Source organism: Ahaetulla prasina, chromosome 11, assembly GCF_028640845.1.
Source record: "Ahaetulla prasina isolate Xishuangbanna chromosome 11, ASM2864084v1, whole genome shotgun sequence".
NCBI classification, from domain to species: domain Eukaryota; kingdom Metazoa; phylum Chordata; class Lepidosauria; order Squamata; family Colubridae; genus Ahaetulla; species Ahaetulla prasina.
The window spans coordinates 7126708-7364207 of record NC_080549.1 but is presented as its reverse complement, the minus strand read 5'-3'; the positions used below and the strand labels follow the sequence as shown (position 1 = coordinate 7364207).

At 42.4% G+C, this 237500-nt stretch overlaps 5 protein-coding genes across 12 annotated transcripts in view; 1 reads left to right on the top strand and 4 right to left on the bottom strand.

Annotated features, from left to right (window-relative positions):
- Positions 1–29085, bottom strand: part of KLHL4 (kelch like family member 4) — a 41984-nt gene extending 12899 nt beyond the window's left edge. Inside the window, exons 1-5 of one of the 3 annotated variants that reach the window (XM_058154576.1) lie at positions 28217–29085; positions 7576–7755; positions 4979–5115; positions 2973–3169; positions 911–1123 (exon numbers count right to left, since the gene is read on the bottom strand). In XM_058154576.1, the coding sequence (XP_058010559.1) occupies positions 911–1123; positions 2973–3169; positions 4979–5115; positions 7576–7755; positions 28217–28638 (1149 nt within the window). In that variant the 5' untranslated portion in view covers positions 28639–29085. The remainder of the gene's footprint in view (positions 1–910; positions 1124–2972; positions 3170–4978; positions 5116–7575; positions 7756–28216) is intronic. The other 2 variants (XM_058154575.1, XM_058154574.1) reach the window with 2 other exon arrangements.
- A 32839-nt stretch (positions 29086–61924) lies between these two features.
- On the bottom strand, positions 61925–114544 carry STAG2 (STAG2 cohesin complex component). The gene is made up of 34 exons (XM_058196848.1): positions 114272–114544; positions 96598–96753; positions 94966–95044; positions 93694–93855; positions 92459–92555; positions 91649–91725; positions 90336–90540; positions 87873–88024; positions 86670–86743; positions 86434–86557; positions 85827–85925; positions 85650–85729; positions 84440–84547; positions 84099–84210; positions 83286–83403; positions 82174–82277; positions 81259–81351; positions 80553–80642; positions 80089–80292; positions 79602–79672; positions 78697–78784; positions 78489–78569; positions 77223–77315; positions 75876–76050; positions 74627–74766; positions 74215–74316; positions 71830–71978; positions 69663–69791; positions 68990–69195; positions 67613–67802; positions 67391–67504; positions 66439–66565; positions 66050–66127; positions 61925–64133 (listed from the first exon to the last, which is right to left on the bottom strand). The coding sequence occupies exons 2-34, from the start codon at positions 96639–96641 to the stop codon at positions 64110–64112; spliced, it is 3789 nt and encodes a 1262-aa protein (XP_058052831.1). The 5' UTR covers positions 96642–96753; positions 114272–114544; the 3' UTR covers positions 61925–64109.
- A 5454-nt stretch (positions 114545–119998) lies between these two features.
- On the bottom strand, positions 119999–144404 carry XIAP (X-linked inhibitor of apoptosis). Of its 4 annotated transcripts, XM_058196531.1 has the most exons (8): positions 140997–141338; positions 136462–137368; positions 131844–131943; positions 130290–130368; positions 127394–127427; positions 126175–126375; positions 123984–124155; positions 123434–123572 (listed from the first exon to the last, which is right to left on the bottom strand). In XM_058196531.1, exons 1-7 carry the CDS (start codon positions 141183–141185, stop codon positions 124001–124003), a joined length of 1665 nt encoding a protein of 554 aa, XP_058052514.1. In that variant the 5' UTR covers positions 141186–141338; the 3' UTR covers positions 123434–123572; positions 123984–124000. The 4 variants fall into 4 exon arrangements, with proteins under 4 accessions (XP_058052515.1, XP_058052513.1, XP_058052516.1 ...); XM_058196532.1 differs by lacking the exons at positions 123984–124155; positions 140997–141338 and adding an exon at positions 143607–143877 and having other exon boundaries at positions 119999–123572; XM_058196530.1 differs by lacking the exon at positions 123984–124155 and having other exon boundaries at positions 120000–123572; positions 140997–141330.
- On the top strand, positions 144332–208125 carry THOC2 (THO complex subunit 2). Of its 3 annotated transcripts, XM_058196529.1 has the most exons (39): positions 144336–144621; positions 151972–152015; positions 152664–152755; positions 155742–155793; positions 156963–157033; positions 158365–158486; positions 158872–159005; positions 159573–159739; positions 161774–161866; positions 163461–163616; positions 164786–164958; positions 165888–166083; positions 170171–170212; positions 170553–170683; positions 170788–170889; positions 171738–171822; positions 172667–172760; positions 174741–174821; positions 175977–176073; positions 177272–177389; positions 178646–178825; positions 180351–180515; positions 180936–181211; positions 182655–182796; positions 183021–183178; positions 184372–184500; positions 185280–185411; positions 185516–185700; positions 188992–189167; positions 194354–194447; positions 195181–195644; positions 196982–197040; positions 199107–199142; positions 200535–200672; positions 201562–201631; positions 202354–202514; positions 204774–204850; positions 204954–205001; positions 207161–208125. In XM_058196529.1, the coding sequence occupies exons 1-38, from the start codon at positions 144413–144415 to the stop codon at positions 204979–204981; spliced, it is 4929 nt and encodes a 1642-aa protein (XP_058052512.1). In that variant the 5' UTR covers positions 144336–144412; the 3' UTR covers positions 204982–205001; positions 207161–208125. The 3 variants fall into 3 exon arrangements, 1 of the variants encoding a protein (XP_058052512.1); XR_009156672.1 differs by lacking the exons at positions 201562–201631; positions 202354–202514; positions 204774–204850; positions 204954–205001; positions 207161–208125 and having other exon boundaries at positions 144332–144621; positions 196982–198162; positions 200535–200637; XR_009156671.1 differs by lacking the exons at positions 201562–201631; positions 202354–202514; positions 204774–204850; positions 204954–205001; positions 207161–208125 and having other exon boundaries at positions 144332–144621; positions 196982–198162; positions 199107–200671.
- Positions 208126–230033: 21908 nt separating this feature from the next.
- Positions 230034–237500, bottom strand: part of GRIA3 (glutamate ionotropic receptor AMPA type subunit 3) — a 179486-nt gene continuing 172019 nt past the window's right edge. The window contains exons 15-16 of the mRNA XM_058154573.1: positions 234836–235083; positions 230034–230343 (exon numbers count right to left, since the gene is read on the bottom strand). Of these exons, the coding sequence (XP_058010556.1) occupies positions 234838–235083 (246 nt within the window). The 3' untranslated portion in view covers positions 230034–230343; positions 234836–234837. The remainder of the gene's footprint in view (positions 230344–234835; positions 235084–237500) is intronic.

Sequence of the window (237500 nt, the reverse complement as noted above, 5' to 3'; positions counted from 1 at the left end):
TAAGTGAATCCCACATCTGATTAACACTCTTGTTTATCTTCCAGAGCTAGGAACCAGGTTGTGCAGCTAATGTGCCCGTCCACCAGACAAGATAAATATGGAGCTCCATAGATGTCTGGTAAAACCTAGTGAACACTCTATATTGCGTTCTTTCAATGTTGCACTCATTTCCACTGTGATTGTCCACCCACCTTGCTGTTGGCTGCCTTCTTCTCTTTCCTTCCCCCCTTTATTTTATTTTATTTATTTATTATTTCAACTTTTATACCGCCCTTCTCCCGAAGGACTCAGGGCAGTTTACAACCAAGTAAAAGCAATAATACAAAAGTTAAGAGAAATTTTAAAAAATTAATTCTAAATTGGCCGAAATGTAAAAATTTGCTAAAACCCATTAAAAACTAATTAAAACTATTAAAATCTATTAGGCCAGTCCTGCTCGATGAAATAAAAGGGTCTTCAGCTCACGCCGGAAGGCTCGGAGGTCAGAGAGTTGGCGCAACGTTGGAGATAGCTCGTTCCAGAGGGCTGGGGCCCCCACAGAGTAGGCCCTCTCCCTGGGGGTCGCCAGCCGACATTGTCTGGCCGATGGCACCCTGAGGAGACCCTCTCTATGGGAGCGCACTGGTTGATGGGAGGCCACCAGGAGGCCACTTATTCTTTCCAGAATAAGAACCAGTAGTGGTTTTCACTTACCTTCGCTACTGGTCCGGAACTGTGAGTGTGCGCACGCACTTGCTTCTCTCATGCGCAGAACCTTCTGCGCATGCGCAGAGTGTCCGTGATGACGTTCGGCAGGGTGGGCGGAACCTCTCACTGCTGCTGCTACCAGTTCACCCGAACTGGGGTGAACCAGTAGAAACCCACTACCAAGAAGAACCTATTCAGAGAATATATACCACCTGGAACCTACCTCCGGAGGAAGAAGGGGCAACCTTATATAAGACAGAAGCATTCCAAGATCATGTTGCCGATTGTCTAAATCATGTTGAACCCATATCATTAATGCCTTGAAGATGGATTCTTCGCCTGGGACGTTAATGTCATCATTGGAAAGCAGCTTCGCAACTTCACCAGCAGGAAGTAAGAGAAATTCCTGGTTCTTTATGACTTCGGTGAAATGTTCCTTCAGAAGACAACAAAGAAAAGGTATTTAAATGCCATTTTTTTAAAAAAATACAACTAGAATCAGAATGACTTACAAGAGATATTCCCACTTTCTCCCGATGGTAGGGTTCTTCCAAATACTGCTGGATAAAATTTTTTAGAGAAAAACAGAGTTGGAAGGGGCTTTGGAGGTCTTCTAGCCCAACCTCTGCTTGAGCAGGAGAGCCTGTACCATGCCAGACAAATTTTGTCCAGTCTTTTCTTAAAAACCTCCCTCAATGGAACACCCACAACTTCTGAAGGCAAGCTGTTCCACTGATTAGTTGTTCACACTGTCAGAAATTTCTCCTCAGGAGTGGTGCAGTGGCCTAGAGATAGAGCTCTCACCTCACAATCAGGAGGCTGTGAGTTCAATCCTAGGTAGAGGCAGATATTTCTCTCTCTGGACACAATGAGAATATATCTGTTGAACAAAACTCCGCATTGGCAACAGGAAGGGCATCTGGCCATTAAACACACTGCTAGCTCCATTCAGTTGCCCAGATTCCACTCTGCAAGGGATTATGGGGTCGTTAAAAGAGGATGATAACTCTCTTCGGGTGGAAATGGGGATTTTGCAGTATCCTTCCCCTGGAGTGGGGTGGAAGTGGAGATTTTGCAATATCCTTCCCCTGGAGTGGGGTGGAAATGGAGATTTTGCAATATCCTTCCTCTGGAGTGGGATGGAAATGGGGATTTTGCAGTATCCTTCCCCTGCCACGCCCACCAAGCCACGCCCACAGAACCGATAGTAAAAAATAAATATGAATTTCTCCACTGCCTGAGGTGTCTTGGAAAAGTAGCCTCTTTTGGTTTCTCTTTAGAAATATTAATTTCCTAACATTCTGGAGCCATAGTTAACTTAAGAAAAGGATCGTCCATTAGCCTTTCTTTTGTAGAATTTCAACACTTAACAGTGTGAACTCATAAAAAGAAAAGATGCAGGGGTTATCTGCATAGTAAGGCAGTGGCTTGCTAGCAGCTGTTGATCCTGCACAACTCTTGTTTTCTTAAGTGCTTCAACTTGCTGAGTATGCATTTTCTTTAAAGAATGCAAGAAAAGAGCCTTTGGTGGGAGGAACAGAAGAGGTGATGGCCTCACAGCTTCCTGCCCTCTCGTGATGTTTGTGTTTTTTTTAAAAAAAAGGAGCCAGGGAAAAAAATTGTTGCAAACGTCAAAAATAGCCCTGGTTGTTTATGGGAAGTGATTTTATCTGGGGAAGCCAGCAGGAAACGGTTAAGAGTCCAGTTCAGTAGTAAAAGTTTTAAAGAGGAATGGAAACCTCTTGTCTCTTGAGCTTGGATAAGATTTGAACCTGTTTGCTCCTGTTCCAGCCCCGCTTTTCCAATATCTAAGGGGAAGCCACACAGAAGTTTAGTTTAATTTTTAGTTTAATGAAAAGAAGGACTAGGGATGACATGACAGCAGTCTTCCAATATTTGAGGGGCTGCCACAAAGAAGAGGGAGTCAAGCTATTCTCCAAAGCACCTGAGGGCAGGACAAGAAGCAATGGGTGGAAACTAACCAAGAAGAGAAGCAACTGAGGAGAAATTTCTTGACAGTGAGAACAATTAATCAACGGAACGACTTGCCTCCAGAAGTTGTGAGTGTCCAACACTGGAAGATTTGAAGAAGAAAGCAATTGTCTGAAATGGTACAGGGTTTCCTGCCTGAACAAGGGGTTGGATTAGAAGACCTCCAATGTCCCTTCCAACTCTGTTATTCTGTTATTCTTATCTTCTCTTATCTTCTTATTCCTCTTCCAATGCAGCTCTCGGCACAATGGCTTGTCAAGCAGTGAATGTAGGGACTGAGTTCCACTCCTTACCATAGTGTACACATGGGCCACTTGTAAGAGTTTTGAGCATCCTTGAGCATCTCCAAAGGACCGGATTCCCAAGCAGTTTGAAGGATGAAGTTGCTTCATGAGAAAATTGCAGCAGACCTCAATGACTGGTGAAAGTTGGAGAAGACAAGCTGCGGCCAACAAGCTCTCAATGGTATCTTCTTTGAGCTCCAGCATGCCTGGGTGGTTCAATTTAAAGAAAGAAAGAAAGAAAGAAAGAAAAGAAAGAAAGAAAGAAAGAAAGAAAGAAAAGAAAGAAAGAAAGAAAGAAAGAAAGAAGGAAGGAGGAAGGAAGGAGGAAGGAAGGAAGGAGGAAGGAAAAAAGGAAGGAGGAAGGAAGGAAGGAAGGAAGGAAGGAAGGAAGGAGAAGGAAGGAAGGAAGGAAAGAAAGAAGGAGGAAGGAAAGAGGGAGGGAGGGAGGAAGGAAGGAAGGAAGGAACGAAGGAAGGAGGAAGGAGGAAGGAAAGATGGAAGGAGGGAGGGAGGGAGGAAGGAAGGAAGGAAGGAAAGAAGGAGGAAGGAAAGAGGGAGGAAGGAAGGAAGGAAGGAAGGAAGGGAGGGAGGGAGGGAGGGAGGGAGGGAGGGAGGAAGGAAGGAAGGAAGGAAGGAAGGAAGGAAGGAAGGAAGGAAGGAAGGAAGGAAGAGTGAGCATGACAAAATGAAAAACATTTTTTAAAAAAGATCTTGAGAAGTATAGAAGGTCATGAGATATGAGGATAGTTTGGAAATCAATGTCTAACTTACATGGTGTTCTTAATCAGATCAACAATATTTGCCCAACCAGCTAAGCTTAAATTTGTGGAATCTTGACAAAATCATTCATGCATTTTTCAGCAATCTTTCTAAATCCATTTACCCTGTTGTGACCTCTGGTATTAAGCCAACAACTTTATTTGATGTGTCAAATATTTACTGAATTTGTATCTGGCCCATCCTGGCTGATTGGCCAAAACTAAGCTATGTCAGCTTTAGAATTTCTTGGGTTGTGTTTTTGAGCTTCGTGTGAAGATGGTTTGTGAACCCAACTAGCTGAAGAAGAGTGAAGATCTTCATTAAAACATGCCTCCTCGACAAGGTTGTTTTTGGGGAACGATTGCACAGTGAAGGTAGAACATACAAGCTCCCTTAATTTATAAGATCTCTGTTTCCCACCCAAAAGAATTCCATCAAATTATCATTTTTTTGAACTAGAAGAATATTGCTCCAGGATAATGTTGCAGGACCGGAGGTTTAATCTTCCAAGCTTTTGAATTTGTGTTGGAGCCCATCCTATGTCTGCTAGAGGTACACAGTCTACAAGAGAGAAATTCCCTGAGGATGGGCTCCAGAATGAGTCTGAAAGCTCGGAAGGCTAAGCTTCTGGTCCCGGTGACTGACCCAGATTGGGTCCAAGAAAAATAGTTCTTCTGCCAATAGATTAAGTGTTCCCACTTAATCTATTGTGCTTAATCCTAAGTGAGGAGGTGATCGGGGAAAATGCAAGGAAATATTTGGCTTCATACCCTTCTAAACAAGGACACGTGGATAGGGTTGGGCTTCAAAAATTTTAGCAAGGGGTTCTCAGCCTGGTTGCTGGGTGGGCGTGGCCATGGTGGCCATGGCCTAGTCAGCCACCTGCACCATGGCGGTGGGGTGTGTATGTTTTTGTCCTCCCTGGGCTCCGGAGGCTTTCCTAGAGCAAAATTGGCCTCCCCAGGCTCTGGAGGCCTTCGGGAGGCCCTCCAGAAACTTCCGGTAGGCCTGTTTTTCACCCTCCTTGAGCCTCCACATGCACCCTGCATTTACCTGCATCCAAAATGGGCCGCGTGGGGACTCCTGGGAGGGGAGGGGTGGGCGGGGCCAGCCAGGAGAGGGATTTGGGGGTTCTCCAAACTGCACTGAATCTTAGCTAGAGGTTCTCCCGGACCCCTGCGAATGCCCAGCATCCCAATCCTGCGCATGGGGACGACTGCATATGGAAGTCCTAGTTGAACTAGTTGAGAACTTACCTGTGTAGGCATAGAGCACAAGGTCCTTCAGGGCATCCGGATCTACACCTTCCATTTTGACTTCCTCTTGTTTTGCTTCGCGGACGTCATTGGTGAACATTGCCGCAAAATAATCGGATACGGCGCTCAAAACCAGCCTGATCCCAAAAGGAAAAAGAAAGAAAGAAATGATAATTCATGGTGGCACAGTGATTAGAATGCAGTATTGCAGGCCAACTCTGTCAACAGTTCGATCCTGACCAAATTGACTCAGCCTTTCATCCTTCCGAGGTGGGTAAAACGAGGACCCAGATTGTTGGGAGCAAGGTGCTGATTCTGTAAACTGCTTAGAGAGGGTTGTAAAGCACTATGAAGCGGTATATAAGCAGAGGTGGGCTTCAAAAATTTTAGCAAGGGGTTCCCTGCCCGGTTGCTGGGTGTGCGTGGTAATGGTGGGCGTGGCCTAGTCAGCCTCCTGCACCACGGCTGGGGGGGAGTTTGCCCTCCCCGGGTTTCGAAGGCTTTCCTCAAGCCTCTGGGAGGATGAAAATAGCCTCCCCAGGCTCCGGAGGCTTTCTGGAGGCTGGAAACAGATAGGCCCGTTTTTCACCCTTCCCAAGCCTCCGCGTGTGCCCTGCACTTTCCTGATTCCAAAACGGGCCACATGGGGACTCCTGGGAGGGGCAGGGCTGGGTGGGCAGGGCCAGCCAGGAGTGAGATTTGGGGGGTTCTCCGAACTGCACAAAATCTTAGCTAGAGGTTCTCCCGAACTCCTGTGAACCCCAGCAGCCCACCCCTGTAGATAAGTCTAAGTGCTCTTGCTATTTCTATCTGTTCGTGATACTGCCGGAAGCATACTTTTTCATTCTTTGAGAGTTGGGTTTTTGTTTTGTTTTTTGCATTTATATCCCGCCCTTCTCCGAAGACTCAGGGCGGCTTACACTATGTTAAGCAATAGTCTTCATCCATTTGTATATTATATACAAAGTCAACTTTTATTGCCCCCAACAATCTGGGTCCTCATTTTACCTACCTTAGAAAGGATGGAAGGCTGAGTCAACCTTGGGCCTGGTGGGACTTGAACTTGCATTAATTGCAAGCAGCTGTGTTAATAACAGACAGACTTAGTCTGCTGAGCCACCAGAGGCCCCTTTAACCTCCCTGAAGTCTATAGAAAAGAGTAAATCGGTATTCAATTTTTTATTATTATTATTTTTTCTGGAGAAATATTTTGCTTTCCATAGGAAGAGGAATCCCCTCACAAATGAGATACCTAGTTAGATATTCTAAATATACAAACTCTCCCTATTTGGAAGAGCAAACCATTATTGTCTTTGCACACTCACTTCATGGTTTGTGGGTCTAACTTTCATTTTGCAAATGGCATTTGGGTCATTTATTACCCTTTGGGAAGCTAGTTACACAAACAGGTTTTATAGCACGGGGATTTCAAAAGAGTCAGCTGGATTAGTTGCGATTTCTCTACAATAGCCAGAAGGGCAGGCAAGCCAATGATACGGTGACAAAATAGGTTTTCTTTGTGCTTCTAATGGCTTTTAAAGTATGTCTCCAGTCCTTACAGTTCTTATTTTAGAACACTATAATAAGATTAATTCCAATGTTCTTTGATCTCACTGCACAAAATATCATATATTCTTGTTCACCACCTAGGGATGCCTTTGATGAGACGGGTGGCTATATAAATTTCAAATGGATTAGATGATAGATAGATAGATAGATAGATAGATAGATAGATAGATAGATAGATAGATAGATAGATGGATGGATGACAGATAGATGACAGATAGATGATAATTAGTTAAATAGAGATAAAGATGGACAGAAAGATATAAATGGATAGATATAGATGTACTAGATAGATAGATAGATAGATAGATAGATAGATAGATAGATAGATAGATAGATAGATAGATAGATAGATAGATAGATAGATAGGCAGGCAGGCAGATGATAGATGATAGATAGTTAAAGAGGGAGATAAAGATGGATAGAAATATATAAATGGATAGATATAGATGGATACACAGATGATAGATGATAGATGATTGATAGATGATATATATATAGATAGATAGATGATAGATAGATAGATGATAGATATTGATAGGATAGAGAGAAAGAGAGAGAGAAAGATGGATAGAAAGATCTAAATGGATAGATATAGATGGATACATAGATGATAGAGATAGATAGATAGATAGATAGATGGATAGATAGATAGATAGATAGATAGATGATAAATAGAAGAGATAGATAGAAGATAGATAGATAGATAGATAAATAGAGAGAGAGAGAGAGAGAGAGAGAGGTGTGTGTGTGAGAGAGAGAGAGAGAGAGAGAAAGATGAGAGAGGGAATGTGAGCAGTCTGAGAAGATTCTCGTACAATAGGTAGAACGAAATAAAGTGATTGAAGAACTTGATCCTTTCACATATGGATGTAGTTGCTTGCGCCGGGCAGAACGTGACCATAAGCAGATCTTATGAGACCGCCGTGTCTCATCCATTTCCAAAACTTGTACGGCAATCTCAAGTCCCTATTATCCTGGCCGAACAACGTTTCCTCTGGCCAATAGAAAGAACGGGCCAAAATACATACCTGTGAGCTGGGATCTTGTGCTCTCCGGCAATGAGAAGGACATCGCAGAGCTGTTTCTGCTGGAGATAGTTTTCCATCTTGCGGAAGGTTTGCTCGGCATGGTTTGCGGAATGAAAACAGGTATCAGCTCCATTACTGTTCACCCCCATGGAGGAGGAGGAGGAGCTGCTCACCGATAGCCTGTTTGAGAGGAAATGAACTGCTTTAAACAAGGTAATTGCTGCTTATGGAAATTACCACATTCAGAGACCCAGGAGGTAAATTAATGACGTTCCCCTAGAATTAATTTTTTTAATTTGGAATCATACACTAAAATACGTACCAAGGGACAACTTCTTCTTTTTTTATTTAAGAGGTAATAGGGACCCCCTGCAAAATTGTTTACAGAAGATAAATAATAGACAGGAAAACAATTCAGCAAGCCAGGAAAACAAAGAGCCCAGATTAAGTTCCAGGTTTGCTATTTCTAAGGGTTTGTTGTTGTTTTTTTAACAAAGGGCCATTTTTTTTTCCCAAAGACTTGAAATGGCTTGGGCTAGAAATATTGAATCCACTTGGGTTTCATAACGTGCATTTTTCATTAAGCCTATTTGATTTGTGAGTTAGCCAGGATGGATCGGGGTTAACACGGGGAGAAAACGTCGTCCAGTTATAGCGCAAAAGACCATCATCTGCAGAAAAACGAAGGTGTTTTCTCAGGTCAACTTGGGAATGAGCTAAACTGCGCACCACGGCTGATCCCCACCCCCGGCTGTTCTACTTACCTTCCCATGCTTCGTTTTGGCATGTACTGCACAGTACGCACCAAAATGAATACACGCCCCGCGCACAGTACACACCAAAATGAGGCTTGGGATGGTAAGTAGAACAGCCAGGGGTGAATCAGCTGGGGTGCGCAGTTAAGTTTCGCTAGAAAGTTTTGCTTTCTAGCAAAACTAAACCGCGCAGCATAGGTGATGGTGGGATCGTAGCTTTTTTTAACTACCGGTTCAACTGAACCCGTAGCTAACTACCGGTTCAGGCAAACCAGTAACTTTTTAAACTACCGGTTCAAGCGAACCGGTAGCTAACTACCGATTGGGCCGAACCAGTAGCTTTTTAAACGCACAGCGCGTGTTTGGTGTGCATTGCGCATGTGCACACAATGCGCATTTGGTGCACATGCGTACACACACAGCACGCAGTGTGCATGCATGGCTAGCCAATCAGTAGCAAACCACTTCAGAGTTCACCCCTGCTTGGAGGTCTTCTAGTCCAACCCCCTGCTTAGGCAGGAAACCCTATCCCATTTCAGACAAATGGCTGTCCAATCTCTTCTTAACAACTCCCAGTGTTGGAGCATTTACAACTTCTGGAGGCAAGTTGTTCCACTGGTTAATTGTCCTAACTGTCAGGAAATTTGTCCTTAGTTCTAGGTTGCTTCTCTCCTTGATTAGTTTTCACTCATTGCTTCTTCTCCTGCCTTCAGGTGCTTTGGGGAAGAGCTTGACTCCCTCTTCTTTGGGGCAGCCCCTGAGATATTGGAACGCTGCTATCATGTCTCCCCTAGTCCTTCTTTTCATCAAACTAGACATACCCGGTTCCTGCAACTGTTCTTCATATGCTTTAGCCTCCAGGCCCCTAATCGTCTTTGTTGCTCTTCTCTTAATTGTTTTTAAAATGAAGACAGAATCAAGATACAGCTCCATCTTGAAGTTGCAGAATTTTAGAGTTCACCACACTCCAAGTTGAATATTTATTGTAGCATGCTCAGGAACTTTAGCTCATGTCTCGTGCATAGCATTTGCTTCGGTGCATTTTGCAGTTTCCTGCTCTGATTTCCATGCCTGGAATAGTCTTGTTTTTTTTTTTCTATTGATAGACTCAAAGTGCTCATTGTAGTAACATTCATTGTCCTCGGCTACATGCACACAGTTTCCTTTCCCTCAAATAAAGACGCTCAAAGTTCTTGGACTCTGGGGACATCAGTTCTATGGGTCTCAAAGAAAAGAAATGGAAACAACAGCAGCTGTCCTCCTCCCTGTTAGTTCATGCCGGTTCTTGATATCTCCCTTCCTGAATCATCTTCTCAGCACCTTCTCAAGTTTCATCTTTCTCACCCACCACCCAATTATTTCCCAACACAGCAACTTCTTGGGAGTTCTGTAAGGTGAAACAAGCTTTCTTTAACAAAAGCCTGTTCTGTTATTTATATTCCTGTCAAAGCCAAAGACATGGAGCTGGTGAAAGAATCAGTCAAGATTTGAAGGTTCACCTATAACTCTAAGCTCATATAAAAAAATAATTGCTACCAACCTGCCTTCCATTGAGGACCTGTATACTGCACGAATCAAAAGAGGGCTGTGAAAATATTTACAGATCCCTCACATCCTGGACATAAACTGTTTCAACTCCTACGCTCAAAATGACACTATAGAGTACTGCACACCAGAACAACTAGACACAAGAACATTTTTTTCCCGAAGGCCATCACTCTGCTAAACAAATAATCCCCTCAACACTGTCAAACTATTTACTAAATCTACTATTAATCTTCTCATCGTTTTCATCACCAATCTCTTTCCACTTATGACTGTATGACTGTAACTTTGTTGCTGGTAATCCTTATGATTTATATTGATATATTGACCATCATTTGTGTTGTAAATGTTGTACCTTGATGAAGGTATCTTTTCTTTTATGTACACTGAGAGCATATACACCAAGAAAAATTCCTTGTGTGTCCAATCACATTTGGCCAATAAAAAATTCTATTCTATTCTATTCTAACAGAATGCTTACAAGCCACAGACTACAGATAGCAAACAGAGCTACGGAGAACTAATGACTGATGTTCAGAATGCTAATAACCAGATGATTGCTAAGAAATATAAATCCTTCCATTCCCCATTGTTCAGCCAGAAGCCTTCTTGGATGTGAAGTGAAACATCTTCAAGGAAAACACCAAGAAAGGCAAAAGTTGCCTTTTTGAAAAGCATGGTTGCCTTTGGAACAACCATGATCTGGATGATTGAGAATCTCTGTAGACATACAGACAGCACACGGTGGCGTGTTGTGTGGTTTGTGAACCTGTTGTGGCCCACTGGCGGTCAGCGGAGCTAGCAGCAGAGTCAGACAACAAGGAAGTTGGGGAGGAACATGGGCCAGTCCTGGGGGCTGGGGAAAGCTCAGATGAGGGCTCTGTGTCAGAGGCAGAGAGGGAATTAGACAGCAGCGAGGCAGAGGAACAGCTGGAGCCTGTTCCCAGTGTGTGCATGCACAGAGCTGCCAGAAGACAAGAACAACTCAGAAAGCAGGGTCAATTTGGGAGTAAAGCCACACCTTGGAGATGATTGGCCCCTCCCATAGGAAACAAAAGAGGAGTGAACAGCGAGTGGGCTTTTGCAGGAAACAATTCGTTTGGTCGGTCATTTCAAGAGTGGAAAGTTCTGTTTGTGACTCTAAGAGACTCTGTGCCAAGTTTTGCCTTGTACTGTGATTGGAAACTAGTTATCTGGCAGCTTTCCAAGCAAGATAAGGTTTGTGTTGATAAATATTCCTCTGAAAGACTGTTTGCCAAGCCTTGCTGACTGTGAGCGAAAGGAATTCACAGTTGTGAAAATAAAAGGGGTTTTGCCGGGACCAAGACTTTGCTTCATGCTTTTTAAGGAAGCCTAGGTCAGAACAGAACCAGATTCCGTAAGCTATCATTTGTCAAATAGGAATGAGTGACTTTCATTGGTTCCAGGTGAAACTTGGCAGTCTGATCCACAAAGGTTTGGGTGATGGAATAAAAGAGCCTTCAAAATCTTTCAAGAGTTTATCCAAGTCTCCTGTAAATTGATAGGCTCTTGCAAGTTACATGAAGTCTCCTGAGATCTCAAATGAGGCCATCACATTTCCAAGAGGTTTTTGGTGAGATAAGATAGACAAGATTTGGGCACAGGTGCACCAAAGCTTGCAGAATTTTAACAAGGCCTCTTGGAGATCTCCAGGAGATCTCCTGGAGGAATCGACTGGTATATACTACAGATCCCCTATTATATTCCTTTTCTTAGAAAGGTAATTCTGATGAAGTATTTGAAAGGATTGGATAATTGTGACCTGATGAAGAACATCTCATTATGCATCCAAATAGCTCAGGAGACATGCCTCCACATACATGATAATAAATTAAATTGTCCTAGTGCTATGCAGCTCGAATAATCTGCTTGGCTTGTCAGGTAAATAGCCAATTATGGTTTTGATTAGTTGCCCAAGTCAGAAGGCTGCAAAATGCAGAAGAATGATTGCAACTTGGGACCCATTGCACCAATCCAGAAGAGAAGGGCTGGGACCTGAAAAAAAAATCTGATTTATTTGCAGTTGCTGTGAGCTACTGATCTAATTATGCAAGATTCAGTAATTGTTCACCCATCTGCTTTATTATAATTGCTTTTGCAGTTAATCTTCTTTATTTTTGTAATTGCTTATACATTTTAATATCTGATTTAGGTAAGAATGATTACAAGAAAATGACTTGCCAAATGAATGGCAAAGAGGAAGACCAGAAGACTGGTTTGCATAGGAAAATGCATTTCCGTATTTGCTTGGATTTTGTGTCTCCTTTTCAAGTGAGAAAGATCCTTTTTTATATATACAGTCAAATGGATTTTCTAACAAAAATCATGTTTGATTTCAGAATATTTCACCCATTTAGTTCCAAGCAAGCTGCAATGAACTCTATGGGATTGTAGAAAGTTAGCACCTACCCTTCCTTGAAGAATGAAATGTTTTAGGAAATATTAAAAGGGCAGAATATTATATTTCCCCTAAAAGAGAAATAGAAATCTTAAGGGAGACAGAAACTCAGAGCCCCAGCTCCCTGTCCTCAAGCAGATACTAAGTGGAGGCCAGCTTTTAGAAATGCAGATTTGGTAATCCATTCAAAACAGGATATTTTGAACAAAGGCAGAATTAGGTAGGATTAGCTCAATATCCAAATCAGGAAAGCCATTAAGATACAATAGGAATGGCCCAACACCTTTTCAGGACACAAGCCTCCTCATTACATAATCTCAAAAGGTCCAGGCTTCAACCAAATTTAACTCAGACAACCTACAAGGTTATCTATGACCCCTACAGCAACCAATAGAATACATGCCCTTGTCACAGGAACAGGAAGCTCAAGTTCAAAGCCCAGAGAGGGTATAAATAACCCTCACTCTCCACTCCACATGGTCACACATGCTTGGTGGTTCTGCTTCACACATGCTTGGTGGTTCTGCTTCAACATTAAACCATCTTTCCAATCAGCTTCCATCTTTCTGGCATCTTTCTCCCCACTTGGAACTGAACCAGATGGATATTTAAACAGGATTTAAAGCCAAGTTGACAGATTTACTGTATTTTGTGGTAGCATTTGGAATTTCCGAGCACATTTAGCGCAATATTCCCACTTGATCCCTTTGCCACGACTGGATGTAATTCATGGTGAGCTACTTGCATTCATGTACTTAGCATGTACAGCTAAGGTTCCACCATGCAACATTTGTATGAATATCATCATTCCAAGAATTGTTATGGGCACTGGTAATTGAGCACTAACCAGAGAAGATGCTGAGAACGTGTGCGGCATGATGCACACTTCCAAAGTGATGTGTCATTTTGCATGAGCTATCAGAAAGGCCCACCATAATTAGAAACGGTGGTTTCCGTAGAAACAGCCTCAATGGAGAAGGAACTTGCTGTCCTGATAATACCTTTCGGGCTGTTCTTTTGATTATGCCGAAGACTAGATTTGCTGTCAAAAGATGACATTATGTAAGTGAGAGAAGAGAAAGATGCCAAGTGTAGCACAGGGAACAAGAGAGAGAGAGAGAGAAACCCAACATAAAGTCAAGAAGAAAATACTTCCCTTGCAGTGTAAACCAAATCTTGGTAATATGTACACATGAAGTTATGAGAATCACTGTCTACATGTTCAGCAACATCCAATTTGTAACAAGGATGGGATCTGTCCCTGCCAAATCTTAAGATTGATTGATTGAGTCTTCATTGATTGATTGATTGATTGAATCTTCATTGATTGATTGAGTCTTCATTGGTTGGTTGGTTGAATGATTGAGTCTTCATTGGTTGGTTGGTTGGTTGAATGATTGAGTCTTCATTGGTTGATTGAGTCTTCATTGATTGATTGATTGATTGATTGAGTCTTCATTGATTGATTGGTTGAGTCTTCATTGATTGATTGAGTCTTCATTGGTTGGTTGGTTGAATGATTGAGTCTTCATTGGTTGATTGAGTCTTCATTGATTGATTGATTGAGTCTTCAGATTAAGATCTGAACATGCTACAGGAGCTAATCTAATAATAAACTAATAGTAGAACCTCACCAATCCAGCCCCTGTTTATAAGTTGTTAAGTTTTAGTCCTACAGTAGCTGGACTAAGGAATTTGGCTAGGCTCCTCTGAAAACTTAATGCAAAAGAATATCTCGCCATATGGGGAGGGAAATGTCTTAGAATAAACACTTTCTCTCACTTGTGTATTTTAGCAATTTGTCAGCTTGCATTCACTCTTTGGGTCCTGATTATAAAAGATACTGACAGAAATTAATAGGCATTGGCAGCTTTGAATACTGGTGAACAGAAGGAGAGATGCCCAAATCTACAGTGAAGTGTGATTTCATTTGGGATAAGAAAAACAGAAAAAGGCTGCAGGCTTGAGATGAGATGAAAAAGCTGGACATTCTGTGCTAATCTCATTTCTGTCAGGAAATTTTAGTTCGGATGCAATGTTTGTTGCTAAAAATGTGTAAATAAGTGAGACACAGATGTGTAAAGAGAATCAAAATACAATTATCCACCAGTATTAATTTTTATTTTTTCAACCTTCCATTTTATTGCATTATCAACACATCCTTCCCTTCCCTTTCTCTTTTCACTCTTCTCCCTCCCTTTCTCTTCTAGAATCCTTCCTTCCTTCCTTCCTTCCTTCCTTCCTTCCTTCCTTCCTTCCTTCCTTCCTTCCTTCCTTCCTTCCTTCCTTCCCCGATATCTATTGGGTGAATAGGTTGTAAAAAAATGCTTTTAAAAGTAAAAAAAAGGGGGGCTCTGACGATCACAGCTGAGCTGCGCAATCGTCAGAGCCATTTTTTTACTTTTCAAAGCATTTAAGTAGCAAGCAGGCAACCAGGCGATTGGATGGGCATGGGCGGGGGGGAGGAGGCAGGGATTTTTGCTCCTGGCTCTCCGAACCACCAGCCGCCATTGCTACCGGATTGGCTGATCTAGTCCAAACCGGGAGTATTTCACCCCTGCTGTAGCTACCTTCATTTATGGATCCTATGTTTACATGGAAAAATGCTTGTCATAGGTTGATTAATTCAGGACTTGATTACTGCCTTAAGTAGTCTGGCTCTGAAATTCAGTAGTTGATTAGCTTTAATTATACTCAAGCAGAGCCTAATTCTCTGTATAACCATAGAATAACATTCACATAGACGGAGTTCGGATCTTGCTTTAAACCACAGCATTCAGTTTGAAAACCTGGATATCTTGTTCAGACTGTATTGCAACTTCTCTTTTCTTTCAATCATGGTTGCAATTCCATCAAACCTGACATTATTTGAATCAGGCTTGGAAAACCGGAATTGAAAATGAAATTTCTTTGACAAATTTACGGCCCCTACAGATTTATAACCTTGAACTGCCTGACTTTCGGAGTTTACTTTAAGGTGCCAAGAAAGATAACAGTCTACCGTTTATTAAACCAAGTGACAGCTCCATTTCCTATGAAACTTCAGGGTAGTTCACATGAAGCCTGTTTTTTTTTTTTTCCTTCTTGTTGAAATCTCAAGGCTGTTTAAACAGTGAATGTATTCTTATTTGCATCAGAAATTATTGGGAAGGTGACAGAGCCTATAAAGAAAACAAACTAAATTATAGATTCTGCATTTAAAAATAGGAGCAAATCTAAAAGTCAATATTGCTCAGAACCAGGCATTACCAGGTGATGGCGTTGCAGACACATGTGCACGCTCATCAGCGCCGTGCTCCAGAAAAGCCGAATTTCCGGTTTCTAGCACGCACGCGTGCCCGGCGATCAGCTGTCCAACGCACATGCGCAAGCAAGTTTTTAGCACTGCCGCGCACGCAGAGGGATCGCGCTCTGGAAAAGCCAAACTTCACACTGGTTTTCGGCACTGCCGTGCGCACGAAGGACAGCTGATTGCCACACACGCATGCGCGCCAGAAACCCGGAAGACAAACAGGAAAGGCTGCGCGTGCCGGCCGATATGGCTTCGGGTGCCACTTTGGGCACGCGCGCCAAAGGTTCGCCATCACAGGAGTATAAACATGGAAATATGTTGAGACTCTAGAAAAAGTGCAGAGAAGAATAACAAAGATGTTTAGGGGACTGGAGGATAAAACACACGAAGAATGGTTACAGTAAGTGGGTGTGTCTAGTTTAATGAAAAGAAGGACTAGGGAAGACATGATAGCAGTGTTCCAATATCTCAGGCTGCCACAAAGAAGAGGGAGTCAAGCTATTCTCCAAAGCACCTGAGGGCAGGACAAGAAGCAATGGGTGGAAACTAATCAAGGAGAGAACAAACTTAGAACTAAGAAGAAATTTCCTGACAGAACAATTAACCAGTGGAACAATCTGCCTCCAGAAGTTGTGAATGCTCCAACACTGGAGGTTTTTAAGAAGAGACTGTATAGCCATTGGTCCAGAATGATTTAGGGTTTCCTGCTTGAGCAGGGGATTAGACTAGAAGACCTCCAAGGTCGCTTCCAACTCTGATATTCTGCTACTCAGCTGACAACAAGAAGCAAGGACAACCTTCTAAATCTCAGGACATGCTTACCAATAGCATGTTCCAGTCTCCCATAAGGGGTTTAGAAATGCATGGTTCAACCACCAAATAGCCTGTAATTGTCCATTATTGCTTGTGCTCTTGGACTGCATTTCCATAAACTGTTTTATGTCTTTCTAAAAATGAAGGTACAGTTGCCTGATGATTGAAATCCAGTCTGGTCCAAACACCACTTTGATACCCTTACTCTTCCTGCATGCACTGGGTTGTCTTTTCATTGATGGTCTGCAGAATCTTTCCAAAGAAAAGGTGTTTTCTCAAGCGTTACCCAAATGTTCACAAAGTTGAACGGGTTTGCTGACTATAAATGGCAAAGGGGGGAAAAGGCCCTTCTGTTCTGTTCTGTTTCTTTTTCCATCCTAAACACAGGAAAACGGTTAAAATAAACACGTATTGTTTCCACATTGGCCCTTCCTTGTTTAAGACAAGCAGAAGGAGATACATCAGACTAAGCAGAGGAGAAAGGAAGATATTGAGACTCTGGAAAGAGTGCAGGGAAGAGCAAAGAAGATGACGGAGGCTAAAACATATGAAGGAATTGGGTATGCCTAATCTAGAGATGCAGTGGCTCAGTGGCTAAAACACTGAGCTTGTCGATTGAAAGGTCGGCAGTTCAGCGGTTCGAATCCCTAGTGCTGTGTAACGGAGTGAGTTCCCATTACTTTTCCCAGCTTCTGCCAACCTAGCAGTTCGAAAGCACGTAAATAATGCAAGTAGAAAAATAGGGACCATGCCGGCCACATGACCATGGAGACGTCTCCGGATTGCGCTGGCTCTTCGGCTTAGAAACGGAGATGAGCACCGCCCCCTAGAGTTGGGAATGACTAGCACATATATGCAAGGGGAACCTTTACCTTAATCTAGAGAAAAGAAGGACTAGGGTAGACATGACAGCAGTGTTCCAATATTTGAGGGGCCACAACAAAGATTTTTCAAAGCACAAATAAGGCACGACAAGAAACAACAGATGGAAACTAATCAAGGAGAGAAGCAACCTAGAACTAAGGAAGAATTTCCTGATCCTGAGAACAATTCATCAATGGAACGGCTTATCTCTGGAAGTTGTGGGTGCCACATCACTGGAGGTTTTGAAGAAGAGACTGGACAACTCTTTGTCTAAAATGGTATAGGGTCTCCTGCTTGTCTTGGACTAGATAACCTCCAAGGTCCCTTCCAACTCTTGTCATTTTATGAGTTACTTCAGACAGTATCCCAAGGCATTTTGAGAGCAACTGCCCTTAAAACTCTCCAGAATCTAGTTTGAGATAAAATCGGTCTATGCCCTGTTTCTTTCTCTTCCATTTTTCAGCAAGAGAACATCCAGAACTGAATTTTATTTATTTATTTATTTATTTTATTTATTTATTTTTTGTATTTTTATACCGCCCTATCTCCCTAGGGACTCAGGGCGGTTTACAGGCAGATAAAAAATACATATAAATACACAATAAAACATCAATTAAAAAACTTATTCCAAATAGCCGAATAATTAAAATAACAATATACATAATAAAACCCATTCAAACCAGTTTAAATTTAAAATCTAAAATCTAGTCCAGTCCTGCGCAGATGAATAGATGAATTTTAAGCTCGCGGCGAAAGGTTCGGAGGTCCGGAAGTTAACGAAGTTGATGAATTTTAAATGAATATTGTGAGGAAATCTGTCAGGCTCCAAAAACCAAGAAAGACACGTTGAAGTTCTTCTAAGCAGAAACCATACAGGCTGGGAAAAGTGATAATCATGCTAGATGGAAGGTTTTCACTCATTCAGGTCATGGTTGTCCCAAAGTTGCTTTTTCAAGAGGCAACTGGACTTTCTGGTTTTTCTTTGAAGATGTTTAGCTTCTCCTCCAAGAAGCTTCTTCAGCTCTGAAGAAGGATGAGAAGGATGAGGTGACGCAGTGGTTAGAATGCAGTACTGCAGGCTACTTCTGCTGACTGCCGGCTGACTGCAATTTGGCAGAATGAATCTCACCAGGTTCAAGGTTGACTCAGCCTTCCATCCTTCTGAAGTGGGTAAAATGAGGACCTAGATTGTTGGGGGCAAGAGGCTGACTCTGTAAATTGCTTAGAGAGGGCTGTAAAGCACTGTAAAGCAGTGTATAAGTCCAAAGCTACTTTCCTTCCTTCCTTCCTTCCTTCCCTCCCTTCCCTTCCCTTCCCTTCCCCATCCATCCATCCATCCATCCATCCATCCATCCATCCCAGCTCAAGGTTGACTCAGTCTTCCATCCTTCCAAGGTGGGTAAAATGAGGACCCAGATTGTTGGGGGCAATTGGCTGACTCTGTAAACTGCTTAGAGAGGGCTGTAAAGCACTGTGAAGCAGTATATAAGTTTAAGGACTATTGCTATAACTGTAAAGCACTGTGAAGTGGTATATAAGTCTAAGTGCTATTGCTAAGTGCTATATATTGGCTTTTATCTGTTGTCTTCTGTCTCTGTTATTTGAACAAGCTTTTATGACTCTAGCAAGAAGAACTGCAACAGAAGAATATTGACAGATCCTGCCACTTTCTGAATAGAAACAGTGTCTGAGGTTGGCTAGGAAACCAACTTCACAGAATGTGAACGGCATGGATGGCCATGGAAACAGTGAATCTAAAATAACTAGGCAAGAAAGATGCTAGTTATTGAGACGGGGTGGACAGAAAGAAACAGAAACAGAAGCAAAAAACTGACGTGACGGAAAATCAGAAATTACACTGTCAGTGAGCGCACCTCCGGCTTTAGGAGGATGTGAGTGACCGCATTTAGAAAAGGAAAGAACAGAAAACACCTGAAAGAGTCCAAATCTAGTTTAAATTGTTTCTGAAATTATTCTTAGTGCGTGAGGGAAAGGAAAGAAGGCCATTTTTAACAATAGGATGTTTTAGGAAAATTTGTAACAATATTCTACTGTGCATAGTTTTTCATATTTTGATATCTTAACTATTTTTTACTTGTCTTATAAGTTGTAAACCACCCAGAGTAACATTTTGGGGGAGAAGGATGGCATAAAAGGTAGGTAGGTCGATAGGTAGGTAGACAGACAGACAGACAGACAGACAGACAGACAGACAGACAGATAAGGATGGACAGATAACAGACAGACATACAGACAGACAATGGATAGATAGATAGATAGATAGATAGATAGATAGATAGATAGATAGATAGATAGATAGATAGATAGATAGATAGATAGATCCCTATGCATTGATTGTAACATGGAAAGTCCAATGGAAATCTAGTATTAATTCTACAAATCAGATCCCGAGCAAGATCCTAATCACGGAAGGAAAGCAAAACAAGGTATGGGAGGAAGGATGCATGAATGTAGTAGAAACGTTCTTAAGAGAAATGTTTTTCTCTTGGAAAAAGTTGCCTAGCTTGAAATAGTTGGTAGACCAGAAACAAAGTACTCAAAGTATGTGCCCCGATCATGCCTAGGGCTTCCGAAATTTCCACTGCAAAGTCCTTCTGGGGAAACTGCCCATTGTAACATTTTTTTCCCTACACGTTCTTTCTAATCTGCAGATCAACTACAGGCCCACCTAGGTATGGAATGAGTTCCTGAAAGAAACTGTGGTAGACAACAAACTAAAACTTTCCATTGAGTCCAATTTATTTATTTATTTATTTATTTTATTTTATTTGCATTTATATCCCGCCCTTCTCCGAAGACTCAGGGCGGCTTACACTATGTTAGCAATAGTCTTCATCCTATTTGTATATTTATATACAAAGTCAACTTATTGCCCCCAGCAATCTGAGTCCTCATTTTACCTACCTTATAAAGGATGGAAGGCTGAGTCAACCTTGGGCCTGGTGGGACTAGAACCTGCAGTAATTGCAAGCAGCTGTGTTAATAACAGACTGTCTTACCAGTCTGAGCCACCAGAGGCCCCTTCAATGCTTATAAGTACAATGCTTATACGTTCATTGTTTAATCATTAAAAGTATTGGAAGGGGACTCTGTTTGCCCCTAAAATTTTCCCCATGGAGTAGGAGAGATCCTGGCTGGACCATGTTCTATTCTTGCTTGGAAGAGTTTGACGGATGATCATACATCAAAAGGAAAACCACCAGCAACCTGTGCACTCCAAATATGCATGTCCATGTAGCTAATAGAATAACAGAGTTGGAAGGGACCTTGGAGGCCTTCTAGTCCAACCCCCCCTGCTCAAACAGGAGACCCTATACCATTCCAGACAAATGGCTTTCCAATCTCTTAAGAACTTCCAGTGTTGGAGCATTCACAACTTCTGGAGGCAAGCGGTTCCACTGATTAGTTGTTCTCACTGTCAGGAAACGTCTCCTTAGTTCTAGGATGCTTCTCCTCCTTGATTAGTTTCCATCCCTTATTTCTTGTCCTGCCTTCAGGTGCTTTGGAGAAGAGGTTGACCTCCTCTTCTTTGTGGCAAGAGCTCTTTGTCAGCTCTTTCTCTCTATCAACGTATTAAAGACTTTAACTACTTAATTAATCAATTTAACCATCTGTTTGCAATGCGAACTTAGGCCCTTCCGATACATCTGCTGCTCCTTCTTAAGTCTTTTGTACTTTCTGTACTTTCTTCAGCTGAAAAAAATGCTTTTAAAAGTAAAAAAAAGAGCCTCTGATGATCACGCAGCTCAGCTGGGATCATCAGAGGCTTTTAAAGCATTTTTTCTACAACCTCTTCGGCGGAAGAGGTTGTAAAAAAATGCTTTTAAAAGGCTCCTCTGACGATCCCAGCTGAGTTGCCTGATTGTCAGAGGCTTTTTTTTTCTTTTAAAGGCAAAAAAATGCTTTTAAAAGAAAAAAAAAGCCTCTGATGATCAGGCAACTCAGCTGGGATCGTCAGAGCCTTTTAAAAGCATTTTTTACAACCTCTTCGGCTGAAGAGGTAGGAAAAAAAAGCTTTTAAAAGTAAAAAAAAAGTTGGCTATGCCCACCCAGTCACATTACCCCTCCCACCAAGCCACGCCCACAGAACTGGTAGTAACAAATTTTACATTTCACCTCTGACCCGCCTCCATCTATTCTCTGTCTCCCAAGTCCCAGTTTATCGGGAGAAAATGGGGATTTTACAGTAACCTTCCCCTGCCATGCCCACCAAGTCACACCCACCAAGCCATGCCATGCCCTCCAAGCCACACCCACAGAACCGGTAGTAAAAAAAATTGAAACCCACCACTGATCCAATTGTAAGTATTATTTTTTTTTTGACAATAAGCCAATTCCTTGTAAATTGCTATCCCAAATGGCGGGTGGGGGGGAATAGATCTTTTTTTATTTAGAAAGCATATCAGTGTTCTAACCTCAATAAACTTTCTCCACGGGTCTCTCTTTTTGTTATAGATGAAAGCACAATAAACTATTGATTTAATCATCCCGGGAGGAGAAAACAGAAGCTAAAACTGTCACGGTCTTTGGACATCATTTTCTGAAAGTAAGGTATGTGTGCCTCTAACCTTCTCGGTCTTCTACCGCCAGTCTGCAGACTCAGGATTTTAATGATTTTCTGCACAGTCAACCCTGACCTTATTTGGATGCTGATTAGAACTCATTACGGGAGCCTGAAATAAGCTTACGCTTCTATTAGTTTGTGGGTCCGATTCAATGTCACCTGTATATAGAAAGTACAGGTGTGACCTGAAATTGAAATGGGTTTCTCTGCAGGAAGCAACCATCCACGTATCTGATCAGAGCCTGAATATCTCTGGTCATGGACATCTTTGGATCCATTTGACATTAGAACTTCTCAAAGTTCATTCACATCATTATCAGCACAACTCTACACTTCTAACCTTCCGAAGGATGAGATGGGGTGAGAAAATCCTACTTCCTTTGGTAGATGAATCAATTAAAGGTAAAGGTTCCCCTTGCACATATGTGCTAGTCGTTCCCAACTCTAGGGGGCGGTGCTCATCTCCGTTTCAAAGCCGAAGAGCCAGCGCTGTCCAAAGACATCTCCGTGGTCATGTGGCCAGCATGACTCAACACCAAAGACGCACGGAACGCTGTTACCTTCCCACCAAAGGTGGTATCTATTTTTCTACTTGCATTTTTTTTACGTGCTTTCGAACTGCTAGGTTGGCAGAAACTGGGACAAGTAATGGGAGCTCACCCCGTTACGTGGCACTAGGGATTCGAACTGCTGAACTGCCGACCTTTCAGTCGACAAGCTCAGCCTTTTAGACACTGAGCCACCACATACCTGAGATGAATCGATTAGTGGAGTTCATGTCCTAATTATCCTTTTGAACCGAGAAGAAATTGAAGCTGAACAAACAGTGGAAAGTTGACCTACGAGACAACTCTTACTTCAATGGTCAATATCAGAGGTGATATTCAGCTGGTTCGTACTGATTTGGGCGAACTGGTAGCAGAGATTGTGGGTGAGTGGCTCTATGCTGTTCTACGTAGGGACATTTTTGAGCCTGGGCGCATGCACGGAAGTGTGTGAGAGAGCAAAGCTCATGCGTGGAAGGCCGGGCACATGCATGGAAGGTGTGCGTGTGAAGTGAGCTTCTGTGCCCACAGCGAACTGGTGGTAAGTATATTGGAAACCCACCACTGGTCAACATCCCACAAGTTTCTGATGGGCCATTGTGGGAAGATAACATTGAATTAGATGTCCCTTAGATCTCACTGAACAAATTCTTCTTCAAAAGCCAGATCAGTGCCCAGATTCTTCCATGTCTCCTGGAAACGCTCCAGTTTTTGCAAAACCAATAGTGAAAGGGAATTCCTGAAAAATGACTCAGACCAAAAGAAAACTTTTACGGGATGTTCTGGATAAATGGATGACATCAGGCTGAGCTGATCTTCTAAAGCCAGCAGAAATTTTGCTTGCATGAAGCTTCGGAAGGCTTTCGACCAAGGCTTATTACACTCTTCTTCAGCAAAGAGATGGAATTCCTTGCCACAAGACATCTACAATGGCATTAAAAGTAGCATCTAGAATGAACAGTTATGTACGGCACTACTGTTCTGACCCAGCTCCCCAAATATGACAAACCCTCTGAAGTTAACTCATAGATTCCTTTAGTAGGGGTAGCGGCAGCCCCAGCAAAAAATTTCTCTCTCACCGCAGGCTAACAAATCTGGCCGGCAGGGAGATGAGTAGTTGTCTGTCACATCTATTCATCTCTACCCCCTGCCTTTAATCCCCAGAGCTAGGGTGGGGCTTCACTAGCAGCAGTGGCTCTTCCTTCCCAAGGACCAGCCCATAGATTTCCACTCCTCTCCTCTCCTCTGCCTTCTGCGCATCTGCGCCTCAGGCACTGGACCCAGCTGTTCCTCCTCTTCTCATTTATTTATTTATTTATTTATCATATTTCTATACCGCCCTTCTCCGAAGACTCAGGGCGGTTTACAGCCAAGGTAAAATAAACACATCGCATACATTAAAAACAATTTTAAAAAACTAATTCAAATAGGCCAATAAATTTAAAACTCAAAAATGAGATTATTAAATAAACCCTTATAAAAACCACCCATATTAAAATTGCAATTAGGCCAACCCTGCCCGATGAAATAAGAAAGTCTTGAGCTCGCGCTTAAAGGTCCAGAGGTCAGAGAGTTGGCGTAGCGCCAAAGGTAGCTCATTCCACAGGGCAGGAGCCCCCACCAAGAAGGCCCTCGCCCTGGGGGCTGCTAGCCGACATTGTTTGGCTGACGGCACCCTGAGGAGGCCCTCCCTGTGAGAGCGCACCTCCAGACCTGGGGGCTGTTGACTCTCCACTTGAGTGCTGATGGATGGCCCAGGCTCCGCCTCTGCCTCCCTCTCTCTCTGACAGCTCCATTCCCTCTTCCCCCTCAGAGCTCTCAGGTTGCCTTGATGCTGACCCGACTCCCATGCCTCTTCCTCCTCCGATTCAGCTGTTGGAGGGGTCGGCGGCCGACAGGCCACAACAACTGCAAGGTGACACACCTCTAGAGGCCAGCCTCCTGCATACAAAGCAACCAGTTATGTACTCAAAACTCTATGGCCCTTTTTCATGATCATTCAAAACCAAATGGTGCCCACAGAGACTATCAAAACCTGCAGGATGGTAGGAACCATATCACGACTCAAGCTTTGGCTTTTTTTGTACGTGCATATGCAAAAGAGTTTCGGTTTGGATCATGTACCAACCCTGCCATCTTGCAGATTTCGACACACAGATATACCGCAGAACTCCCTGTCTAAGATCTCCCCAGCTTTGCCTATGAATTAAAGATTTTGCTGATGTTTAAGACACTGGCTGCCTTCACATCAGGCAATCACCTTACCGAACTAACTCATTTTTCTGGATTTAGACAACGCGTTGAACTATCAACAAACCAGCTGGTCATTAATTTGAGTGCTTTTAAAGCCATCTAAGTGAGTGACCACCTTATGGGCTTGTGGCAGGGAGTTCCATCAGCTTGCCCAAAGAACTGGAAGAAGTACTTTCTTTTATCTGTCCAGGCTGCAAGGTTTGGTTTTGTGAGGAAAAAAATTACCCTACTACAGTCCGTTAAAAAAGAAAGTGGGGTTGCGCATTTATCATACCTATAAAAGACAAGATTTTTCACCCTTCAAATTTAGTACAGGATTTGGTAGGTAGATAAGAAAGAAGTACAAACATAACTGTGTGCATACTAGAATCCCAAATGGGATTTATGGTTCATTAACAGCAAAGTTGTTAAATTTGCCCAGTCATACATTTCATATCCTACTGAATCCTTAAGACACTTAACTAAAGTGACCAGATTTCAGTGATGGCAAAGCAGGACACCATTGACTGGGGGGTGGAAGGGGGGGCTGCGCATGCGTGCTGAGTCTTGCCATCTGCCTGAAGGAGGAGGAGCGGCTGCTGCTTCTCCGCTCTTCCAGGCAGGCTCGGTTCTCCTCTCGGCTCTTCCAGGCAGGCTCAGTTCTCCTCTCGGCTCTTCCAGGCAGGCTCGGCTCTCCTCTCCGCTCTTCTCTTCCTCTCGGGTGAAGTCAAGTGGCGTCTCTCCTCCCTCTCGCGCCCCCTTCTCCGCCTCCTCCTCTTGCGTTGCCGCCTCCCATTTTCAGAATGGGAGTGAAACAAAAAAAAAATCGGGACTTTTTGGAATTGCCGTGGGACGCGGGACAAATTATTAAAAAGCGGGACTGTCCCGCCAAAAGCGGGACGTCTGGTCACTATACACTTAGCTTCACCTCACAATGCACTGCCCTGAAAACAGACACAGTTCGAACGTAAATCTTTGTAAAAGCTGTAATCCCAGCCCAGTTCAAGGTTAATTATATTTTATCAATGAGTCAATGAACAGCTGCAGCAAGATCAAAAGCAGGAAGCTGTACACACATCTGTACAAATACGGTGCATATGTGTGTGGTGTGTGTGTTTTGGTGTAGGTGTAAAAACAAGTTGGCGGTCTATAGAGCCAAGTATCCCAGTATGTTTCTTTCATTCAAAGCTCTGCAAAGGATCATTTGCAACCGATTCATTGACCAATGATCAAACGCTCTGCCAGAGTTATGGAAAAGGCTAAGAGTAAAGTAAAGCAAGAAAATACTGGGAGAAAATATATAACTGGTTGGAAATGATAACTGAGCAAAATATTGAATTTAAACCAGAAATATGTCTTTTAGGTATACTATCGGAAAGTTATGATAAAGCAAAACGATATATTTAGTGTTACATTTATTGATGGCAGCAAGAATTATATATGCTAAATATTGGAAAAACGTGAAGACCCCATCAGACGAGGATATAATCAGGAAAATTTGGGATTGTGCTGGAATGGATAGACTAACTTTAAAAACGAAAGATAAAGAAGACTCAGAATATATTTACAGACCCCTCACATCCTGGACATAAACTGTTTCAACTCCTACCCTCAAAACGACGCTACAGAGCACTGCACACCAGAACAATTAGACACAAGGACAGTTTTTTCCCGAAGGCCATCACTCTGCTAAACAAATAATTCCCTCAACACTGTCAGACTATTTACTAAATCTGCACTACTATTACTCTTCTCATCGTTCCCATCATCCATCTCCTTCCATTTATGACTGCAACTTTGTTGCTTGTATCCTTACGATTTATATTGAGATTGATTGTTTCCTGATTGCTTATTTGTACCCTATGACTATCATTAAGTGTTGTACACAGAGAGCGTATGCACCAAGACAAATTCCTTGTGTGTCCAATCATACCTGGCCAATAAAGAATTCTATTCTATTCTATTCTATTCTATTCTATTCTATTCTATTCTTTTCTATTCTATTCTATTCTATTCTATTCTATTCTATTCTATTCTATAACTATCATTAAGTGTTGTACCTTATGATTCTTGATAAATGTATTTTTTTCTTTTATGTACAGTGAGAGCGTATGCACCAAGACAAATTCCTTGTGTGTCCAATCACACTTGGCCAATAAAGAATTCTATTCTATTCTATTCTATTCTATTCTATTCTATTCTATTCTATTCTATTCTATTCTATAACTATCATTAAGTGTTGTACCTTATGATTCTTGATAAATGTATTTTTTTCTTTTATGTACAGTGAGAGCGTATGCACCAAGACAAATTCCTTGTGTGTCCAATCACACTTGGCCAATAAAGAATTCTATTTTATTCTATTCTATATTATCAGACATGGAATAAATTTTACGAATGGAAAGAGACAAGAGGTAGAAAGTAACAGTATGAATGTTAATAATCGTTAGTATGGAAAGTAAAGATGTATAAAACTATTAACTCTAGTAAGGGATAAAAATGTAAATAAGCTGATGTAAGAAGAAATTTATACTATTATAATTACTGGTATTATATTATTGTTATTCGTTTGTGTGTTAAGATTTACTATTAATTTTTCTTTGGTTTTGCACTATATATAAATGTTACCCTGACAAGGCACTGTTTTTCAAAAAATAAAAAAATAAAGAAAAAAGAAAAAGCTAAGAGAAGAAGCGAGAGATAGAAACAGATGAAGCAGGAATATTTCCCTCCCCCCCTTGGGGGAGTCATCTCTCTAAGGCACAAACCACAACCCAATTTTGCACAGCACACAAAAAAACTTTTTGTAACACCTTGTTTACGTTGCTTCAGTTTAGTTTAGTTTAGTTTAGTTTAGTTTAGTTTAGTTTAGTTTAGTTTAGTTTAGTTTAGTTTAGTTAAAGAGCAAGGAACTGGGTCAAAAACTCTATCGTTTCTAGAGCCATACTTTGGATTTAATTCCACCCCTTCAGGTTGGATATGTGACCCAGCCATGAATTCATCCTCTTTCCCCCTCCTGCCTCCAAGCCCTCGCTTCATTGCGGTTATGGAGTCCAATTGTGGAGTGTAATCTAACCTTGACAACTTTAAGACTTGAAATTCTGGGAGTTGAAGTCCATGGGTCTTAAAGTGGCCAAGGTTGGATAACCCTTGTGTAGACTTTGGGAGGTAGCGGGGCAGAGATCTTCCCGTTTGTACTTTGTCCTGGGTCAACATATTGCTCTTAATTTGGGGTACATGTCTTATCCCAAAATGTTGGGATTGAAGACATGGTGGCGCAGTGGTTAGAATGCAGTATTGCAGGCTAATTCTGCTGCCTGCTGGCTGCCTGCACTTTGGCAGTTCAAATCTCACCAGGCTCAAGGTTGACTCAGCCTTTCTTCCATCCTTCTAAGGTTGGTAAAATGAGGAGCCAGATTGTTGGGGACAATAAGCTGACTCTGTAAACCGCTTAGAGAGGGCTGTAAAGCTCTGTAAAGCGGTATATAAGTCTAAGTGCTATTGCTATTGCTATTCCCACCAAGCTGGTTATTCTTAGGTACACGAGTTGGAACCGCAGGCGTTTCGATTGTGCAATCAAAAAGTGCCTACCTTTTGACCAACTCGGTATTTTCTTCTGTAATCATCTGTAACTCCTGGCTGCTTTCGTGGCCCTCTCTTTTCTCAGCCAGATCTGGGCTATCTGTTGTTTTCGGTGTCTCCTCGGATACCTGCAGAGACGCGGGAAGGTTCTGCTGGGGACAGGTAGAAGCCGGCTGGTGGGGTAAAGGGGTCAGGCTGGGACCTGGCGCCAAGAGATTGGGATGAAGAGGGCTGCTGTTCTTTTTCAGCCGACTCCTGTCCCAGGAGTGATTCTTCAGCCTGTTTTGAACTGCGGTCCCTCGGTGCTCATATCCTTCCTGTTGCAACCAGACTCCGGGGCTGGTGGCATTCTGAGACGGATGACTGAACCATCTCCAGCGAAGTCTCAAGATCTGCTTCACATCAAATTCCTTTTTTCCAGAGACTGACATCTTGGCAAAGCTGAAGGTTAAACGGGCAGATGGGGGGGGGGAAGGAAAGGAAAGAGAAGCGAGAAGTAGAGAAATGGGAAGGGAAGGGAAGGGAAGGGAAGGGAAGAAGAGAGGGGAGGAAGGAGAGAAGGGAGAAGGAGAGGAGAGGAGAGGAGAGGAAAGGAAAGGAAAGGAAAGGAAAGGAAAGGAAAGGAAAGGAAAGGAAAGGAAAGGACAGGACAGGACAGGACAGGAAAGGAAAGGAAAGGAAAGGAAAGGAAAGGAAAGGAAAGGAAAGGAAAGGAAAGGAAAGGAAAGGAGGAGAAAGGAAAGGAAAGGAAAGGAAAGGAAAGGAAAGGAAAGGAAAGGAAAGGAAAGGAAAGGAAAGGAGGAGAAAGGAAAGGAAAGGAAAGGAAAGGAAAGGAAAGGAAAGGAAAGGAAAGGAGGAGAAAGGAAAGAGAAGGGAGAAGTAGAGGAAAGGAAAGGAAAGGAAAGGAAAGGAAAGGAAAGGAAAGGAAAGGAAAGGAAAGGAAAGGAAAGGAAAGGAAAGGGAGAAGAAAGGAAAGGAAAGGAAAGGAAAGGAAAGGAAAGGAAAGGGAAAGGAAAAGAAAAGAAAGGAGAGGAGAAAGGAAAGGAAAGGAAAGGAAAGGAAAGGAAAGGAAAGGAAAGGAAAGGAAAGGAAAGGGAAGGGAAGGGAAGGGAAGGAGAGAGGTGAGGAAGGAAAGAGAAGAGAGAAGGAAAGGAAAAGAAAAGAAAGCAAAAGGAGAAAAATAGGAGGAAAGGAAAGAAAAGGAAAGGAAAGGCAGTCCAGAAGTCAAGCAAGCAAGCAAAGAAAAAAGTGTGCAATTTTAAAAAGAGGATCTTGTTTGTCTCCTGAGTTCCTCAACCTCTGGTCTCCATCCCTTCAGAGAGAAGAGCATGCCTGGCTGAGGTTTTGACTTTGCTTCTCTCCTTTCCAGTGCTTTCTTTGCAGGTCTTCCGCCCCCTCTGAAGAATCTCACTCGCTGTAGAGGTGGTGGGATGAATCCATTCTGGGGAGGAAAAGATGAGGTCAGATCTTAAAACAAGTCCTTCAGCTCAGCTTCCCCAAAAGCAAAGCATCTGCCGCTAGATTCTCTCTCCCTGCCTCTCGCGCACACTCGCGTGAAGCCTTGTCACACGGTGCTCTCAAATATATAACCTCCCCTGCTATCATCCTAAGGGATCGTTCTCTGCAACTTCAGTGGCTTGTTTAAAAAAACAAACAAAAAACCAACCAAACAGAAAAAAACAAAGCAATTTGTATTTGTACCACCTGGACATCCAGCTACACACACACACACACACACACACACACACACACTTACTTCTTCCTCCACAAAAATTTGAAATTAGGAAGCAATCTCTCTCTCTCTCTTTCTCTCTCGTTCTGTTTCTCTTTCTTTCTTTCTTTCTTTCTTTCTTTCTTTCTTTCTTTCTTTCTTTCTTTCTCTCTCTCTCTCTCTCTCTTTCTCTGTGTGTGTGTGTGTGTGTCTCTCTCTCTCTCTCGCTCTGTCTTTTTCTTTCTCTCTCTCTCTCTCTTTTGCATCAGAGTGCAAACCTTGGGTAAGCTTTACCTGATGCTAAAACTCCATCTATTTATCCGGCTCTCTGCCTGGCTGCAACGTTGCGTGCATCTCTCTGATTCTAATTTTGGCTTGCTAGCAAAAAAAAGAAAAAGGAAAAAAAAAGGCCTCTTGAAATGGATGAGGTTTATTTTTTTTCCCAGTCAAGATGGGTTTTAATGGGAGAACGGTTTTATGGAGCTTAAATAAAGGGGAAAAAAATTAGATTTGCTAACAACGGACTCTCCAGAGGTTCAATTTCTCTTTTAAGCCTATTCTGCAGTCCAGGAACCTCTCGGTAAAGTGTAAAATAAGTGGGAATATATCATATAATGTTAAAAGAGACAGCATTTTAAATCCATGCCATGCTTTTGCATAAAATCAATTTCTCTCTCTCTCTCTCTCTCTCTCTCTCTCCCTCTCTCTCCCTCTGTTCTTCTCTTCCAATCTGTCTCCCTCTCCCTCCCTCTCTTCCTCTCTCCCCCTCTCTTTCTCTCTCTGTCTTTCTCTCTGTCCCTCTCTCTCCCCCTCTCTCCCTCTTCCTCTCTTCCCTTCTCTCCCTCTCTCCTTTCCCCTCTCTCTCCTCTCTCCTTCTCTCCCTCTCCTCTCTTCCCCTCTTCCTCTCTCTGACTTTCTCTGTCTCTCCTCTGTCTCTCTCCTCTCCTCTGTCTCTCCTCTCCCCTCGCTCCTTCTCCCCTCTCTCCCTCTCTCCTCTTCCTCTCTCTCCTTCCCTCCCTCTCCCTCTCTCCCCCCTTCTCTCTCCCCAACCCAACCACCATTGAGTTTCTAGGTATAGGTTTTTTTTACATTTATCATACAAAGTGAGGCAGGGGGAGACCTTGGAGACCCCTTCCTCTCCACCCCATCCGAAGGACCATATCACTGGAAAGTACAACATCGTTTCCTGGCTGCCTGCCTATGTAAACATCCTTCTCATCCCTTCTCTTAAATAAACACCCGTACTTCTCATCCATGGCAGGGATAAAAACATGTGGCCCTCCAAATGTTAAGAAACTACAACTCCCAGCCTTCCTCACTTGGGGCCACGCAGGGCCATATAGCTGGTCCAAAAAGGGCTTTCCCCAAAGGCCACTGGATTTTCTTGGTGGTTTCAAAGAAAACACCTAGAAAGTCCAGTTGATTTTTTTGGGGGGTGGGGTGGGAAGCACCTTTGGGACAACCATCACCTGGATGATTGAGAATTTCCATAGACATTCCACATCCTTGAGATTTGCAGGGTGAGTTGCTGCTTCCATGTATCTATTTATTTACCCTGTTTCCCCTCAAAATAAGACATTCCCCTGATAATAACCCCAATCGGGCTTTTGAGTGCATGGCAATAAGGCCAAGCGCTTATTTCAGGGTTCAAAAAATTATAAGACAGGGTCTTATTTTCAGGGAAACACGGTATTATATTCTATATTCTATATTCTATATTCTATATTCTACTCTATCCTGTTTTCCCCAAAATAAGACATCCCTTGATAATAACCTCAATCGGGCTTTTGAGCGCACAGCAATAAGTCCAAGCACTTATTTCAGAGTTCAAAAAAAAAGAAAAGAAAAAAAGACAGGGTCTTATTTTCGGGGAAACACAGTAGTTTTTTTTTTGAGGGCTTCCTCTTCAAGATAGGTATCACACATCGTTTGGGATAATTGCATTATTCAGTAAGATGTAGGTTGCCTTAGCAGTTGGATCAGAAACCCCAAAGAAATAACAGTAACAATAACAGAGTTGGAAGGGACCTTGGAGGTCATCTAGTCCAACCCTCTGCTCATGCAGGAGACCTATGCTAGGGATTCGAACTGCCGACCTTTCTGATCGACGAGCTCAGCGTCTTAGCCACTGAGCCACCTAGCCAGGCTACTATATTATTATTATTATTATTATTATTATTATTATTATTATTATTATCATCATCATCATCATCATCATCATCATCATCATCATCACCATCACAAAATGACAGTATACACAGCAAACGAGATAACTATGCTGGATTTCATATCACAGATCACTAGTCAAACATTTCCCAAGCGTTTAGGACTGTGTGATGTATCGGCGAATTATGCGAGCAGATCCCAGTAAGGTGGCTTTCTGCAGCTGACCAATGGTGATCTTATCAGCGCCAATTGCTTTTAAGTGCTTGCCTAGATCTTTAGGCACAGCTCCCAGTGTGCCGAGTACCACTGGAACCACCTGCACTGGTTTATGCCAGAGTCTCTGCAATTTGATTCTCAAATCTTGATATCTGGAGACTTTTTAAAGTTGTTTCTCATCGATTCTGCTGTTACCAGGTATAGCAATGTCGGCTATCCACACTTTTTTCTTTTCCACAATCGTGATATCCAGGATATTGTGTTCCAAAACTTTATCAGTCTGTATTCAGAAATCCCACAGTAGTTTTGCATGCTCATTTTCAAATGAAAATGAAAATTTTCAAAAATTTTCAAAAACAATTCGAAAAAAATTCAAAAAAAATATGAACATTTTCAAAAGCAAAGCTGGCTGAGGAACTCTGGGAGTTGAAGTCCACAAGTCTTAAAGGGACCAAGGTTGGAGACCCCTGCTGTAGAGCATGATGGCTCATGAGGTTAGAATGCTGGGCTGACAATCAGCAGACCTGTGTTCGAGCCCGTTGTTGCTGAGGGTGGGGTGAGCTCCCGTCACACGCTCCAGCTCCTGCTGACCCAGCAGTTCAAAAGAGGGTGACAGCGAGGAGATTAATGGATACAAGTTCAGTGGGCAACTTCATGGGACACAAAAGGAGCCCACAACTGGGCATCTACACTATAAAAAAGATGTTGAGATTCTAAAAGAAGTGCAGAGAAGAGCAACCAGGATGATGAGGGGATTGAAGATTAAAATAGACAATGAACTGTTGCAGGACCTGGGCATGGCTGGTCTAGTGAAGAGAAGGACCAGAGGAGACATGATAGCAGTCTTCCAGTATTTGAGGGGCTGCCACAGAGAGGAGGGGGACAAGCTATTTCCCAAAGGCCAGACAAGGAATAATGGATGGAAACTGATCAAGGAGAGATTCAGTCTGGAAGTAAGGAGAAATTTTCTGACAGTGAGAACAATCAATCCAGGGAACAGAAGTTGCCTTCAGAAGTTGTGGGAGCTTCAAGAAGAGCTTGGACTGCCATCTGTCAGAAATGGTGTAGGGTCTCCTGCTTGGGAGGGGGATTGGACTCGATCAGTGGTGGTATACAGCCGGTTCAGTCCAGTTTGGGCGAACTAGTAGCGGCGGTTGTGGGAGGCTCCGCCCACCTGCTCAGACATTATGACGTCCTGTTTTTTATGCATGCGCAAAAGATCCTGCGCATGTGCACGCATGCTCACATTTGTGATCCAGTAGCAAAAGTAAGTGAATATCACCCCTGGACTAGATGACCTACAAGGTCCCTTCCAACTCTGTTAATCTAATCTAATCTAATCTAATCTAATCTAATCTAATCTAATCTAATCTAATCTAATCCCTAGGACAGTGGGTGATGTCACTGGCAAATCTCTGTGATTTGAATAAGGTAGCATCCTGATGTGTAATAAACACTCTTCATACCACTTATGAGTAAAGGCCTCTTCCTGAGTAGGTCACACATTAAGGTCATCATTGATGACCTATATATTTATAACATGGATGGGCGACAACCAAGAACTAAAACTTTTTAAACCTTCACTGGAAGAACATTGTTTCATCCCTAGTTTTCACATAACAAGCTGACCAAGCTGGAGATCAGTCGTTGGAATAAAATCTGTTGGTTTGCATTTTTTTTTCCTCCTTATTTTTTTTTGGTAGCAAGCTATTTCTTCGTCATCCGGTACTTTGACCTTCACGGTTTATAGCTTAGACTTTCTGTAAGCCTGATTGATTATGGTTTATTCAATCAGCCACCGCTTGGAACAAAGTGAGAAATCTATCTTTGTGCTTCGGACGTTCTCTGGCCTTGCTTTCTGTTAACCACATGCAGCCTCAATTGAAGGGAATAATCCTGTCTCTTGGCTTTCTCTCCTTTGGGTATTCCTAAACTGGGTTACAAAAAATAAAATAAAAAAATAACCCTCCCTGCATGGACAATCCAATTTTTTTATTTTTTTGAGGAAAGAGAGAGTCCGTAGAAGATTTGGCACATGTTTTAAAAATCAGGGCATTGTCCACCAAAAAAAGGACAACTACAAAGTATTTGCGTGGAGAAGGGACGGTAATTGATGCAAAAAAAAATAATCATTATAATTATGTCTCCAAGCCACCTTCTACTGTATGTCTTCTCAGCTAGCTTTAAGCAACACACTAGATTCATGTATTGATGTGGGAATTGAAACCAGTCTATGATGCTAGTGTTTGGTTTAATGCAGGGGTAGGGTCTACTTACCCTTACTATCGGTTTACTACCGGTTTGCATCGTGCCCGCTCGTACGCGCCCTCTTCTGCACACGAGCAGAAGAGTTTTGATGACGTTTGGGTCACTGGGCAGAGCCTCCCGACAGTTTTACTACCGGTTCTATAGAACCGGTCCAAACCGGGGGAAACCCACCACTGGTTCAATGTAATATGCAATCTCAGATCATTGGATTCTTCATGTTAACCATGGTTAGATACATGCAGGAGAATATTTGTAGCTCAGGGTTGAGCTGCGAGGTCTTTATTTATTTATTTATTTATTTTATTTTGTCACAACAATATATGTAGGTATCATACAAAAAGATTATACAGTAAATAAACACATATATGGGTAAATACAAGGAGGTATAAGCATATATATAGGAAGAAGAAAAGAAAAACAATAGGACAGGAACGGTAGGCACGCCCCTTATGGTCCTCTTAGGAATGGGGTGAGGTCAATAGTAGAAAGTTTTTGGATAAAACTTTTAGGATTATGGGAAGAGACCACAGAGTCAGGTAAAGTATTCCAAGCACTGATGATTCTGTTACAGAAGTCATATTTTCTGCAATCTAGATTAAAGCAGTTGACATTAAGTTTAAATCTATTAGTTGCTCTAGTATTATTGCAATTAAAGCTGAAGTAGTCTTTGACAGGAAGGACATTACAATAGATGATTCTGTGAGTTAAACTTAGGTCTTGTCGAAGGCGACGGAGTTCCAAGTTTTCTAAGCCGAGGATTTCAAGTCTGGTGGGATAAGGTATTTTATTGTTTTCAGAGGAATGGAGAACTCTTCTTGTAAAATATTTCGGGACACGTTCAATTGTATTGATGTCAGAGATGTGGTGAGGGTTCCAAACAGGCGAGCTGTATTCTAGAATTGGTCCTTGGTGTTCTCTGAGCTTGGTTGTTTTCTTGCAGACATTTCATGACCCAACTAGGTAATGCCATCGTTCAGCGCTGGGTGTCACATTATGTTAATACCTGTTCGCCCCGTGTGTGCATGCTCACTTTGTGCTTGCACGAGCCCAGTTTGCACACATGCAAGCCTTCCGCACATGCGCCCAGCCTTCCGTGTATGTGCTTTGTTCACACACACACACACCTTCTGTGCATGCACCCGGCCTCAAAGATGTGCCTATATAGGATGGCATGGAGCCGGGGTGGAGTGGGGTGTGCATCTGCGATTTCCGCTACCGGTTCGGACGAACCGGTCCAAACCGGCTGAAAAACACCTCTGCCATCAGTGCTAGCATGAAAGGTCTTTAAGAAAACAACCAAGCTTAGAGATCAAGGAGGACCCCACACATTAGGTATATCATAGTGTGGCATTTTAGAATAGAATAGAATTTTTTATTGGCCAAGTGTGATAGGACACACAAGGAATTTGTCTTCGGTGCATAAGCTCTCAGTGTACATAAAAGAAAAGATACCTTCATCAACACTTACAACACTTAACGATAGTCACAGGGTACAAATTTAACACTTAATGATACAACACTTAATGATAGTCATAGGCTACAAATAAGCAATCAGGAAACAATATCAGTTTAAATTGTAAGGATACAAGCAACAAAGTTACAGTCATAAGTGGGAGGAGATGGGTGATGGGAACGATGAGAACACTAATAGTAACAGTAATGCAGACTTAGTGAATAGTTTGACAGTGTTGTAGGAATTAGTTGTTTAGCAGAGTGATAGTGTTAGGAAAAAACTGTCCTTGTGTCTAGTTGTTCCAGTGTGCAGTGCTCTACAGCATCATCGTTTTGAGGGTAGGAGCTGAAACAGTTTATGTCCAGGATGCAAGGGGTCTGTAAATATTTTCACAGCTCTCTTTTTGATTTGTGCAGTATACAGGTCTTCAATGGAAGGAAGGTTGGTAGCAATGGTTTTTTTCTGACAACAGAACCATTATGTGAAGTACACCATGCCAGCAACAGAGCAGCGTCTTGCTGAATGTAGATTTTTTTTCAGTCATGTGCAGTTTTGTGACTCTTGCAAATCTACACCTGGTCTGGAATAATGCACGTTGACCATTTTAAACCATCACAAGGAACGTCAAGCAGTCAGATCAAGCTCCCTCTTGCTTTCAGGAAGATTTTTCTTTTTTTCCACACAGCTCTGCGTTCTCTCTTGCCAGGAAAGTCTGCTTTCTTTGGAGTATTTCAAGCTGTGAGCTGAGCTAGTTATTTCATAGCCGAGTTGGGTCTGGAAACGCCGCGTCTTACCAAAGAGTGCAGAGAGAAATATTGGATTTGCAGCAAAGGAGGAAAACTGGGCTCCATCCCTCCCATCCTGCTCCCAAAGTTTGCTTCCCAAAGTTTGAAGTGAGGGGTTTGCAACGTAAAGGTAGCCTAGTGGTGGGATTGAAATAATTTAACAACCGGTTCTTTGCCCTAATGATTGGCTGGGTGGGCGTGGCCATGGTGGGCGTGGCCAGGGGTGGGTGACAGGCAGCACTCAGCCTCTTGCACCCCACAGGGAGCAAAAACGGGCCAGGGGGGCGTGCTCCCGTGGCCCATTTTGGATCTAGTAGGCCTCCCTGCACTTACCTGGGAGCCAAATGGCACACATGGGGAATCCTGGAAGGCGTAGAGAGAGGAGGAGCCAGCCAGCAATTTAACAACCGGTTTTTCCGAACCGGCTGAATCCCACCACTGCCTCTCCCCCATAATTTAGCCAGGTACCGGTGAAAGAACAGGCACAGTACATGCTGGGCCCTAACATTGTCGAAGGGTTTGTGTGTCGAAATATCTTTGACCAAGTTGGCTGTTGAGCCTTTGAAGACTTGCAGGGCCCAGAAAGCCACATCTGTAGACTATTTAGCAAAGTACACTTCAGCAAGTCACGGGGCCTGCACCAAGCATCGATCTGAAAGCCATTGAGGTAAAACACTAATAGAGCACTAAATTGATTCGATGCGCCGAACTAACTCAGCTGCCTCAAAGCTTTCAGTGGCCACTTGCCCAGGCACACAGCTTCTGTTTTTATTTTATTTTCATTTATTTCTCTCCCGCCTTTGTTATTTTTTTTTACAAATAATTCAAGGCGGCGAACGTATCTAAATGTCTTTCCTCCCCCTATTTACCCCACAACAACCTTGTGAGACGAGTTGGGCTGAGAGAGAGGACTGGCCCATTGTCACCCAGCTGGCTTTCATGCCTAAGGCGGGACTAGAACTCCCAGTCTCCTGGTGATTGGCCCAAGGTCACCCAGCTGGCTTTCATGTGTAAATTGGGACTAGAACTCCCAGTCTCCTGGTGATTGGCCCAAGGTCACCCAACTGGCTTTCATGTGTAAATTGGGACTAGAACTCCCAGTCTCCTGATGATTGGCCCAAGGTCACCCAGCTGGTTTTCATGGCTAAGGCAAAACTGAAACTCCCTGTCTCCTAGTGAATGGCCTAAAGTCCTTCAACTACTTCCATGCCTAAGGCGGGATGAGAACTACCTTACATGCCTAAGGCGGGAACGGAGAATTCTCTCCTGATGATTGGCTCAAGGTCACCCATCTGGCTTTCATGCCTAAGGCAGGACTAGAACTCCTAGTCTCCTAGCATTTGGGCCAAAGCCACACTGCTGGCTTTCATGGCTAAGGCAGGACTTGAACTCAGAGTCTCCCACTTTCTAGCCTGGAGCATTAACCACTACCTCTGTTTGAATAAATCCATTAAATAGGTTCAAAATGACCGGTAAATTTCAGATTCAGATTTCAAATATTAGGGTTTCCATGCCCCTAGATAAGCCAGTATTTCTGCAAACTCAGTCATATTGGCTGTGTCCTCACGTCAAGTTGATGTTGTGGTTTATCAAATAAAACCACAACCGGCTGGATTCACCTAATATGGTAACCCATGAAACCCCTTTAAGCCACAGCAGTTCTGTTAACAGGACATGCTAAGCCAACTCATACTGCAGAATGGGCCTGTGCAATGGGTAAAACATAAGAATATGAAATAAGACGACCAGCATCCACAAATAATTGTAAGATTTGAAAGCCAACAAGGAATATGTTCTTAGATACACATCTTTGGTGTGACTGTATGAATTGTTCCACAGCCGTAGCTGTCTCGAAGTACCTTTGAGGTCGGTTTTTATAAAGGTTTAATTTTCAGAATTCCTGCAAATTGGGATTAGAGGTCTATTAAATTTCACCTTCTCAGATTCCTTTGATGTTCTTTAACAATTGTTGAGAGGTTCAGCCACTTTCCCAGGTAGAAAAGAGACACTGTGTGCTCAAACAGTTTTTGCTACACCACCTCGGTGTTATTTTTCTCCATATCCGTAATAAATGATCGCTACGGCGTACGTTCTATTCTTTCTGAATTCGAAAAAAGAGGCAAGGAAGTTAGCACCCGAAAAGCATTTTGAAGGATGCATTTACCTCCCAGGCATTTTCGACTTTTGTTTTCGAGTTGACTGAAAATTGCACAGAATTCATCCCATGCTAGCTTCTCTTCCTGGCAAACAATTACATTTTTCATCAATGACTTACCTTCTGCACAGTCACACTGTATCTCCCTTGTTTGATTTATGACCAAATCCTTGAATAGATTGTTGTAAAAAGAGCACATTTCTACGCTGTCATCCGATTTTACCGTTTCCGCATTGTCTTCAAAGGTCTGTTTTAATCGTTGATGTTCTCTAGCATCAATTCTTTTTTTAACATTGGATAGAGTTGGTAATGCTGTCGGGCTTTGAATTAAGCCATCCAAAATGTGAGGAAGTTGTCAAACATAAACAACAACACCCCTTACCGCTATTCTTTTTATCGGAATCTCAAAACGTAGGAAAAAGCAATATTGCCAAGAAGATAATATAGAATAAGAATTGGTTAATGCATATTGGTGAAACCACAAGGTAAGTTCCAGGCTCTTAGAGCCGTGATAGCGAACTATGACACACGTGGCCAAAGTGGCATGCGGAGCTATGTTACCTGGTACACGCAGCGTCACCCGTTCCTCTTCCGGGTTTCTGGCGCGCATGTGCGCGCAATGATCAGCTGGCCTTTTTGCATGCGGCAGTGCCGGAAACTGCAAGAGCTGGTCTTCCGTTTTCCTGCATGACCATGCGCATCAGCCAGCTGATCGTTGTGCGCACATGAGTGCCAGAAACCCGGAAGAGTAGCTGGCTAAAACCGGAAGTTCAGTAGCTGAAACCGGAAGTTCGTTTTTGAGCATGCGCATGTACCCTGGGCAGCTCCTCTTCCGGGTTTTGGCCCAACTGCGCATACGCTCCCTTTTCAGCACTCTGTACCAAAAAGGTTTGCCATCGCTGTCTTAGAGCAGGGGTCTCCAACCTTGGCAACTTTAAGACTTGTGGACGTCAACTCCCAGAATACCTCAGCCAGCTTTGCTGGCTGAGGAATTCTGGGAGTTGACGTCCACAAGTCTTAAAGTTGCCAAGGTTGGAGACCCCTGTCTTAGAGGGTGGAACAGCTTTTATGTCTTTTGGGTCTTCTGCAGTAGTGAAATCCAATTTTTTTTACTACCGGTTCTGTGGGAGGAAAGCTATGGCAAACTTAGACAGCATACTAAAAAGCAAAGACAACATCCTGCCAACAAAAGTGCGTATGGTCAAGGCTCTGGTTTTCCCAGTTGCAATGGATGGCTGTGAAAGTTGGACCCTAAGGAAGGCTGAGGGCCAAAGAATGGAGGCCTTTGAAATCTGGTGCTGGAGAAGACTCCTGCGACTCCCTTGGACTGCAAGGCGATCCAACCGGTCAGTCCTAGAGGAGATCAACCCTGACTGCTCTTTAGAAGGCCAGATCCTGAAGAGGAAACTCAAATCCTTTGGCCGCCTAATGAGAAGGAAGGACTCCCTGGAGAAGAGCCTAATGCTGGGAACGATGGAAGGCAAAAGAAGAAGGGGACAGCAGAGAAGGAGGTGGCTGGATGGAGTCACTGAAGCAGTCGGCGTGAGCTTCAAAGGACTCCAGAGGATGGTGGAGGACAGGAAGGCCTGGAGGAACCTTGTCCACGGGGTCACTTCGCAACTAACAACAAGAATTCATTTGACTTAGGCTATGATTAACAGACTCGTCTTCACCCATGCCTTCTTTTTTATTTGTGAGAACAAGTCTACCACATTGGTCATAGAAGAAAGTTCTGAGTAGGCTTACAGTACTTAATGTATCTGAATATGGAGAAGCTTCTTAGCTTCCAATTCTGACCTCTGGCCCGAATTACTAATAGTTGGAGAATTGTCAATGATACAAAACAAAAAAACAAAAAAAAAACCAAAAAACACACCCCGCTTCTGACATCGCCCAGAACTGAGCTTCTAGGAGTGTTTGGCAGTTGTCATCAGGGATCTTCGTTCAACAGCTTGGTTAAGCCTTGACAGAATAAGTCCACATTGCTAAGTCAGTCTCTCTCTCTCTCTCTCCCTCCTTATTTTGACTTTGGGGCACTCGGTTCAGGAAAATGCCTTTGCTAAAAGAAGCTTCTGATGCAGATCATTTAGGCAGCTGTCAAAGTCTAAGGGGGGGGGGATTTTCACTGAACACGCATTAGGCGAGCAGAGCCCTTTGAATCCAGAGGCTTTAGTTTTGATACTTACTACGCAGGATGGGGAATATGATGGAGACGTTGACAGAGGTCTTGCTAGAGATGGAGACACTCGCTTCAGTTCAGAGAAAGTTCAGAGAAAAGACCATTATCTACGTTTATTGGTGCCTAGAAAACTCTTACGGACTTTCCTGTGTATGACTAGAGAATAGATTGTAGGAGGAAAAAGTATTACGGTGTAACTACAGAGAGAAGATTAAAAGATAGTTGTACTTACAACTGCCGTGAAGAATATGAGGAGCCACTGCTTTGCACTTTTTTCTTTCTTTTTTCTTTCTTCTATTTTTTTATTTAACTTTCTGTGTTTTCTTGTACTTTTCCTTCCTTCCTTCCTTCCTTCCTTCCTTCCTTCCTTCCTTCCTTCCTTCCTTCCTTCCTTCCTTCCTTCCTTCCTTCCTTCTTTCCGCTTCCAGGATACAGTATACAGGTCCTCAGTGGAAGGCAGGTTGGTAGCCACTGTTTTTTTCTGCAGTTCTAATGATCATCTGAAGTCTGTGTCTGTCTTGTTGGGTTGCAGAACCAAACCAGACAGTTATAGAGGTGCAGATGACAGACTGGATGGCATAGAGCCGGGGCACCCATGATAATAAATGATAGAATAAAATAAATTTTATTTATGTTTTATTTGGCTGTAAACCGCCCTGAGTCCCTAGGGAGATAGGGCGGTATAAAAGTACAAACAAATAAATAAATAATAAATAAATATTACAATGTCCTTCCTGTTGAAGACTACTTCAGCTTCAATTGCAACAATACATGAGCACACAACAGATTTAAGCTTAATGTTAATCGCTCCAATCTTGATGGCAGAAAATATGACTTCAGTAACAGAGTTGTTAATGCCTGGAATAAACTACCTGACTCTGTGGTCTCTTCCCAAGATCCCAAAAGCTTCAACCAAAAACTGTCTACTATTGACCTCACCCCATTTCTAAGAGGTCCGTAAGGGGTGTGCATAAGAGCACCAGCGTGCCTACCGTTCCTGTCCTGTTGTTTCCTTCCATTATATCCAATTAATATAGTTATTACATACTCATACTTATATATATGCTTATATATTGTATAATTATTTCATGCTTATGCTTATATATACTGTGTGACAAAAAATATATATATCTGCTATCGGTTCGGGCAAACTGGTCTGAACCAGCTGAATTCCACTGTTGCATATCACCGATTCTTCAAACATCCTTTCTTCACCACTTGGCCTCGTGGTGTCTGCTTTGGTCGATGCATATTAGCATGTAAATTTGTTTTTCTTTTCTTATTCCCCCCCCCAGTAGTTCTTACGCTGCAGAAGACACACACCGTCCTCCAAAGAGGCTCTTTGTCTGTCAGATTCAATCACGTCAAGTTTCAGATCTATCTGGCCCGTGCTCAAACGGAGACAAATGACCGTGGAAATATATTGGAGATTTCGCCAACCTGGTGCCCTCCAGAGGTCTGTGCCCCAGAGATGTCCCACCTAACGATTCTGGGTCTTGGAGGCCACCACCTGGAGGTAGCAGGATGGGGTTAAATCAGGGATGAAATCCAGCAGGTTCTGACAGGTTCTGGAGAATGAGTAGCGGAAATTTTGAGCAGTTCGGAGAACCACCAAATACTACCTCTGGCTGGCCCCAGAATGGGGTGGGAATGGAGATTTTGCAATATTCTTCCCCTGGAGTGGGGTGGGAATGGAGATTTTGCAGTATCCTTCCCCTGCCACACCCACAAGCCACGCCAACCAAGCCGCACCATGCCCACTAAGCTACGTCCACAGAACTGGTAGTAAAAAAAATTGGATTTCACCATTGGGTTCAACAGCTTTGAACATTAACCGATGTTCAAAGCTGGCTGAGGAATTCTGGGAGTTGAAGTCCACAAGTCTTAAAGTTGCCAAGGTTGGAGACCCCTGATCTAATCCATAACCCCCGCCCAAGCAGGAGACCCTACACCATTTCTGACAAATGGCAGTCCAGTCACTTCTTGAAAGCCTCTAGGGACGAAGCTCCCACGACTGTTGAACAGCCTGCCTGGATGACTCATGACTTTGCAATGCTCAAAATCTGTTTTGTGGGCTTGTAGTTGTTACCTTGATACTTACTTATAAGTGTTGGATTTTTTAATTAACTATTTTTTTATTAAAAAAAAATTAAATGATTCATCTTAAGTGACATACACAGCTCTGTATTTTCTGTCCGGCTGCTGCTTCTTCTCAAAATTGGAGGTAGCAGAAAGGAAAAGGAAATGGTTGAGTTCCAACTGCTTCTCCACTTTGTGAACCGTCAGCTGGTTCCTTAATAACTTCATGAGGAAAAGGCACCTTTTCTTCCCCAGAGTTTACGCAATAATTCAAAGTGACAAGGACTCAAAGTTGGCTTCCCTCCTTTCTTTCAACCCATCTCTCTTGCCAGGAACATCAAATCAAGGTAACAGTGAGCTGTTTGTTGCTTGCGGCCGTATTTTGGGAGATTTATGATGGGTGAGGTAAATAATATTGAAATAATGAAAAATGTTCCCTGTTTGTAGACTGTGGGATGTGTTAAAAGAAAAACTAGTCTAATTTTGAGGTACTATTTCCTTCCTTCCTTCCCACCCTTTTATTTTTCCTTCCTTCCTTCCTTCCTTCCTTCCTTCCTTCCTTCCTTCCTTCCTTCCTTCCTTCCTTCCTTCCTTCCTTCCTTTCTCCTTCCCTCCCTCCCTCCCCCTCCTTTCCTTCCTATCCCATCTTTCCTTCCTTCCTTTCTCTCTTCCTCCCACCCTCCCTCCCTCTCCTTTCCTTCCTATCCCATCTTTCCTTCCTTCATTTCCTTCCCAAACCATCCTTTTATTTTTCCTTCCTTCCATCCTTCCGTCCTTCCGTCCGTCCTTCCTTCCTTCCTTCCTTCCTTCCTTCCTTCCTTCCTTCCTTCCTTCCTTCCTTCCTTCCTTCCTTCCTTCCTCCCCTCCTTTCCTTCCTATCCCATCTTTCCTTCCTTTATTTCCTTCCTTCCCAACCCACCCTTTTATTTTTCCTTCCTTCCTCCCCCCTCCCTCTCCCATCTATTTTTCCTCCCTCCCTCGCTTCCTTCCCATTTATTATTAAATAATATGTATGCATTATTATTTGCTTATGTTATTACATTGGAGAAGTCAGTAGTTAAAATAAGATAGTGGTGGCTGAGCTAAGCTTAACCAGGGCTGAGAATGCCAAAATTCCCAACAGCCCAGTCCAGAAACCAGTAAAACCGTTTTTGAAAAGGGAAACAGGTTTTTTTTTTAAACAACCTTCCTCCTGATCTGGTTCTAGTAGTCACTAACCCAATATTTTTTTTTGCAAGATATATCAAGTAATGAAAAGCAACGAGCAGACATCTTAAGAATTGAGAGTTTTCTCAAGAAAGATTTTGTGGTCCTAAATACATTTCATGTTAGATGCATTCCTTGAAGGTTTTATTTATAAAGTATTCAGCCGCTTTTGAGGGATTATGTTTATTTAATCTTTATGAAGTACTAGGGAGTGATTTCCAGATCCTTCTCTATTCCTGCACATTACCTCAAGATCACCAAATCGCCATTTCTCCCCCATTTCTTGGAAGCTACATTTCCATCAAAGGTTCGTCAACAGTGGTGAAATCCAAATTTTTTTACTACTGGTTCTGTGGGCGTGGCTTGGTGAGCATGGCAGGGGAAGGATACTGCAAAATCTCCATTCCCACCCCACTCCAGGGGAAGGATACTGCAAAATCCCCATTCCCACCCAACTCCAGGGGAAGGATACTGCAAAATCTCCATTCCCACCCAACTCCAGGGGAAGGATACTGCAAAATCTCCATTCCCACCCAACTCCAGGGGAAGGATACTGCAAAATCTCCATTCCCACCCAACTCCAGGGGAAGGATACTGCAAAATCCCCATTCCCTCCGCACTCTAGGGGAAGGATACTGCAAAATCCCCATTCCCACCCCACTCTGGGGCCAGCCAGAGGTGGTTTTTGCCAGTTCTCCAAACTGCTCAAAATTTCCTCTACCGGTTCTCCAGAACTTGTCAGAACCTGCTGGATTTCATTCCCGTTTGCCAACCATTCAATTGCTTTTCACAAAATTGTAGAACAATTTTTTTTTTAAAGTCTCCAACAACTTCAGTCAAGTGTGGTTGTTAAAAGTAAACCCTGGGATGTTTTCCTGTCTGTATTTACCCAGATTTATGTCCTTTTTTTTTTTTTTCAATGAAGACAGACCAACACAACAGAAGAATGGAAGGAAATGCTTCAATGGGCGGAGAGCTTCAAGTCTCATTGACCCCACCCTCAAAACAAACTAACCTGGGACCTCTTTAAAGTCGTGTGTTGTTGTTTTTCCTGCACTGATCTTGCATCGTGATTTCACCCTGGCCTTTCTCTCTGCTCTCATGGCATCCTTCAGCGCTATCCAGGAACAGAATTAAGGCAAAGTTGGATGCCTAATTCATGTGGTCGTACATGCTGTCTAATTGCACATGGAGCCAAATTGGCACTCCCGTAGATGCACTCTGTATTCATATCTCAAAAACAGAACAGCCATTAAGCGTCTGTTGCAACGGTAAACCAGGCACAGGCTGGAGGGAGGATGGACTGAAGTTTTCCAAGGGGTGGGAGCAGGAGTGGGCCGTTGGGGGTTCGCAGGGGGTTCGGGAGAACCTCTAGCTAAGATTCTGTGCAGTTTGGAGAACCCCCAAATCCCACTCCTGGCTGGCCCCGCTCACCCTGCCCCTCCCCTCCCAGGAGTCCTCACGCAGCCCGTTTTGGATGCAGGTAAGTGCAGGGTGCACGCAGAGCCTCGGGGAGGGCAAAAAATGGGCCTACCGGAAATTCAGGAAGGCCGGAAACTTCCAGCCTCCGAAGGGCCTCCGGAGCCTGGGGAGGCTGTTTTCGCCCTCCCGGAGGCTCAATAAAAGCAAAAATGCCCCCCACCACCATGGTACAGGAGACTGGCTAGGCCACGCCCACCATGACCACGCCCATCCAGCAACCGGGCAGAGAACCTCTTGCTAAAATTTTTGAAGCCCACCCCTAAGTGGGAGATGCGGCGGGTGCCTTTTCGTACGTCCTTCATCAGAGACCTTTCAGATGCACCGAATGTACTGCAGAAGCCGGTATACGCCAACTGGACAGAAGGACTTGCAAAGAAAGGAAAGAAACCAAGCGATGCGCTCTGCTTTTTTTTAACCTTTTTCAATAGTGGCCTCCAAGCCCCCATTTTAAAAACGGCTGGTGGCATCCTGAAGTCTATCTCAAGGGGCTTGAGGTGGTGTAGAGGTTTCTTTCTCTAGTCTTTCAGCAGGGGAGCATCATGCAATTCCACTAAAACACAGATGTACAGGGACTGTAAATTAAAGAAGGGGGATTTTTTTTAATTTTATTTGAATTTATATCCCGCCCTTCTCCGAAGACTCAGGGCGGCTTACACTGTGTTAAGCAATAGTCTTCATCCATTTGTATATTATATACAAAGTCAACTTTTATTGCCCCCAACAATCTGGGTCCTCATTTTACCTACCTTATAAAGGATGGAAGGCTGAGTCAACCTTGGGCCTGGTGGGACTTGAACTTGCAGTAATTGCAAGCAGCTGTGTTAATAACAGACTGCTTAGTCTGTTGAGCCACCATTGGATGAAGTGGTGTAGGGTTTCCTGCCTAAGCAGGGAGTTGGACTAGAAGACCTCCAAGGTCCTTTTCTCCTCTCCTCTCCTCTCCCCTCCCCTCCCGTCCCGTCCCATCCCATCCCATCCCATCCCATCCCATCCTATCCTATCCTATCCTGGGTTTAACTTGTCCCAATCAGCATCCTCTTTTCTTTGACAGCAGGGGTGTCAAACTCAAAGCCCGTGGGCCAGATCCACCCCACGGGGTGCTTAGATCTTACCCACAGGGCCGCCCTGGAAACAAGGAAGGACTGGCCCATGGTGCCTCTGCCAGTGAAAATGGAGCTCCCAAGCTCCGTTTTTGCCTGCGACAGCCTCCTGCAACTCTCTGCCAGTGAAAACAGAGCTCGGGAGGGCTGCCCACAGCCCTCAAAAACTCCATTTTTGCTGGCAGAGGCACAGCGGGCCAGTCCTTGGTTGTTTCCAGGGTGGCCCAGCAAGCCGGATCTAAGTACCCCATGGACCGGATCCCGTCCCCGGGCCTTGAGTTTGACGCCCCTGTTCTAGTATAACCTATTTGCTTCTCTGTTCCGCATTTTCTCCTGGCATAAAATAGATTCATCCAAAAGAGAGAGAGGATGGTCATTCTCTTGGGATTGAGGCTTTCCTGGTTCTCATCCAGGCACAGCATTGCAGCCGGGAGCATTCTCTCGCATCCTTTTTCCTTTCATGACTCTTCGGGTACACCTTCTCCTCTCCTGCCTGCGCCCCACCCCCACCCCCACCCACGTTCCTCTTTGTGAGTCACGCTGTGTAAACAGAGGACGTTGGTATCCAAAGGGCAACAAATGACAATTTGCAGCATTGCCTTTTGAGCAACTGTGCAATGACTCCTAGGAGACGCCAACACAGTCGAAAATAGATTAGTCAATACTGTTTTGTATCAATGGCTGCAGGACACCGATATGTACGGCCCAAGAGAGAAAGAGAGAGAGAGAGAGAATCTATAGTTCTCCATCCCCTCATGTGGCTTTTCCGTTGAAGAACGCTTCCAGCATCGTCTTGAAATGAGAACCCTGGAGGTATAGAGAAGAGCAAATATGTATTTTAGGATATGGAAGGGTTTTTTCCTTAGTTCTTCTGTTGTGTAGGTGGGAGGGGAGATACCAGCGGCAAACTGCAACTTTGCACGTACCACATACAGTAGTGGCCAAAATTGTGGAAACCTTTTAGGGAAAGTGCATTTTTGAGGTTTGATGGCTAATAAAACCAATTTTTTCTTTTTTCCCCCCCTTTTTTTTCTTTTCTTGTTTTTATGGAATTTGAAGAGAATCCTTTTCTACTCCTGGAATGGTCTGGGAATAGCCCGGACCTTAACCCAATTGAAAATCTATGGAGCCGACTAAAGAAACTGGTTAGTCAGAAGCAACCCAGCAATAAAACCCAGTTGATAGAAGCCATCCTTCAATCTTGGTTTCACATTATCATAACAGCTGCAGAACTCAAAGACTTGGTTCACTCCATGGGAAGACGTTGTAAGGCCGTCATTCACGCTAAAGGTTACCCAACGAAGGATTAACTGATGTGGTGATAATTTTGGTATACCTCGTTTTTTCTATGGCGATAGTTTTTGTATATCTCATTTTTTTCTCCCTGTTTCACTTTTCTTCTTTATACTGTAACTGTTATTCTAATAGCAAATCCTTCATAAAAGTTATTGCATTACATTCTTGATTAAATCATCTTTCACCAAACCCTGAGGATAGAGACAAACCTCCAAGTAGCCTCAATGACCCTCTAAAAGGATGCAAATGACCGTCTGTCTGCAAGGAATATAAATCTTTCCCTTCCCCACCATCCGGTCAGAGCTGAAGAAGCTTCTTGGATGAGAAGAGAAACGTCTTCAAAGAAAAAAAAAACAAGAAAGTCCAGTTGCCTCTTGAAAAAAGAGCCTTTGGGACCAAACCCGATAGCTATACTTTTCTGAACCTTGAGGTTTATTTTTCTTGCAAAGCTTCTGAAACATTTGTCACCTGGGCTAGAGTTAATGAAGTCAACGGAGGCTGTTAGTGAGTCATTTAATCCATTCTTTTGATGCAGTGAGGTGCTCTGTGTGTGAAGAGGGCATTTTCTTCTGTTAGTTTTTCTTTTTTTTCCCGATCCCTCCTTCATCTTCCCTGCGGATCAAAGGGTTAGTGCTTATTGCTGAAATTCTAGCATTCTTGCCATCTTATAAACTATTAGTTCCTTTCCTAAGGCTGGTTTACAAGGTTCCTGTGAGACGCCGTTCAATTTGAACATCAAATCCCCACCTTTGTGAAGAACTGTGATTGGTTGTTTTTTTTTACAAAGCATGTTGTTTGAGTGTCTTTTTCTCTCTCTCTCCTAAACAAGAATGTTGGTTTCCTTGGTTGTGCTCTTAAGATGTTGGTAACTGTTTTCTTCACTTGCTAGGAGTGTGATATTGGGATTAGAAAAGCAAACTCTTAATTGTGGAGGCTGTTGAAGCATCGCAGCCAGTAGTGGGTTCTACTTACCTTCGCTATTGGTTTGGAACTGGGAGCGTGCATGCAGCGCTTCTGTGCATGCGCAGAGCGCAGGGGTGAAATCCAGCAGGTTCTGACAGGTTCTGGAGAACCGGTAGTGGAAATTTTGAGTAGTTCAGAGAACCGGCATATGCCACCTCTGGCTGGCCCCAGACTGGGGTGGGAATGGAGATTTTGCAATATCCTTCCCCCAGGAGTGGGGTGGGTATGGAGATTTTGCAGTATCCTTCCCCTGTCACGCCCACCAAGCCACGCCCACAGAAGCGGCAGTAAAAAAATTTGGATTTCACCACTGGCAGAACAACCAGTTCGCATGAACCGGGGCGAACCGGTAGAAACCTACCATTGATCTCGGCACAACTCCTTAATCTCCTCGAAGTGGACAACATTCCTCACTATTTTATTTTCCATTTCTTTTCTCTTTCATGCTCTTTGTCTCTCTCCTGTCCTCTCCAGTTGTGTCCTTGTCTCCTTTTAGCGTGGACTAGAAAACGCCTGAGGAAAAATAACCCCTCGAAATGTCGAATATCTGAAGTTCTGAGATTAGCCACTAAGTATTGAAGAAGAGAGGTTTTTGAAACTCTGAATAAAGTGCAAAGGAGTCAGAAAAACCACAGCGGCGGTTAAAAATATCTTCCTTTTAAAAACAGATTAGAAGGATTGAGTTAAATCAGGAGCCGCTCTACTTTTTACTTTCCACCATAAATCAGGACTAAAGAACAATTTCCCTGTGGCGCCTCAGACTGTTAGGTCACCCAGCTTTCCATGAGTTTTAGATGCAATGGGAGATATTCTGCAATAATCTTTCTTCCTCTTCTTCTTCTTCCTCCTCCTTTCTCTTTTCTTCTCCCTTTTCCTCTCCTTCCTCCACCTCCTTCTCCTCTTCCTTTTTTTCTCCCTCTCCCTCTCCTTCCTCCTCCTCCTCCCTCTCCCTCTCCTTCCTCCTCCTCCTCCTCTTCTTCTTCTCCTCCTCCTCCTCCTCCTTCCTCTCCTTCTTCTCCTCATTCTCCTTCTCCTCCTACTACTCCTCTTCTTCTCCTCCTCCTCTTTCTTTTCCTCCTCCTCCTCCTCCTCCTCCTCCTCTCTTCTTCTCCTCCTCTCCTCCTCGTCTTCTTCCTCCTCCTCTTCTTCTTCTCCTCCTCTCCTTCTCTTTTCCTTCTCCTCCTCCTCTTCTCCTCCTCCTCCTCCTCCTCCTCCTCTTTCTTCTCCTCCTCCTCATCTTCTTCTCCTCCTCCTCCTCTCCTTCCTCTCATCTCCTTCTTCCCTCATCTCCTTCTCCTCCTCCTCCTCTTCTTCTCCTCCTCTCCTCCTCCTCCTCCTCTCTTCTTCTCCTCCTCCTCCTCCTCCTCCTCCTCCTCCTCTCCTTCCTCTCATCTCCTTCTCCTCCTCCTCTCCTTCTCCTTATCCTCTTTCTCTTTTTCCTTCTCCTCCTCCTCTCTTCCTCCTCTCCATCTTCTCCTTCTGTCTTTCTTCTCCTCCTCTCCTCCTCCTTGTCTTCTTCTCATCCTCCTCCTTCTCCTCGACTTATGACCACAACTGAGCCTAAAATATCTGTTGCTATGTGAGACAGTTGATAAGTAAGTTTTGCCTCAACTTCCTGCCATAGTTGATTGAGTGACCCACTGCAGTGAAGTTAATAACATGGTTGCTAAGTGAATCCGGCTTCCCCATTGACTTTGCTTGTCAAAAGATCCTAAAAAGGACATCACATGACTCTGGGACACTGCAACCGTCATAAGTACATGCCAGTTGCCAAGCATCTAAATAATGATCACGTGATCATGGGGATGCTACCAAGGCCATGTGAAAAATACTCCTCAATCACATTTTTCCCCAGTGGCATCCTAACTTTGAACCGTCATTAAACAAAACTGTCGTCAGTTGAGGACTGCTTGCATTATGCTTTTATTTTCCGCCCAATTTTCTTTCGCTTTCTTGTCGTTATCTGGATGGCATCCGGGACAATTTCTTTGTGGAGGGATGGGTTAAACGATCCGCCCCAGAAGGTTCAGTGCTTACATAGAGCGACCGAATATTTTTCCCGCTGGCTGGCTGTTTAATCTCTCAATCTCATTATTGAAGATAAACAGCCAGTATTAATAGCCAGAGCGCTGCTTACAGAAATGGCATGTTATTTCAGCCGGCCAAATGTTTTTCATTTCCAGATTTTTAGGAGAAGTAATTAGATTTCATTACAGGTCAATAAAGCATTTTTAAAAAGGAAAAAAAAAACAGCCTGATAGGCTGCAGCATGGAAGCAATAACAACAACAACAATAATAACAATAACAACAGAGTTGGAAGGGACCTTGGAGGCCTTCTAGTCCAACCCCCTGCCCAGGCAGGAAACCCTACACCATCTCAGACAGATGGTTATTCAACATTTTCTTAAAAATTTCCAATGTTGGAGCATTTACAACTTCTGCAGGCAAGTTGTTCCACAGATTAATTGTTCTCACTGTCAGGAAATTTCTCCGTAGCTCTAAGTTGCTTCTCTCCTTGATTAGTTTCCACCCATTGCTTCTTGTCCTGCCCTCAGGTGCTTTGGAGAATAGCTTGACTCCCTCTTCTTTGTGGCAACCCCTGAGATATTGGAACACAGCTATCATGTCTCCCCTAGTCCTTCTTTTCATTAAACTAGACATACCCAGTTCCTGCAACTGTTCTTCATATGTTTTAGCCTCCAGTCCCCTAATCATCTTGGTTGCTTTTCTCTGTTCTCTTTCTAGACTTTCAACGTCTTTTTTACATCGTGGCGACCAAAACTGGATGCAATATTCCAAGTGTGGCCTTACCAAGGCAGCATAAAGTGGTATTAACACTTCACGTGATCTTGATTCTATCCCTCTGTTAATGCAGCCCAGAACTGTGTTGGCTTTTTTGGCAGCTGCTGCACACGGATGGCTCATATCTAAATGGTTGTCCACTAGGACTCCAAGATCCCTCTCACAGTTACTACTATTGAGCAGATTGGAGACACTGCACTGTTTATTGGCAAATCCGTGGCCCTCCCAGACGTGAGGCAATTTAAATTCCTTCATCTTTACCTTTCTCAAATTGGCAGAGGATACGGAAAGTTTTATCAGGAATTTGTGATGGGCCAGAATTTTGCCCATTGGATTACCATTCTGGGGAGTGAGTGAGTGGGGGGGAAGGAGGGTTTTTAAAATGTTTTTTCTTAACATTGCGTTAAAAATCTGGTACATGATACTCAGGGGTGGGCTTCAAACGTTTTAGCAAGGGGTTCTCTGCCCAGTTGTTGGGTGGGCGTGGCTATGGTGGGCGTGGCCTAGTTGGCCTCCTGCACCATGGCAGGTAGGGAGCATTTTTGCCTTCCTCAGGCTCCAGATGTCAGGGTTCCAAGGAACACCCCCAACGAAATAAAGCTCTGAGGCTTGAGGTTCCTCAAAGTTCCAATTTATTAGAGATGTCAGGTTGGCACAGCTGGGAAAACCCGAAACTGAAAGCTTCCGGGTTTTCCACATCCAGTTGGCAGTTCATAGCCCTGCCCCACATCCACAAGTTCATCACATTGTCCAATCAACTCTTCACACTCAATTGGGTACAATCTTCAGGCAGTCTACATCAGACGCAGGCAAAAGTCCTTGAATATGGAATGTTGTTATGACTAACTTTCTACTGCTCCAACAACAACCCCCTCCCATCTTCCCCAGCTAAAATATGTGGCAGTTAAGAAGCAAAAAGAAAATTGGCTTCCAAAACTGACAGCGGAGGCTTTTTTTGAGCCTCTGGGAATGCGAAAATGGCCTTCCCAGGCTCCGGAGGCCCTCTGGAGGCTAGAAATGGACCCAAACTTTTGGTAGGCCTATTTTTCGCCCTCCCTGAGCCTCCGTGCGTGCCCTGCACTTACCTGCATCCAAAACGGGCCGCATGGGGACTCCTGGGAGGGTTGGAGTGGGCGGGGCCAGCTAGGAGTGGGATTTGGGGGTTCTTCGAACTGCACAGAATCTTACCTAGGGGGTTCTCCCAAACCCCTGCGAACCCCCAGCAGCCCAGCCCTGGTGATACTAGGTGTAAACTTTACAACTATATCGCTAAGGTTTGGAAAACAGCTTTTATTACGAATAAACCTTACATTTAAAACAAAGGGGACAAAAGGGTGTTTGTGGGAGGAAGAAAAGTTTCTTGAGCTGTCCTCTTTCTCCATCACTTCCTCTGATGGAGAATTTTTCAATCTTGATCCTGTCGAGTTTCCACAACCCGTTTTCACAATTCGGGCAGAAGACAGCCACATAATTAGCAGCAACTGGTACCATTTTTCATGAATAATGAATTTGCTTGAAGAAGATGCTGCTTACGCTGCATAATAATAATGAACAATAGATTAGGCTGTTAATGTTCTCACTGTTCTGGATAAAATTTGCCAGACATTCTGTGTACCAATTATTTATTGTACGGGTGGGAAAAGGGTCTTTTCTGAATGCTAAATATTAGATGGGAAGGAAATAGCAATTATCTCCATTATCCCTTGGAACATTATATCCTCTTCTTTTGTCTCCATTGATGCTCTACATTGTTTGAAATATGCGCTTTGCTATTTCCTTCCTTTCTTTCCACCTGTCATCCCGTGACCATCCATGAGCTAGCAAAATAAAAAATAAAAAAACTGCAGCCTTGAGTGGAAAAAAAATTGGAAAATAAATTCAGAAATACTGATGATTTTTTTTTAAAGGGGGGTGTTGCTTCTCTAGGAAGTTAGTCTCTTTTTCCAAGTCCCACTCCAGAGTTGGGTTGGCCACCAGAGAAAACTTCAAAGGTACAAATGTAGAGTTGGAGTTCTAGAGTTAGAAAGGACCTTGGAGATCTTCTAATCCAACCTTGTCTCCAGAACAAGAATCCTCATATTAGATGAATGGTTGTCCAATTTGGAAGCTTTCATTGATGGCCTTCAAATTCCATCTCTCGGAAAAAAAACAGTGGTTGAGACCAGGGATTCGGGAGAACCTCTAGCTATGATTCTGTGCAGTTCGGAGACCCCCCCAAATACGACTCCTGGCTGGCCCCACCCACCATGCCCCTCCCCTCCCAGGAGTCCCCACACAGCCCATTTTGGATGCAGGTAAGCAGGTAAGTGCAGGGTGCACACGGAGGCTCGAGGAGGGCGAAAAACGGGCCTACTGGAATTTCTGGAAGGCCAGAAACATCCCTGTTTCCAGCCTCCAGAGGGCCTCCAGAGCCTGGGGAGGCTGTTGTCGCCCTCCCGGAAGCTCAAGGAAAGCCTCCGGAGCCTGGGGAGGGCAAAAATGCCCTCCCACCATGGTGCAGGAGGCCGACTAGGCCACGCCCACCCAGCAACCAGGCAGAGAACCCCTTGCCAACATTTTTGAAGCCCACCCCTGGTTGAGACCTTCCTTCCATTGGCCTGTTTTCATGTCCAGACAGTGTTTCTTTCTACCCCACCCGACTTGTCTTCACCGCTCTTGTGTTTGCGCATCTCTGCAACATCTCGGGCTATTGGAAAACAGATCTTCCTTGTTGTTCCAGCTTGCTGTCCCTAGAAAGCTTGACGGTAGATCGTTTCCTGCCAGCTTCCTTTGGGCTTTCTTCCCGCTTCCTCTCCTTACTTTCTCAGGACCTTGCCAGAACTATTTTGTTTTGGTGATCATGGAAACCCCCAATTTTTGCTCCGCCGAGCACATTTCGCTCCACCGTCTGTCGCAACGCCGGCTACACGAATAAGCAGGTTCATCATCATCATGAAGCAGGACTTGGCCGGCTTCTCTTGAAAGGTGGCCAGGTGGAGAACAAAAAAGACACCGAGCCAAAGAAAAGAAAAGAGGCATTTATTTTTCCTCCCCCAGGTTTCAGGGTGTGTGTGTGTGTGTGTGTGTGTGTGTGTGTATAGGTGTGTGTGTGTGTGTAGGGCGGGGGAGGAATTTAATGGAAATTTAATGGAAGTGGTGGAAAACATAATGCTGAAATGGGCTCCAATCCAGAAAAAATGCAGGTGTGGCGGAAAGCAAAATTTCTACGCAAGCAGTTTCAGGTATCTGGATTAGAGTAGAATAAAATAACAGAGTTGGAAGGGGCCTTGGAGGTCTTCTAGTCCAACCTCCTGCTTAGGCAGGAAACCCTTCAACAAATGGTTATCCAATCTCTTCTTAAAAACCGAGTTTGGCAGATCGAGGGCGATCAGAAACCAATCGCCAAAATATGAATTAAACCACGACTAATTGTCCAATAAGTGTTCCAATAAATGTTTGAGGGGCTGCCACAGAGACGAGGGGGGTCAAGCTATTTTCCAAAACACCCAAAGGCCAGACAAGGAATAATGGATGGAAACTGAACAAGGAAAGAGATTCAACCTGGAAATAAGGAGAAATTTTCTGACAGTGAGAACAATCAACCCGTGGAACAGAAGTTGCCTTCAGAAGTTGTAGGAGCTTCATCACTGGAAGCTTTCAAGAAGAGACTGGACTGCCATTTGACAGAAATGATGTAGGGTATCCTACTTGGGTGGTGGTGGGGGGGAGGGGGTTGGACTAGATGACCCACAAGGTCCTTCCAACTCTGTTAATCTGTCTACCCTTTCAAAATAAACCTAAGGAAAGGTATCTCAACTGGACTGAGCAATAAGGCTGATCCTTCTGATCTTGTGGGACACACCATCCTGCTGTGAAATAACTTCATTATTTTTCATCTGAGAGTTGGGACCGACCTAGGTGTGTAGCCGTCAACCTGTGTTTCGGGTCTAACGTGGCGGAGTTTTTGAGTATGTCAGAGGTGGGTTTCAGCAGGTTCTGACTAGTTCTGGAGAACCGGTAGCAGAAATTTTGAGTAGTTCGGAGAACCGGTAGTAAACATTCTGGCTGTGAATCCCACCTCTGCCCTCTACCATCTAGCAGCAGAGCTCACCACATGGCACCATCTCCTGGGAACATTGCATCACCCTCCAGGCTTCAACCAAACTTAGTTCAGAGCCAGCTATGACCCCTACAACAGCCAATAGAACACATGTTCTTGCACAGGAACAGGAAGCTCAAGTTCAAAGCCCAAGAGAAGGTACAAAACCCCCTCATTGTCAACTCCATGTGGTCAGCTGCACCAGAACCACCCATGTGGTTCTGCTTCATCATTAAACCATCTGTCCAATCAGCCTCCACGTTTCCCGTGTCTTTCTCTCCGCTTGGAACTGAACCAGATGGATATTTCTTCCAACAGAAGCAACGATTCTTAATCCCGGGTCTTTGATTCATTGCTGAGCGTGTAGAATTGATCTGAGTCTGCTTATTTCTGGATTGCACCTTTCATACATTTAAAAAAAAAACCAAGCACCATTTCTCTTACAGTTGAGACTGCTTCCTAAGCAATTTTAGCTTCAGCTTCTCTTAAACCCTTGGTTTCATCCTTCTACGCTGGTGACCTCGGATGAGACACAGATAGCAATTGGAGAGCATTCTTATGATCTGGGAAATGTCACCTTTCTGCGCGTTTCCCATTGTCAACAAAACTCTCCAACTTCCATTGTTTGCTGGTGTTATTTCAGAGTGAGGACAATCCTTGTCCAATTTCCAAACAAGCGTTTTAAGGTTCCTATTACGGCCAACTCAGCCTGGAAATTCATAGGATCGTGAAGGATTGGGTGGTTGGCACAGAAGCTCGTAGCATTTGACTTTCTCACACACAGAGCAGCGATTGGTGTTCGTAAGTCAGGTTTATCCCACAGAGTTAGCTATACTGACTCCTAGAAAGAAACATATACTGTACTTTTCAGAGTATAAAACACACTTTTTTCCACCCTAAAAGAGGGTGGAAATGTCGGTATGTTTTATAGACTGAATACGGCCATTTTTTGGATTCCCAAAACCCCGTCCTGCATTTGCCAAAAACGGGATGCGCAGAGGGTTTGGAAGGCCTGCAGAATGCTCCTGGGGGCTGGGGAGGGCAAAAATGGGAAGCCGGGGGGGGGGGGGCGGTGTTGGGAGGCCAAAACTGGGCCCATTATTTGTGAAAACAGGCCCATTTTTTGCAAAACCGAGGCCATTTTTCACAAAAACGGGATGCACAGAGGGTTTGGGAGGCCTGCAGAGTACTTCTGGGGGCCAGGGAGGGCAAAAACTGGACGCACAGAGGCCAAATACAATTTTTTTTCATGTTTTCCTCTTCGAAATCTTTGGTGTGTTTTATACTCTGGTGCGTCTTATAGTCCGAAAAATATGGTAATTTATATTGGTGGCTATACTAAACCTTTGGAGGTTTTCAGGAGCTGTGTCATCACACAAACAGATAAGAACACCTCACCAAGAACCACTGTTGACAGTTCTCCTTCCTGAGCAATTGCCAAGAATTGCCTGGAACCACATGCAATCCGATATGGGAACTGCGAGGTATTCATAAGATCCCTTATGTTGATGCGATTGTATTTTGGATTTTTTTATTTGACTTATTTATTCATATCCCACCTTTATTATATTTACAAATAACTCAAGGAGTGGGACATATCCAACACGTTTTGCTTTCCCCCACCCCCATAATAAGAGCCCTGTGAGGTGGGTTGGGTTGAGAAAAAGTGTCCAAAGTCGCCCAGCTGGCTTTCATGCCGAAGATGGGACTAGAATTCGCTGTCTCCTGTGATTGGCTCAAAGCCGCCCAGCTGGCCTTCATGCCTAAGGTGGAACTAGAATTCACCAGTTCCTGGTGATTGGCCCAAAGTCACCCAGTCAACTTTCATGCCTAAGACTAGAACTCATAGTCTCTTGTTTTTTTATGCTTTTTGAAAAAATATCCTTCATTAGATGTAATGACAATGGCAGTTCTTTGGAGAATTACAACTGGATCTAAACAAGAAAAATGACAATTTTTTTTAGAATCAGGGGTAAATTCATGGGAGTGAATCAAAGTGGGAAAATCGAAGTGCTGAGAAGCCTCTGAATCTCTAGTAATTTTATAGTCTTCTATTTTTATGCCTGTTGTATCCTAACCAGACAGAGGTTTCTCTCTTCCTTCACTCAATGGATTGAGGTTGCATCTAAAACATAGCATATGAATTCTCCTAAAGGCACACTCATATATAAAAATCCAAGTCAGCATTTAAAAAAAAGAAACAGCAGCAGCAGCCAAGGCTATATTTGTTTTAAGCAGTTAAATCCAAGCCAGAACGAAATGATTTTTGACAACTGTCAGGAAGCTGTCAAGTCAAGCTTGCAAGTTTGGCCAGAAGAGGCGCAGAGAGACGGCTCCCTTCATATGCTTTGCGAAAGCACATGGCTCCCTTGTGAGTTTTTATCATTTGCTTTATTGATGGGTTTGGTCTGGCATTGGGTGAACTTTTTGACTTCAGGAGGAGCTGCCAATACAAGCATCCCCAGTCTTAAAAGTAAAGCTATTTGGATATATTTACTGAAACTTAAGGGACGCCGTGGCTCAGTGACTAAGATGCTGAGCTTGTCGATCGAAAGGTCGGCAGTTCAGCGGTTCGAATCCCTAGTGCCGCGTAACGGGGTGAGTTCCCATTACTTGTCCCAGCTTCTGGCATGACTCTCCAACCGCCTTGCTTAATAATGGAAATTCTGGTTCCAATTGCGGTTATACGTCGAGGACCACTGTACATTTTAAAAGATGTTGATTTTCACGGGAAGCTTTAAAGAAGCGACTGGATGGCCATATGTCAGAAATGATCGAGGTAGGGTCTCCTGCTTGGGGTGGGGTGGGGGTTGGACTCGATGACCTGCAAAGTTCCTTCCAACTCTGTTGATCCGTTGTGAAAAATTCAATACGATTTTTTGCATCGAAGGGTAAAAGGGTTAAGAGAAGTGAAAGGAAGTTGTTTTCTATCAAGCCAGAGGCGGACCGTGGATCAAAGTGCTTTGCAAAATTCCTGCAGCGCATGGATTTGTGATTTATCCTGGCATTGGAAAGAAAAACATTACTAATAAGCAAAATGTGTGTCCTCTCCTGTTTGACTATATCAGATCTTTCCCTCATCAACTTCCTGCTTCCCGTGGCCCGTGTGCGCTGAATAATATTTGCATTTTCCCTCCGACAACATACCTTCCTCTTAGGGAGGAAATTCCTGTTCAACTTTTCTTCCAATCTACTTTAAACAATCATTTCCGGAGATCACCCCCTGCTTTTTTTTTTTTTTAAAGTAACGTAACAGTATCATTAAAAAACCAGAAGCCTGCTTGTTGCCAGCGATTCAGCATTCTCACAATTAAAGCAACTTGACAAAATATTCCTGCTTTATTGGAAGGAACTTTTTTTTTTTAAGCAATGTTTATTATTGACGTGCAATTATAGTTCGTCGTTTTGCAGGGTGCCAGAAAGGAAAGTAAACTTAAAACCTGCCCATAAATGTTTTCCACACGCTTGTTTTCCACGCTTTTCCTGGCCTGGTTGTTTATGGAGGCATTAATTTGTGCAAATGGAAACTGTCGTAAGGGGAGGAAAGCGTGCGTAGGATGTGAAGTCCAAGGATTAGAACTAGGAGGGGGGAAAGGAATCAAAACATTTAATGTATTTTTGCTTTTGTTCTTTGGGCCTCAGTCCAATCCTGGATAAAAATAGCCACTCAGCATGATTATTTTGCCAATGAGAATATTTGTAGCGCGAAGTTGGTGCTCACTGAGCTTGGTTGTTTTCTTGCAGACGTTTCCTTACCCAACTAGGTAACAGCATCAGCGCTAGAAGGAAGTGGGGTGTGTGGAATGGAAGAAGATTGTGGGGTTCTTGGTGCTCTCTGAGCTTGGTTGTTTTCTTGCAGACGTTTCATTACCCAAATAGGGAACAGCATCAGCGCTAGAAGGAAGTGAGGTGTGTGGAATGGAAAAGGAGGACTCTGGGGCCTTTGGTGGTCTCCAAGCTTGGTTTTCTTGGCAGACTTTTCATTACCCAATTAGATTACAACTTCAGTCGCTCAATGAATGGTTATACAGCAAGGACTGCCTGAAAATGGGTGTCCTGAACCATCAAGATTGTCTATTTCTGTCCTAAACATTATTTTAATGGCGTTAAGTGAAAATAGCTTGGTGGAAAAGAAAGCCTTGTTCCGATAGATTTTGCATTCAAAGGAATCTTGTTTGTCTGAAGCCCACCCCACTGCTAAGATGTATTTGACAAATACCCATGACAGCAATTTTTCTAGGGCAGCTATGGACTGGCAACGGAGTTGGACAGCAATGAGGCTGAGGTGAGGCCAGGGCCATCGGGGAGTGAGGTGCAGACTCCAGAGCCTCCAGAGGCGGACAGTAGTGAGGTAGAGGAACAGTAGGAGCCTGTTCCTAATGCACGCATGAGAAGAGCTGCCAGAAGGCAAGAGCAGTTCAAGCAAAGAGGACAACTCAGGAGTAGGGCCAAGAGATGATTGGCTCCTCCCATAAGGCTTAAAACAGACCAGCAACAGTGTTTCAGCTTTGCTGGAAAATGTTGTAGCTGTATCTTCTGCTTCATCTACATCTTTTGTTTTTGTGGCTTCTGGACGTTTGCCAGGAAGGGCCTTTGCCTAATTGGAGTAAGGTTTATGAGATAACTGAGGGAATTTGTTTTACTTTGAGTTGAAAGATGCTGGGAATGAAGTAATTCCCAGCTGTTTGAATAAAGTTTGCTTTTCCAGGGACTTGTTTATTACTACCTACTTGGGCCTGGGTCACACCACCACCTTCTACAGTTCTCAGCAGAAACACTCACAGTTATTGGAACTAGGGACGCGATAGCAGTGTTTCAGTATATGAGGGGCTGTTGCAGAGAAGATGGGGTCCCACTCATTCTCCAAAGCACCCGAAGGTAGGAAGTCATGGATGGAAGCTAATCAAAGAGAGATCCAACCTCGAATTAAGGAGAAATTTTCTGTCTGTGAAAGTAATTCATCAGTGGCATGGTTCGCCTTCCGAAGTTGTAGGTGGCTCCATCACTGGAGGTTCTTAACAAGAAGACTGGACAGCCAATTGTCTGGAGTGGTCCAGGCCTGGTCTCCTGCTTGAAGCAGGGGGTTGGACTAGAAGACCTTCAAAGTCCCTTCCGACTCTTATTCTGTAATTTGGTTGTTGGCAAAGGGTCTTGCCAAAAACAATCTCAACTCCAAGAAAAAAAGTGTGTGTTGTGTGGGGGGGAAACAGTGTTAATGATTAAATTTTATGGGAATGTGTCCACTGCATACATACACCTGTGTCAAAAAGTTTCAGATCGGGTCTTCAAATAAATCAGTTCTGTCTAAAAAGCCTAAATTGTCCACTTGTTACTTAGTATACAAGGGTGACTCAGTGGCTAAGACACAGAGCTTGTCAATTGAAAGGTCAGCGGTTCGATTGCCTAGTGCTGTGTAACAGAGTGAGCTCCTGTTCCTTGTCCCAGCTTCGGCCAACCTAGCAGTTTGAAAGCATGTAAAAAATGCAAGTAGAAAAATAGGGACCACCTTTGGTGGGAAGGTAACAGCGTTCCATGCACTTTTGGCTTTTAATCATGCCGGCCACATGACCACGGAGACGTCTTTGGACAATGCTGGCTCTTTGGCTTTGAAATGGAAATGAGCACCGCCCCCTAGAGTCGGAAACGACTAGCACATGTGCAAGGGGAACCTTTACCTTTACTGAGTGTATTAAATATATACATGGAGACAGAACGGGGAGGAGACAGACTTTTTCCAACAGAAGAAATAGTTAAGACCAATCATATCGCATAACATCTCTACTTTAAATTATTAACCCAATTAGTGCTTTATTCACATTTTAAAAACTTGTACAATTTATTACAAATATAAAACAGTGCAGTTTTCCATACATTATCCCAATTCTGAGACAAACACTTAAAAGACATGGAAAAAGCTTTAATTCTTATAAACATAACATTTTTTTATACCATTCACACTCTTTTCATTTTCTTCCTCTACCTTTTGATTCAAAAAGATCAAACTTACAACATACTGTAGGTTTATTTTTATTCAAAAAGTTACTTGTCTCAAGACATAAATACAAATCAGAAAACAGTACAATTAGGACGATAGAATGTGGAGGACAACAGGTTAAGGTAAATATATAAAACATTTTTAGTCTGAAAACGTAAAGCTGTAAGAACTGCTTTCACAAAGAAACACTCCTTCAAGAGTAAGAAAAAAAAAATCAACAAAATCATATATACAGTCCTCTCAGCAGTTCTATTTAAACACAGTGGTGTAAAGGAGAAAAAAAAAGAAAGAAATATAGGCAGTATTTTAGACATGTGAATATTTATGCAAAATGAGAGTTATGCGAAACTGGCTCTGTGTATTACATCATGATTTTCAAAATAATTACGTTATCAGGATCCTTTAGAGAATCTATGGTTTATGGCTACCACAGCCCAAGCTTTGATTATTTTTTTTTCTTTTTGTCTAAGAGGTTCTTCTAATTGCTTATTTGAGGAAATTATCATATTGCAAGCATATTAAGGCGCATGGAATGATTAGAAATAATATACCTCAAGAACTGAGAGACAACTGACAAAAATATACATTTGTGTTATAAGTTAATATTTCCTTTAAATGTCGTCTAGCTGCCTAAGCATGGCAAAAATGAATTACGTTGAAATGACATAAATCCATGGGTTTTAATTTTTTTTTTTTAATTTAACTGTGGGGGGAAAAAAGCAATGAAATTTATTTAAAGCTTAGCTTTCAAAGAATATGATGGGATACTGATGAAGTTCTATCACCCAATTCAATTTACATACAGAAGAAATGTCCTGTAACCTGTTAGAAGTATCATTAACCTGAAGACTGCTTGCAAAGACAGAGATAGATAAAACAATATAAAATACAAATTTAAAAATCATTTTAAAGCATGAATTCTCACGCTTAAATCTATTTTTTAAACATTGTTAAACTTTCAATATATTTCTGAAACCTCATAATTTTTAAGTTGGAATTTAAAAGTAAGAAAAAACTAAAACTGCGCAATTATAAAATCAGCACCAATTTTTTATATATATATATATATATTTATACTTTTTTATTTAAAATTTAGACCCCTATTCCCACACTCTAATAAGCTGTATATTTTTGTTTAGAATTTTTTTTTCTGCAAACATACTACAATAAGCTTCTTTATTTGGAGACAAAATACAGTGGCACTACTGGAAGGAATCTCACAATATTACATTTGCTTTTCTTAAAGGACAAGCAAACTCTTAGGGTTAGAGATGGGTAAGCTGAAATGATATCAGTGCTTTCTGGCAGTTTATGATTCTTGGATATTTCATGAATATGTAACAAGGAAGCCTTGGCGTGTGTTGTTTGTTTTTTTCTTTTTAATATTCTATAATAATTTCTGAATTAAAAAAAAAATCACTCGTAGTTTATTTCCATGATTATCACAACCAAAGTAAAGTTTCTGTTGACCAGAATTTAAACATCACATCAAAAAATGCTTTTCTTTCATCTAATTACACAGATTTCCAAACTTCAAAATCAAATCGTCCCGTTTTATTTTCACCTGATGCTTTCAATGATAATCTAGAAAAAAATATATATAATTGCTTGAGTATGTTCAACAGATGACAGAAGTGTGTACACTAAGCACCTCTTTGATGCTAGGATTATTTTTTTTTAAGTGATATTTATACTATGAGTTGGAAATAAACTAAACATTGTATAAATAAAATACTGGTTTCCCAACAGAAACAAATAGCTTATCCTCAAGTTGTTTACTTGTCCTTTATTGTTTCAGGCAAAGAAAACTGCCCCTTCAATGTACTGGATCTTGTAAGCAGATCAATTCTCCTTAGAGAAAAAAATCTTGCTCAGAATATCACTGTTATCTACACTTTTTAAATTTAAAAATCTCCTCTTCCACAGTAGAAAATGACTTTACCACGGAGTTATTTGCTGAACTAGTATTAAAACATTGATACCCCGAGAACCTAGAAGAAAAGAGGAAAAGATTAAACTGTTAAGTTTTTTGTCAAAGAGCAAACATACTTTTAGAACGTGCACAAAGTACCATATTTTTCGGACTATAGGATGTACTTTTTTTGTCTCCCAAAAGGGACCAAAAATGTCTGTGCATCTTATAGACTGAATATTGCCAAAGCCCCACCCGCCAGCCATTTTTTTTTTTTTTGCCTCCACATGCTCTGTTTTCGGGGCTTTTTTTCAGTCTTTTTCAGGCCTTTTTTTGGCCCATTTGGGGGGCTTTTTGGGGGGGGGCGTTTGGAGGCTTTTTTTGACCTGTTTTTTTGGAAAAAAAATGGGCCACAAAAAGCCTCAAAAATGGGCTGAAAAAAGCCCCGGAAACAGGCCAGAAAAAGACTGGAAAAGGCCCAGAAAAAGGTAGGCCAAAAACTTTTTGTTGTTGTTGTTTTCCTCTTCTAAATTTAGGTGCGTCTTATAGTCTGAAAAATACGGTATTTATCATTCAAATATTTATCATTTCAAAGAAAAATCAGTGATGGAAGCTAAAACCTTCCAAATTGTCCCTGTTTCTTCCCAGACCATGTTAATTCTACCATTCTAAAAGACAGTTTTAAATCCAGGTCGTCATTATTTTGAAAGACCTTCAGAACATGGCTATTATTTAAGCTTCGTTCTGATTTTTTAAAAAACAACAACAACAACAACCCCAACACTTGTAACAACAGAAGAAGATGATGTACAAGACTTTGTTGCTCAATCATGTTTAACATGTGCTGCCCTCATGTGGTGGCATCTAGGGACACTACACTATATATATATACATATATATACACATATACATATACATATACATACATACATACATACATATATATATTTCTAATTTATGCACAGAATTTCTTTCTTCCATATTGTATCATATGAGGAACCCGAGGAAGTTTTGAAAAGGCTTCAAGTAAAGTTACATGGAAATTGATCCCATTTGTGATTATGATTTTCCCCTCCGTTCTCGTTTGGCGGTAAGCAACCTGCAACTGCCAGAATTTCAAGGCAAAGAGGGATTTTCCCAACCTTTCCCATAGTACAGGTGGTCCTTGATTCATTTCCATTTGTTTAGTGACTGCTCGAAAGTTACAACAGCACTAAAAAGTGACTTACGGCCGGCCCTGGATTAAGTGATTTGCTTAACAACCATGGGAAGGAAGGAAGGAAGGAAGGAAGGAAGGAAGGAAGGAAGGAAGGAAGGAAGGAAGGAAGGAAGGAAGGAAGGAAGGAAGATGGGAATGAGAAGGAGGAAAGGAAGGGAGGAGGGAGGAGAATGAGAATGAGGAAGGAAATGAGAATGAGGAAGGAATGGAGGGAGGGGAGGAAGGAAGGGCTCACTTATAATAGCAATGGAAATTCTGGTCGCAACTGTGGTTTTAAGTCAAGGATTACCTATATCTGACATCCACTCAAATATGAACAGAACAAACCTTGTGGGTTTTTTTGATGGGGGGAAAAACACATTGACAGCGGAATCAAAGAAATAATAACATGGCCTTTTATTGAAATGCATGTTCCCTAGAGCACGTTTTCAGTGATGCTATAATCTCATGACTATTTTAATTACAGTCTTTGATATGGTAATGTTATGCTAAGGTAGTCATCAAAGTTTGTGGCCATGATGAGTCTCCCTGGACTCTGGGGAAAGACTGCAAAGGAATCCCTCTCCTGTCATCATCATCGATTCCCTCCCTAATCTCAGAAGAAAGATGAAGGATCTGCCCATTTTCAGCTGCAGAGATAATTCAGAATTATTCGTAAGGATTCTGAACCATGCCAGCCACCCTAGCAGGGCCTAACCTCCCACCCCACGTCCGATTCTCCATCGAGGAAAAAAAAAGAAACCACAATTCACCCAAGCTTGTCACATCCTACTTACAGATTCATCCATGATTGATGCAGGGTCAAAGAAATCTGGCTTTAACTCTGTTCTTTCTCTTCTGTTCTTTGATGGTGGCTAAAAGGCAAACCAGGTTATCAGTGTATCGGGTTGATTTAATTGTATTAATTCACCCAGAGTCATTGGAGCTAGGTGTTTCCCTCCAACTCTGACATAAAAGAGGCCAGATTTGCATACATCTATCTAGGAAGAGAAGAGGCTCAGCATTTAAACTAAGACAAATCAACATCTTAAGTGGGAAAAAGCTATTCTAGAATATAGCCAATCTTCTAAAGGAAGGAGAATGGTTTGTTTGTGTGGGCTTTGTGTGTGTGTGCGTGTGGTTTTGTTTTTTTTTTTGCAATAAGGTTTAAGTAACTAATTCTTACTAGGTCTATGTCCATGGTATCAAAGTCCATGCCTTCATTGAGATCCTCGATGCGCCCTTCTGATGACATCATCACATCTTCGACGATGGGCTCTTCGTCGTCCTCCATGAGACTAGTGCCACGTCGACTAAAGAACATTTAAACACAGACATGAGTGTCACTCAGTCACTCAACACATAAAAAACTGCCAACCCAGTATAGAAAAATCTTATCATGAAAATAGCGTTAACGTTTGTTAGGAGACTCAGCCCCACTTTTCAGACGAGGGTTTAAAAACACTCCTTCGCTTGATGACTTCGAGCAGGCTGTTTTGGCCTCATCCAAGGTTTCAAAACCCTTCCGATAAAAATCAGAATAAACAACCTTACGAGCCTCCTTGGACTCTCAAATGTTCTGGACACCTCTGCAGCAAACCCCTGAGGAGTTTATTTTCCATGTTAGTCAAATAATCTTCAGTATTGTTCAATATTTATTGGAGCGCAACTAAAAAAAAATTTCATTTCTCCTCTTCTTGGTAACTATACATAGCGATAGCACTTAGACTTAAATACCACTTCATAGTGCTTTTACAGCCCTCTCAAAGGGGTTAACAGAGTCAGCCTCTTGCCCCCAACAACCTGGGTCCTCATTTTACCGACCTTGGAAGGATGGAAGGCTGAGTCAACCTTGAGCCTGGTGAGATTTGAACTGCTGAACTTCAGTCAACTGAAGTAGTCTGCAGTAACTGCACTCTGACCAGTGCGCCACCTCGGCTCATAGATTGGTGATCTTTTTCTGAAGCATCAATAATGCAGTTCTACTTCCTATCCAGAAAACTTCTGAGGGAAAAGTTTAATGCTTCTAAGACTTTTACCCTCTGCATAAAATTGTTTGCAACCCAATTTCTAACTATCGGTGCGCAAGTGCGCAAACCAGCGCCCAGCTTGGGACAACGGCCGTTGTGTGTACTCACATGGCGTGCTGCAAGTTGGTTCTCAGCTTCACGTAGTTCATAGCTGCCCTCTCTTGCTGCTGCCTGGCTGCTTCCTCCTGCTGTCTTTGAGCTAGCATCCATGTTACCTGCGTGCTGGAAGGAATAACACCTTTCTTTAAAAAAACAAAAAACAAAACAAAAAAGGGGGACAGGTGTGGTATTTGAGCAGGGGCTAAGGCCCAATTAAAAGCAAGCATATACTTGTAGTCGATGGGCGGCTGATGGTGCTCGGCTTGCATGGGGTAGACGCCCATGTAGCTCTCTTCCGGTCGCAACCTTTTGGGCTCCCTCATGATGGTGGAAGTGAGCTGCGGCGTCTGTAACATGATGGGCGTGTGCAGGGTCTGCTCCCTGTTCAGCCACAGGCTGTCGCTGCTGCTGCTCTCCTCAGCTGCAAAGACAAAAGCAGCAGCTCTGCATCAGTTCAGAATCCGTGTGCTCCTCGGACAGTATCTGTCGTCCCTGGGAGCTCCTTGGTGCTCTCTGGAGCTTGGTGGCTTTCTTGCAGACATTTTATTGCCAAACTAGGTATCGTCAGCAGTGCTATAGCCTAGCTGTCAACTTTGAATCGAACCTACTTGGCAGAAGCCTTTTTTTCCCCCCTCTGTTGTCACACAGAGTGGGGGAGGAGGAAGGAGGATGAAATACGTTGCTAGACAAAACACAGAACTTTCTCGTGGGAACCAAGGTCATCTCTACTGGTGGTGGATAGGGACAGGGAAGTGTGTCTGGAGAGCCCACCAATTAACCTAATTGGCCAACGTGAACTGTGACTTTCCTATTTTAATTATATTGAAACCACAGGAAACATTAAGAGATGGTTGTCCATTTGATTGTGCCAATATGATGTACCCAAGAAAGAAGTTCTTAGAGGAAGAAATAGTCCTTAGCCTCAGAGCTCTGTTTGCTTGGTTAGTCGGGATCATGACACTAGTCTTCAAATAAGCTGTGGATGCCGTTGCTTACAAAGGATGGTCTACAACATCTGTCTGATTGTAACTGGGATGTAATCTTGATTAGCGTTAATCTTAAATTTTCCTAATGTGAATGCAAACCAGAAGGCACCACTCTGATGGGAAACAAACCAAGGCGGCTCTGGATCTATGGCACAATGTAGAGGCTATAAATACAGATAGGCCTCTACTTACAACCACGACTGAGCCCCAAATTCCCACTGCCAAGCAAGGTGGCTAACAAAGTGAGCCGTGTCTCATTTTACAAACTTTTTCCCGCCACAAGTGTTAAGCTAATCCCTGCAGTTGTAAAGTGAACCATGAGGTTATTAAGTGACTCTGGCTTCCCCAATTGACTTTGCTTGCCAGAAGCCGGCTGGGAGGTTATAAAAGGTGACCACTGGACAGTGAAACTGTCATAAAATACATGCCGGTTGCCAAGTGTCTGAATTTTGATCATTTGATCCTGAAGATGCTGCAACGTAAGTGTGAAGAACAGTCACAAGTCACTTTTTTTCAGTGCTGTTGTAACTTTGAATGGCCACTAAATAAATGGTTGTAAGTGGAGGACTACCACTGTATAGACTCTATACACCAAGGAAAGCCACAATAAATAACTGCAAACCTTCAGGGAGTTTCCGCTTCCCTGTTGCTGGTTTTGTCTTCTTGTTCCTTACTGTCGACCCTCGATTACTAATCCCACTGATGACTGACATTGTGTCGTCATCACCCCCAGCTAGCAAAGAATTCCTGTAAGACATGAGTGGAAGCCACACATCTTCTCTTCGAAGAGACATCTGAAAGGTCATGAACTTCTCCAGGTAAGCGTACCTTCAAAAGAAAGGAGGAGAAAGGGATTACTAGAAATACCTCCTGGATTGTCTTTTAAGTTCATGAATGCATTATTAAAGGTAGTCACTGCTGCTGTTCAAAATTCTAATGTAGAAGAGCTAATGGGTGATCTGTATGGTCGCCCATTTGCTGATAATAGATTTTTGTCACCATAAACAACATGTATCAACTAATCTTTTTTATTTCCTCTCTACTAAGAAAATTACAAAAACCTGGAAAACCTGGAACACAATTAGGTAAAAGAATAGATTTTTTACAACTGCAATGAACCAGAAGCAATATTTTCTTCTTCCTCCCAGTTCCTAACAGAAATTTGTGTTCTTCCATATCTTGAAAATCAGCAAGTAGCTTAGTTGCCCAGCCTGTTTTAAAACCAGTTTCATTGAAAATAAAAATCCCTTAACTAAGCTTCTAAAACACTGTGAAAATAGCCATAAAATACTTACACTGTTTTTTTGTCTTGCCTGAGAAGTTTGGAAGAGAATTCGCTCAATATATCAAGAAATGCCAAATTTAAAGGTGGATGGCTTTCTCCTTGTGGGTTAGGCTCTTTAAAAGCAAACTCTATCCCATCTCTGAAAAAAAATAATAATTCAAATGAGCATCGCTAAGAGTATTTTTATTGTGCTTTCCTGGCACAAAAGAGCTCAACATCAAACCCTGAATATTTCAAAAGAACAAACAGTATCACATTTCAATCAGTGCTGCTATATTTAAGACATACGGAGTAAATTATATGCCTCTTACAAGTGAGAAATTTATTTGGGGTCAAAGCCAGACTTAGTCATAGCCAGAGGAGATGCAGTTCTTGAACATATGACCAATTTAAATCTCAGAGATGTGCATGAAGTTAAAAAAAAGTGTTTTGCGCAAATCCCAAATGCATCACATTCTGGAAACCGTGCCAAACCACACCAGCTGAGTTGTGGTTCAGTGGAAACAAAACCCAGCGGGAACCAAAAGTGCTTGTTTGTCACCTCCTCAGCACCTCCCAGCGTGGCACATCCCATCAGCTCCCCTGGGGGCCTGTTTCCCTCTGCTCAGAAATCACTGCAGTTTCCTTGGCTTTTTCCATTCTTACCCACTTGCTGAAATCTTGTTCCAACCAGAATAACCGTTATTTCTATCCACAGCCCCCAAATTTTCATTTAGACACCAACTACCTGAAACCGGCAGTTTTCTACACAAAACCTTTTTTTTGCATCTAAACCCAATATATTCCGACAGATGCGCTGGTTCTAATTTGTTTTTCTCTAATTTATTATTCTAGCTGGTGCAGATTAACAGGAGCATGTTGGCGTAACCGAGAGAGCTGGTTGAGTTTGCACACAAAATGTGTCTGGATATCCTCATTATTAGCAGGAATAGCGTGTGTGGCCAGTAATCTAGAACAGCCTTTATCTTACTAAAAACACTATATAAAGGCTTAACTTAATAGAGCAGCAAAGAAACCTAGTAAAATCACATCCGGACAAAATCACAACAAGAACCAGAAACCAACACCAAGGGCTTCTGGTGGCTCAACAGACTAATGCAGTCTGTTATTAACAGCAGCTGCTTGCAATTACTTCAGCTTCAAGTCCCACCAGGCCCAAGGTTGACTCAGCCTTCCATCCTTTATAAGGTAGGTAAAATGAGGACCCAGATTGTTGGGGGCAATAAGTTGACTTTGTATATAATATACAAATGGATGAAGACTATTGCTTGACATAGTGTAAGCCGCCCTGAGTCTTCGGAGAAGGGCGGGATATAAATGCCAAAAAAAAAAAAAAACCCCACAAAAAAACACACAAAAAAACATCTATGGCCCTGTTGGCAACCACTTATTTCTTTAATATTTATTACCAATGTTTTCTCCTCTTCCCATTCTGACTACAGTATAGGAAATATCAGGTATGGTGAACAGTGTTAAGTGTAAGATATATTTAACTATCTTACTTATTTCATGTCTTATCAATTTTGCTTATGGGGGGGGCTCTTTTCATCTGATGGTGACAAGGCAAAGGATAGAGGGAAGTTCAATTCTTGTGTTGTGGCTCCCCAGCAGATCTGGCAGCAGATTCGGACAGTGAGGAGGTTGGGGAGGAACATGGGCCAGTCCTGGAGTCTGGGGAAGGCTTTGATGAGGGCTCTGTGTCAGAGGCAGAGAGGGGGCCAGGGCCATATGCCAGTTATCAGCTGCCTTTGGAGTCAGACATCAGTGAGGTAGACGAACTGCTGGAGCCTGTTCCCAGTGTGCACATGCTCAGAGTTGCCAGATAAAGGGAACAGCTAAAGAACAAGGGTTGACTTGGAGGTAAGGCCACAGGTGGATGATGAATGGCCCCTCCCAGAGGGAATAAAAGAGAAGCGAAAGGGGAGTGGAGTTTGCAGAAGACAATTAGTTCATTACTGCATTCTTGCCAATTATTGCTGCGTCCGAAAGATATCGGCCTGGCCACTCGGTAATTGTGAACTATCTTGAAAGACTGTGGGAAAGGAAAGACTTTGCTGGAGAGGAATTCACTGTAAATTAAACAAAAGGGGTTTATAGGGATGAGAACTCTGCTTCGTGCTGCTGGGAAAGCCTAGGTCAGAACATCTTCGCAAAGTAAAGAAAAAGTCAATCATTACTTGTGTAACATAGCAATGGCTTCTCTTGTTTTCAGCTGATCGAGTCCAAACGTTAAAGCGAAACGCCGAGCCAGTTCCTTAATCCCACTGAAAGACGGCGATGATCTATCAAAATTATACCCATTTTCTTGGATCATCTCATTGAAAAGCTGTGTAAACAAAATATTTTTTTCCAGGTCATAATACAACTCATGTGTTACTGAACAGCATTGTTTCAGGAGTATTTTAATGCACTCTCTCTTTTTCTCTCCTAACATTATTAAACGCCTACAAAAAAACTGGGCTTCAAACAATGTTTTATCTAAACCTTTCAGTATTATATTTGGCTTACATTTCAGCAAATATGCAGGAATGAAAATAGGTTTAAAGACTACTTTATAAAAACACAACTATAAAGTTTACTGAATCCTCTACAAGCTGACCTCCTGCACTTAATGGCAAGAAATAAATCAATGAAATGTTTCAATCTAGTTTTTCTGGTTCACCAGAATACAAAAGTTCTCCATGGGTGGTCTGTTTACTACTCCCTCACAATAAAAGAGGCAGGATTGGAATAGGAAACTCTATGGGTGATTCATCTTGTTCCCCCCCACACACACACACACATTCTTTTGGATAATTTGGGGGTGATATGTCACCCTGCTTTACAGTGGTACCCAAGATCCCAAAACAGCTCATGTCCAATTGAGCTGTTCAAACGAGTGAAGAATCTCTTAATTATTTCATTAGATGTAATCTCATTGCTTCAGAAATTCTACACTTTTTAAACAATTTGAAATTGTTTAAAAATAATTGAAGAGATTCTTCAAACATTTGAGCAGCTCAACTGGACATTGAACTGTTCAAATGTGGGAAGAATCTCTTACTTATTTCATTAAAAGTTAAGTTGATTGCTTCAGAAATTCTACTATTTGAAATTGAAACTTGCCTAACATGCAGAATACTATTTTAATTATATTAGAGGTTTTTCTATGCACTTTTGCTTATTTTTATCACTGTTAATAAAACTTGTCCAACAGGATTACATATAGTGTTAATATTGACTCTTTTTAGTTTTTTTAAAAAAAAAACAAGGCTTGCTTTAACCAATAACCAGTATAGGTATGTGGAAAGCAAAAACATACCTGCTGTAAACTGAGAATCAATGTCTTTGCACACTGAATTTTATCTATTTGCCTCGTTTTACTCATTGTTTCTTTGATGATATCTCCGTAGTCATTGTAATACTATAAGGATAAAAATACAGATAGTTTCAACTTCCATTACAATAAAAATATTCCTCTGTGAGTGCCATGAAAAAATGTTGGGAGGCGAAGAGCAGAACTAAAAGTAGTTTCATTTCAAACTGAAGGAACTACAAGTAACATGCTTTAAATATATGTTCATTTAATTTCTGCTTTTAGCCAAGGCAACGAGAGTTATCCAGAAGGACTCCCTTAATAATGAAGAAAGAAACCTCCAGAGATTTAATACAACCACATTCATTCCATATTTTTATATGAGAATCTCAGATTCCTTTCCCTGTAGGCTTCCATTACCTTCATATATTGCTTAAAAATATCTGCAGCAGTGTTCATTTCCACCACGGTATATACAATAAGTTTACAAAAAGCCGCAAGCAAATTTCTTCTCTTGTGCAAAGCTTCTATCTTACTGGCTTCGTCATCCTGCTGTCCATCTTTTAACAAAATGAAAAAGAAAAAGAAAAAAAATGTACATGAGCATTCATTCAGGAACAGGCATTTAGATAGGGCTGCGGTATCAGCTGCATCTTTATAACCTGGTTTTGCCCTGCAGAATTCTAACGAGGTGACAGTTCATAGCAAGAGAAAGAATATCATGCTTTGTTAGCTACCAAAACCAGACCGAAAGATTTATTTAAAGTGGTACAGTCCCCATTAGTATTACGTTGAAATGAACCACTTAAAAAAAGCCTTTATATATGTTTCTGAGTTCCAAAATTAACAGAGCCTTTAAAAAGATAACCTAAATTCTTAGAGGAGCTGCTAAGTTTTAAAGCTTGTTTTCAGACCTTCCAGTGATGGAATTTTAAGGCAGTTCAGACAACAGCTCACCAAGCACGCATTATAAAAATTCAGAGTGCACCAAGGACTCCACATCAGAAAAAAGTAGCTACAGCTTCAAGTGCAAAGTGCCCCAAGATAAGATGAAAACAGAGCTCCAGGGCTCTCAGCTTTGCATATGAGAAACACATAATTCCAGGGGTGTTTTTTTCAAGAGGCAACTGGACTTTCTGTTTTCTTTGAAGACGTTTCACTTCTCATCCAAGAAGCTTCTTCAGCTCTGACTGGATGGTGGAATCCTTCCAATCCCCACCATCCAGTCACAGCTGAAGAAACTTCTTGGATGAGAAGCAAAACATACCTGCTGTAAACTGAGAATCAATGTCTTTGCACACTGAATTTTATCTATTTGCCTCGTTTTACTCATTGTTTCTTTGATGATATCTCCGTAGTCATTGTAATACTATAAGGATAAAAATACAGATAGTTTCAACTTCCATTACAATAAAAATATTCCTCTGTGAGTGCCATGAAAAAATGTTGGGAGGCGAAGAGCAGAACTAAAAGTAGTTTCATTTCAAACTGAAGGAACTACAAGTAACATGCTTTAAATATATGTTCATTTAATTTCTGCTTTTAGCCAAGGCAACGAGTTATCCAGAAGGACTCCCTTAATAATGAAGAAAGAAACCTCCAGAGATTTAATACAACCACATTCATTCCGTATTTTTATATGAGAATCTCAGAATCCTTTCCCTGTAGGCTTCCATTACCTTCATATATTGCTTAAAAATATCTGCAGCAGTGTTCATTTCCACCACGGTATATACAATAAGTTTACAAAAAGCCGCAAGCAAATTTCTTCTCTTGTGCAAAGCTTCTATCTTACTGGCTTCGTCATCCTGCTGTCCATCTTTTAACAAAATGAAAAAGAAAAAGAAAAAAAATGTACATGAGCATTCATTCAGGAACAGGCATTTAGATAGGGCTGCGGTATCAGCTGCATCTTTATAACCTGGTTTTGCCCTGCAGAATTCTAACGAGGTGACAGTTCATAGCACGAGAAAGAATATCATGCTTTGTTAGCTACCAAAACCAGACCGAAAGATTTATTTAAAGTGGTACAGTCCCCATTAGTATTACGTTGAAATGAACCACTTAAAAAAAGCCTTTATATATGTTTCTGAGTTCCAAAATTAACAGAGCCTTTAAAAAGATAACCTAAATTCTTAGAGGAGCTGCTAAGTTTTAAAGCTTGTTTTCAGACCTTCCAGTGATGGAATTTTAAGGCAGTTCAGACAACAGCTCACCAAGCACGCATTATAAAAATTCAGAGTGCACCAAGGACTCCACATCAGAAAAAAGTAGCTACAGCTTCAAGTGCAAAGTGCCCCAAGATAAGATGAAAACAGAGCTCCAGGGCTCTCAGCTTTGCATATGAGAAACACATAATTCCAGGGGTGTTTTTTTCAAGAGGCAACTGGACTTTCTGTTTTTTCTTTGAAGACGTTTCACTTCTCATCCAAGAAGCTTCTTCAGCTCTGACTGGATGGTGGAATCCTTCCAATCCCCACCATCCAGTCACAGCTGAAGAAACTTCTTGGATGAGAAGCGAAACATTTTCAAAGAAAAACCAGAAAGTCCAGTTGCCTCTTGAAAAAAAAGCACCTTTGGGACAACCATGACCTGGATGACTGAGAATCTCCATAAACACATATTTCCAGACTTTCTAATAGGGAAGAAAAAAAAAAAACCTCAGCAGGACAAGTAAGGCTGAGCAAGTTGTATCTCTACATCTCAAAGCGGAGAGGATTAAAGTCCTACCGTTTTGTAACTGAGCACCTTCCCTTGGAGACCAACTAAGCACTCTATGGAGACCAAGATCTAACCCTACAATTCCTGTTGTAACCTCTGTATCTGGCTAAGTAAAAAAAAATAAGTACAATTGAGGGAGAAAAAGAGAAGTGAGAACCTGTTTCTACCAAAAAGAAATCATAAGAGACACATTTCCGCAGCCCATACCTGCACTGTTGCTATCATCGTCTTGGTCAATAAAGACATGATCAAGAATAAAACTCAGGAGTTCAGACTGTAAGGAAGAATCAGGAGTGTAAACTAATGGCTCTAACATGTCACGTCCCCCTGACATGATCTGATGGCTGAAGATCATTAACACGTCACACAAAATAGTGAAGGCCTGCAAGGGAAGGAATGATAGGCGTTGTTTAAAAAAAGGAAGAAAGAAAGAAAAACACAAAACTTTTATCACAAGTCAAGCCTCTAGAAAGCTAGGCCCTTAGAACAGTGGTTCTCAACCTCTGGTCCACGGATACCTGGGAGGGCGTGATGTCATCACCGAGGGTCTGTGGAGGCTTGAAGAAATGTTATGATTGAAATCTTGTGTTAAGTCTTGGGGGTCCGTGGTGAAGAAGAGGTTGAGAACCACTGCCTTAGAAAATTGCCCCAAGGTGTTTTTTTCGAGAGGCAACTGGACTTTCTGGTTTTTCTTAGGCTGGGAGACTAAGAGATAAGAAGAACAGTTGCAGGAATTGGGTATGTCTAGAAGGAATTGGGGTGACATGATAGCAGTATTCCAATATTTGAGGGGCTGCCACAAAGAACGGTGTGTGTGTGTGTGTGTGTGTGTGTGTGTCAAGCTATTCTCCAAAGTGCCTGAAGTCAAGTCAAGAACCAGTGGATGGAAACTAATCAAAGAAAGAACCAATTAAATTTCGTAATGGTGAGAACAATCAACCAGTGGAATGCCATTCCCCACCATCCAGTCAGAGCTGAAGAAGCTTCTTGGAGAAGTGAAATGTCTTCAAAGAAAAACCAGAAAGTCCAGTTGCGTCTTGGAAAAAAAAGCACCTTTGGAGCAACCATGACCTGGATGACTGAGAATCTCCATAGACACTTAGAAAATCGTGTTAACATACCCGACTACATTTTTTAAAGTATTGTCTCAATACAAAACTGTCTCATTGAATAGAAGTCCATTCAAAACCATTATTTGGAACTAACAGATATATTATTCATTCTTACAGCAATATATTTTCTTGTATTTATTGTGTACTTTTACCTTAGCTGTACTGACTGCGTTAGTAATGAAATTATACTATCTTTTATACAAATATATGACTTGGCACCTTCTTAGGTTTTGCCCTTTCAAAAAGTATACAGACCTCTCCTTCTGTTTCAATACAGTTGGCAGGGCAAAATTTAAAATCAAACAAAGAGCTTCAGGTCTGTTTCATTAACCAGGGCACACAAATAATGCTGCACTTTCCTACACACAACTGTTAAGGCCAATGAAAAATGATTTCTGCATTAAAAGCGTCTAATGGTCAGATATTAAAATCCGTGACTAACCTGTTCTTTAACAGCAGTATTTACATTGGTAAGGTAGTGCTGACAGATTTGACAAAAAACTCTCATCTGTTTCTTTAAGCGTAGAAGGTCGTCCTTAGAAATGAAAAGAATATTAAAACAGTGAGCATGTTTATTTTGAAGCATACTTGCACGATGAATAGAAGTGAGCTTTTTTTAAAAAAAAAAAAGAAAAAAGAAAAGAAAAGGGAGAACTTTTTCTACAGAGGGGAACAGTAATGTAAAACTTCCCGTAACAATTCAGGTCGTTCTATCGTTCACTGGCCCTACTTCTGCAAATCAGAAAACAGATCCTACCTTCTTTCTATCCCTCTTCTTACTGCAAAGAGGAAATAACTTTCATATTACTCCAAGGTCAGCTATTTTTACCAAGTGTACTTCAAATGGAGTTTTTACCCCAAAGTACCGTATATTTTGGAGTATAAGACGCACATCCCCCCCTCCCCAAAGTGGGTGAAATTTTAGGTGTGTCTTATAGACCGAATACGGGTGGTTTGGGGCTCCCAAGCCCTCCGCGCGTTATGTTTTCGCCCTCCCCGGCCCCCAGAAGCACTCTGCACAAAATGGGCACCTTTTTTTGTGAAAACGGGTGTGTTTTTTGTGAAAACAAGACATGCAGAGCACTGTAGAGTGCTTCTGGGGACCTGGGAGGGCGAAAACATGACGCGCAGAGGCCAAAAATTATTTTTTTTTCTTGTTTTCCTCCTGTAAATTTAGGTGCGTCTTAATAGTCCGAAAAATACGGCTAAGTATAGCTGAGTGTGCATGCGCACACTCTTGCACACACACACACATATATACAAAGACAGGATTTAAAGATATTGTCAGCTTCCCAAGAAGGAACCTTAAAAGTTTGTATAATGGCCCATCATACTTGGTTTTGTACAGAAAGTCCTCAACTTACAACCATTTGTTGAGTGACAGTTTGAAGTTGTATAGGAAAAAAAAGAGACTTATGAACATTTTTCACACTTACAAACCACTGCAGCATCTGCGCAATCATGTGATAAACATCTGGATAGTTGGCAACTGGCCAGATTCAATGAACAACTGTGTTACTGACTTAACAACTGCAGTCATTCACTTAACAGCTCTGGCAAAAAGCCGTTGCAAAATGGGGCAAAACACACTTAACAACCATCTTGCTTGGCAACAGAAATGTTGGCCTCAACTGTGGTCGTAAGTTGAGGATTACCTGTACTCCCATTCCCACGGACTGAATTTTTTTCCGGTGCTGCCAGCACTCACCTTGGTAGAACTGCTCTCAGCTACTTTTGCTAGCTGCCAGAGGATTACATAGTGAGTACACTGCAGTGCGTGAATAACTATCTGTTTTTCAAAAAAGAAAAGAAAGGAAAAGTTTGAGAGTAAGGTACGATCATTCTCAGCTTACTATTATTTTTTATTATTATTTTATATTGTCCTTTCAAAGGAACAACATCAACAAAATACTAACCTGTTCAGGCATATCTCCATTCTCAATGCCTGTTTTTAGTAACTTGTAGTTACAACTAAACAAGTCCCACCTTGACAGATCATGTGCACTGAAAATAAATAAATAAATAAAAGCATGAAGGCCTCTGATTCACTGTTTCTTCTCACACTATACTGAACTGATAGCACAAGCAGTGACTGTTGTCATCGAACAACTGAATGACTACCCTTTGTAACCGGGTTCTGTTACATGCTATTGTCAAAAGAATTCCAATGTAAGCACAAAGCCCCAATCCGTGGAGTTGCAAAGCTCTGGCCATTTATTTATTTATTTGATTTTCACCCTGGCTTTAAGGTTGTTTATAATTCAACACACCTAATACTCCTTCCTCTTGTTTTCCCCAAAACAAATAACACTGTAAGGTGAGTTGGTCTGAAAGAGTGGGATTGGCCGAAAGTCACCCAGCCGGCTTTCATGCCTAAGGCAGGACTAGAACTCATGGTCTCCTGGTGAGAGGCCCAAAGTCACCCAGCTGGCTTTCTTGGCTAAGGCGGGACTAGAACTCACTGTCTCCTGGTTCCTAGACCAGGACTTTAACCATTAGCCCCCAGCCTATTTTCTTTTAATACACAGATGTATGTATAAACAATGTTTGTTATTCTGACTAAATAATCTAACTGTATAGAATGCATAGTTGTGTCCTGGTATCATTTTTTCACTTATCTAATATTACTATCAGTACCCATTAAAGGCAGAATAAGGAGAGCGATCTTAGCAAGACATAGCAGAAGACGTTGAAACAAAACTGAAAGTGAGTGGACTCTTTTTCTTAAAAATGTACGTACAATAAAAGAATTCATAAAGCCTCTCATACAGACACGAAATTAAGACCAGCGAAAGGTGGACAAAGCTGTTGCTTTACTTACTTGTGGAAAGCAGTAATTCGCTTTAATGTTGATAAGACCTGATAGGCGTCATCTTCATCAGGTTCTTCTCCCTAGGTTTAAAAAAGTTGGTAGAGTTGCAATTTAGCCAATGATTCCAAGAAGTCAAAGGATGGACCTTCTGCTCTATTTTAATATTAAACCAATATGTGAAGTATATTTATTTGAGAAACATACACAGGCAATCCCTGCTGTTTGTTTGGGCTTTTCAATTTTGTAAAGCGCAATGAAAAGCACGAGGAGATTAAAGGGTAGCTTGAAGAGGGAGACAGTGATACAGAGAGAGAGGGACAGAGAGAGAGAGAGAGACAGACAGACAGACAGAGAGGGAGGGAGGGAGAGAGAGAGAGAGAGAGAGAAAGAGAGAGCGGGAGAGACACAGGACAGGGAGGGAGAGAGAGGGGGAGAGAGACACAGAGAGGGAGAGAGGGAGGGGGGAGAGGGACACACAGAGAGAAAAGATAAATACCTCCTGCAGAAAATCTTCAAGAAGCCGGTTGAATTTATCTGCTAGTTCATCTATGAGCTGGCTTCTTGCAATATCTACTCGGTTAAAGATGGTGAACTCCTCGTTACAGAGGGCGTGGTAAGTTTTAGAACAAGCTTCTAAAACATCAGTATCTGTGTGCTTTTCTACAATATCCCGGATTTGTCGTAATAAGGCATCCAAATGCTAGTAAACAGACAGCAAAAGAAAAAAGAAAAAAAAAAGAATCAACTGACAATTGATTTTTTGATATGTTTGTTCAAATTCCTGTTCGCTCATCGCCATCACAGCCCCTTGTTCCAAAGGAACTGGGTGTAATTGTTACGATAGTATGAACTGTGATTGTTGTGATAGTACAAACTTTAGCTGCAGACCCCGCAGGGACAGGCCAGCCTTGGATCGAAAGATCTGTTCAGTTTTCATCTGGTTCTTTTTACTTGGCTTACCTTTTCTAATCTCCCTGTTGTGTAGATTTCCAAATCAAAATATTGTGGCAACTGTAACAAGTTGGTGACTTTCTCTGCGTCTACAGAATACTGTGGAGATGGATGACAATTAATTAAATCCCAAACATTTCCCCATAAAATCAGCGCCTCACTTTTCACAATTCCAAAGCTTCATTGAGAAATCTAAAATGTTCAGGATTAGACAATGGGGACGCAGAATTAGCCAAACGTTCTTCAGTAAATGTCATTAGAACAAATAACCTGAATGCCTCACCAAGGTTAAGGAAACTTAGCAAAGAGACGGAATCTCAGGAGGAGCTAAAAAAAACCCCCACACTTTTTGAAAACATGGAGAGCTGTCACCAATAATAATTTTATCAAAATAGGCCAATCAACTATTTACTTTGTTATAAGACACCTTCTTATGCAACTGTGACTTAAGCATTGTAGGAGATGAGCAGGTGAAGCCTGAGGGTGGGGTCAAATGCATCATCAGTTTGGAGTCACTGCGCTCCACAAGAGACAGCCGCCATGAATTCCCTTGATTCTTACCTAGGGCCAATTTGTTTTGATCGTTAGTAGATCAAATTCATAAGGTAGCATGAAATAAAACCCATCGTACCTATGAACTCTATTCCAGCCCCTGGTTTCTTGGGTCTGGCAAGCATGCCATCAACATAGAAACAAAAATAAAAATCACACTCACTTTTGCTAAAAGCTGAGGAAGTGCGATAGCAAAAAGCTCTGTGATCTTAGTTCTGTCATCCAACTGGGTTTTTTTCTCCTTTGCCGTAAGTACCTAAGTTTAAAAAAAAAAAAAAAGAGGGTAAGAAAGGTTTGAAGGACTGGTATTATCAGCATCTGTGGGATGCAATCCCAAGATGTGATTCATTAATAGGCACTATCCGGTACATAAGCCAACTTCAACTACATTGCAAGACGGATCCATATTCTCAGCATTAAGAAATTATTTCCAGCGTCCTTCCAAACATGATATTCTGTCATTCTAAAGGAGCTGTTTCAGTCACCATTCAGAGGAATCAAGTTTTGTTTTGTTTTTGTCACTAACATATGCTCAAGAAAGGGAATGCAATAGATGGACGAGCAGCTTTAGAATGATAGTGTTGCAAATAAATTGTTGTAAGGCTTTTTTTAACAGTCACCGGAATTCTGCTTTGTAACACTTTTACCTAAAAATTAGAATTAAGTGCTATGACTGTTATCAAGCAAACAAGCTTGGGATTTTTCAAGACCTTCAAATGGTTCACTCTGACCCCAGAAATAGAAGATTACTGAGGCTAAAAATAACATGTTTTCACTGTCTACCATAGGCATGCTTTCTGATTCCAAAGAGATGACATTATATACTTATTTTGAATTGCACTCAGTAATATTACAATGAATATGAAATGTTCATTGCTAGTGCATAATTTTCTTTGAAATGATAGGTTATCTTGGTGTTTCTTTCGACAACTGTGATTCTACTGCTGATGTAATATACACTGGCTCAAAATCCAAATGCAGTGGATAACTATTAATAGACTTCCATTTTTCTTTGGAAAAAAAAATCATTAAAATTAGCTGGACAATATATTATGTTTATAGTATTTTTAAAACATACCCTTTTCCCTGTGCCTCTTCCTACAGGGGGATGACATTCAGCTGCTTGTCTAATTGTACACAGCATAATTTCAATTAGTGCACTTTCCTGTTTGTCTGTTAAAGCTGAAATTATTAAAAAGAAAAAGAAAAAAAATGTCATTTCTTTTAATCATGTATGTTAAGAACCATTTGAACATACCATAAGCAGAGGTGGGTTTCAGCAGGTTCTGACCAGTTCTGGAGAACTGGTAGAAACAGAAATTTTGAGTAGTTCAGAGAACTGGCAGTAAAAATTCTGTCTGGCCCCGCCCCCATCTATTCTCTGCCTCCCAAGTTCCAGCTGATTGGGAGGAAATGGGGATTTTGCAGTAACTTCCCTGGATTGGGGAGGGAATGGAGTTTTTACAGTATCCTTCCCCTGGAGTGAGGAGGGAATGGAGATTTTGCAGTATCCTTTCCCTGGAGTGGGGTGGGAATGGAGTATCCTGCCCCTGCCACGCCTACCAAGCCATGCCACACCCACCAAACCACACCCACAGAACCGGTAGTAAAAAGTTTTGAAACCCACCACTGGACCATAAGATTTAATTACAAGAATTGTTGATACAGTCTTTTGTTTTTTTGTACCTCAAATCAAAACCTGGATTACTATAGTAAATTAGCTACTATCGTGACACCAGAACTAAACAGAAAACAAACTGATCTAAAAGGAATACTTAAAATACTTAAAATTCCTATGCCTGAAATCTGATTTGGAACTTTTTCCAGGCCTCTTAATCAAAGTTTTCTTTGAATATAAATGTTTAATAAAACAACAACTCTATTTTTATATGTAATGAAATATGCTAGCAATAATTAGAAGTTACAACTACTGTTTAATCATTTTAACTGCTCATTTTTTGCAAATAAGTTCATTTTAGAGACGTGTCACAGGGCATTTCTGTAAAAATTTGAAAACTCAAATCAACATGATCATAATTTCAAAACTTAGCTACTCAATGTTTTTAAAGTTATTTCATTTTTAGTTTGTACGATTTGGCTGGAATTTCTTTTACTTTCTTAAAAGTTAGGGACGACTCTCCTGGCATATGTGTTTTAAAACATGCTTTCAAAAACAGAGTGAAATCTTACGTTCTTCTCCATTTAGGGGTTCTTCCAACAGAAGGCTATTCATACATTCCCAGTCCTTCAAAAGGTCAGTTGCACAATCCCACATGCTGTCTACCAAATAAGCAGCATGTTCATGTAACTGAAAAAGAGCCAAAGGTGTTGACCATGCATTTTATGAAAAGCTTCCCCAAAGTGCTATTAAAAAGACAAACACTATTGGTAATTTAAGGGAGAAAATGTATACTTGTAGAAGAAAAGCATGAACTCTGTGCTAAAAAAATTTTGTGTCATTTGCCTCGGGTCCATAATGTCTTCTCACTTTTTGATATTACTTTTAATCAACTAAATGCTTGTTCGCTAAATTTACTGGATTTCAATTGGCTTTGCAATCCAAATGATCTTTCACTGGGTAGCAACCCTTTTGGAAAAACAGACAATTACCATTTTTCATCTCTCCCACATTATTACATCATTAATATTAAGCTGTCCAATACTGAGCAGAGTTAGGGGATGAATTTGGAGGTCATTGTAAATAAGCATACACAAGATAATTAGAATCAGAACTAGGAAGGTGCCATGTCTTGCAACAGTATTTAAAAAGCTTTGGAGCTAATAAATTTACACACAGTTCCCGTTAACTACATTCAGCTACAAAATAATTAAAGGAAGGATCTAGTACAATAGTCATATGGATTAAGTTTACAAAACATTGCAAAGACATAGGCGATTCTTCCTAACAAATGGAATTTAATTTGGTTCAACAGAAAACACATACAAAACACTTCTGAAGAATACACAGTTTTGTCAAAATGAGTAAGGTATGTGTGTACATACCTCACTTTCCAAAAAGAAAAATACTAATGTTTTGACAAGATTAGCATTTGGACCTTGCCTTCCTCTTCTTTTAAGAATTCCGTCTTCCTCAGGGTCTCTGCGACTGAAAAGCCTTCCCAGAAAAAAAAAAAAAAAAAAAGGGGGGGGGGAAGCATAATTGTACAGAGTTAGCTAAAAATAAGTGTTCTTGATATATAAACAGATTTAGTTCTTAGTTGCTCCAGAGGAAATCCCAATTCCCCATGTGGGGGAACCACAAACTTTATCTAAATGGCTCAGCGATTCAGCCCTGTCCAATTCGCAACTTAATAGTTTGGTTTGAAATGCCACTTTCTCCTTACTTTTTATAAAGAAATTCTCCTGCTGCTACAGCCACTGGCCGATGAGCTGAGTAAACCAGATGATAGACATTTTCACAGTCTTCTGCAGTCAGAACTTCTTCACTACTCCTAAAAATGCAGTAATTAATTGTTAAAAATGCAAACAAAAAAGGTGGTCCTTGGCTCACGACAGTTCGTCGTGAATAGCACTGAAAAAAGCACTGACTTATGACCGTTTTCACACCTATGACCACTGTAGCATCCCCACGATCATGTGATTTACATTTGGAGGCTTGGCAACTGACTCCCATTTATGACGGTCGCAGTGTCTCGGGGTCATGTGATCCCCTTTTACAACCTCCTGAGAAGCAAAGTCATTGGGGAAGCCAGATTCACTTAACAACCGGGTTACTAATTTAACAACTGCAGTGATTGACTGAACAAATGGGGCAAGAAAAGTCGTACAAAGGGGCAAAACTTACTTAACCTATTTCTCACTTAGCTACATACATTTTGGGATCAAGTTGGTCATGAGTTGATGACTATCTGTACTTAAAACACTTAAAATACTACTGGAATAAAATAGAGGAGTACTATACACACACACACATTTCTTGCCAAGTTGCCAAGTGTGAGAAATGGTGCTTCAGGTAATGAAAGAATTTTACCCTCAGGAGAAACTTCTACAAGCTCAGTCTAGCCTGATTGCTTATTTGTATCCTATGACTATCATCAAGTGTTGTACCTTATGATTCTTGACTAATGTATCTTTTCTTTTATGTACACTGAGAGCCTATGCACCAAGACAAATTCCTTGTGTGTCCAATTACACTCGGCCAATAAAGAATTCTATTCTATTCTATTCTATTCTATTCTATTCTATTCTATTCTATTCTATTCTATTCTATTCTATTCTATTCTATTCCTTTTAAATGTAGACTACCCAAATTCTAAATATTGAATTTAAAGCAAGGCTTCCTGTCTTGGGGCTATACGTAAGTAACTGAAGTATAACTCAAAGATGAACTTCTGGGAATCTCACTATAGAGTCTCCATGAACTTTTAGCAGCATAGACAACACAAAATCAAGCATACATTCTTATCCAACTGTAACATGACACCCTAAAAAGAATTTGCTGTCTTCAAAGGTTTGAGAAATTGCATTTATACAAAAAGGACAAAATTAATACCATGAGTATCTATTATTTGAAATAGGATTTGAAACACTTACTGTAAAACAAGAGTAAGTAGTTTTATTGCTTGCACTGCAACATCGTATTCTTTGTCAAGAGTCATAGACACAATTCTGTCCTAGTAGGAAGAATGTTTAGTTTGTAAAATTAAAAATTGTTATAATGGAAAGCCTGGAATATTTATTTTAAAAGGAAAAAAGAGAATGAACACTAACCTTAAACCGACTGGTGAAGAGTTCTAATTTTGAATTCAGTTCTTTATTATAGTAAAGCCCTTGCAAAGCTGTAAGACATTTGAGTCTCACTTCCCCTTGCTAAAAAAAGAAACACACCAGGAAATAAAATAACAGTTCTTAAGTTTTCATTTTTCAACACTGGGCAATATGTTAATTAGTTTTGAGAACTCTACATTTAGTATTGTGGTTTCTTTTACTGGGTCCATTTGTTAGATACCGAATTACAATGGGAAATTAATTTCTATATAAATGAAACAAGCTACATCAAGCTGAGAAAGTTGAGTTTTTACTACAACACTTTCAACTCAGCCTTGAAGCAGATTGAAAACCAAGACACACTGAAGAGCTGCAGTTTGAAAAAAAGTTTTATTCGGTCCTAGCTAAGTAGAGAAATTCAACTTGTGATTTTATCAGGTACGCCCTGCTGTCAGATCATTTGGACACTGAAACTCTTGAAATGTAAACCTGAATTATTTCTCACTTAAAAGTAATCAATGTGGGTTAAAAAAAGGGGAGGTGTCAATTTTTGTGTCTTATTTTCTCTGCTTAATAAATCTGCAGTGGAAACTAGGATTCAATGCTTTACCTTGTCATGCATTGTCCACCCCACATATTTTAAATAGCTGTCATTGAGAAAGGCGTCACTATACATCTTCATCCAAATTCCAATTTCTTCAATACATATTGCTCTAATCTCAGCAATCGCATCCCTGAAAAAGGATAATACGTAAAGAAAATGAAGACTGTGGTGTTAAAAAGAAAAAAAAATAGAATGCATCTTAAAACGAAGTTTTAGACTTAAAACACAGCAATTGGACTTACCTGTACCTATGAACAAATACACCCTTAAAGATTGCATTCATCATGTTTTCTATTTCATCCTGATTTTCTTGAAGCTGAAAAACACAGAAAGTGCCAAATGAATGTGCTGCAGTTTTACAGTTACATGCTTAGGCAATAAAACAACGCAAAATTAATAATTACAGAATTGGCTAAAATTGTGGAAACCTTTTGGAAAAAGTGTATTTTTGAGGTTTGATGGCTAATAACACCACTTTTGGGGGGGAGTTTCAAGATAATCCTATTCCACTGCTGAAATAGCCTGGGAATAGCCCAGACCTTAACCCAATTGAAAATCTATGCAACCGACTAAAGAAACTGGTTAGTCAGAAGTGACCCAGCAATAAAACCCAGTTAATAGAAGCCATCATTCAATCTTGGTTTCACATTAGAAAAGCTGCAGAACTAAAAGACTTGGTTCACTCCATGGGAAGACATTGTAAGGCCGTAATTCATGCTAGAGGTTACCCAACTAAGTATTAACTGCCATGGTGATCATTTTTGTATATCTCGTTTTTTCTATGCGTTTCACTTTTCTTCTTTATCCTGTAACTGCTATTCTAATAACAAATCCTTCATAAAAGTTATTGCATTATGTTCTTGATTAAATCTTTCCACTGATATATAATTTTATAGTACTACACCCCCCCCAAAAAAAGTGGTGTTATTAGCTAGTTTTAGAAAATATACTTTTCCCAAAAGGTTTCCACAATTTTGGCCACTACTGTATTTGAAGGTTATTTCACAGGTACATGGCCAGCTCAGGGATTCTGGGAATTGAAGTCTACATGTCCTAAAGAGGCCAGAATTGCCCACCACTGGGCTAGAAGACCCCTTTTTCCTGGCTTCCATTTGATTCTCCAAGAATGCTAATTTACCTCTTTCCAAAGGTCAGGCAGAAGAAATAAGGAGTTGGAAAGAAAATCTGTGTTTTAATTGAATCTCAGAGATTTGCTCCTTCCTTTCACTTGGGTTAAGTCTTTGGGACAACAGATCTCTCTACATATTTCCCTCAGGAGCAAAGAGATGACTGTGTATTTCACAGGCATCAAATGATAGCACAATTTTCTTTTCCAGCTGAAAAGTTCAGGAAGGTTTTTCATGAACTTTTACTTCTAACTTTTTTTTTTGGAGGGGGGGGAGATACAAATATTTCCCATAGTTCCCTCTTTGTCAGGTTCTAACCTCCTTCCTTTTCTGAAGCAAGAGTTCCAGTCTATCGTTAGCTCGTTTTCCAATGATTTTATTTCGTTCCGTCTCGTACTGTCGTTGTGTATTGTCCATATTAATGCTCAAATTTAACGCCACGTTTACTAACGCAGTCATTAGCTTCATAGCTGTAAAGTGCCAAGAGAGAATGAAAATCAGTCATAATGTATAGAATAATATAATTAACAAGCCTGAACAATGATATGGATACAAAAATGCCTTACTAGACTAAATACAAATGCAGGATTGTTGTTCCAGGGGTGGGATTACAGTAAGAGAGGGTTAAATCACGCTGTCTTTAAGTTTCAAAAGGAAAAGTGGCATATAAATAAATTTTAGTAAGATTTTGAATGATTAATTTCAGGATTGGGGGTCCATTTTATATAAAGGAAATATTCATAACTGAATGGTTTCTTTATCAGAAAAGGGTCAGAAATAAATTTTAGTAAGGTTTTGAACGATTAATTTCAGGATTAGGAATCTATTTTATACAAAGGCAATATTCATTAACTGAATGGTTTAGCTACCTACAGAGGAGGGATAGGTTATAGGACTAATCACAATAAAAACTGAGAAGGAATACAAAATTCAGGCAATACTTTCCATATTTTATCACAGGACAAAATATTCATGTCAATTAAAATTCACCCTTTCACGTTCGCCCTCTGATTTTATTTATTTATTTACATTTTATTTATCTACCATGTTTCCCCAAAAATAAGACCGGGTCTTATATTAATTTTTGCTCCAAAAGACACATTAGGGCTTATTTTCTGGTTAGGTCTTATTTTGGGGGGAAATACAGTACTAAATGCACCCATATGGCTGACAATCTTAACTGGGGCTTGTTTTGGGGAAACGGTATCTACTCACAGACTACTTAGGATCTTTTGAAAAGGAACATGAAAGTTAAATTTAATTATGTTGGCTCAGTTACTAAAGGGCTTACGTAAGTCTTTTTGTCTAAGAAGGAATGTAACAATTGTTCCAGGGCCAGTTATTATGGTATAAGGTGCCGAACTTTGAACAAGTGGCTGGAAAGCACCCCAGGAAACCACCTCTCGTTCATGTAATGGCTGTTTTATTATTTCTGCTCTTTGAAGATCGTTATCAAGTTGCTGTGTGAAAAGCTGGATGGTTTGGTCTTTGCATCAGTTGATTCCTCCCACTCCAAAATAAGACTCATATCAGAGTTTCAATGGTGGTTTCTCTTTACGGAAAGGTTTCTTTTTTTTAAGAGCAGGAAGTAGTTTCTAATATTCTCACACAGAGGAAATCGGGGCACGCTTGAGGTTAACTGCCCAGTCCGTAGAGTGATTATGAAGCAAATTTAACCTGCTGGGTTTGGGAAGCCTGATCTTGCAGTTCCAGAGACTTAAAAAAAAAAAAAGCCTGGCGATGGAGGCTTCGCTTGGGCTAAAAGTCAATTATAACATCCTTCTGTCCTTGTAGAGCGATGGCTTTTTTACCTATCGAAGGGATGCTGGGATGGGTTCACAAGGCACGTTTCACAAGGAAAAGCATTTTATTTTACCATGTTTCCCCAAAAATAAGACCCTGTCTTAGATTTTTTAAACCCTTGGCCTTATATTCAGGGAGGTTTTATTATTTTGGGGCGCGTGGAGCAAGATGGGGCTCCTCTTGCTGTCTTACCTGATTTCCAGCTCTGCGTTTAAATATTTTTGGAGGGGGGCTTATTATCAGAGGATGTCTTATTTTCAGGGGAACAGGGTATTTGTTAAAATTTATATTTCAAAGAAATAAGAGCAGCAACTCTCAAACAGTAGTTTTCCACCTGAATCACTTTGCATAGCAAGAGCAAGCAGTTACAGGAGGTATTTATTTATTTATTAGATTTATATTGCTGCCTATTCGCCCATGGTGACTTACATGGCTTGTATCATAAGACAAGCTCAGCATGTTGGCCAATTCTTTAATTTTTATTATTATTATTATTATTATTATTATTATTATTATTATTATTATTATTATTATTATTTATTTATTCAATTTTTATACCGCCCTTCTCCCGAAGGACTCAGGGCGGTGTACAGCCAAGATAAAACAAAACAATACAGAAATATGCAATTTAAAATACAAATTAAAAAACTTATTATAAAGGTGGCCTAAAAACTTTAAAAATATATAAAACTAAAACCCCATTTAAAAATAATAATATAATAAAAATAATGTTGGCCAATTCTTTAATTTTTAACTTTTAACACTCTTATCCCTGTTTAAAGGAAATGGAAGAATAGGATACATAGAGAAACGTAGGCCAAAAAAAAAAAAAAAATCACTCCCAAGTGTGTTTTTCTTAGACTCCTAAACCTAAATCTTTTTAAATGAAAATATTTCAAACAATCTAGAAGGATTTGACAGTTGGGATTACCTTTCAGCATTAAAAATAAAATAAAATCCAAGCCGATAAATGTTTACCTGCCAGTGTGCTAGTATGTCGAAATGCCCTGACTTGAGAGTCTGATAGTCCTGTAAGTAGCGAAATCACAGTATCCATCATGTATTCGTCATATATGATGCTGTACTGACACTGCCGGACCAAAACGCCAATGAACTCACAAAAACTTGATTTAAATTTCTTCCACTGGGGACCAGCCATGGTGAGCGGATAATCCCCACTGTCCTAGAATACAGAATGTGTCAATTGCACCAAAAGTATTGCATTATCTGGCTAATTAAAGTAAAAGGTTAAAATATCCCAATGAACCAATAGAGATTCTCTTAATCTTCCGCATGGATAAGTATCTCACAGCAGACAAGATTTGTATTTTAATTGCATTTTTCCCCCAAATATTATTTTATCCTTTTGTTTGTAGGCCAGAACAAAGGCAACCAGATAATAATAAAAAAGTTGAGGTAAAAAAGTTAAAAATATGTAAGAAGTTAATGGTCGCTTAGCAACCATTCCCAGGGTAATTTAGAATAGAATAAAAAATTTTATTGGCCAAGTGTGATTGGACACACAAGGAAGTTGTCTTGGTGCATATCGTCTCAGTGTACATAAAAGAAAAGATACCTTTCTCAAGGTACAACACTTACAACACTTAATAATAGTCATAGGGTACAAATTTAACACTTAATGATACGACACTTAATGATAGTCATAGGCTACAATTAAGGGTAATTTGATCCCCATGTATGACTGTTTGCAACGTCCCATGGTCACATGACTGCGATTTACAGTATTTTCTGCAGGGAAACCAGCATTTACAAAAAATGCCCATTTCAGACCATGGATTTTCCACTATAGTGTTTAACAACCACAGTGGTTCACTTAACAGCTGCCACAAAAGAGGTCATAAAATTGGGTGCAACCACATGGTGACTCTTTTAATAACCAGCATGACTTTTAATCATAATCCTGGGCTCAATTATCGTCGTAAGCTAAGGACGACCTGTATACAGAATTTTCCAATGATTTTTCCTATACACACTATTAATAAGTATGTTCTTAAAAGGGAAGTGCTAAGTTGAAGATACTCAGCAACTTGAAACATTATCACTGTTGCCATTGAACTGAGATTTCATCTGCCCTCTGGAGTTAGTTCTTCACCTTTCCACAAATCCATTTAAAAAACAGTTCTAGAAACAGAAACCACAAAAACAAGATACATTTTCAGCTGAAAGAGCTGCAGTAATTACTTCAGAAAGGTCTTAAGCAATTTTAAGACATATATATATATATATAGCAATGAGTTTTGAAAATGCAAATTTAAACACGTCCATTTTACCTCATCAAACTCTTCAGTCATTTTTCGAATTATTTCTGAATTTTGCATATGTCGAAACATCTCGGCTGTTACAATCCCTAGAAATCAACAGAATGGAACACCATGAAATCTCAAACTTCAAAGTGTAAAAAACGCTGTTTAGGCAATAACACTACAAAACAAAACGTGTCATTTTCTGACTAAAATGTTTAAAAATATGTGGATTTTAACTGTACTTTGATAGTTCTACGTATGCAACTCTTTTAAAAGTGAGACACACACACACGTATGTATGTATGTATGTATGTATGTATGTAGGTCTTTGGTTATTCGGGTTTTCTCCCGCGTAAAATTGGAGGTGTCTTGGCGACGTTTCAACAAAGTCTCATTTGTCATCTTCAGGCTTCAGCTTCGTGCTTCTGGGAGCAAAAAAGTCGCCAAGACACTTCCAATTTTACGCGTGAGAAAACCCGAATAACCAAAGACCTACATACAAACACCCGCAAAAACCTCAGAAAACACACACATATATATAAATATATATATATATATATATTTAATATGCATAATACATCACAGGGTCTCAGTCTCTGAAAAGCCAGAATACAATGGTAAATTTGGAGGGGGGAAAAAACCCCTATATTCAAGTAGTTGAAAAAGCATGCGGGGGGGGGGGGGAGGGAAAGACATTATAAATGGATTGAGAAAAGTACTATTTATGATGGGAAGTTCTAATTGTAATGGGGTAGAATACTAGCAAAGAAGGGACGTGAAGATTTTTAAAAATGACATTAATATGGAATAAAACTCACCCGCAAATAGAAATCTTACCTTTGCAACCTGAGCACTGAATAAAAAAGTTGATGAGATCAAGGAGCGCTATATCTCTATCATGTTTGTAGGACTCTATCCAGTCATCCACCACAGACTAAGATAATAAAGCCAACATTGAATTAGGGATGCTTATTGTTACTCTCTATCTACAAACACACAATCATCACCCCAAAACTCTTCTTTTAAACCCCAAGGTTTCCACATAGTTTTCAGAAATCAAAAAGTGGTGCATTGGCTTTTCCAAAGGAGTCTAATAAACTTCAGCCAATGTTAGTCGAAGCTTAAGACGTCTACAATCCTCATGTCTTGCCTAAGGTTGATTTGTGACCTACTTTACTTTGTAACAGGGTTAAAAGTTAAAACGGACAGCTTCAAAATCCAAAAACAAAGTAAATTGCACATACTGGATTAAATTGAAATCTGTCCTGCCACTGTTTACAGTAGTGTAATTACAAGGTGGATCTTTTTTTCAAATCAAATCAAACTACTTTTCAAATCAAATCTTTATTATGGTCATAGACCAGCAACGTCCACTTCTTTTCTAGATATATAAACTATATTTAATTTTTTTTAAAAAAGAGAGACATTTAAACTGCAGCCCAAGTCTGAACCAATGGGGTGACACCCAAATAAATATATATAGAAGTGCTTATCATTAAAGTCTATGGGACAGCCCTAGATTTATACATTCACAAAAGAATAACAGAGTTGGAAGGGACCTTGGAGGTCTTCTAGTCCAACCCCCTGCTTAGGCAGGAAACCCTACACCACTTCAGACAAATGGTTGTCCAATCTCTTCTTAAAAACTTCCAGTGTTGGAGCAGTCACAACTTCTGGAGCCAAGCTGTTTCCACTGATTGTTTTAACTGTCAGGAAATTTCTCCTTAGTTCTAAGTTGCTTCTCTCCTTGATTAGCTTCCACCCATTGCTTCCTGTCCTCAGGTGCTTTGGAAAATAGCTTGACTCCCTGTCTTTATGGCAACCCCGAGTTGTTAAAACAGTTATCATGTCACTCCTAGTCCTTCTTTTCATTAAACTGATAAGACTGATTACAGCAACATGCTGTAGAAACTGTGCTGAGTTTTAACACTGTGTTGAACAAGCAAACTTCAAATCATTGCTTACATATTCGCTAAGAAATTTGGAATTGAAAGGACATTTTAAGATGGAGTTAATCTGAAATGGATTTCCTCCTCACTCTCAAAACAACAAAGCCTTTGATAAGTAGTTACCTGCATAGCACTCTTGCCCATTTTAACGACTTCAAACAACATCATGTTTTCCACACCATTCTGCTGATGATGCCCATTCATTCGATTTAGTCCTCCAGCCTTTCCTCCTCCATTTCCAACTTTGGCTTTCTCTCCTACAGCCTTTTTCCCCTTTTTGCAGGTCTGTATGAAGGACAAGCCCAAGTTATTTCTTAGCAACTTAATGGGTAAAAAAATAACAACATGCATTTTTTTACTTGAATAAATGGGTATGTTGAGGGAGCTTGGTTTGTTTATCTTTGGAGGTTTTTTTTTTTAAACTTTTCATTGACATACTTGCAACGGGATGAGCTCCCGAAACTTGCCCCAGCTCCTGCCCACCTAGCAATTCAAAAGCATGAAAACAGGGAGTTGATTAATAGGTACCACTCGGATGGGAAGGTAACAATATAGTAGTGCATGCCTCTGGCGTATAGCTATGCTGGCCACAGTATAGCTATACAGGACCACAGAAATGTCTTCGGACAATGCTGTCTCCCTCAACCAAGAAACGGAGATGAGCACTGCTGCTTAAAGTCAGACACGACTGGACAGGGGCTTGTTACTTGTTCAGCAACAGCGCTTACTTATATACAGCTTCATAGTGCTTTACAGCCCTCTCTAAGCGGTTTACAGAGTCCGCATACTGCCGACCTCGGAAGGATGGAAGGCTGAGTTAACCTTGAGCCAGTCAGGATCAAATGCCTGGCAGTGAGCAGAGCTAGTCTGCAATGCTGCATTCTAACCACTGTGCCACCGGAGCCTGCCCTCCCTCCCTTCCCATTTAGCAACAGCACTTAAAGACTTGTATTCCATTTAAGAGTCAGCATCTTGCCCCCAAAAATCTGTCCTCATTTTACCGACTTCGGAAGGCTGAGTCAACCTTGAGCCGTTCAGAATCAAACTCCTGGCTGTGGGCAGAGATAGCCTGCAATGCTGCATTCTAACCACTGTGCCACCATTTTACATACGATCTGACAATCCACTCATTGAAATGAAAAGTTTATACACAATACAGAGAACATCAGGCGTTGCCAGCATTTTTACTCACGTTTTTGGAAACCTCGTGGAACGGTTTCCAATATGCAAAAGGGTTTTTATGACATTCACCCTAATTGCACCCAATCTACTTACATAATATCACAGAAACACTTCCATTTCAGATAGCAAAATTAGTTAAATTTTATTTATAAAAGACTTTATTGCTACTCTTAATAACCCCATACACAGACTGAGAATACGAGATACACACACCTTTCCTTTTCCTGGTTTCTGATTTTTTCCTTCTATATCTTCAAAGTCAGTATCTGAGGAAAAGTGTGTTTCAGATTCCCTGGAAAGACATATTTTACATAATTATTTCACATAATAATAATAATAATAATAATAATAATAATAATAATAATAATAATAATAATAATAATAATAATAATAATAATAATAATAATAATAATAATAATAATAATAATTTAATTTGTATACCGCCCTTCTCCCGAAGGACTCAAGGCGGTTAACAGCCAAATAAAACAACAATCAAGATACATACAATACAATCAAGACACATACAAGTTAAAAACAATGATTAAAAAACTTATTTAAATTTGGCCCAACTAATTAAAATACATTTCAAGACTAACAAACTTATAAAAATTAAAAACCCATAAAATCATCTAAAAAATTTAAAATTTTAGGCCAGTCCTGCGCAAGAAAATAGATGTGTCTTAAGTTCGCGGCGAAAGGTCTGAAGGTCAGGAAGCTGTCGGAGTCCAGGGGGAAGCTCGTTCCATAGGGTGGGAGCCCCCACAGAGAAGGCCCTTCCCCTGGGGGCCGCCAGCCGGCATTGCTTGGCTGACGGCACCCTAAGGAGTCCCGCTCTGTGAGAGCGCACGGGTCGGTGGGAGGCGCACAGTGGCAGTAGGCGGTCCCGTAAGTAACCCGGTCCTAAGCCATGGAGCGCTTTAAAGGTGGTGACCAACACCTTGAAGCGCAACCGGAAGACCACAGGCAGCCAGTGCAGCCTGCGCAGGATAGGTGTTATGTGGGAGCTTCGAACAGCTCCCTCTATCACCCGCGCAGCTGCATTCTGGACTAACTGGAGCCTCCGGGTGCTCTTCAAGGGGAGCCCCATGTAGAGAGCATTGCAATAGTCCAGGCGAGAGGTAACAAGAGCATGAGTGACTGTGCATAAGGAATCCCGGTCCAGAAAGGGGCGCAACTGGCAAATCAGGCGCACCTGAAGAAAAGCTCTCCTGGAGACAGTTGTCAGATGTTCCTCAAAGGACAACCGCCCATCCAGGAGAGCGCCTAAGTTGCGCACCCTCTCCATCAGGGCCAATGACTCGCCCCCAACAGTCAGCCGCGGTTGCAGCTGACTGTACCGGGATGCTGGCATCCACAGCCACTCCGTCTTGGCAGGGTTGAGACTTTATAATGTTTGTATCATTGCTTTGATGCAATATAATACCCTGTTTTCCCCAAAATAAGACATCCTCTGATAATAAGCCCAATCGGGTTTTTGAGCGCATGGCAATAAGGCCAAGCGTTTATTTCAGGGTTCAAAAAAAATATAAGACGGGGTCTTATTTTCAGGGAAATACGGTATACTCCAGACATGCTACATTCACTTAAATGAGTTTTTCCAATACTGCATGCATAAGAAAGCATAGGAATTTTCTAAAAAAATAAAATAAAATGGTCCACAACTCAAATGAAATGAGGAACCTTCAACTCCATAAGTTGCCAAAATTCACCAGTAAATGGAAGAATCAAAGGAGTTAATTTAAACCACAAACCAAAGAAAATACATTTCCCCCCCTACAAAGAAAAGCAAAATGAAAACATTGTTGTGACTCTCTAATTTTATATCAATAATTTTCAGTTACTTACTGAATTAGGGCAAAATTAGTTGTTGGTTCTTGAGCTGCTATCATTTCTTTATCATCTTCTGGGCTACTACTGTATTAGAAATACATTCAAAAAAACAGTTGTTGATAATAGCCGTACTTGCTTGTCACTTTCTTCTATTATTGTAGTAGTCTATGCCTGTCAAAAACAAAATAACAGTTAATGGATTGTGTCCAATTTCCTGTGATTTGTTGCTTTAATAGTGCAACAATGTTTCCCCATTAAGCTTTTTTATTTTTTTTTATTTTTTTTTTAAACTTCTCTGGATGTAATGAGCATCCCAACTGGCTAGCAAAAATACAAATTTTTTTTTTAAATAATCTTGAGTTTTCCATCTAAACAAAAGTTCCAAAATTCTAAAGTATGTCATGGACATAACAACATTGCTAAAAAAAGGACTTCAATCGTCATTATTTTAGTCATTATTATTTGTTTTGGAATCTCTTCTTGAAGCTGTGTGGTAATTGTTTTAGGCTGGCTGACCACAACTATAAATAGAATTCCAGATGCAGTCACTTTGCACATGTACATAAAAGCATCACAATACAGTTTCATTATATAAGTGTTTCTGACCAAAATAATGCACGTTTTATTTCCTTTAAAAATGATGGTTTCTATCCTCCTTTTTCCCTACTTCTCAGAGAACAAGCTCTAATCATCTTCAGGAGCCAGAGGGTTTAATATTTCTGCAAAACTGAACCATATACACGTAATATATACAATACTATCACATGACCATGAGACACTGCAACCTCAGGTCATAGCTACTGATCATTCAGCAACGAGAAGAGATTACCCAGTCCTGACGGCCGTTTTCCCCGACAGAGAGAATGAGGACTACCTATATGGGTACTCCTTGACTTACAACAGTTCATTACAACAGCACTGAAAAAGGTGACTTATGACAGTTTTTCAGAGTTACGACCTTTGCAGCCTCCCCATGATTATATGATCAAAATTCAGATGCTTGGCAACTGGTTCATACTTATGACCATTGCTATGTCCCAAAGTCGCCTTTTGCAACCTTCTGACAAGCAAATGGGGAAGTTGGATTCACTTAGCAACCATATTACTAACTTTAACAACTGCAGTGATTCACTTAACAACTGTGGCAAGGTTGCAAGATAGGGCAAAACTCACTTAACAAATGTCTCACTTAACGAAAGAAATGTTGGGCTCAATTGTAGTCGTAAATTGAGGACTACCTGACATCAGTTCCCTTTCGCTGGCAGTAGAGGCTAAACAGAGATGCTTTCATTTGAATACCTGGACTAACTAAACAGGTTACAGCTGTTGACCTAAATGGCCCCCTTCCAATTTTATGTCAACCATGACCTGGTTGATCGAGAATCTCCTTAGACTTCCAATTTTGTAATAATGTGAGGACATTATTGAGAAACGTGTGTTTCTCACGAGGAAACACAGCAAACTAAGCAGATTGCGAAGAAATGCATCAAAGATTTATGCTTTGTCTGTAACGATTCAGCATACATAGCTGTCCTGCATCAAATCTCAATATAATAATGTCAGACAGGTTTTTAAAGCTCCAACTTCTATATAAAATATTCCCCCTCAATAAAGATGACCTTCAAATTGCATAAACCTCAGAATTACCATTTATTAAACAAAGTCTTAAAACTCCCATGCACCTATCTGTAAATATACGCGATCCACTTTAAACCCGATTCAAGTGAAACTAAAACCTAGATTTTTCATTTGTGGCTAAAGTTCAAGAATTGCTTGGAGGTGAGAAATGCTGCATTTCAAACTGCCACTAAGGGATGCTAAAACATAATAATCAGCTTATTTAAAAAAAAGAAAATGTATCATGCCGAAAGATCACTTGGTGGAGCTCTAATCCAAAACTCAGTTAAAGACAGGTCACCCAGAGGTTGATCAAGTCACTTCTTGACAGGAAATAGCGCCAATAGAGAGCCACGTTGTAGTAGATGTGTGTTTGGCAATTGTCTAAACAACATTTCTCAAATACGTAACACCTTAATTGAACCGGCTGGTATTTTTAGTGACGTAACTATTCCTGCCCAAAAGCCATTTTAAAAATAAAAGTAGGGATGAGCGGATATTTGCTTGGGACAGAGGTTGCAGTTGTTTTTTTTTTAATGAGATTGCAAATTTTAATAGTTCACTTTTGTATGTTGGTGAAGCTAACTCATTTATCTAAATCTTAAATTTAGGTTTTTTTAAAAAAAACACCCTAAAAGAATGGAAAGGCAACATTAAGTTTATAGAGCACTGTTCCACTTTTCTAAAATAGTTTACATTTCCCATTTGTGTTGATATTTTCAAATGATCAGTCTCAAAATTCAAAAGATTTAAATATTTGTATTTTAAATGATAGAAATAGCACATCTGCATGAATTTAACACTGAGACGATTGAAACACTTTTCTCAGTGTTAAGCAGTTGCCCTACGAGTAATTCAAGACAGTCACTGGGAATATGGATGCTTAATGTTGCTTCAATGCACGTTGCTAAATTCCAAGTCACAGCAATTTCAGGGAGCATGGCCAGTAACGGAATACAGAGAAGTGTGCTTATTATGGCTCAATCGCGCACAGTGGTCAGAATATATAGGACTGCAACTTATCACTTCCTTCAGCTGCATGTACATAAGTACCGAAGAAAACTGGCTTTTTCACTAATTGCCTGTTTATGTACATTGATCAAGAGTTCCCAGGTCCCAATCCCTGATCCGTGGACCAGCACTGAGCTGCAGCATGCCAAAAACTGGCCTGCGCAAACAACCAAAGCCCCTTCTGTGGGATGCAAAACCACGCCCCCTCGGGTCCATGGAAAAATCTCTCTCCATGGAACCAGGCCTTGGTGACCAAAAGATTGGGGGCTGCTGCATTAAGGCTATCCCTGTGCTTCAAGGTGGATAATTACCCCAAAGGATTTCACAAATGTATGTAGCACCATCATCTATTGATGACATGATGTGATGAGCTCATCACATAATATTCTCACTCATCGCTATTCTTATCCAAATTATTCATGGTTAACCTGAAGTGGCTTTCGCATGAATTCCAGTCTGTAAAGATAAATTCAGAACCATTCCTACATTCTTGGTTACCAGAAAAGTGGTTTTCCTTTCTCTTTGTCTAGTAGGAGTGCTTTGGGAGCTGCTGGTAGGCTAGAACTGGGCCTTCCTTTCTCATGTTTACTTGCTTAAAATTCCACGTACCGTATTTTTCAGCGTATAAAACGCACCTCCCCCCACCAAGAGGGTGAAAATTTGTGTGCGTCTTATACACCAAATGTAGCCCCACCCAGCCTCTGAAATGAGGTTTCAGAAGCTGAAAAAAGCCTCTTAAAGGGAGATTTCAGAGCCTGAAAGAAAAACCTCTAAAATGGAAGTTTCAGAGGCTGAAAAAAAAAGCAAGGCACAGAGCTCACAACCAACAAATCTGTTGCTAAAGTTCACCCCTGGAAACAGCTGATTGGGGGTATTCTGGGAAGCCATCCACCCGCCAATCAGCTTTTTTCTTATTTTCCTCCCCAAAAACTAAGGTGCATCTTATACTCCAAAAAATATGGTACATTCCACCCTGAAACTTGTGCTCATGTATCATAAGGGTGTTACTAAAAACAAGAATGTGTTTTGGGCTACCTATGGGTAGCAGGGATGTACTTATAATAAATACTACATGGTGATTAATCCTGTTGACAATCAAAGGGTAGAAGTTCATGTGGGAGTTATTTACACAAAGTAGTTGACTGGGATGTTCCATGCTTTACCCACAAGGCAGCTTGTGAGTAGTTCTGCCCTCCCTTCTACTAAAGTGGGGAGGGGACAGTTAACAAGATTAAATTTCCATTTTATCTTAATTATCTACAAAAATCCTAAGAGGTAAGAATCCTAAGTTGGTGAGAACCCAAGCAAAGCTTTTATTTATTTTTTTATAACTGATGTTTGTCTCAAGATCCAAAGCTATTATGATTTTGAAGAAGTGGGCTATAATTTAACAAAGCCAAATTAAGGCAAGTTTTTGAAACTCTTACCATTTTATTATGAATAGTATCTAGTTTTAGACTGTAATCATACAATTGTGAACAACAGTTAACTGAAAAGTATTTGGGGATCCTAATTGTCATGTCTTGCTTCACATTTTATATTAACTAAACAGCGTGAACAGATTATATGTAAGTAAAATATTAATTGTATTTATTAATAAGCAGGTTTTAGAAAAACCAGGAAAATTATACATTGCTTTATATAGGCAACACTCGTACCAGATTTCACAACTATATCTTAAAAACAATTGCTGAGATCCACAAATTGCATAGTGCAAATGAATAGCCTTTCTTCGGGTTCACAAAACACACATTTTGTAAGCACATTCCCCAGCAACATAACACAACTGATGTGCCTTTCTTTTGTCATTTGTCAAGATTATTCCACTTTGGTACTCTAAAAACCACAACCCTTATTTCTAGCAAGTATTTTTCCCAGGGTGGAAAAAGTTACCGCAATGCTAAGAAGGATGTCCTTTGGAGTGTGTTTGCTTATGAACAAATGAGAAAACAAAAGGAAAGCAAGCTCTTAGATGTTTAATATGGCTTTTATCTCACAAACAAACGGGAAAAAAATGTAGGCTAACAAATGTTAAGTGATTTTTACAGCAAATTAATTCCAACTAGTTCTGTTGCTAATTCCTGGAAGAAAACCAGTTATAACTTGAATCTACTCGAGTGTAGCAAAACAGCCCAAATATTTCCAAAGACTGTCAACACTTGTTTTGTTTAGATAGTCTTCTCTATTATAATCTGTGAAGTTTCTTTTTTATAGTGATGCTAGGCAGCCACTTAATTTTTTATAGTTTTTTTTTTGATACTTTGAATAATGATTTGTGGTGATTGCTCGGTGATTTTATAAAAAGGTTTGTGGTATATGTGTGCATACACAGATATGTATGTATATACATATATAAACATATCAATATATATTTATGATCCATATATACGGTATATAAAATTATATCTCATGAATATGTGGTATGTAAATAAATGTAATAAATAACAAATACTTGTCTGGAGAAAAGGAATGCCAACATCTGAGCAGACTATGCTTTTACAAGCACATAAAGGGATCAAATGAGCAGAAAGAAAAATATAGATGGTTATGTTTGTATATAGCATATACAGTATACTATCAATTCTATTAATAACTGAAAGTTGCAGAATCATTTTGAAAAGTTACAAATACATACTAAATCAATACTTTTTGCTATTGCTCCAAGCTAAGTAAACTGGAAAGTCCATATATTATTTCGAAGAGGTATTTCTCCAGCTACATGCATTCTAATCAGACAATACCATGTAACATTAATATGTAATCTGATAGTTTCACTAAATTTATTATTCCCAGCATGTTAAAATTTGGATCAAAACATTGTTTCCTTGATCGGGCCATAATGCATGAAATCGTCAAATTAAAATACAGTTAGTACTACTCATTCAACCAGGAATAAAGGTTTTTCCTAACTCATCAAACTTTAAGTTAATCAAGTAGACTTCCACTCAAAAATTATACCTTTACCCCTTAACACAGCTACCTTGCTTCGGTTCCCAGGAAGCCTACAATGCCTTTCACCAGAGTCTGATTATAAAATAAATTGATGAGCCACACTTCCTATTTTACTTTTAGATGTCAGTGAATATTCTCACTGCTTGCTGGACTAACTTTACTCATGATGGTCTCCCACTACAGGTTTTTTTTAAAGCTACAATGACTGTGTCCTTCTTTTAATTATGATTAATTTTAGGCATCAAATAATTTTATAGATTTAAACCCTATCCTTTAAACAGTATTTATTTTGGTCTAAGATCACACTGCAATTTAAATTAACTGTGCATATTCTTTTAGGGTTACGTGAAATTTATCAACCGTATGCATACCAGAAAATACTAAAAAATGATGCACTAATATTAATGAGGGGCATAATTACCTGATCAACAGATTTTGAATTTTCCAGGACAGAATTTAGGCTTCTCAAGTTGCTCATTCTATAATTGTTTGAATTTTATATACTACCCCATATTCCAGGGAGAATAGGCAATATTTTAGTGCGTGTGACAATATGAAATTTAACACCATGTATATTTTAATTATTAACTTGAATCATATAAAGGCAATGATTAACTAATACTTAGTGATCAAACAGGATTCAAAACAAAATTCTATGAATAATCATTTCATGCTAATTCTGAAGCTCATCACAACAGCCAATATTTTCATTATAATGCCTATATTTCATAACCAACTTAATTTCAACTAAGGTAAAAGTTCCCCACACACATATGTGCTAGTCGTTCCCGACTCAAGGGGGCGGTGCTCATCTCCGTTTCAAAGCCAAAGAGCCAGCGCTGTCCAAAGACATCTCCGTGGTCATGTGGCCGGGATGACTCAACGCCAAAGGCGCAAGGAACACTGTTAACTTCCCACCAAAGGTGGTCCCTATTTTTCTACTTGCATTTTTTACATGCTTTCTAACTGCTAGGTTGGCAGAAGCTGGGACAAGTAACGGGAACTCACCCCGTTACGTGGCACTAGGGATTCAAGCTGCTGAACTGCTGACCTTTCGATCGACAAGCTCAGCGCCTTAGCCACTGAGCCACCATGTCCCAATTTCAACTAAATACATGTAATTTCAACATCCATTGATTTTATCAACAATCATCTACTGGTCTTTTTATACTGCCTTCCCACTTTCAATTTAGTGATGATTTAGAAGTGATTTAGTACAAGACAGCATCTCCCTGGTATTCATTTGGGTAGCCCAGATTTTTTATAAGTTTTCATAGAAGCGTAAAAAGAAGTTTTATTTTTCTTAAAGAATCCAACTATTAAAGTTGCTGCAACTTTGAAAGCAATACCACTGCTTTTTCACACTAAACAGAAAACTGCAAAATATGAGTCTCTTCTTTTCAGTAACGACGGCTGAGCAGAAAGAAAAAGAATCAAAGGATTATTTTGAGTTACTCATCCTATCCCCTTCTCCAAGACTAAGTTGTTTCTCCTCTCTTAATGGCTCCTACATTCTTTTATCAAAGTATTTCTGTATTCTTGGACATACAGGAGTAGAATGATCATATTATCCTATCCTGTAAATACCTGCAAATAGAAGCAGATACAGTAGAACCACCACTACATCAGAACCCAAAATTCAACTTGTGTCCCATTATGTATCAGGATCAAATCCACAAGGGCTCCAAAATTTGAGGTCTTACTATAACCATGACAATGTTCTGATGATGCAACATACAATGGTTAGCTTCCTTTTCTTTATTTATCTCAACTTTTACGGAAAGGTTTATTCTTTGAAGCAGGCCCTTCAGGTATTTTGAACTGCAATCATTCCTCAGCCACGATGGAGAATGGCCAATGGTAAGTCAAAGAGTAGTCCAAAATGTTAGAAGACCATCCGTCTATCTATCCCTATTCTAATCCGAGCACATGCAAATAGAGAAAGCGCCATCATTTTTATAGCAAGTCAGGCCACACCTTCATCTACCGTAATTCAGTAGGGTCAACTTTGACTGGCGAAAGCTTTCTTGACTTTCTGGCAATGTTTATGATTGAACCTTGGAGTATTAGGCTGCAAGGTACATATCCTAGCACTGTTTCCTGATAAATGGACTCATAAAGTCAACTAATTTATATAGAAGGAAACCACCGACCCATCTAGGGTGATATTTTTCACCAGGAATGGCTTTCTAGAGTAATTAATGTCAGTTTTTCAAAGTTTTACCTACAGCTGTCAAGGGCTGATCCTAGGAACATTTGTCCAAAGCATTTTCTCTGAATTATGGCCCTTCCTCATGTTGCCACCTACGAGTTTCTGCCTCATGCAGTCTTGCACTACTCCATGGACCATTAATAAGCAATTAATTGCTTCTAGCCATGGCAGCTATACCGTTGAACTAAATAGGTGTTTGAATGTAAAAAAAAAAAGTATAGCACTGTTCTCTAAAGAATTAAGGAATTGTAGACATGCTTTTTAGACTAATGTCAAACATAATTTCACTGAATAGTAATAGTAAACACTGAATAGTAAAAGAATATTAAGCTTTATTTGGGACATGTTTAAACTAGATAATTCTTTTCAAATCAGTATTTTAAAGCTAACCCATAAAAATGAAAGCTGCAGTTTCAACTCTAGTAATTAATTAGAGCAATTCTCATAAAAATATTAGTGGAGAGTAACATTTCTAACATGTTTACCCATTGGTTAAACCTAGTTGTTTTATCAATAATCTTGCTTCATTCACCCAAACATTAATATTACAGGATTTCAGTTAGCAATATATAATGCCTGCTTGTGCGGAAAATGCAGTATGTCATGTCAATTAAAGTAGTGCACAAAAATGTGTCTTCTAGTGATTATGATTTTAAAAAGAGATGACATTGTCTTTAGCTCTATGATATTTGTCTACTTATGGGAACATTAACTTTCATATCTACAATTAGTAAAGCTATATTATTACTCTTGGTATATATCATTAATAACTAGTTATTTTGCCTTGGAGTTTCCCAAACAGAGGAGCTTTGCATTTTATATATTTCTCCAAATCAGAAATATTAATTCAAATCTTGAGCAGAATTGCATATACAGAAGATAAAAAATTGGTAAAATTGTAATATAATATTTTCTACATATTTATGTTGGAGTAGTATCAACAGCAATTTTCCAGCTTTAGAAATATAAAGCTTATTCCAAACTGCAACAATTTTGTTTATAATTTTCACAATGTACTTTTATGGAATAAAAAATCAGCAAAAATCAAAAGGGTTCAATGTTTATAGAAACCAAAAAAAAAAAAACTTTTGCATTTTTTTCTTAAATAGTCCAAAAGCATCTTATACATCAATATGACACCCTCAAAAACGACTGAATTGCTCTGCGGCAGGAATCTCTTCTAAATTTCAAACTTTTTTTTCCCCCACACCTTTTTAGATTTAATGTCTTAGAGCGGGGACCCTTTGGATTTTTTTGTTAAGTTGCTCAGGGCGCAACTTAAGGATAAAGGATAGGATATGAAATGAACAATACAAGGGACACATAAATGGATACTGACGATTATTACTAGCCCTTTGCATTTGCTAGAGGAAGGGAATCAATGGTTCCCAGCAAGACAATGAAAAAACTGCATGGGCTCTGGGAATGAAAGGACTGATTTCCATTTCCTGTAGGGTTTTCTTAACCCTCTGAAAGGCACCAGCCTGTAGGAGTCATACATCACTCGCCAACTAACACATGTTTTGCCTTGAATAACCTGCTTTCAATGGAAACTGACAAGTTTTGCAGAAAGCAAAATATTGCCAAATATTGCAGATGTAGGTAGGTACAATATTTCACAGGTTGTATAAAATGCTGCAGCTCCATACATTTAATTTTATATATGTTCTGTATCTAAGCTAATGTTGTTATGCTGAATTCTAAATTACCCAATTATCTCCTCGGGCTGGAGTTTAAAACAAAAGCTTCCTGAAGGTAATATTATTTTTAACATACTGTACCTAGAATTACCTGGTGATTAGATAAAATACGTCAGAAATAAACAACCAAGGAGAATAAGGCCAGGTTTTTTTTATTTCTGTATATACTATACTACATACCACCATAACATTAAATTCCATACAAAGTCAACACTAAAATACATAATCATAGTGACCTGAGTGGCCATCTGTATGGAATCTAAAGATACACAACAGGATTTCAATATACATATAATTTCTTTAGTATGTATACAATATGCATGTAAACTAAAAGAAAAAGATTAAAAATAATCCAAAATCATCAGGTTAAATGCAGATGGTTTTAAGACTCACAATGGGGTTGGTGGTGTTTAATCACAGACACATTTTAGGATACTCTATTGCTTCAGTCTTCTAAGGCCAACTCTCATTCTCATCTCTATCAAACAATATGTAACTGTCATTTCAGTTTTTCTGAGAGCAGAACATTAGGTCAATGATGGAGTAAAATCCTGCTGAGCCCAAACATATTATCAGGGTTAAGTTTGGGGAAGGGAGACTGCAAATATGGATGAGCTGAATAAATAATTCATTGATCTAGCTGTCTCACCTAACCATCTTCCAATGGATCTGAAAAGCAGGCGTTATAAGTTTAAGGTTCCATGCTAGATAGAGCCTTCAATAGGAAGATGCAAGTTCTGGTCACCATAAGACCATGGAAATATGGTTATATCCCACACTATATTGTTCTCAATACCCAGGGGCTGCTAAGTATTTGAAGATGGGCTGCTGGCTAATACCATAAATATAATACCAACTTTACAAAAGATAGAAGAAGACTTCCATTGCATACAAAAAGATACCACCTGATATAAATACCACCACCCTGTTCTAAAAAGGCAATCCGTTACACTTTGTTTCATTAGTCGTGCACAAATAATGGTTTACGCAAGCCTGGAATCTTAGTTGTTTATTCTTTTTTTTAAAAAGCAAGTCACTTGCAAGACCCCTAAGCCAGGGGTGTCAAACTCAAGGCCCAGGGGTCGGATTTGGCCTGTGGAGTGCTTAGATCTGGCCCACAGGGCCAGCCTGTAAACAGCAAAGGACTGACTCACGGTGTCTCTGCCAGAGGAGCTTGGAGGGTCACGTGCGGCTTTCCTGAGCTCCGTTTTCGCTGACATAGGATTGAAGGGGGCCGTCGCAGCTGAAAACAGGGCTTGGGAGCCCATTTTTGCTGGCAGAGCCCTCAGGCCACCACCTGCACCTTGACATGAGTGACGTCGACTTGGCCACGCCCACCTGGTTCCCCAAGGTCTGATGTGGCCCTCGATGAAATCAAGTTTAACACCCCTGCTTAAGCATAAAGAAGAAGCAACGGTGCCTGCATTAAGAGCTGGAGTTGGGTTAGGACTATGATGACTGCAGAATAAAAAAAAAAGTTTCTTTGATTTGACATTCAACTAGGGCAGTGATGGCTGAACTTTTTGCTGTCGCATGCCAAAAGCAGGGGGGGGGGCACGTGTGTGCATACCCATAATCCAATGCGCCCCACCCCCACGCATGCATGCACAATCCCCTCACGCTCCCCCTGCTTTTGGCACGTGATGGCACAATGGCCCTGGTAAGCCTGTTTTTTGCCCTCCCCAGGGTCCAGAGGTTTTCTAGGAGCCTTAGAAGGGCGAAAACAGGCTTCCCCACCCTCCCCGGAGGCCAGAAAGGGCCCGTTTCTGACTTCTGGTGGGGCCGGAAGGCCCGTTTTTCACCCTCCCCAGGCTCCCTAGGCTCGTGTGCCCAGATATGGCTCCACATACCACCTGTGGCACACGTGCCATAGGTTCACCACCATGAGACTAGGGAAACTCTTGGCCCCTGCAGATTGGCATATAGCAATATAAGCATAAGAAATGGGGAAACTTTCAAAATTGTGGAAGCAGCAGCAAAGTGAACTAAACTCAATCCCATAAAAGCTAACAGGTGATCTATGAATTGGGATGTAACAGAGGGAATAATCTCTTATCTCTTATCCAAATTTCCAAACAAGAAAAAAAGTTTTAAGATGTGATTAGGTAATCAGTCATATAACCAGGAAAGTAACCAGTGTTGGTTCAAGAACTTTAAGGTAAGTGTATGGTTTATCCATTCTTTCTCCAACTAACAATGCTCACTAACTTCTTCACTAAAAATGAAATTAAACTAGGGATTTCTAGCAAGGGTAAATACTGTCTATAAATCTACCAAAGAACTCTTTAGAGGCCCGAAGTGCTGCCAAGAAGGGTAAGGTCATAATAAAATTGTTCAAGCAGGTCTAAGTGAACATAATAAATCAAAGCAAAATAAACTATTTGGGTATGGATTAAAAAAAAAAAAACAATCCTTGACACCAATAATAATTCTAAGCTCCAGTAACCTATTCCTGTTAAGAAAGTCAGTAAATTTTTAAAAAGATTATAAAACATACAAACATGTTTATCAAACTGTGATAAATGTGTGGATACTTCAATTGATGGAGCTGATCAGCAGTGTAACAGAGGGCCTATTTCTGCTCAAGTCTGTACTTAAATGGCTGAGTAGCTACATCACTTTAGCAAGTGACCCAATCCTAATATGGTGAAAGATATGGCATAATAAATTTATAACCAGGAGGATCTGACTTGGAACTATGATAGAACTTACAATATATTAAGTGCTTATCTGTACAAGGAATAATAGGAATGCTTTTTGACACAGAACATTATGAATTTGTGGAATGAAATATGCTTTCTTAAAAAAAATTGAACAAGTTTCAGAAAATGTGAAGTGAATGTGCTTAGTAAAGAACAACTGTCAAATATACATTATCTATTCTAGGCTATTATATCTCACACGCCCATGAAATGGTTATCATCTGCAAACAGTCCATATTCTGGAGACTACTAAATTGGCACTTTAGTTTAAAAAAAAACCCCAGTGAATCAGGAACCTATTCTCTTGCCTGTATAACTGCTAATGGGGTCAAATCTTATTTTCCAAAGGTAAATTTTTTAAATAATAATTCACAAAGTTAGGTAATTTGAATGACCTAGAATACATAAGAGTTTCAATAATAGCAAGATATAGAAGATTGTAAGATAGGAAAATGGTCTGGGGAAATACAAAAAGATACCACCAGCCTTAATTTTTTTCCCTTTGTTTCTTAGCACACAAAGAACATGTCAGGTATGGATTTGAATGTGCAAGAACTAAGTGTACAATATTTTGCTACAACCTCCTCTCCCTCATGTATAATATGAGCAGAAAAGTTGCATTTGCAAATCCTATTTAAAAGGAAAACAAGAGAAAATCAATTGTTTTTACACTGTTATTGTTAGAGATATCTTTGAAACATGAAATTAAGCTGAATTTAACAATTTGTACATAAAGTCAATAACGTTTTGAGGGATTATATATGAGTTGCAAATGACTGCAAGTTCAAATAAACTGAAATATATGAGTGTGAGAATATCATTTCCAGAAACACTCACAACACAGAATTCTCTTAAGAGAAAAATATTTTTCTCAGAATAAGCATATCCCAAAACTATATCCATGTCAAAAGTGCCAAAGGAAAATAACTGACCGCTGATATATTTTCTTATGAATGAATACATTCTCAAAGTAATCCTACCTCTAAGCCATTACACATTTGTATTTTTCATAACCTACTTCACTAAATCTGAATCATTCTGCTAAAATGTAAATGATTCAATAGCTCATGTTGTCATTTTGATATCAGACTATGTAGTTCTGTGTTAGCAACCTTATCACCTGGGATTTTGCAATAAAGACTGGGATAGCCTTCCCACAGATGTTTAGAAGAGAAGACACTATTTAAAAAAAGGAGTAAAAGAAAATAAGAATATAAAACCAATTCTATTAACCAGCACAGTAAGCCTCACACTTGAAAAACAAAATTCCAGTCACACCTACATCAGCATGTGATTCTGCCATGAATTTACACTGGAAAAATTAAACTGAATTTGTCATTACTTCCCATCAAAACTACCACATATAGTGGGATATGCAAAGCAACAGATTCACCAGGGTAACTGAAATTTAACCTCTCATATTTTTCAAGAAGTTAATTAACTGGCTGCATTTCTTCACTGGAGAAAAGGAACCAACAAACATAACTTACAAATCATAACTGGTTTCCACGTCTTGTTTTTAAAAAATGGACAGCAACAAGTGATGCTACAGTTCCATGTTTTTGGGGCAAACTAAAATACTGTACTTGGGATTTGTTACTGAATATTTATGCGTCAATGTTCTAAGTTAACTTTAATTTATACCATTAAAAATATTCACACAAATTTTCACAAGAATGTTTTCTTTTAGTATCCATGAAAATGTGTTGGAGAGAGAAAAGTACATAATTGAACATTTTAATCCTAATTGGTTATTTGAAGGCTAGGAAAAACTAGGCATGCTACTTCTGCCAGGGGAAAAAAAATCAGTCTACTGCCACCTTAAATGCCACTCTAGTATGGTGGCTCAAATCAGAGCTGTAATAAATGGTAGAATCCTTAATGCTTCACCCATCAGCCATTTTTTTACTCACAGAACTGAAACAGTTTCCCGGAAGTCTGTATATATTCCAACATTAACAAATGTTTTGAAAGCTTTCAAGCATTCTTGTTACATAATGGAAAACACAGCCTTGTTCTTGAGGGGATAGAGCACCTTTCCTTTACAAGGTATTTGTAATTTTAGAGAAAAAGGCACCAAGGCATCCGGAGGATGGCAAAAAAATAGTAACAAAAAAAAAAGCCAGGCACAACCTAAATTGAAAAGCAGGGCATACTCAAGACCCAGCATCTTCAGTAAAAGTTCCACCCTAAAAGCCTCAGAATGAACTTTATGGGGTACCCCCCATCACGTGGCTTCTTAAACCGTCCCCCCCCCCAAGAATTACACCTTAACATTTGCTCGTTGCCAATCCTCCCTCGCCAAAAAAAGGTTTTTACAACGAGTTTCCAAGTGCACCTTCAAAGCAGGGCCCCGCGGGTGCGGATCCTAAGCCCCCCCCCCCCACCTCCTCAAGTGCATTGCAACACCGCTCTCCCCTTCCCCATAAACCAGGCGATGCATGCCTGCTGCCAGCTAGATAAAGGGGGTGGGTAGGGGGAGTAGAGGAGAAAGCCAGGCGGCTGCCAAGCAAAGGCCCCAGCATCCAGAAGAGAGTGTGACGCACTTCGGTAACCTGATTCCCCACCCTCCCCGCGGGGCTGGCAAAGAGAGAGAGGGAGAGATTTGGGGGCGGGCGGTGGGGGGGAAGAGGCTCTTTTCAACAAGGAAATGCGAGGCGAGGCCCCGCCGGCCGGCCGGCCATCTGAGCAAAACCCAGTCAGAGCCTGCAAAAGGGAGCGGGACCCCGAGCCAGCCAGGACTCTGGGGGAGAAGAAGACGGAAACAAACACGGGGTGTGGCAGCCCGAGGCGCCTCCTCTTTCTCGCCCTGCCTCCCCCACCCCCCCCACCCCCACGACTCAGGGACAGGAACCGCCGAATAAGGACTGCGGCCGCGGCTTTAGGCCGGCTGACCCAGCCAAGGCCTTTGATCGCCGCTCGTCCTGAAAGGAGTTCCAACTGGGGAAGGGGAGTTTTGGGGAGGGGGGAATCTAAGCCTGCCCTGGAGGCCTTTTAGGGAGCTCAAGTCCAAGGCCCCTTCCTCAACCCCCGCTGCCCACCCCAAAAAGAAAGCGAGCGGACAGGCTTGCTAAACCCGATTTCCCCCCCTCCCCGCCTCTGGTTTTCTTGCCACCCGCTTATTGTTATTTCCCATCACTCCGAAGGTCAAAAAAGCCCCGCCGCCTTTAAGGAAGGGAGAGGAAAGTTGCCTCGGGGGGGAAATAAAAATAAAAATAAAAAAAAGCTCCACCAAGTCAACTCCTACCTGGATGAGAGCTGGCTTTGGACTGCGCGCGGGAGGGGAGGGGAGGGGGGGCCGCGGCATGTTAGATCTTAACCAAAACTGCCGCCAAAAGAGGGGGGGGAAGAGTCCCAAGGCTGGAAACAGCTTGACGCTTCCGCCCCCCTCCCCCTACTCCTCCCCCCCCGCAACGACCCAGCGGGGGCCCCGTCATCAAAAAGACATCAAAAGCTCTCGGGGAAAGGGCCGCTTCCCCCCCCCGCTCCCACAACCTCCCCGGCCCGACTAGGTAGACTGGCCACCATAAAACGTCCAGGGGGAAAGAAGGAGGGAGGGAGGGAGGGAAAGAGGAGGCGACGTGTCCAAAGCGCCGCTTGAAACCCGGCAGAAGTCGCGCAACTGCTCCGACAACCCTGCCGCTTTGGGAGAGGGGAGGAGGGGCGGGGGAGGGGGTTGAGTTTCCCCAAGGATTGGGGTGGGGGGTTAACAGGGGGCAGAGGGGGATAAAGGGAAGGGAAGCCTCCTCTTCTGTCCCTCTTCCGAAAGTCAGCAGAAGGGGAAGGAAGGAAGGAAGGAAGGGGACTTCGGACCAGAACTCCTTCACTGGAAGGCCTCACCTGGCAGGGCCCACAAGCGCTTCTTCCCTGGAAAAGGAGTACAGACGTGACTCCTCGCATTGCCAGGCCTCTTGGGGAGGGAAGGGAGCAGCAGGCAGGCAAAATTACTCTTCCCCCTCACCACCCCCAAAATAACAACACTCCCCCCCTCCTTTGGAGGCTGTCAAGGATCTCAAGAGACCCTCCTTCGCTTCCGAGGAAAGAAGGAAAAATAGATGAGTTAGGGAGGAGGGAAACAACAATGGGGGGGAGGAAGGGAAAAAGGAAGGAGAGAGGAAAAATAGGTGAGTTAAAGAAGGCGGGAGGGAGGAACAAAACAAGTTAGAGATGAAGGAAGGAAAAATTGAGAAGGAAAAATGAGAGAGGAAGGAAAATAAATGAGACAGGAAGGCAAAGGGAGGAAGGGGGAAGGAAGGAAAGGAAGGAAGAAGTGAGAAGGAAGAAAAATAACCGAAGAGAGAGAGGAAGGAAGGAAGGAAGGAAGGAGAAGGAAGGAAAATAAATGAGGAAGGAAAGGAAGGAAGGGAGAAGGAAGGAAAATAACCCGAGAGAGAAAGGAAAAGAAGAAAGGAAGGAAGGAAAATAAATGAGAAAGGAAAGAAGGAAGGACGGAAGTGAAAAGGAAGGAAAATAACCGAAGAGAGGAAGGAAAAGAAGGAAGGAAGGAAGAAGTGAGAAGGAAGAAAAATAAACGAGTGAGAAGGAAAAGAGAGGGAGGGAAGCAAGGAAGGAACGAGCAAAACAAGAGTTTAGCGACCGAGGGGACGAATCCCCTCCCCTCCCCTTTCTCACGGCTCACCCCGAACCCGCCTCCGCGTCCCGGCTCCGCGCGTGGGGGATGCCCGGCACGCGTCTCCCCCCCACCGCACCCCCGTTCCCACGGCCAGAGCAAGGAGAGGGGGGTCCGCGCGTCTCTCTCTCTCCGTCTCCTTCTCGGGTCGCGTGCCGGGCAAGAGAGCGATTCTGCCCCGTTTCCCTTTTCCCCTTCCTCCCCCAAAGTGTGTGTGTGGGGGGAAAGAGGAAAAGAGAAGGGAAGCGTCTCCATTTTCTCTGCCAGCAACGGCGGCGGGGCCTCGGCCTTTCCCAGCAGGCGGGGCCGGAGGGAGGAGGAGGAGGGAAGGGGCGAGAGAAAGTGTGTGTGTGGTGGAGGGGGGGGGGAGGAGATCGTCCTTCGGGGCTCCGGCCTTGGGGAATCCCCCCCACAAACAGCGGCCTGGAGAGGAGACGTGGGGGGGGGGGCGGCGAAGGAAGCGCCTTCCTCCCGGCCTGCTCGGCCCCGCGTCCTCCATCTTGCCTGCCTGCCTCAGCTCGGCCTCCGTCAGGCCCGGAGGGAGCCGCGCCGAAAGTAGCCCGTCCCCACGGGGAATGGGGGGGGGGAGAGGAGGAGGAAGGGAAGACTTCCAGAATCTTCGACGCCACGGTCCGACTTACCCCCGCTGTCGGTGAAGGAAAGGAGGCAGGGAGGCCTGGCCGACGACCGGGCCTGCCTTGGGGCTCCTCCGCGCGCCTTTTTTTTTTTTTCGCCTCCCCCCCCCTCCGCTCCCCGCCCTTCCGCGCCTCAAGTCGTCCTCGACCTTCCCGGCTTCGCTTTCTTTTCCCCCACAAGACGAGGCCTCCCGCTCGCTCGGTTTCCCTTCCCGTCGTCGTCGTTTTACCTCAGACGCTTCCCAGGCCTTGTTGAGTGAGGAGTGAGTGAGAGGCCCGCTCGGCGGGAAATAATCCAACAGGCCGCCGTAGGAGGAAGAGGAGGGCCGAAGCGAGGCCTAATGAGGGAAAGGAGCGGGGGGGAGGAGGAGGGTGGTCGTCTGGTCTCTTCCCGGTTTAAGCGCGGCGACGTGGGGGGGCAGCGAGGCGGGCGGAGGGTTTCAATTCGGCGGCGGCGGCGGCGCTGGGGATTGTTTGGGGTGTTCGCAGCTCGGCGGCTGGCGAGGGAATGGAGGGCGCAGGCGCCACCTGGCGGCCACCGAGCTCGCCACGTTCGGACGGGCCTAGAGCGGCACCTGCTGGGAGGACTCAGGAATGCAGGAAGGGGGGAGGGAGGGAGAAAGAGGAGAGAGCGCGCGCGCGCGCGCGCGCTCGCTCAGCCAAAGCGGCCCCTTGTGCTCCGTCCAGGCTTGGCGGAGAAAACGGGGTAAACAAGGTGCCGCGCACGCGCTGTCTCTTTTTTTCCTCTCCCTTGATGATCGAATCGCCACGCCTTCCTCCCCGCCGTGACGTCATCGCCCCTAAAGGCCCCTCCCTTGCCTGTTCTGCCTTGGACCGCGCAGGAAGTGTTGAGCGGCACGTAGCGCCCCAGGTGGGGGAGGGGGGGTTGCTCCCTTATTTTCTAGTGGGGGAGGGTGCAAAAAAAAAAAAGGAGGGGGTATTTTTGGGGCTCTGAAAGGGGCTGCAACTGGAATCAAGCTGCTTGCAATCAAAGCCTCTCCAATCTTGTAGCTTGGTGGGACTTCAATTTCCAAGAATTCCCCCAGCCAGCCTTGTTTATGACCTTTTGCCGTAGTTGTTAAGCGAAGCATTGCAGTCACTAAGTGAATCATGCAGTGCTTAAGTGAATCTGGCTTCCCCACCTCCCTTCTCTCCGCCCGCCCCCCCCATTTGACTTTGCTTATTGGAGTTGCCTAGGGTGATCATGTGACCCTGGGACAGTGCAACTGGCGTAAGTACATGCCAGTTTCCAAGTACCTGAATTTTGATCATGTGACATTGGGGAGCCTGTAGTAGTCCTGTGTGTGAAAACGGGTCAGACGTTAATGTTTTTTTCTTTTTCAGTGCCCTTGTCATTTTGAAGGCTCAGTAAACAAATTTGTTGCTGGTATCCTTATGATTTATATTGATATTGATTGTTTCCTGATTGCTTATTTGTACCCTATGACTATCATTAAGTGTTGTACCTTGATGAAGGTATCTTTTTTTTTAATGTACACTGAGAGCATAGGCACCAAGACAAATTCCTTGTGTGTCCAATCACACTTGGCCAATAAAATTCTATTCTATTCTATTCTATTCTATTCTATATTCTATTCTATTCTAAACAAATGGTTTTAATTCTAGGACTTCCTATATTGGGGGGGGGAGATGTTTTTGCCAGTGGTTTGCTCTCCAAGCTTGTTACAATTTAGTTTCTGAACGTTTCGTTACCAGACTAGGTAACATCATCAGCTGGGTTTTCTTGTTCTATTCTCCTTAGTTTATAAACGATCACCAATCTCTTTCCACTTATGACTGTATGACTGTAACTTTTTGTTGCTATCGTCAAGGGTTAAATTGCAACCTATGACCATCATTTGTGTTGTAAATGTTGTACCTTTGATGTATTCTTTTCTTTTCTTTTTCTTTTATGTACACTGAGAGCATATGCACAAAAACAAAATCCTTGTGTGTCCAATCACACTTGGCCAATAAATTCTATTCTATTATTCTATTGTTGTTTGTTTGCTTGATCTAATGACCAAGAATCTGGCAGATACCAAAAATTTATCTCTGCCTACTATTAATCCGGTAGTTTAAGTTGTCTTCCAATGCAGCTGTTCCTCTCTGATCTTTTTCAAGCAACTTTTTTTTTTTTGACCACAGCCGCCTAAAGAGTTTCATTTTTATTTGTTTTTTTATGTGTGTTGTAAAACACAATATTTGTAGTTTCTGGGCTTTGTTCTGTTTTTCTCAATTAAAAAAAATCAAAAGCAAAGAAAAAAAAACTAGTGGCAGATATGCAATTATTCTCAGGAGGGTCAGGCTAAGAGGAATGTTAAATTCAGATTCCTCCCAGATTTTTGGCCATTTGTTGCCCTGCTCAAGCCTACCTTGCTGGATTTTGGTGAGGATAAAATGGACAGGGAGGGAGGTAAACCTATACATCCCATCTTGGGTGCTTGAAGTCATTATGATAAAAATGATCAATTACCCACTTTAAAGTAGATTCAAATTAAGAGGTATAACATTAGCACAGAAATAATCCAGATTACCTCACTTGCTTTGAGCTATAACTCTTATCACCTTCTGCCAGTTCAATGTCAATGGATTATGGAAACTATAGTCCAAAATACTGCAGCTCTTTGCAAAATGTTGGCATAAATCTTCCATTTAATTGCCGATAGATACAGATAGTTCTCGACTTACAACAATTGAGCCCAAATTTTATGTTACTAAAATAGAAATTTGTTAAGTGAGTTTTGCCCCATTTTACGATTTTTCTTCCCTCGTTTGTTAAGTGAATCGCTGCCATTGTTAAATTAGTAAAACCGTTGTCGAATGACTTTCACCATTGACTGTGCTGGTCCAAAGGTCGTAAAAAGGGGAATCACGTAACCCCAGGACACTGCAACCATCATAAATGTGAACCAGTTGTCAAGCACCCGAATGTAAATCGCGCATAAAGCGCACCAGTGCGCCTACCGTCTCTGTCTTACTGTCCCCATTTATTTGTATTTACTTTCTTTATGTTCATACCTATACTTGTTATTGTGTACATGTTTGACAAATAAATAAATACCTTATTTTTCGGAGTATAAACCGCACCTAAATTTAGAAGAGGAAAACAACAACAAAAAAGTTTTTGGCTTACCTTTTTTTCAGCCCATTTTTTAGGCTTTTTTCGGCCTGTTTTGGAGGCTTTTTTCAGCCCATTTTCAAGGCTTTTTTCAGCCAATTTTTGAGGCTTTTTCAGCCCATCTTTGAGGGTTCTTTTGGGCTGTTTTGGGGGCTTTTTTGGCCTGTTTTCGAGGCTTTGGGGGACCATTTTTGAAGCTTTTTTTGGCCCGTTTTTTCCCCAAAAGCGGCCAAAGAAAGCCTAAAAAATGGGATGAAAAAAGCCTGAAAACGAGCCCAAAAATAGCCTCAAAAATGGGCCCAAAAGTGCCTCAAAATGGGCCAAAAAAGCCTTAAAAACAGGCCAAAAAAAGCTCTCAAAACGGGCCAAAAAAAGCCTTGAAAACAGGTCAAAAAAAGCCAAAAAATTGGGCTGAAAAAAGGCCCCAAAACAGGGTGCGGAGGCCAAAATATGGCTGGCTGGTGGCCGGGACTTTGGCAATATTCTGTCTATAAGACGCACGGACATTTTCACCCCCTTTTGGAAGACAGAAATTGTGTTTTATAGTCCGAAAAATACGGTAAATAAATAAATTGCGTCACCATGGGAATGTCTGCAACAGTCCCAAGTGTGAAAAACAGCCATCACTCCCCTTTTTTTCGGTTTCCGTTCCAACTTTTGATCGGTCACTAAACGAACTGTTGTAAGTTGAGGACAACTTGCATTGAAACTTTTACTCTTCCCGCTTTTTTACCCATCTCTGGTGGTGATTTTCCTTTATTACAAGGTGGTTGTTTTTTTTATTCCGCTGCTGGAAGAGTTAGGTCAGCTCTTGCAACGGAATTTTCAGCGAAGGCATTTTTGGGCCGAATGAAAAAGGAAGCGTGCTTGATTGGTTGCCATTGTACAGGAATAATGGTAGAATTAAACAAGTTGGAATGGTGTAAAGTCGGGACTGCTCCGTAACCACTCCCGAAGGGAAAGGGTAAGGAAAGAGGAGTAAAGAAGGAAGAAAGTAGGTAGGCAGGTGGGTAGGTAGGAAAGAAGGGAGGGAGAAGAAAGGATAAGAAGAAGGAGAAGATAGAGGGTTAGAAAGGATGGTAGTGAGAAGTGGGAAAGAGGAGGGGAAGTAGGAAAGCGAGGAGAAGGATGGTGGGGAAAGTCGAAGAAGGATGAGAAGGGTAGAAAGGATTAAGGGAGGGAGTGGCGGTCGAGCAGCCCTGATTGAGTATAATTTGAGTATAGGATTGATTGTTGGATAAGTGATTGTATTGTACACTGGTCAAATTGTGGGAATTATTATGGAAAATAAAAATTTTGCCCTAAAAAAAAAAAAAAAAAAAGGAAGCGTGCACATTAGATCTACTACGGGCTTCCACGAGCTCTCAAACTCTGCAATTACGCTCTGACCCAAAATGATTCAGAGCTACTTAAAAGCAACGTTGCCCCGTTGACCCCCCCCAAATCTGGTAATGCGGCATAATTTGATCTCCAGCTGCATTTTTTTCTTTTTTGGTCATTTAAATAATGAGTCAAGGCCTTTTATTTTGGGCCACTCGCAGCAGTCATGAAATTACACTTTCAAACATCCCGTAAGTGAGCGGAATGCCAGAATTTAGACACCTCATTGCTGATGCAATCAGCAATTCCGCGTGTCTCACACACAAACACACACACACACACACGTTAATGGAGCTTAGTCGTGCGTTTCACAACCCCATTAGGGTAGAAAGCAGGATCTGGTGCATTGCCTCTACAATGCTGTTCATAACCGATTATTAACGGAATAACAAAGTTGGAAGGGGCCTTGGAGGTCTTCTAGTCGAACCCCTTGCTCATGCGATACCATTCCAGACAAGTGGCTGTCCAGTCTCTTCTTAAAGGCTTCCAATTCTCTCCATTGGGAGAGAATTCCTTCATGCTATATACTATATACTGTTAAAATTATGTAGTGCTGATGATAGAAAGGAGAGAGAGAGAGAGAGAGAGAGAGAGAGAGAGAGAGAGAGAGAGAGAGAGAGAGAGAGAGATTAGAGATAGTTAGAGAGAGAGAGATTAGAGATAGATAGATAGATAGATAGATAGATAGATAGATAGATAGATAGATAGATAGATAGATAGATAGATAGATAGATAGATATAGAGGGAGAGAGAGAGAGGAGGTAGGTAGGTAGGTAGGTAGGTAGGTAGGTAGGTAGGTAGGTAGATAGATAGATAGATAGATAGATAGATAGATAGATAGATAGATAGATAGATATAGATAGATAGATATAGAGGGAGAGAGAGAGAGGAGGTAGGGAGGTAGATAGATAGATAGATAGATAGATAGATAGATAGATAGATAGATAGATAGATAGATAGATAGATAGATAGATAGATAGATAGATAGATAGATAGATAGATAGATATAGATAGATAGATATAGATAGATATAGAGGGAGAGAGAGAGAGGAGGTAGATAGATAGATAGATAGATAGATAGATAGATAGATAGATAGATAGATAGATAGATAGATAGATAGATAGATAGATAGAGGAGAGAGAGAGAGAGAGAGAGAGAGAGAAATTATTATGATTATGAAGTGGCCACAAAGCAGGGAGTCAACTTATTTTTCAAAGCATCAGAAAGCAAAATAAGAAACAAGTTGCCAAGGTTGGAGAGCCCTGGACTAGAAGACCTCTAAGGTCCCATCCAGCTCTATTCTGATTAATTATGATTTAATATCTAACTGAATTAGTTCCAATACACCATAGGTTAACATAATATATGAATTAAAAGCTGGAGAAAAGCAGAAACATAGATCCTTGAGAAAGATGGAAAAATAAGCATGATAAGAGACAGGGCTCAAGCATATTAACTGGTGTCTAAGTAAAAAAAGAATAAAAAAGGCCATCATTCAGAATATAAAATAATAAATCACTTTATTAAAAATAGTCACTTGAGTTTAACTGCAAAACAATTCTAGGATTATATTAAGTCATTGTCGTACGTCTAAAAAAATAAATCTTTCTCAACCCGTTGGAATATAGTTTCTGATGTCAACAATTTCATCTTTTTGCTCTTAAAACAGTTATTATTTACAAGTCAGGTCATTCTTAATTACACACAACTCGATTCCAAAAGTTCTGTATTTCGATGTGGATTTACCCGCGACGTATGCATAGCTCGTAAAATTTCCCAGATGCATTCGTGAAATTTTTTTTTTTAAAAAAAAGGCTGAATAAGAAAAGCCCCCACGCAGCTTCTCATGTAAAACAAGTTCTTGCTATTCTCTATGTGAATAAAGAGATTAAAACAAAACCCTCAAAAAATGTTGGGGGAACAACAGTGTGCACACACAACTCTTTGCCATGTTTTAATCGGTGGGTGGTTTTGTGTTTTTTTGAGTTCCGATCTGGCTGAAGAGCTGTGTTAGATCCCCTTCAAATTATGCCGCTTATAAATAACTGAAAAATAAGTGGAGCAGGTCACAGGGAACCTGCCACAGAAATCAAATTAAGACTTTTTAAAAAAAAATAAAAATTGGCAACCATCCAGGAGCTTAAAGGTTTCCCCCCCCCCCACCTTCCTTAAAGCTATCTGGCCTTGCTAAATGAAAAGGAAGTTAGTTGTTAGCGTGATATATATATATTTTTAATAGCAGCATTCTGAATGAAGTTCAAACTGTCAGTTTTTCTACTTCCCCCCATCCTCCGTGCAATCCCCATAAAGTTATCAGCAGAAGTTGTAAATTCACCCCCCTTCGGGCTGAACTGCCATTGTAGTGTTGGGCAAAACACAAAAGCCAAACTTAAAAACAAGCTTCCTTCCCAGGAAACTGCACCCCACAACTCTTACAAAGAGACTGCGACAAAGCCTCCCCCCCTCCCCCGCCACCCGCCGGAGCTCCCGATGTGACACACCTGTTTAAAGCCATCTTGGTTCGTGCCAGGAAAGTGTTGTTGTTTTTTTAAACAAGTTTTCAAATAAATACGTCAATAAATAAAAAAATGCAGCAGTTGCTTTTAAAAAGAAGGGGGGAAAAATAAGGTAAAACGGCTAGATCGGTGTTTTGTTTTTTTTAGCAAGATAGGAATAACAACACAAGAGATTTATTACTAGGAAAGAGCAGGTTGATTTTCTGATCGGGAAACACAAAAATGAGCAAGAGGAGGGTTGTTTTAATCTCAAAAAGGGGATTTATTATCCTTGGGGTGCTGGAGAGATTTTTTTGCATCCTAGCAATTCCTATAAAGCAATTTCAGGAAGGCGAAGAAGTAAGATTAAAACAAACCCCGATATCCCATTTATTCTTCTGTTATTTTAAATGTATCACCCGGTCCTTTCCTTCATAAAGAGGCAACAGGGATTGAAATCAATTAATGTTACATTCAGTTTTATGTTTTGCTACCTAACATAGCGCAGGGCTGTCCAAACTTGGCCCCTTGAAGAGTGGTGGACTTCAACTCCCAGAATTCCCCAGCCAGCATGAGCTATAAATATGAGCAAGTTGCTGGCTGAGGAATTCTGGAAGTCCACAAGTCTTAAAGTTGCCAAGGTTGGAGACCCCTGATCTTTCTGATGCATCCTTTTATTTCAGGGGAAAACCCGATAATACCAGAACAGCAGCTCGGTTCTACCCATAAACGATAAAAACTCAAAAACTCTCGCTTCATCCATCGCACGAATCTACAGAGGAAAAAAAGAAGGACACGCACCGCCACCAACTTAATCCCAACCGATGTGCGGCTCATCGCCCAAAGTCAGAACTTTCGTTACGACGCCTGGATTCCCAAAGCATCAGTTAATGATGCCTTTATGCAAACTGATAAATGTGAAACTTAAAAGGTCGGGTTTGCATCCCAATTTCAGTTTGCAATTTCAGTTACTCCACCTGTGGAGGTCACGCTACGACCCAGGTGAGCCTTTGAACTGGGATAGAAAGCAGCAGTGGGGAAATCCTCTGTGGTTTGCCACTGGTTCGCTGCCCGCGCCTACGCGGTGAGCACTAAACGTGTGCTTCATGTTTCTAAGGTAAGTAGAACAGCGAGGGGGCAGGGAACAGCTGTGCTGCGCTATTTAGATTCGCTAGAAAGAAGGATTTCCTGCTTTCTAGCGAATATAAATCGCGCGGCACAACTGATCGTCAGAAATACCGGTTCGTACCAACCAGCTTTTTTTTTTTTTACTGAACCGGTAGCTTTTATCACTACCGGTTCGCTCAAACTGGTGCGAGCCAGTAGGATTTCACCACTGGACTACCGGTTCGCTCAAACCGGTGCAAACCAGTACGATTTCACTACTGGACTACCGGTTCACTCGAACCGGTGTGAACCAGTAAGATTCCACCACTGGAAAGGGGTATCAAGAGGTTGTCCCGTGTGATTGGCACCTTCCTTCCAAGACACAGACCCAAGGAAAGGCGATTCGGTTTGTAAAACAGAGCTACCGGTGTTGCTGCCCCAATCTACCCTTTGACTGAATGGAAAAATCGGCGAAGTACAAGATCTACCTCTTTCCTTATTCTAAAATAATTCTTCACGCCCCTTTTGTCATTCAGCTTTTTGTGTTGGCCTTGTGTATCTGGCTGATACCGCTTCGGACTGCAAGAGGGACGAGCAAAGGCTAGAGAATTGTTGGCATCGCATAGCAAACACAATAGAGAGAACTTTCAGACTGGCGTCAGGAGCAAGTTCAGCTATTTTAAGAATCTTAAGGGAGGAAAGGGCCTTGGGGGAAGAGTATTCCGTTACTAGTGCAGAGGAAACTTAATGGCCTGTAGACTTCAACTCCCAGAATTCCTCAGCCGAGAATTCTGGGAGTTGGAAGTCCACAGATTGTAAAAGTCGACAAGAGTTGCCCAAACCTGTCTAGTTCTTGGTGTACTTTTTGCAGGTGTTCGGCTATAAACTCTACGGGGGGGGGGGACCCTCAAAAAAATACATCAAGAACCTCAACAAGTTGCAAGATAATTTCTCTACCACTTGAAAACCTGACAAAAACACCGAAAAAATTCCGGCCCCCGAACATTTTAACACCCAATGGCAGGCGCTCCGATTAAAAGCGCCTCCAATTAAATTAGTAGGATGGAAAATCCAATCAACTTCCTCTCTCGGCGAGTCATACCACGCGCAACCCGGTGCCTCCAATTAAAGCGCCGATTCTCGCTAGATCCATTTCGGAGGCGATACATGTGAATCTGGGTCAGCGTTTGGGTTTTTTTTTGTTTTCATGGAATCTCTCACCACCGGCATCTCCAATTAGGGCATGAAGACTTTCTGCCGGTTTGCGATAAACTTGCAACACCAGGGACATTTCTCCACCGCCTCCGCGCACTCTTGGCAAGCCAGGTGTCCGCATGGAATGAAGACCACGGAGAGAAGCTTATCCATGCAAATCTTACAGATCTTTTCTTCCTCCAGACGTTTCAACTTCTCTTCTGTACTGAGATCTGCCGGAGGGAGGGAGGGAGGGGGAAGAAAAAAAAAAAGAGATTTTATGGGATCCCAGGAGGGGAAAAACTACCTGTTCTGACCTATGCTTAGAAAGCATAGTACAATCTTAGTCCCGGCAAACCTCTTTTGTTCATACGGCTGTGAATTATTGTCATTCCCAGTCTGAAAGGCTTTTCAAACAGTCTTTCAGGGGAATGTTTACAAACACCCACCTTATCTCCCTTGGAATGCTGCCAGAGAACTAATTGCCAAATGCAGGGCAAGGCCAAACTTAGCACAGAGTCAAACAAAACTTTCCAAAGCTGAACCAACCAGATGAACTAATTGGTTCTTGCAAAAGCTCACATCCCTTTCACTCCTCTTTTATGTCTTATGGGAGCGGCCAATCATCTCCAAGCCTTACTCACAAGTCAACCCTGTTTTCTTAATTGTTCTTGTCTTCTGGCAGCTCTGTGCACGCGCACACTGGGAACAGGCTCCTGCTGTTCTTCTGCCTTGCTGATGTCAGACTCCAGAGGCAGCAAACAACTAGAGATAGTCCTCGACGGACGACCATCATCGAGGCCAACTTTTCCATTGCTAAGTGAGACATTTAGCAACAAGGAAGTTTTACTATTTAGCAGCTTTTAGGGGAAAGCTGCTCTCTTGCGAAAAGCCCAGACATCCAAAAAAAAAAAAGCCCTCAGAGTTTTGCAACCTTTCTTGCCAAAGTTGTTAAACGAACCACAGCAGTTGTAAAAAAAAAATAACAACACAGCTCTTCAGTCAATCTGGGTTCCTGTTGTGGCCCATCAGCAGCCTACAGGAGCTGGCAATGGAGTCAGAAAGCGATGAGACTGAGGTGAGGCCAGGGCCACCAGGGAGTGATGTGCGGACTCCAGAGCCTCCAGAGGCGGACAGTAGTGAGGCAGAGAAACAGGAGAAGTCTGTTCCTAATGTATGCATGAGAAGAGCTGCCAGAAGGCAAGAGCAGCTCAAGCAAAGAGGACGACTCAGGAGTAGGGCCAGGAGATGACTGGCCCCTCCCATAAGGCTTAAAACAGACCAGCACCGGTGTTTCAGCTTTGCCGGAAAACAACATTGTAGCTGCCTCTTCTGCTCCATCTACGCCTTTGTTTTTGTGGCTTCTGGACGTTTGCCAGGAAGGGCCTTTGGCACTTTGCCTAATTGGACTAAGGTTTGTGAGATAACTGAGGAATTTGTGTTGGGAGGCATTTGTTTTACTTTTGAGTTGAACGACGCTGGGAATGAAGTAATTCCCAGTTGTTTGAATAAAGTTTGTTTTTCCACGGTCTACATTTATTACTACCTACTTGGGTCTGGGTCACAACAGTTCCCCTTACTGAACTCACAACTCATCTTGTAAGTTGTGGCTTTGCTCATCTGAAGGTCGCAAAAGGGGATCGCGTGAGACAACCCTGGGACGGCTGCAGCCGTCATAAAATAGGAGCCAATTGCCAAGCCTCCAAATTTGTATCATGTGACCACGGGGAACGCTGCAACGGTCACAGGTGTGAACAACGGTACTTAAGTCACATTTTTTTAGTGCCGCTGTCACTAAATGAACGGTTGTAACTTGACACCTGTAGGTCTCAAAGTATCAAGGCAAATAGTCGCTGCGTCTCCAAGGCCTGGAGATTAAAACACAGGAAGAACGGCTGCAGGTTTTGGGTCTGGCTAGTCGAAAGAAAATAAGAATTAGGGGGCGATAGGATAGCAGTATTTCCAGTATTTGAGGGGCTGCCACAAAGAAAAAGGGCATCAACTTATTCTCCAAAGCATCAGAGGGCAGGACAAGAAACAACGGTTGGAAGCTGATCAGAGAGAGAAGCAATCTGGGATTAAGGAGAAACTTCCTAACAGTGAGGACAATTAACCAGTGGAACTGCTTGCCACCAGAAATCATGGCTGCTCCATCACTGGAGGTTGTTTTTTTTTTTAAGAAGAGACTGGACAGTCACTTATCTGAAATAGTATAGATTCTCCTACTTGAGCAGGGGGTTGGACTAGAAGATCTCCAAGGTCCCTTCCAACTCTACTCTACTCTTTTCTCTTCTCTATTTATTCCAGTCTTGTCTTGTCTTGTCTTCTCTCTTCTCTTCTCTTCTATCTCTTCTCTTTATTCCAGTTTCTATTCTATTCCAGATTTTATTCTATTCCAGATACTATTCTATTCTATTCCAGATTCTATTCCTATTCCTATTTCTATTCCTAGTCTAGTCTAGTCTAGTCTCTATATATTCCAATTTCTATTCTATTCTATTCTATTCTATTCTAGTCTAGTCTATTCTATTCTATTCTAGTCCTATTCCTATTCTATTCTCTATTTATTCCAGTTTCTATTCTATTCCAGTTTCTATTCTATTCCAGTTTCTATTCTATTCTATTCTATTCCTATTCTATTCTCTATTTATTCCAGTCTCTATTCCATTCCATCCCATTCCTTCCACCAAACGAGTGCCCGATGGCTCAGCCGTTATGATGCTGTTCCACGGGCAACGGTTCTCTCCCCAACTGAGTTTGTCATCATCCCTTCCTTGCCTTCCTAGCATAACTCGGTTTAGTCTGCATACAGACGCTGGGATGTGCAACAATCACCTTTCTGCAGATGGTTTTCTAAGTGCGCACTGGGTGTATCATCCCTCTGGGCACCGATTAAGTCTGTGACCAGCGCCTCAACCGACCGGTAGCGCTCAGCCGAAAGGCGCGCCTTCCTCTCCACCATTTGGCTAATTTCCTCCATGCTGAATCCCATTTGCAACGCGCTCTGGATTGCCCGGCTTTGCAGATGTTCTTCGTCTGCAAAAAAGCAAGAGATAAAATCTCGTGAAAGCAAGAAGACCCAGCTAGGAAAGTAAAAGCAGAGCTTGACGGACGGCCGCATCCGATCGTGACACTAAGCTCAGCACACGGGCAGCCCTTGACTGTAGTCCCTCACGGCAACAACTACTCACTCTACTCACTCCTACTCGCCCACGGCGACTCAGGCAGTTTACAGGAAATAAAAACACAACACAAAAGAAATGAAAATAATAAATTATCTTAATTTTAAATTTTAAATTATCAAATTGATTTTTTGAGTTTTAAATTTTTTGTAAATTTTAGAGGGTAATATTTTATCTATAAGTAGCCATATCAAATAGGTTTTTTAAGGGTTGTTTTTAGTTTTGTATTGTTGTTTTCTTTCTGTATTTTATTCTTGGCTGTACACCGCCCTGAGTCCTTCGGGAGAAGGGCGGTCTATAAATAAAAATATTCTATTCTATTCTATTCTATAACAAAATAAAAATAATAAAATAGTAACCCCCACCCCCTACCCCTATTATTCATTGAATTAATGGCTAGTGACAGGATAGTCCGGTATATAAATATTCATTTCTACACTTGGATCCCCTAACATTGCATTCTTGGGGAATATAAAACTGCTTCCTATTATTTCTGACAATGAATCCCTATTGTTGAATTAAAGTAAGATCCCAAAAGAACTTGTTTCCTTCTAAATAATCTATATATGTTCTAACTAAGGTAACGAAGCATGTTATCTATAGTTAATTTTCATGGCTGCAAATTTAAAATATCCTGAGATCAGGTCAAATACTTAAATACCACTGTCCTAATTTACACCAATATTAGCCTGAAAGTTTTGCCAAACTAAACCAACAGGGGTGTGTGTATGTGTGTGGGTGGGTGGGTGTGTGTTTCCTTTGCAAAACATTTGTAAATACAATTGGGGGGGGGAATGCAAATTAACCAATTGGAATTGGACTCATAATGACAAGTAATTAGAACTGATCACAACAGTTCAGGATATACGTACCTTCAATCGTTAAAACTTTCTCAGCCTCTTCTGTCTATAAAGAAACAAATACATGTTATTTAGAAACTTGCACTGGATTGGAACTAAATTTTTGCTGGCTCATTCAGTAAATGCTTGTGAGGAAAAAAAATTGATAAGGATGTCACAATCCGTAGCTTCTAGCAACTTTACGGCAAAAGCATTCTGGGACTTGAAGTCCACACTTCTTAAAAGTTGCTCAGGTTGACAATTACTAGTTTACCGGGGTTACATAATAAGATTCCATTAGGATGGGAGGGGGGAGATGTTGTTTGAGGAAGGGACTGAGCCAACTGGTAGGTAATCTTATAGCACATGGCCAGATGGTCTCACCTCTCAAGGAGAAACAACCCAGAGTAATTTCAGGATTTGCAGGAATAAAAGTCAGTATGCCAGCCTGCAGAGCTCGCAACAGGGTCGGATAGTGAGGAGGTTGGGGAAGAACATGGGCCAGTCCTGGGGGCTGGGGAAAGCTCGGACGAGAGCTCTGCGTCGGAGGCAGAGAGGGAGATAGACAGCAGCGAGGCAGAGGAACAGCTGGAGCCCGTTCCCAGTGTGCGCATGCGCAGAGCTGCCAGAAGACAAGAACAACTCAGAAAGCAGGGTCGACTCAGGAGTAAAGCCACACCTTGGAGATGATTGGCCCCTCCCATAGGAAACAAAAGAGGAGTGAATGGGGAGGGGGCTTTTGCAGGAAACAATTCGTTCGTTCAGTCATTTCAAGAGCGGAAAGTTCTGTTTGTGACTCTAAGAGACTCTGTGCCAAGCTTTGCCTTTTCTCTGCGTTTGGAAACAAGTTACGTGGCAGCTTGCCAAGCGAGATAAGGTCTGTGTTGATAAACATTCCTTTGAAAAACTGTTCGGACAGGCCTTGCTGACTGTGAATGAAAGGAATTCACAGTCATGTAAATAAAAGAGGTTCTGCCGGAACCAATTCCTGCTTCCCGTTTTTAAATAGTCAGGCAGGGAAAGAACAAAGAGCAAACGGTGGGAAGTTAACCGACAACAATATTCCACAGCCGAGTTATGTTTTTTTCTTCTAAAAATCCTTGCGTAGGAAGCATCAGGAGTCCTTTTGCAAGCCGAAAAGGTAAAGGTTTCTATTCTAGGGTGTGGTGCGTTTCTTAGTCGAGAGAGCCATCCATTGTCTGAAGACAATATCCATGGTCATGCGGCCAGCGTGGCTGTATGCCAAAGGTGCACGGAATACTGTTACCTTCCCACCAAAGTGGTACCTATTTATCTACTTGCATTTGCGTGCTTTCGAACGGCTCCCGTGTTTTCCCCGAAAATAAGACCCAACCAGAAAATAAGCCCTAGCGTGATTTTGTTTTCCAGGGTGCTTGTAATATAAACCCTACCCCAAAAATAAACCCCGGTTAAGATCATCAGCCAGATGCAATTAGTGCCGTATTTTCCCAAAAATAATACTTTTTTTTTTTTAATTTGAATTTATATCCCGCCCTTCTCCGAAGACTCAGGGCGGCTTACATTGTGTAAGGCAATAGTCTCATCCTATTTGTATATTTATATACAAAGTCAACTTATTGCCCCCCCAACAATCTGGGTCCTCATTTTACCTACCTTATAAAGGATGGAAGGCTGAGTCAACCTTGGGCCTGGTGGGACTCGAGCCTACAGTAATTGTAATTGCAGGCAGCTGTGTGTTAATAACAGACTGCATTAGCAGCCTGAGCCACTTCCCAGCACTTAACCGAAAAATAAACCCTAATGCATATTTTGGAGCAAAAATTAATATAAGATCGGGTCTTATTTTCAGGGAAACACAGTAGGTGGGCAGGAGCTGGAGCAGGTAACGGGAACTCACCCTATTGTGCAATGTCAGGGTCTCAAACCCGGTCTGTCAGCTCTCCAGCTCAGCGTCTTTAAAGGCTGAGCCATCGTGCCTCCTTTTGCAAGCAGACACGCCTAAACTTAAGGAGAATATTTATAGCTGACCTATAAATCTCTCAAGTCCTTCAAACCGTAGTAGTGCATTCTCTTCTTTCCCTCCACACCTCTGTCGTCTAAGTAGACAGATACATACACATCCTGAGCTCCCGACATTCTCAAGTGACAAATATCACAGTTTGCACTTGTCAGTTCATTTCTGCGAGCAAATCGCTTAGACCGCTCGCCACCGTCAACAAGGAAACAGGAATCAAATCAGTTAAACGTGGCCTTTTCCGTGGCAGCAATTAACCTTTTCAGCTGCGGATGGGAATGCCATCTGCTCATCGGAAGACAGCTGGAGAGACCGCGGGATAGTAACTCAAGCCTTTCTACTAATTTAATTGGCTCAATGCGTGCATGATTTAAAATTCACATTCATCCAAAAACTAGAGTCCCTGCAGAGTTGGCTTGGATGCATGGCGGAAGCAAAGACAAGAGAGAGAGAGAGAGAGAGAGAGAGAGAGGAAAAGGTGAGAAAGAAAAAGAGAGAGTGACAAAGAGGAAAAAGAGAGAGAGGAAAAGGAGAAAGAACAACAGACAAAGAGAACAATAAAAAAAAAGAAAGAAAGAGAAAGAAGGAAAGAAAGAAAGAGAAAGGAATGGAGAAGAGAGAGAGAAAGAAAGAGAAAAGAGAATGAAAAAAGAAAGAAACGAAGGAATGAGTGGAGGAATGGAGGAAGAGAAAAAGAGAAAGAGAAAGAAAAAAGGAAGAGAGAAAGAAAAAAGAGAAAGAAAGAAAAAAGAAAGTAAGTAAGGGAGGGAGGGAGGAATGGAGGAAGAGGGAGGAAGGAAGGTAGGAAGGAAGGAAGGAAGGAAGGAAGGAAGGAAGGAAGGAAGGAAGGAAGGAAGGAAGGAAGGAAGGAAAGAAGGAAGAAGTCTGTTTCTAACAAGACAGACACTCCAGCAAAAAAAAAGGCAGACTTACAGTTGATTCCGGGGGCAAAGATTTCAAATGAACGCTGTTCACAAAAGCTTGTCCCTTTTCTTCTCCCAGATATTTGCACCTAGGTACAAAGAGGTGGGAGCAAAATGAGCCAAGCTGAAGGCGCCTGAACAAAGCAGGCATCTAATTCACACATGACAATAACGATGTTTTCTTTGGGGAACAAAAAACCCACCTTGATCTGAACCCACACCACCCACTTGTGCCGTAAAGCCAGTTTGGATACGTTGCACGTACCTTCAAAACTGGATTCAGAAGAAGTCTGGTTAGGTGACCTCCACATCTTCTTGCTGTTGAGAAAGCTTTCCCCCAAAAGCATCCTTAAGAGCATAAGGAATAAAGACTCCTGTCTTGGGCCGAGGGTTGGACTAGAAGACCTCCAAGGTCCCTTCTGACCCTATGATTCTATGAGCACTATTTAAATAATTGGCTCTTTAAAGCAACCACCCCACTTTTCTACCATTCACTCGCCCCTGGGGTTCCAGCCCAGCTGCTGTGGCCTAGAGGTGGAGCTCTTGCCTCACAATCAGAAGGTTGTGAGTTCGATCCTAGATAGAGGCAGATGCAGAATCTCCTGCTTGGGCAGGGGGTTAGACTAGATGACCTGCAAGGTCCCTTCCAACTCTGTTAATCTGTTAAACACCTATTAAGAGTTGTCCAGAATAACAGAGTTGGAAGAGACCTTGGAGGTCTTCTAGACCAACCCCCCTACTCAAGCAAGAGACCTTATACCATTTCAGACCGATGGCTGTCCTATCTCTTCTTAAAAGCCTCCAGTGATGAAACATCCACAACTTCTGGTGGCAAGCAGTTCCACAGCTTAATTGTCCTCACTGTTAGGAAGTTTCTCCTTAATCCCAGGTTGCTTCTCTCCTTGATTAGTTTCCATCCATTGTTTCTCGTTTTCGCTTCTGGTGTTCTGGAAAATAAGTTGACCCCTTCTTTCTTTATCATAGCCACTAAAAGGTAAAGGTTCCCCTGCACGTATGTGCTAGTCGTTCCCAACTCTAGGGGGCAGTGTTCATCTCCGTTTCACAGCCAAAGAGCCAGTGCTGTCCAAAGATGTCTCCATGGTCATGTGGCCGGCAGGACTAAACGCCAAAGGCGCACGGAACGCTGTTACCTTCCCACCAAAGGTGGTCCCTATTTGCATTTTTTACATGCTTTCAAACTGCTAGGTTGATAGAAGCTGGGACAAGTAACGGGAACTCACCCCGTTAGGTGGCGCTAGGGATTCGAACCGCTGAACTGCCGACCTTTCAATCGACAAGCTCAGCATCTTAGCCACTGGGCCACGGCATCCCTTCTTACACCAGACTAGACGATACCCAATTCCTGCAACCGTTCTTCGTATGTTTTAGCCTCCAGCCCCCTAATCATCTTTTTCCTTCTTCTCTGTACTCTTTCTACAGACCAAAGATTTCAACTTTTGACACATCTGGTTTTGGTTGCTGAAAGATCTGGTAAAAAAAAAAAAATATTGCAAAGCAACTCCCATCCGAAGATACAATCTGAAAAAGAGTGAAATATTCCTACCCAGGATACCATCTTGCGTGCTCCTCCCACGGATCCTCACCCGCCTTCCATTCCTTCAGTCCCCCACCGCAGGAGAAGCATTCGACGCTGTCAGCGATACCTGGAAAAAGAACCTCGTGCATGAATATAAAACTCTTTTGTCTGCAAATGCAGGCAGTCCTCGACGTACAACAGTTCATTTAGTAACTGTTCAAAGTTACAATTAAGAGCCACGGTGGCGCAGTGGTTAGAGCGCGGTACTGCAGCTAATTCTGCTGACTGCCTGCAATTTGGCAGATCGAGTCTCACCAGGCTCAAGGTTGACTCAAGCCTTCCATCCTTCCGAGGTGAGTAAAATGAGGACCCAGTTTTTGGGGGGGGCAACAGGCTGGCTCTGTAAACCGCTTAGAGAGGGCTGTAAAGCACTGTGAAGCGGTATATAAGTCTAAGTGCTACAGCTACTTTCCTTCCTTTCTCCCTTCCCTCCCTCCCTCCTAGTGGTTAGAATGCAGTTTTGCAGACTAACTCTGCCCATTGCCAGTTCAATCCTGACAGGGCTCAAGGTTGACTCAGCCTTCCATCCTTCCAAGGTGGGTAAAATGAGGACCCAGATTGTCGGGGGCAACAGGCTGGCTCTGTAAACCGCTTAGAGAGGGCTGTAAAAGCACTGTGAAGCGGCATATAAGTCTAAGTGCTGTTGTTATTTTCCTTCCTTCCTTCCTTCCTGTTAGAATGCAGTATTTCAGGCTAGCTCTCCCCACAGCCAGCAATTCAATCCTGACCAGTTCCAGGTTGACTCAGCCTTCCATCCTTCCAAGGTGGGTAAAATGAGGACCCAGATTGTTGGGAGGCAAGAGGCTGACTCTGTAAACCGCTTAGAGAGGGCGGTAAAAGCACTGCGAAGCGGTATAGAAGTCTAAGTGATATTGCTACAATGGCAGTGTAAAAACTGACCATTTTTCACACTTACGACCGTTACAGCATCCCTCTGGCCACGCGATCAAAATTCAGATGCTTGGCAACCGACTCCTCTTTATGACGGTTTGTAATGTCCCAGGGACACGTGATCGATCCCCTTTTGCGACCGTCGGACAAGCGAAGTCAATGGAAAAACCAGATTCATTTCACAAATGTGTTCCCAACTTCTCCACTGCAGTGATTCACTTAACAACCGTGGCCAGAAAGATCGTAAAATGGGGAAAAACAAAATCTTAACAAGTGTTTCACGTAGCAACAGAAATTCAGGGCTCAATTGTGGTCATAGGTCAAGGAATACCTACCTATACATTACCTATTTATACTAAATCTAAATCAGTGCTGGAATGTGTTTGAATTTCGTGAGTAATCTAAAGAGTCCTATTTTTAGTTCCTCGCAGGTTCCAAATCAAATGAGATTAAAAAGATCAGCTCCAACACAAGATGTCTTGGTGCAGACGTTAAACGTGTAAACCTATTAATGCACTAAAGGGGAAAAAAAGAGGGAAATTGCACTATTTAAGACTCCCGTTCCAATGAATTATCCCAAGTACTCTGTGTACAATATTCTCCTGCGATTCACAGTTCAAAAATATACCGCTTTCCGCTGAACATTTGCCGAAATGATCAACAACAGCTTATTTTCAGATCAAGAACTGTTAAAAACCATCAAGTAAAGCTGAACCATGAGTGATCACAGCGGTACACTAGAAAATGATTCCCGGTTGATGTCTCTTGGAATCAGGGGTGAAATGCTCCCGGTTCGGACCGGATCGCCTGATCCAATAGCGATGGCGGTGGGTGGTTCGGAGAACCGGTAGCAAAAATCCCTGACACCCCACCCCCACCCAGCTGAGCCGTGCGATCATCAGAATTGTTGTTTTTACTTTTAAAAGCATTTTTTCTTCGGCCGAAAAAATACTTTTAAAAGTAAAAAAAAAAAAAGCCTCTGATGATCGCGCTGCTCAGCTGGGATCGTCAGAACCCTTTAAAAGCATTTTTTCTACAACCTCTTTGGCTGAAGAGGTTGTAGAAAAAATGCTTTTAAAAAGCTCCTCTGACGATCCCAGTTGAGTTACCTGATCATCAGAAGCTTTTTTTTCTTTTAAAGGCAAAAAAAAATGCTTTTAAAAGAAAAAAAAGCCTCTGATGATCAGGCAACTCAGCTGGGATCGTCAGAGGAGCCTTTTAAAAGCATTTTTTCTACAACCTCTTTGGCTGAAGAGGTTGTAGAAAAAATGCTTTTAAAAAGCTCCTCTGACGATCCCAGCTGAGTTACCTGATCATCAGAAGCTTTTTTTTCTTTTAAAGGCAAAAAAAAAAATGCTTTTAAAAGAAAAGCCTCTGAGGATCAGGCAACTCAGCTGGGATTGTCACAGGAGCCTTTTAAAAGCATTTTTTCCTACAATCTCTTCAGCCGAAGAGGTTGCAGAAAAAATGCTTTTAAAAGTTAAAAAAAAAAAAAAGTTGGCCACGTCCTTCCAGTCACATTACCCCCACCACCAAGCCACGTCCACAGAACTGGTAGTAACAAATTTTACATTTCACCCCTGCTTGGAATGGCTAAATTCCTGTGGTTACTTGCACCGACTTTTCAAGCAACGCTTCTGGATTTTATCCTTCTTAACGAGCCAGAAGCTGTGGTTAGTTCTCAGCTTTCAATCCTGGTTTGCTGAGAAGCAATGAGCCACAGATCCTTATTTATAAAACATGAGGTGGCGCTCGTATAAGATTATAACAAAAAATGTAAACGAAAGAAAAAAAAATAAGATTAGTCCTCTACTTATGACAATTAAGCCCAACATTTCCGTCACCGAGTGAGATGCTCCTCAAGCGCATTTTGCCCTCATTTTATGACCTTCTTCACCTCCGTTGTTAAGCGAATCACTGCAGTTGTTAAGTCAGCAACACAGTTTTCAAGGGAGACTGGCTGCCCCGTTAACTTTGCTTGTCACAAGGGTCACAAAAGGGGATCACGGGACCCCCCCGGAACACTGCAACTGTCGTAAGTACACGCCCTTTGCCAAGCGTCTGAATTTCGATCGCTTGACCGTCGCAGCAATGGTCGTAGATGTGAAAAACAGTCGTAAGTCCCTTTTTTCAGGGCCGTTGTAACTTTCAACGGTCACTGAATGAATGGTTGTAAACAAGGACTCCGTCAACTTCCGGACCTTCGAACCTTCCGTCGCGAGCTCAAGACACATTTATTCATTTGTGCAGGACTGGCTTAGATTTTAAATTTTACAGGGGTTTTAAATTGATTTTAATATTTATATTTCTATTTTTAATAATAGGGCATTGGAATAAGTTTTTTAAAGATTATTTTAATTTTGTATATTGATGTTTTATATGCCTGTGAACCGCCCTGAGTCCTTTGGGAGATAGGGCGGTATATAAATTTAAATAATAAATAAATAAAATAAATAAAGACCACCTGTACCACAATAAACATATATGCCATTGGAAGATATAGCAGCCTGGTCTCCATTTCTCCTACAAGATCAGGCAGATAGTTGCTGTGATCTCATTTACAACTTGCAAATCAAAGCTGATTTCAAAATCAATTTTGATTTTGATCTGAAATTTGATCTGAAGATTTAAAAAAAATGGATTCTCTCCTGAACTGAAGGAGCTTCTTCGCTCTTAAAAACGCTTTCAAAACGCATGTTAATAAACTACTTTCTAATGCGGAATATTCTTTACTTGTTTCAAACTTTCTTCATTTCGATATTGTTGCGACCGAGGCCCAAGTAGTGCTTACCAAACACAATTCAGGCCTGAACAAACTTATTTTATTAAAACAGCTAAGAATTAATTCATTCTCAGCTTCGTCCAAAACCAATTCTTCACAAACAGTCCTTTGGCCTTATCACCAACTTTTGTTGTCTTTGGCAACCTGCCAAAGGCTTTTCTTGGCAAAACCCCTACAAAGTTCAAGAGATTCTGACAAGAAGCAATGGAATTCAACATTGCTTTCCTACAAAGAGCCCAAGAGCCGTTGTTGCTCTTTTAAGCCTTATGGGAGTAGCAAATCATCGCCTGGCCTTACTCCCGAGTTGTCCTTTTTGCTTCAGCTGCTCTTGCCTTCTGGCAGCTCTTTGCATGCGTGCACTAGGAACAGGCTCCTCCTGTCCCTCTGCCTCTCTGCTGTCTGCCTCTGGAGGCTCTGGAGTTCGTGCATCGTTCCCAGATGGCCCTGGCCCCATCTCTGCCTCCAACGCAGAGCCCTCGTCCAGGCCTTCCCCTGACTCCAGGACTGGCCTATTGCCCTCCCCAGCCTCCTCACTGTCCGACTCCGCTCCCAGGTCCGCGGGCTGGTGGCGGACCACAACAGATTCCGCTTTAAGCTTAGCAACAATGCCAGCATAAAAAAATGAGAAATCAATATCCAAAATACAGGTCAGGTAGTTCTCAACTTATAACCACCGTTCATTCAGTGACTTGTCGAAAGTGACAAGAGTGCTGAAAAAAGTGAGTTATGACTGTTTTTCACACTTGCAACCGTTGCACGCCATCCCCGTGGTCACACAATAAAAATTCGGATGCTTGGCAACTGACTCAGGTCTGCGGTGCGTTGCATTTGGCAGGATGGGTGTGTGTCTGTGTAGATTGTTTGAACCCAACCGAGGGGGGGGGGAACATTGAAAATCCGGCCTCCACTTACCTAGACTGTAAAAGCCTGCTTGAGCAAGCCGCTCCTTGCTCACTGAGTAACTCCACACCCCAAAAGTCTGAAGGCGCTTTGCAAAATCTGCCATGGAGGGGTTATGAGGAGGAGGAGGAAGTGGAGGCACCCGGTGGGTGCTGCTTCTGTCCAGCTGTCCATCCCCTGGCTGATGGGCAACATTCTCAACGTTCCCCACATCATGTCCAAGGACGAAAAAGCATCTCGGGAAATGCCGACGGTGTTCCGACCACGCCTGGTCCCCCGGTTCCCAGTTTTTCAACTTCCCCCCACAACAAAAACACTCCACTTCGTCCTCTACGCCTCGGTAATAGAGCCCCGCGTTGGCCAGATCTTCTGGGGTGACCGGCGCGTAGGGAGGCCAGTGGTGAAAAGATCTCAGCCGGACCTCTTCGTTGCACATGGCCGGGTTTTGAGGGTACGGGGAGCCCGAGAGATCCACCACTTGCCTGGTTCTTAACAAGTAATCGGCCTCAAAATCAGAAGAGAGATCGGAATCGGGTGGGACGGAGGTGGTGGTGGCGGCGGCGGCTTCTCTTTCAGGGGGACCGTTTGGGAGGCCGGAAAGTAGACGACCGTCTTCGAAGTTGGCATCGTTAATAAAGCAGCAGTTCGGAGAGACGTCTTTGTGCCTTCCAACCACCGAGTCTCCCGCTTCCCATCCTTCTAGGGTCGCAAGGCAGCTAAAGCATCTGACTTGGTCTCCCTCTCCCGTGTAGAAGAACCCGGCCCGGGCTAGGTCCGAGGAAGAAACGGGGCAGCCACTTGGAAAACCGGCAAAGGTTTCTTGTCTGGAAGTCAACTGAGCCAGGTCTGGTGCGGGATCCTCCACAATGGGGCCATTACACGTCATCCCTCTTGTGGATGGGAGTTTCCTCCGGATTTCCTAAATAAAAAAACACAGGCAACGTTAAGAGAGGCGCTGTGGAGATAATGTTAGTAAGCAGGGGTCACCAACCTTTCGGACCTCAGGGACCACTAAATTCATAATTTTAAATACCGCGGACCACTAATAAGATCTGCCTAATGACCGGCTGGGTGGGTGTGGCTAAGTAGTCATGTGACTGGGTAGACGTGGCCAACTCAATGTCACTCATGTTGAGGGGCGCCACACCAGCCTCTACTCACCCCTCCCCTCTCAGCCATTCCTCACCTCCCTGCCCGAGCTCCTTAGGGCCCCAACAGGAAGCAGTTGTTGGAGCTAAGCAGCCACCATGAGAAAGAGTTGGCAAAACAGCTCAGATCAACTTGGATCCGACCGAGAAGGAGGCTCAGTAGAAGCACCTCACTGAGGACTACGAACGTAGGTTTTCTAAGCAGAGGGAAGACCTGCGGGAGTGCAAGGCCAGGTACCGGCGCCTGGAGGCTCAGCCGGCTGAGATGGTCAGCCAGTTCCAGGCCATGATGCAGTCCCACTGGAACGAGGCCCTTCACCTTTCCCCAAAGCCATGCACCAGGAGGCCGAAGCAGACCCCAAGTCGGTATTTCTATGTCATTTCTATGATTTCACCACTGTCCTATTCTCCTGGCCTTCTGAAAAGGGGTTCAAACATGGCTGTGCAACCTCCCATGGGGAGCCCCGAAGGACCATCATCCACAGGATTGGTTAGCACCCTGAAAGTCCTCCCTTCGCCTCTTAGTTAATTTGAACAGCGTCAAAATCATTTTCGCCTTCTTCTACATTTTGTAATAAATAAATATATATATACAGGACACACCTCCAGCCAATCAGAGCACAAAAAAACCCCCATCCAATCAGAGCACAGCCAAGCTCCCACCCAATCAGTTCAAACCCCCACTAGCAGTTAAAAAGGAAGAACCAGCTGCAATCACACATTGCTCCCAGAAGCACGAAGCTGAAGCCTGAAGATGACGAATGAGACTTCGTCGAAACGTTGCCAAGACACTTCCAATTTTACGCGGGAGAAAACCCGAACAACCAAAGACCTACATATGTGTGTGTGTGTGTGTATATATATATATATATATATATCCTGGTTGTTTTTTTAATATTTTAACATGATTTATACTGATATTGTTTCCTGATTGCTTATTTGTACCCTATGACTATCATTAATTGTTGTATCATTAAGTGTTAAATTTGTACCCTATGACTATCATTAAGTGTTGTAAGTGTTGTACCTTGAGGAAGGTATCTTTTCTTTTATGTACACTGAGAGCCTATGCACCAAAGACAAATTCCTTGTGTGTCCAATCAGACCTGGCCAATAAAAAATTCTGTTCTATTCTATTCTAAATACATTTTTGTTGTATTTAAAAACCCCTTGAAAGCGGCATCACTCTCCATCCTCAAGTGAGCCAGCCTAACAGAAGGTTTAAAATTTATTTTAATGGCTAATGAAAACTGAAGCTTCCCCAACCACAAGGACCAGTCTGGCTAAACATGCAAATTTTTGTTTTCCCTTCCTTCTTGTCAGCTGACAAAATGGAAAAACCAGTTTGAAAGATTGGGAAATTTTCCAAAGCAAACTCCCACAACAGGTGACTAAAAGGGGATGGGTTGTATATTTCCATCACCTTTTTCCATACTTCTCTTATTTTGACCCTGGGGTCAAATCTAATTTTTTTTAAAAAAAAATCTTTTAAAAACCTCCCGTTATTTTTTTTTAAAATAGAAAGGGAATTGCAAAGTTTTTGACCAATTTAATTTTTTTTTAAAAAAATCCTTTAAAAACCTCCCCTTGCTGTTGTTTCAAACAGAAAGAGAATTGCAAAGGTTTTATTTTTTTCCCTTCCTTCTTGCCCTGCTAGTTTCTACTATTAAGTGTTTCTACATTAAGTGTTGTACCTTATGATTCTTGATGAACTTTTCTTTTATGTACCCTGGGAGCATATGCACCAAAGACAAATTCTTTGTGTGTCCAATCACACTTGGCCAATAAAATTCTATTCTATTCTACTCTATTCCTATTCCATTCCTATTCCATTCCAATTCCTATTCCATTCCTATTCTACTCTAATTCTATTCTATTCCATTCCAGCTCAACTCTACTTCTGTTCTATTCCATTCCTATTCCTATTCCTATTCTACTAATTGCTTAGGGCAGAGGTCTCCAAACTTGGCAGTTTTAAGACTTGTGGACTTCAACTCCCAGAATTCTCCAGCCAGCATAGTAGAGAATTCTGGGAGTTGAAGTCCACAAGTCTTAAAGCTGCCAAGTTTGGAGACTCTTGGTTTAGAGGGGAAAAAAACCAAGCAGGAAATGATGGGTGGAGTGATGGAAAAAAAACGTGGGCAGGTTCCACCAATCTCCATTCACATTTTATCCCAGGATGAACTTTATCCAGCCACTGCATTGGGGTTCCGCCTGAAAGACATTTTCCAACTGCCAAGAAAGCATGAATCCCTGGAGCCATAAATTTCTAAATTTAAACTGGAAGGTTAATCAGCTGAGCAAAGGGCGACGTCCCCACGTTTCCAAGCACTTTTACGCTTGCAAAAATCCCCTTTTTTGCTGGGTTTTTTCTTTTGTCCTCCTCTCTCTCTCTCTCTTGGCAATCTTAACCCCAAAAGCTGGGAAACGAAACTCTGGTTCCGGGAACCAAAAAAAAAAAAACAACCCACCGCAAGCATGAATGCAAGCTGCGTTGTAACGCGCGTGGCGGTGGCGTTCCCACGCGGGACGCGACTCCACGCCGCGTGGCAGAAAGAAACGCCCCAGGGATCAACCCGATTCCCGACCTTCCCTTTCGACCTAGCCTGGCCTGGCAAGGTGAAAACAAAACTATTAAAGCCGGACTATTCTCGGGCATTTGACTTCTGTATTCCCCCCACCCACCTGCATGCATGCCTGCGTGGGGAGACATTCCCACGACCCGCCGCGCCCACGCGTGTTTTGCAATGCAAGCAGTTCCAGATCCAGGGGAAAAAAGGGGGGGTCTCGCCCTCCCATGGCAAGAACCCCCCCCCCCAAGCAACCCCGTATTTGGGAAGGGCGGAGGAAAACCCGGGGAATTGCAGAGAAGAGTTGCAAAACCCATTCTCCGCAGCCTCCCGGCTGGGAAGCATGGAAATGGGTGCTCCCAGTGGAGGAGGGCGTCCAGCGGGACCCGTTCGCCCCTCCGCCCCGCAGAGAAGCGGGATTGCAAAGCCCATGCCCCCGCAGGATCCCGCTGGGGAGGATGGGGAAGGATGTTCCCAATGCAGGAAGACGCCCGAGCCGGGTCCATTTGCCCTTCCGCCGGCAGAGAAGACGGGGTTCCAAAGCCCATGCTCCGCAGGATCCCGGCTGGGGACGATGGGGAGGGATCTTCCTGGTGCAGAAAGATCTGCCCGCACAGAAGCGGAGTTCCAAAGCCCATACTCCGCAGGAATCCCGGTCGGGGAGGATGGGGACGCGTCTTCCCGGTGTAAAAGGGCACCCAAGCGGGGTGCGTTTGCCCCACCGCCCGAAGAGAAGTGGGGTTTGCAAAGCCCATTCTCCGCAGGCCCCCGGCCGGGGAGGATGGGGACGGGTGTTCCCGGGGGCAGAGTCCCTTCCGCCCGCACTCACCCCGCTTGTCCGGCCACCCTCCGCCGGGAACGCGTTCGGCCAACCCGAAAAATGGCTGCTGGACCTCCGGGCGGAGAAGGAAGAAGCGCCTCCCCGCGGCTTCGGGGAGGAGCTGCCGGAGGATCGGGCGCCCCGCCGGACGGAGGACTCGGCTGGCTGCAGCAATCCGGAGGGTCTCCCGGGGAACATGCATGGGGTAGATGGGTGGGAGAGGGTCTCCCGAGGGTTGCTTCGCCGATCTCCGTACTCGGGATTTTGCAGGAGCCGGCGCGGACCACCCGGCAAGCAAGCTGGACCGCGTTCACACGTGCGCAAAGCCCTGCATCATTCGCGGCTGCAAGGCGCCCGCTGCAATTGGAACGGGGCGGAGCGCGCGTGACCACGCTGGTCCCATTGAGGTCTGCAAGCCAATTAGTGGGTCGTCTAAGGGGGGGGGGAACCTCCCCCCACCCACCCTTGTCCCGCAACCCGAGTTGAGCCCTGTCATGGGAATGGCAACCTCAGGATTGTCTCAAAGGCTTTTTTCAGGAGGCAACTGGACTTCCTTGGGTTTTTTTTTCCTTTTGAAGGGGTTTCGCTTCTCATCCAAGAAGCCTTTTCGACTCTACAGGATAGTGGGGAAGGGAAGGATTGGCACTGTCTTGGGAATGGCAACCTCAGGTTTGTCGGAAAGGTGGCTTGTTTTTTTCAGGAGGCAAATGGACTTGCTTTTTTTCCCCTTCTTCCGAAGACCTTTCGCTTCTCCTCCAAGAAGCTTCTTCAGCTCTGAATGGAAGGATTTATATTCCTGGTCATTTTGCATCCTTTCAGAGCAGTGTTTCCTAACCTTGGCTATTTAAAGATGCATGGACTTCAACTCCCAGAATTCCCCAGATGGTATGGCTGGTTGAGGAATCCTGGAAGTTGAAGTCTATACATCTTCAAAGGGTCATGGTTGAGAAACACTGTTTTAGAGGGTCCTTGAAGGACTTGGAGGTTTATCTGCGTCCTCAGGGTCACTTGAGGACAACAGATAAAACTCCAAGTGCTTCAACCAATCCTTTCATTCCCCACTATCCTGTAGAGTCGAAGAAGCTTCTTGGATGAGAAGCGAAACCTCTTCAAGGAAAAACAAGAAAGTCCAGTTGCCTCCTGAAAAAACAAGAGCCCTTAGGACAATCCTGAGGCTGCCATTCCCAAGATAGTGCCAATCCTTCCATTCCCCATTATCCTGTAGAGTTGAAGAAGCTTCTTAGATGAGAAGCGAAACCTCTTCAAAAGGAAAAAAAACCTGGACCTGGGTGACAAGAGAATCTCTACAGACTTCAATCTCAGGATCGCAAAAAAAATATCACGAGCTGGAGGAAAATTGTGCCCTAAGATCGCCTTGGGGCCCAAATTTGGGCGTTGGCTGGTTGGAAAGTCCTGCCACCCCTCCCCCAACTGATGCTTCCCACTACCCCACCCCACCCCAGACACGACGCACGGCTTGTTTGGATTGCCAGGCCCCCCACGGGGACCCCTTGACTAGGCAGCTTTTGCCAAGGGGTGGGGGGTGAGGTGGGCTCGTTTGAATGGAAAAAAGAGACCCTGTCCTGATATCTTTGCAAACAGGTGAATTCACTCAAAAATGTGAATTCACCCAACATGCTAAGCCCTAGCCAACATAAGAGCTTAACCATGGTTTCTTATAGCAATAGCACTTATATATTGCTTTATGGTGCTTGACAGCCCTCTCTAAGCGATTTACAGAGTCAGCCTCTTGCCCCCCAACAATCTGGGTCCTCATTTTACCCACCTCGGAAGGATGGAAGGCTGAGTTAACCTTCAGCTGGTCAGGATTGAAGTGCTGGCTGCAGGCAGAATTAGCCTGAAATACTGCATTCTAACAGGAAGGAAGGAAGGAAGGAAGGAAGGAAGGAAGGAAGGAAGGAAGGGCAATAGCAACAACCCTCTCTAAGCGGTTTACAGAGTCAGCTTCTTGCCTCCCAACAATCTGGGTCCTCATTTCACCCACTTTGGAAGGATGGAAGGCTGAGTCAACCTGGAGCTGGTCAGCATTGAATTGCTGGCTGTGGGGAGAGCTAGCCTGAAATACTGCATTCTAACAGGAAGGAAGGAAGGAAGGAAGGAAGGAAGGAAGGAAAGAAAATAGCAACAGCACTTAGACTTACATACCGCTTCACAGTGCTTTACAGCCCTCTCTAAGTGGTTTACAGAGTCAGCCTCTTGCCCCCAACGATCTGGGTCCTCATTTTACCCACCTCAGAAGGATGGAAGGCTGAGTCAACCTTGAGCCTGTCAGGATTGAACTCCTGGCAATGGGCAGAGTTAAGTCTGCAAAACTGCATTCTAACCACTAAGGAGAGAGGGAGGGAGGGAGGGAGGAAGGAAGGAAAGAAGAAAGCCAGCACTTAGACTTATATATCGCTTTACATTCCACTCCACATGGTTTACAGCAGAGGTCTTCAAAGTTGCCAGCTTTAAGACTTGTGGACTTCCAACTCCCAGAATTTTCCAGCCAGCATAGCCTTAAAGCTGCCAAGTCTGAAGACCTCCGCTTTACAGAGTCAGCCTCTTGCCCACCCCCCCATCCCCACCCGCAACAATCTGGGTCCCCAATTTACCGACCTCGGAAGGACAGAAGGCCGAGTCAACCTTGAGCCTGCTGAGATTCGATCTGTCAAACCGGCGATCCGCAGAATTAGCCTGCAGTACCGCGGGGGGAGGGGGGATTTGAACCACGCGCCGATCCGACATCCATCCGGTTTTGCAGAGCTTTAGGGAGGCGCATCGGCACAGCGTCTCGCAACCCACTTTTTAGGAAGCTTGGACTTTTGCTTTCTTTTTTTAAAAAAAAAAACATATTCACTAAATTGATAGGGACCTTGTTAGGTCGTCTAGTCCGACCCTCCAGCCTCCCGCTCCCAGATTTTCCCAAGCCAACTACTCGCTGGGTTTTGTTAGAAGCCCAAACCCCCTTTATTAAAAGTCCTTCGGATCGAGACCCGCCACTGATATAACGGACACACCCACCTACCCCACCCACTCCCGTCATTAGGGGCTGCTACAAAATCCCGACGACCATAATGCACCGCCCTTCGACTCCGCACAATCCTAACCCGGTTGATGGTTTACGACCTATCCGGCCGGCCAGCCAGCCAGGCAACCAACCAACCGCGTGTTCCCAGAGCTTTTCCCACGGCGGCCGCATTTAGCGGACAGCGAAGCGAACGAAAAAAGCAAGCAAGCAAGCTTCCCCGGCGGAGGATTGATTCTGCGGTTCACGTACCGCGGCCTTTTTTCGTTCGGCGCCGCCTTCCCTCGCTTCGGCTGGTTGTCGGTTGCTGTTTGACGTCCCCGCCGCCGCCGCTCTTCCTTCTTATTTCTCCTCGTCCTCCTCCGCCTCCTCCACCCCGCCCTCCTCTTCCTGCGCGATGCGGGGCTCGCTTTCCCGGCGTGCCCTGCGCGGCCGTTCTCCGCCGTCCCCTCTGACCTCGCAGGGCCCGTCGTCGTTCTCGCATCCGGGCTCTCCGCGCCACACGGGGAAGATGGCGGCGGCGACATCCGCGATGGTGGCGGCAGCGGCGGTGGCGCTCCCGGCCGAATGGATCCGCAACTGGGAGAAATCCGGCAAGAGCGAGTTGTGAGTTCGGGGGGTTGGGAGTGGGTTGAGGGGAGGAGGCGTTAATGGGTGGGTGGGCGAGGCGGCCCCAGCCGATCCCCCTCCCGCCCGGCTAGGCCGTCGGATCGACCCCCGCCCCGCCTCACATACTTGTCCCGCTCGCTGCTTTTTTTTTTTTTTCCATCCCGAGGGCCAAAGCCGCCGCTTCTTTCCCTCCCACCAGCGAGCGGGCGCCTTCCCGACCGCTGGGACTACAACCCCCAGGATCCTCGGCCCCGCCTTTGCCTTTGGCTGCCAGGTGGCAGGAATTCTGGGAGTTGGAGTTCTCCAGCCCCGCCGGGAAGACAGTCCAGGTTAGGCAGCCACAGAGGCTCCTTTTCATCCTTTTTTTTGTTTTGTTTTGTTTTCCCTCAAGCCCTGGAAATGGTCCCCTCACCCCCCCCTCCTCCTCCCCTTTTCTTTGCCTTCCCCTCCCCACCGGCTCCCCCTCCCCCTGCCCCACTGAGCGTCCCACCCACCTATCTCCCCCTCCTTTGATCTCTCTTCCTCCCCAACTCCCTCTCCCTCCCCTTCATCTCCCCCTCCTCCTCCTCCATCTCTCTGCTCCTCCATCTCTCTCCTCCCCTCCTTTCCTCTCCCTCCTCCCTCTTCCCACTCCCCTCCTTCCATCTGTCTCCTTTCCTCTTCCTCTCTCTCCCTCCATCTCTCTCCCTCCCCTCCTTTCCTCTCTCCCTCCCTCTCCCTCCTTCCATCTCTGTCTTCCTCCTCTCCTCTCCCCTCCGCCATCTCTCTGCTCCTCCATCTCTCTTCCTCCCCTCCTTTCCTCTCCCTCCTCCCTCTTCCCACTCCCCTCCTTCCATCTGTCTCCTTTCCTCTTCCTCTCTCTCCCTCCCTCTCTCCCTCTCCCTCCTCTTCCTCCCTCTTCCTCTCCCCTCCTTCCATCTCTGTCTTCCTCCCTCTCCTCTCCCCTCCGCCATCTCTCTCTGCTCCTCCATCTCTTCCTCCCCTCCTTTCCTTTTCCTCTCCCTCCTCCTCTCCCCTCCCCTCCTTCCATCTCTGTCTCCCCTCCTTTCTCTCCCTCTCCCCATCCTCCTCTTCCTCTCCCCTCCCTCCATCTCTCCCATCCTTTTCCTCTCTCTCTCCCTCCTCATCTCTCCCCTCCCTCTTCTCACTCACCTCTACCTCTCCCTCACTCCTCTCCCCCTTCCTCTCTCCCCTCCTCCTCCCTCCATCTCTCTCCCCTCCTTTCCTCTCCCTCTCCCTCCCTCTCCCCTCCATCTCGCTCTGTCTCCCCTCTCTCTCCCCCTCCATCTCTCTCTCCCCTCCATCTCTCTCTCTCTCCTCCCTTTCCCCTCTCTGCCCCTCCATCTCTCTCGCCCCCCTCCCTCTCTCTCCTCTCCTTTTTCCAGACTTGTCAAATATCTGTCACTTGGGCTTCTTCTTAGCCTAATGGCATTTCAGGATTTGGGTTTGGCCGGTCTAGGGAAAAGAAGGACTGGGGGGGAGTGGGGCATGATAAGACAGTAATCCAGTATCTGAGGGGCTGCCACAAAGAGGAGGGGGTCAACTTGTTTTCCAAAGCACCAGAAGGCAAGAAAAAGAAACAATGGATGGAAAACTCATCAAGGAGAGAAACAACCTGGAATTAAGGAGAAACTTCCTAACAGTGAGGACAATGAACCAGTGGAGCGGCTTGCCACCAGAAGCTGTGGGTCACTCATCCCTGGAGGTTTTTAAGAAGAGACTGGACAGCCTTCTGTCTGAAATGGTATAGGGTCTCCTGTTTGAGCAGAGGGTTGGTCTAGATGATCTCCAAGGTTCCCTCCAACTCTTGTTATTCTGTTAATTAACCAGTGGAACAGCTTGCCACCAGAAGTTCTAGGTGCTTCATCACTGGATGTTTTTATTTAAGAAAAGACTGGAAAGCCACTTGTCTGAAATGGTATAGGATTTCCTGCTTGAGTAGGGGGTTGGTCTAGAAGACCCCCAAGGTCCCTTCCAACTCGATTCTGATTCTCCTGTCCTATTTTGACTTCCACCTCTTTGTACCTCTTCCAAAGTAGTTTCTTCTTCATACAAGCAAAAAAGATCCACCGAAAGGAAAGCAATCTTTTGAAATGTTCTTAAGAAAATGAAGCGCTAATATAGGGGAGCCCCCTCTATTCTTTATATCCCTTTAAATCTTTTCAGGGATATTTTGTCTTATTCTCTTAATGTGATTCATAGATTTCAAAACTAATGGATTATCTGTCTGCCTGTCTTATACAAGAGTGAAGTGAACAAAATTATTATTATTATTATTATTATTATTATTATTATTATTATTATTATTATTATTATCATCATTATTATTATTATTATTATTATTATTTAATTTTTATACCGCCCTTCTCCTGAAGGACTCAGTTGGGTCTTCCAGCACTAGAGGTTTTCAAGTAGAGATTGGAAAAGCATTTGTCTGAAATGGCATAGGGTTTCCTGTTTCAGGAAGGGGTTGGACGTCCCTTCCAACTCTATTATTCTGTTAAATCCCTTAAATCAGGGTCGTGGACTGGGGACAAGAACATCTGTAAAGCATTTTTTTTTAAAAATCCAAAATATTCTTGCAAATTGAGCTCAGTGAGAACTATTTCTTGTGTTCAGTATTGTCCTGTAAAACTTGCATTCCTCTGTATAGTTTGGAGACTTTGTCCATGTATCTATTTTAATGTATTTTACTGTATGCTATTGTCACACAGCTCATGGCTCCCTCAGTTGAGCACATTAGGAGTCACAGCTAGTGGCTGCTAATGTGCTCAAATCCCAGCTAGTTGCTATTTAACTGCAATATCTTTAAGCTGCCTTTTGCGGTTCATAGGAAATATATAGCAACTTTGGGGGGAAAAAAACATACCAAATGAATACAGGTATTATCAGTAAAACCCCCAAAACAGAATCAAAGTGTTGTGTTATATACATTGATAGACGATTTATAAAATTCAAAACGAGAATTTTTTTTTCATTTCCACCTATAACTGAGAAAAGAGGCTAGCTGTCTCATTTTCTGAGCTAATGAATCCCACAGTTTAATTCAGTCTGCAAAGAAAATCCTCGGAGAACACGTTAGTTGTCCTGCATCTCCCACAAAGCCGGGGGATCCTTAAGAAATGAAGACTTACAATGAATAAGTAAATTTGAACCCTCTATTCTGCTTTTCCTCTTTGTCAAGTCTACCTACAGTTGATTGATCTACAAATAAGAAGTCCTGTAATATTTTCCTTTTAAAGCCCCCAAAGTATACACGTTAGTCAAGAACAATCCAAAGTAACTGGTTTGCACGCTGATAATCATTGGGATTATTTCAACAGCTTTTATTGGTAAGGAAGAAACTAGTATGAGTAATGAAGCGATGTACACTAATCTCTTCAAATCAAATAAACCCAGCTTCTTTACAGTTCTACTGTAACGTTAATGGAGATTTCTAAGATGGAAAGATGCATTAGATAATACTAGGTTTTTTTCCCCCTAATGGAGGCATCAAAAGTGCATTTGGATTAGAAAACATCAAGCATACATGTAAACAGAGGCCAAATCCTGGTGTATCTTCTAGTAACGGTGTTTGTTCTTGACCATTCTTTCGTCAGTTGCTTTAAAAATATGGACAGGTCAATGACTTGCCACTTCGCTATATTTCTGATCACTCTGAATTTACAAGGACATCTGATTTTATGTGACATGATTTAGACCAGAAAATGCATCTGTGAAAACTGTTTAATGCACACATATTTCTGCAGGAGAACATTTCTAAATAGGGCTAAGCTGGATAAGAAGCGTTGACTTGTTTATGTAACTTACCTCTGCACAAACACAACGGTTAGTATTCCCCTTAGTGCCCCTTATTATCAACTCCCCTGCGTGCTGTATTATTTGTCCTCTTAACTTCTGATGCAAATTTAAGATCCAGCTCGCTTTAAAACACGGATCTGAGTGCATTCATTTGCAGGAAAGGATTTTGTGACTGATACGGAAGTTAAGGTACAGAGTGTTGGCATCAAGATTCAATGTAGGTAAGGCAGATTCATGCTGGAAATTGGCATTTTAAACCAACTGACAAGTAGAATTCCAGTAAGGAACATGCTGCGATTATTTACAATCCCTATGTAGAGGATTTAGTAGAGACGTTTCAAAATTTTCTCAATTCACACCACCCTTGGTTTTTTTGTGGTATTGGTACACTTTCTCCAAGATGTAATAGCACAGCTCAGGAACTCCAAGATGTAACAGAACCATGAATAGTGGAATATTTTACATTTTTGAAGGAAGCATAGTGATATTGGTCTAGTAATTTGTGCACTATGCAACAGACATTCAGTATCGATGCACTGCCTTTGAAAATTAAAAATAACCTGCGGAAATTCAGAATAGCAGTTTGGGAAAGATGGCATTATTAGTTAAATGTTAGCTAAGATCTGAGGTTTTCTTAATCTGAAATCCAGTAATTAAGATGAGCCATGTAATTTTAGGCTGGATTAGGTGATCTGATTTCTTTTATCATTTTGAATTAAAAGGGCTTTAGAGTTGCTCAAATATATTCATTTTTATTTAAAACTGCCTTCTCTTTATCATAACCAGACTGGGGATGGCCAATCTATGCTCCTTTTCACGTGGTCATTAGAAATTTTAAAAGTATTCGGTGGAGAATTGCTCCTGTGTTATTTTTTTTAAATATAGCCCTTAATTCTGATATTATAAGTAGGTCTTTCTTAGAGGAAAACTAAGAATCCAAGTGCATAATCTTCAAAAAGAACAAAGAGCAAAATTAAACCCATTCCATCATGAGTAAGGTATTAGGTTCCTAAAAGATTCAGCACTAATGAAAGACCTCATATACTGTACATAGCCTCCACCTTGCAGGGTGGTGATCTCAAGGGCGTATACTATCCCCAAGATTATTTTTCTTATATCCTCTAATCCCCTGTTTCTCAAACTTGGCAACTTTTAAACAATGTCTGGATTTCAGCTTCCCAAAGTTGAGGAATGCTGGTTGAGGAATTCTGAGCGTTGAAATCCACATGTTTTAAAGTTTTGAAGAATACTGAAGTAGTTCACATCATTGTTAATACAAGAAATCATCTACTGTTGTTCTGGATCTTTTTTTTTTTTATCTTCTCACAAGCCCAACAGAGTTCGTCAATTGCCGAGGCACTTTTGAAATGAAGACATTTGTCCTTCCTTGTTGGTGCTGTTCTTGCAAATTTCAGCTAACATGGACAGAAGGGAAGACAGTACAGTAGTGGCCAAAATTGTGGAAACCTTTTGGGAAAAGTGTATTCTCTAAAACTAGCTAAAAAGCCACTTTTTTTTCCGAGTAGTGCCATAAAATTATATATCAATGGAAAGATGATTTAATCGAGAATGTAATGCAATAACTTTTATTAAGAATTTGCTATTAGAATAGCAGTTACGGTATAAAGAAGAAAAGTGAAACAGGTAGAAAAAACAAGATATACAAAACTTATCACCATAGAAGAAACGAGATACACAAATATTATCATCGTGTCAGTTAATACTTACTTGGGTAACCTTTAGCATGAATTATGGCCTTACGTCTTCCCATGGAGTGGACCAAGTCTTTTAGTTCTGCAGCTGTTATCATGTGAAACCAAGATTGAATGATGGCTATTAACTGGGTTTTATTGCTGAATCTCTTCTGACTAACAAGTTTCTGTAGTCGGCTCCATAGATTTTCAATTGGGTTATCCCAAGCCATTCCAGCAGTGGAATAAGACTATCTTGAAACTCAAAAAAAGTAAAAGAAAAAAAAGTGGCGTTATTAGCCCTCAAACCTCAAAAATACACTTTTCCCAAAACGTTTCCACAATTTTTGGCCACTACTGTATAAATATAAATAAATAAAAATATGGGGCAAAACTCACTTAACATCAGAAATGTTGGGCTTGGTTGTAAGTCGAGGACTATCTAATCAGTGGCCTTTTTTGTTCAGTCATTGTGGTAGAAATTAAGGGGTGGATCATTGTTGTTTGCATCACATTAACAATAACAAAACTTCAAAGCAACTTTGGTCATGCATCACTTGTCTCAATGTTTCAAACCCACTCGTTTTTTTTCTTCACTCACCCTCTTTGCTAACTGCTTTGTCAATTAATAGAACAGCTGTTTGCCTGGCTTAGATGACAGCTGTGACTATTGCTATAAGTAGTGACAGGCTATGATTAATAGCAATTCCTCCATAATTTTACATGACGGTCAATTTCAGTACTTTTCTTTCAGTACTTTCTGAAAGAAACTTTCAGTACTTTTGCTGTATGTATTACAGCAAAAAATGCAGACAAATATTGATTTTATTTTAGTTTATAGGAAAGAATGTCCAAAGAACCCTTTCCGCTAACAGAAAAGTGCTTGGTATGTTTAGAATTACCACTTAAAGACAAATTCACTTTGTGTAAAACTGGAAAACAGAGTGAGTTTGTCTTTAAGTGATAATTTGCTTAGACACTGCTAGTAGATTCTTAGAATGTCTGAGAAACTGCCTGAGATTCAAAATTTAGAAAAGAATCCACAGTTCTTCGTAATTCGACCCTTGACTGTGTCGTGAAGCGTTAATTTCTGAACATCGGATTGGATTTAAGAGCTCAAATTTTAGATGTACTACTTTAAAGAAACAAAATTCAGCCTTCAAACCATCAAGTGCACAGATGTTCCACTTGAATAAAAGGCTTTTAAAAGTACGTTGCCCAGATCAAAATGCCTAATATGAAAATGCAACTTAAAATGAAAGCTTTAAATCTAAACTTTAGCAATTCTGCCAATGTTTAGGTTTTTATAGCATTCTGTAATGAGAAGTGTTTTCTTGCTGGCGAAGTTGTAATTTAAAAAACTCCACAAAACCTTTATTCACTTAAAAAAGAAATCGGGTTTTGATGGCATCTAAAAAGTTATCTCCAGTACATATGCATAGTGGGTCATTCTGCTACAGTACTTAAAATTGTTCATTATCATTAAAGCCTTACGTCATCTTTTCAACTCTATAGTCAAAATATTAAGGGAGTAAACATTCCAGTTGTGTGTAATAACCAAAAGGCACAGTTCTTATTTTCTTTCAAGCATTTCCTAGGTCTGAATGTATTTCTTAACAAACAAAGGTGTTTTAATGCATTACAGACCATAATAATGTAATGGCCTAGTGTATTGTGACCTTTAATCTACTGCAAACTGGTAGCCTTCTCAGGAAATTGACCTAATTATTTTCCTTTTGATTTGTCCCCGGCGTTTGATTGAACATTGAAATATTATGGATAGCCACAAGAATAGATTTCACTAGGCAAACCCTTCATCAATTCTGGATACTAAACAGTGTTCGTTTCCTTTCAGCTTGCAGCTGTGTCGCGCTCTTTCTGAAAATGCAACTTTTAGAGGTGAGCAAAAATCTTGGGTAACTGACGTCAAGTGGTAAAAAAAAAATTGACTGTCATGTACTTTTCCATAACCGTCAACTGCAACTTAGAAATAATTAGAAATGACTTACCGTATTTTTCGGAGTATAAGAAGCGGGTGAAAATCTGGGTGCGTCTTATACTCCGAATGTAGCCCCGCCCAGCTCCTCAAAGGGAGGTTTCAGAGGCTGAAAAAAGCATCAGAAACAAAGCTTCAGAAAAGAAGCCCCCAAACAGAGCTTCAGAGGCTTTTTTTCTGAAGTTTTTTTGGAGGCTTTCAGAGGCAGAAATAAAAGTTTTTTCTGAAACAGAGTTTCAGAGGCAGAAAAAAAAGCAAAAAAAAAAAAAAAGAAAGAAAGAAAGAAAGGCACAGAGCTCACAACCAGGGAACCTGTTGCTAAAATTCACCTCCGGGAACAGCTGATTGGGGGTATTCCGGGAGGCCGATCCACCTGCCAATCAGCTTTTTTCTTCTTTTCCTCCCCCAAAACTAAGGTGTGTCTTATACTCCAGTGCGTCTTATACTCTGAAAAATACGGTACATTGATGAAATATGATGCGGTTTTAAAACATGTATCAGTAATATTCCTTTGAATATATTATTCAGTCCCCCTTTGTCTTGTCTTCCAGGTGTCCAGCAGGCCCTCTATGAGCTTGCGTATCATGTCGTCAAGGGAAATTTAAAGCACGACCAAGCATCAAATGTTCTTAATGATATTATAGTAAGTATTTGTTTGTACTACGATGGTTCCTGAAGCAGCCGTCTTTCGCCTGACACACTCCAGTTTAGTGGGAATTGAAGGCCTGGTGGATCACTGGCTTCATGACCCCGGAGATGGTCTTTACCCTGGCAGTTCGAGTCCTAGCACGGCTTGGTGGAGTGAGTTCCCATCACTTGCCTCTCAGCTTCTGCCCCCCTAGCAGTTCGAAAAAAAACATTCCACGTGAGTAGATAAATAGGTACCACTTTGGTGGGGAGACAACCGGCACTTCGTGTGGACAGTTAGAAGAACCCTGCTGGTGCTTCACCTTTCCTGGTTGCAACACATATTTGTGAAGTGGCTTTGGTGGAGGGAGAGTACCCCAAGTAACGTGGCAGGAAAGCCACTCCTTTTTCTTTCTGGTGTGGAGGTAGCTCGACCCCCTCTGGCGACACCTTGGGAAGTGCACAAGTGTGAACCAAACACAGCTAGCACTCTTAGGCAGCCAAACTGCTACTCTGCATTAGTTTTGTAGCTTCCTGGCTAACGTAACATCACCATATACTAAATGGATAAGTGGGAGTTGTCACCTCCCCAAATTCTCTCAGCCAGGAAGAATGCTGATCACATTGGTTGGAAATTCTGATTAGCTGTAGCCTGAATCTACAGAGAGTCCTCAACGCACAACAGTTCAAAGTGACCGTTCAAAATGACGACGCTGAAAAAGGTGACTTATGACCATTTTCCACTGATGGATAGAGCTAAGGTGGCACAGAGATTAGAGTGTGTCGCTGCAGGCTACTTCAGCTGACTGCTAGCTACAGTTCAGCAGTTTAAATCTCACGGGCTCCGAGGTGGGTAAAATGAGGAGCCAGATTGTTTGGGGGCAAGAGGCTAACTCTGCAAACTGCTTAGAGACGGCTGTAAAAGCATTATGAAGCGGTATATAAGTCTTAAGTGCTATTGCTATTATGGTTTTCATTTGGTTGCTTGACAACTGGTTCCTATTTATGACAGCAGCGTCCTGGAGGTACAAGATCATCTTCCCCAGCAATGGGGAAGCCAGGTTCACTTCAACAACTGTGTTGCTAATTTAACAGCTGCCATGATTCGCTTAACCAACGCGGCAAGAAAAGTCGTAAAATGGGGCAAAGCTCGTTGGATAAATTCCTCACTTAGCAACATAAATTCTAGGCTCCATTGTGGTCGTAAATCAAGGACTGCCTGTATTTGCAAGTGTCCCCAGATTGAGGAACAACATCCTAAACCTATAATACCGCTTTAATTTTGATGGCAAGCAAAACTTCCAAAAAAAAACCAAAAAAACCCTTACGGTGCAAAAGTTCATTTTAAAAAGTCCAGAAGAAAACTGAATACTTAGAAAATGAAGGTCTTTGGTCATTCTCCTTTCAAGATGGCTGAAACAAAAAGCTCTAAGGGAGAAGACTGGATGGTTAACCTATTAATTTCAAGCCTGTTCCGCTAGAAGCTGTTACTGATTCACATCCATTTTGACGTAATTATATTGGGGACTTGGAAACCTGGCCGTGGTTTATGATTAACGCTTCAGATCTGCCCTTTAATTAAGCGGTCGCTAGTCTTAGGCTTCAAATCAGAGCAGTTGGAAATGCTCATTTAGAAGCAATAGTTAAATAATTAAATCCGCTGTCACACTCCACTTTGCCACTGAAGTCAGTTTTTTAATTCAACTGGCGTCATGCCCTAAATTTAATAGGTCTGAGTTGGAAGGTTAAGGACATTTTATTTACTTCTTTGGGGCTGATGTTTCCTGAGGCAGCTGTCACTCTTAAACACTTAAAAATGCCACTTTATAATGCCTTGGTAAGGCCGCACTTGGAATACTGCATTCAGTTTTGGTCGCCACGATGTAAAAAAGATGTTGAGACTCTAGAAACAGTGCAGAGAAGAGCAACACAGAGCATTAGGGGACTGGAGGCTAAAACATATGGAGAACAGTTGCAGGAACTGGGTATGTCTAGTTTCATGAAAAGAAGGAGTAGGGGGAGACATGACAGCAGTCTTCCAATATCTCAGGGGCTGCCACAAAGAAGAGGGAGTCGAGCTATTCTCCAAAGCACCTGAGGGCAGGACAAGAAGCAACGGGTGGAAACTAATCAAGGAGAGAAGCAACCTAGAACTAAGGAGAAATTTCCTGACAGAACAATTAACCGGTGGAACAACTTGCCTCCAGAAGTTGTGAATGCTCCAACACTGGAAGTTTTTAAGAAGAGATTGGATAAACATTTGTCTGAAGTGGTGTAGGGTTTCCTGCCTAAGCGGGGGGTTGGGCTAAAAGACCTCCAAGGTCCCTTCCAACTCTGCTATTGTAAAACAACTCATGTGTTATAATGGTTTATGGCCAGTGACCTCTTAAGAAGCCAGTTGCCGACGTACAGGTAGTCCTCGGACCTTACGACTGCAGCTTGAGCCACAAATTTCTGTTGTCGAGACATTTGTTATATGAATTTTGCCCCGTTTTACGACCTTTCTCGCCACAATTGTTCAGTGACTCACTGAAGTTGTTAAATTAGTAACCCGGTTGAGTCAACTATGAGTCAATTGCCAGGCGTCTGAATTTTGATCCTGTGACCACGGGGGTAGGATGAAAAAGGGTTATAAGTTCCTTTTTTCAGTGGCGTAACTTTGAATGGTCACTAAATGAACTGTTGTAAGTCGAGGACTACCTGTAGAAATTGGACGACCATTTGATCAGGGTGGAATAAGGTCTCCTGCCTTGAGCAAGGGTTGGACTAGAGCAAGGGTCTCCAACCTTGGTCCTTTTAAGACTTGTGGATTTCAACTCCCAGAGTTCCTCAGCCACTTTTGAAGTCCACAAGTCTTAAAGGGACCAAGGCTGGAGACCCCTAGACTAGAGGACCTCCAAGGTCCCTTGCAGCTGTGGGATTATATCTCGACCGTAACTGCAGGCCCCGATCTAAATATTTTTTTTTTTTATGTTTCTCACCTAATTATTTATTTTTAACAGGAATTTCGGGATGATATGCCTTCCATTCTGGCAGATGTATTCTGCATATTAGGTAGGTCTCCTTCCTTTAATTTTCTCAGTGTGGCTCCTTTTAACAGTTTCGAGGAAGAATCCATAGGAAAGATTTGAGTGATTTGTTTTGAAAGGCATATATTAAAGGATTTGCTCAAAACCATCATTGTCATCATAAGGGCTGTGGATTGCAAGAATAAATTTTAGCCCTTGATAGAGGAATAATGAAGTCTGAAGAAGCATCACATCAGTGATGAAATCCAATTTTTTTTTACTATTGGTTCTGTGGGCGTGGCTTGGTGGGCATGGTGTGGCTTGGTGGGCGTGTCTTAATGGGCATGGCAGGGGAGGGCTATTGCAAAATCTCCATTTCCACCCCACTCCAGGGGAAGGATACTGCAAAATCCCCATTCCCTCCACTCCTGAGGGAAGGATACTGCAAAATCTCCATTCCCATCCAACTCTGGGGCCAGCCAGAGGTGGCATTTGCCGATTCTCCGAACTACTCGACATTTCCACTACCGGTTCTCCAGAACCTGTCAGAACCTGCTGGATTTCACCCCGATCCACATATTTAGGAAGATATGACTATATAGATATGCAAATACACAGATATACAGATATAAGATCCCTGTGAAGACAGATCATACTCCATAGCCAAAGGATTATTTTCCATATACACCATGCTAGCTAACTTTATGTACGCACCAGAGGTAGGTTTCAATAGGTTCTGACCAGTTCTGGAGAACCGGTAGTGGAAATTTTGAGTAGTTCAGAGAACCGGTAGTAAAAATTCTGACTGGTCTCACCCCCATCTATTCTCTGCCTCCCGAGTCCCAGCTGATTGGGAGGAAATGGGGATTTTGCAGTAACCTTCCCCTGGAGTGGGGAGGAATGGAGATTTTGCAGTATCCTTCCCCTGCCACGTGCACCAAGCCAAGCCACGCCCACAGAAGCGGTAGTAAACAAATTTGAATCCCACCACTGGTACGAATAATTTTTAATCACTGAAATGGTCAGACCAATACCTAAATTCTACAGTGCCATCTTACAAGGTAGTCCCAGGCACCAGCAGCTGGCTGGGGAATTCTGGGAGTTGAAGTCCACAGGTCTTCAAAGTTGCCAAGGTGGGATACTGCTGTATTGGATGGCAACTTTCATGATAAATATGAGCCCTTAATAATCGGATGGCGTTTGTTGGTTTTGTAGACATCGAAACCAGTTGTTTAGAAGAAAAGAGCAAAAGAGACCAGTTCATGCAGCTGGTGTTGGCTTGTTTGGTGAGTTATTCTTTATTTGCTTTTTAAAATTTTAAGAGAAAGACAAGTTGTCCAAATGTATACGTTGGAAGTGTTTAGGACTTTCTATTGTTTTAATACTGCCCAATTTATAACGGAAACACCTCTGCTGAACATCGGATTACAGCTGGATGACCCCTGAAATCCCAACTGTAATTCCGAATCTTAATTCAGGATAAATGACACCGGATCAAGTTTAGTCATTCTCCTGACCTCCTCCGCTTAATTTTCCTTATTGTCAACTCCCAAAGCATCCCTGACCAGCTCTCGAGTTGCCATAGGCAAGCGGGATGAGAATCGTACAAAGCAGCACAGCAGCCAAAGACAGGAGTACATTCCAGACATATCATTCTCAAGGCTGTCTCCCAGGGTTACCCACAGCAGTTGGAATGTGATTGGTGACACACCCTGGTGGGAGAGGGGAAACAGGATCATGATTGGGGCGTAAATTACATGGGGTCAGAGTTGGCTTCCCTTGGGAAGCTAATATCCTAACAAATAACTGGATTTCTTTTGAAGCTTGGCTTGAGGGTCATGATTTAATTAGGACGTCCCTCGGAACCCTGCCACTTATTCTGCTTGTCGTGGAAGTGTTGCAACTTTTAGCAGACAGTTGGTCCTGTTAGAGGGTCCTTGAAGCACTTGGAGGTTGATCTGTGTCCTCAGGGTCACCTGAGTAGAATAAAAGGTTCCTATAGCCTGCAATTTTTCCTCTGGAAATCCATTCCTACTCCCACACCATTCAAAGGGTCTTCATCCCAAATTGTATAGCTAAAAGTCTGTAGAGATTCTCAGTCATCCAGGCCATGGTTCTCCCGAAGGTGCTTTTTTTCAGGAAGCAACTGGACTTTCTTGTTTTTTCTTTTGAAGACGTTTCGCTTCTCATCCAAGAAGCTTCTTCAGCTCTGACAGGATAGTGGGGAATGGAAGGATTTATATTTCCTTGTAGACAGCTGGTCATTTGCATCCTTTTAGAGGGTTGTTGAGGCCACTTGAAGGTTTATCTGCATCCTCAGGGTCACCTGAGTAGCGCTCCTCGTTCCTGTACCCTGCAATTTTTTCCTCTGGGAATCCATTCCTACTCCCACACCGTTCCAAGGTTGTCCATTCCAAATTGTATAGTTAAAAGTCCATAGAGAGACAATAACAATAACAACTGCCTTAGCAACAGAAATGGTTTGGTTCGATTGTGGTCGTAGGTCGAGGATCACCTGTATAACGTCCGGCCCCCAGAAAGAGGGTCGCCCTTATGGAAAGATAACATAAGGTCAGATCCAGTTGTAGATAAAATTCAACATTCCCTTTCTTTGCAGAACCTGGTTTCCGATACTATATTAAAAGAGCGTCTGGATCCAGAAACTCTGGAATCATTAGGGCTTATCAAGCAGTCCCAGCAGTTTAATCAGAAATCTGTGAAAATAAAGACAAAACTTTTGTAAGTATGTCGTTAACATTCTGCAAAGCTTTTAATGTTCCTGAAATCCCTCAAGACCTAGCTGTGTCATTGATCGGGGGGGGGGGTCTCAGAGGATCCCCGAGTTTTGAGATAGCCCCCTTATTTCAATTAACATTTATCCTCTCTTATACCTTGTGGCTTTGTATACCTTGTGTATAAAAAAGTATTCTTTTAAAACCACAATTGTTTTTTTTAAATAAGAGTTCTTGTTTATAGTGACTTGCCCAGAGTGACTTTTTTTTTTTTTTGAGCCGGGCACCCATATAAATTTACTAAACAAGTAAAGCAGAAAATTACTGGTTTATTCCATCTTCTAATTTTCTAACACTCATGTTTTCTGTCTTCTTTATTTGTTGAACTGTAGTTATAAGCAACAGAAATTTAATTTATTAAGAGAAGAGAACGAAGGCTATGCAAAACTGATTGCTGAACTGGGACAAGATTTATCTGGAAATATCACTAGTGAATTGATCCTAGAAAATATTAAATCTTTAATAGGTAAGTCATGTTTTCTGAGACAAATTCACTAGTTGCAGTTTTCCCTATATTACTGTATATCTTAGATTTATTATATTTTGAAATGCTATTCTATTCAGTTCTTATTCTTTTCTATTCTATTCTATTGTATTCTCTATTTATTCCAGTCTCCTGTTCTGTTCTGTTCTATTCTGTTCTATTCCAGGGATCTCCAACCTTGGCAACTTTAAGACTTGTGGACTTCAACTCCCAGAATTCCTCAGCCAGCAAAGTTGGCTGAGGAATTCTGGGAGTTGAAGTCCACAAATTTTATAGTTGCCAAGTTTGGAGACTTCTATTCCATTCCATTCCATTCCATTCCATTCCACTCCACTCCACTCCACTCCACTCCATCGTGTCTCCCAAATCTACATTCTTGCATTCTTCTCTATAATATACAGTTTCCCAGGTTAAAAAAAATATTCCTGATATTAATGACTATCAAGGATATTTGATAAATTACCGTTAGAGTACCATACTTTCTTAATTTTGTTTGCTTAGTTGTCTTGAATAAAAGTAATTTTTTTATAACTCCCATCTGTTTAATAGGATGTTTTAACCTGGATCCTAACCGAGTGTTGGATATTATCTTGGAAGTCTACGAATGTCGACCAGAATATGATGAATTTTTTGTACCTTTGATAGAGTCGTATATGTATATGTGTGAACCTCAAACACTCTGCCATATACTTGGATTCAAATTCAAGTTTTATCAGGTACCACAGAAGTTCATGGCTTAAAATCCTTCCCTTATCTCAGTTATTTATTGTTTACTATGAAATGCAGGTAGTCCTCAACTTACAGCCGCCATTGAGCCCAACATTTCTCTTGCTAATTGAAACATTTGTTAAGTGAGTTTTGCCCCCATTTTAGGACTTTTTCTTGCCACGGTTGCAGAGTCAATCATTGTAGGCTTAAATTAGTCAAACCGTTAAGCGAAACTGACTTCCCCATTGACTTTGCTTATCAGAAGGTCGCAAAAGGGTGTCGTGCCCCCCGTCGGAGTCTGAATCCGAGGGGGAAGACAAGCAGCTGACAGTGAGAGAGTGGCTCCGTTGGCTGTGGAGGAAACGGGGGAAACTGTGGAGGAAGCTGGGCAGAGCAGGGAGAGGGGGTTCAGATGAAGACCAAGCCCACCCTCTCCTCATCCTAGGACACGCAGGGAAGAACGGAGAAGAGAGCAACGTGGGTTGCGTGGCTTACAAGGGGGGAAAGGGCCCCGATTCCCTTCAGAAGGCACACCTGGGGATGGAGTTTAAAGGAGAGGCAAATAGGAGGGGTGGTTGTCGGAAACAAACGCTGAGTTCGTCTTGTGTTAACTGCTTTATCTGAATTCCTGGCATCCTCCCAACTGGTTTGATTTACTGCCATGCTACTTCACTTCTGGAACTCTTTATCTTGCTTGCCCTGCTGGATTAATTACCTTATATTGCAGTATTTTCAGCCCACGGCTGTTACAGTTTTGTGTGAGAGTTTATCTTCAGACCGAAGAGTAAAAGGGACGTTGGGGGCAAAGTTGGCGCTAATAAAGGGACTCATGGCTGTGTTGCCTTTGTGCCACGCCCCGGGTCATCACAAAGGGGATCACATGAGTCCCCGGGATACTGCAGCGGTCATAAATATGAGTCAGTTGCCAAGCTTCTGAATTTTGATCACATGACCATGGTTGTTAAGTGTGAAAACTGGTCATAGGTCCTATTTTTCAGCACTTTTATGACTTCGAACCGCCACTAAATAAACTGTTGTAAGTCAAGGACTGCCTGTTGTCAGCTTTGGAAGCCATACTAGGCCGAAAGCTTCCATGCGCTGCCACAGTTCTCCTCTGTGGAAAAGGAAGGGAGGAGGGTGATAGTACAAGAGATGATTAGACATAATAACATTTTTCTGCCGGTCAAGGTCAGGTTAGGTTCGCATCTGGAGAAGGAGTGGTTGGAGTGATGCTTCGACATGGGACGGTTGAGGATTGGAGCATGTGACCGGCAGAGGGGTCATGAGGGTGGAGATTTTGGGGTTTGAATTACTGAGGGAGGAATCGGAATCCCCAGTTTGGGTTTTCCTCCAACTGTGCCAGTTGACCTATGCTAGTAAAAGAACTTTGAAAGATGTTGGTTTCGGAGTCTTTTCTGCAGGAGGGGTTTTCTGGAACGCTGACACCTGTATTCAGAGGGAGAGAAAAAGCAATATAGTTCTGTGTAGGTGTTGTGTGGGTGGGTGTTTGCTACGTCAAGATTAGTTTTGGTGCTAAGGAACGAGAGGGGGTTGAACTAAGAGACGTTTTCAAACAGCGTGATCCGTTCTTCGATTCAGTGCAAGGCTGTGTAAATTCTTATTAAAACAAAATTTTAAAAAACAAGTTGACTTCATCCATTGTTCCCCAACCTTTGTGGCCTGGTGGCCTGGCTGGGGGAGGGAAAGGGGAACTGGGCCACGTGAGCGGTGAGCGCACACACACAGCCCTTGCACGAGAGGTAGGCCGGCACGCCCATGCAATCCTTTGGTCAAGGAGTAGGCTGGCACACACTAGTGACCACCAGCCCGTTGCTCCTGCAAGTTGAGTTGAACACACACACACACATGCTCCAGCCAACCACTCACGTGGCCCAATTCTGAATAGGCCACGGCTCGGTTAGTGGGCCATGGCCTGGGGATTTGGGGATCCCCGACTTAACTTTAAAAAAAAACTCATAAAGCTGACAGTCATGATCTTAATGTAACTATTTCTCCTAAAACTATTTTTGTTTCCTCTCCAGGAACCAAATGGCGAGACCCCAGTGTCTTTGTACAGAGTCGCTGCAATCCTTTTGCAACATAACTTAATAGATCTGGAAGATCTTTATGTGCACGTGAGTTATTTGTTTTGCGTTTAGCAACAGAATGTAGGTTCCGTTGAGTGCAGAAGATAATTTCTCCCAAATATGGGGCTTTTCTAGCTTAGTCCATGATTTAGGAGCATATTTACAGGCTCAGTAAAAAAATGACCATCCTCTCATACTTAGGAAAGAAATCTGAAAAACGTAACATTGACGCAGTGGTTAGAGTGCATTACTGCAGGCCGCTTCTGCTGACTGCCGTCTGCCTGCAGTTTGGCAGTTCGAATCTCTCCAGGCTCAAGGTTGATTCAGCCTTCCGAGGTGGGTAAAATGAAGACCCAGATTGTTGGGGGCAATAGGCTGACTCTGTAAGCTGCTTACAGCCCTCTGGGCTGTGGTATCTTAGTCTAAATGCCCTTCCTTCCTTCCTTCCTTCCTTTCCCTTCCCTTCCCTTCCCTTCCATCCATCCCAGCTCAAGGTTGACTCATCCGTCTGAGGTGGGTAAAATGAGGACCCAGATTGTTGGGGGCAATAAGCTGACTCTGTAAATTGCTTAGAGAGTGCTGTAAAGCGGTATATAAGTCTAAGTGCTATTGTTAAGTGCTATTTCTTTTACTGCATAATATCTCTCTTTGATATGCATATAGTGAATTAATATTGATTAGGGTTGACAGTGGTACTGTATCGGTATGGATTTGGACTGTTATTTGGGTTCTATCCTGATCCTCCCAGAGTCATTTGCTGAGATGAGCAGCTATAGAGATCAAATAAATAATAATAATAAATAAATACTTATTGGGAGAAGTATTTTCCATTGCATTTGCCATTCCAAGGTTGGATCTAAATCTATGTTATTCCAGATACAGTGGTACCTCAGTACTCATTGTTAATTGGTTCCAGGAGGTGTGATGAGTACCAAATATGATAGCAATAGCATTTAGATTTATATACCGTTTCACAGTGCTTTACAGCCCTCTTTAAGCAGTTTACAATGTCATCAAATTGCCTTCGACAATCTGGGTCCTCATTTTACTCACCTCGGAAGGATGGAAGGCTGAGTGAATCTTGAGCTGGTCAGGATCGAACTGTTGGCATTGGGTAGAATTATCCTGCAATACTGCATTCTAACCACTGGGAAGGAAGGAGGGAGGGGAGGGAGGGAGGGAGGAAGGGCAATAGCAACAGCCGTTAGACTTACATACCGTTTCAGGGTGCATCACAGCCCTCTCTAAGCGGTAACAATCTGGGTCCTCATTTTACTCACCTCAGAAGGACAGAAGGCTGAGTCAACCTTAAGCCTGGTGAAATTTGAACTGCCATATTGCAGGGAGCCGACAGTCAGTAGAAGTATCCTGCAGTATTGCACTCTAAGCCACCATGGCTTTTCCTGCTGAGTACTTTCCTGCTGAGTAACAAACAATTTTTCCCCATAAGGAATAATGCAGCCGACACTAACAAGCTTGTGCGTTGAGTACCAAACAAACAATGAGCACCGGGAGCAAACGTTTGTGTCAAAAGACGTCGAGTACCAGATTTGACGAGTTTCAAAGACTTTACGAAGTTCCATTATATTTATCAAAGAGAGAGCCAGTATGCGAAAGCTAATGTTCACCTTTGCCTCTTTAGCTCCTGCCGTCCGACCACGCTATCCTCGAGGAACACAGGCGGGAAATCGGGGAGGCGAAGCAAATTGTAAGGAAACTTACCATGGTTGTGCTCTCTTCCGAAAAGACGGAAGAGAAAGAGAAAGAGAAGGAGAAGGAAGAGGAGAAAATGGAAAAGGTGAGTTGCAGCCGCGCAGACTTCCTGCCGTGAAATCCGATTGGAGGCGCTGCTCATCAAGCAAATACGGTTAGACAGAATTTTCCTAGTACGTGATCTAGCAGCCGGCTTAACAAGCCATGAATATACCACAGTTCTGTTGGGAATCAGTTTTGCTTTGACCTGCAGAGAAGATGTGGATGATGGGAAAGGAGTCTTCTCTATTTTAGCCCCAGACAGAAAGAAACATGAACTGAATATTAAATAGTTCCGCTCTTGATAATGCTGGGCTAACATACTCGGTCTCAGGCTGCTTACACCCCAAACATACACAAGTCTATACAGCTGGTGTTCGACTTACAACCATTCATTTAGTGACCGTTTGAAGTTACAACGGCGCTGAAAAAGGGGACTTACGACCGTTTTTCACACTTGACCGTTGCAGCCTCCCCGTGGTCATTCAATTAAAATTCAGACGCTTGGCGACTGATTCGTATTTATGACAGTTCAAGGTCATAATAAGGGGTCACACAATCCCCTTTTGTAGCCTTCTGATGGGCAAAGTCAACTGGAAAAACCAGATTCCACTTAAGGACTTTGTTCCTGACTAAATAACTGCAACGATTCACTTAACAACAGTGCCGAGAAAGGTTGTATTGTGGGGCAAAGTCACTTAATAACTGTCGCTGGCTGACATAAACTTTGGGGTCAATTGTGGTCGTAAGTCAAAGATTACCTGCATTTCAGGAACTGTATGGTTTAATTAGGCACCTGGTTTTATATATTTATGTATGTATGTATGTATACACATGCACATATACATATATATTATACATACACACACATACATACACACGCATGCACACAGACACATATATATATAGATATATATATTACAGACTATTTTAAAAATACGAGTTCCAGGTATTTCCAAGTATATTATTTTAGTTCTGGAGCTCACAGAATGTCTATTTTTTGTTTTACATACATAACATACATACATAACATACATACATACATACATACATACAAAACCAGATTATTTCATCCCTAATATCGAAGAATAGAAAAACTGTAATTAATAGGCAGGTATTTTTGAAAACATGCTTTCTGTGATAGTCTTGGGAGAAACTAAACTTCCGCTCTAAAAAAAATAAATACTTTCTTCTGCTTCGTTATCTTTTTTCCAGCCACCAGATAACCAGAAACTGGGTTTATTAGAAGCCATGTTAAAAATCGGTGATTGGCAGCACGCGCAAAGCATTATGGACCAGATGCCTCCGTTTTACGCAACTTCACACAAACCCATCGCTCTCGCTCTTTGCCAGCTTCTCCATGTGATGATCGAGCCTCTCTATCGAAGGTGAATGGGGTCTGCATGCCAAATAAAATCGATTAAACGAGACGCATTGGGCGTATTTTCACGAACCACATAATTTTAGGGTTCCTTGATTGCTACTTCCTTGGTTTTAGAATCTGTGGCTGAGAGAGTGGTGGAAGAGTTTATCAATATTTTTTTTACTCCTCAAGCTAAGTGTCAGGGTTCCAAGTAACACCCCCAACAAATGAAAACTCCGAGGCTTTGAGTTTCCTTGAAGTTCCATTTTATTAGAGATGTCATATTGGCACATCTGGGGAAACCCGAATCTGAAAGCTTCCAGGTTTTTCCCACCCAAAGGAAAGTCCAAGTCCCTGCCCAGTACCCACATGGTCCATCACCTGGTCCAATCCAAGCACCATCCCAACTGGAGATGCCTCCCAGTTCCAGCCTTCCAGGTGCAGGGGAAGATGTCTTTGACTCTCTGAGAAAGTAATGTTATTTTGACTATATGTCACCCTGGCTCCATACAATCTTCCCTCCCAGTTTCCCACAGTAGTAAATGTGGCAGGCCTGAAGGCCCAATGCAGAAGATGGCTTCCAGGCCTGACACCATGGGTGTCAAACTCAATTTCATTGAGGGCCACATCAGGGTTGTCTTTGACCTTTGGGGGGGCAGGTGGACGTGGCCAGGGTGGGCGTGGCCAGCGCAACATTACCATCTGCGGCCCTCCCAAGCTCCCTTTTTGCTGGCAGAAGCACTGCGAGCTGGTCCTTCGCTGTTTCCAGGGCAGCCTCGCAAGCCAGATCTAAGCAGCCCGCAGGGTGGGCCGGACCCGGCCTGCGGGCCTTGAGTTTGACACACCTGCCTCAAGCCTTAGGCATGGAGAAGGGTTTTCTCTTGTCCTGTCAGGTGTTTTTGAGAAGTTCTCCCCAAAACCTCACATTTAAAGAACTTTCCTTTTTCGTTTCAGGGTCGGAGTCCTCAAAGGTGCCAAAGGAACCCCAGTTCCCCCTTTGCAAAACAAGAGGGCCCCAAAGCCAGTCGAACATTTTGAAGACTTAAGGAAAGAAGTGTTCAACATGCTTTGCTATCTCGGCCCGCATCTCTCCCACGATCCCATTCTCTTCGCAAAAGTCTTGCGACTTGGGAAAGCCTTCATGAAAGAGGTAGGTGCCAAGGTGCCGACTGACGGACCCAACTTGAGCAAGCAAAGTCGAGACGGTCCAATCTCTTTAGGCAAAACTTCATTGGATACATCATTTCGGCACTGGCTTAAGGCGAAACTGGCTCTAGCTAACTCCTGTGCCATGCCATGTAATTAAAAATACAGAATTCTCCCTCCCCCTATTAGTGCCGGTCACATGGTCCAATGGAATGTCATTGTATTGTTATGAGAAAGTGTTTCTGAGTTTTTTTTAGCCAGCTGCTGAAGTGTCCTTGGCTCCCACGGTTTGCCTTCTTGATGTCTGGAGCCTTCATTCCATTATTTCCCCCTTCCTTCCCCCCTAGTTTGTTAACAAGCTTGCAACAGCAGAAACACACTTTGAACATAACAGTAGGTCAGCTTCCAGCTATGACTTCCCTTGCCTGATGTATCCTTAAATGTAAGTGTCTTAGTGTCTTAGCAGCAGCATCCTTGAGTTACAACCTGCCCATTATGGTCATGAGTCATGACAGTCTTAAATCTATTGCTTCTTGTTCTACCCTCAGGGGCTTTGGAGAATAGCTTGACTCCCTCTTCTTTGGGGCAGCCCCTGAGATGTTGGAGCACTGCTATCCTGTCTCCCCTAGTCCTTCTTTTCTTTAAACTAGACATACCCAGTTCCTGCAACCATTCTTCATATGTTTTAGCCTCCATTCCCCTAATCATCTTTGTTGCTCTTCTCTGCACTCTTTCTAGAGTCTCAGCATCTTTTTTGTATTGTGGTGACCAAAACTGGATGCAGTATTCCAAGTGTGGCCTTACCAAGGCGTTATAAAGTGATATTAACCCTTCACGTGATCTTGATTCTATCCCTTTTCCCATTAAGGTATCCATAAGACACCTTACAGCTCTCACTCTTCCTTTCTGCTATTTTTCGTGTTTAAAATTATTATTATTATTATGTATCACAAATATCATTGACTGGCTCTGATGGTTGATACGGGTTGCTGCCAGCATCCTAGGTATCAACCAAGCATCATCTTAAAATGTATGTTGTTCCAAGTAGCGCAGTCTTTTGCTGCTCCGCTGGTGCTACAGCAGAAAGCTGCAACTTCTTGATGTATTTTGCAAAATTCGTGGACATGGTTATTTTTTTATTCAGTAAACATGAAACTCAGTCAACTGATCATTTAAAAATGTATCATAAATACCATTGACTGGTGCTAATGGTTGATATGGGTTGCTGCCAGCGTCCTAGGTATCAACCAAGTATCTTCTTAAAATATACGGTGTTTCAAGTAGCACAGGTTTTTTTTGCAGTTCCTCTGATGTTATTGCAGGAAGTTGCAATTTCTTGATGTGTGTTGTAAAATTATTGGACATGGTACCAAGTACCCCGATGATAATGTTTCATCCATCCACTGTTACACGTTTCATCCATAACTGTATAGTTTCAATGGACAGGTCGCAATATTTCGTGATTTTTTTCCCAGTTCTTTTTCTTCAACTCTGGCGTCTCCTGTACAGTGATATCAATAAATTGTACGCTTCGGCCCTCGACAACCATGATATCTGGCGTGTTGTGTTCCAAATGATGATCCATCTGTATTCAAAAGTCCCACAAGATGATGTTGATGATGATGATTATCCATAAGCTGTTTCAAAAGCAAGCAGTTGAAGAGAGAACTGAGTTAACATAAGTCTTTGCGGTCTTAAAGGGCCAGTTTAAACAGTGAATATTAAAACTGTATAAGCGAGTTGACGTTTTTAATGCCCGATTCTGTCGTTTCTTTTCTTTGGGAATTCTACCGCTAATAGTTACCCATACAAGTAACGGGTAATAAATAAAACCGTGCTGTTGTCAGTCTAGTGTGAGAGGAAAATTATAATCTTCTTTATACAGCAAAAGTGCTCCCGTATAATTTCACTGTTAAACACTTGACAGGCAGTTAGAGTGGATTCTGTACAAAACGCAGTGAAATTTATCTTCTAAACATCTGTTAATTAGATAAGCTCTTGTAAGCCCAAGTCAGGATTTGGCAGGTTGCTGAGAGCCATCTCCAGATGTCTTGCAAAATAAAAATGCAGCATAGGGTTGAGAGCTGATTTTGTTTTTTTAGTTTGCTGGTACCAAATGTCTTCACTCACCTCTTGGAGATGAGGGGCTTCTTGTCACGTTTTCCTGATTTGCAAATAAAGCCCGACTCCCCTTTGGGATAATGCGAATAAGCAACCTTGAAGTTTGCATTTTCTTTTTCCGGGACAGCTATGAGGAAGAAAAGAATTTTCTTATTTAAAATCATTTTCTCCTAAAAAGAACTCAAAACAGGCTGACCAAAATAATTAAAAACAAGCTTAACTCCTCTAGAATTAACATTAATTTAAAAAAATAATGTTTCCTGGCATAAAGTAAACTCTTTTCCCCTCCATTTGCTGGGTTTGATATAGATTAACAGAGTTAGAAGGGACTTTATAGGTCATGTAGTCCAACCCCCCATCCAAGCAGGAGACCCTACACCATTTCTGACAATTTTCAGTTCAATCTCTTCTTGAAAGCCTCCAGTGATGAAGCTCCCACAACTTCCGAAGGCAACTCCTGTTCCATGGGTTGATTGCTCTCACTGTCAGAAAATTTCTCCTTATTTCTAGATTTCCTACTTTGTGCTAAATTGTGTTTTGCTCATGGTCTGGTTCCATTGCATTTGCTTTGTTCACAAAACGTCAAAGAAGGGGGTGAATCCAAACAGGTTCTTTCAAGTTTAGCATGGACCATTTCAACCACTCCGGAGGTCCTAAGCTTAAGACACTCCATTCAAGTTTGGAAGCTAGGTTGAAAGACTCAGTTGGCCAACACCATTGTGTGTTTTCCTCTAGCCATTTTGGAAAGGGGAAGCAGGTTATATATAGGTGCAAAACTACGCCTAGTAATGCCAAGCTACATACGGCTCAGTGGTTAAGTACCAGTTAGACCATTTCATAGAATTAGAGTTGGAAGGGACCTTGAAGATCTTCTAGTCCAACCCTCTGCTCAAGCAGGAGACCCTGTAGTGTTCCAAACAAGTCGCTGTCCAGTCTCTTCTTTAAAACTTCCAGCAATGGAGCACCCACAATTTCTGAAGGCAAGCCACTTCACATTCTTACTGTCAGGAAATTTCTCCTTAGTTCTAGGTTGGTTCTTTCCTTGATTAGCTTCCACCCATTGCTTCTTGTCCTGCCCTCAGGTGCTTTGGAGAATAGCTTGACTCCCTCTTCTTTCTGGCAGCCCCTGAGATATTGGAGCACTGTTATCATGTCACCCCTGGTCCTTCTTTTCATCAGGCTAGACATACCCAGTTCCTGCAACCATTCTTTGTATCTTTTAGCCTCCAGCCCCCTCATCATCTTTGTTGCTCTTCTCTGCACTCTTTCCAAAGTCCAGCACCTTTTTTATAATGTGACCAAAACTACCTTTGTAATCTTGTGGACTCAATTACAATTGCTTTTCTCTGTAGAGATTCTCAGTCATCCAGAAAGTGGTCATCCCGAAGGTGCTTTTTCAAGGAGGCACCTGGACTTTCTTGTTTTTTTTTCTTTGAAAACGGTTTGCTTCTCATCCAAGAAGCTGCTTCCGCTCTTCCATTCCCCACTATCCTGTCAGAGCTGAAGAAGCTTCTTGGATGAGAAGCGAAACGTCTTCAAAACAAACAAAAAAAAGAGAGTCCAGTTGCCTCCTGAAAAAAGCGTCTTCGGGACAATCCTAATTTTCTCCTTCGTGGGTTTAACCAAGGTGGGAAAGAGATATCCTACAAATGTCACCAAGCATTGAAGGATTAAAAATGAAGGTTGGGGGAGGGAGGTTTCTAACTGTTGACGTATCAACAGAGTAATTTGTGAGTTATTGTAGCCATGGAGATCCATAGTTCTCCTTCTCTTGCATGCCACATTATGGAGGAGCTACCGCACCCCACACCCCCATTCTTTCCCTTTCAGAGATTCAAAAAATTTAGTTCCGCCATGATGTTTCTCTTTGAAACTTGGAAAAGGAAAGGTTTTCATTAACATGCTTGAGATAGTCTCTTTGGTCTGAAGCCATGACCTCTTAGAGTTAACCTGCCTTCTTTTTCCCGTAGTACCAGTTGGACGGAAACAAACAAGAGGACAGAGAGAAAACGGTAGGTTCTTTTACAAAAAAAAAAGGAAACTTCCTTGACAGATCTTGTAATATTTGATGCAAGATAGAACTAACCATCCGGTTTTCCAGGGACACTTACTTGTTGTTGGCTGACATAGGCATTGTACGAGCAACAACAGCCCGTAGGGTTGACTCTTACCGCCTGCCATTCTAGTTGTCTTCTGGATAAAGATGTAATTCTTGGATGAGAAGCAAAACGTCTTCAAAAGTGCATGACAAAGTTGTAAAAAAAAAAATCAGATTGAGCAAATTAAAAAGAGTCCCCTCCCCTTAACTAAAGTTTGATTTTTTCCCCCCCTCTTCTCTTCCTGGTTCCCCAGGAGATACTATTCAGCTGCTTGCTGAGTATCACTGACCAGGTTCTGCTTCCTTCTCTTTCTCTAATGGACTGTAACGCATGCATGTCTGAGGAACTCTGGGGGATGTTTAAAACATTTCCATACCAGCACCGGTGAGTAATTACCTAGAATGTTTTAAACACAATATCTCAGTGCTTTTGGACGGGGGAAAAAAAATACATAAATGACTTCCTTTTCTCCCTGCGTCCTGTACTAGGTATCGTCTCTACGGCCAGTGGAAGAACGAAACGTACAACAGCCATCCACTTCTAGTGAAAGTTAAAGCTCAGATAATTGACAGAGCCAAATATATAATGAAGTAAGTTAAATATTTGCTTGAATAAACAGTCCTATTAAGCATGTGTGAAACCAGACGCCTTCAAAATGGAATGTTCTGGATAGATCTAGCGTGGAATGTTCTGGAGAAATCCAGAATATTCTATTCGTCCTCCAAATCATGCTGGGTACAGTTGGTCATGAGTACAGTTGGACAGTCGTTTTGCAAAAGTTAATTTCTAAGCCTCAAGGCAGTTGTTGGTGTTCTCATAAAATTAGTTTTGAACATCTATATTCTTTTGCATCCTATTTGACTGGGGGGAGATTATTCGTAAGATGTATAGGATTGCTGACTAAATCAGGGGTCTCCAACCTTAGTAACTTTAAGGCTTGTGGACTTCAACTCCCAGAGTTCCTCAGCCAGCCTTGGAGTTGAAGTCCACAAACCTTAAAGTTACTAAGGTTGGAGACCCCTGGACTAAATTATATGACTAAATTATATGACAAGAGTGCCACACCTATATTTCCTGAGGTAAACTATTGAGCAAAACTTCCTGTAGTCAGTGTGAAACTCAGGAATTGTTATTTAAATAATTCCAGCTTAAGTAATATAATAAGGGTTGAATTAAAACCTGGTTATTTTTTTTTTCTAGATTAGAAAAAAATCCATACTTGACATCTCACAAGTATGATTTCTTATTTTGCTTTTACACCCTTAAGTTCAAGATAATTAATACATTACATATGAAATGTGACCATATATGCCGTTTTCCCCAGGATTTGGAGGGGACAATCTTAGACTTTATTCAAAGGAGAGTAAAATTAATTTTCTTTGTAATTAGCAAAGAAAGCTGCAAAACAAAAGAACTAAAGTACAGTATTTTCTTACAGGCGTTTAACGAAGGAGAACGTAAAACCTTCTGGAAGACAAATTGGGAAACTGAGTCACAGCAACCCAACCATTTTATTTGACTATGTAGGTGGCAAGATAAGTTGAGATACGTATCTGTTGTCGCAGCAGATGTGCCGCGAAGCTGCATAGTTTAAAACATACCTAGTACAAAACTGCACATGTTTTATCAAAATTTTACAATTAATGCACTGTAACTTGATTGTAAACATGTAAACGAAAGGAAAGGATTGAGTGAGAAGAGATTGCGGTCCTCAGGTTACAGTCGCAGTTGGGACAGGAATTTCTGCCACTGAGTGGTTTGGTCGTAAAGCACAAAATCAAATAACCATCTTGCGTAGCGACAGCAAGACCAGCAATCCTGGTTCCCATTGTAACCCCAGGACTGTACAGGTCATTAAGCAGGAAAAGGCAGGGGTCCCAGGCGAGCAGGTTGGCAGGTGAGAACTGAGGGCTACAAGTGGCATGTGTATGTCTGTGTGTGTGTGTTTGTGTACGTGCCACAGGGTGGTGCTATAGAGCTATAAAGCGTAAATGAGCAAAAAAGTGGCCAAAGCAACTTTTGCATTCCTGCTGGCTTCCCCATTGACTTTGCTTATGGGAAGCCGGCAGGCATCACAAGTCGTGATCACATGATGGTGTCTCACTATGATGTAATCACAATCCAGGCACCCAGTGCCTAGATCACAATTGTGTGATCACCGGGACAGGGCAGTGACCGAAACTCGGAGAGCCAGTCGTAAATCTCCCTCATTCAGTTCCTTTGTAACTTTGAATGGTCGCTGAATGAGTGGTTATAACCCAAGGACTACCCGCTAATTACAGAAATAATTTTTCTCAAGGCTGTGAAACACTCACAAATGTGCAGGTATATATCTCTAAACATTTCATTTTTACTTATTCTTTTCAGATTTTGTCGCAGATCCAGAAATACGATAATTTAATAACTCCAGTTGTTGATTCATTGAAATACCTCACTTCACTAAACTATGATGTTTTGGCTTGTATCCTTTGCCAGTTTCCTGGAACTGGGATCTGTCTTGTTCTACGTTTCTGCTGCCTCCGTTGTTCCTCACGAGGGATTCCAGTGTAATCCACTGCTCACCATTTTAGGGCTAACCGTTCTTGCCATATTGAAGTCAGACTCAGAAAATGTAATCGTTTTAACACAAGTGACTTAAAGCTCCTAAGTTTCTTTGGGTTAGTTATTTTGAAGCATTTCAAACTTTTTTTTGAAGGCGGTAAGAATTCCTCTTCTTTTTGCCACGTGGCACAAATGTTAAATTTTAGCTACAAGGGATCAAAGGTTGTAGTTAGTATAATTGTTCAGTAGAATTAAGCCTCAATTTTACAATCAAATAAAATCCACCCCATCATAGAACTTCAGCCGTTGTGGCCCGCCAGTGGCCAGCAGAACTGGCGGCAAGATTTGGACAGTGAGGAGGTTGGACAGGAACATGGGCCAGTCCTGGAGTCTGGGGAAGGCTCTGATGAGTGCTCTGCATCGGAGGCAGAGAGGGGGCCAGGGCAGTTTTCAGCTACCTTCGGAGTCGGAGATAAATGGGGCTGAAGAACAGCTGGAGCCTTTTCCCGATGTGTGCATGCGCAGAGCTGCCAGGAGAAGGGAACAGTTAAGGAACAAGGGCCGACTCAGGAGTAAAGGCACAGGTGGACGGTGAATGGCCCCTCCCAGAGGGAATAAAGAGGAGCAAAAGAGGAGGGGAGTTTGCAGGAGACAATTAGTTCACTTCATTAGTGTGAAAGATTTGTTCGTGACTCTCAGAGACACCTTGCCAAGTATTTTCTTGTGCAGCCTGGCAGCTCTCCAAGCCTGATAAGGCCTGTGGTTGTAAATTCACCCTGGAAAGACTGTTTGCCGGGAGTGGATGTGGATGAGAGGAATTCACATTAGCTTAATAAAAATGGGTTTTGTCAGGACAAGGAGTCTGCTGCGGGCTTTTGTGAACCCTGGGTCAGAACAGCAGCTTTTCCAAAGATATTTCTTAAAAGTGTTTTTTTTAATAACTACTTCATTTTTTTTATTTGAATTTATATTCCGCCCTTCTCCGAAGACTCAGAGCGGTCAACTTTATTGCCCCCAACAATCTGGGTCCTCATTTTACCTACCTTATAAAGGATGGAAGGCTGAGTCAACCTTGGGCCTGGCGGGACTTGAACCTGCAGTAATTGCAAGCAGCTGCTGTTAATAACAGACAGACTTAGTCTGCTGAGCCACCAGAGGCCCCTAATTTTAATTATTAAATTAAATTTAAAAATTGCTAATTTTAAGAATTAGCAGTATTGCGTAGCAATGGAAGGGCTTGAAAAACTTTTCCTTTCTTAGTGGTGTTTACTAAGAAATGTAACAGCCCAGAGGCAGATCTTTTGATGCCTTGTCTTAAGGACTGAATTTGAGGTCCTTGGAACTCTCTGCTCGGTTATTTTCTTGCAGAGATTTCATTATCCAACTACGTAATATCCATGCCACGACGGATTGAAGAACGGATGAAGTTACTTAGTTGGGTAATGAAACGTCTACAAGCAAACAACCCAAAGCCACAATTATTCTCTCCTGCCAGACTGTCTCGGCTGTCTCCACCCTGTAATATCTTTTAAAGCTGACATTTAACAATGGAAGGGCTTGAAAAACTTTTCCTTTCTTAGTGGTGTTTACTAAGAAATGTAACAGCCCAGAGGCAGATCTTTTGATGCCTTGTCTTAAGGACTGAATTTGAGGTCCTTGGAACTCTCTGCTCGGTTATTTTCTTGCAGAGATTTCATTATCCAACTACGTAATATCCATGCCACGACGGATTGAAGAACGGATGAAGTTACTTAGTTGGGTAATGAAACGTTTGCAAGCAAACAACCCAAAGCCACAATTATTCTCTCCTGCCAGACTGTCTCGGCTGTCTCCACCCTGTAATATCTTTTAAAGCTGACATTTAACAATTGGGCAGAATTCTTGCTTAACGTCATCCAAGATTGCATAATTGAAGCATTGGCAAATCCCGAGAAGGAGAGAATGAAACACGACGACACTACAATCTCCAGTTGGCTTCAGAGTAAGTATTTGTCTTTTGTATGTTTTTATCCAGCTAAAAGGACTGGAGGCAGCTGGTCTTTATTTGGATTTATTTCTACAGCAGTTCTTCTGGAAGAACATGGAGGGGTTTACAAAACTTGAAAAAAAGCCACCTTAAATAAAAGCTCTCATTAGCTGCTTTCCACACAGATCCAGTCTCTAAGTCATCTTTCGAAATATTTGGGAATCGCATCACATGTATTAATTAAATGTATAAATTAAAAGTATTAATTTCTGGCTTGCTAAACTCAGGACTACGTTGTTAGGTAGTTACCTCAGTCTATTTCTTTTGTATTTCAAGTCTTTTTATTTTATATTGTTTATATATATCAGGGTGTGAATAGGGTGATACCTGGGTATCATACATTTCAGTATAATAAACATAATGTTATTACTCCTAGTTATTACATTTCATTTTCATAGTTTCATATACACGTATCTTTTACTATCACCCTTCAATTGTAAGCTTTCGTAGTATATGTTCTTTCATATACCTTCATGTCATATATACATATACATATACATATACATATTTTTATTATTATTATTATTATTATTACTACTACTACTATTACTATTATTATTATTATTATTCCCCTCTTGTTTCTGTCTCAATTTTATTTTCTTTTTCCCCCTTCCAATATCGCTATAATATTCAAAGACGTGGGGGTTTTTTTCACTTCCTTTAGTTAACTCTTCACATCAAGTTATATCAAAAATTCATCCTTCAATCTTTCATTGTTCATTGCCTCAATATACACTCCTAGTACCAATCACAATCATTAATACATAATTCTATAATATAGAGTATGATTCGGTTAATACACATATGTATATTAAAATATATTCGTTCATTATCTAATCACCCATTTTTTAGTTCTAATATTTCACTGCTAATCATGTTTATGTATTTTTAATATTTCAAATTCTAGTTTCGCTTATTGTTTCGTTCTTACTCATCTCCTATTTCCCTTATTCCTTTCTTCATATCTATTTGTATTGAAATGTTATTCTAGTGTCCATTACACTACTTGTAAAATAATTAGCCAACCTATGTAATTCTAATTTTAATACATATCTATTAAAATACATTTATGAAGACCCCGGTCTGTTTCTTTTCACCTGTTCACTTCAGGCTTAGCGAGTTTTTGCGGTGCTGTTTTTCGAAAATACCCAATAGAACTTGCCGGACTCCTCCAGTATGTGGCAAATCAACTCAAGGCGGGAAAAAGGTGAGGGGAATCGAGAATAACTTCATTGTCACTTTCAATGTACACGGATCGGCATCTATTAAAATGAAATTTTGTTGCATACAGCTCTCAAAGGGTCTGTCAGCTTTGGAAGCCATAGGCGGTGGGAGAGGGTCTCCACCTGTATAGCTTTCTTTGTTTTCACAGCAATCCTGTTAAAACATAACGTGTTTCCCCGAAAATAAAACCCTGTCTTATATTTTTTTTGAACCCCAAAATAAGCGCTTGGCCTTATTTTCAGGCAGGATTTATTATTTTGGGGCACATGGAGCAAGATGGGGCTCCTCTTGCCGCCTTACCTGATTTCCAGCTCTGCGTTTAAATATTTAAATAAATATTTAAATTAAAATATTTAAATATTTAAATAAATTTAGTTTAAATATGTTTTAACAGAGTTAAATAAGCTAAGAAGAGGATTGTCATAATAGTAGGTATATTAGGTATTATTATCAGGTTAAGAATAGACAAAATATTAAACATGGCTGTAAATCTTAGTTGTTATTGCACAAAAGGGCCTCTGTGGCTCAGACTGGTAACACAGTCTGTTATTAACACAGCTGCCTGCAATTACTGCAGGTTCTAGTCCCACCAGGCCCAAGGTTGACTCAGCCTTCCATCCTTTATAAGGTAGGTAAAATGAGGACCCAGATTGTTGGGGGCAATAAGTTGACTTTGTATATAAATATACAAATAGGATGAAGACTATTGCTAACATAGTGTAAGCCGCCCTGAGTCTTCGGAGAAGGGCGGGATATAAATGCAAATATATATATATATATATTTGTACCCAGACGACATACTGTTTAATTAAAGATGAAATGTTTGTATTAAAATAAAATTTAAAAATTATTTTTTAAAAAAATTGAGTCCTGATTTTACCGACCTCAGAAGGTTGGAAGGCTGAGTCAACCTTGAGCTGGTCAGGATCGAACTCTGGCAGTGGGCAGAGTTAGCCAGCAATCCTTCATTCTAATCAGTGCGCCACTACGGCTATTATGGATGGATAGATAGAGGATAGACAGACAGACACAAACAAATTCAAAAAGTATTATGGGAGCATCCAGATATGATCGGGGTAATATGTACTGTAAAATCAATTTTGTCTCCATGCAATCCATTTCTTAGTTTTGCTTCACTTTTGCTCCCTCATTCTTCTTTTCTTTTTCTTCTTCCCCTGTAGTTTTGACCTCCTCATTTTGAAAGAAGTGGTACAAAAAATGGCCGGAATTGAAATCACTGAAGAAATGACCATGGAACAGCTAGAAGCCATGACTGGTGGGGAGCAGCTGAAAGCAGAGGTGTGTGTTGTATGTTTTTTTTTTTTTTTTTGTTTACATTTATACCCCGCCCTTCTCCGAAGACTCAGGGCGGCTTACAATGTATAGGGCAATAGTCTCATTCTATTTGTATATATTTACAAAGACAACTTATTGCCCCCCCAACAATCTGGGTCCTCATTTTACCTACCTTATAAAGGATGGAAGGCTGAGTCAACCTTGGGCCTGGTGGGATTCGAGCCTGCAGTAATTGCAGGCTGCTGTGTTTTAATAACAGGCTATCTTACAGCCTGAGCCACCACGGCCCTGTCTTTGAAACGGAGATGAGCACTCCCCCCTAGAGTCAGAAACAACTACTAACCAGAGCATATAAAACATTTGCTAGACCAATTCTAGAATACAGCTCGCCTGTTTGGAACCCTCACCACATCTCTGACATCAATACAAGTGAGCGAGTCCAGAAATATTTTACAAGAAGAGTTCTCCATTCCTCTGAAAACAACAAAATACCTTATCCCACCAGACTTGAAATCCTAGGCTTAGAAAACTTGGAACTCCGTCGCCTTCGACAAGACCTAAGTTTAACTCACAGAATCATCTATTGTAATGTCCTTCCTGTCAAAGACTACTTCAGCTTTAATTGCAATAATACAAGAGCAACCAATAGATTTAAACTTAATGTCAACCGCTTTAATCTAGATTGCAGAAAATATGACTTCTGTAACAGAATCATCAGTGCTTGGAATACTTTACCTGACTCTGTGGTCTCTTCCCATAATCCTAAAAGCTTCAACCAAAAACTTTCTACTATTGACCTCACCCCATTCCTAAGAGGACCATAAGGGGCGTGCATAAGAGCACCAGCGTGCCTACCGTTCCTGTCCTATTGTTTTTCTTTTCTTCTTCCTATATATATATGCTTATACCTCCTTATATTTACCCATATATGTTTATATACTATATAATCCTTTTTATATGATGTTGTGACAAAAATAAATAAATAAAAAAAATAAAAAACTAGCACATATGTGCAAGGGAAACATTTACCTTTACCTATTCTATTCTCATTTCATTCTATTCTACATTCTACTCTAACCTAATCTACTCTGCTCCTCTTCTGTTCTATTTTGTTCAATTCTGTTCAATTCTCTGTTCTATTCTATTATTATTATTTTGTAATAAGTTTTTTTTTTTTGGTAGGTTAAAAAAATTCTATTCTATTCCATTCTATTCCATTTCTTAACCTTTTTAAAAATTATTGTTATTCCTTTGCTCAGGGAGGATATTTCGGGCAGATCAGGAACACGAAGAAATCTTCTCAGAGATTAAAAGATGCCCTTCTGGACCACGATCTCGCCCTCCCACTGTGCCTTCTCATGGCTCAGCAGCGCAACGGCGTCATCTTTCAAGAAGGAGGGGAGAAACATTTGAAGCTGGTGGGGAAGCTCTACGATCAGGCAAGCTGAAGAGAATCGCGTGGTTGTTTTTTTTTTAATTACCTTAAAATGTTTAAAATCACACACACGATGCATAAAGGCTAATTGAGAAGGAATCGGGTGGGTTGGCTGAATTATCTGCGCTCTGCAGGTAATCCTCGATTCGCGACCACGCTGGAGGCCAAACTTTCCGTTGTTAAGAAAAGTACTTGACTTTTGCCCCGTTTTATGACCTTGCTTGCCACGGTTAAGCAAATCACTGCGGTCGTTAAATAAGGAGTGTAGTTCTTAAGTGAACCTGGCTGTCGTGTCCCCCTCCCCCTCCGACGGCCAGGTCTGGGAAGTCTGTATCAAGCGTGGCCACGAAGCCTCTGCAGCTTTGCCAAATTCCTGTCAAGAGTTCTCAGGGCAGGCAGGAATCCAAGGTGTGACTTCAGCAAACCAGATGAGACTTTGCTTGACTCAAGGAATGCCAAAAAGCAGATCCTTTATATAGGCCATGGGGTGTGGCTCCATGACTCAGCACTTATCCAGGCCTGCCCCTCCCTTCCTTTTGCTGACGTCGCCTCTCCATTCTCCGGAAGCGGGGATCCGTGCACTGTGACTTTCCGTCCTCCTGATCAGCTGCCAGCAATTCTAGCACATGGCTGGCTTCATGCTCACAGGCTGTAGAAGGGAGGTTTGTTTGCTCATTCCTGACATTCTGTCTGGGCATGGTGCCAGGGCTGGGGGCTGGAGGCATGCTAGGCCGTTCTTCATTATCAGACTCTGACTCAGATAGCAGGAGATGTGAGGGGCCCGGCTGAGGAGAGGAGGGAGGACAAGGCACAACACCGGCTTCCCCGTTGCCTTTGTTTGTCAGAAAGTTGCAAAAGGGGATCCCGTGACCCTGGGACACTTCAATCATCATAAGTACCTACCATAAGCGTCTAGATTTTGATCACATAACCACGAGGATGCCGCAGTGGCTGTAAGTGTGAAGGTCACAGTCCTAGGTCACTTTTTCAGTGCCATTGTAACTTGGAACGTTCAGTAAATGAACCATCGTAAATCGGGGACTATCTGTGTTTGAAAATAGGTGATTGCCCTCCTGATAAGAATCTGGTCGTTGGCTTATACCTGTCAGAGTTCCAAGTAATACACCCATCACAAATAAACCTCCGAGACAGGTAGATGCCTCAAAGAACAGTTTTATTGGATATATCATATTGGCACAGGCTGGTGAAAACCGACACTGAATGTTCCCGCGGTTTTCACCTAATTAAAAGAGAAAGTTTTTTTCTTTCCCAAACAATCAGTCACGTGCTCCAATCAAGGTGCCATCCGGTTGCTAGGTGACTTCACTCCGCCTCTCTCTGACCACCTATGGGAATGACCTTGGTTCCCAGGAGAAAGTATTTTGTTTTGGCTACAAAACCCCAGCTATCTCTTATTTCCCCCCCTCCCTAATCCTCAGCTCCAGCGTGGCCACACTGAAGCCTCAAAACGGCCTCGGTCAGGCCAGCTTCAGGGCTGACAATACCTTTTGGGTTTCTTTCTCTTTTAGTGCCACGACACTTTGGTACAATTTGGTGGATTTCTGGCGTCTAATTTAAGCACAGAGGACTATATTAAGCGAGTGCCTTCTATCGATGTCCTCTGTAACGAATTTCACACTCCTCATGACGCTGCTTTCTTCCTTTCAAGACCTATGTACGCGCACCACATTTCGGTGAGTACACATCTCCCACACACAGAACCCTCTTCCTGATGCTCCTCAAAGGGGTTTTCCAGCACAAGCAAAACACAAGCAGAGGAAAGGAGTTTCCATTTCAGTTTTAGTTTCAGAGATCAGCACAGCATGCAGCTTTAGAACAGTTGACCTAAGCCACGCCCAGGCTCCTTGCTGTCTCCTTCCTTGTCGCTCACACAGCAGATACTGTTTCAGTATCCAAACAGCCCTCAACACTCTCACACATTGACAGGACGATAGCCAGATGAATACCGATGGATGTTGGTAGGCAGAGGCAGATTATTTTTTTTCTTATTTACTTCCCCGAAAACTAAGGTGCGTCTTATACTCCAGAGCATCTTATACTCCGAAAAATACGGTATATATGCGAGCGTTTTCTTTTTTCTTTTCCCTTGCCAGTCAAAGTACGACGAGTTAAAGAAAGCGGAAAAAGGGAATAAACAGCAGCAGAAAGTCCACAAATACATCACGTCCTGCGAGCTGGTGATGGCGCCTGTTCACGATGCGGTCATCTCCTTGCACCTCCCGAAGGTCTGGGATGATATCAGTCCCCAGTTCTATGCCACCTTCTGGTCCCTGACCATGTACGACCTTGCGGTGCCCCGGGGTAGCTACGAACGGGAAGTCAACAAACTCAAAATCCAGATGAAAGCCATCGACGACAATCAAGACATGGTGCGTAATTGAACTCCCAATCGGAACGTTTTTGGGAGACTTCTTTTTTTAAATGGGGCTGCCCTTGAGGTGCACCCGGAGGCTACAGTTGGTCCAGAATGCGGCTGCGCCAGTAGTAACGGGAGCCGCTCGCAGCTCCCTTGTAACATCACTGCTGCGTAGTCTGCACTGGCTTCCTGTGGTCTTTCGGGTGCGCTTCAAGATTTTGGTTACCACCTTCAAAGCGCTCCATGGCTTAGGACCCGGGTACTTACGAGACCGCCTGCTGTTACCTTATGCCTCCCACCGACCCGTACGCTCTCACAGAGAAGGTCTCCTCAGGGTGCCGTCCGCCAAACAGTGTCTGCTGGCGGCCCCCAGGAGTAGGGCCTTCTCTGTTGGAGCATCGACGCTCTGGAATGAACTTCCCCCTGGCCTACGTCAAGTGCCTGATCTTCGGACCTTCCGTCGTGAGCTAAAAACATATTTATTTATTCAAGCGGGACTGGCATAATGGTTTTTATAGTTATAATCTTAAATTGGGGTTTTTATTGGGTTTTTTAAATTTTTTATAATTTTAAATTTAAACTTTTAATTATCAGCCTTTTGAAATTTGCTAGGTTTTAAATTGTTGGTTTTAATTGTATATTATTGTGTTTTATCTTTGGCTGTACACCGCCCTGAGTCCTTCGGGAGAAGGGCGGTATAAAAATTTAATAAATAAATAAATAAATAAATAAATAAATAAATAAATAAATAAATAAATAAAAACCTTTTTGCAAAATACTGTGTTTCCCCGAAAATATGACCTACCCTGAAAGCCCTACATATGTGATTAAAAAAAAAAAAATACGGCCAATATAAGCCCTACCACCAAAATAAGCCCTAATTAAGACCCCCCCCCACCCACTCCAGGGTGCATGGATAAAAATTAAGTTCAGGTGGGGGTGGGGGTCTGTGGAGCTCCCCTACTACTTACCTTCCAACAGTTACAGCGAGGCCTCGCACACCCCGACAATCCAGAGCTCTGTTATGGGCTTTAGAGGCCTTCAGGAAAGCATTGCCGGCCAAAGAAGAATTTTGTTGTGACCTGAAAATGTTTCGCTTCTCAACCAGGAAGCTTCTTCCGTTCTGAAGAAGACCTGAAAATGTTTCGCTTCTCAGCCGAGAAGCTTCTTCCGTTCTGAAGAAGACCTGAAAACGTTTTGTTTTTCAACCAAGAAGCTTCTTCCGTTCTGAAGAAGACCTGAAAACGTTTTGCTTCTCAACCAAGAAGCTTCTTCCGTTCTGAAGAAGAACCAAAGAAGCTTCTGGGATGACAAGCGAAAGGTTTTCAAGGGGAATAAAAACCCAGGAAAGTCTAGTTGCCTTTCTGGAAAAGCACCTTTTGAGACGTGCAGATTCACTTGGCAAGGAAGGACCTTGTTGTGAATGCCGTGTGTGTTGTTCCCCCCACCCCACCAGCCTCCCAATAAAAAGAAGAAAGAAAAAGAACGCTGCACAGCCCTTCAGGATAAACTTCTCGAAGAGGAAAAGAAGCAGTTGGATCACGTGGAACGGGTGTTGCAAAGGTTGAAGCTTGAAAAGGACAACTGGCTCCTTGCGAGTAAGTTGCGTGGGGGGGTCCTCCTCGGTCCTGTCCTCAGCGTTGTTGTTTTTTTCTCAACCTTTGCTGCTTTAAAACGTCTGGACTTCAACTCCCGGAATTCCCCAGCCGGCACTGGTTCTGGAATCCTGGCAGTTGAAATCCAGACATCATAAAACGGCCCAGGCACACGGGCACAACGATAACCATTTCCTCCCTCTCTCTCTCTCTTTTTTTTTTTAAAGAATCGACGAAAAACGAGACCATAACCAAGTTTCTGCAGCTGTGTATATTTCCTCGCTGTATCTTTTCTGCCATTGATGCTGTTTATTGTGCTCGCTTTGTGGAACTGGTGCATCAACAGAAGACACCCAATTTTTCCACACTGCTTTGTTATGACCGAGTAAGTCACTCTTTAAGTTTGGCCTCCCGTTCCCTTAGAATCATTGAAAGGCCCTTTATGCCAGGGAAAAAAGACCTTTATGTCTGTCTGTCTGTCTGTCTGTTTCTCTCTCTCTCTCTCTCTCTCTCTCTCTCTCTCTCTCTCACACACACACACACACACACACACAATCTATCTCTATCATCTATATCTTATCTATCTATCTATCATCTATCTATCTATCTATCTATCTAATCTATCATCTATGTATCTACCCACCCACATATCTACAGTACTTACCTACATACCTATCCACCCATCTACCTACCTATGGTACTTACTAACCTACCTATCTATCTACATCCATCCACCCATCTGTCTGTCCGTCCATCCTATCATCTATCTATCTCTATCTATCATCCATCCATCTATCTAATCTATCATCTATGGATCTACCCACCCACCTACCTACAGTACTTACCTATATACCTATCCACCCACCTATCTACCTATGGTACTTACCTACCTACCTACCTATCTATCTACATCCATCCACCTATCTGTCTATCCATCCATCCATCCACTTATCTGTCTATCCATCAATCTAATCTAATCTATTGCTTAACATAGTGTAAGCCGCCCTGAGTCTTCGGAGAAGGGTGGGATATAAATGCAAATAAAATAAAATAAAATAAAAAATCTATGTATCTATCCACCACCTATCTACAGTACTTACCTACCTACCTATCTACATCCATCCATCCACCCACCCATCTGTCTATTTGTCATCTAATTGTAAAGGTGCCTATCTCACTCATACAGAGACCCTGGATGGTGTACAAATAAATTTTACTGGAAGATTTTTTAAATTCATTTTTATTTACTCTAGACAGCAACAGATTAGCGGTGAAATTAGCAGATTGGTAATGAAAGAAGTCGTGACTCACAAACTTACACAATGGCTTGAAACCTGCTTGCCAGATTTTTGCCTTCACCTGGTTTCCTCTTCCTCCTCCCCCCATATTTTCATTTTAACAAAATAGAAACTTACAAAGTCCCAAGATTGATAACCCCAAGGGAAGATTTCTCGTTAGTATGTGATTTAAATGAACCCCCCCCCCAAAAAAAACCCCAACCCCCATTGAAATGTTAGGAATATTGAAACCCCTTTCTTTTAGCATAACAGTTTTTTTTAATGCCCAAATTTCTTCTAGGTCTTCTCCGATATCATCTACACAGTAGCCAGCTGCACTGAAAATGAAGCCAGCCGATACGGTAGATTTTTGTGCTGCATGCTAGATACCGTAACCCAGTGGCACAGTGACAAAAGCGTATATGAAAAGGTACGTTTAAAATACGTGAACACCTGATTGTATTTTAAGGAAGGGAGAAACCCCCCCTGCGGTCGGTGTGGCAGGATTCAGTGAGTTCCAACGATTTTTCTGACTATCCAAAATTTTCGTTCCGAATTTTGACTGAAGAATGTACTTGGATGAGTTACAAAACGTCTCCGTTTTAATATATGTTGGTCTGGTTGCTATGATTTAACCTTTTGGCCCCGATGATTGAGTCTTCAATTACATATATTTAGAAAGGAAGTCAGTGGAGATAATTTAATATCGTTGAAAAATCATCCAAAGAGCCACAGTGCCGCAGTGGTTAGAGTGCAGTACTGCAAGCTACTTCTGATGCCTGCCGGCTGCCTGCAATTTTGGCAGTTCAAATCTCACCAGGCTCAAGATTGACTTAGCCTTTCATCCTTCCAAAGTCGATAAAATGAGGACCCAGATTGTTGGGGGCAATAGGCTGACTCTGTAAACCGCTTAGAGAGGGCTGTAAAGCACTGTAAAGCGGTATATAAGTTTAAGTGCTGTTGCTATTTTCCTTCCTTCCTTCCTTCCTTCCTTCCTTCCTTCCTTCCTTTCTTCCTTCCTTCCTTCCTTTCCATCCATCCATCCATCCCAGCTCAAGGTTGTCTCAGCCTCCCATCCTTCCAAGGTGGGTAAAATGAGGACCCAGACTGACTCTGTAAAGTGCTTAGAGAGGGCTGTAAAGCACTGTGAAGCGGTATGTCAGTCTAACTGCTATTGCTATACTAAGTTTTTCCGTTCTTTCCATGCAGGAATGTGGTAACTATCCAGGCTTCATCACTGTACTGCGATCCAGCGGTTACGATGCTGTGAACAAAGCCGACCAGTTAGACTACGAAAATTTCCGACACGTGGTGCACAAATGGCATTACAAGTTAACCAAGGTAATTCAGGAATGGCGTTGAACCGGTCCTGAACCATGGTGAGGAATGTCTTGTGTCCGATGTTATTTTTCTCTTTTCCTTTTTTTTTTTCTCTTCCTTTCCAGGCGTCTGTACACTGTCTGGAAACCGGGGAATATACGCATATCAGAAATATCCTGATTGTGCTGACCAAAATTTTGCCGTGGTATCCAAAGGTCGTGAATCTGGGACAAGCTTTGGAAAGAAGAGTCCGTAAGATTTACGAAGAGGAGAAAGAAAAGAGACCAGACCTATATGCGTTAGCCATGGGGTAACAAAAACAATTCCCTTTCCACGAAACGAAATTTTAAATTTGTCTATCAAAAAGACACTCCCAACGCTGCGGAATGCTCAATTTTTAGATCAACTTTTGATCTGAGTTTTGAGTTTCGACTGATGCTGAAAAACTGTATTCTCACTCATGCATGGGGACAGTGGTGATGGGGTGGGGGTTTCCCCCCTCCCCTTTTTTTAAATTGTAAAATTGGTTTATACGTACATAAGAAAATATCTTGGATTTTAACTGACCCAAGAATCTTTTTCTCAGGGCCCAAACCTTTCAGAGTTTATATCGTGTATCCCTCTGGTTAAATAAAATTGACCCAGCGGAGAGAGAAAAATGAAAAAAGTATCACACCGTTAAAAAGTTCAATGCCTTTGAATTGGCAGCCTTTCTTGATTAAGTGATCGCCCAGGGAGCTTATCCAGATCAGAACAGAATTGAAGTTTTCCAAAGAATGGCACGAGAGGAAAAAGGGCCTAGGAGGATAGAGGGAAAAAAAAGAAAAAAAGCAAATAAAAGAGCTATTCTGATAAAGTTCTTGTCAAAGACAGAAACAGCCCAAGGAGAGAGAGAGAGAGAGGAAAGGCTGAAATTGATGGTCCCTTTGGAATAGGAGTTGGTTTTGCTTCCTTCCTTTCCTTCAAGTTGCCTGGTAGACTTGACTAATGCCAGGTAAAGGAAAGAAGAACATTGCAACTCGCCTACAGAACCGAAATTCCGTGTTTGTTTTCTCTTGTCTTGGCCTAGTCAACACAGGCTACAGGTATTTTGAGCCCCAAATTTTGGCCGGTCAAGCAAGACATTCGTGAAGTGAGTTTTTGCCCTATTTTACGACCTACCTTTCTTGCCACCGCTGTTAGGTGCATCGCTGCAATGGATACGTTAGTGACACAGTTTTTAAGTGAGTCTTGGCTTCCCCATTTGACCATTCATTGTTTCTTGTCCTGCCTTCTGGTACCTTGAATAGAATAGAATAGAATAGAATAGAATAGAATAGAATAGAATAGAATAGAATAGAATAGAATAGAATAGAATAGAATTTTTTTTTATTGGCCAAGTGTGATTGGACACACAAGGAATTTGTCTTGGTGCATACGCTCTCAGTGTACATAAAAGAAAAGATGTAAATTACTTTGGAAAGTAATTTGACCCCCTCTTCTTGGTGGCAGCCCCTAAAGTATTAGAGTACTGCTATTGTCACCCCTAATCTTTCTTTTCTCTTGACTAGCCATACCCAAATCCTGCAATCGTTCTTTATATGTTTAGTCTCCAGGCCTTCAATCACCTTAGTTGCTTCTCCTCCTCCTCCTCTTCCTCCTCCTCCACCCTCCCCATTCCTTTCTAGCACTGATGCTTGTCCGACAGTCGTAAAAAGGAACATTATTTCTTAAATTTATATGCTGCCATCTCACCCCACATGCCTTTCACCTTGTATTTTTAGACAGGCTATCTCTCTTTTATACCCTGGGAACAGGGGTGGGATTCAAAAGTTTTAGCAACCGATTCTCTGCCCAGTAGCTGGGGTGGGTGTGGCCATGGTGGGCGTGACCTACTTGGCCTCCTGCGCCATGGCGGGGGGGTGGGGGGGTGTTTTTGCCCTCCCCAGGCTCTGGAGGTTTTCCTCGAGCCTCCAGGAGGGCAAAAACAGCTTCTCCCAGGCTCCAGAGGCCCTCCGTAGGCCGGAAACGGGCCCATTTCTGGGAATCCTATTTTTCGCCCTCCTCAGGCTCCTCCTCAGACGAAAATGGCTTCCCCCAAGCTCCAGAGGTGCTCCGGAGGCCAGAAACCAGCCTGTTTCTGGAACCTCAGGGAGGCCCGTTTTTCGCCCACCCTAGGCTCCAGAGGCTTTCCTCGAGCTTCCGGGAGGGTGAGAACAGCCTCCCCCAGGCTCTAGAAGCCCTCCGGAGGCCCATTTTCGCCTCCTCAGGCTCCTCCTCAGGCGAAAATGGCTTCCCCCAAGCTCCAGAGGTGCTCCGGAGGCCAGAAACCGGCCTGTTTCTGGAACCTCAGGGAGGCCCGTTTTTCGCCCACCCTAGGCTCCAGAGGCTTTCCTCGAGCTTCCGGGAGGGTGAGAACAGCCTCCCCCAGGCTCTAGAAGCCCTCCGGAGGCCCATTTTTCGCCCTCCCAAAACCTCTGCACGGGCCCTGCATTTACCTGGCATCCAAAATGAGCCGGATGGCGACTCCTGGGAGGGGAGTGGCTGGGTGGGCAGGGCCAGCCAGTCCTTGCAACTATTGGTTCGGTGAACCAGATGTAAAGTTAGCATCCGGTTCGCCCAAACCAGTCCAAACCAGCTGAATCCCACCCTTGCCTTGGAAAAACCATTTAAGGCTAGCCATATGTTTCTGTTCAAATGTCAGCAGTTTGCAGTATTCTTCTGAAAGCTAGCAAAAGGGACGCTTAACAATCCAAGCCTTTTAAGGGTTAAGGTCACCCCGGAGTCTTAAAGAGAACCACACACACCCTGTTCCAAATCCAGAGTTGGTAGAAAGGCAGCACCGGTACAACTGCAATGGCTTCTCTTAACAACGGTGGCAGGAAAAGTCGTAAAATGGAGCGAAATTCACTTAACCAAGGGACTCCCTTAGCCGCAGAAACGTTCCGGCTCAAACGTGGCCATACGTCGACGGCTACGTATAACCAAAGTGATCATGAAAACCCAGAATTTTTTTTTCTTTTGGTTTTAACGTTTTGACTCCCGTGTTTCTGTTTAAAGGCCAGCAGTTTAGAGCAGAGGCCAAAAAAAAAAAAAATAGAAGAAAGAATAATAATTTTGGACAGCTTTGACAATGAAGGTCTCATAAGGGCTAAGCAGTCGCGGGAGGCTTAAGAAAAGGATTCTGCAAAACTTAGACACACACACACACACACACACACACACACTTGTGCCAAACCGAGTATTAGTGAAAAAGATGCCGGTAGTGAAAATCCCTAATTTTTTCTTTCCTGAGCAGCAGCGTTTTCGAGTGTCTGTCTGTCTTTCTCTCTCTCTCTCTCTCTCTCTCTCTCTCTCTCTTCTCTTCTCTCTCTCTCTTTCTTCTCTCTGTCTCTTTTCTCTCTCTTCTCTTCTTCCTCTCTCTCTCTTCTCTCTCTCTTCTCTCCTCTCTCTCTCTTCTCTCGCTGTCTCTTTTCTCTCTCTCCCCCCCTCCCTTTCTCTCTCCTCCCTCTCTTCCTCCTTTCTTTCTTCTCTCTTCTCTCTCTGTCTCTTCTCCTCTCTCTCTCTCTTGCTTTTCTGCCTATGTGTTCTGCCCCTATTTAACCCTGTGTGCGGCTTTCAGCTATTCTGGCCAACTGAAAAGTAGAAAAATGGTTCCTGAAAACGATTTCCATCAGAAGGACCTTCCGACCCGGAACGCAGTGCCCACCATGGTTCAAAACGGGCCAGGGGGAGCAGGGCTGCCTCCGCTCACGATAAACGCCGCTAAATTGGAAGAAAGCACCGCCGAGGAGACAGGTGGGTCTTTGCTACCATCATTGCCGAACCCTCATTTTTTTTCTTATGGACTAACTGCGGGATGTGGGGTGGGTGGGTGTCAGTCTGGGGGATCTCCTTGAATGTCTGAGATGCAAATATACCTCAGCTGCACTCTTTGCATGTGGTTACCTCATTTGCATAAACATGTAAATGTACTCAAAAATGTGTAAATGTAAAATGATTTGGACGTATCGTTTATTCAATGCGTGTGGTCGCCTATCTCATTTAAGCGACTGGATGGAAACTCATCAAGGAGAAAAGCAACCTAGAACTAAGGGGGGGGGGAATCCTGACAGAATAATTAATCAGTGGAACAACTTGCCTGCAGAAGTTGTAAATGCTCCAACACTGGAGGTTTTTAAGAAGATGTTGGATAACCGTTTGTCTGAAATTGAACAGGTGTCTATGGAGATTCTCCATCTCATCCAGGTCATGGTTGTCCCAAAAGTGCTTTTTTCAAGAGGCAGCTGGACTTTCTGGTTTTTTTCTTTGAAGACGTTTCGCTTCTCATCCAAGAAGCTTCTTCAGCTCTGGATGGTGGAATCCCTTCCATTCCTCACCATCCAATAGAATAGAATAGAATAGAATAGAATTTTATTGGCCAAGTGTGATTGGACACACAAGGAATTTGTCTTGGTGCATATGCTCTCAGTGTACATAAAAGAAAAGATACGTTCATCAAGGTACAACATTTACAACACAATTGATGGTCAATATATCAATATAAATCATAAGGATTGCCAGCAACAAGTTATAGTCATACAGTCATAAACGGAAAGAGATTGGTGATGGGAACTATGAGAAGATTAATAGTAGTGCAGATTCAGTATATAGTTTGACAGTGTTGAGGGAATTATTTGTTTAGCAGAGTGATGGCCTTCGGGGAAAAACTGTTCTTGTGTCTAGTTGTTCTGGTGTGCAGTGCTCTATAGCGTCGTTTTGAGGGTAGGAGTTGAAACAGTTTATGTCCAGGATGCGAGGGATCTGCAAATATTTTCACAGCCCTCTTCTTTTTTTTTTTGTTCAAAAAGTTTTTATTAGTCAAAAAAGGTTTATACAAATACATATCAGGTATGGTAAATTTTCATTTTTCTTATCTAAAATAAGAATTTTACTCAAATTTTTTAACACATACAACAGCCATAAGGCAAGCAGGTGACACGAAGTAGCAAAGTTTGCAAATTTTAAATACGAAATAAAGAAGAGTCAAGAATAAACAGAATATCGTACAAAAGAGAATAAGGAAAACCAACACAATCCCAAATATCTTTATCACTTCCTAGTTTTGGATCTCAGAACTCTGGGTTCAGCCTGACCCAACTCCAGGGCCGCAACAGCGGCAGCCGCTTCAGCCCCATGATCTATAACCTCCCCTTCTTCAATTCCTGGGTCATCTGATTCCAGGAAGGCTTTGTGTTCCTCCACATAGGCCGTAGCCTCCGCAATTGTACTGATTTTTTTCGTAATGCCCTCCCGGAAAATCATCAATCCTCTGGCATCAGCCATCTGAAGCCCACTCCTTCTGGTACAATTTGCTTGACAAAAATAATATTTCTTTCTTTTTCACGTACCTGTCTGGGAATCTGCCTCAGAATGGCTATCTCCTGCCCCTGTAAATCAGTGCCCCACTCCTATGTTTTCTAAGAATTTCATCTCTCGTCTCTCTTCTCACAAATTTGACATGAACCTCTCTGGGAACTGCATGCGTGCGTGCATATTGCGAATTAACTCTATAAACTCGATCCACATCCCAATTCATGAAATCAACACTTCTCCCAAGAAATTCTCCCAACAATTTAGTCACAACATCTCTCAAGTCTTCTTGGTCCACTTCTTCCAAATTTTGAAACCTAAGGAAATAAGACATTTTATCCATCTGTAGTCCAAGCACAGCATTGCCTGTCGTCTCCTCTCTTTTCTGCACTGCCCGCATTTCACCCTCCAGACCTTCCACTTTCTGCTTGTTTTCTGCTGAGACTTGTTGAGTATCCTTTAAATCCTTTTGGATAGTCACAATTTCTTCTCTTATTTCCGTTTGGCCTCTTTGCAAATCATCCAGTTTCTTGTCCATATTGGATAACTTTTCCAGAATTCTCCATCTCTCCAGCAGTTGGTCTCTGACCTTTTGCCATTTGAAAAAAAGAATCAAAATCCTCAGGCAAGCACAGTATCCTTGTAATTTCCTCCGGATCCACCAGGGGCACTCACAGGAGCAACGAGTCCAGAGTACAGTTAGTCAACCAGGAAGCCGAAGGAAGTGATGTCATCAAAATTCTCATAGTGAAGGCGGAAGCTGGGCGCCACCACTGTTCCCCAGAAGGAGGGGCCTCAAACCTTCCCTCCTAAATTTCTCCATCACCTCTTCTCTCCAGAGCTCCACAAAACCGGTAATCTTCTTATTTTAAGTTCTCCTCTCTCCAAAATAACTCGTGCTCCTTCCAACCGCAGGGGAGAAAACCCCCGCACTCCGGGCACTCCACTCACGTTTACCGATATTCCCTTCCTTCTCCTCCTCAATTCTTCTCCGTGCCCTGTTCACCACCAGGCTGCTGCAGTTATAAATCCAATGCCCCGGTGTCACCGGGCACAGCGGCCCAGGCGACGACCAAAATAATGGCCGCGGCCTGTGGCCTCCGAACCCCGCCAAGCCTAGGACGCGCCAGCATCGGTCCCCACAGTCCTGTATGTCGGCTGGGAGACCCCTGGCGAGCCGTCCATACGGCAGGTGTCCTTTTCGGAACACCTGGCCCCTGAGGGCCTCGGCGGCGGCCGGATTCGGGCGCTGGAGGCAGGAGAAACCTTCCAGACGTCCGTTGCCACTGGATACCGGAAGTCGTCCACCCACAGCCCTCTTCTTGATTCGTGCAGTATACAGGTCCTCAATGGAAGGCAGGTTGGTAGCCATTGTTTTTTCTGCAGTTCTAATTATCAGAGCTGAAGAAGCTTCTTAGATGAGAAGCGAAACGTCTTCAAAGAAAAACCAGAAAGTCCAGTTGCCTCTTGAAAAAGCACCTTTGGGGTGAAGTGGTATAGGGTTTTCTTCTTGAGCGGGGAGGCGGTGGGGGGGGGGTTGGACTAGAAGACCTCCAAGGACCCTTCCAACTGTTGTTATTCTCACTCCAAGCAGCTCATAACGGATTAAAAACAATCCTATAGAAACAAATTGGAAAACCATGAAACAACATATGGTGTGAAATGATGTCAGTCAGCCATCCAGATTTTGCCTCTATAATTGGGAGAGGGACAGAATCTGAATTTGTTTCCATTTGCAGCCGAGATTTTATTATTATTTATTATTATCTTATTCTACGTGAGAAAAATCTACCACTTCGTCTTCATAATTAGCTTTGGAAAGGTCTAGTTTACACTCGTGTGTACCGTATTTTTCGGAATATAAGGCGCACCTTCCCCTCCCCCCCCCCAAAAAAAGAGGGTGAAAATCTGGATGTGTCTTATACTCTGAATGTAGCCCCGCTCAGCCTCTCAAACGGAGTTTTCAGAGGCTGAAAAAAGCATCAGAAACGAAGCTTCAGAAAAAAAGCCCCCAGACAGAGCTTCGGGAAAAAAGCCCCCAAACAGAGCTTCAGAAAAGAAGCCTCCAAACAGAGCTTCAGAAAAAAAGCCCCCAAACAGAGCTTCAGAAAAAAAGCCTCCAAACAGAGCTTCAGAAAAAAAGCCCCCAAACAGAGCTTCAGAAAAAAAGCCCCCAAACAGAGCTTCAGAAAAAAAGCCTCCAAACAGAGCTTCAGAAAAAAAAGCCCCCAAACAGAGCTTCAGAGGCTTTTTTTCTGAAGCTGTTTCGGAGGCTTTCAGCGGCAGAAAAAAAAAGCAAAAAAAAAAAAAAAACCAAGGCACAGAGCTTACAACCAAGGAACCTGTTGCTAAAATTCACCTCTGGGAACAGCTGATTGGGGGTATTCCGGGAGGCCGGTCCACCTGCCAATCAGCTTTTTTCTTATTTTCCTCCCCGAAAACTAAGGTGCGTCTTATGCTCCGAAAAATACAGTATTTTTCTATTACTAGTTAGGCCATGGATTGAAAGCAAATGACGGATCATTTACTGTGTTGAAATCAAGCCTTGATTTCAATTGATCAACGAATAGAAACTGGGATTCGTCTAATGCACAAAACCAAATCGTGTTATCACTTATGGATGATCTGCATATGTACGTGTGAACCAACTCCTCTATACAACATTGATCCGAAGGGAAAGGTCCATATATGCTAACTATCATGGTACATTGTTTCAGGAAAATATGTCTACTTCTGTTGTGTCTGCGCCCCCCGAACCGGGCCCCCTGCCAGAAAGTGACTTGGAAAGCGAGGGGGAAGGGCCATCAGGACATACCTCGGGAGCACCGGCTTCCCTGACTCAGCTCCAGGAGCCAGAGGCAGGCCAGGTGGAGGAGATAACGAGGCCTCCGTCCCCTGACTCTTTCCCCACCCCCCCAGGCCGCACCTGCAGACCCAGCTGATGGCAATCAGGCCTGGCTGGACCCTAGGTTTCGTAGGCAGGAGAGGCGGGAACAACAGAAGCAGGAGTGGGGCAGGCCTAGGAAGTGCTGAGTCATGGAGCCACACCCCACAGGATATAAAAGCAGCAAGGGCTGCTATGCCTCTTCGTAGCAGGCAAATCAACTGCTTGACTAGAGCTGAAGTACTGTTTGTTGACTCATCGGCATCCAGGGAGATAACAGAGACACTTGGCAGACGCTCGCTAGTTTGCTGCCAGAGCTGATAGTGCCGGCTAATTAAGCCATCACTCGGACTGAGGCGAGGGGGACAGAACAAGTTCTTTGTTAAGACTAGAGTTAAAATAAGGATGGATCTGGATGATTTATGCCTTAAACACCGTTGGATTCAACTTTCGGTTAATTAAAGAAGCCCAAATTATCTTCCTGTACGCACCAAGCTGCGGTTTAAATATACGGAGTATATTTTCAGTATATCCGTGGTATCATTTTTCATCACTACATTCTTCCTCCTCTCCCCACCCCCAAAAAATCACCCCACAATCCACCTCCATAATCATTGCAACTTTTCCAGTACAAGACAAGTGATTTACTAGGGATACTAACGGATTGTCATCCCTTCCAAAATGTTTACACTGTCATTGAATCGACATTCGTAATTTTTTCCCTTCTTCTTCTTCTTTTTTTTTCCAGATAAGTTGAAGGAGAAGTCTCAGGGCGCGGTTAAAGTGGTCAGCAAAGCCGCCAACGCGACGCCCAAGGTGATCGCCAGCAATGGAAACACCAGGTGAGGGCCAGCTTGCCTCGGTATATTTTTAATGCAGAATCTCCTGGTGAGAGGAAGCATTGGCTAGAACAGGGGTCGGCAACCCGCATCTCTGGAGCCGCATATGGCTCTTTCATCACTCTGCTGCGGCTCCCTGTTGCTGGTCGGCTCCATAATTGATAAGGCTTTCGGTTAGGACAGGTAGAGGTAGAGCTTCGCCTGCTTTAGTCACTGGAGCTCCCTCCGATGATCAGCTGTGCTTATGAAGCGGTTTTTCAGCCCCAACGTGGCACTGACGAACGAAGCGATCTTCCGCGCTTTGCCTGCTTTTCTAATTGCTGCTCCCTCCGACGATCAGCTGTGTTTTAGAAGCTGTTTTTTTAGCCCCAGCCTCAAAACCAGCGAGCGAACTAATGTGCTGAAGCTGACCAGGCTAAGGACTCTAGCCAAATGAATACCTGGTAGTATTTTTTTTTTCTGTTTTCCTCCGCAAAAACCTATACTCCGAAAAATACGGTACATGCCATATTGCCCAGGACCCAGATTGTGACCCCATGACCGTGGGGGAAGCTGTGATGGTCCTAAGCACAAGGACCAGTCCTAAGTCACCTTTTTTCAGGGCCATCGTAACTTTCAAACACAAATGGTCATAATTCAAGGACTTAACCTGTACAGCTATTGCTAAGGAGGTGTTGTGGGGGGGGGCATTTAAACTGTTCCGATGCTAACGCTGCCTTCCTCGTCTCGGTCGCAGCAAACTTGTCAAAGAGAAAGAGGACAAAGAGAAATGCGGGAAGGAGAAAGAGAAGGAGAAGAAAGAGAAAGTCCCCGCTGGCACTCCTGAAGCGAAATTACTCGGAAAAGACGGGAAGGATAAGCCAAAGGAAGAGAGGGCGAACAAAGAAGAGAAGGCACGAGAAGCTAAGGAAAAGACACCGAAGGCTGACAAAGAGAAGGAGAAAATCAAGAGAGAAGAAAAACCACCCAAAGAGGAAAAATCCAAGATACTTGTGACCAACGCCGAGTCCAAATCAATGGCGGAAAAGGAGAGAGAGAAGGAGCCATCGAGAGAGAGAGAAGTGGCCAAGGAGATGAAATCGAAGGAAGTCATTAGAGGAGGCGGGGCAGGAGGAGGAGGAGGTGGAGGAGAGAAGATTCCAATTGCTGGGTCCTTGAAGTCACCTGTTCCCCGGTCAGAAACTTCAGATTCCGAAAGGGGTAAGTTTGAGACTCTTTGTTTGGATCAGCATTGAATTTTCATAGGAAAAGCACATTATTATTTATTTATTTTATTTTATTTATTTTATTAGATTTTTATACCGCCCTTCTCCCGAAGGACTCAGGGCGGTTTACAGCCAGATTAAAAACAAAGCAATATAAATACAAGATAAAACAATACTTTTAAAAACTTCTTATAAATTTGGCCCAAATTAAAATACCCTTAAGACAATAAAACCCACTAAATAAAATTAAAACCAAATAAAATATCTAAAATTCTATGCCAGTCCTGCGCGGATAAATAAATATGTCTTCAGCTCGCGGCGGAAGGTTCGAAGGTCAGGAAGTTGACGAAGTCAACTTGTCACTGAAGTCAACATGACACTGAACACAGATCCCTTACTCACAGCTGCAGCAGCGAGTTCCGTGGAAAGTCCAAAGTCACTCATCTGGCTTTCATGCCTGAGGCGGGACTAGAACTCACCATCTCCTGGTGATTGGGCCAAAGTCACCCAGCCGGCTTTCATGCCTAAGGCGGGACTAGAACTCACCGTCTCCTGGTGATTGGGCCAAAGTCACCCAGCCGGCTTTCATGCCTAAGGCGGGACTAGAACTCCTGGTGATTGGGCCAAAGTCACCCAGCCGGCTTTCATGCCTAAGGCGGGACTAGAACTCACCATCTCCTGGTGATTGGGCCAAAGTCACCCAGCCGGCTTTCATGCCTAAGGTGGAACTAGAACTCACCGTCTCCTGGTGATTGGCCCAAAGTCACCCAGCCGGCTTTCATGCCTAAGGCGGGACTAGAACTCACCGTCTCCTGGTGATTGGCCCAAAGTCACCCAGCCGGCTTTCATGCCTAAGGTGGGACTAGAACTCACCGTCTCCTGGTTATTGGCCCAAGGCAGGACTAGAACTCACTGTCTCCTGGTGATCGGCCCAAAGTCACCCAGCCGGCTTTCATGCCTAGCAAGACTTAACTCACCATGTCCTGGTGATTGGCCCAAAGTCACCCAACAGGTTTTCATGCCTGGCAGGACTAGAACTCACCATCGGCTGCCTTAATCACTAGAACAAACTGGCTGTCAATCCATCTCAATATTTCAATCCCATTTCCCTAACGTTTGAGCTTCACCCAGTATGGGAGGGCGGCCTCAGCTAGTTAGCCAATCGAAAACTTTTAAGCCAACTGTTGATGTGTCAAAGAAACGTTGGCCCGCCCATTTCACAGACTCTCCGACACGGAGACCCGATTCATGCCGACTGGGACAGGTTTAACCTCCCAACTTCTCTCTCTCTCTCTGCATCCCACCCCACCCCACCCCTTCCTTGTCTTACAGAACAAAAACGTCGCAAAATAGATACCCATTCTTCTCCATCACATTCCTCAAGTGTAAAGGTTAGTATGGCCTGAGGAAGGCATCGCCCATTTTCTAGGCTCTCATCTAACACGGAATGCCAGTGTCAACTTCCTTCCTTCAAGCCTGGTGCCAAGTTGAAGCCTTTGGAGGTTATATATATATATAATATATATATTTTTCCCCGATGCATTTTAAAAACAAAACAAAATGCATTCCTTTTGATGGATCGGTGGACTCTTTTTTTTCTTTTCTTTTTTTGCCATTTTCAAGAGTAAATAAATCGAAACCTCTCTTTTTTATTATTATTATTGTTAGAGGAAAAAAAGAAAGAAAGAAATTAAAGCTTCAAGGACCTAGCACAAAGCGTTGTAAATAGAGTATGGAAATATCAAGATTATTTTTTTTCATTTTTTTAAAAAAGTGCAAACCAAGCCAGAAGTGCCTCGCCATTTTTAAACAGCCAGATATATATATATATATATACATATGTATATATACATATATACGTATAGATTTTTGGAGTGCAGTGGTAGCTACAAGCCAACGAAATCTCTCGCAGCACGCCGAGCGGAGCGTGAGGGTTTTTTGTTTTTGGTGGTTGTTGTTTTTTTCCTGCCTTGATCGGGAAGAATCGATTGGTAAACTTCGAAGAATTCGTGGAGAAAACCGGGAAAGCGGAGGCGTCTTACTATATCTTCATCGGGCTGCCTGTTGAACGTCTTCCAGCTGAGCCGAGAGAAGCCTTTGAAAAGTCTTGAAAAGTCCTGGTTTATTTTTTTTTTAAAAATAAGCCGCCTTGATGATCAGTTCTCCTGTAGTTGTGTATATCCAGGCAGCCCACATGCCGACCTCCTTGCGAGGTTTGTTTATATTCCACTGAATTACCACCCTGTTGAGCCCTGCGCTCTGCGTTAAACGAGATGTGGCAGCCCAATCTTCCACTCAAGAAGCCGAGAAAAAAAAAACACCAAAAAACCAGCAGCCGAGCACAGCGCAAACCTCTAAAACAAAAACCCTTCCTGGCTGCAGCCTTCTTGGAAGACTCAGGGTAGCAATTCCTTGCTCCGTGTTTTATTTCCTTTTTTTTTTTATTTCCCCCCAAAAAAACCACCCATCCTCATGGATTCTTTGAGTTTGCAGTACGTTGAAGCATTGCAACTGTAAGTTTAACCGATCACTTCGTCCGCGCACTGGGCCGCGTGGGGATGTCGCTCTTGACTTGCCAATGTTTAAAGAAAATATATATATATATTTTTTTTGCTTGTTTTTTTAAAAAAATATTCTTTTAATTAGTTGGCTTGAAACGGTGAATAGCTAGAACAGGGCCCTTGCACCGTGGTTCTAGAACAAGCTTTTGATTCTGGGCTGGGGCACTTTGCATTTCAGGGAGCTAGTCATAACGACAGCCAGCTGTGGCGGGAAACCCAGCCGTCATTTCTAGTCTGATGTCAGGTTTGGTTTTTTTTAATATTTGCTTTCAAGAGAGTAGGAACCGTGCGGGGGAATAAGGCCACCTTAATTAACCCGAAATTGCAGTTTCTCCCAATCATTGGGCTAGAACTTAGATCAGAGTGGCGTGGTGGCCTAGAGGTGGAGCTCTCACCACACAATCAGGAGGCTGTGAGTTCGATCCTAGGTAAAGGTGGATATTTCTCTCTCTGAGCACAATGCGAATATATCCGCTGAACAAAACTCTGCACTGGCGACAGGAAGGGCATCCGGCCAGTAAACATTCTGCTAGCTCCATTCAATTGCCCAGACTCCGTCTCGCAAGGGATTATGGGGGCGTTAAACAAAGACGATGATGATTGGGCTAGAACTTAAGATAGTTTTGGTAGAGAATAGATGGGGGGGGGAATGTCTTTTTTTAAAAAAAAAAAACAAAGAGCACATAATGCTCGGCAGCTGATTTGATCGATGTGTAATTAGTCTAGGCATGTGCATACAATTGTCTTAAGAAAGTATTAATGCTGTTTTTTAATTCCCGGAGGGGGAAGCTTGTTTTTTTGTTTGTTGTTTTGAGGTTCTGCCCTGATTGTCCCAGGCTCCAGTGGTTTCTGAGAACCCTCTGAGCTTACGTGTCGTCTCCGTTCATTTCCCACAGGACAACCTCAGCGAACTCAAGGATTCCGCAGTTAAGGTTTGAGTCTTTCTCCCCACCCCACCCCCCTTTCGCCTTCCGATTTTTAACAATTGCTTTTGCAGTGACGGCGAGGTCCTTCAAAGCTTTGGCGAAGGAACGCAGCGCAGCTTGGCCAGGTTGTAAGTGGTGTATGGTTGTGCCAGGCGGCGTTGTCTTGTTTTGACCTAGGCCCAAGTAGTTATTACCAGACACAATCAGTTCCTAAAATAAACGTATTTTATTAGAACAGCTGAGAATTACTTCATTCTCAGCTTAATCCAAATTAATTCCAAAACGAAGTCCTTCAGAAAAAGTCCTTTGGCCTCATCACAAACCTCTGTCTTTTTTGGCACCGTGCCAAAAGTTTTCTTGGCAAAGCCCCATGAAGTTCAGAAACGAGACGCTGACTAGAAATAAATGTAGCAATGTTGCTTTCCGACAAAGTGCCCAAGAGCCGTTGCTGCTCTTTTAAGCCTTATGGGAGGGGCCAATCATCTCCTGGCCTTAATCCTGAGTCGTCCTTTTTGCTTTAGCTGCTCTTGCCTTCTGGCAGCTCCCGCCCACCCGCCCCAGCACTATGCCGTCCTATTTAGCCACATTTTTAAGGCATCCGCATGCATGCAAAGCCGCACGTGCAAAGCGCGTGCACGGATGGCCATGTGCATGTGTGGACAGTGCACAAGCGAAGTGAGCACGCGCACACGCGCGCTCACATGTTCGGTGCTGGGCGAACTGGTTGTTAAATTATGCGAAGCCCACTTCTGCTTCCAAGCATATGGTGGTGTGCGACCTTCCAGAATGCGTCCTCTCAGAATCTACCTTCTGTGACGTAAAGGAATCGGTTGGTCCTTCAAACTTCAGCAGCCGTTTCTGTAATTATGGCCAAGTGCAGGATTTATGATTTCATTAGGAAAGAAACGCAAGTGTTTTTGATGATGGATCTATCTAAGGTTACGTTGCCTTCCCACTGTACACGAAAACAAACCAGAAGGAAACCAGAAAGTTGGCTTGGGAGACCAACGTGGCTAGAACAAAGCTGAAGATGCTTGTGACCCAAATGAGCTGCTGTGGCTGCTTGTTTTAAATAACTCGCAGGCAATATTAGGAACGTGACTGAATGCCTCTTTCCATCCTCGTTTTTCCTCTTTATTACAGACTTAGGAAATTTAAGGTGCCTTCAAAGCAATCTCAGCGCTCTTGAGAGGGGATTTTATTGTCATGGTTAACAACAACAACAACAAAATAACGAATTTCTCAGTTGCATTTTGTAATCCTTCACTGTATTTCCAGCATGATATGAGACAATCTACCTGGGAGAGAGAGAGAACTAGACCAGCATTTTGGTGCAAGATGGAGTGAATTGCCTTCGGAAGCGATGTAGTAATTTTTGATCTTGCTTTGACTTAACAGCACTACGTTAACCACTCCGCTCCGGCATTGTCCAAAAGTAAGGAGAGGGAAGTAGAAAAGAAAGATTTGGACAAATCAAGGGAAAGATCCAGAGAGAGAGAAAAGAAGGATGAAAAGGAAAGGAAAGACCGAAAAAGGGTTTGTGATTTCTGCCTACTCATGAAACTGAATACTAAGATAACCCATTCTCTCCAGCCTTTTTAATCGAAATTTCTTGGAGGAACGGTCTAGTAAACAGGCGTATCAAAACTCGGATTTCATTGAGGGCCGCATCAAGCTTGTGTTTGGTTTTTTTTTATTATTATTTGCATTTATATCCCGCCCTTCTCCGAAGACTCAGGGCGGCTTACACTATGTTAAGCAATAGTCTTCATCCATTTGTATATTATATACAAAGTCAACTTTTATTGCCCCCAACAATCTGGGTCCTCATTTTACCTACCTTATAAAGGATGGAAGGCTGAGTCAACCTTGGGCCTGGTGGGACTTGAACCTGCAGTAATTGCAAGCAGCTGTGTTAATAATAGACTGTCTTAGCAGTCTGAGCCACCAGAGGCTGTTTGACTTCAGGGGGGCCAGGGTGGGCGTGGCCAGCTCGACATCCCTTGTGTCAGTGGCACCAGTGGTGGCCCGGGAAAGGCTGGGGGAAGCAACAACCTCTTGCAACCCTCTGCCAGTGAAAATGGAGCTCGGGGGGAGGGACGGGACTGCATGCATTCCCCCCCGAGCCCCGTTTTAAGCCGTGATGGAGTTCCGTTTTCGCTGGCAGAGGCACCGCGGGCCGGTCCTTCGCTGTTTCCGGGGCAGCCCCACAGACCAGATGTAAGTACCCCGTGGGCTGGATCTGTGTCCCGCGAGCCTTGAGTTGGACATCCCTGACTTAGAAGCTTATCATTTTTAAAAAAAGAACTGGGGTAGGAAGAAAGCCACAGCTTCATCAGCTCAGCTCGTTTTAAAGCCTAATATTTACAAACTAAAAAAACAAAAAACCAACAACACCCTTTGTCTTGATGTTGTGCCCATCTAGGATCATTCAAACAACGACCGCGAAGTTCCCCAAGATTCAACCAAGCGTCGGAAAGAGGAAAACGGAACAAGTACGTCTTCTCCTGCCGCTTCTTCCTCCCCTTGATCATATCTTGTCGGTGTTCTGACCTAGTCTTCCCCAAAAAGTACGAAGCAGATTCTTGGTCCCGACAAAATCCCTTTCTATTAAACGAATGTGAATCCCTCTCGTTCACATTCGGCAAAGGCCTGGTAAACAAAGATGAAGTTATGACCACAGACCTTTTCTATCTTGGGAAGCTGCCCTGTAAATATTTTCCAAACGCAGTGCTGTGCGAGGGAAGACTTGGCACAGAGTCTCCGATTCACGGACAGAACTTCACGCTCCTGAAATGAACTAAACGACCGACCGAACGAATTGTTTCCTGCAAAAGCCCACTCCCCTTTCGCTCCTCTTTTATTTCCTATGGGAGGGGCCAGTCACCGTCCAACTGTGGCTTTACTCCTAAGTCGACCCTGCTTTCTTAGTTGTTCTTGTCTTCTGGCAGCTCTGCGCATACTGGGGACAGGCTCCAGCTGTTCCTCTGCCTCACTGCTGTCTAGCTCCGAAGGCAGCTGAGAACTGCCAGACGGCCTTGGCCCCACCTCTGCCTCCGATGCAGAGCCCTCATCCGAGCCTTCCCCAGCCTCCAGGACTGGGCCATGTTTCTCCCCAACCTCCTCACTGTCTGCTGCCGGCTCCGCTGGCTGCTGGCAGGCCAGAACAGTTGGCTCCATGGATATCTTACTGAGAATATTTGTTTATTCTGTCCAGCTGGTTCCTCCAAGCACAGTAAGAGTGAAAGTCCTTCCAACTCTCCCCCTCGTTCAAATGAGAAGGAGAAAGAGAAGAACAAGTCAAAATCTTCAAGCAAGGAGAAAGGTGATTCCATCAAAGTTGAAAAGGTGGAGAAAAGCTCTTCTGGAAGCAAAAAGGTAAAGCAGTTGTTTTATTTATTTTTTTTCCTGGTTGACGGTAATTATATTTCTTCCTTTCATTTGATTAGGTCAAATATTGGACTTTCGGTACTTTCTGAAGTTTATTTTTCCTCTTCTGGATCAGAATTAGTGAACCAGAACACCCTTAATAGGTTAATGTAGAGAGTTGTTAAAGAAAATGATGTAAAGTATTATTGTTAAGTATTATTATTAGAATAGAATAGAATAGAATAGAATAGAATAGAATAGAATAGAATAGAATAGAATAGAATAGAATAGAATAGAATAGAATAGAATAGAATAGAATAGAATTCTTTATTGGCCAAATGTGATTGGACACACAAGGAATTTGTCTTGGTGCAAATGCTCTCAGTGTACATAAAAGAAAAGATACGTTCATCAAGGGTACAACATTTAAAACACAAATGATGGTCAATATATCAATATAAATCATAAGGATTACCAGCAACAAAGTTACAGTCATACAGTCATAAGTGGAAAGAGATTGGTGATGGGAACGATGAGAAGATTAATAGTAGTGCAGATTTAGTAAATAGTTTGACAGTGTTGAGGGAATTATTTGTTTAGCAGAGTGATGGCCTTCGGGAAGAAACTGTTCTTGTGTCTAGTTGTTCTGGTGTGCAGTGCTCTATAGCATCGTTTTGAGGGTAGGAGTTGAAACAGTTTATGTCCAGGATGTGAGGGATCTGTAAATATTTTCAAAGCCCTCTTTTTGATTCATGCAGTATACAGGTCCTCAGTGGAAGGCAGGTTGGTAGCAATTATTTTTTCTGCAGTTCTATTTATCCTCTGAAGTCTGTATCTTTCTTGTTGGGTTGCAGAACCGAACCAGACAGTTATAGAGGTGCAAATGACAAATGATTGGGAAGCGGTGTCTCAGTGGCTAAGACGCTGAGCGTGTCGATCGGAAAGGTCGCAGTTCAGTGTTCAAATCCCTAGTGCCACGTAACAGGGTGAGATCCCGTTCCTTGTCTCAGCTTCTGCCAACCTAGCAGTTTGAAAGCACGTAAAAAATGCAAGTAGAAAAATAGGGACCACCTTTGGTGGGAAGGTAACAGCGTTCCGTGCGCCTTTGGTGTTTAGTCATGCCAGCCACATGACCATGGAGACGTCTTTGGACAGCGCTGGCTCTTCGGCTTTGAAGCGGAGATGAGCACCGCCCCCTAGAGTCGGGAACGACTAGTACACATGTGCGAGGGGAACCTTTACCTTTACCTTGTATTATTGTTATTTTATTATATTATTAATATTAGGGTGATGAATACTAAAACAAATAGGTAGATTATGATTGTTTAAAAATAAATGTATCCATATCACTCACTGTTTGATGGAAATTAAATGTTATATATATAAAACGAATAAAACATTAAAAAAAAATAGGTTTGGGACTATCGAATGAAGGAAAAGGAATGTTCTGACCTAGGCTTCCTGAGACAGTGAAAAACACACAATGAGTCCCAAAAACCCTCTCTTTTTTTTTAGCGGTTGTGAATTCTGTTCATTCACAGCCCATAATGAGTCACAAATAGTTTGCAAAGAGTCCAACAGAAGTCTGCCACAGTCCTTCAGGATAAGGCTGATAAACATCCACCTTTATCTCCCTTGACACGCTGCCAAAGACCTAATTGGCAATTACCTCTGCAAGGCCACACGGAGCACAGAGTCAAAACAGAGCTTCAGAATTTAAACCAACCAGCACAAACAAAAGTTGCTTCCTGCAAAGGCTCACATGCCTTTGCTCCTCTTTTATGAGAGGGGCCAATCATCTCCAAGCCCTTACTCCTGAGTCGTCCCTTTTGTCTTAACCGTTCTTGCCTTCTGGCAGCTCTGCACATGCCCGCACTGGGAACAGGCTTCCCCTATTCCTCTGCCTCGCTGATGTCCGACTATGGAGGCAGCACATAGCTCCCAGATGGCTCTGGGCCCCTCTCTACCTCCGATGCAGAGCCCTCGTCCGAGCCTTCCCCATCCTCCAAGCCTTGGCCATGTTCCTACCCAACCTCCTTACTGTCTGACTCTGCTGCCAGCTCCGCAGGCCGCCGCCAGACCACAACAAGGAATGCAAAAATGTAGTGTTTTGTTTCGGAAAAACAAATCCACTAGTTTTTAACACACACACACCCAAAAAAAACCCCACCCACCTCACAGTTTTCCCTGATTCATACAATACCTGCTAAAATACGATACGTTTAAGTCACATTTAATATTTTTCCCACTTGTCTCCTGTTTGTCTAGGAGTCCAGGCACGATAAAGAAAAACCAGAGAAGAAAGAAAAACGGGATAGTACTGGGAACAAAGAAGAAAAGAAACAATATCCTTTTTGCTGTGCTAGCGTTCGAATTGGTTGAAATTTGTTTTCTAAGCATTACTTTAAAAAAAAAGAAAGAAATTGATTCCCTTGACGTTAGATCCACCCATAAATCTTCAGACAAGCACAGATAATGAGCAGTGTTCTGAAAAAGGTGAGCAATCGTTAATTTTAGACTTCTCATTGGAAATGAAAGCAGGTAGTTGCACCTCATTCCTGTTGAGAACGGCTCTGAAGGAACTGACGCTTCTGTGGAAGTTAGGTGAGGCTTACAAGAATGTTCCCTATTAATAAAGTTGGAGTTTCAGTGCAAAGAGGCATGAATGAGACCTGAGGTGATGATATACCAGCCTTGTATTTAAATCAAAAGGTAAATTTAGGGTTTCGATATTTTTGATAGTCCATTCCCATAATTACTGTATTTTTCGGACTATAAGATGCACTTTTTTGTCTCCCAAAAGGGGGTGAAAATGTCTGTGTGTCTTATAGATGCATTTCACCACCACCCCAAAAAAAAATGGGCCGAAAAAAGCCTTAAAAATGGGCTGAAAAAAGTCTCAAAACGGGCTGGAAAAAAAAGCCTCAGAAAAAATGCTGGAAAAGGGCCAAAAATGGGGCACATGGAGGCCCAAAAGTTTCTTTTGTTGTTTTCCTCTTCAAAATTTAGTTGCGTCTTATAGTCCGAAAAATACGGTATATCCTGTCCTGTGTCATCCTAATGGCCAAAAGTTTGGAGACTCCTTTAAATGACCGAATGCCAAAATATAGTTTTCCCATTATGGTTGTGAATCACAGCAGACGTAAAAACGAGTCATCAACCCACTTTTACGACCCTTTTGTTTTGAGGTCATTCCTCAACAGAGTTAAAAGTTTCTCCCTCAGGAAAGATACATGTGTGTTCTCTCTCTCTCCCTCCCTCCCTCTGCGCTCGGCCGAAGAGCTGTCGGGGGTGGGCTATGACACGGCAAGGCAATGGCCGGAGCATCAGTGCAGGAGAGAAGCCGCATCCTGTTAAGACCCCCCTTAAGCGAGCGGCCGCCCACTCCATGCACGCCTTTGCTGTGCTTTGCTCCCGGCCAGGGAGTTAAAAGAGGGGGGGGGAGGAGACTGGTCACAGGAAGGGAGGAGGGGAGAGAGAGAGACACACACACATACAGAGAGAGAGAGACATAAAGATACACACAGAGTGATACTTAGAGGAGGTAAGAGGGGGAGAGAGAGAGATACAGAGGAAGAGAGACACGGGGGACAGAGGGGATGAGACAGACACAGATGCAGAAAGTGGGGGAGAGGGGGAGAGACAGAGAATGGTTTTACGGCTGGGTAGGCGTGGCTAGGGGGTCATGTGACTGGGTGGGAGTGAGTGACATTGAGTTGGCCACGCCCACCCAGGTTTTGTGGCTCCCCGTGTGTTTTTTTTCCTGTAGGAAATGGGACCAAGTGCCTCTTTGATTGTTTTAAGGTTGCCGACCCCAGGGTTAAAGTGTTGAAGCAGATGTTAGGCAGATATCTGTAGGGAATGAATTACGAGAATCTGGAAGAAGAAACTGATCTCCAGAAACGAGAGGTGATCTCCAAAGTACAACTTGTGGCTTCATGTAAATTCCATCGTGGGCTAAATTCACTTCCTGTCAGAGGGTGAAGAATCAGGACCATGTGTTAAGCTTACAGAATCTAATCAACTAACAGTCATCTCTAAATTGGCTCCAGATAAGAATCAACAGAATGCAAGGGGGAGCTGAATTTAGAGATTTGTGGACATGTAACAATTCTAGGCTAAGTCCTCTCTTGATTCTGCCCCCCCCCCCCCCCCCGTCTCTGTCTTTTCTTCTATACTTCAGGTGCATATTAAAGGTTAAGGTTCCCCTTGCACATATGTGTTAGTGGTTCCCAACTCTAGGGGGCGGTGCTCATCTCTGTTTCAAAGCCGAAGAGCCAGCGCTGTCCGAAGACGTCTCCGTGGTCATGTGGCCGGCATGACTAAACGCCAAAGGCACACAGAATAAAGTGGTCCCTATTTTTCTACTTGCAATTGTTACGTGCTTTCGAACTGCTAGGTTGGCAGAAGCTGAGACAAGTAACGGGAGCTCACTCTGGCACTAGGGATTCGAACAGCTGAACTGCCGACCTTCTGGTCGATGAGCCTTAGCACTGAGCCACTGCGGTCCCCCCCACCCCCCCGTTCAGCTGCATATTAACTCTGCTTTATTGAGTGAATTGGATCAGTGGCGGACCATTTTCGTTACTTAAGCTTATTTCAGCTTCTGCTTCTTTCTTAAAACATAATAATTGCACTTCCCTCTCTTCTTTTAGGTGAGGTTCAGACAAGAAGATGGTGAGCTGCGACCGGACATGAATTTTGATTGCACAGAAGATTGTGAATGACGTGGACCTGTCTCCATCTCCTTAAATTATTCACCTCTCGGCTTTATTTCTCTCCCTTGCTGAAGATGTTGATGGTTGAGTTGTACATTACTGTAATTTTAACTCGTCGCTTAAGTTTCTTAAAAACATTTATTTTCAGTACCTGGCTGGAAGTGTTTACCTGTTCCATATTTTTTAGCACAATGTGCTGCCAACAGTTGCCATCATTGCAAATGAGGGTTTTTTTTTCCACATGTACAGAGTTCTTCCATTAGGTTATCAAAAATGCTTCCTCCGTTTAGCCATTTTATTATTTTTTTTATTTTCCTTTTCAATTGGAAATGCATTCTTTTAGGTGTTTGGAAAAGGAAAAAAAGAAAAACAAAAAAACCCCGACAACAAATAAAACCGTTATTGAACGTTTGGATTTTTACCTCATTTAAAGAAAAATCCAGTTTTTATTTATTGTTTTTAATATTGATAACTCAAACCGTGGGCGGGATGGGGCACTGTTTTCAAGCAATGCTAAGGAAAGTATTTGTATATTATGTGCACAATAGTGAACTTGTTTAAAAAAGAAAAAAAAAAGAGAGAGAGAGAGAAGAAAGGAAACAGGAATACCCCATACTCTGTTTGTTCCGCACGATGCTCCTTAACGTTTGTCATAATGTTTTTAAAGAAATGGGGAAACTGCTTTCTTCTTCCAAACATGAATTCAGACCAATTAAGTTTCAATATTACAGCTACAGGAACTTTGTATCGGTGGGACTTCAGTCCCCAAAAAACAAAAAACAAAAAAAAAAAAAAGTTTCACAGTGACCTTTTTAAAAAAACAAACAAACCAACAAACAATTTTTTTATCTGAAATTCTACCAAGTGTAATCTTTTTTCTAAATAAAAAATAGTTTTCTCAATGGGTCGTACATCCTTGTGTGTGAGTTGCTTATTCTGGTGCTTTCGCGGGGCTGGATGGAATTCAAGCGGTGCCGTATTTCTTTCTTCTTTCTTTTTTTTTTCTTTGTTCAAGTTTTATTTGTTTTATTTATATAACATTCAATTTCCATCCAAGAGTGTGTAATCTGGGTGCGGTTATTTTTAAAAATTATAATTCACATATTTGTTGTATTCATTACCATAATAATGGTATGAATGGCCTCTGTGGCTCAGACTGCTAATGCAGTCTGTTATTAACAGCAGCTGCCTGCAATTACTGCAGGTTCTAGTCCCACCAGGCCCAAGGTTGACTCAGCCTTCCATCCATTTATAAGGTAGGTAAAATGAGGACCCAGATTGTTGGGGGCAATAAGTTGACTTTGTATATAAATATACAAATAGAATGAAGACTATTGCTAACATAGTGTAAGCCGCCCTGAGTCTTTGGAGAAGGGCGGGATATAAATGCAAAATAAAATTAAAATAAAATAAAAAATAAATATTAATAATAATAATATAATAATACTTAACATCATCTTCTTTAACAACTCTCCACATTAACATTTCCTCTTTATATCTCCTCCTTTCTAACTTTCATTTCTATTGTCTAGCCATTGAAAGAATACATCCCATATCAAAAAATATCCAGTTTCTTCTTTATCCTTAATAGTAAGCGTTAATCTGTCCATTTCTGCGCATTCTAATATTTTCTCAATTAACATTCCCCTCAGATAGAATCTCGTCATTTTTCCATTGCTGTGCAAATACAATTCTAGTTGCAGTTAGTATATGCAAGACCAGATATATAGTCTTTTTATCGTATTTTCCCGGTAGAATGCCCAGCAAAAATATCTCTGGTTTCCAGTCTATGTGTTGCTTTATCATTTTTTTTCCAACCAAGTATGTATTTTTTAGCTTTTGGGCATGTCAATCACATATGGTATTATGAACCAGATGTGTTGTGGCCCGCCAGCGGTCAGCAGAGCTGGCAGCAGATTCAGACAGTGAGGAGGTTGGGGAGGAACCTGGGCCAGTTCTGAAGTCTGGAGAAGGCTCTGATGAGTGCTCTGCGTCAGAGGCAAAGATTGGGCCAGGGCCATCTGGTAGTTCTTTGCTGTCTCCGGATCCTCCGGAGTCTGACTTCAACGAGACAGAACAGCGTGAGCCTGTTCCCAGTGCGCGCATGTGCAGAGCTGCCATGAGACAGGAACAATTAAGGAAATAGGGTCGACTTGGGAGTAAGGCTTGGAGATGATCGGCCCGTCCCATAAGACATAAAAGAGAAGCGAACGGGACGGGAGCTTTTGCAGGAAGCAATTAGTTCTGGCCGATTCAAGATTTAAAACTTGTGACTCTGTGCCAAGTTTGGCCTTGCCCTGCGTCTGGAAATTAGCTTTTTGGCAGCATTCCACACGAGATAAGTAGGTATTGATAACCTTCCTCTGAAAGACTGTTTATCAGGCTTTGCGGACTGTAAATGAAAGTAATTTACAGCTGTATGAATTAAAGAGGTTTGCCAGGACTAAGGTGGTGCTGTTTAATTTCTAATGAAGGTTAGGTTGGAACAAGATAATTGATTACGCTTCCAACATTTAGCAGATCTATCTTTATACATTTTTGCCAGTCTTGCAAAATGCCATCTATAAAGCATTTTATACAGATTTTTTTATATGCAGTTGACAGTCAATTAAATATTTCTGTCCCAGAGTTTTTGCCATTTATTTAAATCTGTTGCATATCCAAAGTTTTTAGCCCAGGCGATCATCGTCTCCTTTACCTACTCACTTTCAAGTTTAATACTTAACAGGTAACAATATAATTTCTTTTATCAGTTTATCATCTGTTCCAATTAACATCTGGTCTGATTCTGTTAATTCTTTATTAAAACCATACATTTTAGCATCTTTCTTGTAACGGGATTGTATTGCGTATGTGGCCACCATGCAATGTCTATCCCTTGGCTACTATTTTCCTGTTTAGTTTTTAATTCCCCTTTGTCATTCAAAATATATTTTTGAATCTTTTTTAAGCGGTGCTGTATTTCGATTCTCCTCATGTTTTGTTTTGTTTTTTTAAAAACTTTTTAAAATTTTGCAGGTTGCCTTTTACCGGTTGTAGCAAACTTCCCAAAGTTGGTGATGGTTGCATTTCCTGGTCTCGTTGATTTCCTGATATAGATAGATAGATAGATAGATAGATAGATAGATAGATAGATAGATAGATGATAGATATTCGTAGGTTTTCACGGGTATAGGTATGTAGGTCTTGGCATATTCGGGTCTTTTCCCGTGTAAGGTTGAGAGTATCTTGGCGACGTTTCGACGAGGTCTCACTCATCATCTTCAGGCTGGTGCTTTCGGCTTCGTGCTTCTGTGAGCAAAGCGTGGTCAGAGCTGCCGTCTCTCTATAAATACTGGTGGGGAGGTGGGGAGCAACACTCCCCACCTCGACCAATCTGCAAACACCCACTCCATCTACCAATCAAGATGCAACCACACAGCCAACCTACCCACTCACAGCAACACTCCCCACCTCCCCACCAGTATTTATAGAGAGATGGCAGCTCCGACCACGCTTTGCTCACAGAAGTATGAAGCCGAAAGCACCAGCCTGAAGATGATGAGTGAGACCTCGTCGAAACATCGCCAAGATACTCTCAACCTTACATGGGAAAAGACCCGAATATGCCAAGACCTACATGTGTGTGTGTGTGTTTGAAAAGATGTTTAGAGCGACATCCTAATAACAGATACGTCGGTGGATCCAAAAAATTAGCTGAAATGGTATCATTCCCATGGTCTACCTATAAACCCAATTACTTCGATCAAAAGAAAGAGACCCCCCATTTACCCAGTTTTGTTTCTTCCCCTCTTTCAAAAAAAATCTATTTTGGCTTTTCAGTCATAAAAGCATGGAAAAAGCGACTAGAAAGAAATGTCTGATTTCAGTACTTTGTAATAAAAGAGTGAGGACAATAAAAAAAAAATCGAAGACATAACCTATCAATTTAACCAACTTGCTGTGGAATCCTTTGTAAGAATCTGGACAATTGACGTTATTATCTTTTTCAAAGAATGAAAGATTTTGCAAAAATAAGCTGTTTTTTTTTTACAGCTACCTATTTTATACAAAGGGTAAGAGAATGTGGGTTTTTATTTATTTTTTAACGGATACAATGAAGGCTGGAAAACCTCACTGTGTCTTCCTCAATTCAGCTGTCAGCAATTCAGGAAGGAAAACATTGATTTTACAATGAATTGGCAGGCTTGCTTTTCCTAAAATGAAGATAGCAATCAAGCCTTCATTGTTTGTCCGAATGATTTTATTTTTTTTAATCGCTTAAAAGGCCATTGAGGCTTTGAAATCAATTTTGTAATGATTTGTCTTAAAAGGTACGTGGCAAGTTCAACGTTTTAACTTCATTTATAGGAGTGTTTTAAAAAAAAAAATCCGGAGAGGGATAATGAGTGGCTCGTTAAAAGCCTTGAATATGGACTCTAAAATATTGGATGATTTGTTTATCAAGTTTAGATACAGCCCATCTCATTTTAAAGATCGTTTCCGGGAGATTAAAAGCATAACCCTACAAGTTTGATGTCTTGATAAAAGGGGGAGTTTAAAAACAAGGAGAGAATAAATAAAAAGTTTAAAAGGTGGGCCTTTGGTTCTGAAACATTCCTGCACAACAAAAGGGTTGTATGCAGAAAATTATTTCACATAATTTTACTACTTGTTTGCTACGCATCGAAAATGTGAGTGTGTGCCTTCCGCGCATGCGCGGGGCCTTCACATGCGTGAAGCTAACCGGTGTTAACACCAGTTAAAATCCACCACTGCTCCAGGCCTTCCTGTCCTCTGCCATCCTCCGAAGTCCATTGAAGCTCATGACGACTGCTTCAGTGACTCCATCCAGCCACCTCATTCTCTGCTGTCCCGTTCTTCTTTTGCCCTCAATCATTCCCAGCATTCGGCTCTTCTCTTCCTTCCTTCTCATGAGGTGGTCAAAGTATTTGAGTTTCATCTTCAGGGTCTGGCCTTCTAAAAAACAGTCAGGGTTGATCTCCTCTAGGACTGACCGGTTTGATCGGTTTGCAGATGCTTTTACTTCCAGAAAAAGATTTTTTTTAAAAAAAGAGTAAGCAAAGGAGAGATAAGCTAAAACATACAAAGAACAGTCACAGGAATTGGGTATGGCCGGTCTAGAGAAAAGAAAGCCTAGGAGGGACATGAGTATTTGAGGGGCTGCCCCAAAGAAGACGGGGTCAACCTCTTCTCCAAAGCATCAGAAGGCAAGTCAAGAAGTCAAGAAGCAATGGAAGGAAACCAATCAAGGAGAGAAGCAACCTGGAATTAAGGAGAAACTTCCAGATTCGGAAAGTGAGATTGGGGAGGAATGTGGGCCAGGAGTCTGAGGAAGGCTCAGACGAGGGCTTTGAGTTGGAGACAGAGAGGGGGCCAAGGGCATCTGGTAGTTATTTGCTGCCTCAGAGTCTGACATTAGCAAGGCAGAAGAACAGCGGGAGCCTGTTCGCAGTGTGCGCATGCGCAGAGCTGCCAGAAGACCAGAACAATTAAGGAAACAGGGTCGACTTGGGAGTAAGGCTTGGAGATGATTGGCCCCTCCCATAAGACATAAAAGAGGAGCGAATGGGACATGAGCTTTTGCAGGAAGCAATTAGTTCATCTGGTCGCGTCAAGCTTTGAAAAGTACTATTTGTCGCTGTGCTACGTTTGACCTTGCCCTGCATTTGGTAAATTAGTTCTCTGGCAGCATTCCAAGGGAGATAAGGTGAGTGTTTATAAACATTCCGCTGAAAGACTGTTTGTGAAGCCTTTCGGACTGTGAATGACAATAATTCACAGCCGTATGAATAAAAGAGGTTTGCCAGGACTAAGTTTGTGCTTTATGCTTTCTAAGGAAGCCTAGGTCAGAACGGAAACTTTCCAACTGTGAGGACAATTAACCAGTGGAATGGCCAATGTATGTGCCCCATCACTGGAGGATTTTAAGAAGAGATGGACAACCATTTTCTGAAATGGTATAAGGTTTCCTGCCTGAGCGGAGGGTTGGACTAGAAGACCTCCAACGTCCCTTCCAACTCTCATTCTGTTCTTATCAAGGAGAGAAGCAAGGAGAGGCTTCTTATGCACAGTCACTCATGCCCTCGTCACTTTCCATCTGGACTACTGCAACGCTCTCTACATGGGGCTCCCCTTGAAGAGCACCCGAAGACTCCAACTGGTTCAGAATGCAGCCGCGCGGGTGATAGAAGGAGCAACGAGTTATATAACACCCCTCCTGCGCAGGCTGCACTGGCTTCCGGTGGTCTTTCGGGTACAATTCAAGGTGTTGGTTACCACCTTTAAAGCGCTCCATGGCATAGGACCGGGTTATTTACGGGACCGCCTGCTGCTACCAGCGGCTCCCATCGACCAGTGTGCTCCCATAGGGAGGGTCTTCTCAGGGTGCCGTCGGCCAGACAATGTTGGCTGGTGACCCCCAGGGGAAGGGCCTTCTCTGTGGGGGCACCAACCCTCTGGAATGAGCTACCACCGGGTATTCGCCAACTCCCTGATCTCCGGACCTTTCGACACGAGCTGAAAACATTTCTGTTTCATCGCGCAGGACTGGCCTAATGGTTTTAAATGGGGTTTTTATTGGTTTTAAATGGTCCAGCCAACTTTGAATTTTTGCTTTTAAATTGGTTGTAACTTTTATATTAATTGTTTTATTTTGGCTGTAAACCGCCCTGAGTCCTTCGGGAGAAGGGCGGTATAGAAATTTAAATAATAAATAAATAAAAAATAAATAAATAAACCTAGAACTAAAGAAAAATTTGCTAACGGTGAGAACAATTAACCAGCGGAACAGCTTGCCTCCAGAAGTTGTGGCTGCCTCATCACTGAAGGCTTTTAAGAAGAGATTAGACAACCATTTGTCTGAAATGGCAAAGAGTTTCCTGCTTGACCGGTGGGGGTGGGGGTGGGGGTGGGGGTTGGACTAGAAGACCTCCAAGGTCCTTTCCAACTCTTGTTATTCAGATTTTTCCGTTCTGAGGCTCCTACTGCTAAAAAGAGACCAAGGGAAGAAAATCAATATTAAAGTGGTGGACCGAACTGGCCACTGCATGTCAGCATTGCTCTAGATTTATACAAAGGAAAAGGAGGAATGGTTAAAAAAAAAAAAGGCTTTGTAAAACAAATGTTCCAGAAAGGCTTAGAAAGTTGTTTGATTAAAATGCTGTTCCTTCAACTTACTTCATCTTGTGAAGTAAACCAAATAACATTGCTGATTTTTTCCCTTTCTTTTAAACCAAACACGTGGGGTTTTTTTCCTAATGAAATGCATCTTGCTTATACAAACGTGGGATTTTTCCATGCCAAAAGCTGAAAATCATTCCCTCAATAAATAAACATTGTTCTTGTCCACTGCAGTCTTCTCCATGCTGCATAGTGAAGAACCCGAATAAGGAAAGAAGAAATTCCAAGTTTTCTGGTCCATTTTTTGCTCCCTATCACCTGATAAGGGACGCGGTGGCTCAGTGGCTAAAATGCTGAGCTTGTCGATCGAAAGGTCGGCAGTTCAGCGGTTCGAATCCCTAGTGCTGCCGCATAACGGGGTGAGCTCCCGTTACTTGTCCCAGCTTCTGCAAACCTAGTAGTTCGAAAGCACATAAAAATACAAGTAGAAAAAATAGGGACCACCTTTGGTGGGAAGGGAACAGCCTTCTGTGCGCCTTTAGCGTTGAGTCATGCTGGCCACATGACCACGGAGACGTCTTCGGGCAGCGCTGGCTCTGAAACAATGAGCACTGCCCCCTAGAGTTGGGAACGAATAGCACATATGTGCGAGGAGAACTTTTACTTTATCACCTGATAGATAGTCACGTTATATAGAAGGTGCATACTTTACAAGTGGCCCCTTCTCACAAAACATGTCTTACTCACAAAGTTATTATTTTGCCCATGCTGGGAGAAAGTGGATCATAAGATTTTCTGTCCATGAGGCTCCCTGAGCTTGATGGCTTTTTTGCAGATGTTTCATTACCCAACTAGGTAACACCATCAGTGCTGGAAGGAAGGAGGATGTACTCTTTATATTCTAGTTCATCTTATTTAAAAACAAAAATAAAAGGTTCTGTTGTGTCTGTGCCCCTCGAGCCGGGCCCCCTGCCAGAAAGTGATTTGAAAAGTGAGGGGGAAGGGCCGTCAGGACTTACCTCGGGAAAACCTGCTTCCCTGGCTCAGCTCCAGGAGACAGAGGCAGGCCAGGTGGAGGAGATAACGCGGCCTTTGTCCCCTGACTCTTCCCCCCACAGGCCATGCCTCCAGACCCAGCTGATGGCAATCAGTCCTGGCTGGACCCTAGGTTTTGTGGCAGGAGAGGCGGGAACAACAGAAGCAGGGGCGGGGCAGGCCTAGGAAGTGCTGAGTCATGGAGCCACACCCCACAGGATATAAAGGCAGCAAGAGTTGCTGTGCCTCTTTGTAGCAGGCAAATTAACTGCTTAACTAAGAGCTGAAGTACTGCTTGTTCCTGGGTGACACATCGGCATCGAGGGAGATAACAGAGACACTTGGCAGATGCTCACTAGTTTGCTGTCAGAGCTGATAGTGCCGGCTAATTAAGCCATCACTCGGACGGAGGTGAGGAGGGAAAGAACAGGTTCATGGTGAAATGGATGGCATATGAATTTAATAATCAATCGAACAATGAATAACTGTAAACTACTTCATGTAATAGGCTTCAAAGAGTACAGCGACCAACCTTCCACTTGGGTTGAACCAGTGGTGGAATTCAATTTTTTTTTACTACCAGTTCTGTGGGCGTGGCTTGGTGGGCGTGGTTTGGTTTGGTGGGCGTAGCAGGGGAAGAATACTGGAAAATCTCTATTCCCACCCCACTCCAGGGGAACGATACTGGAAAATCCCCATTCCCACCCCACTCCTGGGGGAAAGCTATTGCAAAAACTCCATTCCCACCCCACTCTGGGGCCAGCCAGAGGTGGCATTTGCAGGTTCTCCAAACTACTCAAAATTTCCGCAGCCAGTTTCTCCAGAACCTGTCAGAACCTGCTGAATTTCACCCCTGGATTGAACCCATCTAATGGTCTCTGCATGGGCAGAAATAGGACTGGTATTTTAAGTTGCCAGTTTTGAATTAATGGGTGCGCTTCATACTTGTGAAAATGGAGAATCAAAGATGATTCTAGTTCTAGTGAAAAGAAGCAGTAGGGGTGACATGATAACAGTGTTCCAATATTTGAGGGGCTGCCACAAAGAAGAATGGATCAACCTATTTTCCAATGCACCCGAGGGCAGGACAAGAAGCAATGGATGGAAACTAATTAAGGAGAGAAGCAACTTAGAATTAAGGAGAAATTTCCTAACAGTGAGAACAATCTACCAGTAGAACAACTTGCCTTCAGAAGTTCTGGATTCTCCATCACTGGAAGTTTTTCAGAAGAGATTGGATAGGCATTTGTCTGGAATGGTACAGGGTCTCCTGCTTGAGTAGGGGGTTGGACTAGAAGACCTCCAAGGTCCCTTCCAACTCTTGTTATTCTGTTGTTCTGTTATGACTTCTTTCTTCATTCCAGAAGAACAACTCGATACAACTTGGGGGCATTACAAATGAAGCCTGATTTTAAATATCCACTATTTTCTTCATAATTCCAGTATAAAACTGTGACCTAGTTTAACTGTCATGTTTTGAATAAGCTACAACTGGCTAGGTTGCCATAACATGATAAACTACACTTGGTTTTAGAGCAGATTCAGCTTGTAATTGTATTACTGATGAGCTGTTTACTAATCCACCCAATATTTTGGGTTTACATACCAGTTACAACCTAAACACATGAGTTGGGTCCAACTTTCCAAGCTAAATATATAGTTTTGTGTGGGGTGGGTTGTTGGGGTCATGTTAAAACTCTAGAAAAAGTGTGGAGACTCTAGAAAAATGCAGAGAAGAGCAACCAGGATGATTAGGGGACTGGAGGCTAAAACCTATGATGAACAGTTATAGGAAGTTGTCATGGCTAGTCTAGAGAAGAGAAGGACCAGGGGAGACAGGATAGCAGTTTTCCAATATTTGAGGGGCTGCCACAGAGAAGAAGGGGGTGTCAACGTATTTTCCAAAGCACCTGAAGACCAAACAAGGAATAATGGATGAAAACCGATCAAGGGGAGATTCAACCTGGAAATAAGGAGAAATTTTCTGACAGGGAAAGCAATAAACTCATGGAACAGAAGTTGCCTTCGGAAGTTGTGGGAGCTTCATCACTGGAAGCTTTCAAGAAGAGATTGGACTGCCATCTGTCAGAAATGGTGTAAGGTCTCTTGCTTGGGCAGGGTGGGGTTGGACTAGATGACCTACAATGTCCCTTCCAACTCTGTTAATCTAATCTAAAACAAATGGATGAGCAAATGAAGGTTTTGTGGTATCAAAACCAGTTCTTTCTGCGAGTTCACTCCTTAGTCTGTCCAAATGTTCTACAGAATTTGAAGACTGCTTGCTTGCTTTCCGAATCCTAGTGACCACATAGATTTATTTTCTCTATGATGATCAGCCCTTCACATGTGCTTTCAAGTTTTCAAGTTTTCCAATGGTGCTCTCGTTGCCATTATAATTTAAGTCCATCCTCCTTGTTGCTGGTCATCCACTTCTTCTCTTTCCTTTCTCCTTTCCAAGCATGAGAGCCTCTTCAAGAGAGTTAGTTAAATTCAATTGATGCCCTAAAACTATAAGTATAAATTTTAAAACTTCATTTAAACCCCTTTTATTAAAAATCCCAATTTAAAAATTACGTTCAAGCTAGTCCTGCTCTTCGAAATAGTAACGTCTTCAACTCGTGGTGGAAGGACCTGAGATCGGGGAGTTGACGAAGCCCCAGAGGGAGCTCGTTCCAGAGGGTAGGGGCCCACACAGAGAAGGCCCTCCCCCTAGAGGTCGCCAGCCGACATTGTTTAGCTGACGGTATCCGGAGGAGGCCCTCTCTGTGAGAGCGCACTGGTCGGTGAGAGGCTAATGGTGGCAGTAGGCGGTCCCGTAAATATCCCGGCCCTAGGCCATGGAGCGTTTTAAAGGTGATAACAAGTACCTTGAAGTGAACCCGGAAGACTACCGGGAGCCAGTGCAGACTACGCAGGAGGGGTGTTACATGGGAGCCATAAGGTGCTCCCTCTATCACCCGCGCAGTCGCATTCTGGACCAGTTGGAGTCTCCGGGTACCCTTCAAGGGGAGCCCCATGTAGAGAGCATTACAGTAGTCCAGGCGGGATGTAACAAGGGCATGAGCGACCGTGCATAAGGAAGCCCGATCCAGAAAGGGGCGTAACTGGCGTATTAGGCGAACCTGATGAAAAGCTCCCCTGGTGACGGCTATCATATGATCTTCTAAAGACAGCCGTGCATCCAGGAGGACGCCCAGATTACGAGCCCTTTCCGTGGGGGCCAATAGTTCGCAAGGAATTGCAAGGAGCTGCTGTTAATAACAGACTGTCTTACCAGTCTGAGCCACAGAGGCCCTAGATAGAAGAAGTCACTCTATCTGTAATCACTACAGATGGAGTTCTCCCACCTCTGTGGCAGAATATGAGGAAATACTTCCAGTTGACCTAAGCAGAATTATGGCATTAAATAGCATTGACATCAGCAATATAATGTCAGCGCAAACTTTATGGATGGGGATAGGAACAGATAGGTAGGCATCTTTGTAATACACACACACACACACACACACATATACATAAAATGATTTATAGCAGAAAGATTTCCAATTCAGAGGAGGCCTTGAATGTCACTTGCACAATTACTATGCTCCCACACCGGCGAATGCAAAAGCAATGCAAACACGGTTTTTTGGCAATTGCTCTCTCTCCCTTCAGATCATTGGCAGGTATAACTGAAGGGCAACGCTCAACAAAGATTGTTGGTTCAGCGAAAGGATGATAAATTGCCAGGGACTGCAGCCAATTCTTTGCAAACAACTGAAAAGTTCCCTTGCTGTAACCTTTTTCTTAGTTAGGTGGGGTTTACTCATTAGCCCAGTTTGGGTGGGTCTGGATAGCCCATGGAAATCATAAACCACGACTAAAGCCAGACCTCGTGCTAGGCTGCAATTTCAGTAATAGCAACAGATCTTAGACTTAAGGTAAAGGTAAAATTTCCCCTCGCATGTATGTGCTAGTCGTTTCTGACTCTAGGGAGCGGTGCTCATCTCTGTTTCAAAGCCGAAGTGCCAGCACTGTCCGAAGACGTTTCCTTGGTCATGTGGCTGGCATGACTCAACGCCAAAGGCGCAAGGAACACTGTTAACTTTCCACCAAAGGTGGTCCCTATTTTTCTACTTGCATTTTTTACATGCTTTTGGACTGCTAGGTTGGCAGAAGCTGGGACAAGTAACGGGAGCTCACCCCATTACACGGCACTCAGGATTCGAACCGCTGAACTGCCAACCTTTCGATTGACAAGCTCAATGTCCTAGCCCCTGAGCCACTGTGTCCCAGTCAGGGAAACAGTAAAATGGGTCACATTTCTTCAGAATGGGATGCCTAGTAGTTACTGTTCTTTATTCGAAGTTAAGGAAATTCTCTTTTTTGGGAAACTTTGAGTCAGTCCCAAAAATGACTCTCTGAATTCTCTTTCAGCCTTTTTTTTCTTTTTCTTGCTTTCTCAGGGCAGCTGGGATCTCTCTGCCTAAGAGATAATCTTGTGCAGCCAAGGGTTTACTTATTAGTCCGTCCTCACAGTTCCTTTCACACAGCTATTGCTGCACAGTGTGAATCGTTCGCGAATTAACAGCCTCCTTCTCGGTAGCATGCTGGAATTATTGACCTGTGGTTCAGGTGATTAGACTATGTTGAAAAGATTCCTACTCAGTTCTGTTCACCCATTTTCTCATGTGTTTCGGGTCTGGAGAAAATATATATATATATATATATTCTTGGCATATTCAGGTCTTTTCGAAGCCGAAAGCACCAGCCTGAAGATGATGAGTGAGACCTCATTGAAACTTTGCCAAGATACTCTCAATCTTACACGGGAAAAGACCCGAATATGCCAAGACCTACATACCTATACCCGTGAAAACCTATGAAAACAAATATACATACCTACATATATATATATATATATATATATATATATATATATATATAAATATATATATATAGGTCTTTGGTTGTTCGGGTTTTCTCCCGTGTAAAATTGGAAGTGTCTTGGCGACGTTTCGACGAAGTCTCATTCGTCATCTTCAGGCTTCAACCGTGCTTCTGGGAGCAATGTGTGATCGCAGCTATTTCTTCCTTTTAACTGCTAGTGGGGTTTGAACTGATTGGGTGGGAGCTTGGCTGTGCTCTGATTGGCTGGGGTTTTGTGCTCTGATTGGCTGGGGTGTGTCCTGTGTTGGTGGGGGCTTGGTTGTACTCAGTCTAATCTGTGCTGCAGGGGGATTTGAGCTGGTGAGCTGCACTGCTGCTGTTTGGCTTCGTGTTCGTGGTCGTGCTACATCTTCGTAGTGGGTGTCAGTCTGCTGCATGTATGGATTGGAGAGGTTTGAAGTGGCTAATGTTGCAGCTGCGGTCTGGCTTCTGGTCCTTGGTCGTGCTTCCTGATCAGTGTGGGTTTGGGTGTGCTTTCTGGGTGGATGTGTGGTGGTGACATCCTGTGTGGACCTCGTGAGTGTGGGTCTGGTGTCATTCCTCGTGTTAGGGACACGTTTGTCAATGTTCCTCGTGTTAGGGACACGTTTGTTAGGGACACGTTTGTTTGCTCCCAGAAGCACGAAGCTGAAGCCTGAAGATGATGAGTGAGACCTCATTGAAACTTTGCCAAGATACTCTCAATCTTACACGGGAAAAGACCCGAATATGCCAAGACCTACATACCTATACCCGTGAAAACCTCTGAAAACAAATATACATATATATATATATATATATGTATATATATATATATATATATATATATATATATATGGTTGTTCGGGTTTTCTCCGTGTAAAATTGGAAGTGTCTTGGCGACGTTTACAAGTCTCATTCGTCATCTTCAGGCTTCAACCGTGCTTCTGGGAGCAATGTGTGATCGCAGCTATTTCTTCCTTTTAACTGCTAGTGGGGTTTGAACTGATTGGGTGGGAGCTTGGCTGTGCTCTGATTGGCTGGGGTTTTGTGCTCTGATTGGCTGGGGGTGTGTCCTGTGTTGGTGGGGGCTTGGTTGTACTCAGTCTAATCTGTGCTGCAGGGGGATTTGAGCTGGTGAGCTGCACTGCTGCTGTTTGGCTTCGTGTTCGTGGTCGTGCTACATCTTCGTAGTGGGTGTCAGTCTGCTGCATGTATGGATTGGAGAGGTTTGAAGTGGCTAATGTTGCAGCTGCGGTCTGGCTTCTGGTCCTTGGTCGTGCTTCCTGATCAGTGTGGGTTTGGGTGTGCTTTCTGGGTGGATGTGTGGTGGTGACATCCTGTGTGGACCTCGTGAGTGTGGGTCTGGTGTCATTCCTCGTGTTAGGGACACGTTTGTCAATGTTCCTCGTGTTAGGGACACGTTTGTTAGGGACACGTTTGTTTGCTCCCAGAAGCACGAAGCTGAAGCCTGAAGATGACGAATGAGACTTCGTCGAAACGTCGCCAAGACACTTCCAATTTTACACGGGAGAAAACCCGAACAACCAAAGACCTATATACAAACACCCGTGAAAACCTCAGAAAACATATATATATATATATATATTTTCCATAGCTTTCTGGGATTCGAACCCGAGCTTGCTTGCATATTAGGCAGATATATTAACCTCTAAGCTACAGGTTCTCTTCGCTTTGTTAGCTGCACCAGGGAAGAGATTAAGTGGTTGTTTTTTTCCTATCGAAGCAACCTGGTCCACCCAAATATGGGAGGGAGCATACTGCTTCTCTTTCGCCTTTCAGCCCCAATCCAGGAGCCCTCACAGGCAGTCACTTTCACGACAAACTATTTTGTGTTAAATTTATATTTAAATTTGGCTTAGAGGTTAATACATCTGCCTAATATGTCAGCAAGCCCGGGTTCGAATCCAAGAAGGGTATGGCTAGCTGATGAGAGCTAAATAGCTTGAAATAGATCTATACTAGCCTCCCTTTATTTATTTGTCAGTAAATATAAATTTAACACAAAATAGTTTGTCGTGAAAGTGACTGCCTGTGAGGGCTCTTGGATTGGGGCTGAAAGGCGAAAGGGAAGCAGTACGCTGCCTCCCATATTTGGATAGACCAGGTTGCTTCGATAGGGAAAAAACCCACCATATATGTATATGTGTGTGTGTGTGTGTGTGTATGTATACACACACACACACACACACAAACACACACATATATATAAATAGGAAAATTCTGTTGAGAGTAATGGGGAAAATAGCCAACTCGCTCACTGCAGCCCAACTTAATTTTAAGCCCGAAATGAAGTTGCTAACAAGGAACATAATTCTGTCCCTCTAACAGGAATTACTGCATACCATATATTTTCGTGTGGGAGAGTCAAGACGAAAATAGATTCGTCATGTTGTGCAGAGCTGACTGTAGCTAGCTGACAAATGTCAAAAATGCACATTACTCAGGTTTTTGGGTTTTTTTTATCTTCGAGAAGGGTATTTGATTGTCTACCTTTGGAGAACTCTTCTCGCTGTCTGCCCACTTAGGAGCCTCATCGCATCTGCTGCAAAATTATTCTGCCAAGTTTTGTTTTGTTTTTTTTTCCCCATCAAAACTCAGGAGTTTGCTTATAAACACCTGAAGAGTTATCTAAAAGTTCATACTTCTAAAAAAAAAAAAAATTACGTAATCCAGTAGCCAGTCCAGAAGACTGGGCCTCTCCCAGTCTTCAGAGCACCGCTTTTCCAACCCCACCTAGAAATCAATCAATTAGAAAAAGAACTGGGAGGGACCTCGGAGGTCTTCTAGTCCAACCCCCTGCTCAGGCAGGAGACCCTACACCAGGGCTGTCAAACTCGCGGCCCGCAGCCCGGATGCGTCATGAGCTGGCCACGCCCATACCCAGTTTAGCGAAGGGGTAAAAAGTTGTGATACGTCTTATGACACTGCTGTGATGACACTGTGATGACATTGCTGTTTCAGACAGGTGGCACCCTTGCCCTATACCATTTCAGACAGGTGGCTGTTCAGTCTTTTCTTGAAAAACTCCAGCGATGGATCACCCACAACGTCTGAAGTCAAGCTATTCCATTAGTTAATTGTCCTCACTGTTAGGAAGTTTCTCCTTAATTCCAGGTTGTTTCTCTCCTTGATTAATTTCCACCCATTGTTTCTTGTCTTGCCTTCTGGTGCTTTGGAAAATAATCTGACCCCTTCTTCTTTGTGGCAGTTCTTCAAATACTGGAATACTGCTATCATGTCTCCCCTAGTATTTCTTTTCTCTAGACCAGGGGTCTCCAACCTTGGCCATTTTAAGACTTGTGGACTTCAACTCCCAGAATTCCTCAGCTTTGCTGGCTGAGGAACTCTGGGAGTTGAAGTCCACAAGTCTTAAAATGGCCAAAGTTGGAGACCCCTGTTCTAGACCAGGGGTGAAATGCTCCCGGTTCGGTCTGGTAGTAAAAAAAGACTACTGGTTCACCAAACAAGTAGTAAAAAATGTAAAAAAAAGTTCCGATGATTGGATGAGTGACGTGCAATCGTCGGAACATTTTTTAAAACTTTTTTAGCATTCTCTGAGCCCGACAATAAAAATGCTTTTAAAAAGTAAAAAAAAAAAGGCTCCGACAGTCACAGCTGGGCTGCACGATCGTCAGAGCCTTTTTTTTTTTACTTTTAAAAGCATTTTTTTACAACCTATTTGGCTGAAATTTTGAGCTGTCTGAGCGGCTCTACAGAATCACGGAGCTAGCGGTCTAAAAAAAGACCGCCATCAATGAAGCGGAGCCACCGGAAGTCCAGGACTTCAGTCATATCAATAGTAATGACTGGTCAAATTTTGAATGATGACATCTGACATCAGCTGGGAGTCATGCCAATCATAGCAAAAATGCATGGTTACATTGAATGCGACAAAGAAGGACCCAGTAGTGAGGACAGCTAAGCGGGTGGACCCTGATGGTCAGCGACCTCATGGCAGACCCAAGACAAGGTAGATGGATTGCATCAAGAAAGACATGAATTACCTGGGTGACACCCCTGGATCTAGCCAAATGGAGACGGCTTTGCTGACAAGTGGTGTTGTGGTCTGTCGACCGCCAGCCCCTCCAGCAGCTAAATCAGAAGAGGAGGAGGCGTGGGAGTCAGGGTCAGCATCCAGGCAACCTGAGAGCTCCGAGGGGGAAGAGGGGATGGAGCTGGCAGAGAGAGAGAGAGTCAGAGGTGGAGCCTGGGCCATCTGTCAGCCCTCAGATGGAGAGTCAACAGTCCCCAGGTCTGGAGTGGCTGATGAGGAAGAAGAGGAACAGCTGGGCCCAGTGCCTGATGCACGGATGTGCAGAAAGCAGAGGAGAGGAGAGCAGTGGAAATCTATGGGCCGGTCCTTGGGACAGAAGAGCCACCACTGCTACAAAATCCCCACCCTAGCTCTGGGGATAAAAGTCAGGGGGTGGAGCTGAATAGATGTGGCAGACAACTATTCATCTCCCTGCCAGATGAACCTGTTAGCCGGAGGTGAAAGAAAAACTTTTTGCTGGGGCTGCTGGCTCTCCTATTAAAGGAATCGTTGCTTCAACTACAGAGGGTTTGCCGTGTTTGGGGAGCTGGCTCGGACCAAGTGGACCCTGCCCTAATGCAGGAATAATGTTAGAGGAAGAAGCAGAGAACAGCGGATGGGCGGTTCGCCTGAACCGGTGGCAGCCCACTTCTGGCTGGTATCTTGGCAAGCAGAACTAATACCCTGCAATAGCACTGCGGCTACTGTAAAAATGCCGTACGCTAATCATAATAAATAATCCTGCTTGCTTTCTGCAACAGAATTCAGCTTCTGCAGGTTCTACCATTTGTTTTCAGGTATTTTTCTTTGCAGAACGCAAAGAATGACCAACCTGTCTTCTATCCCGATGGAGATCCAATTCCATCTTCTTCTACGGTAAACATGACTAATTTCGAATTTTTTTCCCCATGCTCCACTATCCATAGCAACCCACCCCCAAATCAAAACGACGCTCGTTATTCTGCATTCCCATTTTCTCAACCCGATGCATTTTAGGGCTAGAAATTCTTTTAAAAAGCCGTTTCCTAAGGAACCACATTCTCACACGGATAAAATTGGCGAACAATCTTCCCACACACAACCATTCAACCAAATGTCTGCTTAAGTTTTTTTTGTTTTTTTAAAGAATGCAAAAAAATGAGCTGCTTTTTGGTATTTGGGGAGGGTTGTTTTTTTTTCCCGATTTTTTTTTTAAAAGAAAAAAAAATCTTTCCTTTACAATTTTATTTACAAAAATGTATTAAAACTCTTTGTACAATGCCCCATTAAAATGAGGCTCGGGAATTGTTGCTCACACATGCAGTTAGCCAGAAATTCGTTTGGCAAGGTTTTTTTTTTTTCTTCTGTTCATGAAGTGCAATTTTTAACAACCGATCAAGAAACAACCTAAAATTACTTTTCGAACCCAAAACAAAAAAAAAAAAAAGGCAAAGGAAAGGAAAGAGGAAATCAAAACAATTTTTTTAAAAAAAATGCCTCTGAAGGAGCTGCTGCTTCATCATCTGCACAGCTTCAAATTAGTAGCAGATTTTTTTTAAGCAATTGATACTTTCCCTCCCCCCATTTTTAAATTAACATGCACATTTTTTAAAAAAATTACAACCCATTGACTGAACGTATCACTAGCGTGAAGCCTTCGCTCTGAAAAAAGTTATTTTCATTTGATAAACATACATTTCTTTTTATACAGCTTCTATGAAAATGTCTTCCCCCCCACTTTTTTTTTGTTTTTGCTCTTTTTTTTTTTTTTTTTTACTTAAATACAACATGTTTTTGCACAACATTTTGCATTTCCTTTTGCTGGAACATTATAGCATTCAGAAATTTAAAATCACAGTTTCAGGAAAAAAGAGCTAAACATCTCTGTAAAAAAACCCGGACACGAGTGCCCGCTTGTTCTTAAGGTGAAATGTTTCTCGAGCTAATTTTCTTCTTGTTGTTTTAATGTTCCGTATTTTTTTTTTGGTGACAATGAAAATGAGCATTTCCCCCGTTTTATTTCTATAGGCTGTCCCCTTTGTCTTATAACGAACTATCAAATATATCATTAAAGATCTTTTCTCTTCCTTTGAATAAGCTATCAAATATATTTCCAGCGACTTATTTCAAACATTGTCTTCTTTTTTTTTTAAATTATTATTATTATTATTTTAAAGAAAAAAAATATATCTATCTATCTCTAAACATCTTATCGACATTTTTTTTTTAAAATTGAATTGATATCCAGTATGTCGTTAATGGAATGAAATGCCGCAGAGTGTGTCATGCCACAACTACTGTCGTTTCATATTAGAGGTAAATTAGTAGGCAGATTTTTTTTTCTTTTTTTTTGCAGGGGGGGGGAAAGTTATTTGTGGTTTACCTTTGCATGATGGACAGATGGCCGAATGGAAGGAGGTTGGTTTCATTTTGCCATTCGAAAACCAGCCTGATTCGTTTCTCGCAACTCTGCCTACGTTTCTTCCGCCTCTTGCGATTCCAAGACCTTCGTCCCCCCTCCCACAACTCTTAAAATCCTGCAAGCCTCTTTAATTAGAATCATCGGTGATTAAACCTGAATTATTGTTGTTTTTTTTTTTTAATCCTCCAACCCTTACCGTTGAGCCCTCCAACGTAAGTGGACAGATTCACATCTCGAAAACACTTGTTTACGTCTGAAAAAACTGTAAGGCAGTAACGCTCAACTCACCATCTTGAGTGTCGAATTCTGGAATGCATTATATTTCTTTATAAAACTCAAGAGGACTGATTTATTTAAAGAAAAAGTAAGAAGCCGTGGGAAACAGCTGAGAATAGCTGCAGTAAGTAACAGAAACTGGTCCCCTTTAAAATACCATTCTGTCTTTGTTTTTTTCGATTTTTTTAAAAAGAAAAAAAAATCTTTCCTTTACAATTTTATTTACAAAAATGTATTAAAACTCTTTGTACAATGCCCCATTAAAATGAGGCTCGGGAATTGTTGCTCACACATGCAGTTAGCCAGAAGTTCGTTTGGCAAGGTTTTTTTTTTTTTCTTCTTTTTTTTTTTCTTCTGTTCATGAAGTGCAATTTTTAACAACCGATCAAGAAACAACCTAAAATTACTTTTCGAACCCAAAACAAAACAAAAAAAAGGCAAAGGAAAGGAAAGAGGAAATCAAAACAATTTTTTTTTAAAAAATGCCTCTGAAGGAGCTGCTGCTTCATCATCTGCACAGCTTCAAATTAGTAGCAGATTTTTTTTTAAGCAATTGATACTTTCCCTCCCCCCATTTTTAAATTAACATGCACGTTTTTAAAAAAAATTACAACCCATTGACCGAACGTATCACTAGCGTGAAGCCTTCGCTCTGAAAAAAGTTATTTTCATTTGATAAACATACATTTCTTTTTATACAGCTTCTATGAAAATGTCTTTTCCCCCCCCCCCACTTTTTTTTTGTTTTTGCTCTTTTTTTTTTTTTTTACTTAAATACAACATGTTTTTGCACAGCATTTTGCATTTCCTTTTGCTGGAACATTATAGCATTCAGAAATTTAAAATCACAGTTTCAGGAAAAAAGAGCTAAACATCTCTGTAAAAAAACCCGGACACGAGTGCCCGCTTGTTCTTAAGGTGAAATGTTTCTCGAGCTAATTTTCTTCTTGTTGTTTTAATGTTCCGTATTTTTTTTTTTGGTGACAATGAAAATGAGCATTTCCCCCGTTTTATTTCTATAGGCTGTCCCCTTTGTCTTATAACGAACTATCAAATATATCATTAAAGATCTTTTCTCTTCCTTTGAATAAGCTATCAAATATATTTCCAGCGACTTATTTCAAACATTGTCTTCTTTTTTTTTAAATTATTATTATTATTATTTTAAAGAAAAAAAATATATCTATCTCTAAACATCTTATCGACATTTTTTTTTTAAAATTGAATTGATATCCAGTATGTCGTTAATGGAATGAAATGCCGCAGAGTGTGTCATGCCACAACTACTGTCGTTTCATATTAGAGGTAAATTAGTAGGCAGATTTTTTTTTCTTTTTTTTTGCAGGGGGGGGGAAAGTTATTTGTGGTTTACCTTTGCATGATGGACAGATGGCCGAATGGAAGGAGGTTGGTTTCATTTTGCCATTCGAAAACCAGCCTGATTCGTTTCTCGCAACTCTGCCTACGTTTCTTCCGCCTCTTGCGATTCCAAGACCTTCGTCCCCCCTCCCACAACTCTTAAAATCCTGCAAGCCTCTTTAATTAGAATCATCGGTGATTAAACCTGAATTATTGTTGTTTTTTTTTTTTAATCCTCCAACCCTTACCGTTGAGCCCTCCAACGTAAGTGGACAGATTCACATCTCGAAAACACTTGTTTACGTCTGAAAAAACTGTAAGGCAGTAACGCTCAACTCACCATCTTGAGTGTCGAATTCTGGAATGCATTATATTTCTTTATAAAACTCAAGAGGACTGATTTATTTAAAGAAAAAGTAAGAAGCCGTGGGAAACAGCTGAGAATAGCTGCAGTAAGTAACAGAAACTGGTCCCCTTTAAAATACCATTCTGTCTTTGTTTTTTTTTTCCTCTCTCTCTCTCTCTCTTTTTGTGAAGCGAGGATGAAAATCATAACTGCTACACCTGAGCACAGTGCTAAAGTTACCTGTTTAAATGACAATGCAAAGGTTAGGCTTAGGGTTAGGGTTAAAACAGCATGGACGAGGGCCAAATTGTTCTCTCCCATCTGTCATTTCAACATTCAGCGATAATCAATTTTATTCTGAAAAGATGTAAGTACGTTTCTAAGGGGACAGATCGCAGAGAACAACATTTGGGAGTTGGTTACTTCTCAAAGCTCTACCGGATCGGTCTATTATCATTATCATTATTATTACTTAAGAAAGCACTTGGAGGTGATCATTAAAATGGCTGGGACACCTGCCAATCTGCCTGCTTTCTCTCTCCAAAGTGACTTTTAATAGAACAGTTGAAATGAAATGCGTGTGTGTTTGTTTGTTTGTTTGTGTGGTGCGATGGCCTAGAAGGGGGAGCTCTCGCCTGACAATCAGGAGGCTGTGTGAGTTCGATCCTAGGTAGAGGCAGATATTTCTCTCTCTGGGCACGATGAGAATTTATCTGCTGAATATATAACTCTGCACTGGTGACAGGAAGGGCATCCGGCCAGTAAAACGCTCAGCTCCATTCAGTTGCCCCGACTCCACCCCGCAAGGGATTACAGGGTCATTAAAAGACAATGGTGATGACTTGTGTGTGTGTGTGTGTTGCGTGTGACTCGCTGTGTGTGCGTGTGTGTGTGTGTGTGTATGTGAATATGATGGTAGACAGAGAATTCTGGAAACAATACAATGGCAGAAAAATAGCATCGCAACATCCCAAATTTCAATGAACAGACAGTTCCAGGAAGATAAGCAGTGGATTTCTGAGGTGTATTAGGAACAGCTTAACGTTTTAATAAGCAGAAAAAGGGGGGGGTTGAAAATCATTCCTTCCCCCCCCCTAAAGATCGTTCATGTTTTCTGTGCACTGGTATCAAAGAATGGCTTCTGTTGAACGTTTTGATTTTCTTTCTTTCTTTCTTTCTTTCTTTCTTTCTTTCTTTCTTTCTTTCTTTCTTTCTTTCTTTCTTTCTTTCTTCTTTTGTTTTCACAAGAATGCTTTCCGTGTCTTTTGTTTTCTGTCTCTGCCTTTATGAATATTATCTGCCGAACGTACTAGTCTCTTGCCACGTTTTTTGTTCGTTTTTCAAGCAAAGCAAAAATATTATTTTTTTTTTATTTTTCTGATGGTTTGCATTGTTTCTAAAGTCTTAAGAATCTCCTGTTAAGGCACTGAAGGAAAACAAAACAAAACCAAACCCAAAAAAGGAGGAGAAGAAGAAGAAGAATCCTGTGAAAAGTTCTTGGCACCATCATCAGTTTATTGTGTCGAAACCGACACCCCGGGAGAGAGAGTAAAATTGGCTCAGGTGACCAGGATCACTGAAGTTTAACTGGGAATCTCGGTTGTTCCTCCCTTTGCAAGCCGTGATAAATGCAGGATCTGTAACGAGATGACAAAAAGCTGAGCTGTGTGTCCCATAGAAGCAAAATCATGCGCAGGGACCAGGAAAGAAACATCAGAGGAAGGAGGGGATCAGCCCACTAAATTTTCTCCTCCTCCCCCTAATTTTCTATGGTTCAGTGATATAACCCAAACAGTCCGCTCCTCTCATTTGGGGGGGGGATGCCCCCTTAAGATTTTGAGGTAAGCGATGGACATGAGTAGAACCAGTGGTGGGATTCAGCCCAGGAGTGAAATCTAAAAATTTTCCCTACCAGTTCTGTGGGCGCGGCTTAATTGGTGGGCGTGGCTTGGTCAGGTGACACGGTGGGCGTGGCTTGGTGGTCAGGTGACTGAGTGGGCATGGCTAAGAATAATAAATAATAAAAATAATAAAGTATACAAAACTTGGGAGCAAACAGGTCTACCTTCTTTAAAAATAGAGGCACCGGTCTACTAATTGCCTTTTTTGAGGAGCGCACTGGTCTACCTTCTTTAAAAATAGAAGCACCGGTCTACTAATTGCCATTTTTGAGGAGCGCACTGGTCTACCTTCTTTAAAAATAGAGGCACCGGTCTACTAGCCGCCTACAGCACTGATCAGCTGTAGTGCAGCCCTTTGAAGCGCCATGGCAGTCATTTAAGGCTGTTTGCAGCTATATCACCACCGAGAAGAGGAACAGTGAGGCATGGGCGGTGGGGGGGGACAGGGATTTTTGCTACCGGTTCTCACGCGTTCCGGTCCGAACTGGGAGCATTTCACCCCTGCTTGTTGGAAAAAATCATTATGGCAGAGAACCGGTTGTTAAATTATTTGAATCCCACCACTGAGTAGAACCAAATTGTTGGCTTGAGAAAACTGTTCAAGATATTCATTTCCTGTACCGAAGGCACTTTCTCCAAAAAGGGCCAGGATAGCTCAGGCAATAGAGAAGCCTGTTATTAACACACAGAGCCTGCAATTACTGCAGGTTCGAGCCCGGCCCAAGGTTGACTCAGCCTTCCACCCTTTATAAGGTAGGTAAAATGAGGACCCAGATTGTTGGGGGGGCAATAAGTTGACTTTGTAAATATACAAATAGAATGAGACTATTGCCTTATACATTGTAAGCCGCCCTGAGTCTTCGGAGAAGGGCGGGGTATAAATGTAAACAAACAAACAAAAAAAAAAAAAAGGGCAAAGTGGACTTCCGTCATTTTTTTTCCCCTTGAAAACATTTCGCTACTCAACCAAGAAGCTTCTTCAGTTCCTCTTCAGAAAAAAAAAAACCCCGAACCAAACGAAGAAAGTCCAGTTGCCTTTCATAAAAAGCACCTTTGGGACAACCATGATCTGGATGGCTGAGAATTTCCATATATGTATTAGATGTAGTAGCAATGACCATCGCCATCAATGGGACTTAGTTGATAGAAAACAAGATTCAAAGATGCTCTTTTGGAATTCGTGCCCTCCGCTTTATGGGAAGGAGAGATATGACTACAGTAACGGCCAAAATTATGGAAACCTTTTGGGAAAAGTGTATTTTCTAAAACTAGCTAATAACACCACTTTTTGGGGGGAGTAGTACCATAACATTATATATCAATAGAAAGATAATTTAATCAAGAATGTAATGCAATAAATTTTATGGAGGATTTGCTATTAGAATAGCAATTAGAGTATAAAGAAGAAAAGTGAAACACATAGAAAAAACGAGATATACAAAAATTATAACCGTAGAAAAAAAAAGATATACAAAAATGATCACCATGTCAGTTAATACTTAGTTGGGTAACCTTTAGCATGAATTACGGCCTCACAACATCTTCCCATGGAGTGAACCAAGTCTTTGAGTTCTGCAGTTGTTCTAATGTGAAACCAAGATTGAAGGATGGCTTCTATTAACTGGGTTTTATTGCTGGGTCACTTCTGACTAACCAGTTTCTTTAGTTGGTTCAAAAAATTTTCAATTGGGTTAAGATCTGGGCTATTCCCAGGCCATTGCAGCAGTGGGATATGATTATCTTGAAACTCCAGAAACAAAAGTGATGTTATTAGCCATCAAACCTCAAAAATACACTTTTCCCAAAAGGTTTTCATAATTTTGGCCACTATTGTAATTTTTTTTTTTGTTTCGCATTTATATCCCGCCGTTCTCCGAAGACTCAGGGCGGCTTACACTATGTTAGCAATAGTCTTCATCCATTTGTATATTATATACAAAGTCAACTTATTGCCCCCAACAATCTGGGTCCTCATTTTACCTACCTTATAAAGGATGGAAGGCTGAGTCAACCTTGGGCCTGGTGGGACTTGAACCTGCAGTAATTGCAAGCAGCTGTGTTAATAACAGACTGTCTTAGCAGTCTGAGCCACCAGAGCCATCTGTTTTTATGAGTTCTGTCACAATGACAAAGAGACTTAGAATTTTGCCCAGTTCTCTTCAGGAGCTCAACAGTTCTTTTCCATTGGACAACAGGAGAAAGATCTCTGAAAAATTACTTACCATTGCTCCACAGCTCCCTTTAATACATACAAGTGAATATCATATATAGAAGGTTTTTTTAAAAAAATGGGGGAAATATCAACAGCATCATTTTATATTTGTGCTCCTGGATGGGTCAGTATTTTCAACAAGATTGAATGTATGGCTGCAGAACTAATGAGAAAAAAAAATTAGATGCTGACTTAAAACCCAGATTTGATTTGATTGTTTTCGGGGGAAGTTAGGAACTGATGAGAATTGTAGGAGTATAATTAAGTTGGGATGAAAATTTTTTAGCATATGTTTGTTTTATTTTTAACTATACCTTGTGCTCGTTCCGGGAAGTCGGGGGGGGGGGGAGAAGGGGGGAGGGGGTTGTGAAGGGAGGTGGGAGGGGAGGTGGGGGAAAAGGGGGAAACATTTTTTTTGTAAAACTTTTTGAATAAAAAAAAACAAACCCCCTCCCCAGATTTGAAGATTCTGCGAAGGGCAACTGATTCATGTTACTTAAGAATTAACTGTAATTTTGGATTTAAATTGCTAGCTTCAGAATCTTTAGGGGGGCGCGGGTGTGACACACTTCCTTGAATGCTAGAGGTGGAGCTCTCACCTCACAATCATGAGGTTGTGAGTTCGATCCAGGGGTGAAATGCTACCGGTTCGGACCGGTTCAGCCGAACTGGTAGCGGTTGCAGTGTGTGGTTCGGAGAACCAGTAGCGGCAGCAACATGAGGCTCCGCCCACCCAACCAGACGTCATTACTTCCTTGTTCTAACCAGGAAGTAACCTGTTTTTGACCTCCTGCACTTGCATAGAAGGCTTTGTGCACGCACTTCCGAACCAGTAGGGAAGGTAAGTAGATTTCATCCCCGGTTCGATCCTAGGTAGAAGCAGATGTAGGGTCTCCTGCTTGGGTAGGGGGTTGGACTAGATGACTTGCAAGGTCCCTTCCTACTCTGTTAATCTGAATCTCAAGGCAACAAATGAACTAAAGGGTATATACAGCTCAATGTAAGTGTATCAAGTGTGATGGGTGGACGGACAATCACAATTTGAGCGAAAGAGACGTCACATTAAAATTCCTTGCTCATTTGATGATGCTACTCTGGATAACTGCTTTTCTGTTGAAATAATTGGATGGAGTTTCAGCCTTTATCATAATTCTCTCTTTAATGCACGACTCTCCAAAGCTGAATCAAGTAGTCAGACTTTCCTGCTCATTACTGTAATTTATTGAAATTCTAAACCGAGAGGGGGAAATGATTTATCCCGTTCGAGAGATAAATAATCACCAATGTCCATTTCCTGAAGAAAGGGCATGCCATAAAAAGGATAGATATCATCCCGTCTCCAGATAATACTTAATTTTTTTTGAAAAAATGACTTTAATATTAAATACTGCACTTTATCACAGCAAATCCGACCAGAAACAGAGATATATTGATAGAATATATTTGTAGCTCGGGATTGGTGCTCTCTGAGCTTAGTAACCAAACCAAACCTTTTCCAGATGTTTCATTACCAAACTAAGTAACATCATCATTGCATTAATATTGTTATCCAGTTTGGTAATGAAACGTCCGCAATAAAACAACCAAGCTCAAGGGACCACCAAGGACTCCCCAAAGATATATGAATGCTTTGAAGCAGGGGTCTCCAACCTTGGTCCCTTTAAGACTCTGGACTTCAACTCCCAAAGTCCCTCAGCCAGCAAAGCTGGGAGTTGAAGTCCACGAGTCTTAAAGGGACCAAGGTTGGAGACCTCTGCTTTGAAGGAGCCCCTTCCATTGATCGAATCGACCAATCATTGATTGACCAACGATTTAAGAGTCAACCCAACCCATTTTGCAAATCAAAAAGGGGGGTTCTAGCTGCCCTGTGTCCAACGTCCAAAATGTTCAGTCCTAAAACGTGACTCCAGATGCAGAGGGAGAAGACAAAACACCAAAACACGTCAACATCAAGAACACCAAACACGTTAAAAAAAAAACAACCAGTGGATTTGCTTACTCAACCTTTAGCCATACCACTAGATCTTTACACTTTCTGTTCCATACACGTTGTATCCTTCTCTGTACGTGGCATAATTCTGGGTATTGGGTGCAGGAGCTGGCTTAAAGTTTTGTGTGTTCTTTGTGAGTTTCATTCGTTTGGACTCTGCTCGAGACTTGTAACAGAACTCTATCAAGGCCACCGTCATGGCAAGGCCGAGGCCTCCAACCAGGATATAAAACACCCCTGCCACATTGCTCAAGCTGAGTGCACTTGTCTTGTCCTAAGAAAAACGAACCAGTCGGTTAGCTTCAGAATAGAAAAAAAAATATCAACAGACAAAGTGGTAATTGTGTTATTTAGGCAAAAGAACGAGAGGGATTTGCTACAAGAACCTAAGGCCCTTCCTGCCTTCGAGCTTAAAGCTCTTCTCACCCAAATCTTTCAAAATAACGATTGTCAACACTTTCGGTAGCTTAAAGTTACAAATCATGCCCCAGAAAAGGAAAAAAAAATATTTTAAAAAAATAAAATAAAAAAAAAGGTTTTACAAGAGGAACACACCCAGAAAAGAAAGTTTCATCCACCCAACCCATCCATTTCTCCAGTGCTAATTTCGCACAAGGACCCAACGTCAGCTCTGTGCTATTAAACCAAGTTTCACAGTTGTTCTGGTGAATAGGACTGTATCATCTAATCATCCCTTGGAATGTGTCAGATATTCCCACTGGAGTGGGGTTGAAGAAAGCAGGGTGAATTTAAAGAATTTCCAAAAAAAAAAAGAAGAAGAAGAAGAAGAAAAAGAAGAAAAAGAAAGAAAAAGAAGGGAAAAAAAGAGAGGAGAAAAAAGCCTTTGAAAATGGTTTTCAACTGATGCATATAAGATCGATCATCCAAATTTGACTAGTATTTTTCCTGGCATCCTAAATAAGCCACGTTGTAAGACGTTGGTCACTTATTTCTCAGGCTGAGTTCACTAAGGCTAATTTCGGGCTAAACATCGGGGCTGAACCATGAAACGAAACAATAACCCAGCCAAAAACAAGATAGATTCCTGTAACTGTCTGAGCTGTAGAGGCAGAAAGTGGGGGGGAAAATATAACTGTCTGGGGTTGTTGTCTGAAACGTCATTGTAACCATTTTGCTGCTGGATTGGTTTACCAAATCCCTTGGTTCTCGCTGATGGTGACTCCTTCTACTTTGAGCTGTGACACAAAGAAAATCAGAAAGTTTGTCAACATGAGAAAGTTGTGCTGGTAACCACTGAGTGTGAATCGGAAACCGCAGTCAAACTGATTCAGGTCCCCAAGGCGGACAAAACCCTTCTGGACTTCCAACGTGAATATTTTGAGGAAAGCCAACTTGGTCAGAAAACACAAAAGCACCTAACAACTTTAACGTTGCGAGATGCGGTCCAGCCGAAACCAGATAAGAACGGGTGGCCTGCAAAAATCCAACCGAGGGTCTAGAAAGGGGCAATGAAGAGACGAACGTTGAGTTCCTCCATGTTGAAAGGAAAATCTACAACCCCGTAAGCAACTGTCCGCACAAGGGGTTGTGATCCAGCTTCACAACGGACTCATCTTAAAACCAGCACGACTCTCTTATGTAGGCAAGGCCTGAGCGGTTGATGTCAATCTGGATTCCAGACCAATCTGGCAGATATATTACAGAAAACTGGTGCTTTTCAATGGTTTGCAGGTTGAGCCTCCGCTTACCATAAGAGTAACCATTAAGTAGCCGGGTTCTTTTTTTTTTTTTTTTTTTTTACAATCAGTCTCTCAAATCAGCTTCTCATATGAAAATCCCTTCAATCACCTTTCCCCAAATATAATCAAGAGGTAGGCAGAGAAAGTTAAGGGCATATCGAGAAGCCTAGCTACCGCGGTTTTCGCTGAATTTTAAGTTCCGCCTGATTGCATTTCAAATTTTGAAGTTTCGATGAGAGGCTAACCCTGCAGTGGTGCATTTAAACGTCCATCGGCCCAAAAGTCAACTGAAATTGAAAAGGCTATATCCTAGCCCTCCTGAAACCAATAAGTGTCTCGTGACTTCAGCAGGGCCAGGAAGGGAGCCTTCTGGAAAATATTTAAGAATGCCGATTAGGAAAATGACCATAGTTCCTTTTTTCATTATTTTCGGTTTCAAAAATAAAATTAAAAAAAACAAAACCCCAAAGGCACAAATAAAAAATATTCCATCCCTATTTATTGAGAACAGGAACTGGCTGTCCCGCCGTTCTTTGTGCCTCGAAAAGTGCATCCAAAAAATGTGATTTGAATAGTTTGGGGTGGGTGGGTGGGGGAGGGTTGGGAAGGCTTTTCCGATGGTCCCCTTAAAATACATTCTCCAATGTTGCAATCCCAAGTGGGCAGAAAGTGCTTTACTTCCAAATCAAAAAAAAAAAAGAAAAGAAAAGAAAAGTGGGAAATTGAAGCCCTGACTTTTACGTCCAACTGGAGCAGCCAGCCATAGGATGGCTCCCCCATCATCAACACCCCAGCAACATCATTGGTGTGTCTCTAAGCCGAAAGCCATACCGTTTAAAAAGAAGAAAAGGAAAGGAAAGAAAAGAAAAGAAAAACCAAAGTCTGAGGTTGCAAAAATTTTTGTTGGTATGGAATGTCGCAATACAGTAGCAAAATGGTTTGATGAAATAATCGTGGGTTGGGGATTTTTTTGGTGTTTTTTTTTTAAAGC

Excerpts from the sequence above, each read along its gene's own strand:
- XIAP (XM_058196530.1), bottom strand. The coding sequence starts at position 141,185 with ATGTTCCCCGGGAGACCCTCCGGATTGCTGCAGCCAGCCGAGTCCTCC. Across the intron at positions 127,428-130,289 it reads CTTTGCCCCCGGAATCAACT|ACAGAAGAGGCTGAGAAAGT; the intron begins GTAAGTCTGCCT and ends GTTTCTTTATAG. Across the intron at positions 126,376-127,393 it reads GAAAGTTTTAACGATTGAAG|ACGAAGAACATCTGCAAAGC; the intron begins GTACGTATATCC and ends GCTTTTTTGCAG.
- THOC2 (XM_058196529.1), top strand. The coding sequence starts at position 144,413 with ATGCGGGGCTCGCTTTCCCGGCGTGCCCTGCGCGGCCGTTCTCCGCCG. Across the intron at positions 176,074-177,271 it reads CAACTCAAGGCGGGAAAAAG|TTTTGACCTCCTCATTTTGA; the intron begins GTGAGGGGAATC and ends CTTCCCCTGTAG. Across the intron at positions 177,390-178,645 it reads GGGAGCAGCTGAAAGCAGAG|GGAGGATATTTCGGGCAGAT; the intron begins GTGTGTGTTGTA and ends TCCTTTGCTCAG.
- STAG2 (XM_058196848.1), bottom strand. The coding sequence starts at position 96,641 with ATGATAGCAGCTCAAGAACCAACAACTAATTTTGCCCTAATTCA. Across the intron at positions 92,556-93,693 it reads TGGGCAAGAGTGCTATGCAG|TCTGTGGTGGATGACTGGAT; the intron begins GTAACTACTTAT and ends TTATTATCTTAG. Across the intron at positions 66,566-67,390 it reads ACCAACTTGCAGCACGCCAT|TCGACGTGGCACTAGTCTCA; the intron begins GTGAGTACACAC and ends AATGTTCTTTAG.